The sequence below is a fragment of the Adelges cooleyi genome, unplaced genomic scaffold, assembly GCF_023614345.1.
Source record: "Adelges cooleyi isolate 19-005CV unplaced genomic scaffold, UGA_ACOO_1.1 ACOO_flye_CR_arks_rails_tigmint_CR_PRNA_21, whole genome shotgun sequence".
Classification (NCBI taxonomy): Eukaryota; Metazoa; Arthropoda; class Insecta; order Hemiptera; family Adelgidae; genus Adelges; species Adelges cooleyi.
In genome coordinates this window covers 8,847,746-9,126,094 of record NW_026095871.1, presented here as the reverse complement: position 1 = coordinate 9,126,094, position 278,349 = coordinate 8,847,746, and the positions used below count along the sequence as shown (strand labels likewise).

Here is a 278,349-nt window from a genome sequence, read left to right as displayed (position 1 = left end):
TAAATGCCAAAATATACATAAAATGCCACAACTTTATCATCATCTCTTTTTTGAATGATGATCCCAAAACCGCATAATATTATTATAATACACATGCACACAATATACATATCGTATCATAACTTACCTTTAAACCTATTCTCCTATGCTCACAACATCTAATATACTGCAGTAAGTATATTTTATGAGTGTATGTGTAATACATAATAATGTGTGGTTGTCCCATCGCTTATGTACCTATCCTAATACGCTATAATAAAAAATGGTTACAACATAATACAGATTATACCGCACGATGTCAACGGGATACGGATAGACCAAACCAAAAGGCAGCACAATGTTATAATGTTTTGAATATGTTTATTCAATTATCAATAATTATCATTAATGAGGAAATATTTTGTGTCAGTACATTTGTGTTATTCGTATTTTTTAATTTATGCCGAAAATATCAAAACAGCTATTATGCTAATTATTATCGATTTCAATCAAATATTTTTATGAAATACATTATTGCAGCCAGAAATTCGATTGACCAACTAAATTATTATTCGAAAAATATGTTATTTGACTAGTAATAAATTATTTTAATGTAATATTTTACATTTTTACGTTGATCGATCCGTTACCAAATGTTCCCAAGTCTAACTTTATGAATTAATTATACAGCTCCTTCGAGTCGCGGAGGTCAATTACCCGAATTAAATAAATCCAAAAGTAAAAAAAAAAATTATATTTAGAAATAATTTATAAAACGGAGTCCTGACGCTAGTCCTGGTCTGCGGTCAAAGCTATTGTGGTCTTTTTACAACAATAATGAATTTATTCAAACATACAAAGTACATTTTGTTTTTACTTAGTTGTTTAAAATATAATACAAAGCGCAACCAATGCAATGTGTTCTAATTAAAATAAAGCGCGATTATCGGAGTCGTCCATTCAGCGTTCAATCCATAAATCAATCTGCGAGCGCCTAACGCACAATTATTTTGTTTCGAAGATCATTTTTTTTTCGGCCGTTTACTCGCAAACGTTAAACTCGTGCGTTTCATTGTATGTTAAAGACAATTATTTTCTCGTTTTTCTTTTGTATCGAATACCTACCGTTGGAAATTTGTTTGTTGTAGGTATACTATAATATGTATTGTACCCACCGAGTATATTTTAATGAGCGTTGTACGTTATCATGTTGAATAGTTATTTTCATACACCGACAACATGTGCAACGCGCATAAACGTTTTTATTTTTGCCAGCGAGGGTTACGGCGGAAAAAAAAATCTTGTATTTAGCCATACGCCGACAGACTCCCAAGGAGTAAGAAAAAAATAAATAAAACGATTCAAATGAATCGAGTTATTTTGCTTTGGTTTAATTTTTTTTTATTTTCGGACACCGTATCTGATGTGTTTCACTGATAAAACTGCGCTCGCCGATCGCCCGAGTATATTAAAAATACTAATTAATAGGTACATTATCGCACGAATCCAGACCATCGTTGTATTGCGTTCCTGTCACAAGTGCGTACGGACCAGCCCGGTAAAATTAACATATTAATGTAAATTATAATTATGGTAAAAAATGTAGGAAATTCGGTTAATTCGCGGGCTTCTGTATTCCGTACGACTACATTAGTCTGAATGCGTTGAAAACGAAAAACTACAATTTTTTTTTTTTTATGGCTGTTAAAAATTTTGAACAGTTTCATTTATTTGCAAGCCCGGCATACTGATGTATAATGACGGTGAGAAATATTGTAATAATTATAATTTAAAATAATAATTATCGTAGAATAAAGGTAATGAAAATTAAAAATAATCTTAACGTCAATGATGGTAACGTGCAATCCGCCATTACGGTAGACATCATTTGCTTTCAGTAATTATTGTTGTTGCGTTTTAGAACCTAATGACTGAACAATTTTTAGGAAAGTCAACGCCCTGTAGATAGTTAATTGAATTTTATTATTTACTGCGTTTTATAAATGAAATCTTTTGGTGGCGTTTTGTTAGAGTATATATATTTCCCTTCGCCCTAGTAATTATTTGTCAGAATCTATTCTGATTATATTTATTTTGTGTTTGTACACATTTAACAAAAATGCTACCAAATCAATAAACGTGTCAAATATGTATTTCCAAACTATGAATTTGTTATTATAAATCGATTACATAAAGTTAATAATTGTTTGTTATTGAGCGCCGAAGAAATCGAGTCACGTTTATCCGACTTGCAACACACCAAGAACTATTTAATGACGAGATAAGACGAAAATTGGAGAAAAGTAGAAACACGATTTCGGATCGGGGTAATTATTCGTTTCCGTCTATTAAATCATGTAACAGTGGCCGTATAACATATGGATAGCTTAAGCTTTTAACTTGTTTTAAATAAACAATATTGCCTATGAGTCTATGACCAACCGTGTCTGTTTATTTTCTTTGTAAAATATTTCCAACAAAGAAAACCAACTTATCGATGACATGTGAGTACATTCGGATAACATATAAACTTTTTGCCTCGTATATCATAAGCATAAATGTGTAGTTTTAAACACTAATAGCATCATTATATTTGATCATCACTGGCAACAATCAACATAACTGTTCATATTTCATGTTATAATGTCAAGTGTCGATTGTCGACATAAAGCGATAACCCAACTTTTTACAAGTACAATTTTCATTTAAATACCACTTACAAACAGCAGGTGTGCATTTATTGACATACGCCGATAATTATCGACATTCACTATGCATCGAACGCATACAGAGAGTGACATACGGCCAACACTACCTATAACAGCTGTTCCTAAGTATCGCAACCAGCAAGTTAACTATATTAATACCCAATAATGAGCAAACGGTCGACATTTAACTATTATAACAACGTCGATTAACAACTATTATACTGTGTGTTTACATTTATTTATATGTTATTGTGTTATCAGTAATCGCGCATTTGTAAATACACGATACCCGTTTAACTATGGATCATTTAATAATTAAATGATTAAATTGCAATGTATAGATTACTATATATTTTATATTTTACCGCATAGAAACAGTTTGTACATTTTATGTAAAACAATATTGATCATGACATTAGATAATTATTATTATATTTAATGTAAGTTATGGATTCATACATACTATGCATGAAACTCTGAAAATACTAATTATTGGCTTATACTAATAAAATGAAAGGGTTTTTACGTCTAAAACATTTTTGTATTTACCCAAATGTTTTTAGCAATTATGGAGCCATAGCTTGACGTAGAATTTTTACAATGAGTACTGTGAAAGGATCTAAAAAAGTCACGGACTAAAACGATATTTATTTGTTTTTAATTAATGCTTACTGTAGTCTATATTAGAATTATATTGATAAAGATTTTGTTAAATCAACAGCGGTTTTTATCGGATTTACTGGCTGATTTGATACAGTCAAATTATTATGGTATGGCATGATGTAGCTGTGACGTGATCGAACGCTGTCAGAAGTCTGATGATTTAGCCAGAAATCAATAAGAGATGTACTCACTATTTTTTCAGATTACTCAACGGGGTGAAACTTATGATGTACGTATTAATGATGACGGCAATATTAAGTACAATCATCGACATTCCAACAACCGCATCAATGGCTTCTAATTCGCTGAGAATTTTGGCGGAGTATTCAAATATAACGCAATAATTCAGATACGGTGTTGTGATTAGGTTTTATTTACCGTTAGAGCGTTGGCTGGATAACTCGCAGACAATACCAGTCGTCTCTGGTAGGAAATATTATACTCGCATGCATTACACATACGCCCGTTGAGCAACCTGTGTATTATCTTGAGTCGTGGTTTTTGTCGATGTACGAAATTAACATTCACAAGCGTAACCGTGGGGATCGACTGATCGTTCGGTTTTTTGTTTCCCAGCACAACGATTGCACTGTAGACGATGAGTTGGCTAAAAATCATTAACAGGGATACTGAATATTATTCTATCACTACCCCTTCGATTAATCATTACGATTGTGTTTTACAGTGTTCGTACCAAGGCTTCCCGGCGACACGCTTTTGTGTTGTGTGTTATGTGAAAAAACCCACACCCAGACTCCCTACCGACGCCGAAGAAACGTTGATTAGTTTTATTAATAAGAAAGAAACGAAAAAAAAACCAAGATATTGACGATGATAGTAATAATTATTAATTATTACAACCGTGGTGGTTTTCAAGGGTTACCCAAGATGACGCTGTGTTATACCTTCTGTATAAGTATGCAAACAGTACTGATGGGTATTACAAAAAATAATATTTATATATGTATATGTACACCGCTTGTGTCACGAGCCCCGTGTCATGTTCTGGGAACTGCTAACATCAAAGCATATTATCTATAAGTGAACTCCAGAAACATACCGTTTAAATCTAATACTTATGCTAAGATGTCAAAATTAATATTTTCCTATTACCAAGGTTCATTATTTACCAATTGATATGAAACCCAATTTTACTACAATAAGTATACACAAAATATATAAACTGGACTTATAAAAACCTTTGCCTATAACTAAGTAATCATGCAGGGAAAATTGTAAATCGTGTTAAAATAATGTAGTAGTAACGTTTTTTTTTAATAAAATTAGGTTAAATTTCTATTTAACAAAAAAATTCAACATTGAGTATATAAGTAAAATTAATTGCATTCCGCATATGAATATTGAGTAGCAACTTATATTTTTGAATTATCCAAATAATTAATGTAACTGATACGCATGTGAAAGTAGTCAATACATGAAATGGACTACATTTTGATCACTTCATAAAATAGACCAAACTCCTGAACTATAATTATCTTTACATTTTTTAAGTAAAACTACAAAAAATGGAATGTGTTAAATATTTTATACTTGTTAATTTATTCTAAAATTTTTAAAAATGTAATAAAAATATTATTTTATTTTAAATTTATATTAATTTATAAATTTATGTTAATTTTTGTATTCAAAGTCATGACTTATTATTAAACACTTTAAACGGCGATTGGTGTACAAACCTAATGTCGTATCAAGTTAAATGTCAATATTCGTTATTGTTGCATAGATAAACCGATAGATAATGTAAATATAAATGAACAGCATATAATACACCAATAACGACGTATACAGAGTGGTTGATACATAATAGTTACAGGTATATTACAATTTAAGTTGCAACATAAATAAAATCTAAAATTAAAAAAAAAATTTATAGTCGTTGCTCAGTTAATGAACTGCGGTAAAAGTTGCCCAGCTTTTAAGAATCTCAATTCATGCATTGTACCGTAAACTTTGTGCATTTTGTAAGTTGGGAAATTTTACATCTGGAGTTTTACAAAGTATGTACAAGTTTTATTGGAGATTTAATGCATCGGGAAGCTGGTATGTAAACACAATATTTCCATCTAAACTTCAAAAATTAATACACAAAGATGTATTACATTGCGAATTTATTTTACAGAAATCAACCAAACACTCCAACCAGTAAACTAATGGATTTATTTTTTTTAATTTAAGCTGACTCACTCACTCAAACCGGCTACACATAACTTCCGATTATAAGTTTTACTGTTTTACATATGCACAGTGCACGCCGCCGTGTCCCATTATTTTTTTACAGCCATACTATGCTTCTGTTGTTGAGAATGATTCTTAGAACCTAGGGCAACTCAGTAGTATAGATGGTAAATGTGTATAATGATGTGCACAGCTACATATTTATAACATAATAAAATTATGTTGGCCGTGAATGGAAAACAGGACGACAACAGTGATGTTAATAATATAATTCGTTTAAATGTCAAAATGCCTTGTAGAAGATAATTATTACACGTTTCGGTTTGTTTTATACATGTGCGAGGATCAAATGGAGTTGCCGTGAAGTGATTAATTTAAAATCGGGACTGATATGTTTATTTTGGCAATTTTACGCTTTAAGTTGGTTGAATGTGTTTGACAGAGAGAACGCAAGATTCATTATGCTTCTGGGCTCTGGCCGTTGTGCCAGGAGTAATTAACCCGTACACAATCTGGTTATGAAGGATTCTTGTATTGTTTTCATTGACGTCCGTGTTTCAAAACATCTGGTTATTTTACGCATTAAAAAATATAATATCATTATCGACTTAACGGGCGAAAGGAATCTATGCAAAAAGATACCAAAATAAACCATAAATATACGATATAAGTATTTTGCACGTCTAAAACCGCATCAGAAAATATATATATATATATATTTTTATCTTCAGAGTTCAGCATATTAAATTAATATTTTAATTATTTTTCCTGTAAATAATTACCCATTAAATAGCTACTATTATATAACAACATAGAAATTCTACCGATGAAGTGTTACATTTAAATTTATTTCCAATAGTTCAATTTTTCGGCTCTAAAATCTAAATTTCTAGTATCTAATTTTCCACTTTAAAGGTAAAATACATAGATTTCAAGGCTTCGTACGTCAAGACATTGGTAGGGTCATGTGAGTGAAATTGTAAACAATAAAGGCAAAATATGAAAAATGCAGTATTTGTCATATAATAGTAAACCAAAAATCGTTCAATTTAATTTAAAAAAATCATTTTCCATGGTTCGCTAGTAAGTGCCTCCCTAACATATTCATTTTACTATCCTTATATATATACATATATATATCGTTATATCCTTATATTATGGATAGTACCTAATCTCTTATCTCTAATATATAATCACTTACAACCGCGAGATCGCGTCACACGCACATATTTTCCTCGGTAACGTTCAGCGTGATGCACAAAAATTACATTTATGTTTACTATATATGTATATTTAATTTGGTCATAAATAATATTAACAAGATAATTAGATTAAAAAAGTATTACAATAATAAACAAATATCAAAAACAATAACACTGAAATGAAAAATGAAAAATAACACAACAGAATATATAAACAAATGTAAAAAATATAAAAAATATAAAATATATAAAAAGTGTGTAAAGTCATACTCCGACCATGAACAATTTTTCTTACACAGTTGCCTCCGGGTAAGCATGATATTTTAACGAACGGACAAAGGTAGAACGGTAAACGTAGTAGCCATCCAGCGGTTGCTTGATAGTACCAACGGCTGGAGTCGCGATGCCACTGCGTCACCATCGTACTTCCTTGACCGTCACGTTAAAATCAATCTTCCTTCGGTCTTGCTCGGGTCTGGAAATTACCATACACTTAGATTAGATTAAAAAATTTGAGTCGAGGGATTAATAAAAAAAATGAGCTAATAATTACAGCAACAGCAAAAGACAGTTCTACCGACTACTCTTAGTCGCCGGCCGATCGCTTTTTTCGATCGTTGCCAAATGCTTGGCTGCTGGTCGACTCGATTTTCATTGGTTTCTTCTTCACTGGTAACTGCTGCAGCCGCCATTGGGACTTGACAGCAAACAGTCTCGAGTTCATCTGTGACAGATTCCGCAATGGTTCTCTTGTTTTTCGGCAGAATAAAGCTGACACGCCCCAATGACGGCACTCCGTTAAACGGGAGCTGAGCGAATAACCATAGCCGGGTGGATTTTTCTCTGGCAATCAACATGGTCAACACGGTGAGGCCACAGCAAATACGCGGTACAGGTCTTCCCGTACTCCACGTAGTATTGACACGAGCTGTCGATATGGCGCTAAACGGTAGATTGTCGAAGAGCCATTTTCTGACGGTTTCCTCTTCCATCCTTCGGACATCCGACGAGGAAAGGCCGGACACGACGACCGAAAGCATTTCAGGCATACTGAATGGAGATTCTGACAAAATCTGACAATAACGATATGGAAAATTGCGTATAGTAGAGCGATGGCGAGTAAATGATAATGAATCGTATTTAAACGGCGAATTCGTAATAAGTTGATTAAGTAATATCCGAGTAGAATCAACTTAAAACGACATGTGCGAAAAACATCTTGTTTACCGCCGGTACCTAGACAACTGCCGCGTATATCACCTTGACAACTATATAGCAAAATACGCACCTAACTGTTGTTAGATTTTTTTTTGAAACTCTTTGGTTTAAATCATGAACAATTTAAATGTTGTACAAAAAATATGCCGTATCGTACCCCGACTGTAAAAAAAAAAATCGGGTTATTTTTAAGGGGAGCGGAAAGCGTCAATTTTCTTACAAATAAAGACTAAAACGCGGAGTCACTTTCTGAAGTGTCTACCGAACCGATTTCAATAATTTTTTTTTTTTATAGTTTAACATCTTCTCTATGGGGGCTAAAAGGCCGATTTTTTACCGATTTACCCGATGAAGTACTAAATATTCTTTCACTGTCTTCAAGAAAATTAGACTTTGTTTTGTAGTTAAAATCCAAATTTCTGGTTACATGCAACATGTATATAATAATATGAATATATGTTTATATTGAATAGGTATGGCTGTTAAAAACTGTATATCCCCCCCCCCCCCGTGGAAAAATCCTAGATACGCTACTGGTATAGAACAATAAAATACACGTGAAAAAACATGAGCGAGGAAACCTTATAATATTACAGTTATAACATTATTATTATTTGTTGTGTTTAGAAACTGGTCGTCACTTTTTTGTTCACATTGAAGGTAACCCTTCTGTTTTCATATATTCTGTGCAACTATAGCCAAACATGATTTGCTATTTATTAAACAAACATTTATCACTTGTTATTAATAGTTAATTGGGTACATTCCAGCAATAGACTTCTTTTGAGGAATTTTAAATGTTTGTTCGGTAATCGAAATAATATAACAAATCCAAGGTGCCTAAATCATGGCGTGGAGATTTTTCGGAGGAAGGGATTTATTGGTTGGGACGAAAACAACATCATATGAGTACCGAAAATATATTTAATATGAAAATCAATAACGTTCGCCATGATTTCTCTCAGTGGCCGTTAGAAAATAGTATTGATTTCATGGCGTAACCGCATTGGGCTCAATCACTATACTGATATCCGGTTTCCCTAGGCTTATACCTACCATGGTCTTTATACGGTCTTATACCCTTGTCGATACGCGCTTCCAACGTGTGTCCGCCCGATTAAACCCATCGCCAAGGCGTTGGAGCGTTAACCGGAATTTAATAGACAAACATTGTTCAGATTTTAATAATGCGCTTATGTTATAATATTTTTTTTTTACTCGTACATAAATTTAATTTCATAAAAAAAAAAAATGTATATTTTTTTATAAAATATTATGATTAAAAGAGACATAATATTAGGTATATGCGCAGCTGACATGTCGGTATGGTAAATTTTACCAAAAATTCGATTCATTGAGTTGAGCAAAAAAATAAAACGTGAAATGTACTTAAATTTCCTATCTAACCTAACCTGCCACACGGGAGGAGGGACATTCGGAGATAGTTAGTATGTATGTGTGTGGTAGAAGCTTCTTGGGAGTCGCACTAGTCTTTCTCAGCTCAGACTCTTTTGGAGATACATTGCTGCGAGGGTTAAGGCGATACTCCCAAAGAGCCAAGAGAATCACTAAATATTCTGTACAAACTATACTTACATTATTTCGTTTAACACTAAACATATTTTATTTAATATTACGCCTTGATGTTTTCTAACTATTATCGTTACAATGTTATTTTGTTTTGTTTTTTAGTTATCTCATTTTTTTCCCCTTCAATTTTCAATTATCGTCGTATTCGCTTTTAGGTCATCAACCTACTCTGTGTACGGTTTAGATCACCAGGACTAAAACGTGCTGAAAGTAATTGTTGGTGCCCGTCTACATAACCGCACGACCGCAGTAGGAAATCGGCGGCGGTACCCAAGAAGAAAATAATGTAATAGAAATAAAATAATTGTTTTTTACCACCGCGTGCGTTATTACGACTATAACGGTTTTTTTACTAACACAAATCTCAATAAGACTTGGTCAGTTCGAAATTAATCTGTACCCATAAAGTACACCGCTAAAACATTTTATAACAAACAACTCTTATGAGTTTATCCGTGTAAACTTATGCCGTTGCGTTCGTTAATTATTGTTTTATTATTGTGAGCAATTACACTAAACCTATTTTTTATTAGTGCGAGTTTATAGACTCCGGTACTTTTTTGCGTTATGTGTAAACTCTAAACAAACGTACCAACGGCCAACCTATACTATTAAGTTCATATTGGCAGTTACTTGGTGGGTAGTTATTTTACTTAGGAAATATACATGTGTACCACGTTATGTTATAACTGTAGCGGAAACACATTTATAAAGTAAAACAAATCTCTGATTGAATTTCCAAGCAGCTTCCAATAAGATGCTGGTGTCATACAGCGTTGGTTACTTGTCAGAAAACTGATCACCTTGGCTCAAGTCAAGTGGTTCTATACTTGGCTCAAGTATAGAAAATATACTCTGTATTTTTTTTTAGGCATTGAATAATTTTAAATATATCGTCTTTTACAAAATGTTGTTAACCTAACAACTCCATGAATTGTAATATACCAATATAAAGTCGGAAGCCACTGGATTTCATAAATTGTATGTATACTACATTTAAGTCATAAACACACGGCAAAAAACTCTATTAATTTGATAAATTTTGATTTTATAAACATTTATTCGTATACAATATATAGTCGAAAATCGGGTTTGCCGCGTGTCGTAAAACTTAACGGGGCAGTTATAACATTTTATAAGTATGGTATGTATAATATAACAGTTAAAAGGTTAAATGCACTATTATAATGCAAAAATACAATATCACTTTAATTAAACCCAAGAAACGAGTTTTCGCAAGAGTTAATAAAATCGTTAATTTTAACACATTCAGATGTCCATTAAATGTGGCTTGTAATCGTTAAGCCATCAAATAAAATACACAATTTTTACTTGACGCGGATCCTGGTACGTCATATCGAGTGTCACATTTATTTTATTGGACGTGAACACCAACGCCGGGAAAAAAGCACATGCACTACACACATATCATATGAAGCTACGAACCACACAGAAATGACGATAATGTTGAGCACACAACACGTTACTTGGGAAACACGTTTTTTTTAATTATTGAAAATCAACTGAGTAGGAAATATTTTATAGCGTAAAGAGTCTATGAATAATATAGACCTTCCTTAACGGTAAAAAAACACGAATCATGGATTCCAGGATTATAATGGAAGACCTAAGTGTAATTTAAGAACAATACAATGGTATAGGTATTTTAAATAACTGAAATCATATTAATAAAAATCTATGCATAACATTGTAGAATGGCTTGTTTTTAATTGCATTATTTTATCATGGTAAATATATTATGTAATAAATAATAACCATATTATAAACAATAATTATTTATAATTAATCAATTGTTTTCCGTTTCTTGTGTTTCGCTATCTATAGTAAAAATCGATGTACATTTTTTATTAGAAAACAACAACAGGGGTTCTAACTGTCGTAAAAGATGCTTAATTAACTGTTGAATAATTTTCCTATTGTAAGCTTTCTTAAACGTAAACTTAAGTTTATCACACACTATCAGGTTATTGACAAATCACTAATAGTATTTTTATTATGTTACTATCGTTGTACGCACTTTAGGCAACTGTTAGCAACTTTATAATTATTTTTAAGTCTTAAAAAATGTTTTCAATAAAAAATATCAGCAATTGGATTAAATTAAATGGAGATTTTTATTGGATTTACTAGGAGATTTGATTCGAAACAACATTTACCCACTTACTTTTCCGCTTTCATTTTCATTGACTTTGTTTTGTTTTTCACACTACTTAATTTCCTAAAAACCTAACCTTACTCTTTACCTTAATTTACCACTATTGTTGTTAAAGCAAAATATATTATGTAATAAATACTTTATATAATTGTTCCATTCAACTTTATTTCTACATCGCCTTATCTTTCACCTATAAGCATTTTCTTTCACGTCGGATATTTACATTTTCCTCTTTATTAATAGTTGTGTATACTAATAACCTCATTACTTATCACTCTATTATTGACAATCATTAGCCAAACCCGTTTTTCGTAATATGACGCGTATCGATTGTTCACATAATAGTGAAAGCCCAACTTTTTACATTCACAATTTGTTTGTAGTTAAACTTACAAACAACAAGTGGGCGTATATCGGACATTCACCATGAATCGGACGTGCACAGTGACATATAAACACTAACTTGTAACTGTTCCTAATTACTCAACCATCAACCTAACTGTATTAATATCTACGCAATAATGAGCAGACGGTCGACTAACTCCTTTTATACAATGTATTCATATTTGTATAGTATTGTATCTACGATCGTACCTGTATACGACAAGATCTATGATACTCGTTCAACCGTGTGTCATTTAATTGATGCATAATATAAAAAAATATGATTATATTTTTGATTGTGAGCAAATAGTTTATAATACTTACATAAAATAATTGATCATAATAAAAAATAATTATTATTAGATGCAATATAAGTTAATAGGTTTTATACGATGTAAAATTATTTATTTCGTGCAATAATTATTAATGGTTTGTAAATTGTAATACAGGTGTAAGGTGTTAGTGGACTAATATAATTTTGCATATTATATTTAAATGGAAAATATTATACGCTAACAACTGTTACGTTTTACATAGATCATAATATAACGATAACATGTTTATAATTTATTATCTAAAGAGTAAAGAACTCATAGTACAGTACAGTGAATGGTATTGCCTTATTCGACGAGCTTGAGGAAAACCCCATAAGCCTCTAGGTTGTCCGTGATCACGTATACAATTAATATAGAATAAATAATACGACGGGAAAGAATAACAAAAAAAGTGATTTATTGCGGGCCGCTATGATAAAATATATATATTTTATAAATGGTAATGTCCGGACGTTACAATTATTTATTTCCGTGATGAGATAATTTGAATTCGATAAAAAAAAAATACTAATACCGTTACACCGAAATAAGTAAATAATACCCAAAGGGGTAAAATTAAATTAAAATTTATATTTTCTTAATGAGCGGAGAAGGTTACATACAGTAAAAATATAATAACACTTAAAAAACATTCGTAAAACATTTTTAATGTAAATATGTTTTTTTTTCTGAATGGGATCATATATTGATGATGTTGCTGTTTAAATTATATTCTTCGCTCGTCGATTTGACAAACCGTAAGACAATCAGGGTTTAGACTGTTGGCCGCATGAGCGGCATTCAGGCAATTACTAATATGTATATGTAATGGCTTTGATTTTAAATGAGAAAAATCAACTTTTTATTCTGTTATTTTTTAGTAATGTCGTGTGCGTTATAATTATTTAGACAGATGATTATTTATTTATTTTGATATACTTTTGAATTAACATTTTTTTCTTCATATCCGTGTACTGGAAATTAGATCAGCATTATGTACAAAAAAAAAACATGTTTAAAATAAAGGGGTTCCACCTTAACAGCTATGTATACATCATACATGTGTAGTCACCGCGTTACACGCAATTTAAATATTGCCCCGACGTCCATTGCCTAATTACCTTGGCCACCGTCGTATTATAATGGAGAAGCAGTAAATATTATAATTACTACACGGTAGGAGAATGGTCACCGTGGTATTTTTTTCTCCTTTAGCCGTCCACCTATTAACACGCAGGCTCACCGTCTTGTGGCGGACGAAAAGCTATTGAAATTTCTAGCCAGGAGCAAACACGAGCGTGTTGAAAATTGCAACGGCAAGCCCGGTAGCAGCCCTAATGAGTCGGGTAAACGTGGTGGTCGGAAAACCGTCTAAAACAACTGCTAATTTTACTAATGCTCTTGGGCGTATGACGAGTAAACAAAAACCTGTATGTAGGGTGTATATTATGATCTAACGAATTTACATTTATAAATATACATATGAGAACGTGTCGGATGCGCGGTTATACGTCACGTCACCTTGTGTATGCAAGGTTAATAAAGTAAAACAACAAATAAACTATTCATACTTAAAGTGTTTTAATCAAAGTACTCGCGAGCAACGCTTCTCTTAAGTTTCATATCGATACAATTAACAAATCATACATAATTGTTTTTATTTAAATTTGTTTAGACTAATAAATACACACTCTGGGTCTACCGCAAGATAAACCTGTCTATAAACCTTCAATCTTTCATTAAAAATATTAGGCAAATGAATTCTTAAGTTTTCCATAACTTTAACGTCGACATAAGATTTTAAGTTAAAGTACATTTTCGTTGAGCTTGCCAAGCAATACTTTGGTTCAGAACAAATTATACCATATCGATTATTTTCATGCTGTCTACTTACTGAATTATTTATACACAATGACTTGGTATGGTTCTGAAGAATAACAATTCATTTAATTAGTACCAAGGGAACATAGTGATTATTTTTCAAAACTCAAGTCGGTTTCTTTTGTTTGGTATTTATATGTTGAAAAACCTATCACCTAACAAAAACATAACAAAACTATGTCGGGCTAGTTATATACTTGTAAAACTATTGAACGCAACATAAATGTAGCGCATTCAATTTAGATTAACATAATATCCAAACCAACAATTCTTATTTTGCTGTGAATTTATTATTATTTATTGTTCTGACCGACTATTTCGGTGTTAATAGTATTTGGGCTTAAATAAATGTTGTATAGTATCATACTATACCACATTTATTGTTGGAATTTAAGCATAATATAATTTATACATAAATCATTTTATGCTTACACACCTTAGATGAATGTCAAAATGAACAAATGCATGGAACATTACATAGACTGTGTCAACGTGAGAACTTAACACGTCTTCCGATTTATATGAAACGCATATTTTATCTCGTTAAAATGTACTATGTCAACCATTAAGTGTCATGTGAATTCTACCTAAATTTTTAGGTGTTTAAATTGTATTTTAATTGCTCCGAGTAATGTAGGTGTACGGTATTAATATTTGCATAAACTACACTTGTGTGTACTTAACTTCGGCTGAATCACATAATTTTTAATGGAAGCAACATTAATGTATTCCATGAAAGATTGTGTTAACGGGAAGACTACAAGATGAAAAGTAATATCACATACAGTATTGACTGATTAAGGCATGTTTTTCACATATGATTTTAACGTTCTACAATAACTAAGACGATGCCGTTATGTTGGTGCGGGGCAATAATGAGTTAATCACGAAAAAAGCCCAAGTCAGAATCCCTTATTCACGGTTTTTCAATAAATATTTAGTTTCCACCTAAAAATAAAAGTATTTGTTTCTAATAATATAACTATACCCTCGACCACTAATCAAGAGCGTACTTCAAAAAATTAATTGAGTTCAGTTACATTATTGAGAGAAAAAAACAAGAATCCATTCAAAAAATCATGTACAGCCGACGTCATACTAATTATACATTTTATTGAATCAACAAAGGTGTCATTGTAAGAACAACCATTTCGATTTTGTTTGTCCTATCAATCATTCATCAAGCTTAACGGTTCTTTAAGGCCCAACGCATCATGAGATGATGGTTTCTAGACGGATTCGCTGTCCTATATTATTAAACAATAATATGAAAGGAATGTTTTTTTATTTTATTCTGTGTAACCTAATTATTCGAATGTTTCTAAATGTTTTATTGAGGTATTGTCATTTTGTAAAAACATTAAAAGTACAATACTTGCTCCGTACCTATATTTTGAACAAAAATTCATGTATATCTATTTTTATAACTTACATAATATTATAATAGTAATAATTAAGAATTACTGCTATAACAATACTGAAACATTTGAGTAATGAGTTGTTAATATTTTGATTTCTGAACAATTTCTGCGGCAGTTATTATAAATTGTTATCATTTATCAATGAAATATTTTTCATATTTCATCATAGTTATTACCAAATGCAATATTCAATTGTTATTACTACTTATAAACTACTTAACTACCTATGAGTCGTAAAATATTTATAATTCGAAATTTCATTTTTATTATTTTTTTTATTTTTTACTAATTCAATTCTCGTTTATGATACTTACGTCTATCCAAAGTTTCCACACTACTAAAATTCTAATTGGTAACATTAATTTTTAACTACAGTAAAAAAACTTGGCGGTCAAATTAGCGCACTTGCCGGCTAAATGGAATTCATTGATTATATTATACTTTTATCTGTGTTTAGATCCTATATAACCTATTTGCCGGTAACCCAACACGGTGATTTTTATAGGAAGATGCGTTTGATTTCTATTTTTATTATCTTTTTACGACAACCGATAACAACTGTGGAACGTTTTATTCATATGAATAATATATAATATTTAAGTTCATTCGAAAACATTCCTATTTTTGGAACGTTCAGATTATGCGTGAATGCTGTTCGTTCAACTCCAGGCAAAATATAAACCCCATTTCATAAGACTTGTAGACAATAAAATCTTTACTAGTTTTATAAAAACAATATTAACCGATCCTCATTTGCTTATGCGGCTGGTTAACTGACTAAATAAACCGTAGGTCCGATTTTAATCATTCGGGTTGGTCTGTGGTCATTACACAATAAACCTTAGAACCAAAGACCTAGGAAAAAAACAAAACCTTCGACTATAGGTGAATTTATTTACTTCCATTTTATGAAACTCGTTAAAAAAGCAGATTTTTCATTGTTTCATAGTGGATTAATATTATTTTTTAAATGCGTAAACGTATTAGTGAAGTGTTCGTTGTAAATAAAATATATTTTTTAAATTATAAAATAATATTTACAATAGTTATGACTATTATGACAGTTTAATGTAAAGTACTGTACTAGTATAAAAAACATATATTTTTTTAACGGTATACTTATTTTTATTATGTATTTTTTGTTAATCGTTACAAAAATGCTCTGAAAACAGGAAGTCGCGGCGTCCTAGTGCCTAGGGCCCGTGAATGACTCAATGTGGCTCTGGTTTTAATCATTAGCACCATTGCATTGTTACTATAGACATGACTAGTAAAGTAGCATAGAAACAAAGAACTAATATAACCGGGCTAATCGCATAGTAAAAAAAAAAAAATAAATAAAAAGCTGTATAGTATATTATTTTAATAGTTAACTAGTACCTAAAGTTAAAATATAAAGTACCTAAAAACATTATATTACGACATATTGTACGGATGTGCCATTGAAAATCAAATTGTTTAACAGTTTTTATTTTTAGTTTATGACTGGTGATATTTTTTATAACGTTTTTATGAACTCACAATCTTGTTCAAATATACTTCGATTAATAGTTATAACACTCTATAACAGAGTTATAACACTCTCCAAATTTCTATTCAATTAAACTGGTCATTACAGCATTATTAAATGAACACAATATAGTACTATAATCTTTGAATAAAAGTAAATCTAAACGATTGGTATCACATTCTTTACCGTGATTCCTGTAATCATTTTTTAAAAAATTATCTCTTTTAAAAAATCCCAATTCGTGTTAATAATGTTCTACCTACGCTTTTTTGGGTGACTCATTTGCATAGGTTAAAGAATCATTATACAGCTGTATAAAGTAACAGATCTACGGATCTACAGATATATTGTATACACAAAATATCAAAAAATATCACTAGTTAATCGATCACGGAGAGTTGGAAAGCCTAAGTGCTACAAAAACGAAGTTTGACTTCCTCCGAGTGTCAGTTTTGACTAATTTCTGGAGTATCTGGAATTTCGGATTTTTTCCATTCCAATCCATGTCGAACGAACCCATTCCTAAGTTTATAATGGTTTTTTTTTTTAAATTATTATTTTAAGAAAACCGTTTATCTAAATCACTAAACGATCCGCCCAATCCGGTTAATCTGTATTTCTAATATCCAGGTAATCGATATTTTTACTATATTATTTTAAAAATATAAATCTTTTTTTTGTGTTATATGGGATGTTAATCTGATACTCAGCTGTATTAATACACTGACGCCATTTATTCTAGACTTTTCATTATTCCTAAAAACAAAAACATATAAATTATCAGGAGATATATGTTATAAAAACTTACAGTTGAAAATCAGAAAAAATAAAAAAAGACTGTACTTTTTTTTTGTTATTACTTATTTTGCAGAAATGTAAAATACACAGTAAGGCGATTTCTTTGTATGCATATTCTGTCTGTATGCATGCTCAGTGATTTATATAGAATTGCTAAGCGTCAATATTGCAATCGAACAGCGATCGTATCTAAGACATTATGTTTTGTTTCGTAATGAGGATATTAATATGTTCATTGATTTTGTTTTTCTTACGACCTCGGATTTCTCGTTATTTACTTACCCTATCCGATTTCTGTGACAAAAACCGATATCTACTTGCGGCAAACAAGTTCTGTAGTAGGTTCTCGCGACTTGACAATAATAATATGCGTACACATACTATATACTCTTAAACCTTACTTTTTTTCTTTTTTTTTGTCTACACAGCTGTGGGACCGAAAAATTTCACCAGTCATTAAGTTAGTACGCGCGCTCACACACACATCAGATACTGGGAGATAAAAATTAAAAATACCCAGACGAGATTAGCATATTAATATAACCGGGTAATTTGTAAACGGGTTGCCGACCGTATACTATGCATATTCACGGGATTTAATATATTTTATTAAGAAAATTAAAAATCGACGCATTAACGTTTTCGACGGCGAGAATATAACATACACATAATATAATAATCAATATATTATATTATGCTTGTTGGTACAATGTTCTTTGTATAGCGCATGCATATTATAAGCCGGTGCCCATACACACCTGCGGATTATGTACAAAAACCGTACGTTTATTTCGTAATTATTAATATTTATGGTATCAAATTACCTATACAGCGCTACAACAGTATCTACATGTTGTTTTTTGCCACTTTATTTCCCACCTATCCGTCCGTGGTCCATACCGCAGTCGACAAGCGATATACATCCGCGAACCTATCCTACAACTCTGATACTTATACTTACCGCCCCGGTCGATCGGTGTACGCTCGAGTACTCTATATTATGGACACCTAACGGTAAAAAAGTTCTTGCTACTGAAAACTACTGGCACATACCTACAGCGTTCGAAACCGCACAAAAATCGCTTTACAGCTGCCAAAGAACAAATAAATTACAAGTATATTATTGTATAAAACAAATTGCCAATGGTGTTCTGAACTACGGTGTGATTAGTGCATTGTTTTAAAAAATTGTGTTATGTATAACAAAGAGTATCTTATATAACTACAACATGAACGAGTATTGGAAGACCAAGGTTAATTTTAGCCAATAAAATATAAAAACTGGTAACATCAAACACTAATGCCGACACTAGAGTAGATATGGTAATTTAATATATTTCAACAAAAAAATCTAGGCCGATAGTCGAAATGACTTATTAATTAGTTCGCAAAAAAAGTATAAAACGTATTATTTCATATTAAATTAAATATATGGTATTTGCGTTTAATTAATTATTAAAATAACACATTCAAATTGTGTTGCTAATTTTAAAAACTACTACAATAACTATTTTTATTGTTGTATAATAAATAGCTAAGCCAAAATTTCCTACACTCCATAAAATTCTACAGCATTTAACATTTTTCTAACGTTTATCCTATAAAAATACTGAAAATTGTAAAACAAGGGATTATTAAAGCAAGTATCCTATTAAAATTTGGTTTTGCACCATATTACATAAGACCTATTCTTTTTATTTATTCAGGACCTGGTTACAGATTATCCCTAAGAAATATTTTAAGGAGCAATTTAAATTTTGTCAGGCAGTTTTTTTTTATTCTTTGTCAATTCGCTCATTATTTTTAATTCTAATTTCTGTAAAATTTATGAAACATATATTGAAAAAAACTAATGAACCACACTCATAGAGTCTAATAGAGTTCCATTATCCGTAAGTCACCTTTTCCCGAAATTCCCATTATAGTTGCGACACTGTTAATGTATCACACAAATTAATTTATCGCTGGAACAAAATATCATCAAGCATTATTTTAAAGTATTTAAAACTAAATTCCTATTATAATATCTACACATGTGTGGATTCTCAACAATACGAAATTGATGGAGTTTATTATTATACTTGACATTATGTATGCTACATAATGATATATCATGATGTAATATAGGAACATTGAAAATAAGAAATAATAAAAACAAGGGCAAGTTACAAAAATTAAAAAAAAGGGATAATATTTTTATGTGTTTTTAACATACCTATTTATATATTTAACTTATATGTGTTTAGGAATTTTTTTTTTCATTATATATAAAAAAAATAATGATAATAATACTAACACCGTTACGCACGATGAAAACCACATTACGGTCGTTTAATGCAAACATACCGACGGGATAGATGAGAAGGGAATAGACGTATTATTTTCCATTACCATAATGTGTGATACACGAAAATCTCTATCGTCGTCTTGCTATGAAAGTACGTTCCCTTGTAAAGTGTTGTCAACTGTCAAAACATATCGATACACATACGAGTTTTATCCTTTCTAATTTCCATAAGATGTATACCATATAATATTTTTTAACATTAATTATTATTCTCGTGCATAAGGGACAAATGCGCGGCACGGTTCCAGGTGGTGCAGTACCTATTATTATTATATATTAGTTCTGAGATAGTCGCACACAATCGATATTACTCACAGTTTATAAATATAAAATAAAAAACGCTTGTCATTATAATGTTATTACCGATGTTAAAATAACCACCTTAGCCATAATTCCACTAACGGCTATAGGCAAATGAATGAATAATATGTACGTTATGTGAGCTCTGCGTAGACAATAAAATAATTAATCTCGTCGGTATGAAAAACACTGTCTTTTGTCTAATTAACCGCATCTAGAACACTCGCCGTGTCTGTTGTCTATTAAAAAGTCAATCACCTAAATTTATGATTATAATTTACAATTATTTATTTGTCAGTGTATTATGTGCATGCATATATTATTGTATACACTCAATATGGGATATAGTATAGGCAAACGGTGGTTACTATGAGAAGATGTCGCGATAATATCTACCGCGGGTAATACAAAACACTATTTACCATGTTAAGCAGACTCCGTCGGCAATGTTTTATTTTTTCGGAGACTTAAACGATGAGCAACATAATTGTCACACCGTTTGTCTTGTGATGTAATTAAACATTATTTCATAGAACAGTAGTATACATGTATTGAACGACTGAAATCTGAATTTATATTTAGTTTCTTGTCAACAAGGATTTTATCTTGAATGTGTTACAGCTACTAACATTTATTAACAATTTGTCAAAAAAACGTGTATTTGTTATCTAAACTATTTTAAACTACTAATATATTTTATTAATTTCAAATAAAACCATTATTAAGTTATTTAAAATTAACATATAACATTTACAAAGATAAAAATTACATAAAATACAATAAAATTGAATTAATGACTTTTGTGTGGTATTGAATATATAAAAACTAATGTATACATTTATGCCAATTTATTTGTATCCATTTCGTTTTTATATTATATGAGGTTATTTGTACCTACCTGAATACCTACTTATATATACAGATATGATTTCAGCAAGTCAATAAATACTTGTCACGCCACCGTGGCGTTAAATCACTTAACATCACTAAAATACATATCATGTTAAAAAAAAATGTACGAGATTAGTTAGACACGATAAATTGCAAATCTGTTTCAAGGATATTTTACTGTTTTTGTGCTACTAAAAAAATCTTTTTCGTTTCAAGACAAGATTCTTTGCGTTTTACATCTTTATTTTTTCCTAACCGTCTGCGAGCTCAAGTGAGGTTTTAAATAATTTAACGGTGCTGGGGTTAGCAAACGAGTCTAGGGCCTTAGAGAATGGAGGGTATATCTATGTGTTCTTTTTGGCTCCAATGCGATAGCAAAGAAAATATATTTTTACTAATTTAAAAGTTTTTTTTAATCAAGACATTAAAAATAAAACGCGTTTTTTTTATAGTTTCAGACGATTATTGTTATGTATGAAATGTAATTTTTAACTAGCATTGTCAATTTAATATATTTATTATACTTGTTCCTTTTAACCTGTTCGCCAAGTTTAGCTTTGCTAAAACTATACCTTTTTAATAATCTCTAATAGTAATAGGTATTGATTACCGTGGCAGAATAGGTTGTTGGTTTTTTTTAATCTAAAATCTTATATTATGGTCCCCGTTGAGTGTCGTCCGTTGTTTTTGTCCACTATATAAAATATTCGTAATTTATTAGATTTATGCGATCTCGGATAACTGGCCTGACAGCGCAGACACACACTGTTTTTTTTTTTGCTGTGAGAATAAGATAGATAATCCAACACGTGGTATAGTTATTATGTTAGTCGTGTTTGCATAGTTCATTCGCAAGTCGTTAAAAATCTGAATAAATAACATAATAATTTCGGCAAAAAACAAATACGAGTTTTTTATGGGCATGCCGCCGTTTGCTTATAGGGTATTCTGTTTTCTGGTTCTTTTGTGTCTTATAAATTGTGATCTGTGTGGTAAATGTACACTACCAGAGTCGTATCCAAGGAGGAGGAGGGGATTGGGTCTATATTATTTTTGCCACTAAAAGTATAACCGCGTCTCTCAGAATGTTTATGGAGTAAACAATTCACGTAGGCGAGAGTGAACTAAATTGTCAGTCGTGTGATCGTTCACCAATGAGGCAAGTACTGTATATTTATTAGCAAGAGGTAAAGACTGACCATTGTGGGTAATATTCATAATGGTTCTGCAAAATAAACGCGCGTGTGCAATTATGATGCAAATTATTAAAAAATATAATTGAAGGGTACAAGAAAAAAACCGTCAAGTCACAAAATGACAATATCAGTGAAATAAAAATAGTTGTGGCGTAGGTACTGCATCATTCAAAATTGTTTTTAAAAATTGTCCATGTAGTGCAAAAATTATTTTAGTGCATTTCAGTATTTCTGAATATTTTATGGTATATTTTTTATTATTTGACCACTCTCCTTTTGTATAGAACATAATTTATTTGTTCTATAAGAATTCTTAGAAATATAGGTCTGATTTTATGATTCAAAAATAAAAAATGGCTTATAGAATTAGTTTTTTTTTCCTTAAGATTTATAGCAATAATTTGAAGGAAGGGAGTGGTACACGAAAGTTGGAAGGCTTTTGTTTTTTCAGGGCTGCAGTGAAGTTAGGGTGTGAAATCTCAATTACTACTCACAGAAGTACTTTTGACTGGAAGTAAACTCAACGGATTAGACGGATGTTATATGTTGTTTTTTTGCTTCTCTTTTTACACTTATGCACACAAACAAATATTCAGAAAATAATTATTCTCGAAGTCGCAGTCGTCTTCGTATAAAAATGGTGTGCATGCAATGGTTTCGGATCGACATGGCGATAACGAGTTTAAAGTGGCAAAACGTGGTATTATAATTACCATTGCTGTTGGTATTTAAAATCCAAATCCAAAATATACCCAGACCGTGAAACAGGTCGAAAATTGTGACTTTCCTGTAGCACACTTAACAATCCCCGCACCGAAAACCGTGTGATTTCATATTATTATGATGTAAAAAAAGAAAATCTACTTTAGTGTCGTCAATTTGTCAGTGTATATTTATAACATCATGATAATGATAATAATAATATTATTATACAATATTATGTCGGCTAGTATAGAACGGAGGTGGTACTCACGGCGGTGACAAATTGTCCCCCAAAGAGACGGAAATCAAAATTGATTATACTCGCAGTGTGTGTGTGTGTGTATAATATAATACATAATAACACAATTATTATAGCTTAACCGTTTCCGGAATTACATGGGAACGGACTTGTGTGAGAGATTGGATTTAATAAGTTTCTACCACCGTCCTTTCTAGAGTGCACCGGTCGCCGCCATCGCGCGTTGCTAAACACTAGGATGCACGACTCTGGTATAATTATTGCGGTTTATTTTTAGATTAAGAAAATATAAAAAACACATCTTAAAAACACGGGCAGTTATTAAATTACCTGGGGTGGAGAAGAAGAAGTATGTGTGTGTGTGTGTGTGTGTGTCTCTTCGTGACGCACAGGTCCGGTGGCAGTTGTCATTAATGGGCGCCACTATATATTTTTTGTTACCCCTCCTGCAGCCCGCGGCGACGACGGCATAGCGGCGGCAGATAGCAACATATTTTTTTAATATTTTTTTGTTATTATTATTCTCTCGACTGTATTGGAACGCCATCTTCTCCTTTGCGGCGACCGAGGCGGTAACTTCGTGGCACGATAAGCCGTATACACAGACATAATAGTATTATGTAGACCAAAAGCGGGTAGATATATCCGAGTATGGGGTGTAGAAGTAATAATAATAATAATAACAACAACAACAACAATAATAATAATAATATTATAACCGATAATCGACCGCGGTCACGCCGTTCCAATTGTCCGGTCTTTCGAGTACCGGCGCTATTGGAAAACATTTTTTTTTATATCGAAATCTAATTTCCAATACAAATGCATCTCGGCTATACCTTACATGAAGGTGTAACCGTACAAAAGTTTTCGAATTAAAAACAGTATAAGTTATATTTTTCACTCGAGTTTGTCAAAATCATTCAACAAAGCTAAAATCCATTAATTTATATACAAACTTATTAGGTTTAACCTAATCTGACCTTACTTATAATAAATATTTGCCCCGAGAATCTAAAACGTATTCTCGGCTATTATAATTTTAAGTTTTTTCGTTGTATTTAATCGAATACTGTCAATGTAAATGCATTTATAGGCGACAGATAGAGACAATATTTAGATATCAAGTACTGTACATTTGTGATATCTTTGCAGCTATTACCACACCGAGCTGTCTACTCTACAGCTACCAACTACAAAGCGGTTACCGGGTATTACCAATTTTATTACGAAACATGTGTACATGGTAAATGTTTAAATCTGATATGAAACAAATTTGTGTCACTAGAGAATACACGCCCCTCCTACCCTCCCCCTTTTGCGTAGGGAAAAATTGCGTGCACTTTTATGAATGAGACGGTAAACTACCACCAGTGCGTGCCCGGATGAAGGTTAGGTACGCGATTATCCGATTATTTGATGATAAACTACCTAAATTTGTAAATTTGTAAAAGCAAAGCAAATTATAATTATATGAATGAATGAAATAAGAAAATAGCCGCCATCGGTGGCGTATTTACAATTTTCTTCTGGGGGTGGTTTAAAATAAAACAAAATCCTCCCTGATCTCTTATGTATATCATGCCCTTATTAATGTTATTATTTTTTTTATAGCATTTCTAAACACTTCTACGTTTCTCTATTAACTACAATATTAATAAATATTTCACCCTGATCATCCCATGCAAATACAGCACTGACCGCCATGTTTTTGTTAATATTAAATTAGATTAGTGTCACTTCTGACTTAATCCATTCAACGATTTAACTGTCAACACCGATCGAAAAACCAAGTAGAATAATTTAAAAAATAGAAGCAATATGTCTGTATAATGTGATTTCTACCATTAGGATTTATTTTTCTCTAACTGCAGACTCGCTTTGGAGCATTTTATTTTTGTTTTAATTATATATTTCTTTGAAATCATATGATGATAATTTTTTTCCTCGAATTCAGTAGCTATAAGTATACCTCAAACAATAAATTACTTGTAATTCCTATAGCACTGAACTGTGTCATCATACATATTCATACCAACATACCAACATAGATTTACAGTACATACATACATAAATTTATAAGTTTTATATAATACACTATTATGGTTTTTTTTTTAAATAAATTGCTTTCTCATTTGTAGATCGTTAGTAATTTGTTATGTCTCTATTTGATTTTACAGCTCATTCAACACACTGAATATTATAGTAGCTACTTATTATTTTTGAAACGTGTTAATCCAGCGCAGTTAGTATTTCACGTGGGAAATAAAGTGGAATGGATTTTTTCCAGTAAAACAAATCAGAATTATTATAAACGCAATGCCTATAATAAATTAATACATTATTCAAAAGTGCAAAAACATTAACGTTGGGGACAGGTGTTTAAAATAATGTTTTTTTAATGTAAACGATAGTTGGCGAAATAAATAAATATAATGTTTTATATTTTGATTTTATAATATTTACCGAAATACTTGACGGACAGCTACGCTATGATTATTTCAATACTAGTTTACAGCTATATTACCTCGTTTTAAATATATTTTTATCTGAGCAATAATGCACACAGTGCCGAGAGTCTAGAAAAAATATCGGGGCAATGATTAAGAATGTTAACTGGGTCCTTTGGAGCCCTGGACAAAGTAAAAGTAAAATGCATTTATAAAATTATAAATCTTATTTGACTAGTTTAAAATTAAAAATATATAATATAGTATAGCGATGATATTTTATTGTGAAGCCTCATATTAAAGTGTAATATTTTTTATTTTAGACATGTTTTTTTTTATAAAGAGTACACATTATTGTGTTGGTGCAAATAATTTAATTTTAATCGTTATATAATAGCTTAATTTAAATCATAAATAGGTACACGCTATAAACGACCGTGATGTTATGTCAAATATGTGAGTAATGGACTTAAAATGCTACTCTAAAAATAAACGTGTTATTGCATTATTTATTTTTGGAAAATTTACAAATTTAATATTAATATTTTTTTTTAACTTGGTTGGAATTATTATTCACAGTTACATGATTAGGAGTCGCCAAAAAAGTGTTGCCTCTATTGATTTATTGAGTTCGGAGATTGTGCTTTGAAGATTGATGCAAACCAATTAATGCAAAATAGTAAAATAATTATATGTAAATCCCGAATTGACGCCCAACTAAAATATACAAAATAATAAATGAAAAATAACACCTAGTCATTATAAATAAATATATTACATTATATATATATATATATATATATCTTCTCAGCATCGAAGTTAAAAATATATATTCAAAAGAGTTAGGCAGAATTGTGGTGAACAGTACAAATAATACAACTGTGTAAATAATACGGACGTTTATCATTGTGACTTTGATCAGATTTAATTGCGATTTTTTTTTCTGAAATACCGTAAACCCGTTTTTCAGCCTACGTACGTACCATCGATAGAAAATCTCAATAATTAATAACAGAAAGTATTATCAAACCGTGTTGAAACGATGTGTATTGTAACGTTTTGCCAAACCAAAAAAAAACTTGAATTTATTATTTATCGAATTCTGTGTAAAAAATAACAATAATGATAAACCGGTAATCCGAACTACATATGTTTACAAGTACAAGAAATTCTAGAAAAGTAACCTACCTGCGAAAAAATACACTAGAATTACTTGTAATCTCGAATAATAATTAAAATTTCAATTAGGAAAAAATCGAATTTTATAATCTGGTTCAAATAAAACTGTCATATCAAATGTTTGCTTTCTAAAAAAAATATCTATGAAACAGGCTAAATAAACTAACAGGCTTGTGGACTGTTATTGCGAGGTCTCAGATTATTCTGAGGCCTCTACGTTTTTCCTTCTTCCTTATTTTTCCATTAAACCAACAACCTAACTCGTATCCCACATATTTAGATAATATTTTAATTAAATACTTTTTTTATTCGAATAAATCATCTTAGATGTAGTATCGAATAAAGAGATAATTTGAATAATATAGTTATTATTCGTTATTAGAATAAAAAATACCCAACTTTGCCCACAAGATCATAAAAATTAACCTAAAAATGGGTTGACATGATGGAAACTAAAAATATTATTAATCAATTACACCGTGGGGGCCTTTTATCAAAAAATTCCACCTAGTGTGGGCCTATAAATAATATGCTGTATTTTATTAAATAGAAGTGTTATATATTATAGTAAGAACGGCGCGGTAAGTACCAACAATTTGGTAACTATCCATTAACATAGAAAATTTAACAATTATCGCTTATACTATAAAACAGGGTTTACGGCTGTAAGTGCTACAAATTACCGATACATTTTAACACTGTAATAAAAATAGAATACCTACTCAGGTAAGCATTAAAGCTAAAATATATTGACATTTTTTTTTCGAATATCACTTTATACCACAACTAACCGTTGTGGGCTAGCGCATTCAAAATATTTCTACAATACACATGTGGGTATAAACGGCCCATCTCAAATTCCTACATAAAGGTACAGAATTCGATTTCGATCTGTATTGTCGTCGGAGAACAAAACAATTTGACGTTTCACCAAATTGAAAACCTTACAAATAATAGAGTTCTCGAAAGCCTATTATGTTTTTTATGTGAACCCGAAATTAATTTATAAAGGCCGGAAATTTGATTATAAGTGCCTCAGGCTTCAGAATTTCCCTCTCGTGTCCGTCAGAGGTTTGTACTCGTTCTATACTACCGTTTTGGGCTTACGTGATCGATTACCGCATACCCATATTATGCGTGGTAGGTTTTGTCTACCCAATAAGAACCATACGGTTACCCGTGTAAGAAGATAAAACTGGAGAAGAAAAACGCGCAATGGTAAAAGCGATAGAGAGAAAAAAATACCACCTCGAACAAAGAATGTCCGGTTATACGAGTCATAATAATAATAATAATAATATAATATAATATTATGTTTTCCAATAGTTTTACTTTGAATATTTATACCATCAATAGACATACACGTCATATATTCAATACTATATAAATATAGTAAGTATACTAGTACTTCCAAAAAAGAAAAAAAAAAGACCGGGAAGAGAGGACCCGCCGAAATGGCAACTTGATACGTTTGGAGCGAAGCGTTAAGGCGGAATTCTTTAACTTGTGGATCCGAAACGACGGGCACGCATATACATTGTGTTTGCGTTTGCTTAGGAGGTATACGATTTTTTTTTTTTTGGTAACACGATACGCGTTGTCGTGTACAAAAAAGACGATGGCAAAAAACCAAAATATTCCCGTACAGCTTGTTCACTGCAATGATAAAAACATTGGCGCGTTGGCCATATCCCGCGATCGACCAATAAATAATTCGGTTTCTTTAATTCGGATCCGAACGTGCACAACCGGGCTACCTACAACATCAAACGGACCACCCGATTATTATAGTAATAATACAAATAACAGATTAGATACAGATATAGTTTTTGAAAATCCTTCTTCGAGGACTCGTTTATTATAGACCTATAAGCCGCAAAAAGACAATTTTTATTATCGGTTAGATATATACTATACAGATATTATTGGGTTGATGTGCATCCGGATATTTTGTAACTACAATATTCTGGACCGCACTTAAATAACCGACGGGGTGTATACTAAGTTCTATTGAATTATGATTTCCTAAAAAATGAAATCGTATTTTCTTTTTTTTATTACTTCTTTTGTTAGCATTTTTAGCCGTTACACCGTGTACGCGAGCGTATCGCTTTGAATTGAAATACTTTTGTGAACAATTTAATATAACTTTTAAATCATTTTAAAATTGTCAACAGTTGTATTATACAAGTTGCGACGTACAATATTTATATTCTTAATACTTGAAAATCAAGCTATGTAATTGCCGGTCGCAGAATTATTATTGTTTTTATTGTCCTAGTGATTTGTTATTTCCACTTTAGTTTGATTAATGATATACGATTCTTTGTTATAATAATTGACACATTTTATACACCACTATTTATCTTATGTGTAAGTATAAAATATTTAGATTCCGACAAGTTCTAATGGTTAAAGGCGAGGTGTGCGCTATTAAACGAAAACTGTGACAACAGAGTTTGGACTGCCATAAGAATTGTTACAGGTCATAAGCAGACTCGATCAATGGAAACTACTCGGGGGGGCTGCGTAATGGGTTAAACGAATATAACCGCATAATAGATAAATACGATTGATAAATTATCATAGATTTGATCCTGTCGGTTGTCGGGCTAAGTCTCCTATTTTACACCTTATTGTGGACCTTCTATACACTTTCTCTTATATTATAACAACGACCTGAACGTATAGACTTAGACATTTACACCTTGCTATTGTGTACAAAACGAAGTGGGCGCTATATTTTTTTAAAACCATCTTCAAAACTACCGACAGGTGACAAAATAATGTGCGGTTCGTTTAACGTGAGAGATATTCGAAAGAGACCACCATAAAAATTAAAAGTAACAGGCCGTGCAATGACAAAAAACAAACAGAAACGTGACCTATTAGCAAACAAGACAAATGTCTTCTCTGCGTGTCTTTGAGTTATACCGCCCAAGATAATAATTAGTACAATGTTTGCATCCAAGTCAACATAATATAAGAAGATAGGAAACTATAAAAGACACGTAGGTACTTACCAGGCATAAATAGTACAAATACCACGAGTTGAGGTAAATTATTATTATTAAGAGAACTATTGGTTGTAACTCCAAGAAAATTATATCATAAAATTAAAAAAATAAATGTATTATCTAAGCATACAGAAACCTTAAGTACTTAGTATTTACTAAACATTTTCTATTTATTATTCGACCAATAGAGGTCGGTGTCGAAAAGAATTAATGCAAAATGTATAGATCAGTAAAACAGTATAACAAAGTGTACATACATCCTCAGTTGCCTTAGGTATAGCCGTATAGGTGCCACTAATTATTATTATGTGTATCGACGTGACTGTGTTGAGTTGTTCTAAATCAATCTAGGTAAGTAGGTCCAAATTCTAATTTACAATACAAATAGCGGTGTTTCATGTGTTGAATATCAATACGTTTGAATTCGAATTATTTATCTCACAAGACACATTTACCTGTTGCGCCTTTTATTCTAGTAGAACCAATGCTTATTCAAGAACATCGTATGTTCCCACAATTTAATTGATTCGTTCGAATTCTATTTCTAGGTCATATTTGTTTTTATAATTTATTTAACTACCTATTGACCATGGAAATCGCCATGCACTCCATGTATGTCTATATGTGATTTCATGCAGAATAATTAAAACATACATTAGTTAATACAGTATGTATCAACCGAGTCCTTGAATTATTGACAGTTATTGATTCTGTAGTTACAATTATTGAGACATATTCTTTTTATTGAGTTCTGTTTTTTTATGTTAAGTGATATGCAAGTTTATACTTAAAACATGTTTATAACCTATATACAGTCCCGTATTTAAAGGAAGGGCTTGGAGAGGCATCTGTTCCTAGCGGCATTATTGAAAGAGGTTTTGGGGCAATAACATTCTGAAATGGTCAAAAATGTAAAAATGTATTAGTTACTCATTTTATTCAATGAGTAATAAATAATAATACAGCCCAAACATGAAACATGTACTACTTACAAATAGATATTATCAGATAATATATTTATTTACAATGTATTTAGAGTAAATTTAACAGGTTTAATTTTTCTTTGAGTATTTTTTCACATCTAAACGATTTTTCATAATCTATTATTTTTCATATTTAATGAAATTATCCGAAAAACTTCTGTGAACCGCTTTTCGAACTAAACACTAGCTACCCCTATTATTTATAAAGTGTGATTTAAACTTCATCAATCCAATTAATCAGTCAAATAATACTTCTATAATCAATCACTTAATATAGGTACTGTGCTGGTTTTTAAAAAAAACTAAGAAATATTATTTTTATCGCACAAATTTAAAATTTAATTTTCAATGCTTATAGAGTCGAGAAAAAGTAAGAAATTTCAGTGTTCTCCTTATTTAACTCGTTATAACTTATAGTTTTCCTTTAAGTGCCAAAACGTTAGAAAAAAATGATCAAAAATAGTTTATGTGCTTGTGGTTTTAGCATACGACCAATTCCAGTCTTTAGTTAAGTACAGAAAATAAAAAAATAATTGTGAACTCGCAATAACCAATTTTTTTTTTTTGTGGGAAGAGCGGCCAATTTTAAACTGCCCCGGGCGGCATTTTTTGTAAATATGGGCCTGTCTATATAATTGTATATATAGGTTAAAGAAAACAAAGCATTAATATTTTCTAAAAAAAGGTATTTTTGTATAAATATATATTATATAATATATACTATAATAATATTTATTTATACACACACTTGTCACTTTTATTGTAATGCGCAGTAAGCTTTTTTATTTGTTACAATATTTGGTACTTTTTCATTGCACAAAAAACAAATTTAATGAAATTTCGCAACGCGTTACTTTTATTGCAGTTAGTGATTAACACATTATTAGTTTAAAGCTTAAAATAACGCTGATTTACAAAAATACAATGTATCCAACGTGGGATGATCAATGATGGCGATATTTACGTAATTATATTTGACTTATTTAAATATGTTATATAACATTTTAATCGTTAACTGCACTAATAAAATTGACCATGAAAAACAAATATTCGTGTGTGTTGATCATGTATAACCAGTTACTCATCTAAATCCATTATGATTATGCTTAAATCAACAAAACGTATATTTTTACTGCCAACATCCCAAAAATGTTAGGTAATATGATTATTTTTTTTTGTCGTCTAAACTACTAATGGTCGGCATTAGTACTTAGTAGTCTGAAACTATTAAAAACAATAATATTAATAATAATAATAATACTATTTCATTTATTTTAATGAGCAAACCATTGGAATAATGAAATAAAAATCCTTTATTCAAAAACCACACCCAATTGTACTTGTAAGTTGGTGGAAATTTGATAGTAATGGTGCAATAATATAGTTTATCACCGATTTTAATAAACATAAAACTGCTAAACGTCTGCGTATAAACTATCAGTGTACAAGCAAGTTTTTATTGTTATTAACTCACTGTAATCACCAAAAATGTTAAACAACAGCCGTAGACGGTTTAAAAAAAAAACACTAAACTTAATTAAGCCTGTGTGTGGTTTTTTCTATAGAATAGTGGTTACGATAAATTTCCAAATATACTGGAAACCGCTGTTCCTAATCTCCACGGGTTTCAATAGTTAAAGCAGTATAAAATATTCGGGCGCGAGTACGAATACTTGTTCACAAGTAAAAAAAGTCATTACTTATTGGTTTGAAGTTTTGAACTTTTGATGGCCGTCTCTACAAAGCGTATCGAGCGGGTGCTTCTAAACTTGTATTCGTCTCGAGATAATCTTGTGGATAAGTACACAATGGGCGAACCAACGTTTTAGTGAAATATTTCAGAGTAATAACAAGCAAACTATTTCCAAAAACGATGTGGTTTTTGTGAAAACTTGAGCTTGGGATTTTTTTACGACCGGCAACGGCATCGTGCATCGCTTATTTAAATAATAAAATATCGCATCGAACCTAAAATAAGTAAATATTTATATATATTTCTTTTAAAAGTGCTGTTACACTCGTTAAAGCCGACAAGGTCTATTTGAATATCATCTTATTTCTATAATACTATAAACACGTCGATGAACCGAGTGTGTATATTATGGATGCGCCTTCCCACGCCCAAGTAGTCTTTTCAACGTTCTCCAGTTAATTTTTTTGGCGGATTCCAGTGTGTCTTTTTAATGGTCACGCCCACTAACCACCATTATTATACACGCAGACGCGGTGTACAGCAAATAACGATATGTTAACATTAATCAGCAATAGTTTTTAATATTTATTTCAGTAAGTGGCAAAAACAAGCACTTACATCCACCCTCGTTTTGAGAGTTATTCCTTATAAATGTAAAAATAATATGTTATTTTATCGATGGCGGCGAATTGACAAAATCGACAGGTCGACTAACAGACCATTATTATTATTGTAGACAAAATGCTCATTTCACAAAAAGGCGTTAAACTTTAGGAAGAAATCAAGGTCCAAGGAGTTGGCAGTATTAATTGTAGACATCTTCAATATTATATAGTATGACATCTGTGCCTGTTTGTTTAATGAAACATGTTATGAGATGCATCCTCGTTTCCAGTTATTATTTTTCTCCAACAAAAACCGTTACCTATTGACTTTTTACCGCAGTCCGGGTGGTATTTATAAAGAATCAAATGGGAACGAGTTAGAAAAATGGTAATAAATACCAAAAAAACCGGACCAAAACATATTTTATAAAATTCTTATAAAAAAAAAAAACTAAGTTTTTGATAATTCTTGAAAATATTGCTAATACCGATAAATATTAAAGAAATATATCAAACTTAAGGGCAATTAATTAATTATTAAATTAAACACGATACTATACAAATATTCTCATTTTTTGTCTTTTTCCTCGTATTATTAAAATATAAACATAAATTATTACTGACTATGTAAAACGTACAAGTTATTATATAAGTCGAAACGAATATGCAAATCGCTTTATTATATATAAATGGCGTGTAATGTTGGGAGTTTTTGAAATATTATTCTTCAACACATTATTTAAAAATATGTTCAATATGTATGTGATTAAACTAAACACAACATTATTATTATTGATGGCGATCCGGCTAAACCTAAGCACTTAGTATAATTTATACATCAATAAATAGTGTCGTACAAGTTGTCTATAAATAGAATATAAATAACACGATTACTTAAGAAAAACTAACTAGAAAAATCAAGTTATTTTAATAGGAGTTAATTAAAAAAACATTTTATCACTATTCGTATACATCTTATCTTAATTGAACACATTACATGTACCTATTTAGATATTATTCAAATTAAGATAATAAATTGACTTTACACAGTAGTGACGTGTCGCTTTTTTTCTGAAAATCTCTAGTTTGCAACATGAACCCATAATGTTTGCATAGATAAGTGAAGTTAATCAACATAGCTAAACTACACTTCTAATGTCTTAAAATATTCATTAAATACATGTGTTTTATGTTATTTTGTTTTTTATTTTAAGATTATTACAATTATATCACCAATAACAATTGAAGTCCAACGTGGTCCACAAATCAAATATAATTAAAAATTACAAATAATAATTTATTTATAAAAATAACTATTGCATAGTTAACTATAATATTGGTACATAAAAAGTAAATTGTCTTCAATTATTGTAGAAAAGGTTTACATATAAACTTTAAAATCGAGACGAACTTCCTTAAAATTCAAATTGATTTCAATTGATGTTTTGAAAAATTATTAATTATATAACAATTTATTTTCTTACCTTACTCAATAATAGTACTTTAAAATTAAAAAACCGCTCTACCCCCGGCAAAGTTTTCCCACTCCGGCTGTTAGGTTGAAAACAAATAATCTGTAAAAAAAAAAAAAAAAATAGGGACTTGCAGTATAAAGTATAAGGGTTATATCTATATGTATTGGTGTTATTATAGTTGTCAATAAAACAATAACCACCAAATTATTTTTATTCGGCTCGTTCAAATTAAAGAAGCGCCTTCTATTATGTTTTTTTAACCTGTAACGAACAAACTTGTTGTAAAACAGCTCCTTACCCCATAAAAAAAAATCATAATAATAATTAATATAAAATAACATCAATCGTGAATCGACGACTCGAATACTATATTATATTACTACATTATATCGGATCGTTGATTGATCGCCGTATAAAAGTCGATTCGTATACAATCGTTGTATTTTGTTTCATTAGAAACGAAATAGATTGTAATTGTTAACACTGTTCATAATAATAATAAACGTAATTATTATGCAAGTATATGGGATAACGCGTTCAATAAAAATGCGTTGGTATTCTTTTCTATAGATCCCATTTTTATAGTTGCACTTGAAAATACAATTTTATTCTTATTCGATACTCATCCAATATAGGCGATGGCGGCAGCGACTGCGGTATTGACAGGTCAATAATACAATTGAAGGATCGCCGATGATTAATTGGATAAATATGTTTTGTTGTGTAGTTTTGTTAGAGGAAGCGCACAAGAAACACATTAGTTTTTTTTATATAAAAAAATAACGAAATGTATTCTAATTAAATTGTAGAAAAAAAAATTGTTTCCCTTTAAAATTTAACCGACAACGTATATTTCCGCTTAGATTACAAACTCGGATACTTAATAACGACGTATTAAGTTGTTTGAGTTAACTGTAATTTTGAACGATAATTATGGACGATGACCCATCATGGTCTGTTGTTGGTTTTTTTTAAATAAGTAAAAAAACTCCGGCCGTTACTGGTTCGTGTGGCATTAAATAGGATAAAGAAAATTATTATTACTACAGTCTTGGGTTAATAATTAACTGCGGGTTGACGTCATTTTTCACAACATAATTGTTTGGAAACAGTACATAAAGATTATTGTTGTTTTTTTTCACCTAGCCGGCTTTTTCTATTTTCGTTGATATCTGCTTGTAAGTAATAAGTAGTATAAGTACAGTGTTTGTTTAAAAATAAAAACACTTTTATTCCTTAAAACTTTTTAGTGCCATCACATTTACAAACTACCACTTGCACAATCACGACTACATTAAGTATAAACTATAAAAAAAAAAAAAAACTTCAACGGATTGTCCCCGCCATGTATTTTTTTTTTTTATAATTTCTAGATAAAAGTAAACTCTATATAATCGTTATATCGACTGAGTGGGGAAAAAAAAGACATGAATGGAATTTGTCAGTCAAAGGCATGTGTTTTATAAGTATATTATACGTATATATTTGTACTATAAGTCATGAGTATTAAAATGTTAATAATATTATTGTGTAGAAATGCAGAAAAACACTTCTGTTTATTATTATCAATAAATAATATAAGAAGTAGAAGAATAGCTGGTAGAATTTGTATCTTGTAAAATAATAAGTGATGCGTTACAGATGATAATTTTATCGGACTCGACTCTATCTGCGACCATACACGAGTGGGCATTAACGAGTTAATAGGTTATGTTAATTTAAACATTTTACATTTTTCAACTTCAAGCGCGTATATGAGTTTTTCACCTTTTTTTTTATTTTTAAATTACACGTATTACAGCTAACATATAGGTGTTGTGTATTCGTTACGCGTATATTATAATAGTTGTACAATTTTCAAAGACCATAAAATTGAATATTTTATATCAATGCGCACACATTGCCGGGTTCCCGGCTCTAGAACGCGGGTAAATCGATAATTTCACACGTACCCGGCCTAGCCGGTATCGTCGTTAACCGCTTTTCTTATTATCATTAAACCATCTGTCCGTCGATAGATCCTATCGGCTTTGCAAAGATATTCTTAACGGCGTATATTATTTAAAATTCTCCGGCGTCCGTCTTGAAATTCGGCGATTTATGTTGTTTATACCGCAAAACCCTTAAATGACAAAAAAAAAAATAACCGGTCCTTTTTTTTCGGCTCTTCAAAATGATATCCTTCATAAATCACGGCGATGGGCGAGTTGCTTACTTAAAAATATGTTAATGTTACTTCAGTGAAAAATATTGTAACGAAATTATCGCTTTAACGTTACGAAACAACCATATTATGTATGTATTATTATTACAATATATTAAACCTAATATTGAAGTTACTATTGTAAAAAGCTCTGAAAAGGCTTGCCGGTATGAAAAGTCTAAATTATCATGGCTGCGTGTACCTACCGTCAAACTTCAATGAGCTGAAAGACAATAAAAATTAACCGAGATTATCAGATAGCCAAATCAGTTTTGGTCAACGCCGGTCAACCTAACCTAACCTAACCGTTGACTCAACGGTCAAAACTGTACAAACCATAGCAAGAACAATGTTATTTTAAAATATAACGTGCAAGTGCGCGACAAGGATTATTCTTGGAAATCTTTCGAACGCCAAAGACACTGTCTATTGTATTCAGTCGGACAAACTTATAAAAAGCTGATTGTGATGTCATAAATCAATTATGATTAATGATAAAAATAATAATTATTAGTTACTTTTATCTGCCAACGATTATGCTCGTCACAATCAAAACTAATTGCTTTTCATTAAAACCACAAATATAGCTAATTAATTTTAGCTGGGCGGAGACGGTATCAATGCGACTTTATGCATCTAAAAATTTAAAAATTTCATCCATTTTCCTTAAACAAAAACAAAATATGACCTCGAGTTTTCACGCGTTAATCAAATTTACCCAAAATATATAAGTACACATATTATGCGTTTTGATTATATAACCGTGAAATTACCACCCAAATCTGAAATCAGTGATAGTATACTTAAGTAACGTGGCATCTGAAACAATTTAAATGGTAACGCGTCACTTTCGTCATGTTACTCGAACTGAACCAAACTACTAAATTGAAAAATTCGCGACAAAAATAACATAAACAATTTTTTGAAGACATATTATTATGCTGTGCGTACAAGCGCTGCCCGGTGGTAATATTATAATAGCAGCTCGATGCATTGGTGCATAACATTAAAAAAATATTATGGTAATATTATATTATTATAGTCCTCGAAGAAACCTCGGTCGTGTGTATCGACGGCAGCCGCAATGATAATTACTATTATTATTGTTATTATTAATATTATTCGACGCACCGAATGAATAAATAGCAAATACAAAATAATAATCATAATGAACTTTAATATTCCAATGCATATTCCAAATCCTCCGGGTCATCGAAAATGTTCAAATATGTCCACTCCTTTTGTACATCTATTTATTTTTCCGCTGAAAGTTGAAACAATTTAATTGTGTGAACATAAGATAATCACTTTCGGTTACTATCCGGTTCGACTTCTTTTAGAATTATTTATGAAGCACCATTAACGCACAATACGTTAAGATTTCATTTTATTTTATGTTGTTACAAAGTTTTGCCGCTTAATCACATTTCCTATAACTATTTTAATTAATCCTGCTCAAACCCAGTGCTTATTCAATATGTAAAGTATGTTATTATGTTTCTTGGAATTGTTAGTTTTAAAAAAAATTACATGTACCTTTATTCATTTATATAATATTATTTTATGAATACTGCGTAAATCTTATTTTTTTATGACCTTTATTCCTTAATTTATGTTTGTTTATTAAATTTGTGCAAATCCTTTATCCACGACATAATTGATTAAAAAACTACCAGTTTTATATGGCCACTGTATAATATATTATTATTATTATTATGACTACACGTTAGGTGCAGCAACTGCATCATAGATTATGATGACACTACATCCTACAATATTATAATATAGTTACATATTCTAAATATTTATCAAGCACTAAAATATTCAAAACTGAAGGTTTGTGAAAGCAACTCAATGTATTGTGATTTTAGTTGTTTCAGTAAAATATTATATATTTAAGACGACTTGTGTTATACCACTTTGTTTGTATGCAAATAATCAGTCTATAAATTGATTTTAGTTCGTTCATAGTTAAAAAAAAAATATTCAATTCTAATGCAATTTAAAAACAAGAAGTAATCCATTTTATTTTTATATGTGAATTCCATTTGTTTTAACCGTATTCGATCTTGGTTGCAATCCAACATCAATTATAAGTATGTTCATGGATAATACATAAAAAAATTAGAGTTTTATCCCATCCATGATTTGCCCAAAGATAAAGTTAAGACTCGTACATGATAAATCTAACTTAAATGGTTACTACTGTGACCTCACTATAAGTTATCTGGCCACCTCATTACATATGACAGTTAACACTCTATAGTATTTTTCTCTGGAGGTAACTGTGGTATACTAGTATCCGACGATTATATTTTAACTCCTTGTCAATTCAATATATTATTATCCTAAACATTATTCAAGTGGTACTTAAATGACAATAGCGATTGATCTTATACGACGCATATGTTATGCTATCTTCCCGTCTTTTCCACTTGTTGTGAATTCTTTTTAAACACACAACTCGAACCGTTCGTTTTACCGGCGTCATCGGTCTTAGTGCACTTACATAATATTATCGTTGATTATAAATACTGTATGTATCTATGTATTTATAATCAATGATAGTATGTTAGTAGCGGTAAACTTCTGGCTTAAGTCGTTCAACACTCTAAAGAACTGTCGTTCATTATCGCCGGGAAATCATGGCCAAAGAGTCGATGTGAGTTTTCAACACAGCATTCCCTTTGTTTACCAAATCCAATATATAAAATCCACGTTCAACTTATTATTATCATAATAGTATCAAGAAAGATGAACAAACAATATAATCCGCATGTCACACTGGTTTTGGAGTTCACTCTGATCTGCTGTTCTCGACGACTGGTTTTTCATAACCAGTCCAGTTTTATACTCCATTATTCTCCATTCTCTGTTTTCCTGTCAACAATTATTCCTGTCAAAATAGTACAACGAAAAAAAAGTGTACATTTAAAGAATTATATATACCGCATTAACTTTCAAATCGATGACGGCCGAAATATATATATAGGTACGTTCTCGGATCTGTCTGGAAACTTAGGGCAACAACTCCGCAGTAGTTGTTGATTCTCTAGTTGTTTATATTTCTACTAAAAAAAATACTGGTAACCGGTAAAAACGTTATACTTACAAGCACTACCTCATTCGATTGATTCAAAAAATCCACTGTTTTTTACAATTCTAAAAAAAAACATTCTTATTATTATTATGCAAAACTATTTACAATACAATTTTACCTTATCGGGAAATAGGAGTAAAGAAATATTTTACAAACGAAATATTTTGAGTGGTTCCCAAGACTTAACGAACAAATAAAATATAAATTCTAAACTTCGATGTGAGCTTGGAGGTCCATATTTTGGTATAATTCCTAGTTAAAGAGTTAATACTATCAGATATAATCGGTATGAAATGTGTTTGAAACGATCACCGATTAATCACAAATGCCGGACACCGACAACCGTTCGGTTTCCTCTTCCAAGCTCTACACGGTAGACCGGTATAGAGTATAGATTAAAAAAAAAAAATTAACATGATACAAGTATACTTATGCAACAACACGGAGTACAGCCAACGCAACAACGAACACACCTGGATTTTTATGTATCAAATGTCTGTTTAGTTCATCGGGGCTAAGCGAATCCACAGACTTCAGAAATGACACAATATCGAGTTCATCTTATTACCTACATATCAAACTCAGATACACTTGAATGAAATATTGCAAAATAATGTTGGCGGATTACCTCATTTTTGACACGGTTTTCATTCACGCCATCGATAACACTTTGATGGGCTTCATCGTCACTCGTGTCATGATTTAAAAACTTCATAAAGCTATCCACATTGCATAAGACCGTTCAATATAATTTATTCGAACAATAATTATCAGACACCGAGTACCCAATGATTAGATTTGTTGTCAAATAATAAATTATGTTTATCATTTTAAAATTAACTTTATTCAACACAACATTGTTTCAAAGAGTTTTGTTTGTTTTTTATTAAACAAAACAAAACTGTCCATATTATCCAAATTTTGATTGAGAATTTAAATAAAAACCATATATACTCAAAGATAATTTATATTTTATTTAGCTACTTAAATTCTGTACAATAAGCTTCGATATTGATTTTTTTTTATTGATTAGTAAATTAAGTACTGGCAATTAGTTATATGATATAGATGTAATTTGAAGCACACAATAATAGTTATTATGAATATGTGTAAGTACTAAAATTCTAAAAGTTGCTAAATTATTAATGAACGACTAAGCCTTAAGAGGTGTTGTAATAGCTGATCTACAGTCGATTTAGACGATATGTGTGGATCTCTGTACGATTTAGAATCGAACAATAATTGTATTACTGTCCTATATATTATTCAACGTAATATATTATATTATTAGGTTTACCTACATAAAACCCTCTCTGCACACAAAGGCACCTTTATGTAGTGTAAACTACATATGCTAGTAGGTCATAATAATAGTTTCTTAAGGACCCCTACGGCCTTACAAAGAACTCGGACGAATTATTTTAATTATTTTTGTGCGCGCGCGGTCCACAATGAATGATACAGTCTGGAAGAAGAGAAAGAAGGATAATGAAGCATGAAATAAAGCTTATCGTGATGTGGAGGGAACAACCAGAGGTTTATTTTGATTATTTCTCTTTTCAAGCATAGAGTTTAAATAAAGTTTTATTTTAGACGGCTACAGCTAGCTGCAATACAGTTTGGGATGTGATGCTTGCGTGTAATACCTGATGACAATGTAGATCGGAAAATCTGTTCTAAAACCAATTAGCCACATACATAATGTATAATATTAACGTCTATGACGTTCTTTGAAAATATTCATGTTTATAGAAACCAATTGAGATTGTATTGAACATTTCCTGATCATTAATAGCTCTCCTTGTTTATATACAAATTAATTATATTGAACACAGACCGCAAAAACCAGAAATAGTCACAATTTAAAGCTTATTCGTGTATATGAGAACTATTGTAAATTATTAAACTAATATAGTATAGGAAAATTGCACTTGACCGAAGTAAATTTCTAGGATGCTATGTATGTGTAAATCAACAGTCGGCAGATATTTGTATTCTGTTGTTAATCACGACACAAGGGTAACACAGCAACAAATTGTATCCTTTATACCCAATATTTAATTTTTAACACATTATAGCTTTTTCGATGATTTTATTCATTTTTGTATTTCTTCCATACACAGGCATTCATCGACACGTTTATTTAAAAGTGGTTATAATAATTGTCCTAGACAGCTGAAACCTCCTCTGCCTCAATATGCTTCTATCCCAATAACTGGATTTTTTTTATTTTGGGACCACTACTAAATTGTACTTGGGTAAAAAAGTAAATTTTTTTTAGACTGGATTATCGAATCAATAATTATAAAAATTAAAAACGTTCATAAACTAGAGGTGACCCGCTCATAATAAAAAAAGTATGGAGTATGCACAGGCTATTATATATTAAATGTACATTTATTTTTGCAGAATCCAATTACCAGGCGAGTATACCGGACCACCTTCTCTATAATTTAGTAATCGCTACGTGCGTTAGCGGCGAGCCAATTTATTCCGCACACACAATATTCATCTATAACTATGGATTATTACATTGATTAAAAATTCTATAAATATTTATAATTATATATTATTATTATATAATATTATAAGTACCCATAAACACTATTCCGTATTATCGTTTGCTCTTGTACCTAAGGTGCATAAAAAAAGAAAAAAATATATTTATATATCCATTATACATTATATAGATTTAACAACTTTTGTGTATAATAATAACAATAATAATAATGATAATACCTATGTCGATAATAGTGCCCGGTATAGCGTTCGTTAAGCGAATATCTCATTTTGTCTGTCTCAAAAACTTGCAGGCATCCGAACGGGCGACCAGCGACCTTATTTTAATAATAATATATGTATGTGTATAATAAACATATTAAATTATAACACGTGTGTCTCTCGATGTACATAATAATTTAAACTTATAACACGGACCCTGGACCTAGCCCAACGCGTCGGTCTGCGCTAACAACTTATCACTTTCTCGCGGGGACCGGACAAATGCGACCGGTCATAGACCATACACATAGCCCACGCACCGTCCGACATAATATAATAATAATCACAATATTATTTGTGTATTCATGGCCGGTGCACGACTCACGTGTTCGTGGTCAAGTAGTATAAGTGGTGCCAAAAAAATAAAAAGATGTAACCGTTTAGCATTTCGTTGACAGTCGTTTGAAATATTTTAGTTTCCCCGTCTTCCTAGACGGTGGGTTTTTTTTTTCATGATTGCTGTAGGTATTTTTTTAATTTTTGTTATTCGTTTCTATTACACACTACACACTACACAGAAGACGATACGGTGCGTGTACGAGGCGTGTGCGTTTACCGTTACGGCAATGATAACAAAAACGTACCGGAACAGCCGCAACGCGGGAAACAATGCGCTGAAGAGAACAGTAAAACTCTGAGCGATGCCCACAAATAGATGGCCAATCGTAAAATTATTAATCGAACCCAACACAATATAATTATTTAATTTTTATTGTAACTACGGACTACCCGATTTCTGTAGTATGCTTTGAAACGACACGGTTTTCGCTGTGTTTCGATTAGTTTTTTTTTAAAAATTATTTTACAAAAAGAAATGGAAATACACGTGGGAGGAGGTTACGAGTTTAGGTCAGGTTAGATAACTTCCCACTAGAGTAGAAAAAAACAAAATCAAAGGTAATAATTGAGTATCTATTAAGTTATAATACCTAACCTACACGTTACTTGAAAATAATAATTATAGGTAATAACCGCAATTAGACTATAATTTTGGGTAACTGTTTTATTGTTTAAGAATAACAATTATAAAAAGCTAAAACAAATTGCTAAAAAAATATATATATATATATGTATATATAAATACACGGGAAAAAAATAGATTTGAATTGGTTCATAAAAAGTTTGTGACAACATGTTACACCTATACGCGAATTCGCTTTAAAAATTAATTATCAAGGCGAGGCGTTAGGTATGATATTATTGTAATGGTACAAATGAAAGTTATGGAAATACAATTTCAATGTATTCAATACATAAACGGTTTAAGATCGGTATCTCGTCGAATATTTATGTGAATTAGTTTAATATATTTTAGAATTGATCTGTCCATAAATTACCGCTCATGAGAAATATTGACTGTTCTCGTGTCTTTTGTATGGTAAAATTAATTGGAATTTCAATTTACTTGTGAATCACTCGCGCCCACAGTATAAATCGGGTTTATATTAATTTCATATTATGATATTCATTCACAAATAACGCGAGTGTCGGCGATTTTTATTTTATGTATATTAATATTTTACCATTCTCTGGCGTTGCCTGAAATTTTTTTCGAGAGGGGGGGGGGGATTTATCATATAATACATATTTTTCAATGCTTTTTTTTCCAACTACATCAAATCAAAAACTTCAGTATTTCACAGTCAGCGCTAATAATGGTAACATTGTTGTTGTAATAAAAAAAAAGTTGTTTCTTTAAACAGCTTGTATGTAAATTGAAAGGATATTATACCCAACGAATAAACGCTAGTTTTTATAGTATAATGTCTTGACTGAAAATATTATGTCTTTGAAAGTTGTAAGCAATTCGTTATAAAAGCCAGTTAGAAAATACATTAAAAAGATTATAAGCACACTGAGATAGTAGTACTTATATTTAATACTACCGTACTACTTATACTTTTATCTCACATTTCAGCTTTCACTACAGACGATGAGCACGATGCTTACAAATACGAATTATTTATAAACAAGTAACTTAATAAAAGGTTTAGGTATGTACCGGTTGATCCAATATTAACGAAAACACTAATCAGTGATTTTATAGGAAAATAATTACAATGTTTTAGTTTTTCTTTTTGAAAACAACATTTTTAGCAAATTACTATTATATTATAAAACAATTAGATATATTCATTCCCATTCATAGTTCAAAAATTTAAAACACTCTGTAAAATACTAAAAAAGATAAATATTTGGTAATTTCATAATATTGTACAATAATACAAATACATTTTTTTTCAATGTATAATCCGAGTGTCACATATGTTCATATGTAATTTAACAAAATTATTTCTATCAAGCCATTTCTAACAAGAGTCATAGCTACTTATTAAGTTTACATATTGTACAAATTTATATTTAGAGCCTATATTTGTATATTTTTTTGAACAGTCATGTAATATTCACTGCTCATAATAAACAAATTGCGGTCATCATTGATTTTGATAACTGTAGAAGTCGATGTACTCAGCTTACATCGCTTTTTAAATAACCTATTGATTTTGTAATAACTCAATCATCTAAGGTAATTTCGTTTCACAAAAAGATTCAATTTGCAATTTTCAAAAGGTATCACTTTTAGTAAACTCGTCGGTAGTCCGTTTAACCATTGGATAAGCCAAAAAGCGACAAGGGATTGTATCGTTTGTTTTAAATTGTAATTTTTTTTTCCATTTTTAACACGTCTGTACACATAGTACAGACTAATGCAGTATGAATCATTTTGAACGCGGGCACAGACGTCGTCATACATGATAGTACTTTGATTGTCATTAGGATAGAATTCTTTAGAGCGCGCCTATAATATATAATAATAGTCATTATCTAAGAGCCATGCGAAAACATGAATCCGAAGTCTTGTAGCTATTTGTACAACTGTACGGCAAGCGTAGGTCCATCAGAGCGTTGTAAAAACTACCGTCGTCGTCGTGTAAACTACAAACGTTAAAAATATTAACTGTTTTTAGGGTTATTTTTCCGGTGCTATATTGCCGTACAATAAAACACAGGCCGGTCCACCGCCGAGCCGAACGGTATTCAGCTATTATACATTATTAGTATTAGTATTAATATTAGGAGGTATATTATACCTGATACTGTGATGAGTTAATGACCGGACTGTGTAAATTCGATTAGAGTTTTTTTTTATTACTACAAAAGTGTTGTAAATTATATGAACTCTGGCAAAGAATAGAAAATAACTGCATTCACTCACTAAATGTTCAACTCACAGCCGGTGTTATTTTCCCCGTAGATTCTCTAAGCTCAAAGTAAAAAAAAATGACATCGACTTTACTGTTTTAAAACATAATAATACGTAGAACAATAATACATTTTAAAACAATATATTTGGACAATATGTAATATTGCACTGTCTTTTCAAGCTCTAGTATTAGTACTTAGTTTTAATTTACATCAAAAGTTATGGAATTTGTTTAAATAAGTTGCGTTTCAACATATAAATTATAATAAAACCTAAAAGAGATTTTTTTATGAAAACAGAACTTAATAAAAAATAAATTTGTATTAAAAAAGATATTTAAAAATTTAAATGATGTATTAAGATTTAACACAATTTAGTGCTTTATCATAATTTGGAACTTTTTAATAAAATTCTTTAAAAAACTCAAGGAAAAGTTTTACTATTTTAACATATAAAAACTAAAGTTTTAATAATATGTTTTGATATAAAATAAAAGTTAATTAAAAAATGACATCCCGAACATTTCGAAAATAAAGGAGTAAACTTATTTAACATTTAGCTTTTATTAAGTACCTTTGGAAAACTATTTCTGGTCTGTTATACAGATTGATTAATCAGTGGCTCCGTAAGCACAATAGCATAAGCATAATAATTTTGTCCAAAACCAACACCTTTCTTGGTTTGTCGTCAAAGCCAAGTTTTTTTTAAAAATAAATATAGTATGTCTACAGAAATATAAGACATAATATTATTTTCGTTTATACCAAGACACATCTATAAATTACCATAATTAACTACCGCGACTACTAGAGACGGATACATTGATATTCAAAAATAACATAAACGATTTATATGTAAATCTGCTATTTCTTGATCAATAAACAATTACAGTCATTCAACAACGGTAGAATGTATAAAATATAAATTAACAAAACCATTAGCTATCAAACAAGATTATTTATCCAATAAATTCGAATATTGTATACCTACTCTCTGGACTGTGCTCGAGAAAGCTATGATGGGAATAAAAAGCTTTACGGACTTAATAAAGTCAAGACTTTATTAGAAAAAATGGCAAGTTTCGATTTATGGATTTTAGTGTTAAATTCTTATTAAAATAATTAAGACCACACAACATATTTTAGGAATAGTGTAGTAAGGTCGCTTATAACTTCGTAACAAATTAGCCATTCACTTATTTTTTGGTTTTCATTCCTATCAGTATTTATATTACCTGTGGCTACATATATTATAATAGTCGTTAGGATCGCTTAGGTATTTTATTACATCCCGTGGACAGCTCAAGACTCACAATATATTTCTATGTCATTTGCATACATCCGTATATAGCCTATAGGACACAATAAAACATAGGCGCACAAATCCGTTTTGTATTACAAACAAATCTACTACAACGTACGTTTTGCATGCGTTTATATGCTTAATTCTATTTATTTATTTTTTTTGTTTCTTATTATATCAAACTATGTACTTACATACGGGATCCGAGTCGTTTATCAGTCGACAAAGGCCCTTTATATTCGTATATTATGTTCTTTTCTCGTTATATTATGCGGCAATGATTTATTAGTTAATTACAATATTCTATTCTCCGTTCGGACAAATAACTTAGCAGTATCGAGTTGCTGTTACGTGGTTTTTGCATGCGCTATAGTGCATTTTATGTATAGTGACAATGATAATCTTGCCCTTGGGCAATATATTTTAAAAAGTCAATCAAAATAAAGCAATTAAACTGACAACTATTTGCACCCAAATATACACGTATACACAAAATCCAAAATTCGAATTTAACATTAATAGTAGTTAAACTTATGTATTTTTAGTAAATAAATTTAAACAAATATAATTACAATTTCTCTGAACATAAAATGTACTATACATTCCAATGTAGTGATTTTTTTTATTAAATATCCGTATAATAAGAGGAGGCCGGGAGCACATTGATCTTAAAAAAGTCAGCCATTTTGTCAATACATACCGCTACATCTAGTATTATTGTTTTTTTTTTATTTTACGGTACACTAGAGCCCTTTAGATGTTTCAGATTATCTGAGAATGTTACATTATAAGCGGCATGCGCCAATATACATATATATATATATATATATATATTATGGGTATGCGTTATGTTTAATTTTTATACTACCCAGCGTAATACAATCATACATACCACAACAAAAATAAGCCAATTATATGTGTTTAGATGCCGCAGGCTTGAATAATAGAATATTTAAAAAGTATAAGTAACTTTTTTTTTTTCTTATATGGTAGTGTATAATTTTTGTTAGCTCAAATAATTCGCCGTGTTGTTTGTACTAACAAATGCATTCGAATAACTAACATACGACGTGCGTTTATTATTAGAAACATGCATTTTTTTTTAGATTTATTTATTCAAATTTGCCGTTCGATATTTTTCTTTCTGTAATCGATTAGTCCGTAGGACTCGCACATTGCACATTGCACACAAAAAGAAGTTACCCACCAGAGTTTTGCGATGGCCAAAAGGTCAAAATGTATATTTTCTCTCGCCGAACGACGATTGTGTATGATTTGTATTATTTGCGCACAAACAAAGGAAATTCTTTTATACAAATTACAAAAAAACTTTTTCGGCGTCTCATCGTAAACATAATAGAAACGCCACAATCATATTATTATAACATATCCGTATGTTGTATAACAGTAATCGTTACCTATTAAAGCGGACGAACCTAACTAATGTATTTTTTTTCTTATTGTAATTGTTCGATCAATTATCATATATATATTGTAACTCTGCGCTTGTAACTCTTTTAAAAAGTGAGTAAAATAGTCAATAGTTGTGATATGGTCATATCTACGATTAAATCGTGTAGCTCGACACAGCTATTACCCGCTTTCTCGTTTTTCTTATCCGCCATCTTACAGAAGAAGGGTGGTCACCTTAATAATTACGCACTCTCCAGACCATATAACCGTCTCTATATTTATTTACTCCACACGTGCGTTTCCTTTAGCTGTGCTTCCTCTGCAGAATAATCGTTGTGCAGTTATCCACTACGGAACAATACACCTGCGCGGTACTCTAATGATTGTATTTAAAGTATTGTGGTGTTTTTTGCCCATTAACCGCAACAATGAGTCGTGCAAATACAAACTACAACAAATTATAAGGAAAAAGCAAAAATAATTTTAGTACTAAAACTAAGAGCATCCATAGACAAAAAAATACGACAGCGAGCCCAACTCGGCCTCGCATTATACGACTTAATATGGCACATTAGTAATTACACTTATAATATGTCATAATAAATGCTCCTCGAACGATAAGAAAAAATTAATAACTTACGCCCTCCATTTATGTTCAATCGCGATAGTCGTGGATTCCATTTTACAACAAATTATATGCTATAATTATTGTAAGTACTTTCGCACATAATATGTACAGAATCGCATTGGTTCATGTACATCATATTATGATTGCGTTCAATGTATGTACCTACACACCGGGCGGCGGCTATTCATAATGGACATTTTCGCGTTCAACTACAGTGACCGGTTTTTTAAATTAAAGTCAATATATATATAGCCTTATTATAATATTCTGCAGATCACGTCAGTCCGGCCAACGATTAATGAAGGCTAGGTACTATCACATACCGTTTTTTTGGCGATTATATATTGAACATTTTTACATTTACAGAAAAATTAAGTAAATCTTTGTATTTCTTTTGATATGGAGAACGAGTGGCTAAGTTGGTAAGGCGGCAGTGAGTTGGCGCTCACTGTCGCCGTTTCTGCACCGTTACTATGATATAAAAATTGTATCTAAAAACTGTGACCTGTATGTTTTTTGAGTCTAGGTTAAATTTCAAAATTAATCCTCAATTGTCCTCAATAGTTAAAAATAAATGCCAAGTTCTACAGCAAAAATATCTAATAAACACAAATATACTAGTTGCATTGAACATGTTTATTTCCAAAGCCCGATTGAGCCGTTTTTTGCATATAGTTTTTTTTTTTTAAATATATTATACTTCTCAGTTCTCATATTTATAATACATATTGTAAGAAAAATTACTGTTACTTCCAAGATTACTCTATAATTACAATAGTGAATATTGTTAAATACCAACAACTTTTGGTGATTACCATTAAAACCATTATTGGCAAATTATAGATTTTTTTAACCGAGTTGCCAGTGATTACCTTAATTGACGCAGTTACCGGTATAACTGGTAGAATTTAAATAGTGGTATTCGTGATTCAAATACCGCCAGCTGAAAGTTATTGAAGGTGAGACATTTAAGCCCTGAGCATCATTAGAGCCGTTGAAATAGCCCTAGCCAGGGCTGGGTAAAACCATTGAAAAGTATCGTAGCCGCGGCGGTCTTTATTTTCACATTCATATTAAGATAAATCTAAATCTGTTAGCAACTACAGCAAGTTATTATTTTTATTCCCCCTAAAATAAAACTAAATAAAAAACATCTTACATAAAACAAATGTACAACTACATTAATATATGGCCTTTTTCTTAGAGTCATTGAATTTAATAACATATGACAGATGTTTTTCAAAATCGGTGTTTTTCTGATCAGGGCTGTGGCCTATTGATTATTGTCGTTAACCACTTGTGATTTCTCCCAAGGTCCTCTTGACCATGTCACCGGCGAAAAAGCACAGAAACCCTATGTGGCCCTGGACACAATGCGAGTAGCATCTATTATTTCTTATAATATTATTATGTGCACTAGCTTGCAAATAAGTGATTTAAGTCTACCACTAAACTGAATTATATAGTAAACGTCGACGTATCTATTTATTGTGTACAATTTGCTTAAACGCCTACGTTTGTCCCGAGAAAAAAAATATTCATTGAACGCAAATTTATTTGGCTAATTCCCATACATAATTATTACTTGTTGTCATAACTCTAGTAGTATAGAATATTATAAATAATTAAATACTGCCGTGGGGCGTGTCGGCACCAGTACAAAAGCAGTAGCGCAGTCAGAAATCGCATTTAAGTCATCACAAATAATGTGTTTACTTATTGTTATTTTTTTATACTTATTATTTAGAAAGAAAAAACTCAGTACGATTTAAATTGTTATTTGGCACATGATCGCGGGATTAAATTATTATCGTTTTGAATAGCAAATCAGAAAGAAAAGTAATTTTTGTTTCAATCGAAATTACCGTTGACGGTTCGACCAAGACGAGGAACCAGTTTTTTTAATGAGTCATACTTTGGCATATTCCTGCCGGTAATCAATGTGAAGTTGCGCTTTTGTTAAAAAGAAACTAATTAGCAAACATGTAATTGAAAAAAAAAACGTAATGTAAAATGTATATTTTATTTCTAGACGGCTCATATTATATTATGATTAACTATGTCGATGCATATAAATTAGCTTAGATACATATAAATTAGTTAATACACTTACAAAAATATATATTGCAAATTAGTCATTATTAATCTATCCTATCTTCAATTTTAAACTATTATTATTGTTTTGCGATAATGAACAGTATTACACAAGTTTTCTTTGTACATTAAGTGTGATCTATTAACGTGATAGTGTCCAGTGGTAATATTGGTATGGTCTAGAATTGTGTTTCAGTGATAATAATAATTTAATTATACTCTCGAACGCCTCGCATGGATTCGTTGAGTGCCATTTTTCTTTCTCTGGAAAATATTATTCTGGACCCGATCCTGTTCTGTGTCGGATTACACTCGTTCGTAATATTACAAAGTAAACGATGACGTTTCCAATGCAGACTGATCGTATTCCGAGAAAATAGTATTAAACGTTGGCAATAACAGTTGTACCGCAATATAAGAAAAATAATTGTATACAATTAATCTAGATTATGACTTGTTGTGTAATGTTGATAATTATGGTACAAAAAAAAATGTTTTTTCAATTTCAATTCAAATTACTAAGACCGCGAAAAAATACAATTTCTTGGTGTAGTTAATGCATTTTCCCATTAGATTTTTAAACCTTTTTGTTTAAAAAAAAACGTTTAACCTTCCACTTTTTAGCAACTCTTATATCGCCTTTTGTATTACGTTTATAACTATATAGACGTTATGAGTTATTATCCGAATAGCGGTTAGAAAAAATATATAATATAGATGTATGATCCCTTTGAAAAAGACATTGCAAGGTGTTTTTTTTTTTTTTATATCAAACTCGTCGAAGCATTACATTTCAAACAAGAAGTAAGCCGAATCATTTTCATTAATATTAAACTGTAATTTTTACTAAAACGGTTTTCAGATTTTAATTTGACGTTTGATTACTTAACCACATGACATCAGTAACGCAATATAACGTGGGGATCACAATATTGGACTGTTGAAATCTTCACTGCGTTCTACTTAACATTTTTAATGACTACCGCGGTCACTGGGAAATATTTTTTTAGGTTAACACCTTGTATTCATTTTTCTGTTAACCTTCCCTAATATATATATATATATATATATATATATATATTATTTATAATAGACAGATAACCATCGCGCTGAATACATGTACTTGAACCATCAGCCAAATATAAATTCTTTAAAATATGTTTCTTATACAAAATGGAATATTAAAAATATACACTGAAAAATCGTTTTGTTCGAAGCTACACAAAACAATTTGTGATTTTAAATTAAACACGTTAAATTAAATTTTTTTATCTAGTTTCATGATTCCGTTGGGTATTCTACTGTTTTATTCAAGAAAAATAATTATAAAATAAACATAGTTATAATAAAAAGAAGAAATGTCTGTTTATAATCTTAAAATTGGCCAAGGCACATCTCTTACGCTTTATCGTGTTCAATAATTAATTCAAAATAATATATATATATAATGTAGATAATTTAATTACTAACAAGTATATAAAATTAACATTTTATCATTTCCGCGAGGTACTAATAAAATTTAATGTAATAATTATTTCTTTATAATACCAATTTTTTGTCGACTTCTTTATTAATTAATTCACTTAATAATCAATTTAAATCTTAAACAGATTTCACCTACTATACTTATTCCACGCTATATATGAAATATGTATTAATTTACTACCTAAACAAATACATAATACGTATATGTAGGCAAATATTACACATGAAACAAAAAACGAAACCACTGTTTGTGATACGCCAACGCCTTCACTGAAGCGTTGCAGTTGTATACAAATTCGAGTTCGCGAGATATAGTATTACACCGCCTCGAGATAGTTTTCTATATAAATTATACGACATTGTAGTAATGATAATAACGTTCGTTTAAAAAGCGTGCAATATTTTTTATTATGTAGGTAGACGCAACATTGTAGTAGGTACTTACTGAACAACGGTTGCTATTCAATATACCTAATCCATGCCATTCTGTAATAACAAGTTGCGGTGGTTCAATTGTACATACCATAATAATATCCAAAACGGTCACATGTGTGTGTGTGTATTTACTTGATTCTAAGTAAAAATATCCTAACTAATTTAAAACATAGTAAATAATTTCCGCTACAAAAATGACCAATAAACTTAATTATACGTTTAGTTGCATTAAAATGTTTGCTATAAAACAATCTTAAACGCTGTCATTCATGAGCGCGTGGCTGGGTGGCCTCAAGTTTTTTTCATATAAAATAAAGCATACTTATAAGTGTACAGATTTCTGTATCATTAAATATGATTAATTAAAAATAATCACAACTTTTGGTATTACTCTTATATGCGCCTGAGCAGACAAAAGTAATCAGAAGTGACTTATTTTGGTTTATGCTCAGTACCGTTATTTCGTGAGACGGAGTATAGCTGTTATAGTCGGCAATCAAATTAGATAATAACACCTATTATACTATAATATGATATTTTGTTATGGTTTCGTCATTCTACTCATATTATTATTTTGTAGTTTAGAATTCGTATCAAGCTACAATATGATAATATTGTGACAAAAACACTTAGTTTAAAACTATAATTATGGTTAATATAGGGACACATTAGATTTATAGTAGGAATAACTAAATAAATAGTTGGCATAACTAAACATTTAGTTGACCGAACTAAATGTATAGTTGCTTTAACTAAAAATGTATTGTGTCTCTACTCTCTATATTTTTAGTTAGACGAACATGTATTATTTTTATGTGTATGAAATTGTCCAAGTTTGTCTACAGGTAATTGAAGGTAATAAATAATATTAAAGTTGAATAATTTGTTTAAGTACTTTTATTATATTAAGTAGAATGCTTATATAAATAATAATTATTATTTTACTAGTTGTCTACTTTTACAACGGACATTACTTATTGACGGGTTTTTTTTTTCAGTAATATTTCGGTGGGCGTTTTTGCCGCGTTTACTTTAAACAAAACTCAAAAGTTAATGGATGAAATAAAGTGCTGTAATATATTAATGCATCTATTACTGTGTGATTTTTTTCACGCCGTAAGACAATTTCGCGCTTTAGTAATTTTACACTACCCGAAACGGTAGCTTTCTAAAAAACGAATATATTTTTATTGGTCATAAATCACAACTAACAATGTCCAGATAACCTAAAATGCACCGGTCAACTTGGTTTGTACAGAAAACCGTGTCGCTAAGCCGATTGTATTGACTAATATTTTATATTACACGTCGTAGTTATAAAGTATTTTGTAAATAATAATACATTTGACTAACAACAATGAATAGGTGCTTCTCGGCTAATAAATATTAACTAAATTCCTAGGTAGTTACCTCTATTTATATTATATAAACTTGTATTTTTAATACCATAAATTACAAATGCCTAAAACATTTAAATTTTAAATCCAAACGGGGAACATAGGCACTGTAAAAAAAAATGTATTTTTATAAATTATATTTGTATAGTAATATGCATTTTCATGTAGTATTAATTGTATTTCAAACGTTTATACCTGCCGTATTTACATTGAATTTAATTTGCATTCTGTTATTCAATACAATATAATATTATCATCAAAATCAGCCTCCCAATGAAGGATGTTTTTTTTCAGATGACAAGCTTTAGTCTTCCCGGAAACGATATCCTTTTTATATAATTTGCTTTCCAGGACACATAGGCTAATGCATACGACAAGGCTGAATGACCCAAATCCGAAAATAAAAATGATATCTTTACTTAATATAATTTATTTAACCGTAGGTCACTCTTACTTTGATTCCGTTTGGTGTGAATTATGTTGACACTCCGGAGCAGGCTGACCCCACCGGTAGGTATACAATGTGCTCATTGAAAAACTGAAAATACCGGTTAATCGAAATAGTAGCGTTGACAATTTTGAATTATATTTTATTAACATTATTCTAATGTAAAGCAACATATTATACCTAGTCTTAATAAATCAACGGAATTCATTGAAAATAATTGAACGTTTTTACATGCGTTTTCACTCTTACGATTATTATTATTATTTATATCTATATTAGACATGTACAAATGTCATATATTACATATAATTATTTTCATTACAAGAAAGAAACGTAATAATTAATAATTATATAACGGTAATTACGCCGCCGGTGTTGTGCAAACATTAACTTTTACTCAAAAACAAAAAAGAACGTGTGATCTTTTTTTCTTTTTTTTTTAAATCTATTTCTTTTACATCATTTTATTACTTATCCACCTGTCCACTGTTGTACGCGCTTCGCATAAAAAATCGACGCTTCTTGCGGCCGGCCGGTTATAGTGACCAATGACCAAAGTAATATAAGTGCTGTAAGTTAAGATTGTATATTACACAGACTAGTTGACTAATTCGGAGCGAAATTGTCGTACACGAAACATGTGCAATAAAGAGGAAAAATAACGAAATGCGGGTTGGATGTCTTCTTGAAACCTGTCTATTTTTTTTTCGTGCCGATTGAGATAATATCAGTTATATAATTAACCAATTCTAGCTAAGCGGACCTTGAGAATACAAACATGCTAAATTATTCATTTCCCACAAAATTCTGGTGGCCGTCTTCAAAGCTGACGGGAAATTTTTTAATAATTATGTATGTTGTTTGAATAATATACAAAATCTTCGACGGACCGAAGTTACCTTACGGTTGTTTTCGTTAAATATAATTTACAAGCTTTTCATTCCCAACGCATTTAATAATAAAGAAATGTTTAAGAAATAACAGTAATAATTACCAATGTGTTATAGATGTGACAAATTGCGTTGTGTACTTACGTTAAGTACATGCAAATATTTCTTATGATTATAATAAGACAACCATACCGACTGTGTACGTTATGGTAAAATGATATCTCGTCAATCTGGTTTTGGTTTATGGACTCGTCATTCGTGTATAATATATAGACTAGACAATTTTTTATCCAAGAAAACAGTTATTGAAATATATTGATTTATTATAGTTTCATAACTAGGGGAAAAAAGTAAATAAATTAAACACTAATTATAAACATTAATTGTTGTTCAACAGATGATTTAAAAGATCTAATTGAACTTTTGCCTAAACATAGATTGGAACATACAAACAAAACATCTGATAAAAATAGAGTTCCATTACAATTGCTATGTGTCGAAAATAATTCCTAAAATGCGTACTTGACAAATTATAGTAGGTATAATGTTGTGTAACACACACGACTTTGGTATTCTCTTTTAGGTGTAGTAAGGAGGCAAACGACTCAAGATGGGTGAGCAAGTAATGAATTTAACACCTTTGGCATTCTGATTATGGGTTTTGAGTGTATATACTATAGGAGGAACTGTATAATTATTTCAGGTTTGCTAAACATTTCGATAGGACATTGTTCCAGATAAACACAGGGTGCAACTTGGGAACTATACAGATATTTAGGAGGTGACAAACCCCCAATTTCCGTGTATAATGTGACCATGGAAAAATAAGCGTTACTATACGGGTTAGTAATTAATAGTTTAAATGCTGCCTGCAAAGTTTTTATTCTATGGAAATAATTAGGTTATTCTGGGAAATTACATCGAAGCGTTCGGCAGCATTTGAAACCTTTTCAGATAACTGCCTCAACTCAATTCGGCGCTTTGATGACTTCTTACTGTATATTGGTTTATGCTGTACTTGGTTTATGCGCTTTATACTATATATGCTCGTTTTAAAGCTTTTTGTTTACTTTTTTTTCCAATTTTCTGTATTAGTTTCATAATTGGATTATGCATAGTTTATACTACTCTGGGCTTACACTGTGCTCGGTTATAATGTGCGGGTTTTTTTTTTAATTTTCTGCAAGCTAGCCAAAATTGACACATTTTTAAATAAACAGGATATTTCAGCAGCGGAGACCCCCTCGTGGACGCAAAATTTCTACCATCAATATCATATTTATCTCTCGTTGCGTACAGGGATGGTGGCTCTTAAAAACGCTGTTTGTCGACTTACAGCCTCCCTCCACTGAGAATCAAATATAAAACAAAAACTATCGGCGGCGTCGCACGACTTTGGCGCGCGGCGCCCACCGCTCCATGCGACGACCTGACCGGCGACGGTGGAATTCGCCGGTCGGTTCCCTGACAATATTTCGGATCGGAGAACACACTCGGATAGGCACAATATACATACACACACACACACACACAGGTACACGCACGGGCGCGATACAGGTACGTTTCTCCCATGTCTCCCGGCCCGAGTATCCACACACACACACACACACACACGTTGCTGTATTTATTATATTAAACTCACTCGCGTGCACTGGCCGCGCTTACACGCACGCACTGCGGCACCGGCTATCATTCCACCGTGGACCCCGCGCGGCTGCTCTCCGGCCGCCGTAAACCAGTTTCGCGCCGTCCTTGTCAGGTCGCCGCCGTACGGTATATACCTGCACTGTGCCTACGACCACGGGCCCCGCGATCCTCGGCGCGCGCATCGGTCCCCGACACCCGAGAGGAACCGAGTGCACGCACTCACTCACACTCGCATACACACAAATACAAAAAACGAGTTCTCTTGTCAGGACCGCCGGCCTGGGCTCCAGTCAGTGCACAACCGCCATAACCGAACGTTCGGTCGATGACGTGCCGTATATACCACCGCCCGTTTTCGTTGCCACTTGTTTATGTGATATTATTTTCTTATCTTTAAACGAAAATATATTTTTTTTTTCAAAAGTAAATTCGCCAGGGTTTTGTTTCGTTTTAGTTTTTAATCTATCGCGAGTTTTTTTTTGTGCCGTTCGCGCGTGTGTGTGTGTATTAATGTGTGGTTACGTTATAATAGAAACGGTGTGAAGGCGTTAAACCAATAATATATAACACATAACGTAGCTGTTATCGCGACGAAAATTACAGCTTTCGGTAGTGCGCGGCTTTCGTCCACGACGTGAACGCGATATCCGATTATATATTATACAGTATAGCTCTTAGATTTGGATTACTCGAAAAGACTTGCACACGTTTTGCCGGCTAAACCACCGGCAGAACCGTTTACGCGCCCGGAAATCGCTATTGGATTAACAGGTAAATAAACGAAAACTTTCTTACTGATAGCGGCGTCCAACTCTTGCACTTACCTGCTTCTTACTCGCGGCAATCCCGTCCTAAGTGATAAGGCCAAACGGCGAGTTAGAATATTTGTCAGATAACGAATATATTTATACTTTGAACCTACTCGACTTGAATGTGTATATAATATGTAATACAACATTTATATATATGTTGGCATTTGTGTGTTTGTCGATTGATAAAAGATGTTCTATCCGGTAAAACTATTCGCAATTTTTTTCCCTTTCTAATAAATAAAACATGGAGGTCGCCGGTAGTAATTCGCATTCAGCTCACGCGTGTGCGTTAAAGTCTCTCTCTCTATCTCTCTTTTTCTCGTAATATTTTATTACTTACTTCACTCGCGTTTAAGTCTCCACCCGATATACTCTATATAATATTATATTTTAGATAGAAACTGACAACAAAATAAGCGTTTAACTTTTACTGATATTATTGGTAGGCAGTAGGCACGTTAAGTAAATAATAAATATAAATATTTATATTAATCTCGTCCAAACGCGCCCGACCCAGATGGATGAAGAAAATCCGTTCATATATATTATATATACTTATTTTTTTTTATATTTGCAAACCCGTAATTTCGTTTTGCTGTATATATTAATACATATCCTGTATAACATAATATATTGGGGAACGCGTACTTAAAAAGCATGGTAGACAAAAAAAAAAAAAGAACTCTGTTAAAAAATATATGTACAGGTACGTAATATGATTAAAAATATTTTTGCTAGCCCGTCTGTCACTCTCGTTCAAAGATTTATGTTATTACCGAATTCGGGGCGGCTCGCGTCTACCGTGTCTCTCTGCCGTGCATTTACAACGAACTCTTTCATTTCTATAATAATTATTGTTTATTTTTTGGTCCCGGCCCGGAGTTTTTTTTTATTCTTTCTTGTGCAGCGAGTTTGTTATATTGTTTCCATTTGAAAATTTACTGTCCGAAAAAAAGACACAACAACCCTTTAGACCGATGCGATGACGCGTACGTTTTTATTTTTTTTATTGGTCTCTTCCCTTTTGTCGGCGGAAGGCCTTTTCACACCCATGCGTGCACACTGTATACAATACAATACATATATAGGATGTTTGTTTCCTCTTCGCCGTCAAAGAAACCGCCCGGTCGGATGTCTATACAGAATACACACACGGGCATATACAATGTAACCCCGTATTATATTCTGTGTAGTGTTGACACAAAACTTTATTGATGTTGTGCAAACGGCGGCGCGTGAGAAACATCCACGTGTATAAACGCAATGCGTTTTTCGCGCCACCCTTTTCCATCCACAGTCCGGTGAGCAGCTAAATAATGGTATTTAAGTATGCAAAAAAAAAAAATAACGCATCTCTTAGTGGCTTTTGTCCACGCCGGTTGTCAAACACCCCATTGTGGTACCCGAGAGCATAATATACATCATATGGTGTAACTGTGTATAGAGTCACACGTATACACTTACAAATAATATAGAATAATCGTTGTTGTGGCTCAGGTGACAGCGGTGGCGACATCGTAAACGAGATATTTCGGTCATGTCAAAAAGCCGGCGAGCGCGGGTAACGGGTCTGGTCGGTCGAAAAATATATATCTAAGAAAATATCTATATAACGATAATGCGTGGTTATTTTTTTTCATATACTTAATATATAATGTAAACAAAACCTTCTCATTCCTGGACGTCTGTGAAGCGCACAAATGGGACTCCCTCGAAAAAATAAAAAAAAAAAAAGGTGTAACCGGAAAACTGTACACCGAGTGTTACCCCGAGTTGAATTGTTTTTTATCCGAGTATTTCTCTTAATATATATATATATATATATTTATATAGTTTATGGTAATTTAGTAGACTGGCTATTATTTTACATTCGAATGGTGGCAGGTTATCCGTTCGGCCTACACTCACCAATCGAATATTCCGTATATCCAGATAATTATGGTACATTTCCATAAATCCGAGTCGAGCATGTTGTTTTGTGCGCGACACAACCGCACGGACACCACCGAGTACCCATAAGAGAGACGGAGCATAATTTTTGAACCCTCCTATATATATCCTTCACAGCATATCTGATCGATTAACGTTGCATTTTGGTGTGTGTACTGTAAGAATATTATATTAGTTTGTTACGAGCGTTTAATAGGTTTAAAAATCCAAAAAAACACAAAAAACCCTAAGGACATCCGTAATTATATATGTATATATGTATATAGACGAAAATCGTCCGAAGCCCATCAACGACGTTTTTATTCGTGCACCTGCAGGGGCCACATCTATTTTTCTTCAAAAATCTAAATATAGCCCGTCAAAATTACAAAGCCTAACGGCTGTAGCTCAAATAATGACGTTTAACTAATCTACACGTGACTAACAATTGCAGGATGCATACAGGTTTATATGGCCAAACCGAAAACTAACATTTCTCATACTATTGTCTTTCTTTTATTAGTATCCAGACAAATAGTAGAGTAAATACAAAATTATGCACTCCGATGTCATTCAAAAAGGTTCACTTATATAAGAACACTCGAGCCTAGTGGGATAAACGCACTCAAAAGTTGGAAATAAAACCTAATCATAGAGCATTCGTTTTTTTATAACACTGAAAATGTTTGAAATCCAACCAACAGTTTGGGTACAACTGGGTTCATGGTGGTCCAATAATTCATTCACACTCCACATTTTGTTGGAATCTGCTTTTTATTATTAAACGTTTTAACTATATTGTTTTGCGTCGGCCTTTGGGCTCTCTTTCGGGTATTTGTGTAAGGCGACAGTTAAATTTCATATTTCATCGTTAAATGCACTTATTACGTAAAACATATTACAATATGTACATAATATTATATATGTATATTTCAATATATACCTACCTTATGTGTCTGTGTTGTAAAAGAAAACACATTGTGAGAACAGTGTTTGCGTTTGACTAGCTGCGGCGAAGACCGACAAACCTAATATTGGTCGTTGGCGCACACATTAGGTAGGTATATATATATATATATATGTTACACTCTTTTGGGTACAATAAAATTGGTAGTTTTTTTTCTTCAAAGGGCGTTATCGCCGACTATACAGGTAGATTCGGCGTGTGCACAAACGCATACCCGTCGTACACGACGTACAACCGAGGACATCAAAGATATCATGTGTGCCGAATTTTTGTTTGACTGTGCCCGTTTTGGCCTTTGTAGTTCCGCGGTACATTTAATGATATAATTTTCTACAAACACACATTGTAATGCCTAACAAATTACGGACAGTTTTGTATTTTTACAATTTTTTTTTCCGACCACTGCAGGTTTTTAGTGTACATGTATTTAAGTAATCCGACATTTAGGTGGACGTAAAACTAAATTATAGTAATGGAGTAAACACTTATTAAAAGCTAAGTCTTGAAATTTTGGTAACTAATAATACGCTTTGATGAATTTTGGAAAACTTCACAAAGGGAAATGTTCAGCAATTGGACCAAATTGTGTGACGGGCATGAGTTATATATTCAAAAAAACTTTAAAATATTAAATAATAAACATAATATAACAAAATTGTTGTAAACCAAGTAGTATGTATTTAAAAATCGATAGTAAAAAATGAAAGAAAACTATTATATTATTATGTTAAAAATAAGAGTAAATATATTATTTTTAAAGACTATACCAAATGTATGGTTTCTGTTAAATTACATTAAAACTAAATTCACTGGTCACAATACTGTAATTCGTTTATCGCAGACTCGACTCTGTTCTCTTTCATTCGATGCATTGTAGCTGAGGGTCAGTGGACTCAAATGTAAAATATCTCTCTCTATTTAAGATAACGTTGAAGTTTGAACGTAAGGAACGGTTTCCGCCGAAGAAAAAATCAACTAAAATTTATCATTTGACGTTCGTGCCTTTACCACCCTTCGCATTACTCGAAAGATTTTACCATGCATATGATTATCGTTTACACGTTAAAACGACACGTTCATGATATGTATGTGGTCGCCGGTCGTGCTATTGTAATAGTTTTGCCGTTTTTCGATTGTTGTGAACTTCCTAGAAGCACAGTAATATTATGTCTACGCGAAAACAAATGTTGACATTTAGTATTATTGCTAATATTCATACATATTATAATATGTATAATAGGTGTCTAGTTATCGGGTCCATTTATATTTCTAGATATTTGTAAACAATACAATAGAATATATTATAATAACTGTGATACAGCCTAATTTAATATAGGTAATCATATTTTTTGTCATTAAATTGTAAAATAATCAATCAACACAATAATTTATAAAATATAAATAATTTTTTTTTGAATATTGTATTACAATATTATATTATATTTTGAGGTCTTTGAAAATAATTCGTGATAGAAATAATATTAAATTATTTATGTTATTAATATTGTTCTAATATTTTATTTGTGGGAAAGAATAATCTAGTGTTATAATTGAGTCGCAGCTCTGTCGAGTACTAGACGCGAGTTAAATCAACAACAAGAAATTAATGAAATTTGATGCGGCAGTAAAATATGTTCTCACAGAAACTACTTGGCGGCGGCTATCCCTCATTGCACTGGCTGTCTGGACCGCGATAAGAAGGACGAACGACCATTATAATTTTACTGAAAAATGTATTTCAATGTTCTTATTAATATTGTACGGTACAATGTTGTCGCCAGTTAATAATCATCCGTAACGACCAGACTAAAACCCGCATACCATATCACATATGGAACACACACACCGTGACACATTTCATTTACCGTCTTTTCGCGTCATGTCATTATGTACATTTTTCTTCTGCGCGCGCTCGATTTTTTCCCGCCCCTTCGCCAAAAATACGGCGCCAACCTAACCGTCGGCGGCCTCTGTGGGGCAGTCTATTAAATTTCCCAAAAACCCGAGTACATAATAATATTTTAAGCGGTTTTTTTTTCCTCCGTTCCACGGCCACGTCTCCTGCTGGCACACGCACTTTATACGCCAGCTATGCAGGATATACAATAACAACAACAACAATAATAATATAATATAATACACGTTAGGTGTGTATACTATATTATATACGTATATGATATTATTATATAAATGCATTTGTCGTCCACGGGTCTCTCGCGCACATTGTTATAATCTGGTCCATACACACACACACACGCACGTACTGCACTTGCTCCGGGTTAGTCGTCCTCACGTACACACGCATGATCGTACTATCCGTAGTATACATGTACACCTATAGGTGTACCTATATGTACTTATATATTGTAGATCTTACGTTGAGATGATTTATGATCGCAGCCGATGCTCCGGAACGCCCCGGGCCCAAAATTCGAATGGATATCCCCTCCGCGAGTACTGGCTGGCCCCGTTTGTTAAGGCGCAGAAGAATATTTTTTTTTTTTTTTTTTGTGACTAGTGTGGGTGAAACGGACCAGAGTTGACTGCTGTGGGGTGTCGAGGGGAGTTGATAATAATATAATGGCGACCCCGAAGACGTTGATGATGATGATGATGATGAAACCGAAACGACGTCTGCGCGCAGTGTCTGTAGACCAATTATTATTATTATTATTATTATTATTATTATTATTATTATTATTACTCTTCAGTCTTCCATATCCCGGTATACGCATACAACCGGGTTTCTACACAAATATATCGGACCCGGTGCTTAAAAGGTGTCGTAAACCCAATATGGGTTATTTTACCGGCCCGGGGAGTCTGAAAAGAAATTCGCTTGTGCGCGTTTGGTAGTTTTATTGCCGGCCGTTTGCCAGCGATGTCTGGTCGTTGTTATGACAGCTTTTATACTGCTTATGAGACAATGACCTTTTTTCGGAGCGCTGGACAGCAGACAAAAAAAAAACTAACCACAAAATAATATAATGGAAAAAGGGTGGTGACCAAACCGGTAGCCCGTAGCAGTATGTTTACGCGATCGGTTCGGCCGACGCGTCACGTCGTGGCGAGTGTCCCCAACTCGGACAAATCTTATCATAGTCCCGAAAATGTAAAACGTTTCTGGTGTAGGAGTGGAATAGGGGGAGGAGGGTGGGAAATGTGTGTATGTATGCAGGTAAGGTCGGTATAATTATTTTGGGAGGCATCGGTAGAGATAAGAAGCTTAATTTCGACCGGCACGATAAACGGTTTTTTTTCCATTCCAGTCTTTAATGGACCGAACCCTTTTTTTTATGATCTCATTCTGAGTAGAGGTACCTTTATAGAAAACAAAATCCTAAGTGTATACTATCAAAAACAATAATATAATAACCGACTTGTCAATAGGTATAATCACACGAAAAAAATGGCCGATTTCGCCAATGCCAAAATATTATATTTCTGAAGTCTAAAATTGCACGTCCAGTAAGAAAACGAAATCGTCACGGGTGAACGCATGTGATTTTCCGAAATTACTTCAATTTGACGGTAGTGCCTGAAATAAATACTTCCAAAAATTCTTTAATCCTTTGTGGTCGCACGATAATTACTTTTGGTCGTCACGAATGAGCGAGTACTCTTGCAGCGGTGAAAAATGATTGCATTTTTTAATATTTGGGTATTGTTTATAAGTTGGATCTTTTTTATATTTCGGTAATTTGTTTTTTTTTTTATGGAATTTATATTATAATATACGATTAGAATTACTATACACACGAATTTAATGAATGTTAATGTAAAATTCCATAAATGAAACAGTATACGATCAAATAATATATACACTGTAAACAAGACTAGATCTACACGGCTATGTTTATAATATTTTAATATTAATACTATTAGAAACTCGTATAATATGTATGTTCAATATGCATGCGTACATTGATTATTTCCTTTAAAACCAAGATTTAATTAAAATTCGAAACACCGTCCGAGACAGCTAGACCACCACCATTGTCGTTGTACAACTTCGTGTGGTATCCTCGTTATCCTTAATGTACAGTTGATTTTCTACTACTTTTGTTCATAACATTATATTCTATTCAAACGAAAATATACTAGAGTAAATAGTAAATATATACGGACAAGAAGCTACTATTATAATATATTTTATACATTCAAATCAGAAACCGTGCCTAATGATCTAGTTAGTGTACCCATCGTTCGGTGTACCTATGCACAATATGGTAATATTATTGTCGTCATTGTCCATCTAGTATATGCAAATGGCTTATAGCTACCGTAAAACCTCTAAAAAACTAACCGAAAAATATGATCTACCGTACAATGACTCGCGTTCGTTTATTTTATAGCGATTATGGCCAAAATTTGTAAACAACGTTTTTTATGTTACATTTGTTAGTTAAAAATGCAAAATATTATAATAATATAATATTTATAACCAATGGTATATATTATTTCCTAAATGTTATATTTAGGTTTGGTAAAAAAAAAAATACGTAGTTTTGAGAAAACGTTCGGGAAAAGAAATCATATTTCTTAATTGGATGTTATTGAATTAAAATTCCTTATTCGATAAAAAAAAAATACGTCCAGTCGATTTCACTAATTTAAATACCATAACGGAACGCCTTAAATTGAGTTAATGTATTAAGGTTTATTTATTTTGAATATAAATGGTTATTATTATTTTAATTCAGACCGGCGGTGATTGGCTTTTACGGACTTATCAACATTGTATTCATCTGCAGTCTTTTTATTTTATTTTAATTAGATTAATCGGGACAACTGACACGAGATTATGGAGAACCCATAAGTAAATCTTAAAACAAAACGGGAAACATTTGGGGAAAACGGGAGGTTCCGGGATAATCGGAGACGCACGGTTAATGCGACTTTATTATTTGAGATCCCATATAGTTAAATGACTAATGAATATGGTGACGAAGGCGTTAAAGCGCGTGTTTAACCGTAAGGACGTGGGAAGTCAAACCGAACTTGTGTCGCCGCTCAAATGTACGTATATATATATATTATATTATAGGCACCTTGTACTTGGCTAAGGTCCATAAGTCTAACGACCCGTTGATAACTTATAATTAAATAATATTGCAATAAATCATAGATTATTTTTTTTTTTTAATTGTCTCTTGTGTATATAATGTTATATTATTTGAGTCGAGCGCGCAAGAACGTGTAATAAATTTTAAACTAAAGCTCATTAGCGCTTTAAATAATAAACATTTTTTGAGCTATTTTTAGTGTGTTTTTTTGGTAGTGTCTTCATGATCTGGTTCATAATATAATCGTATGACAAACTATTATGCAAACTAGATAGTATAAGTTCATTACTATACTAACTTTTTTTTTTAACAATATCGTGGCCGATTACATTATTCGGGGAATTATTTAATTCCAATTGCAAACCGCGTTAAGCTATGTAAATTATATAGTGATGAATTACGTTAAATAAATTTAACGCGATAATACTCATAAGCCATAGTATTCATCATAATAGCAATATAAAAAGCATAATATCTTGTTTTTTCGAGTTAATTCTATTTTTATAATACATTTATAGTTTTTAATTAAACGCTAGTCGCCTGCGGACTAACACCCGACTTTATCCATATTATTTTTTTAACAAGGTTTGCGCGTAACGCTTCTATATTTTTTACTAACAATTTGTGCATCATATATTTTTTTATCTACATGTGGATATACATACCTATGGATATCCTTGTATTAGTCCGGTTCGCACGAGATGATTTAACGTTTTCTTCTTCAATTTCATAATTAAAAAAAACAGTAACGAGGAATTATAATTACCACCCACGCAGCAATAATACATTTTAATAATATATCATTGAAAAGTTATACTTTATAATAATTAAGCACAATAATTTAAACGTGTTTACATTATGTTTTGTCCGGAAATCAAATATAATTAACACAAATGTTTTTATTCAAATATTTTCAAAACACTAAACGATATTACACATAATATTTTCAACCATTTACGTCAAGAAAACATTAAAAAAATATTTATAATAATAAATTGATGATTAACGGGGTGGTATGCCCAGTTTTTTCTCAACGACAAAAAAACGTCATAAATACATTTATAAACAGTTTAATTAGTGTTTTTTTATCCGTGCACTTCTAATAATAAATTACACCAATGTTAACTTTAATATTTATTAATCTTGGATAGATTTAGATAGATAGATATATTTATTTTCATTTTAAAAGATAAATATAATATATTACAATTTTATACCATGCAAAGTATAATATAAACAATTTATAATGATTGTCTCTTTAAGTTTATTGTGGAGAACTAAAGGGATTTAGTGTGAACTAAATACAAACTTCTGTGCGACTTTAATTGTTCTCGAAATGTCTTCACGGTGTGTATGTTATAGTAAAATTTCATTTTAAGTGATTACAAAAAACATAAGGAACGTGTCGCGTAGGAGGTATACGCACAAGCGGGGTTGACTTAAAAAAATATAAATATATTATTTTCCCCCTTTTAATATACACAATTTAAAAACGCCCACATATTTATTGCTCCTCAGTTGGGTGTTTAACCTTATCCGCCGACAACCTCTTCCACCTAGCCGTTTGTTATGTGTCTCTTGCGACCGCGGTAATCTTCCGGAATCATCTTTATAGTTAGTTATACGTGGTCGGTACCGTATATATGCACTCATGTCGTACAAGTATATACTATAAGAGTAGTACCCATGCTATGCTGATAAACATAAAATGCTTATGTATAAGAGAGCGCATTAAACTTTATTAATACAGCATTTACAGATAGGATACATGGAGCTTTACTAGGAGTTTTTTTTTATGTGTATACATTTGATTTTTTCCCTCTTCTTAGTTCGATTTATATGTATATTATATTATAGAAATCGCGTCATTGCTCCGTCTTATCACACACGTCGTATCTATAATATAACCAACGTGTTGTCCAAACGATAATACTATAAGTTGGCCACGGTAAGAAGAAACTATAAGTAGTTGGGTTGAATATATTTTGTAAAATATATTCAATATATTTAAAATAATATTTTCTGTCGTTCTAAAGAAGCTAAAAAAATAAACACAATTTACCCCCTCGATGAATTTAAAAGAAACATGTAATATTTGCCAACCGCATAAACGTACAATATCTCGTCGGTCGCAGAGTTATATAAAGCAATTTATAGAAAACATCACCCTTTCTGTTTGGGTTCAAACCCTCATCGTTCCACCGAGTAATTTCTAATCGATTAGTCGAACATGATATGGTACCTATGTGTTTTTTGACGTTTTAATCATTAGAGAGATTCTCCTCCGTGTTTTGTTCACCCCCTTGTTTTTTTTTCAATTTAACAAAACCATCAGTGCGTTTTTTCCCTTCACGGACCCTCGTGTCGATTAATAATGTTCCATTCGCTATAAATGTGGTATTATAATAACGGTTGGTCATGGATAACCAAAGCGAAACTATTTTTTTTTTTTTTTGAGGAAAATGCTCCTGACCAATTTTTTCTCTGGTCTGTCATACCGAACACGCTGTGAAACTGTTTTGCGATTGGAATTTATTTTATTCACACTTTGGTCCCGAGACCGTCATCCCAGTGCTGCATGCCGTCAATTTCCTATACATTAAGTATGAACTAGTCGCCGTAAGCCACGTTAGTACTCTATAGTTTTGGAATCTATGAACCCGCAGCCGAGCGAGCCGACGCGCTTGTGTATGAGAAAAAAAATATTCGTAAAAGAATGTAGAACTGCGAGTGGATAATGTATAGCGCTAAACGTATATATTATGATTATGATTATTATTATTACTATTATGTATAGGCAAAGTTGTGTATAGTGTGCGTACGCGAGAGAGGAGTAATGCCATTCAGTCCGCAGAGGGCCGTAGTACAGTATATACATGTATAGCAGATCCGCTGCTGTAGCTGCCGTGCTATGTTATGGGCGGCGGAAACCGGTTGCCCCGCGCACGGTAAAAGTTAATTAACTTTGTACGTATTATTTTATACCCATAGGTACTCGACCAGGGCATACCTATATATGTATATATATTTATAATAATAATACTTTTCGTCCGCGTTAATTTTTGCCGCATCCCGATTCAATTTTTTTTTTTATTTACTCGTCTGTTTTTTATCTCTCTTTCTCTACCTTTCATTTGCTCCGTCTTGCGACGTTTTATTAGATATTATAATACGCATGCATACACACACACAAACACCGTGAGTACTAATGCGTGTGTGTACACAGTGTAGAAAATAAAAAATATATCCGGCGCGAAGGACCATATAATATGTATATATATATATTTATTAAACCGATTTCGTCTGAACTCTGAACGTGTATTTTTTACATTTATTTTTTATTTTATATCCGTCTTGCCGCCGCTGCCCATGTCTCTGGACTCTGGTTTTTTTCCCGGTATTTCGGGAAGAGATTAACACAGTTTTTCTCACACGCGTCTTGTGTGTAGGTATATGTGTGTGTGTAGTTTTCACACTGCCGCGGCGGCGACGACGACAACGACGACGACGATTTGTATCAATTAACCGGTCGTTAGAGACCGTGAACGGGTAGTAGTTTGGGTCATAACGGACGAAAATAAAGGGTTATTAAATAGCGATTTGGGGGCGAGCCGCGGAGAGTACACGCATAATGTAACGCGTGCAATGAATAAAAAATACCGCACCGGAATCCTTTTGTCGGATACACGCATATATAGAAATAAATATAATAAAAAATATGTATAAGAACGGTGGCATCCATTATACTATGATGTGATGCAGCATCCAATGCTGTCTGCGAGATGTGAACCTATTAAAACAGATTACCCATAGCGCTGCGAGTAGTCTAATGTGTATAGTGTATACGTTGTTAATTTATTAATCTTTCGGACGGTTTAAGACTTTATGCCATTGTAGTGCCCGAGGAATCGGTCCCATACTTGTTTTATGTCGTCGATGATCATGTCCCGTGCGTCATATCCGCCGTAGATCTTTGTTTCACATATTAATCTATCTCCGAGGTGCTCATAAATTCCGTGTATCCTCGGAGTAGTCCAAGCTGGGAGACAAATGACTTCCGAGGTCTCTCGCTAAATACAGTCCACGGATCGAATGAAGCGTAAAACAAACGGTACTGTCGATCCGTAGCAAAATGAACATTTGTAAAAAAAAAAACAAAGTAATTAAAACAAATAAAGCGTGTAGGTCGCGCTGTTGTAAGCAAATCAAAAAAACCTTAAGGTAATACACTTAAGTAATAAATAATAACATAACATTCAAACTCCGCGGTCTTATATAAACCGCGTTTCATAACCCACTTTATATGTGCACGGGATATAACAAATGTTTCATGTCCCCCGGCCGAATTGTGACTGATTTGAATAGGTATAACGCATTAATTTCTTGTTGATAAACAAGAGCACAAAACGGCCGGTGTGTGCGAGCGGCGCATAATAACTAGCATGATATATTATTCAAAATGGCGCACAATAATTTAAGTATATTATATTTTACATTATAAATAGCACAGAACTTATACGTGTCATTTCCACATCAGATCCGAGTTAGGCTTGAAATTCTCGAAAACCTATTCAATGGTTAGATCAGCGCTTTAAGAACAAAATATTAGTGCTCATTTCAAGATATCTGTCACGTCCTTCGCCCTAGGGCCTATCCAACCTCAACTTAACCTGACAAGTTCACTCATTTTAAAATTGTTTCTATTCAATACAAAAATCAATCCCTTTGTAACTTAAAAATTTTATAATTTTGGCCCAAACCGAAATATGCAGCCAGACTATTGCACAGATGACTATAATATAAATTGCTGAAATTTGATAAATTGCTTTATATTTTTACGGCGGCAGTGGCTGTACCGTATATTACTTATTATTATATGGGCACCATCACCGTATTACTACCTGAGCCGTATAATAACAACGACGAAAATGAGGTTCTTTTCGCTGCAGCGGTATATATATATTAAAAATGATTTTTTTTTACTAATCGCCGCGGTCCCACACACCGCAAAAGGGGATGGTCTCGGTCTGCCGTTGATGGATTATATAAAATATTATATTGTGTGATGAGAGAATAACCACCGACCGACCGAACGTCTTGACTACAGTTGCAAGACATAAAGAGCACGAACAACTATATAATGTATATACGCTGTACATAACATAAAACACCGAAAGGAATAAGGTAGAAAATGTCCGTCTGAGTACAAACGAAGTAGGAACATAAAATAAAAGGCCTAAAAGCAATAGGCCGTAGTTATTTTTCCTAACACATTTTTTTTTTAATTCGCATACTATATGAAAGGTAATTGAATGCATACAAGCACTATATTTGATCCTAATCGGTAGCTAAATACGAAATTGGACATTTAGACCCAACACTCGGTGGATAGTGTGTATTCTTATCTATGATCGATAATCCGGTCGGTTTTCTTTGTTTTCGCAACACAACACTTGAGTACACGAACACTTGGGTATCTAAATCGCCCATCGTCGTTGTAGCTACTAGAAACTCGTTTCTTGGTACGCAGAAATCGGCGGCGGCTATTATTCATTTTTGCCGGCAACAATAATTGGGCGTTCTCACATAATAATAATAATAATAATATTATCATTATCATTACTGTATGTTCGTATTATATAGCGGCGTTCGGCTCCCGGTTTTCGCGAACAGGCCATTTGATTTTATGTACCGAGTAAAAAATCAATTAAAAAGCTAAAACACCCATCAGATTGCTTCAGCCGATAAACGGTAACCGATATCCTGAAATCTTGTGATTGATGTAAGCCGCGCAATAGATAATAAAAAGCCCCTCGAGAATATACACTTTTTTTCTTCTTTTTTTACAATTTGTCGTTAGCACGGACAAATCTCCATAACGATTATTAGCATAGGATTTACATTTATCAGCTGAGTTCATAAATCAATGCGATAAACTCAATGCTCGTGGCGTACAACGCGCACATGTGCCCACCTAAATAATAATTTTTAATAATAAACGTCTGTACCTACGTTTCCGGATGTATGTTTATTATAATTTGTTTTGTTTCTTTTTTCTTTTGACACCGGTACCTGTTATTAGTATACCTGCGCCATGCCATTTGCACAGGTCTCCGGGGACCATTGCGCGGGTTCCATCGTGGGGATATTTTTTTTTTTTTTTACAATCGGAATCTCATTCGGCCGGTGCAACAATAATAACAGTAATAATAACAAACGAAAAGGTAAAAATTTCTTCAGACTACAACAACAACAACTGCGGGATGATTGCCTCCAATTTTAACACTAATGGTTGTTTAGGAATTCGGTTCGGATGCCGGTCGCCCACTCTGTTAGAAAGAAAAAAAAATGGCCAGCGGTGTGCGCGTACGAGGAGTCCAGGGGGCTCTCCGCCGCCGTCGTTAAATAAATGTAAACTTAATGATGTGTTCGGGGCCACAGCCTCCTGCATGCCGGTGGCTATGCACCAGTGGTTAGGTTATAATATTATAGCCATGGTGGCGACCGCGGTCTGCTCCAGTGAGTCCCAAAATACGGGCCCAACACACCTGTACTGTGTAATGTACATATATATATATATATATAGTATAATATTATGTACCGATGACAATGCACTGATGTGTGTATTCTATATGTTGCACCGACTCTCGTGTGTTACCATCCGGGGTCCGTCGAACACACTGGGATGACAATGATTAAAAAATACACAGTTAGCAGCCTACGTTAAAAAGTTTCTCCAAAGTTGGAATTTGCAAACGTTATTTATTTATTATTTTTTTCAATAGTTATAAATTTAATTGGCGCCGGTAAATATGACACTCGGCAGAGGTCATTCGATTTTGTAGTTATTTATCTTTTTAATAAGACAGATTTAAAAAAAAAAAAAATAATTAATACAACAAGTCAACGATGCGATTATATGGGATAGGTTTTTTTTCCCACTACACGTGTAGCGCGCGCGTGCCATGTACAAAATAAGTAACGCACAATACGCTACGGAATAGGTATTTTTGTCTTCGTTTTTTTTTTTTCGATTTAATGAGTATGTGTCGTGTGTGCGCATTTTGGTTTTGTATAATTTCCAGCTATGTACGAGAAGGGAATCCGAGGAAGAGGAGAGAGAGAGGAAACGCGCGGACAGATAGTGTACGGATTTATTATGGAGCACACACGGAACGAGTTTCCTAAACTCAAATTTAAATACCTAGTATTTTTTTTTTTATTTCAATTACCAACGCTGTCATTATTAACATACGGACGATGACGACAGCGACAGCGGTTAAGCAGAGACGAGAGACCATTGGACCAGTGGTGCTCAACATTCCGTCTCCCCCGTCTGAAGGGATTTCCGGGTCCTGTAATATGTACCATACCGTAGACGGCTTGCTACAGGACACCCCCTTTTATTTTTTTTCAGGGAGGTTACCGGTTAAGTTGGGGTAATCCCATTGGCGGTGATCAGGTAAGGGGGGAGCTTGGGATTCTGAAAAACTCAAAATTACTGTTACAGTTATTTGTATTTCAACAAATATCTCGCTAAAAAATAAATGTAAGTATTTTGAAAAGCAGTTTTAAGGTTTTTAGTATCCCCCTCCTTCGGCCCTGATCTCCTCCGCCAATGGGTAATCCTTTTTTTGTAGTAACGCAGTCGAAAGAAGATAATTGTTACCGTGTACTGGCGCGATTAGCAGTAGCAGCGCAGAAGATAAAATATTCTATTGTTTTTTTTTTCTTCTTTTAACAGTGACTTTGTTGCTAGTTAAAATAATTATCTCGTTTGCCGCGTACGTGTGAGTGTTTTCATTGACAATAATTATAGAGTAGTGGAGTCCATAAAAGAAGGAAAAAAAATGCCCTCGGAGGACTCGCCGAGTGTTATTAACTGGTGTATATAGGTGCATCGTTACTGTACACGCACACACAAAGTCTGTAGGACGCAACAATGTATTATTATTATTACTGAATACTGTATCCTTTCGACCGGACGTCAGCCATTTTGCCGCATTAATGCGGTTCCTGCAAAAAAAAAAAAGCGCCAAAATCCTAAACAGGTGAATATTCGTTGACTATATATATATATATATTATTATGAACCGGTTCGCACCTAACCGTTTGTGGCGTCGATTGACAAATCATACATATATATATATATATATAGTTTGTGAACCACCCTGTGAACACCTTTAAGTAGTTCTCATATTATTATTATTATTATGTAAATACTGTACGTCCGACGGGCGTAAAAGGGATTAACGCCACAAATCTGACGCGGTAGTCGACTGTCGTATATTTTAATATAATATTTTTTTTTTAATAGAATATAATAACAACAACCGTCTGTCAACGAGTGCACGGTTGTCTTTTTTTTAATGTTTTTTATATTGTATAAGTAATTAGAGCTGCGTCGAGGTGACGGTAGCCGCCACGTGACCTGCACTTGTAGTGTCGTTTTTGAGAGGAAACTTCGTGTTTTGACACGAGCGTAACGAATGAGGGTTTCCAAAGTGGTGATTTTCGATTACATATTATTATTATTATTATTACTGTACATACCAAACCAGTTTTGACCGCGTGTACCCAAACGCGACCTAGAGGATTATATTATGTACTTAATATTGTTATGTAGACGCGATGATGATGATGATAACATCATATGCGGTGCTGTTTTGATCGGTCTCTGGCGAAATTGCGGCCGCTCATCGATTGGAATTAAAAAATTGATTACTATTTTGGAAATTGCCAAACGCGATTCCTTTAGAGCGCCGGCAGTGTCTCGAGTCACGACTGGACAACACATCACGTCCCATTGGCGTAATATATAATATAATATAACAAGCGGCGTTTGTATAATATTGTGTCGGTTGTTGTATTTTGTTACTCAAGTGGTACCTATACTAAACTCGAGTGCAACGTTGCTAACGTCGTCGGTGCAACATGATTTTTTTTTTTTTTAATATCTCTAACAAATTTAACGCTTAATCGGTTGTCACAAGATCGATTTTATCGGTTTCCTCGAAAAGAAGCTACTCGGCGTGTGAAAGTTTTCGATTAGGTGTGTAACGCGCACGAATAGAAAGTGTGAATTTGTCTCATTGCATTAAACGGGACAGGCTTATAAACTGTGTAGGATAACGCGGACGGTCCGAAGCATAGTGATAAATAACAGCCCATGAACCCAAAAAATCCGTTCCCATTGCGCTAAACGCGTCCTTGACTTGTCTGCTTTAATAATTGGGCTTCGCGTTAAAGTTTGGCGTTTCTGTCTGTCACTCGCGTGACACGTGTAAAAAAATCGTTTACTTCGGTTAAGTGTACACAATATCGCGCATCCTGTCGCAATAGTTTATTAATGTCTGCTTGTTAATCTTAAAAAAATATACATATAAAAGCGAATCTAACGTAACGGTTGAAACTGATTAATAATCTTGCAAATAAACAAAAACATGTCCCAATAATTGCTGCTAAATACTATTTGGGATGTTTTTTTTTAACCTCGGCTAACCGTTTTCGGTGTACCTTTTTCCCTTTCAAGTTCCAACACGTACATACTTTCACGGCCGGTCTCTAACTGATAAATCCATCGAAAACGCGCTACTTTTACACACACACACGGGCTAGCTACTATAGCCAACACTACTTCGTACGAGTCTCTGCTACACCAAGAAACCTTAATTCACTTCGGTCCGCGCAGCCGTGAAGAAGGCGATTTCCGTAAAACTGGCTTGTAATTTTATTAAAACTTCAAACCAAACAAATTTTTTGGCGTTCAATCAAAACTGGGCGGTGTCGTAAACGTTCGGATTTTGATTACCACTGTATTTAGATGGGCACCGCACAGTCGGCCGTCGGTTTAATTTTAAACATATTTTCATTATTTCATATTCATAAGCGCCGTAGAGAATTCAATAACATTGTCGTGAGTGTGTGACAACGAGTGACGACCACTGGTGGTGGTGGTTAGGTGTGAATTCGGTCGACAAACGCGTCCGGATATTCTGTTAGCTGCACGGTCCGGAGGGATAACAATCGCGGTCAGTGGAAATGAATATTATGAGATGAAGGCCGCGATAACAATATTACATACTGGCGTGTGTGGTGGTGAGATGCACTGTGTGTCGGTTGACAAGTGTGAAGTTTTGATTTTGAAAGCGATCTTTAATTCTATTGTGCGCATTCCATATACTCGCCGTCCGATCTACCGATATTTGGGCACTTCTATAAATAGAAAAATAAAAATATACTTCTGTTTCCATTACTATGCGCTTTGTTGTAATCTCGTTATCACCTTCAAAATACTTTTATCCTTGTTCGTTCCGAACTCGGTGAAGTCTTTTTTTTTTTTCGTCCCACCGTCCGAGTGAACATTACGGAGCGGTTTTATTCTTTATTGCTAATCTCGTTTTTTACATCGATCACACAACACTTTGATAAACAAAAAAATAACACATTTCACTTGGTATTGTGACCACGAGGCGTGGCCATCTCACGATCCTTGCTCAATAGATTTTAATAGTAAAAATAAAGAGTAAAATAAGCCACTCTCGTCTTAATCTCGCCGTGCACAAAGAAGCTTTTACGTTTACCATCTCGGTATTGAGGTACATTGTATTTGATAACGTAACGTGTAGGCGATATTGTAGGTATAACATAATATCAAAACATGAGATGTCCTAATAATATAAACTAAAATATGTCGTTGTTTTGCTCGTCCCGTACGAATGGGATCGGTCGGCCAAATATGTATTCACTGGCCACATTTCCACCTTAGCTACTCAGTTTACTATTTTGTTTTCCTCCTTTCTTTCAACATGACCAAAACACATCTCAATCTATTCCAGAACATCAATATATATTCTAAAAATTATCAGTAGCAATAATTAATACTTAGTTTTTGTTTTGTGTGATTACAGGAGATTTGCAGAAATGCGGTGATAATGGCACTGTTGCGATGGTGGTGGCTGCTGGCCGTGGCCGCTGCCGTGGCCGGCGAGCACGAACGGCACCTGGAGGTGTCCGAGTCGACGCCGGTAGGCACCCGGATCGGTTTCATCGGCGACGGTTCCAAGGACAGCGGTCCGCCGTACCTGATCGTGCCGGTCCCGGGTAGCGCGGTCGACACGGACTTGATTACCGACCAGAACACGGGCGAGATCCGGACGCGCGTACCGTTGGACAGGGAGACGAGAGCGTCGTACACGCTGGTAGCCATCCCGCTCAGCGGCGACAACGTGCGCGTGGTGGTCCGGGTGTTGGACGACAACGACAACGCGCCCACTTTTCCCAGTGGCCACATGCGAGTGGAGTTTCCGGAGAACACGCCCAGGGATGTGAAACGTACGTTGAACCCGGCCAGGGACGCGGACCTCGGCCAGTACAACACGCAGAGGTACGCCATCGTTTCCGGCAACGTGAATAACGCGTTTAGGTTGTCGTCGCACCGCGAAAAGGACGGCGTGCTCTACCTGGATTTGCAGATCAACGGCTACTTGGATAGGGAGACCACGCCGGCTTACGGGCTGGTGATTGAAGCTTACGACGGAGGCGTGCCACCGCTCAAGGGCACCATGACGGTAAACGTAACGATATTGGACGTCAACGACAACCAGCCGATGTTCAACCAGAGTCGATACTACGGCATCGTACTTGAAAACGCCACCGTGTCTACGAGCATATTGCAGGTGTTCGCCGCAGACGTGGACGACGGCGACAACGGCGTCGTAGAGTATTCAATAAACAGGCGGCAGAGCGACAAGGAAGGCTTTTTCGCTATCGACAAGCGCACGGGCGTCATTTCGGTAAACAAGCCGCTCGACTACGAGGCAAAGGAGGTGCACGAACTCGTAGTGGTGGCCAAAGACAGGGGCGATCAGCCGCTGGAGACGACGGCGTTTGTGACGGTTCGCGTGACCGACGTTAACGACAACCAGCCGGACATCAACGTGATATTCCTAAGCGACGACGCGACGCCCAAGATATCGGAACGCGCGCAACCCGGAGAGTTCGTGGCCCGCATATCCGTGCACGATCCCGACTCCAAGGAAGAGTACTCCAACGTGAACGTGACCCTACACGGCGGCGACGGACACTTCGGGCTAACCACCCAGGACAACATCATTTACTTGGTCATCGTTGCCCTGCCCTTGGACAGGGAGTCCCGGCCGAATTACACGCTGAGCGTCGTAGCCACGGACACGGGCAGTCCGCCGTTACACGCGTCCAAAACGTTCCATCTGCTCGTCACGGACGTCAACGACAACCGGCCGGAATTCGGCAGCTCCGAGTATTGGGCCAGCGTGTCCGAGTCAGCGGAACCCGGCACGTCGGTAGTGCGGGTGGCCGCGGCCGACAAAGACGAGGGCGACAACGCGCAGTTGACGTACAAAATGCGCGAGCCACCGCCCCAGTGGTTCCAAGTGGACGCCACGACCGGCTTGATCGCTACCAAGGCGCACATGGACTGCGAGAGGGATCCCGAACCCACTTTTGTCGTGTTGGCCATCGACAACGGACGGCCGCAGTTGACCGGCACGACCACCGTACACGTCACCATACACGACCTCAACGACAACGAACCCATATTCGATCAAAGCTTCTACAATGTGGACGTTTCCGAAGACCGACCTGTGGGCACTTGCATACTAAAGGTAAGGATTTTGACATTTTTTTCACTTTATAGCTTCTTTTAATGTCCGGAATAAAAGGCACATTAATAGGCAGAGTTAGCAATAGACTGTTTTGGATTTAAACTAGGTAAATGTTTGTAAAACAAACGGGTTTTGTAACTTTCTTCTTTTTTTTACATCCAAAATACCGCACACCAAAATAATGTGAAATGTGAATTATGTTGTAATATATTTTATATAATTAATCGCCGACTAGATAGAAATTATGAAATATTGCTTAGCTTAAACGCGGCAAACCCGTCATATTATCGTGTTCTATCATCTCCAACGGCTAACTAGCATGCGTAACGGTTTGCACATGAATCAAAGTATTATATACAGTACTCAATAGGACTCGTTTGTTAGATTTCTAGATTTGCCGGGATTTATAGTCGACTCGCGGTTATCGGTAAAAAGATATTTTGATAACGCAACATATTACATTTGCGTTGCTACCCGGCCCGTTCAATTAAATATAATTATCTCGAACACTAACGGCGGCGGCACGCGGTCATAACTTCTGCTAAACAATGTTTGCACGCTTGCATATTATGGGCGTATCGAGGGAGGTACTCCGTTACTGCTTCGTCGCAGAGACATACTATGGACGTCCATAAATAATAATTATAACAGGAGCCGTATCCGCTGAATGATTGAGTCGGATTTAATTTATCACATAAGTACACAGTGAAAGTGAAAACGCGAGATACCAATTCCAATCTGTCTGCTTACAGAAAAACTCTACTAGTTTTAAAAAAGCTCTAAGTACACGCGTGCCATACGGGAACCGTTATAATATTGGTCTATCGGTTGTTGCACAAAGGAGAGCATTTACTGCTGACGTTGATATAGTACGGCCACGGATTTAGTCGACACCCATTAAAAACGTGGTTATATAATATTATCTCGGACCGTATAATATATATATATATATATATATATACTATTAAATATATAACTATATATACTTAGACGACTGCGGTGACCATTGTCGGTTAGCAAAAGCCCGGCGCATAAGGCGTGTACCCGCGGCTATACTTGGACGGGTGGTAACAAGTCGCGCTTCCGCTTTTATATAATATACCAACTACTGTAATATATTAAACATCCGATGGAGATCATTTACAATAAGCGCACATATGAACGCGGTCGTTCACGTTTTTGTGTTACTGTATATTATATGGAACAATTTTACATACATATAAGATGCGCCCAAGGGATAAACGTCGGTATAGTTGTCGTCAAACAATGTATATAATTCATCCGGATCTGATGTACTGTTATTACTTATTATTATACAAATCGTTTGTACGCGACGTTTGTAGATCATCTGCGATCGCGCCGCCGCTGTTACGTATGTCGGTTGCGGTGTCGGGCGCCTCGACTTATTTAAACGCACAAGGTACCTAACCTAATAGTGGGCCCATACACGATTTATACCGGAGCAATGAGAAGAATCACGCGCGTTACTGCCGCCGAGTCGCAGAGCCAAGATACCGTCGTGACTGACTGACTTAGGAATTCTTCTGTATGTTAATGCGCGTTATAAGTCGCAGTCGCCACACACCCGGACCGTCTTCTCCGCCTTTTGAATATTCTCGGACAAACGACGTCCGAAATATTTTACAGCTGCAACCTCTGTCGGTCGTGTGACGACCACGCTGTCGGTGTGACTCGACGACAGTTGTTTATGTACCCCTCGAGTGTCGGTGCGAAAAAAATAAACCGCACCGGATAAGTTCCCGAGCGCGTTGCTCATTAAATCCCGATGATATTTCATCCTCGAGCAATATATGTTTATGTGTGTATATTAAAGCGACCGCGTCCCGGCTCGGCCGAGGGAGCAGTCCTGTGAATATATATCAACCTGCGGTCTCCCAGCATGGGTCCCCGTCGTCGTCCGTGTACGTATACCAGTGTGTGTCTACATGAGCTATCAGCTGTACAACTGTACTTGGCTAAGCGCGAAAAATCCACACACACACATACACAAAAGTCGCCGACCGTGTTGGCGATCATGACCGGACCGGCCTGGCTGACCGACCGTCGGTGACCACGACTCGAGCTGGTACATACAACGGTCGTGACAGTCGTCGGTGCTCTGGATATTTAACATGGCGCGCAAAGGAGGAGGGAAAAAATAAGAGCAGCAAAAATAGTATATATTATAAAGCGTAACATTTAATACACGCGGTGCGTGCCGCTCTTAAAAACCGACTTGGACTGCCTTATACCTAATACATAGACACACAAACACACACTTACACGGCATAGGAAGAAATGCCGCCGAGATAAACGGTTGTAATCCGAACACCGTTGCAGCAGCAGTACGATCAGATGAGTTGAAAAAGGAACATTCAATTAAAGTATATATATATATATATATATATACACTTATATGTACACAATATATAATAATAATAACCACACACTATAACCCCTTTGGCCACCCAGGGTATATCTGTCGGTAATTGTCATCATAACTCATCGGCACGGCCGGTGACTAAGCCGCTTGCGACCTCCTTGCCGTCACTGCCCTATGTTGTCTTCTCATACACTACACACAGCAAGTATATATAACCGATAACTGTCCTTCACACCAGTGACGTCTAATGGTTAACTCTCCCCTCGACAGCTTTCTGACCTAACCTAATGATTATTTGCTCAACGTACACAAAACAAACCCGGGGAGTACCAATTTATCATAAGCTAGTTTACATTGTATATTTGTTTAAAAATTGGAAATTATCAATGTGACACTCACACCACTTCTCTTGATCAATTTCTACTGCACCAGACCTAGACCATGTATCTAAATATTGTATCGACTTATCCACAATGCACATACATACATAGGTATGTACTGTGCTTCCTTCTCTGCGAATCATAAGCAACGACGCTTATACAATATATGTGATTTATTCCGACTATCGCCGTGTAGTTGTATATTATAATGTAGAAACACATTAAAAACGTGGTATTTGTTGAAATTGAAATTCTCACCTACGACCGCAACGCAACTCGTGTGTGCATATTATTATAATTATTATTACACTTGGTATTTTTTTTTAATACAAACCCGAGCGTGGGTCAAGAAAGTCGTGCTCGACTCGGTGTTGCGGCATTTGACCGTCGTCGTTGTCGTTGGCATAACGTCGGTGCGGTCGGATAAAAAAAATAAAACAATATTACTTTTTTTATATAATTATATTATACTCTCGTGTCGGACAAATAGTTTCCGGCCTCGGCCTTGCCTGCGTGGAGTTGCGCTAGTGTTGGAAAGGAAAAAAATGCCTGTCCGTTATATGAATGAACGTCCAACGAGACAGGAAAAAAAAAGGGGTTAATCACATTGTTATGTGTGTCATTTCGTAATGGCGAGAATAAAAAATGTAATAATCGTCAACTTGCAATTAAGTTTTTATTGGACACGAATATTGAGATGAAAAAAGATACAATATATATATATATATATATATATATATATAAACAATCCAAGGCTTTAAATCTACGTTGTTAATTATGGCGATCGTTTACGTGACTGAATTGAAACTAATAATAATCGGTCGACCGATCAACTTTCATTGAGCTCGTTCCTCCGGCCTCTCGTTAATAATTCCTTTCTCCGTTCACAAAACACAACACCATTAATACAAACTTGCTGCAACCGCGTTTGCAATAACCCAACCGTAGTAAGACCCATTTTTTTTTTTTGCAAAAATGTAAGCGATAAAATACTTGTTAAACAATCTCGTTAGACGCAACGGCCGACGTCGGTTACGCAAGACGTGTAAACGAGTGTCATAATAAACAATCGGAAGTTGATTGATTATTATAGCAAAAGTCGAGTTATTAAGATCAAAATTTCATTAAAAAAAAATAATAATTTCGCATCCAACCTTTTTGAGCATCTTACACAAATTTATAAACACGTTTGTCGTTGATTTATTTTTTATCACCACAATAAAATTACTTTCCTTATACTATATATTGTGTAATATATTGATAATTATGTACCAATTAAAATGTTAAAAGTTTTTTTTCGGTAATGATAATTTATTTTTGTTATATAATTTTTCTTACATTTTATCTATAGAGAATATTCAGGGTATCGCGTTAGATTGATTTGTTTAAGGTTTTTTTATGTCATATATCAATCATAGTAGATCTCGTTGACTATGTTATAATATTAAGGCCGTTAGTGAAAAATAATCCAGCGGAATATTAAACTATTCTGCAGCTGTCGAAGATGATAAAAAACAAAAAAAAACAGATATCTTACAATACAATGGGAGATCACTGGAGACGAAACAAGACGCGGAGAGATGTGAAAAAAAACATACATAATAATATAACATATATAATGTCATTGGACCGGTTATGAACGGTCGTCACCTCCGCCCGGCCACGGTAGTACGAGTATATACCGTGACCGCATCTGGTTTCGCGCAACGTCCCCTCTGACGACAGTTATATCTTCATATCATTACCATTATTATTATTATTATTATAAATAAATAGAATATGTTATTAGTGCGATCATAAATTATTATTATTGTCCGGTGCTCGCGGTGTGTGCGAAGACCGTGGGTTACCGTCTCATATTATACGCCGCTTGTTGGCAAGGTGGATCATACAGGTGCTGCTGCTGCCGGTATATAAGTTTAGTTAAGTTTTAAGAGGCGCGTGGGTGACATTCGCGTAGAGGAAGAGACACCGTGTATTATAATAGTGGTCGTGTCGACAATAATAATCGTACATAAATCATCGTACGATTAATATTAACCGTAATCTACAGTCGGCCGGCCGCCAGTTAAATGGTTTATCTATAAATTACTTAATGCTCTCCGCAGATGACCATCAGATAGCCGCCGTCGCCACGGTCCCACGGGCACAGCCGTTGCGGTGGTGCGGACAGGCAGCAGCGTTATCCGGTTGCATATTATGTACATTGTGTAGAAGATATTGTACATATTGTAGGAACGCTCAACGGCCTTATAATCGTTTTCACACCTATAATAGTACCACCGTGTGTAGGTTTATTATAATAGTGTACATAATATTGTGACACAACATGTAGTGCAGTGCAATACCGCTTAGTCTCATCGCTCGCAGCCGTTTACCGGGCATTTGGCTTCTACAATAATATCAGTTATAATGTAGATCTCACTGCCAATCAATTAATATCGTAATAACGGTTACAAACGGAAGAAACAAATCTGCGAATATTATTCTATTATAAATATATATAAAGGGAATACTGTTATAACGGCAGCAGCGGCCCAATCGAGCCGTTGGAAATGAGAATCCGCAATTGCACGGCCGAGACAACTAATAGCGTTATTCGAATAATACAAGGGGAAATAATAATTAGAAGATTTTTTTTTTTTTTTAATGCCAGAGTACGCGAAAAGGTACACCGTCTTTACACACGCCAGCGACGGTCGACGACGAGCGGCAGATAGAAATCCAATCACTGCAATAATATGATGTTATTATTATTTAGTGGATTACCTACGCCCGAGGCGTCCCAATCTGGTTTTTTTTAATGTTATATTATACACTTGCATGTAGTAGTTTTTCGTTCGACCCTCGCATCGCGTCCGACCCGATTGCCCATAATATTAATAATATCCTCTTCTTCTTCTTTTCCCATTTCGCTAGGCACGCACAAGCGCCGCCGGCCCGAGTCCTCTAATTAGTGTAATACTATTATTACTCCTTGCAGTTCACAGGGCGTCCAGGGAGCTGTGAATCAAGCCTTTTGCTAGCCCTATATCGGGCCACAGAATTCCTTTATACATTTATCTACCATAAACGTATAATATAAATCTAGTTAACCTCTATGTAACGATAAAGCGTATTTGGCCGGCCCTAGGCGCCGAGTGTCTATTATTGGTTAAGCCCCGGCCACTCGGCTTGCATCTGTTGGGCGTTTTCTGTTGTATACACTTTTATTGTTGTAGTAGTAATAATAATAATCCGTATGCACGCACGTGATATAGTTTAAAAGGTATTTTGCCCATTATAATAATGGCGTACGGCCGTCGTCGTCTCGTAGCAGTAGTGACCGTCGTCGTCGGTAAGTAGGTACCTATATAATACACCGGGGAATATAATAATATAACAACGTGCATAAGTATGTTGTTAATACATACATTGTCGTCTATATACGTTGTCGTATTGTCATGTATGTTGTTTGGTTTTTTTTTGTATTTATTATTTTTTTTTTTTTACGGGGTAAATGATATAACAAACAGAAAACAAAGTATTATGAAAAAAACAGAAACGTTTTGTTCGGAAGACATCCAACCGTACCACCACAGCACCGTGTAAGCATAATATTATAAAGGCTATCTGATCATTGACCAAAGCTCTGCCGCCGCCTCCGTCGTCGTCGTCGTCTTACACACATATAAGACACTCGGGCCGTCTGGCAAAACTCACGAGCCTATACGAACCATGGTATTTAAATAAACACACACACGGCAGATACGATGACCGCAACTCACGATAAATCCAGATAGCCTTGAAGTGTCCGCGTGCCATTCGATATATGCGGCGGCGGCGACTGCGGCATACCCACGGGTTGTTTGGTTTTCGATTTTACTATTATCATTTATTATTGTTATTATTGGAAAAATACTGTTCGACAAGTACTGGCGGTCAAGTCTACCCAAAATCTATAACAAAAGTAGCGCGAGGGTTAGGCGGTGGCCGGCGCGGCGTGCACAGTAGCCGTTTCCACGGTAAAACCGCCCCCGAGGCCCGCCGCGCGTTCACCGACACGGTCCGGATCGGCCGATTTAATATTTACATGTCATAAAAAAAAATATATATTAAAAAACATCCATGTCCGGCGTTATTATATTATTGTGTGTGTGTACATTGCAACGGTCGGCGCACACACGTTAAAATGATTTCCATTAAAAAAAAAAAAAAAAATCCAATACCCGCTCATTAATCTCGGCAGTGCAAATGATTCCCGAGTCTTCGGGCCGGCGGTGGCGGTGCCCGGTTGAATAATGACCGACAACGCGGCGTGCAAGTATACCTCAATGCCCTCGTGGTCCAGCAGCAATAATATACAGCTATATGGTAGTAGTAATGGAGTTCCGGCGGTGCCGGCAGATAACACTAAAATGACTGATGGGCCGGCCAATGTGTTTTGAATGGATCGTCGCTACCGCCGCACACCGGTCCGGTGTATTTATGCTCAGCACCGCGGCCAAACCGTTTGTTTTTCTCAAACAATATATTGTACTTCACCGACTACCGGATTATCTCGCCGGTACGACCATTGTACAAGATATCAAAAGCTGTTAAAATTCGTTTTAACCTACCTACTGTTTATAATATTATAAATATTATATTACCTACAGCGCGGCGGTCGAGGCGAATAAATTATTATTGTATTCGACCGAGCCAATTTGTTTAGCGAGTACATTGTTCTTAGCGCGTGCCCTTGAGCCGTACGGTCGCACACATAAATAAAACCGAAATCCGCACAAGGTTCATCTGCGCCGTTCGGACGTGATTCACCTGTGTGCCCCATACTCGGACTAAGGATGACAAAAAGAAAAGAAAAGTGCAATTGAAAAAAATACATGTGTATAGCGAAACGGCAGCGACGGCGACCTCAAGAAAACCGGATATTTGTTTTATTATAATATTATATACTCGAACGAAGACGAGACGTTGGAAATCAATTAAAAAACATTAAAAAGAATTTCGTTTGTCTACACTGGCGACGCGTACACTCTTGTAAGGTAGGAGAGGGTGGATAGGTGGGTGGGACCCATAAATCTCGGATACGCCATCGATACACAGCGGTCAGGCATCGTGGTATCGCGCCGGCAGTAGTAATAGTAGTAGAATACATAGTAATAACACTAGTGTATAGAAAGGAAAATAATAATGTGAATACATAGTATGTGTGTGTGTGTATAACCCCCTCACTTATGTCTCTTCCATATACCGCGGGCTTATTATCCTATATGGATGCGTATTTATATAGAATCATAATATGTACAATAGTACTGAGTGCGTGTGTGTATGAGTAGCCGGAGGCAAACTATTTCACACTTGATCCGGCGACGTACTAACGCTTAACTGTGATCTCATAGTATAAGGACCTCATCTAACCATCAAATGGTTAGCTTTAATCAATTCCTAGTATCATATGTCTATAAACATAAGATTGTTGAGTTCATTGGCTTTTTAATTATTTCACTCTAGACCTCTGTACTAGGGCTTTCTACATTTACAGAGATATTGGGCTATCTGAGAAAAGGACACAAGCGAGGTTAAGCGTTCCAATTAACAATTGGAATTAGGTAGCTCCAATTGTTCCTAAAGCCATAGTTGACCAGAAACAGTTAAACTCGAAGAAAACTATGCTACTTTATTTGGGCTAAAAGTTTCAACAATTCTATCTGTTTTTTCAAGTTGATATTTAATATCATACACCGAAGTTAGGACCATCCTGAAAAAAACTGCAATAATATTATAGGAGTAAAAGAATCATTGTATACAAGAAAAACTGTTACTAGAAAAAAAACTACGGTCGAAAAAGAAATAACAAGATAATTAACTAGCGTCTCAAATCTGAATATTAATGTATTAAGTATGCAATGTTGTCATGACTCAAATAAAACGAATAAAATGTACTAATTAAAAAAAAAAAACTTTATTAAACTAGGAAAAAATTTCGGATATTTGACAATTTTGAGATCAGCCTAACACCTGCTGTCAAGTTTTCATGTATATCAAGTAGTTGTTAAAGTTCTACAATTGCCACTAAAACCGACCGACGTTTCGGTGAACGATCCCTTTTACCGATCGTCGATTCGGTGGAAGATTATTATTTTTTTCAGGTAAAACAAAAATAAAATAAAAAAACCCACATCGAGACAGATCTTCGGGTCGTAGCAGTACCCTAATTAACGTGCGCGCGTGTGTTTATAATTTGTCATTACGGGCGCCCCCTAATAATATCCTCTCGGCCGAGATTACCTACTACTCCACCTCTTCGTCGGTGATTACACACACACACAAACACGCGCGGTGTATACGGTGAGCAAGTGATGAGTGAGTATGCGGGAGGAGGAGTTGGGACGAGTGAAGAAAAAATAAGAATCCGACCGGCGGCGGCGGTGCGGCGGCCCGCTCGGGTGTAAAGGGGAATCCGGCGGAGGAATGCAATGCGTCGATGTGGAATGCGCGCGGACACGCAACAACGTAGGCAGATGTCCGAACCGGCAACGCCGCCGCTTCACCTTCTTCTCTCCGCCTGGGCCGCGTGTGTCGACTGGGACGTTGTCACACCCGTGTCGTTTTGCTCCCATACGATTCCCACTTTTCGTCGTTCCCGGACGCCATTCACTATCGAAGAGCCGCGCGTCGACTTCACAGCTAAATCCCGTTTTTACTAAATAACGACTAATTTTCAACTCCCCGCAGAGACCGCGGCCGGGACAAGTCATGAATCACGCCGTTGGGGTAGTATTGACGTTAATATGGTATTTAAATTGTAGACGGCCTTCAACACTCGATCAAACCCAACTTGTAGTACAATATTTTAACATTAACCTTTTTGGCAGCACATTTCACATCTTATGCTCGATAGGACTCTTTTCTGTCGATAAATTGGATTATCGTTGCGATCGGTGGTCGTCGAGTCGTCGTAGCCGCCCAAGGTCCAAGAGACGATCGTTGCATACGCCTTGGGTGTAGGTACTGTGTAAATAGGCATATATATATACCGTGCGAGTACGCGTATCGCGAGCTAGAGAACTCGACGTCGGGGTACCCGTGAGACGGGCGGGTGTAGGGGTGGTGACACGGAGAAGTCGGCGGTGACAATATAAGGGAGAGGCGGGTGGGAAGCAGCAGCTAGAGGGGAACAAACCAGACTCTCAGGGCGACCAATGTGAATATATAAATACATACAAACCGCGCGTGCGCCGCGCTCGCTTGCGTTTTTATTTTTATTTTTTTCTGCAAGCATCGTCCCGCCTCCGCCACTGTATCCATTACACCATTATGCTAATATTTTCAACATCGTTTTCATTTGTAAACCGACCGAACGCGAAATGCGAGATAAAGCGCTGTGTGTGTGTTGTGCGCGGTTCAACGAGCTTGCGGCACTGTATAGGAGAACTGCGCAGGAGACAAAGGGCAACAGGACGTCGGTGCACCCTGTGTTGAGAAACGAGACCGCCGCGTTGTCGCATTGTGTTTTTTTCTCTTTCTTTCTACATTTGTTATCCTCCGCAGAAGGAGTGATGTAGTAGTAGCAGCAGTAGTAGTAGTAGTAGAAGTAGGTAGTATAGGTAGTGTAAGTATTGTATAGGCGGTGTAGACGACGGTGGCGACGTCGGAGGAGTTTATATATATGCATAAAACAGTAGAAGATTGCATGTATAATAATATTGTGTTGCATACATAATGATAGGGTGCGTTTGTTGAATACCGTCGTCAAGCCTGTGCAGTTATATACCGAATGGCCTATGCTCTATCAACGGGCATATAATCCTGATGAGGATAAGCAATTATTACAATATTGGATAAAAAATAACATGCGTTAACGCGTTCAGACCGCGTTATGTTGATACCCCTAGTTATGGATTATATAATATTTTAACGGATCGGTAAATGTGTAGTATTTTAATCACATCATGCGCGTGTCCGGTCGCTGAGGATAATAATAATAACAATATTATCCTTTGCCAAGGTCGAAACTAACGGTAAACGCGATTAAGTTCGTGTCCGGGTAATTACATTATTTATCAGTATAAAAAAAAAAAGGAAAAAAGAGAAGATTTTATCCGTACACTATTTATAGATGTTTTTTTTTTAATTTATCTCGTCAAGAAAAATGGCACACGCGATACAGCATTTTGTATGTAATTTTTAAAAGGAGGACGTACCTACCTACCTTCAATGCGCGTGATGAGAGTGAGGAAAGAGAAACTAATTAAAAAAGACGATTGCGGTATTTTAAATGCAGATCCGATCCGCGTTCGTAGATTGCCCGTGTGATCCAATTTATTTTTATGGCTCTGGTATAAATAAGTTTGGATGCAATAAAAAATTATCGCCCGACCAACCACGAATTTAGTATGGAAAAAAATAACATTTTCTGCTTTTTAATCTGCCAACGAGTTTAATCGACTCAATATTATTTTCGAGGTCAGCAAATAGAATTTCATTGATGTCTTACATGTTTATATGGCGCGCGGAGTTGGGCTGGCAGAGTTTTTGAAAAATCGGTTGTTACTTGTTTCTATTTGACATCACTCACCTCTTTATACTTACACAAATGAACAGTTTTAGCGTGCAATTACACACAGAAATAATACAAATTATTTAAAGTAGAGACCCTTTCTAAGGGCATCTTTCAACTCGTCGTAACATATTTTTATCGAAAATCGCCCATTTTTTTAATTTAGATAATCCTAAATCTTTAATTTTGGTATTCGTTGTACTACTACGCTAAAGCTCAGCTCCTGAGAAAAATGTATAGGTAGTTGGGTGGAACATGTAGGTAGTACATAAGTAGATATATACATTTTGTCTTGTTGTATCAAAAAAATTGCCTATACTCTACTCTCTGACAAAAACAGGTAGCGTGGCGTCCTGCTTTAAGGGTAGTGATGTCCAACGATTGTTAGGTAGGTATATGTAAGAAAAAATACAAGAGTGGTGACAGGATTTTCGAGTGGTCGCCAGCAACTGCACTCGGACAAGAGTGTTTGCATCTTATGTCCCGCGGCGAAGGACAATGCTCAGGTGTTGTGATCCCGACAGGCGGTCGTTGGCCGCGTGAGTTTTTCTATCCTTGCTTATTTTCAAATTATATTCCACACACACTATTATAGCGCATGCTATAGTAGTGTACATAATATACTTGCTACGCTGCTACTACAACTAGTACTACAACTACTACTACTGCTTATTTTTTCCGCGGTTTAGAGAATAATAAAACGGCCTCGTCGTTTAAAACACCGACGGCGGCTGTGACGGGTTTTTATTATAGTATAATATAATAACGTTGTCGGCGAAAACGGTCGCATTTTTCAAAACAAATACACACGGTGACAACAACTGCCTACACCGCCGGCGTATACCCTTTTGTGCGCCGTCAAGTAGTTCAGTAGCGCGTTCACAACAAACACACCTACACGACTATACACAAAATAGTGTCAAAAGAATTACCGACAGCGAAAATCCAACCCCTTCACGTTCAAGGTAAACCGATGCCAAGTGTGTGTGTGTGTATCTCCGTGGCCCTTGTGTGTACTGCGAATTCGATACCACTTAACGGCCAACACTTCATTCAGCATTCGCTTCCACGGTTGGTCCAGGCATTGGTCATATTATATACTTGTCGGTATAATAGAACATTGTAGGAAACCCAAAACCGGGTCTGAATAATCCAGAAAACACCCTACACCCTAAAACAGTAAATACACAGCATATGGCGTGATTTAAACAAATATATGGGTTGTATTTAAAATTTAATCGTCCCAACCAAACTTAACCTAATCAAAATTTTGGCCAATCTCGATTCTATTCAAGTTGTATTATATTATTTATATATTTGTTTCTTGGTAAGAACCGCTCGCTCTCTCCGCTGCCGATGTTTTGCCTGCCGTCGACGGCTATTAGTATGATTTTTCATCATTCTCATCAGAACGTGATCATTTTGCCGAGATAACAATCTCGATCCAGTTGATGATCGATCGGGTTTTAAACGGTGCAACGATTATTATTATTATGCTATTGCCGCAGTTGTACTTTTTTTTTCTCCTCGATATAATATATATATATATACATAAACAAATGTACCATTGGAACAACAAGAGTACATTACACAATTCTACATAAATCATATCTGCGGTGAATAATATTATATAATTTATTATTACACACCAATCCCGTGCTATGTGGCTGTGAATGAAAACTTACATCCATGCCTATGTATACACCCGCAGCGACAACAATAATGTGATAATACTTTAATATTGAAATAATACAATTAACTGTTGTTCTAGCTGTGTGATAAGCAAAATACAAAACAGCCGGGATGATCGTTATTATTATTATTTTTTTTAAACACAGTCGTTTCGATAAAATTGGTTCGTTTTGCCGTGCCATGAATTTAAGTGCATTAGCCGTATCTCGTTAACACGATTCGTGATTTGGTCGTAATACGCGACTCGATGATTATTTTTACAGCAACCGGACGACGCCGATAACGTCCGGCAATCATCGAATGCATAATTATAAAATTCCGGCGTACGGTGCACGCCGCGACCGGGCTTGTGTTGATTTCTTTTTAAAAAAGGTTATTAAATTTGTGTCGTATAACACCGAAATGATAACGTTTATAAGACCAACTAATATATTGACTCATTAATATATTAGTTAAAAAAATATTTTGTATACCTAATATATTTCTATCGGACGAGACTTACCAAAAACTTTTATGTATTTAAGTAGTGAGCTCGTTTAAATTAATATATACGGTCCAAATGATACTATCGATATGAACCACATAACGTTCATTAATGGAAATTAGCAAAACATAAAATAATTAAAACGTTTGTTTTTGATTGGTACATATTAAGCGTTTTTAATAAATTTAAAAAAAATACAAATTTTATAAAAGTATTGTAGGTATAAACGATATAATTTACAAAATAATAATATTAATAATATGAACAATGTGATTATTTACACGAGTGGGGTCGAGCGGTCGTTAACTGTCGGATTCTTCGGTGGAATCGTCGTTGTAAGATGACGGGCTGGACGCGGTGCTGCACGCCTCGTTCTTCATCGTTGTGGACGCCCCGTCACCGCCGGTGGACGGCCGTTGCTGACGTTGGTGTTGCGTGGACGACACCGTCTGGTTGATGAAGGGGAACGGTTGGTACGGTACCGCGGAGAAGCACCGGAGATCTGGCATGAACGGCGCCGGAGGGTACGTTTCCTGGAGGGCATCGTTGAACTTGATACGGGCCACCAATTGGAGTACGCCGATTTTGAACTCGATTTTTTGCTTTTCGCTCATCGATTTGACGGTGGGCAACAACGACACCATGAATGACAGGTCGCCGTCGAGCCGGCACAACGCGTCTGTGGCCGATTGGCCGGCGAACGCGTTCAACGTTTCGGCGTGCTGTTGAACGTCCAATGGTAGCGGCGGCGTCATCGTTTCTGGTTTAGTAGACTCTTGTTGTGCCGACGTCCCTTCGCCCAAGTTTTTCCGGACTTTCTTTCTCGACGGTTCCCCTTCGGTTTTAACGCTGCTTTTCGATTCCTGGATGAACGGTATCAAAAACTGTAGGTGATCGAAAAGATAGTATTTTTTCCTGTGCTCCGGCGGCCCCTTGGACTTTCTCGGTTTCTTCCCTTTCACGTCCTTCACGAACGAATCTTTGATGTTCGTCCATTTCTTTTTGACGTCGGCCACTGAATATCAACAACAATAACATAACTATTATTATTTACATACTCTATCGATGGTTTTTCTTAACACTTACCTCTGTCACGTTGATCGAACGAACTGAGCGCGTGCCAATCCGAGTACAAAGTTTCGGCGATCTCCATCCACATGTTGGTCAGCACTTCTTTGTTCAGATGATTGACGTCGGCCGTGTCCCATATACACGACCGTTTGCGTATTTCGTGGATGAGTTTTTCCGTGAAGTACACCATGTTTTTTTTTTAGTTTTAATCGTTGCCGGGGCAATGGAAAATAAAACGTTATTACATTTGTGCGTGCGACCGTTACGTTTACCGAACTGTGTTCGACTGGTCGGACGCAAAACAGTAACGGCGGGGCCCCGGCACACACCGGACGGGCGCCCGTCGTTCGATATGAAAACCGAGAGGGTCCGTCGCGGGTGTGGTGGCAGGCGGTGCACGGTGCCACGGCCGGCGGTGAGGCGGTGACAGCTGCGGCGGCAACGCCGGCGGGACGGGACGGAACGGCCGGGCGGCGAGAACCCGCGGAGGCGGAGGGGAAAATGAAAAACACGGCCGGTTTGACCGGGTCGCTACGGCGGATGCCCGTATTAAAAACATCCGCCCGGTTGATTTTCGAGACAGGGGTGACCAAATTGCGCGCGGCACCCACGGCACGGTCGGCCGCCGGCGCGGGCCGTCCGGTTTTGCCAACCCATGGCGAGCCGCGGCGCGCTGGCACCGCCACTATCGGTCGTGGCTCGCATCACATGCCAAACAACGCCGCCGGCGCTCGTTATCGTTTGTCTGTCGTGTAAAAACCAACACTTCAAATTAAAAACGACATATTAAAAAATCGATATTCAACATTATAGAGCTGTGCTACACGAAGAAATATTCATGTGGTTAATGGGTTTTAAAGATTTCGTAGGTCCAGACACACAAAAAAAAAAGTAAAAACAGATTATTGTAATAATAATAATTTCACACATCGCAACGAATAATGAACATTGTCCAATATTTCAACATTTTTTTTTTTAACGCTTTTGAGAAAAAATGGGGTTTTTTTTGTAATTAAGAACACGCCAAGAAATTGGTATTTGTTCTTAATTACATTTTATAAAGCCATTAAAAAATATTAATATTTATAGACATAAGCCAGTTATCCTAATACATATTTATACAGTTTAATGCCACCAAAATGATATTATAAAATGCATTCTTTCACAGGATTAAAATAATATTATATATTCATGTCAACTGTATATTTACTAATTAGTTTTTCTAATCTTTTTTTTCAGGTGAGTGACCAATGTGGTGAAGTAATAATTAATACACAATGAGCGACACGCGATCACGGCGCGTTGCTGATATTACGGAGTAAGATTAATTTTTTCTAATATAGTCATAATAATTTATTTTTATCGACCAAACAAGGTAATAATGATTAAAACCCCTACCAATCGAGATTCTAACGATGGTTATATAGTACTTTTTTTTTTGTACTATTTCATAAATAATTAGGTTTTGGACCAGTTCCTACGCACATACGAATCCTACTTATATAATGGCATTTTTTTTTATAAAAAAAATAATACTATACTACGTTCAGATATCATTGAAAGTTGGGTCTGATCGTCGAGATGTGTGTGTGTGTGTGTACTTAAAGATCACATAAATATTAATGACGTGCTGGGCCCGTTTACAAATCAGGATCCGATATGCATGTTTCATAGGTAAAACTACATGTACAAACGGAAGAAGATGCAAACAGCGCCTATGCTCGCTTGCGGTCTGACCGCGCTGATATTTATGATGCCGGCATCCATATTATATACATAATATTATGTCCTATAGAGCATTACATACATAATATCATATTATGTCGTGTAAACCGTTTATTAAATCTGATAACTTGTAATTGGGGTTTTTTTTTTTTTTTGAAAATTTACCGCTACCATCTTTTTCTATATATTATAATATGATATCCATAAAATACTGTTATATTAGCGGTGTTCGGTAGTTCTTTTTGTATGTATAGTATTTACTATGTTAGTACATACTAAATAACCGCCATAGATTCAGCTATAGCATGAAACTGACTATAGTTTAAATGTAAACAATTATTAAGTTACTTCTTCGCATCATTTTTCATACAAACATTTTACATCAAAATATCGTTAATTTCACTAAGTTCACTTATCCTAACCAACTTGGCTTTTTTTACCTAAAATGTACAACGTTTTAGGGAGAACACTATCGCTTTGTTGTCACCCAGAGAAATCTAACCTGCCCCATCTTAAGTCTGTAATTTTTTAAAAACAACAAGTTCTCTGAAAAGTTAATAAATTAGTACAAGAAGTAACTTTTGTTTTCCCTCCAATTAAATTTGTTTTGCTCTTCTTAACTGCGTTTACGTGGCGTGATATAAAAAACTCACAGACACCAAAGTATACAATTAATTATTATAAATGATAAATATTTTTAAATTATATTAAAACATTTTTTACTATATTTAAAATATGCACAAACCGAGCCGAATCGAATATTTTTTTAACTAAATTGGAATTTTTTTTTTATTGATTTGAATTTAAAATTTATAAAAGTAAATTTGACCTGTTTACAATTTTAATTCTATTTGAAAATTGCATTAGTTTTTTTTAGTTAGTCGAAATTCGTTTTTTCTATATTGAGTGTTATTTTTTACTTCTTACGCCTACATTTTGTTCCACATCTTTGACAGTGCGGTTTACGATTATTCAAAAATCATTCCTATTCTCGCCTCAAGTTCGTGTTTAAACCGTCGCCATATTTAAATTATTGTTTTACCAATCATTATAGCCAAAGTAGATGTTTTTTTATGCCTACACAAAAAGATGGACCCAATCCATAGAGCTGAAAATTGTCGATAGAAACCGATAACCCCCATATCGGACGGTCTTCCCTGGGCTGTATATTTTTAAATCAATTAAAGGATTTTAGTATATTATTATAAGTTGACCCTAGACTGATACTACTCTTGTCTTGGTTTTGGTGCGTTGGACGTGGGTCAATACATTTTGCAAGGCGCACCGCGTAGGCAAATCGGTAGCGCACAAGCGTTAGGTGTCGGTGTCGGCGAGCTCGTTTTAACGCCCGGAGTTGGTATGAAAGCTCATCCATCCAATCAAGACACTTTAATAATTGTGTTTAATATAAATGTATAGCTTAAGCCTAAAAAGGTCAATGTCACGCCTTTTGAGAAAATGTATAAAATATAATGACACAGCCTGGACAAAAATTAAAGTTCAATAGCCAAAAGTAAGATTGGCCTTTGTTCTTCGCGAAAGCCATATGAATATATTCTGTTATATTATAATGTGCACCGCGTTGACTGTATAAATGTTTTTTATTATTTTATTTTTTTTCCATTTGGGTTCTGAAACCGGTGGTGGAAAACACGTGCGTGCCACCGAGGCGTCGTCGGGTCGAATCGTGAATCCATTGTCACCCGAGCTCTCTATAATATTATAATGTACCTAAGGCCGCCGAATAATATATGTATTATTGAGTGGCCGCCTCTGCTGCAGCCTTATGCTGTTGCTATTATTATTGTTACTATATCGATTGCATTTGACTTAATATATTATTATGGCAAATAAATGCGCTTCGAACGCGAGAAATGTGCGAGAGAAAAAATGTTAAAAAGAAAAACACAAGCAAACAGAAAAAAACGCCTTAACCGTGGCCGTCGTGGTCGGGGAACGGCTCGTGTGCGCGAGAATTTTACTCATTTAAATACTAAACGAGCACGACGACGCCTCGGTGGTAATACTTTTTTTTATTTTTCTTCTTCTTTTTTTCCGTTCATGAATTTCAAAACGGCCTCGTACGCTCACGTTCTGACCTATCATCCGAGAAGCACCCCGAGTTGCCATTTTAACAATAATATATATTACATATATACATGTACACAAGGATATATTAATATTACCGTCGTCGTAGTCGTCGTCGTCGTCGTCGTGATGCGAACGGACGGGGTAGAACGCGAATAACGGTGTAGTAAAGTATTATAAATTATTGTGAATAAAAAGATAAATAAAGATTATAAAAAAAAAAACAATGTATTCGACGCCGGTAACTGCTGGATATTTTGTTATCACCATTTACAAACCGTATCATGAGTTAAGGTTTCACAAACAAACAAATATTTCAAATATGTTTAAAAAAAAATCATTAGTTTTTATGCTATCCTATGTATAATTGTTTATTCAATCACAATAATTGCTATTATAATGTTCCAACAAATATTTATAACATCTAAAAAAAACATTGTGGAATCTGACCAGGGCTTCGTTAGAGCCCAACAGAGTAGTGTTAGGTTAAAGACTATGAGAGTTAGGCTTGTAGAGGGACAGTTTATATATTTAAAGTTTAAATTTAAAAATGGAAGGCTTTTAACGTTTTGCTATATGAAACCGTGCATTCGTGAATCCTACAACCCGATGACTGAACATTGGCTATATCATTCGAGTTGAGCACACCTCTAGCTATAGTAAACCCTTAACACAATAAGAATATATGATATTGTTGTATGTATATTCATTATGTACTATTATTACATACTCCGGACCGGCCAGATGATTCGTAAAAAATCCTATACAAACAACTGTACAAAAACATTTAAATAATATAATAATAATAAGAAAAAAATAACTCATGAAAAAGGTGTTTCAACAAATTGAATTATTAAACCAAAACCTTATACATAGTATATGACAGACGGTCCGACTTTATTAACAAGTGTATGTATAACTTATACTTACAAGTAGAATATGTATATATTATGTAAACTATTATTACTGTATACGCGTCTGTTAGTTTTGTTGTTTTTTTTTTTTTACTGCGTTTTTAATGCCAGTTCGACTGCCAGAGTTTGCCACAAACAATATATTATGCACATAATAATAAATAACAATTACTAACGACCCGCTACTTTTTACGGCCCAAGTGTACATATAATTAGCTGGAAAGTATATTCACAGCTATCAAACAAATTATCAAAAACCTAAAAAGGGAGGGGTAAACTTGTATTTTTTTATTGAATTTTAAAGCATTCCGAGTGCGTTTGTACGCAGTTTCGCAGCATAATTTGTTGGTTTTTTAGCTTAATTTTTATTGTTTTTTGCTGCCAGCAGTCCATAGATCACGTAGTACGTCAGAACAACGTAGGTATATGCAATTTTTTCTGTATATACGGGAGATAATTTATTATTTTTTTTTTACCAACGCCACAAAATTCCGTTTAACATTACCACCGGACAACGCAGACCTTTCAACACAGGTATTATGACTCTCTCACGAATTACAACGCAGCTCAACAATGTTGTTGTATTGTAAATATTATATTATCCGAATAGAGTCGTGATAATAATTGGTCTGTAACACGCGATTATAGTAAATAATAATAATATAATGTACTTGAAAACCAATAACATTCGATATAAAATATACCATATAGGTAGGTACAATATATAATTATAATTGGGACTTTGTACGAACCACGTTTAGATATTAATGTGTTTCTCTTGGCGGTGGCGTGCGATGATAGAGTTTTTTTTATACTTGGTTTTGGTAAAACACATTTTTTTAGGTTAGTTGTCAATATGGCTTAAATCTTGCCTGGTTTTTTGTATTTTTTTATTTACTGTGCTATAACTTTTATGTTTGTTATCAAATAATGATTTTTTATTTGTATACATTTTTAATCACAATACCTGTGTATAAAACTACTAATAAACAAATTTTAAGCGCAAAGTGTCTATAAATTTTATTTTCGACCGATAGTAAAAAAAATTCACGTTAAAAATGTTTTTACAAATTGAAAAAATTTTCTAACAGACAATTCGGTCGACTAACGCGCTTTCGGTGGCCATACCAGCTTTGGGCGATGGTAACGCGACACGGTACTATGACTGAGACTGTGCATAATATTGACCGTATGGGCAACGAAAAAAAAAAATAAACCAGTTGTCCACATTACGAGACCTCCATCACGTCGTGCACACAATAAACTCTTCAATTTTATTCATGGACCGTTAATGACCCGTCGTTGGGACCGCGGCGTTTCCACAAAATATTATGTTTACACAAAGATATTACACGTGTATATATGCGTGTGTGTACTCTGCACGGTCATTGTCATCGTGGTTGTCGTCAAAATTCGATACCTCGTTAGCATAACAAGTAGGTAGGTTAGGTACATACCGACAAAATTATGTTGTAGTCTTTCGGCTATCCGTTCAATTGCAGTCGTTAACACAGCCGTTGACTTTTTTTTCCTTCTCTTTTTTGTTTATATAACTGCCTATTAGAATAATGTTCCCTTCGTTATCAGCAGCCGGTCAGTATATTTGATGTATGTACAAATATTAAATACATTGTATTATAATGAATACGTAAAATGGCCGTTGCGACAAACATACAGCTGTGTTAATAGTCTAAAAAAATTAAAAAGTTGTAAGTTTTTCATTACGGGTTGATTGCTTCAAGTTACCAGGGTAATGTCTCATGAAGTCGACGGTAATGGTTTTTTTTTTACAACTCTTTACTATCGGACCCCAACCGGCAACCGGTCGCTAATGTATTATGAAATATATCATATAGAACTTCGTTTACCGCCGCAGTGAATAATTTGTTTTTGGACATAATCATAATCTCAAAAAAAAAATTTGGTAACTGTGTTCATGGTATGGGCGGTGACGTAAGGCGACGGCCCCATGTAATTTTTCTAACCTCGTTTTATTGTGCCGCCGCCAACTATATTATTTATTTATACAATACATAATTATTGCCAGTCCGTTTTTAAGGTCTCTTCATTAATTCCCTTACTAACACAAGGAAGTCCAGGAATGGGAAACTTTAAGACCTTTATCTTCTCTCCCCATTTTTATCCCCATATTATGTTGCTAACAAAATAAATGACTATGAAATTTTGTGTTTCATCATTGATTATAAATACTATTGTATTATTATTATGATTTATTTATAGTATCAATGTTTGTACGCTTTTCGCGCACTCGGCGGATGAATAAAATCAATTACGACCACCCCCTCGTTTGAATGAAACGTCCTATACTGTTATTAGTATTATTGTTGTTGTAAAAAAAATAATAATCATAAAAAAGTACAAGTATTTCCGCGATTGAGCTGTGAATTGTATTAACGCGCGACATTCTTCGTTCGTGTACTACCTATCTATAATAATAATATTAAACCACGTTATTGGTCGTCGCATTTTTCTAAGCGATTTTTTTTTCCTAGGGTTTATATTTTTTCTTTTCCTTATCTTTTCTTTTCCCCATTCGGCGGGTATAGGTCGTATAACCATAGTGTATTTCAACGCACACACCGTTCACGTATGGACATCACACGCATACATACAGATTATACATGTACCCGGCTATAGTATATAGCGCATGATTAACTGGTCGCGCACCAGAAGGCTACCGGATAGCCTCTGTGCCGTGCACCGGCTGATAGATTACCTTATATAACCCCCACACGCCTCTGCAGCCGCCTCTGTTGCCGCTGCCGTTCAGTTGGTCCTTTTAATGTTGTTCCGGCCGCACTTGGAGAAAAATGTGACTTTAGGGGCCCCCACGGTAATTTCGTTGTTAATGAGCAGCCATCTATTGTACATAACACGCCGAGCATCACCACTAGACACCGCCTAGCACACAATGGCTTAGGTACCAATACCTTCCGACTTATATGTGAATGTGTGTGTGTGTGTGGGTAATTCTGCTGCAGCAATTGCGCCCAGAGTTGGTTATTATATATTATATTATTATTATTATTCCGATGCACCCGCCGCCACCACGTTTAACAGTTAATAACAAAATATATATATATGCGTGTACGCGCTTGTATTGTACGTATAATAAACTATTTAATTAGTAATATTCGAACGAGCCACTACGGGCCGATTTGTTTTCACACGATTATTCATCACAGTCCGATCACAGTCTGAGACGGCCACCATGCAGACCATGCAAATATTCAATTATATTGCTAATATATACTTTGCGAAACCCGTATAGAACCGCCGATATTAGTTCCACGGCAGCCGTATCAACAGCAGCAGTATAGGATAAATTATAATTCCAAAACGTGGACGAGTATAACGTAGAATGGTAGAGTAGGGTTGAGAAATCTAATTATTGATGTACATTATATAACGACGGAATCAAAGAGACCGCGGCTATAAAATGTGCTTGGCGGGGTGAAAAGAGTCAACAGAAAGATACCATGGAGAGTAAAATGAAAATTTATAGAACGATGGTAGTAAGGATCCATCAATGATGTATACCTATAATTGATTGTACGACATTAAAAAAGTTGTATAGTATCTATTAGAAACAATGTGAGTAAGTAGAAACATTAAAATGGTTTGTGCGCGTTGAAAAAAGGACGGAAAGAAGTGGAGGAGATGTGATAAATATAAAAGTCCTAGGGATGGGATTAAATCCAAATTTCCGCATTTAATTAAATATTTTTCGAAAAATGCATTTCTGTATTTCTTTGGGGCGATTATTAATATAAATATATTTTAGCAAATAGCAGCAATAAGCGAGGGATGAGATCGGGGGAGGTAGTTCATATTTTATTATTATTATTATTCATATATATACAATCTTTTCACCCCGTCCAAGCACATTTTATAGCCGCGGTCTCTTTGATTCCGTCGTTATATAATGTACATTAATAATTACATTTCTCAACCGCGTTCTACCATTCTACGTTATACTCGTCCACGTTTTGGAATTATAATTTAACCTATGCTGCTGCTATTGATACGGCTGCCGTGGAGCTAATAGCAGCGGTTCTATACGGGTTTCGCACAGTCGACAATAAAGTTTGCGGTGTTCGCGCGGCGGCAAATCGGAATAAACAAAAGTATACGCGGTTCTAATAATACGGTATGGTCACATACATACATACATACTTACATATAGTATAAGCATACATATAAATATTTGCAACGCAATAATTAAAACAATAGCTTGTACAATTAACCGCGGTCGCGACGACCGATGCATACGATGGCGGCGGCGGCAGTGCACCGACCGACCGGCGGCGGTCTTGTCTTTGTCACCGGGTCAACCGTTTTTGCATTTTATTCCCATCCGGACCGCCGCCGTATTGATCACCGCACATACTTTGTACCCGTATAAGATGCTTATATTATATATGTGTATATATATACACGTGTGTGTGTATAATATGCATACATATATATATTGCGATAGAGCTAGCTCGCTCGCGCGCGCGCCCAACACCACGTCCCATCGCTGGTTCGCCATCTTTTCAATGTCTCTTTGTCCCACTCAAACACATTACACGCACATTATTTCTAATTCTTCCGCCGACCATTGTAGATTCCATTCATGTCACTTCCATATGCCTATCCAGTACGCGCGCACTTACATATAATAATGTATAAGCGTATCTATGTATATATGTATTCATATAATACCTATATATATATATTCATGTTGTTACCGCCGGTGTACATACATACATAGCAACCGCATCACCATCGGCAGCTCCACCACGCACACACACAATCGAGTAGTAGATAATATCCCAAGTCCAGGCTCGCACGGTGTGCTTTTCCTGTTTCCATTTTATTTTATTACCGAAATAATTATAACACAATCGGTTCTAGTATGAACGCCAAGACCGGGCTGAGTCACTGTGCTATAGTCCATCATGTGCTCCAAGCTCTGGGTTCAAAATCCGGGTTTCAGAAGCATAAAGTCTTGAGCCCAAATGCTAACTTTTTTGTTGTTAAAATGACCGCGATTTTAAGTCAATTTACTGGAAGGGTTGATCTATTGTAAGTAAGATATTATTTTGGAGGCATAATCATTTAAGTGCCTTATTTTGACATCGATCGTACCTTGGTTTATTTATACCTAATTATAATAACGGTCTTGTGGCGAATACTAATAATAGCGATATGAAAGAGTGAATGCCCACGCTTAGAACTTTTAATAGATAGTTAACATTTGGTGCATGTATGCGCGTTCGCTATGTATTCTCTGCAGTGTTATCTCACGGATGAGCCGATAGATCTTCGTCGCTGTAGCCGTTATATTATATGCTCTATCTATATAATATATATATATATATATATATATAGTTTGTATAATAGGATCGAATTAACGGCCGCCGCCGCGAGATAAATAACATAGATAACACCCGTAGTTGTGCAAATACCCGTGCGGACCAATATTTTTAATTAACAATCCGTCGTCGGATATATGGTGTATTATACCAGCAGCATCGTTTTATAGGTTAATCCGTGTAATGGGTCGACGGAGGGGGGGGGCACCTTTTTATAATTAACGAGAACCCTCCGTGCTTCGCCCAGGCGCACGCGCGTGCGAAAATAAGTACTCTCGAAGACCGCATTTACATAAATAGTATTCTATATAACTACCCGTGTAGAATTACCCGTAATCATGTGTGGTATCGTTATACCATTTAATTATTTAAAAACAAAAGGAATATATAATATAATGTATTGAATTTGGTTTATTTTATATATATAAGAAACTATGTGTTAATTATGTACCTAACATACCGTATAAATGCAGAGGCGGACTGGGTATGAAAAGGTTATTATCCCGAGAAAGTCTCGTGGGTGAAATTTGAAAAAATAAATTAGGAGCGCCGAGCTATTTAATTTTAATAATATAGTTTGCAGTGGGGTTGTAGCTATTATCGAATGTTAAGTTACCTTAGGGTATAACTTACTCCGAACTATTGGAACGATCCTTCAAAAGGTCTTAGATATTTATAAGTATTTTAAGCCACTGACATTTAGTAAGATTTAAAAAATCTGTAATTAATAAAGGTACATTTTTTTACGAATATACACTTTTCTGTTAAAAATATACTTAATTATTATTAATTTTTTTTTTTAAGTAAAGCGTGCATTCTGACGCTGGAAATCGAGATAGATATTTTAGACAATTTTAGATGGAGAGATTTTTTAGAGAACGCGTTTTATTTTTATAAAGTATTTCTTGTATTTTTTTTTATCATTGCAGTCATGTCAAATCTCATCGACTTTGCTTTGTGCGTGTGTTTACGCCCAGAAAAACTCGTATGATTACATCCGTGTAATTTGTTCGAGCTAATGTGTCGCGTCTGCTTCGGCCGCCGCCGCCGCCGCCTTGTGGAAGGTGTCAAACAAATTGATTAATCTCGCACTCCATAAAACATACGATAGCACTTTAAATAATTCAAAACTCGGTGTATATGTGTCGTATGTATGTATTTATATATATATATATGTATATATACATATGCTTATAAATGCATTCGTATAAACCATGTTACGCGGGATGTGTGAGCTGCATAAGGACGAGAGAAAAAAAAATGAGTAGAAAAAATAAAGTACGGTGGGGAAATTACGATTGCCGTGGCAAATGGATGTTAATAAATTTGAAAATGAAAAAAATCGATTTGAGACGTTGCCTAGTGAGATATTGTAGTTTTTCGATCATTAATCTAATGTCACAGAGGTATTTTTTGTTTCATTTCAAGCGCGTATCATGTGTAACGTTTATAACTGATGTACATATTTTATATTCGTACACGAGAGGAGACGAGCACGACGACAACCTATAAATGTGTTGGTGAACAAAACAATAGTATAGATTTATACTATAGGCACACACTCATCTATTAATAGATTCTCAAAGACACCTAAAATATACTGCCAAGCACCGATGGATTTATTCAGAACCGCTGATTTTGGCTATTGTATACGAAATGAATACATCATTGCCGCGGTAGATGGCAACACATTCTCGGAACTCTCTATCCTCTCCATCTCTACTACCGTTCTACCCCACATTTGTTTTTCTCTAGATACAATTATATCCATCACCGGACAATTATGATGTGTACACACATACTCGAGCCACGGTGATTACATAGGCTCGGGTTTTGTTTCTTCAACGGTTGCTACCTTCTCGTACAGCGTGGCGTACGGAAGCTATACTACTACTATACCTATATTTAATTAATATGTCAAAAGTGCGCGTTGAATAAGTGTTTTTTGAGGTTATTATTCTAATAATGATATTTGAAGCCACTATTTCAGTATATTATATAGGTATATTAATACATGTATATTTTTTTTGGACGCTGTCCGGTAGAATGATTTATCGTCCGTCTGCTTACCTATGTCGTGTAACGTAAAACGTTATGGTATATATTAATATAATATGTATATATAATGTTTAAAAGTTTTAGTTGTCTACAGAAAGAATCCACGTTTTTTAAATTTATAATAATATATTCATCCAGATATTAAATATTGTTGTAATTTCTGCGACGTCCGCTGTTTCAATGTCGACACCTAAGGGAAACGATTAATACATTCCAACGCCGTTTTTCATCTCGTGTCTATAGCGTACTTATATAATATATATACATGTATACCCGAGTGTTATAATACCTACATGTGGTGCGGTGACGATCGAACACATCGACACACACACACACACTGGTTTTACTTGATATATTATGCATAGCGTTGTGACGGTTGTCGATCGGTTTTCGTTGGTCGCACGTATTTTAATAATACGTATATACTATTATGTTATGGGTGCATAAATATTACACGGGTCTGACTGCATTGGGACGACCGCCTAATATTTCATTTTCAACTCTAATCGCGTTTTAATCGACAACACCTTCTTGTTTCTTCTTATTTTTCCTCTCTATCAAATATAATACATTTTGTTTGTAAATAATTAACGTCTCGTGTACATAGGTACGACGATAATCGATTGGTATAGTATATTTATAGGGTATGAGGCTGATATTTTTAACTTATTCGTCATTAGAAAATACATACTGTATAATATATTTTATTCGGTTGATCCGCGCGTGGGAACACCGTTAAAATAATAGTCAACCGTTTTCGTATAAAGTTCTAGTAAAATCGGATAGATTTTGACGATGCTGTTAAATTTTTTTTTGTCCGCGATTTCCGTGTTCGGTCACTTAATAGAATGCATAAGTACTATACAGTAGTTTTGGTTGCAGTAGGAGGAGAACTTCTGTGTTGACTGATGGCTGCCTTCACACACGTACTTGAATATCTAGGTACCGACAGGTTTGTGTAGACGGAGCTCCGCACCCTCTCCTTCCCCTCCGACCAAATAAATATATATGTATATGGATAATTTATAATGCACATGGATATGTACATCTTGTACGGTTACACGCAAAACTCAATGTCCTGTCGCCCCGCATTCTTCGGTGTACATTATCATAATTATTATATTGAACGCACACGCTAACCAGTGAACGCTATATTCACGGTGTATTTCGATGATAATGAAAATATACTAATATATAATGTGTTAAAAAGATATTGTATAGATATTTCATTATAGTTTATTGAAGAGTTTCTCATAATACGTTTTGACAAATCAGTTTGCTCCACAACACTGAAATACATTCTATAAGTGTTGAATTATATCGATCACTAACCGGTTAACGATGTTCATAACATGGTTCCGCTTATACCCGCACTCCTTGGGTGTATGTAAACGACTATACTTGAGGTAGAAATATGTGTAATGGATAATTTATTTTGGTCGTGGGCCATTAATTTTTAAACGCCCAAGTAATTTGGAAGAATAAAACAAAAGAAAATTAAGCTATAATATTGCCGACCTACACTAGACGTCCTCGTGATTGGACAAACGTTTTTATGGTCGCCGATAGTCTACCGTCGAAAACCGAGTCAAAACATTGCCACAACCGTCATAACAATAACATTAACACTAATAAGTATGTGTTTTGTAAATAATATAATTTAGTCTAAACATCATTACTTTCAATATGCTAGCCCAAACACTTGCAGGGTGTGCACACAAATTTCAACAAACCTATATTTCCAAACCTATTTTTATTAAAAATCAACAATTTTGGTCGTTTAGTTTTTTCAATTTTTATTCCAAAAATCTATGGATAGGAGTATGCGCATTTTAAATGATTGTATATACCCACCTACTATAGCATATAATATGCTATTGTCTTCTATGATTTGTGTATAAATTTATAATACATGTGACCATTGTTGAAAAGCTGTTTGTAAAAGGACTTATTGTTGGTACCACCGTCGCCACCGGAGAGCAGATTATAAAATTTTGCACGGTTAATTTGTTCCGAATGCATGAACATTTTCCCGTTTTTACGCCGATTTAATAAAACACAAAACGAGTACCTATATCTACACAGATGAATACAAAAAGAGAGAGAAGAGATACGGCATACATACATTGTGCCAGAAATACTATACTTATATGCCGTCGTCGACAATTGAACATAGTCGTCGTCGTTGGTAGCTTCTTCTTCTTTTCCTTACAGCCTTACACGCTGCACTTGCCCATGGGTCCAATCGAACAATGGTCGTTCCCTATTGTTCGCCAACAGTCAACATGATGTCGGATATATACAAAAGAACGCAGAGGAGACTCAGGAATATATAGAGTGAGAGCCCAGACGGCTGCAACTGGACAAGGGTACCTATGGTGTTACCGAATCATTTTATAACCTGTATTGGCGGGCCAATCAATAAGGATAGACCTGCGTAATACCTAATGATAATTGAGGGTGGTGTTTTGCTGTTATATTCTGCCAATAGTTGCTAAACATTTAGTTAGCCAAACTATTTATTCAGTTATTTCAACTATAAATATATTATATTATAATGCATGTTTTTCCCCATGAGGGTGAATATTCTCCATAAACCTCATATTCAGAAAATATCGAAAAACCATATCTCAAGCTCTAGAATTATTAGAGCTGCACACGAGTTTTACCGGGAAAAGAAAATTATACACTACTAAACGAGCGCATATTATAACTAGACTGCAACGTGTTTTTGTTCCACATAATAATAATCCTTAAATTATTCATTTTTTTCAAAATTAAAAAATGTTTAGATGCGTTATCATTTAATTAAAAAACAAAAACTAGAGCCCCGTTTCAGGAAGACCGCCATTCTTGCTTCCTGTGTATTCAATGAACGTGTGTTGTATATAATCCAAATCGTCGTTATACATATGCATTGTTAACGTGTGAATTTATTGGGCGGTTACATATACGATTTTATTTTACATTTAATTATACTGATTGGATTTGCAAAAAATTGGGGGGGGGGGGAATGCACATAAAACTATCAATAAATTTAAAGTACGACTGCTGATTTTGGCGCGCAAGCATTATTAGTAATATTAAAATGTACATATATTAACAGGAATAGTAATTATTATTGATCGACACGATTAATCGGTATAATATTATTATGATTAAGCCGTTCTGGCCGTTCGCAATAGACAGCAGGTATGCGCGTACCATAGTTCGAGTATTTTTTTTTTAAAGCTCTTTATTCGTTCAGGCACATTCAGGGTCATAAAAAGCGCATTAATAATTATACGCTATTATAATATATGACTGACCGCGTGTAGAATATAATGTACACACTCCACCGGAATACAAAATGGCAGCATTGCTGACATAATTACCCATGCACTATTAACAATATAATATATTGACCTTGGTTGGTTCATATCTATTAGCGGGTTAGCGTCTATTTGTTGCAAATTACCAGACTAATTGAAAAAACAAAATGTCTTCCCACGTTTCATAAATGCGGTTATAATTTCCTTGCGTATCACATAGGTATACATAGTCCGTTGTCGTTTCTTTAGGTAGGTATGTGTTTCCTTTTCAAAATTTATCAAACAATCTTTTACTATATCGCACCCCCGCTTAAAAGTGACACAGCTGGAAAAATACCATTTTCCAATAGAGTCGTTTAAAAAAGTACGACATTTTCTATTTTTAATAATAATAATTGACTTTTGACGTTTTTACAAAATATAAATATGATATTTTTTTAAAATAAGCTATAATAACCTCGAAAATCATGTTTTTTCAGTTATGTCACTTTTTAAGCGGGGGTGCGATATTGTAAATTCCCTGAGGATCATATTATGACTTAAACATACATGCCAGAAAACCCCATACAAAATGTTTTTTGTTTTACCTCAATTAAAGAAACGTTCCAAACAGCAAGGAAAAAATTATAGTTTTAAAATATATTTTTGGCGGTTTACATTTATTTTTCACCTATATTACTTAAACAATTAATCAATATGTACCTAATTTTTAATTTAATATCCTCATACATATTTAAATATGATAAGTTTATGTTGTTATTTGCATAATGAAGAAAATATGGAAACTGGATTTTCGAACAAGGGTAGTTTCGTGTATACTGTTTAGCAACTGTTATACGTGATGTAAACGACCGGGCTGTCTTGTTAAACATGTAGGACGGCTGTACAATGCTCTATAGGTAGTACACCTGTGTGTATACATATATACCAGCCATTACGCCACTCATTATCTACCGACCAGCCAATAGCCACCCGGAACCGGATGGGCCGCCCAATGAAAGAGCTTCGGGCTCCCTCCACGTTCCGTGCTAATTACGGTGGCCGAGACGTGCAATTTTTCATTAGGACCTGCCGCCGTTTTCATACATGTACTAACATATGAGGCTGCTAGAATGTATTCACAAGCCTGTAGGGAGGGAGAAGTCGCAGTCACCGTATTGTGCGGATCCGCCATTTTCTGTTTTATATATTATGGTCTATGCGTGTGTATCACTCATGCACATCAACACCAGTGGAAATGTGTTCTTAATATGATATCCTCCTTCCTTTGATACAACGTGGTATTGTTTTTATTGACTTCCAAATTATGACGGTTATTGGCGACAACAGAGTAACACTAATATCAATAATATAATATATAAATAGTGTATTATAGAATACTTGAGGTCGTACTCCAAGTCACGGTGGGTGTTCGCAAAGGTCTTCGCACGATTCACACATTAACGTGAACAGGTGTGTGTACTAAAAATAAAACATAGTGTAGTTATGTCAATTGAAAACGCACCGTTATGTCGTGAAGAAACGATGGAAAAAGATGAGGAAGTATGTAGAAAGGAAAAAAAAACTTTTCGACTTTAACAACCGTCGTGCGTTCTGCGCCGTCTTCGATGATTTAGTGTTCACTGCCGCCCAGGACTCCTCATTAAACCCATCATATTTCTACTGTAAATCATGTATACATTGTTGTGTACCTATATATATATAGAAATGAAAGCATTATAAAATATGATATTGTGTATTTATGGTATATAGTGCGGAAGAGTTTATACATTTTATCGAACAGTCGATCATTACTGCGTTTATATTTATAAAAAAGTCATAAAAGTGTCACAATAAGACAAACAGATTAAATGTGCAAGACAAGTTATCTACACTAAAAAGAAATATTGAACGAATTAAAAATTATGGTTATAGTCTTTAGCATATAGGTACAAAACACATTTTGTTGGAATAAGTAAAATAAAAATTAAGCCAACAAAATATTTAATTAAAGCAACTATTTATTTAGTTATTCCAACTATACATTTATAGTATCCCTATAGTAACAATAATTTTAGTTGGACCAACTATATTTAAAGTATAACGATTTTTACAATATTTATTATGGCCTATTTAGGGGTAATGTTCTTGCTTATGATTCGGCGGCTGTACGGAACTCTGGTAGGATAAAATGCATTATAACACACAGCTGAGGAAAACTATCTGTGTACAAGTGATACGTCATAAACCGAACATCGGTGTATCCGTTCAATTTGGTCGTTCCATGCACCGCGTTGTGTGGAGTGGACCATGCAAGAAAATAGCCATTACATTCTTCACTGTAATTACAGGTTCTAATGTATTCCGGAATAAGGACCGTCCGTGAACATTTCAATGTACCAACTGTACGTAGGTACATGTACCTACACAAAACAACACAAACCGCACACCGTAATTACATTGGAATGATATTTTAGTTTTCCAACGCATGTCCGCTGAGCATAGATGCCGCCGCCGACCACAAGACACGCCGGCTATACACAATCCTATTGTTTCACCCAAATAACTGAAAAACTATAATCTAACGTCGACTAATCTTACTACTACTAGGCATAGGAAAATCAATTGCCTTTATCGTCCAGAGCCGCAGGATTAGCTAATAAGTTAAAAAATCGCCTAGGACCCATTTCTCAATGGCTCTGCTACCAAATAAAAAAAAAACATCTCTCATATTTTGAGCTGAGTTGATAGCTCTTTAAAATAGAATAGCAATATTAGTTAGTGTTTTTTTTATAAATAATTTAAATACAAATTAATTATATTGAGGGTGCTAAAAGTCTTCAAATAGATAATTTACTAAAAACTGAGGGCCTGCTGTAGTGCGCGAGCGCCCATAGCCCTACATGGTCTACGAGCGGTTTAATCCAGCCCTGAACGAATTCGACACCCAATGGAATTAACCAATAATTTAGTTTTTATGTAAAAAGAAAGAAATTATATACCTACTACAATAAAAAATGTAGGCTCCGGATTTGCTTATAATACGCATAGCGTCGCACTGCACAATAATTACCATTATTTTCTTCCACACGCATAGTTTCTCATAGGCAAACATATTTTAATCTTCACTCAGTTGACCCTTCGGGTCGACCATATTATAATCAGCAGAACAATGAACGTTCGCGAACCCTAGCGCAACACCTTACGAACCACATTGTCCCCTGCATTGTCCCCTCTCCGTTACTCTCCCTTTAAAGTACAGCACCCTATTGTCTTAACCATTTATAAATATATATTTTTTTTTTATACATGTCGCGCATTAACCCTTTTTTCTTCTTATTCTGCATACACTAAGCGTACATTGTTTCCAATGTTGTATGCATACAATAAATAAATGCATGTCGCGGTGGCGGCGGCCATAATATCAGACGCTAATTGTTAAGGACAAATTGTGTGCAGTGCGCACATACAAGCGAGCCGTTGCGTCTTCTTGTATAGCGTCTCTTCCGTTCGCGATAAGATCGCCTAATATACACCACAATATAATATAATAGGATATACATGCTATTAAATCAGTTTACACTTCTTGCCACCGATATAGGTTACTTTCAACGTAAATAATATACAAAACAATGTATTTGTATATATTCGTCCTCGATGCGACAATATAATGCGTCCGTTATGTTATATATGTATGTACTCGCCTCGAATCTATTTATACATCACTTTAAGTAGATTCACTGTAAAATTAATTTTAGAGGACGTTATCGACGAGTGTAAGATGTAATATATTATATTATATTTTGTAAATGTACACATTGTGTATGGTGTGGTGTACCCACGAGAAAAGCGTATCCTTGAATGACCACTCATTAATAAAAGTCCAAGTGGAAATTGATAAGAAATAAGTAATATTTATATATGTACCAAGAACTCGGTGACACGTTGTAATCTTTCGTATAGTTGACTCGATTAAAACGCATATCATACATAGGCCTTAAAGGAATTACACAATAATTTGTTTTGCATCTCTTCTCCAAAGTGTAATTGATGAATACCAGTACACACACACCACATACTTGTATGATGACGGTCCAATGCTATCGTTTTTTTTCCGGGCGACACGACACGTCGATTTCTACTTTTCCTTCTCTCTCTCTTGCTTTATACATATTACATACATACATATATATAATATAATACTAATATAGCCTTAATTGACAAGTTAATCGTGTAATTTATATTTTACACGACCGATTCATTTGGCCGCCACATTTACGTATATTAATATTATATGTACGTATTGACCTTAAGTCCGTCCTCGTGTAATCGTTGTCTGCGCGATCACCCCTAACACTTAACGACGGTTTTACATACTATGTAGGCACGCTTTTTTTCGGGCTTAAGCGTTTAACCGCCGCCATTTTACAGTGTGTATAATATGTATTATATCTTTGAGCTATATGACATTTTATTATTATTATTATTATCATCATCATCATCTTTACTACGCGCATAACAGCCAGAGTTAATTTCACGGCCATTCAATAATTTCCACTAATATGTCATGCGGCAAACGGACGTTGTTTTATATTATGTGTTCGTATACAAAATATAATAATAATAATAATAATATTAATATTAATAGTCCGCATAGTAGAAATGCATACGCCATTTTGCGGTTTATACTTGTATATAACGGCCAAGCCGGACGCCCACGCCGCGTAGCACGTGATATACCTGGTAAAACGACATCAATGCCTACTATAATATATACAATATACATAAAGTGCTACTACATCACTTCGGGTCTCAGACACGGTAGGCTTGAAGAATAAATGTATTTTTTTTATCTTGTCATATATACGCGCGAAAATGGGTACACAACACACGTGCAAAAAAATACATGTGCATCCAATATAGGGTTTGACCTGACCGCTTTGTATCTGCTGCTGGTGCTTAGGCCGGGTCATCAAAACCGCACACAACGACAGCTAAAATATACTCTGCAAGTCTTTACGACGGTGATTATTATTTTTATTCTTCTTCTTTGCCGCCACCGCACATACAAATTATTTTATTATTAGGATATAAATTGGATCTATACGTCGGGTTTTGTTATCCTTTGATTTTCATTCGTCTGGACACTCCTCCTAAAAAGTAATAACAACGCAATCCCTCTCTCTTTTTCAGCATATTTTTCTTTCCCCATCTCTATGCTTGATTAACAATGATATTTACCAAGTTTCCATCAATCGTAAGAGCTGTAAAGTTCATAAACTACCTTATATAATATTTTTTTTAAAAATGTAAAAAAGATACTTTTTGGACAATATTACTGGTAACCCGTATTTGGTAATAGTTGGTGAAACAACTTGTTTACAATTTTTAAATATTGACAATAAGTATGGAATTAGTTACTAGTATTTGAAGTAATAACGGTAATTTGGTAACTTTCGAAAATACCGACTTTTCGGTACATCTATTAATGCCGGTGACGTTTTAACACCGATTACCGCCAGCTTTACACACACTTGATACGTGTAGTATGATTTGCTAGTGGTAATTTACATTATTATTATTATCACCGGTACTTGTTTTCCCATCCCAAATATCATCGTTTTGGTATTACAACGACGACGTCAAGTTGTCCGAACTAATTGGACCCCCCATCGGACCGACTGCAACGCATAATAATATAATATATACATTATGACCATCATAATAATACTAATACTAATAATGCATAATAGTGTTCGAACACTATGTCCAATAATAATATAATGATTCCGCACACGGCAAATCGTTGTTCAGCCCGGTGACCATCGCGCGATATTTTTTTTTAAATACAATAAGAAATAAGTAAAAAAACTTGCAGCATAATCGTAAAAAACCGTTGTCGTTTTAATAACATAACAGTATTTATAAACGAATTTATTTCATTACACGTCGGTTTTATATAATATATTTTATTTCCACCGTTGGAGTCGGTGAATTGTATTTATTGGACCGGACCGCTACTGTGCACGGACACACATTTATGTGCTCGCAGTATGTGGGCGGTGTTATTATGACAGATATTGCTTGTCCATCGCCTTTACCGACCATTTGGGGTTACAATTTTAAACATACCAGTTTTTTTTTTAGAAATATTATAATATGCATTTTTTTTTTTTACTAAGTCTTGCGTATTGTCAACGAGTACAAACGAGGTGGAAAATAATAGTCGTTAAAAAAAAACGTGGAAATTCGACTGTATACCTTCTTCTTTAGCAGTGACTGCATATACAAAGACAATTACTACAATATACGTCAATTATTGTAAACAGACGATCATGTCCCTGAAACTCTTGCAATGTGTATGTGTATTTCGTTTCCCATGAGTACATTATTATGCATGCGCCGCCGCCGCCGCCACATAAGAAATATATTATGTACATGTAGTGAAAAGACAAAGAAACGGGATCGAGCTGCCGCCGCCGCACACAATTGTGTATGTGTATAATATAATATTCTCTTGGAAACGACCACCGGGTCCAAAATAATGATTCCCTTCTTGCGGTCTCTCTCTCCGATGTCATTGGCTGTATTTCTTCTACTTCTGCCACAACCGTCAATTACCGCTTCCCATCACCGTTGCGTAATAACTACTTTATACACTTATTCCGTGGACTGATTACTTTCGGTTTTTTTCCAACAATTTTTTTTTTTTTACTTACCCTATGTCGTGTATACATGGCGTCCGTAATTTCTCTCCGCCGGTTGGGTGTTTAATGACCCCTGACCGAAGAAAAAGAAGACCCAGCGTACCTGTGTAATATAAATATATTATATATATATATATATATATACACACACACAGTACATCGGTTTATAGCGCAACCATGTCGATACAATAGTATTATATCTGTTCAAAGAGAAAAAAACCTGTCATTTGTCCATCGTAATTTCGGTGGTAGTGTGGTGGAGAAATGGAGGGAGGTAGAATATAGATAATAGCGTACCTGCTAGGTAAATACGCTGGTAGACACGCACCGGTTACATATAATGATGATTACCGACGATTGCTGGCAGTTCTGGCAATGTTATTGTGTGTATTATAAAGATCTTGCAATTCGATGTTTTGCAGCCATCCGTTTTCCTTATGGACATTTTCTTCCAGCGCTCTTGTTGTGTATTACAGTTTATTATTAATACAAGTCATAGTATTCCATGGGTCTATGTCCGTCTGGGGTCGTGCAATAGTGTCGGAATTTGTGTGATGTTTCAAAACGCAGATAGAGTGCTGATGAAAAAGATGCAGATACAGCGGGGAGGGTACAGTCGACATCATTAGTACACCGACACAGCATTGGAGGTTTATGCCATGGTCTACACCGCCTATGAATAGGCCTCGGCATTCCCAGAGACGAGTTGGACACCCTGCGCCGCGGTGACTTTGCTCGTTTTCTATGTAAATGCCCTATTCTATAGCTATAGCATACAAATTTTGTTCAGGGTAGCTAACCGTTCCATGCACCCCGTAGCACAGCGACCTTCGTATAGTGACTCGGCGAATATTATCGAGGATCGCATATTGTGTCCAGTTGATGGGACTCGGATGATTTATATTCGTTTAAACGCACTTGGCTGTGGACGTCACGAGAGAAATTAACAATTTCATCACGCCGTCCTATAAATTATGGTCCGTTTGTGTACCTATACCTACCTATGGTTTTTTATATTTGCGGATCGCGGCTCACATGTAGGTACATATAGCATATATTATAAATGTATATTCGCGGCATACACAAGCGTAATATATGTATAAACGCGGCGAATCATTAGAAGATCTATTGGTTTGCATCGGCCGGTATTGCTGCTGTTGTTGCTGCTGCTGAAGTACATGCGGAAAACAGAACATTAATACATACATATATAATATTATATATATATATATATATATATAGACTTCTGAAAGCATTGCACTCATGTTGATCTGTATCTCTGCACCGTCTGTAAAGCATGTATATGCCAACTATACGCGCGTTTCGAAATGGATTATTATTACTATTTTATAACCGCTGGTGTCTTTGAGAACGATAAATAAAGATTTTTACTTATTCGAAATATTGCTCGTTAATTATCGACTTATTTTGGCCCACGCTCGTATGAAGGTTAACTATCCGATTTGTCCGTCTGGCGAACACTGTCCGTACAGATGCTCTATGCGACATTTATGAATAAATCGATTGCCTTTATTTCAAGCGAGGCTATTATAATGTATTATGTTATGATAAAACATATTATTCGCGCAAAGGTCCTATCGCACTGGTCAATTATTAATCTTTGGTTAAAGTGTATAATATTAATCATATTGGTCGCGTCCCACAAAAATCGCGTCGATCACGATAATGACGGGCTATTGAAACGACACATTATAACGTACCGCGATCCGTAGACGAAGAGAGAGACGTCGGGTCAAATATTTGTACTCAACACCAACACAGATACGGCACACACGGACGAGGTTAATTTAGGTTTACGCCTAATGTTTATTATTTTTGACAGCCGACTAAAAGGGTTTTCTGGTTTCGGTTTCTCCCCGTCGCTCTTATACTATAGGTACCACTTTCCTACACACACGCATATGTAACCACCGATCGAATTGAACACACACACACAAGTACTCGAGCCTCGTGTTGTATTATTATAATATAATTGATCAGTCCCTAGATTTCGGTGCCGCCATCGTTGGAGTGTTGTGTCTGAGCGACCAGAAACATAAATAATAATATTATATTATAATATTTTCAATTTTACCGATCGAATCTCTTACACGATTTTGTGTTTTCACCGTCGTCGTCGCGGTGACACGGCGACATGTACCAGAGACTTTAACGTCCGGGCACTATTATAATAATAATAATACTCTTGTTTGACCGATAACGACCTAGCGCATTAAGGTCCATAGTGGCGGCCAAGTTATACGTTAATTCTTAGTTACCCCAAAGAAGTACCTATATATTGTTACTATACTAAATAATATATTTTTCTCATTTAAAAATAAATGTATTTGAGTATCATAAGCATGTCTCCGCATATCGGCCGTAATTTATTCGGACTAAAACTACGACATACATGCAAAACGCACACAAATTTGAGTTTTATAAAAAAAAAAAAAAGGTATATACATAGCCATTGCACGTTATGCGTCTCATAAAAATTGCTTAAAACCGTGGCACGCGTTCGTCGGGAGTTCTTCTTATTATTATTTTATTTTATCAACGCGAGGCAGCGGTTGCCATTGTACGACGGCCCATTAATACATCTCTGGCGGCGATTAATTCCTCGGTTTATATTATGTATTTCTCTCTGCGGGGACTTTTGTGGTACTGGCCATAAATCCTATAATCTATATGCGCGCATTCGGTGTGTGTATAACAGTAATTTATACATCTTCAGATTGTGCGAACTGCACAGCAATGCATCGCTAACAAAACCCAAATATCGTAAAAAAAAATGTTTTTTTTTTTAATTTCAACAAAATAAAAAACATTGAGTGTGAGGTTTTTACGACGGACGCATTCCGTCGGGTCTACACGGGTTGGTCTCGATTGTTTTTCGAATATTTTTGTATGATGTACTTACCACCTATATAACATATAACGTGTTTTATACACTGAAGCCGACCTGTACCTCCGTCGAAAACCGTTAGATATTCTGGCCACAGCATCGCAATGTAAAAAAAAATAACACTGCCGCCGACACTACAATATGAATTGTAACTCAGGAATTGATTAAATGTCCACAGAGTCATCATATATGTTAAATTAAATAAACAATAACTATCACATTAAATTAGCAACAAGAAATCCATATTGATATATTTATATTTTAGTATTGATTTTTAAATCTTACAACTGGGATACACCACAGGAGCAGAGCGCACTTTCCTCCACTTTTAAAATCTAGGGACCCTATCAGTTTATCAGCCCAAATTGTACTATTTGTATATTTCACAACAGTATTTTAAACTAAAACAAAATATTTAGATTAAAAGATATTGAAGCGAAAAAGAAAATATATTATGAATATTCAAATAGAAAGCAATGTTTATTCCTATTTACTAACAAATCTCTGATTTTTGTTAGTATAATTGCAAATGTTTCATCATCATCCACAGTTTTATTCAGAGACTGGTAAAATTATTTTATGCAAATGTGGCCACCCTCTTAAATTTGTCTATAACATACGAACTATAAGATGTACTTTTCTGAGGTACTGAGCAGTTTTAAAGAAAGAGTTCGACATGGATGATTTTTGATTGAGTTATTATGACACTGAGTTATAGAACATTGCATTTTTTCACTCTTACTGCCATAGCCGAGCTTTATCGTTTTATTTTATCTACTAGGCTGCCATGCCACGTTGTCGACGGCTGGGTTAACAATGATACTGCCGGCGAGCCCGATAAGAATGAATATAAAGGACATAACAGCAAACTTGTAAAGACTCAGAAACGTCGTCTGCCGTCCAGACTATAGGTAATGCGTTTGTATGCAAAAATATATCATTGGCTTGAGTTTTTATTGACGGAGGACAACCTGTCTCTTTTACCCGTCCGTCCGATGTATGCAGTGTGTATGTGTGTGTGTGAGAGAGAGATATGATATAAATTTGGAAGGCGCTCCAATATCATTGGTAAACATCAATTTTTGTTTGCCCTGTGTTTAGTCATCCACAACCGCGATAACGTTGTGCCGCGCCGACACATTTGAATAAACTCGTTTTGTCCTCAACGTAATTTACCAACAATAATAACCGTGTGCATTTTGATGGTTTATAATTTATTATACATTATACATAGCCAGAGTCTCTTGTCCCATATAATTTGAGCGACATATTGTATATTGGCGTCCGCCGAGCTCTCTGCGAGACGATTCAATTAAGGAATCATATTATACACACTAATCTCGGCGGTCACACGGTAAATCTTCTAGAACGTCACACGCGGAACTCACTGAGCAAGTTAATACAAAATAAGCCTTGCCTAATACTTCTCACGAGAGATAAAATTATTATTACGTTGTACATAAGTTTGCAACGAGAATATATAGTAAGTAATAAAGTATTAAAAATAAAATTATATCATATATTTTGTTCTTCGTCGTTATATTTCATTCATTTGAACATTTATACGTATATAGTCGAAGTGTTTATAATTGAGTGTGAATCGTTTGATGAATAGCCCGGCAATACCGCGTGCACTACACGAGTATATGTATTTAATATGTATATTAAGTCGTATTGAATCATTTTTATAGCGTATTCCCGTTCTCATAGCGCGACTTTTTTCTTATTAAATTTATGGCGTTTACTTATTTTTATAATATACTTAATGTTCGCGAATATACACATGCAATTGTATATTTATTCGTTTTTATTGGAAAAAACGGAGTAATCTATTTACCGCGTTTATTATGTGTATAAAACCGAGTCAACCGGGACGTCCCGGCCAAAGCCATCAGATAACCCAAGAATTCTCTTTTTTTAATATAATAATGTAACTTCTACTAGTTCATCAGGTTTTCCGTCGCACGAAAAAGAAGGGGAAAAACGTTTATCATACTCTTAATAGGTGCATAACATTATATAGTGTTTTAGGGTAGAAACAAGACCAATTCCAATTAGGTGTCTGTAAATTGACCGTTGGGTGATTTGTTGCGATCGATATTTTATAGATAGAAAAGCGGCGGCGAAAGAGTATGTGTGCGGCTGTACGCGCGGAAGGCGTAGCTGACGGTTAAGATGGCAGTCGCGTTGAACTGCATAGACACACACAATATACATATATAGTTGGAAATCGATTAAGAAAAGACTCCTCCCAACTGAATTGCAGTGTACTGTCGTGAGCATATAAATACCGGTTTTCGGACTGAACCCAGGTCCGATCAATCACGAGCTTTCCGAATAATTGATGTCCTCCATATAATTGTACTATACACACCGTGGCTGAAATACAATATTATAATACTTATTATAAAAATGGGGAAAGAGGGAGAAAAGTAATATTATAGTTTGGTGACATCATTACATGTACGTAAGATGAAACAATGAAAATAATAGTAAAATTAGTCATTTTTGCACATTCGTTGATTGTCCAAAATTATTTTCATTGTTTTAAAAAGTTTGTTTTTTTAAATACTTGAAAATTGTTTGGTCTAGGATTTTTTTCTGGACAATTTTACCTTCACTCGGGGAAACGATCATCTCTGAAAATACAACGACAGCGGTCAACGCTATTTCCTTTTAATTTTTTTTTTATGAGTCCATTGGCCGTAGGTAATGCATCTTTTATTGGCCAACATAGATTATACCACTGGCAATAAACCCCTTTCGCGTCGTCCCGTGTACATGTATATACGGTTCCATTAAATAGTTATATTAATATGTATTATTATTTTCCCATACCTACTACCTATGTATGCGTATAATATAATTTATATTATTCGGCGCGGACAAATCGATGTAATTTGCCGCGCAGTCTTAAACGACCGCCTCGCCGGCACAGCTAGAGTGTTTTTTTTTTATCGATGATTGCTTTTTTAAAAAAACAATATGCAAGTTTACGATTAGTATGGTGACCGCAGGGGGAGCCGATGTTTGGCGGTCACTGTTCATTTTTAACCCTTTCTCAGCTACTATTGATCTTGGGCCTGTATACCATAATAATTGAAACTCCGGGTCGTGTGGCGACGATTGCAGAAATTACAGCTATAACAAAGCGCGTCCGATCGCATACCGCTATCGCTGCACAGGTATACATACAGCTCTGATAACCATCTGGTTGCGCGGTTTGCATAATGTAATCCGCGAGTATAATGGAACGAAGAGCCCGCGATCGAGACCGATAAATTATATATTATTCGGGGGTCGAGCGACGATTAATTCGTGCGAGGTAAAAAACTGCAACTGGTGCGATGCGGACGTGGTCAAACACAGAATTGGGTCTAAAAAGAGCCAAACGCATCGTTTAATCCAAACGGGTTGAAAAATGAATTGCAAATTGTGTAAGGTATAGAATTTTTTTTCATGTTATTACTTTTGTTTGGCTCAAAACCTTCTGTCTGGACTCTAGAGTATATAGCTATTACATAAGTTCAAAAATGTCAAAACACGTGAACTTTAAACCCACCGAATTCGATTTAGTCGTATTATACTAAACAAAAAACCTGCTGAAATAGTTCACAGGCGTTAGAAAAAAATTATGTTGGCAAGCTGTTCTCGTAACTACCTAACCTCACTTCCACCCCCCCCCCCCCCCGGGAATCGGATACCTCGATGAAATTCGAATACTGACTCGAGTACGTCGTTTACCAAGTATAGAATGTAGATATATGAAAATATAACGATACCGACCGAAATAATTGAATTGATATCGAGAACTGAGGCCATTTGTTTTTAGCTGTCTCGGCCAGCGCCGAAGTCCGCATACCGGAAAAACCTACGAATGTGTCGTTAACCTCTTGTCGTCTGAATAATATACTTAAGTCATTACGCGCGTAACGCGATATCGTGCACGTTGTTGTTTCTTCTAATTTTTTATTGTTATAATATACTGGAAAACTGGTAGGTAGATTTCGCGGCCTTATGCGCTGATAAAATTATATAAATGCTGCGGAGAATCCGGTATTGCTTTTTTTTTTTACCGTCCGAATCATTCGTAAATGTAACTCATAACTCACGAGCTTCTTTTTTGCACCTTCGTACCCGTTCGATAGTGGTGACTGGTGGTACATGTCAAAACGTAACAAATTATTATGTATAATATATCTAAAGCCGCCGCTGACCGCATGATTAAAGGAACGACCATTTACCGTCTGCCGGTGTACCGTCGGCCTCCGCCACTGACACCTCTATCGTATAATTTGTCATTATATTTGTGCGAAGAAAATGCAACAAATTCACCCTGAAGTATTATTTCCAACTAGTTGGATCTTTTCGGTGCATACCAATTGCCTTCCATCTCCAAGTAATCGCCAAAATTATATACTATACTCTGTTCCAAAAGAGAATATAATATAGTTGTCTCCGAAACATTATCCAAATTGCCTTCGGTGACCTTCGTGTTTTACCTGGCACATGGGAGACAACTCGTAGTTAATGGCACTAATAATTACGTTAAAAAATGGAAGTAATTCGTATGCGCCCGATTTTTGCATAATTTGAAATTCTTACTTATTTGGTCCTTGGCCGTCTTCGATCATTTATTCCGTCATATATGTAGGTATTGCTATTTTTTTTTTAATACAATATTGTGTTGAAAAAGCGGATTTAGTATTCAAGTATCTTGCCTTTATAAGACGTCTTCAAAAGTACAGGGATATCTAATATTTATCTACTACTTTTGTTGCTGCTATGTTTTCGGTTTATGTGTGTATATTATGTCGCTGTCATAGTATAATCTATTTTAAATAATAGAAAAAATTAAGCTCCGCAGATAACCCCCCCCCCCCTCTTGAATTCCAATTGAGTCAGGTACAGTACAGTACAGTATAGTCTTTAGTCCAATCCAACATGACCCCAAATCCCAATGTAGTATTAGCTGATCATTAAAATAGTTGTCTAACACGCCGCGCCATCTGCGTCGCAAATCGTTTTGGTCATCAGCGCTGTACATTTTCTATCGGTTATTTTTCACGCGCTTACAAATGAATAAACCGTGTCACTCGCAAAGTATTACTTGATTTCTCGTAATAAGAAGTTTGTGTATATGCCGAAGGATTCTCAGAAAACGTTCTACAATTTAGTTTATTGGCTCGTATATATTATTATTATTATTATTATACAATATACCTACCCACATAGCTGTAAAAGACGTTTAACCCATTCGCTGTAATTAATTCGTGTAACATCGTGTACTATAAATATAATATAGTATATACTCTGTTCCACGAAAGTCAAATTCCTGCGCAGAAACCAAAACGTGTTACTCTTGGGTATGCACTATGTGAGCAAGCGCATCGTTAGTTTTTGTGCAAGCATGGTCGCTCGTAGAATAGAGTATAGTACTTATACAGGCATACATAAGTGCGTACAGTGGGCTTACCCGTCATACTATCCTGTTAACACGTGTTGGTTAGGATAGACTGGAACTCTTATAAGTATTGGTATATCTACCAATAAGATCCCGTATAGAAGGTCCTCACGTTGTGTTAGCAACACAGGAAATACCAAAAATAAATAAATTATAAGAAAGTAACGTATTGTAAAGATCAGTAAACCTGTTAAACGATCATTTGGAAGAATCATGCTTGAAAAGTGGTGTCAGTTCTGCATAGGAATTCTCAAAGGGATGTCACTAGATTTGCCCGTACCATGGCATTCAGTGTATATTGCATCATTGTCAGCTCTTTATGGGTGCTCGGCTTGAGACTTAAGTACTGAAGGATTCGTAATTGGCATACACATTTCCGCATTACAACCGGAAAGCCATTCATTGGGCCGGCACAGTTATCGCATCGTTCAATCTCCTCCGGTGGTGGTAGCCATTGTCGATGAATTGAATTTATGATCTTGCACGTCAACTGACGACGGGTCGTTCACCGGTCGCCAACGAAGGTTGTCACATATTTTCGGGTTGTTTTTATAGTTTGTACTTTTCTACCGTCGCCATCCATTCACGCCTAACCCGTTGTAGTGCCTAGGGTCATTCACAGGCACGGCATACGCACATTATCGAATAATCTTACAAATTATTATCACATATAGTCTCACGGATATGTATAAAAAAACAACATTTAGTATAATAATTATTGTAATATTATCGCGTCCGTATGAGACGATATCGCTGTACGCGGACACGTCGGAATTGTTTGTTAAATTATATGTTTTTTTTTTGTCGGGTCGTTAAATAACCCACCGCGTTTAAATTCTCGCCCATGCAGAATTATTGGAATTTGTATTTTATTTTATTTTTTATACCCAATCGAATGTAAAATAAATATTCAACTTATTTTACTATTTTTCTCTCGTCTGGAAGCGCAGGGCGAGGCTAATAACGTATAGCCTGCACACACGGTGCCCACTCCACTAACGGCCGACGTTTATGGGATGATAATATTTTGAAATCGTTATTGGCAGCTGTCGCTGGCGATATAACCGGCACGATATACCCATTGGCATTGGCAGGAACCTGTCAAGTCCGATTTCAAGTCGGGCGAAAAACGAGAATGCGTGTTTTATTATGGATCGTTAAAAGGGTTGTCTGAGATAACTTGTCTCGGCAGTGGTAACTAAATAGCAATCAAAAGACCAAAAGGAAATCAATTATTATTTTTCCGCGTAACACCGCGTTCTATTTGTCTGTGTCAACATATTATATTATTATGATGGCTTACTCCGTCGTATTATGTTATACACGATACTTAACGTAACCGCTTTGTATGATTTCAGGTGTCCGCCTCGGATCCGGATTGCGGTGTCAACTCGATGGTGAACTTCACGTTGTCTGAAAACAGTGGTCCGTTTTCTATTAGATCCACGACGGGCGAAATTTGCCTGACTGGGCCTTTAGATTTTGAGACCAGAAGACTTTACGAGTTCCCGGTGGTGGCCACAGACAGAGGTAAGACTAAACCATAGTATTAGCTTCAATTATTCAATGGAATTTGTCAGCTAAATATGCCAGTTAAGGTGTAGTACTGCTGTCAGTAACTCGACCGCATTATCCAGTACTCACGCAGTATATTTTTCGCCTGTTGTAAAATTCTAAATATTGCAGATGGAGGAATCAATTAACGTCTGACAGGATGTCGAACGGCGCGGTTGTTTTTTTAAATCAAAATATTTTCAACGCTGCTCCCTATGGTATATGCGATTGTATAATGTTTGTGCCAGTATTATAATAACAACTGACAATAATTGAAATTGCTATTCTTTTATTTTTTCCATTCCGATTTTGGCGAAACGGAATTATTTACACTAATTATTACTGAAGCCGGTATTGTTGTTGTTGTTATTATTATATTCGCACCATATGTCTTCGATATGATGCGGTTATAAAAAAAATCCCACGTGGCCGTTTTGTACGGCCGTCTATAAATCAAGACCCATTGCGCGCGCGCGTAAACCGGTTGACCAGCAGACACATCCGATGCTTATCAGGCCACTCGAACCGGACAAGTAAGAAAGCACCTTGGAGCGGGTCCGTTGAAATCTATCCGGCGGGCTGCTTGCCCTGTATCTCGGCTTCATCTTCCCGCGGCCACCTGCTGCTGCTGCTGCTGTTGGCCGTGCTGCTCATCCCTTGTCTTTCAACACATCTCCTCCTCTTATCGGGTTATTGCCGCTTTTCATCGGCTACACATAGCTATGTTATAGTAATAACAATATTGGAAGCGTGCCGTGTCGTCCGACGCACCATTCCCCGGCCCGCCACTGGTGACGATTTGTTTCCATATATAAATACCTAAACAATACAAAATACCGCTACAATATTAACGCGCATCGTGATATATTACCCACTATACAACCCACGGCGGTCGACCCGCGGCTGTCAATACAATTTAATATAATATTGGTATGATTTTCATCGCGTTAATTTTGTGTATTTATCTTCGCAGGTGGCTTAAGCACTAGTGCCGTAGTCAAAGTGGATGTTCTAGACGTCAACGACAACTGGCCGGTGTTTTCACCTTCCGAATACAACGTTTCCGTCGTATGGAGTGCCAGCAATCAGGGTCCGATCGTGGCCGTCCGCGCCAAAGACTTGGACTCCGGTCCGTTCGGCATCGTCTCTTATTACATGATATCGGCCAAAGGTAAGTTAAACGACCGACAACATGATCTGTTAAATATGGATCTGAAAGCTACTGAACTTGTTATAATATGCCCGAATTGCCAAAGGGGATGTCCAGATATTATGTGCAAATTACTGCTTACCTACCCTCACCGCCTAGGGTATATGTCATCGATATTACATATTATGATTCTTACATTATATAACAACCGTCAATGTCACAGGATGCGATTCGCGGTCATTATAATATTTTATATCGTGTCGACAAATCGGACGCGTAGGCGTTTGGCAGCGACACCGCGAATAAGGTCCTTTCACCTCGATGTTAGTTATATTGAAAAGTTTTATAAAGGAAGCCATCGATCAACAGCTATTATAGCGCAACTTATTACACCCACGCAAAAATAAGTGCAAGCAATGTTTGCGAAAATGTACCTATATATATAGATTTATATGATTTCCTTCCATACCTCACCTAACCTTATGTAGAATACTTAATACGTTAAACCATTGTCGTTGTCGTTAAAAGTGTTACAATAATACTCTAATGTCACTTGACTCTTCTTCTTTTTTTTACTCGAGTTTTGTGGTCACCGTAGACGCTTATTGTTTCGTCGCATGTACAATATATTATATTATGTCATTTATTGTTTAAACGAAAAACGTATTGTCCGTGGTGGTATTAGGTTTCTGTTTTGATTTGACCCCAACATTAGACAACATATGAATTAAACGACCAGTCTCCGCTGCAGCTACATGATGATATATTTTCTCGTATAATGACCAACATTAATGGAATCTTTTTTTGCAGGACCCGACAGCGAAGACTCGGAAACTTCATTTAGGTTAGATGGCAACACAGGCGAAATTTGGGCTGCACAACTCCGCACCGGTGTCTACAGACTGCTGGTAGCGGCCAGGGACGGTAGTGGATACGAAGCAGCCCAAGTTGCCCGAGTCCGAATCCAAGTGCTGGCGGCAGACTCTGCCAAATCTTACGCTGTGTTCGTCCGGTCTCAGTACACGTTCACCGTGCCCGAAGATGCGGCCATAGGAACCACTGTGGGTGCAGTCACCGTGTCTTCCCATCAATCAGGTATTTATGCTGTATGAGAGTCTATACAAATATCCATAGACATAAGTATAGTAAACTATGTCTGAATGGGAAATGTTTTCTATACTAATCCTACTATATTTTTTGCTTATATCAAAACTTCAATTAGAGTTAGGTTTAGATATTGTTAATATTGGGTCACTTTTTTTTTACATTTATTAACTGGGAATTTTTTATAGAAAACATTTTGTATGAGGACGTTAAATGTTACTCCGATGTCCGTTTTAAAATAAGAAACCCCGTTCCAGTTAGGCTATTGTGTGAAAACGAGGAGAGTATGGAATAATGTAAATGGGAAGTATTCGTAGTGTCATATGTGTGTACGTAGGATACCCCCGGTCGACTGACCTTCACGGCCCACGAAGGGTTTCGTAGCTGGACCGTGCAAATGTTTGCAGATTCTTTCGTGCGTGCAAATAGACACGTCTATTGCATATATTATAATGTATATTATATATTATTGTATGTATGACAACATGTTTATCTGTGGGTAAAATAACATCCGCGGGAGCTAAACGGGTGACACGATACTGTTAGTATAAAAAGCGCGCATGAATAAATGTGCGGCGCACCGGCGGAGAATGTGCACCTAAGGATGAAGTATACCGGCCAAAGTCGTGAAGTGTACCGTGCTTGTAATACGTCTTTATTTCATACAATCACGATTTGCAGTTCGGGGGCCAGAGGGGGTGAGTTACAATAATAATAATATATGTGCAGCTGAACGTTGCGTGCGCCCATATCATCCTCCCCATCGTATGTAGGCATATCTAACGTCTCTGTTTACAAGTCGTGCAACTACAATCGTAGTGTTGTTTAGCGACAGTAAAGAAAATTCGGTGGCCGATGTGTTTCAGTCATCACGACCTCTCATTAGAGCCGCGAGAAGACAAAACGCACGGGGTCGCGCAGCTACCGTCGGTACACTAGCCTTTCCTGTTTAGCATATTATTCACTTTGCTTTTATTTCTAATCACGGCCGGGTCGATGGTCGTCGTACTCGATTTCCTGTCGGGTTTATTTACACGGCAGTCCGACATCGCATCGCCTCCCCCGGGCGAGAGATCTTCTCCTTTTGTCCGCGGTGCGGTATAGAACGAGAGGGGAAAAAGCCATCAGTCCACGGCATCACGAAATGTGACTGTACTATCTATCGCCGCACTGTGATGTACATATACCTATACAATATATACATACACCTGGAACATAAACAACCGCAATTTATGTCCGTTTACTTATCTCTGACCGACTCGAGTTATTTATCGTTTCAACCGGACCCGACGCGGCGCGGATGCGGACGAATTTCTCACATTTATTAATATTTTATTCAAATGAAACAACGTGCAACGTCGCACGAAATTTATATTATGTTCTTGTAAATTAATTTACGAGACCACGCAACACAATGAACGGGCCGAACGAATGGCAAAAATAATAAGTCATATTTTGGCGACGGCGGGACTCCCGAAAAAACACTTATACACGACACCTCCTTATAAAAATATAATGTACACCCATAACAGGCCGTCGCCTTGTCGCCCGGTGTATGAGTTAGGGCGTTTGGTAACGGAACACGGTTATAGAAAATGTGACATTTTGGATTTATGCAGATTTTTTGCGCTTTTCGTGTATACGCCCAATATATATTCTACGAAAATCGCCCGTTGTCATTTTCGACCTAACCAGCTACTGTAGGTATATTTATGCATATATATATATTTTTTTTTAAATTAAACGTTTGCCTCCCCTTAGAGATAACTCCTGTACGCGACCAACCGATATTCACGATACGTTGATTGATATCCGTCGAGGAAGAATAACCGGTTTAGCAAAAATAATGCAACAGTAGTGTTTCTTGCCGCCCTACTCTTGGTTGAAAAAAACACAGTTCTTTAAAATAAAAAACCAATCGGTAAAAAATCAAATTAGGCCATACGACAAAATAATAGTATGTGTTGAATCCAAACCGTGTTATGGGGTTTTCAATTAGCTGACTAAACCGTATTATTATCTCTTACGTAATAATAATAATGTAACAATTTATTTTTGTTTTAGACGTAGAAGTTCCCGAATCCGTGACTTATGCGATTCATTCGGATGAGGCGGACGGGTATTTCGCAATAGACCCTGTGAAAGGAACGATCAAGACGACGGCGGCGTTGGACCACGAATCGTTCAAAACGGTTCTGCTCAACGTCAAAGCCTACTCGGAGACCAACAAATATTATGGCGCACACACCCAAGTAAGTAAATCTCAATAACCTTTTGTTGTCCGCATTCCGAGCACTTGTATAATAATATGCGATAGCCGTTTCATGTGTATTTTTCTACCTCTTTCATAAACCTCCTCCCGCTCGGGTTTCTCCTCGGATCAACGCACACCACTGACGTTTAACAAGAACACGGGATCGCTGAAGTTGTAAAAAACCGTTTAATTACCGGCCCTGCGTGCCTTGTGGGGACGTTTATGAGTTTGTGTTGACTTAATGGTCTGCGTGCGGACCTCTATATATTCAACTTAAACACACTGCCAGCAATAAAACAAATCCCACTTCGACTGGACGTGCATATACGACGTTAAAGTCGCACACGGTCAGCATTATCGATAGTAATACCGACGATTTAAGTGTATAATATACCGCTCTACGATGCCGAGAAACGGACTGTGTAATATTTTTTGTACACAGTGCACACTATACATAATCTTTTAATATACTTTGATTTTATTGACGTTTTTAACTACTTTTTTTTTTAACTAATCGTTTGAACTTCTAACCTAACCTATAATCGAGCTTTCTTTATTATTTTTATTGTTACAAGACGCATGACTGTATTATAAAATAGATTTGAACTATACTATAAATATTTCTCTCCAGAAAAATACTATTGTGGGACTAATGGTGATAATAATGTTAAGGATTATAACGTGTGACCCGGGGAGAGGTTTATGTAGTATTGATACCAAATAACTTTCCTTTTTTTTTATACACCTATTAAGAAGGTTCTGACAAACATTAATGGTTTTAGCTGCAATGGGCCAACTAGACTATAGGAGGTGTTGATTCTGATCAAACCAATTACATTGCTATGTTTTTTAATTTGGCTGGAGTTCTATCATGGCGTTCGACGTGTTACAGGTAAACGTGATCATCGAAGACCGAAACGACAACTCACCACGCTTCGACTCGAGTTCTGTGCGGATAGCTGTGCCAGAAAACGTGGCCACCGCCTCGGCCATATACACCGCGCACGCTTTCGACCCTGATTCCGGTGCCAACGGGGAAGTTCACTACGAGATCGTGGCTTCGGCACAGGAACCTTCGTACTTCATGGTGGACTACAACCGGGGTACAATCAGCCTGATCCACGGTTTGGACTACGAAGCGGTTCACAGGCTGACCGTGACGGTGGTGGCAAAGGACTCGGGAGTGCCGGCTCTGTCCGACAACATGACCCTGTTGATCGACGTGCAAGACGTCAACGACAACCCGCCGGTATTCGAACGACCCCATTATGCGGCCACCATCCTCGAATCGTTGCCGGTCAACTCGCAGGTGAGTTTAGTTTACACAGAATACTTATACTGTACGGGTTGAATGTACTGTCGTTAACGCGATAGGTTCCAATAATAGAGTTGTACTGTTTGGCGATAATCGATTTCCGAAGACCAAAGACTCCATAAACGACCGTTATGCGTATACCAAACGAGCGCGTCTAATTAGAACGTTTACCGAAAGTAGGGTAGTTAATATATTTTTAGAATGAAAAATCGTAAGCAAATTAAAATATCGTTACCGCGTGCCGTCCCCGAGATTATCCGGTTGATTAAAATTGCCAAGGCGAAAATCATCAGGGACCGTCGAGGCCGATTTCCGTCTCTGTCGTGGGTCACGAACGGCACTCGTTAATTAATAACGGTATAAGGTATACCAGAAACGGGTGCGCGCAATGACCATCCGCGAGAGCCGGTCAGTCATGATCGCGTTTTCTCCCTTGTGCAACGCAACGGTAAAACACCGCACGACCCGCCGAGGTATTGTCCTCTCTCCATTATATTAAACCGGCGCGGCGGCGATTAATTAACCCGGCGGGAGCTGCACTGCCCGTGCACACGCTCCGGGACTTTTCTGGTACAACGTTTTGCCGATTGTTATTTTTTTTCTTATCCAGTTCGAGAATACCTAATGGGTAACGACGGACGGGCCACAAGTCTATATATAGTACCTACACGTCTAAAAAAAAAAACGAATAATAATACCGCATCGAGGAATTTCGAGCGTTCTGCGTTGGGGGACACCATAGAGACAATGTGGCCGGGCGTGGTGGGCAATCGTGTGGCCGATAGAAACGCAGTCGCGACGAAACCAATTAAACTATAAACGACGGCTAGTTAATAACATTATCATCGACGAGCAATAACACCAACAACAACAATAATAATAATAATAATAATAAATACAATGCAACGACAGATAACCTATACGGCGCGTACACAATGAACGCTGGAAGGGGTTAATGATTTTTCTTATATTATTATGTACGAAAACAATCGAGTTGAGGAGGACCAACGAAGGAGGGTGGAAAAAACGCTTTTGACGTCGAGACCGACTATAATATAGGAGAAGCCTCGTACGTTTGGAGATTTCGGGTTGGACGGTTCGCGCCCGCACACACACGCAGGGGGGTGTCGAGGCCCCCAACGAGGCGCGAACAATGCGTCATTGTTGGCAGAACTGCGTTCCGATAATTATTACTCGTCAACAGCCGAACCGGTGATTGATGGTATGTGTGTGTGAGCTCCAAGTCTCCCCGTGGGTCCCGGGGTCGAGTTCACGCGCGGGAATGCCGTTGTTTGTCGCCCAAGTACGCAGTGCGTGCCCGTTGCCTCCTCCTCCGCTTGCGTTCGTTCTACGCGTCGTCTTCGTTCTCAACGCGCATAAAATAATAATAATAAATATATACTGTCGTGTGGCCCAAGGTTCGTGCGCCCGACCAAAATACAAATTCCGGGTCCAGAGATTTGACTTTTCTTCATAAACACTTTTTCCGAGTCACCTAGTTTTAAACCCTCTTCCTTCCCTTTGGGTAAACCGGCCCAGTCCGCGAATCCTCTTTTTATCGGTATAAATTATATTAGTCGACGTTAGTCCAAACGACCACGCTGACCGGCCAGAACCATTGAGTTTTATATTATATCCCTCGACATTTATTATTAATATTATTAAATATTAATGTTACTATTACATTCAACCGTCCTCGAGTCTACGTGGTATCCGCGTGCTGATTCATTGCCGTCGTCACCGCGTAAATGCACTGTCAACGCCACCGTTTGGGCGCATAAATCGCGGGGTAAATAATCGCTTTGGAATGCCAAAGAGCAGTATGGGTTTTTTACGAACGGCGTGCTGATTTTTATATTACCGGACGGTCCTTAAACCACGGTCGTTAAATTATCATTAGGTATTTTTTTTTTTTATCGTCAAACGTTTATAGTAATTTTTTAACGATTTCAGATAGTGCAGGTGACTGCGTTGGACGGCGACAGCGGCAACAACGCTAGGGTCACGTACAAAGTGTCCAGCGGCGACGGCGGCTCTCTGGACGTGCACCCTAACACGGGATGGGTATACGTCAAAGCTCCGCTGGACCGGGAAACTCGGGACACGTACGAGCTGACCGTGGTGGCTGCTGACAACGGATCCCCCGGGCCCCTGGCCACGACCGTGGTGGTAATTGTCACCGTGGCCGACGTCAATGACAACGATCCAGAATTCGACAGGGATCACTACGAGTTCCACGTGGAAGAGAACCGACCGGTCGCCACCGTGTTCGGGACCGTGTCGGCCACCGATCGGGATGCCGGCGACAACGCTCTAGTTCGGTACTCACTGTTGCCAACCAACTCCAGCTTCAACATCAACCTGTATTCCGGTAAGTCCGAAACGAACATTTCAACAGTTATAAATTCTAATCATATCAATGTAATGTTACATAAAAATACTTAACTTTTAGGTTAATTAACAAATACAACGGGTATACATTGAATTTTCATAAATTTAAGTTATAGACGTAGGCTATTCGTGACCATTTTTTTAAAATCTCATTTCGAAATTTTGTAACTCGACAAAGCGATAATAATTAATTTTTATGAGGTTCATTGTAAAATATTTTCTAAGCTTCGCACGGAAGTAAAAAAAACAACTAGGTACGACCTGTCAACAGAACCGCCGAAACCGTGGTGTTAATTTAATAGAAAACATAATTATTTATGCCCCGGCATACCTATTAAACCCAACACTCGAAAGTCAAATGGTAATGTATGTATAATAATTAATTATATATACATATATTGGAAGTAGGCAAGCGTACATGATTGATCGTAGTCTGTATATTTTCGGTTCGCGATACGTCCCCGTTCATATTAAAAATAAAAATATATTACCTATATCTTATTACCATAATGTTTTGTAATGACAACTTTTTTCTTTTTTTTTTCTTTTGCATATAGTTTGTTTTACAGTACACGTGACTAGCGTTTGACGCCAGACGCGCCTTTTCGTTAACCGTTCACTTACCGGTTTGTATAATATGGGAATTCGTTACCGCTTTAACCAGGACTGGATTAACCAATAGGTATAGCGCCTAGGCTCTGGGAGACTATACACCTGTTAAGTTTAACAAATTTGTTAAACCGTGTTGACCATTATTGACGGGTAGTTCGTTTTTTATATATTTTTTAACAAAATCGTTCTCTTTCCAGTATGATATTTCTAATGTTTATGGCCCTAAATTAGTGTGATTAAATAAGGCATTTTCAGTAATTAACCATCTGGGGGGTGTTAAAAATTATAGATTAACCTCTATCCATGCAAACAGACTTCATTCGACCGTTGGTGAAACAGCTGTAGTCGGAATATTAAGTCGGTATATTCGGTATGTAATTAAAATATTTTCGAGGTGTCCGCGTCCTCGCAGTCGAATAATAATTTCATGAACGTTTTGTAAACATGGACATTTTTCGAGTGGGCTAGTTCGTCGAACGGCGTGTGTATGCATGCATGTATTATATGTATTATGTGCTATTAACGGCGCGCGCTCGTTTGAGTTATGGCCACAATATAATGGTGCGAGTATTAGCCGATGACATTGATATCTGCCGTTGTAGGTTTTTCACCCACCCGGGCATTCCACACGCCCAACGATTAATGAGCTCTAGGGTCCAAGAAAGTTATGAAACTTCCGGCCGGCCATAAACCGACGGCGCAACAATGATAATTATTATTGTATCGGTGGTAAACTTGCTTTTGTCCGTTTTTAATTAATTCGCTTGTGTACGCCTATCAACAACCACAATAAACGCAACGGGTCGACTTCCATTGATACTACATCACTGTTGTTATTTTTTGTTTGTTTTTACAGCATACTCTCCACTCGCATACGTTTCAGATTGCTACACTATTAACTACCGGCGTTTATAAAATATACTTAGCTCTTTCATTGCTCTCCGCGTGCCCCCGTTGTAAAAAAAAAAAAAAATAATAACATTTTTCAACCATAGCACACAACATTATGCTTGCTGGAGTTATTCAAACACCACCTGAACTCATAACGTTCAAGAGGTCTTGGTTCCATGACTGGTCGGTTTAGGTTAGACCCAAGCTTTTGTGTGTGCGCCTATGTACCTACGGTTTTGACTGACGCGTAACACGAGAATAAACAAACTGAATAGAAAATATCCTTCTCGTATTATAAGTACTTGTTATTATTGTTATTATTAATCATTTGTCAGGTCATTTTGACTACTTATATACCTCGTTCTATAATATGGGTCTGCTTGCTTCGGTATTATAATATTATATATTTATATGTTTATAACAGCCACGGAAAAATAGTATTATAAAAATCGAACAACATTTGCAATTCTTTTCTAAGGATACACTTCAACCGGTTCGGTCAGAGGTCTCTCTTTTTTCTGTGGATACTGTTAGCATTGGGCAGGTAGTTCAAACCCGTTCCAAATGCGTTCACCCACGTTTTCCTCCCTTTGAACTAATTATATTATAAAGTCAACCACAGTATTCTCAATTTTTACTGTGTGCAATGAGAATAAATAATAATAATTATAAACATCTTGTTCGCCTCGCTATTTGTACTAGCTATTTCCTACAGTTTAAATTTTGGTAGCCGCGTTTGGTGCGTGGCTAGGTCGATCGGTTTGGACGGCTACTGCCAAATTACTGGTTGAAACGTACTCTACAACAGTCACACACGGGCGTGTTACAAAATACATATAATATTATTATTATAATAATATATATATATATTTATTTTAAGATCAGTGCGTGTTTGGTTCGCGTGCGCGCAATCGTTGTATTATACGACTGTGGGTCGAATACAGAGAACTATATTTTATATGTATATATTGTAATTATTCCGTAGTGCCAGTAGTAATACTATACTACCGAGTAGTATATTTACTTGGTTAACACGCGGGACCTATGATATAATAACCGTCAGAATCCCATCAAAAATTAAATATTCTCGTGTGTAACGCAGCAGCAGGAAAAAAAATCAAATGAAAAACAATCGCTGAGGCCTTGAGGTCTCTCAAACACCCTGCGGGCCACTTATATAAACCTACCTATCTGCCTACCGAATACAGACTGTTGTCTTCATGACCGTCACCCGAGTTACTCTCCGGCTCCCTAATACACGCCCGCCTAGCCGTTGGCAGTATAATAAAAAAATTAGTAATCATAATAATAAAGGAAGAATATCTCTCCGGACTTCGCCGCTTGTATTACGTTCCGAATCGGTATTTTCAATATGAATAATAATAAATCATGTCGCCGACTAAAATATTAATAAATTTGTAATAATAGTTCCCATACAATGGGGCATGGACGAGCTTTAGGCGGCTTAACCGTTTTCCACCAAATTCTCCATTTATACTTTTCCAGTTTCTGCCAAATAAAATACTTCAACCATTTCGTACAAGTGTATCAATGCACGCTATAAAAAATTACGTTAGGTTAGACATTTTTCCCGAAAAAAATTATTTTATGTAAATACACATAAAAATCTAGGAAATATTTTTGGAAAAAGCGAATTTTCATAAAAAAAAATTTTAAAAATGAGTAATTCAAATTGTATGATCTGGTAAGACTAGTCATAATTTTTTTAACTGGGCTCTAGGGAGGCGTCCATTCAATTGATTAATTAACATTTACAACAATAAAAATAATCGTTTTTCATGTATTACCGTGTTTGAAATTTACGTTCATACATTTTTTCTATTATACTTATACTCGAGTCTCCATTGTTTTTGTCGCCGGGTTTATCGCTCGTTTGCATATAGGTACACATACACATACATTGAAAATAGTTTCAATAGAATATTATTATCATATTACACGAGGAAACAACCACGGCCGGCATCGCACTGTCGCGTTAATTATTATTCTTATTCGGCAACACCGTACGCGGAGATGCTTAGAACGAAATTCATTCACCCTATAACTGTACATACGCCGTGCATTATCGCTGTGCCGTTGTCGTTATGATTACAGCAGGCGAAGAAATATTAATTTTATGCGGCATGCGGTACACTACATACATACAATATTATACGTATAATGTATTTTAATCGCACCGCGAACAATGGATGTTACTTCTGAGATTGGTTTGTGTTGTGCTGAAAGACCGAATCATCATCATCGCCGTCGTCGTCTCCTCCCCCTCGGGCCCCTCGCTCAAGCCCGTGTTAATTAAACGGCTGCCTACGCGCTTAGGCACACACACACACATATATACACACACCATACACTATACATATTATCCAAAACGCGTTCGACGACGACTGTCCGCTGCAGTTTTTTTTCTCATTACGACCAACCGACCCGACCGTCGCTGATTACATCGATCATTAGGAATCGAGCATATTCGCTTCGTGAAATAATAATAATAATGTATAACGCACACACACGCCGCATGTGCCTCATGACCCGTTTGGTCGGTGGCCCCTAACTTCGATGCAACTCGATGCAGATTTATTTACTCTTCGGTTCTGTGTGTAAAATTTACTTGTAAGCTTCAAACTATCTGTAATACAGCAATAATTATCATTCAATATATATTATTATTATTAAAGTGTTGATAGGGTATCAATTGTCAATGACAAAATTATTATCGAAATCATTTGAAAAAATATTTTATAATAATAATAATATAGAAAACCATACTTATATTGCTTGAGATATTATGTTTGTCAATATTTCTTTAAAAAAGGTGACGGATAGAGATTTATGAAAGGTGAAGAAGAAAAGCAATTCTAAGTTTTCCCATTTTAATGTTATTTATTTTAACTTGTTTTGACTAAAAATTGACACTACAAAATATATTGATATTAGGTATTTGTGTGTGATAATCTCACGAAACGAAAATAATACACACACGTTGTCGCCGCCGCTGTGTCCCTTTTTTTGGGACATACCTGTCTAAATATTTAACACGTATTGCCGCAGACATCCGATGTGTATACAACGAGAATGAATTCTACACCGAAACGCCATTAGATAACCCGTCACCGTTTTCCTCAGTCGGGGTATTTTAACACCCATTATTTTGTTTTTGTATTACAATCCGTCCGCTTATATAAATACTAGTGTTTACGACGCGTTACAATATTCCAATATTTACACCGCCGTCGGAGTCGTAAAAACGAAAAAGAAAGAAAGAAAATAAAAACCACCACCGCCGAATGATGACTGCGGGGTCGCGTTCCCGTGATAAAGAAACGCAAACATCTCGGCAAGAGATCCAAGGCCGCCGTAAAAATTAATTTGTTTACAAAACGTGTGCAAACACAATATAACATATGCATACACACACAAGTCGCGCGAACACTGTCTCTGGTGATAATAGATTTATTATGGGAAAAAATGTGTCGGCGAGAAAAATAGCCTAATAGATAAATATCTGTTTCGTTGATAATATACAGTAGGAAATTTTCATTAAAACGGTTTCATAATATGTAGATAAACCTTCATACATAGGTCGAGTATACCTACAGCTTTTTTCTTTCTTCGATCCGTAGCCGATAGCACTTGCGGTCTTCCGTCCAATGCACGTGTATTCTTAATCGTGTGAATCGTTTTTTGCAGGCGAACTCAGCACCAAAGAACCGTTGGACCGGGAAACACGGGCCTGGCACGAGGTGATCGTCGAGGCCAGGGACCAGGACGGCGGGGTCAGGGGTCGCAGCAAGCGCGTTAAGGTCAAGGTCATCGTGACGGATGTCAACGACAACGCTCCCGTCATCGTGGACCCACAACAAGACGTGGTGGCCGTTCGAGAGCAACAACCACCTGGGATCGAAGTGGTCACAGTCAAAGCCACCGACCCCGACCAGGGCAACAACGCCACGCTCACCTATTCCATCCTCAAAGGTATGTAACCGAAAAACTATTCTTGTAGCTCGCCCGATAAATATTAAACCCGGCATTGGGAGTGTCACGTGGAATATTTCTGTGGACAAATAGGCACTGGTCTACAGCATAGGCATAACTCCAAAATTACGATTATTTTCTCATACATATCTTTGTTTATGAATTATCGTTATTCGGTCTGGGCTGCTTGCTGCATGTTTTCACTAGTTTAGTATGTCGGTCAGAAAACCGATTAGAAAATACTCAGTACTCTGATGATAATATTCAAGCATACGTGCTTCCTGAAAATAATTATTTAATTATTATTTCTTATACATGCCTACAGACAGAAATAGGATTTTTTTATAGAACCTGTACCTATGACGTATAATATTATTTTATACGGTCGATTAACGTTGTTAGCGCACGAGTTCATTCCGGCAGTGGTCGTGATCTTCTAATTTTGGAGTTGTTGTTGTGATGGCCAAGCAGGAGACTTGGCTTCACGTTTTCGATAATGTACGCTAATTAACACATAGACCGCCTCTACGCTGTTACAGGTCGCGATTCGGACGGCAACGGCGAATTCTTCATCGACCGCATCACCGGCGTCATAAGAACCAAAGTGTCGCTGGACCACGAAGAGAAATCTATGTACAGGCTGTCAGTGGCAGCCACGGATAACGGGCACCCGCCCAAGCAGACCGTGCGAATGCTCAGGGTAGAAGTGTTGGACCTAAACGACAACCGGCCAACGTTCACCAGCTCCAGCCTCGTGTTCCAGGTATTTTAATATAACTTTGACCGTTATACCTAATATGTAAGTTTCTCAGGTTCTCAGATAGCGTGATTACATTGGAAACTCTAATAGAACTTTTTAGTTCTTCTTCGGTCACCTCGAGTTTCGTGCGTTAATAGTGATTAAATTTAACGCCGTTAACTTAGATGTAATATTAGGATTAGATACTTACATTTCATACTACGAATGCTGATTTTATACCGCACTCAATTTGCGGTTTCGATAATCGTTTATCGAATAGTACCCGACCCATGCGATGGTCGGATGGTACGTTGTGATAACCAGTTCCCGTTTACCGCTTTTTGTCTCCAATTTTTTTGGCGTCCAATAAATTTAAATGACCTCCGAGTCGCATTTTGAAACGCTGCGTCGACGACGGGGAACATGCCATTTTTGCACTGTTGTATTTAATATATAAATATTTTAAGTATACGACCCCGCCGGTGAAGCGAATAAATTGGATTGTTCGGGGGGACATAAATCAACGGGGGGCGACATGCAGAGAAAGGACAGAGGCTCAGATACTTCTAATTGTGTTCATCTCGACGCGACCGGGTACACGAGGAATTCCAAAACTATTCAAAAATCCAGATAAAGTCATTATATTAACCTGTTCATTTTCGCGTATTTTTGTCGTTGTTATAATAATAATAACGGTGTGGAGAAAATAATAAATAATCAAATAAAATGGCTAAATAAATGTTTATGTATTTTATTCAAAAAATTAAAACTGGTTTCGATGCAACCAAGAAACACCGACGGTCAGCCGCGCACCAGTTGCACCGAAAATAAAGAAAATAATAATACAAGATAAAAACAATTCGCCTATATTCAATTGAAACCCGGTTTCGAAACGGCGAAGGTACGCGTTTACTTTTTGTTCGCTCACGATGACTTCTCTTTACTTATTTATTGTTCGACTTTTTTTCCCCTCCCGTTTATTTATTCATTTCTATCCGCTCGCAGCGCACAAACGAGATCCAGTGCTCACGATAAGACATTGTTACTCGAGCAAAAAAAAAAATAATAAATAAATAAATGAAATTCCTAACTCGCTCAGAAAAAAATCAAAGCCGAACGAAACTGAACTTCACGTGTTATGCATATTTTATATCATAGGGTATGTGCTCGCATTAAAAGTTTCTGTCGTGATCTGACTTTTCGGTCCTAATGAACGTCGTCGTATATATGTTTTTATTGTACAGAACCGCAGCACCGGATGTAGACTTTTTGTGGACAACATTTTTTCTACTCTTCGATTCGGATCAGATACGGAATTAGTCACGAACTAACGAGATTTGCATTAATACTTAAAAGATTTATGTTTTTTGATTTGGATCGGTTTAATTAAGAGGCAACGGTGGGTGCGCATTGGTCGAGTTTTATGAAATGAGATTCTGATGTAGGGAATAAATAATAATAATAAAAAAAAACAGCCAACCGATTTTCCCTCGCTCGCTGACCGGCCGAAGATTATGTCCGTCGATTGTTCACCGATGAAATTCACTCTGCGGTGGAGTCCATAACCCGAAACCCACGTAGGGGCCGTTACACGGCGGTAGCAGTAGTTGACCTATAAAGTTGGTTCATCAGACGAGTATAAAATATAATTATTATATCCGTTCATGTATAATTAACCGGCATAAAATGAAATTACTTTCAAGGAAATAATGATTGCATACTGAAATTGGAAATTCATGCCAGCGCATGAAAAATTATTATACTACAGCCGGATCAACGCGCGTTTTGTGTTAATTTAATAACTACATCATCACTAAATTTAAACTTAAACCGGTATTCTGCTTTAAACTTACTTATTCTCAAGCTATATTTTCCTTACCCAATATCTTAATATTTTCCTATACTATGATTAACTTTAGTTTTATCCAACTATGCATTTTTTTTACTACGGAGAACAATTATGCGCTTAATACCGAGCCTCGTTATTATATTTAACCACGTACACTAGTTTTTACTCATAGACCATACGTCATATCCTCTGTGTGTTGATTTATTGTAATTTCTAATAAAACTTGTGTGCTTGCAGGTAAAGGAAGACGTACCGATCGGAAGCATAGCCGGCCGTATAGCCTGTTCGGAAAGCGCAGGTGCCGCTTCGGCGGGTCGCGGCCAAGTCAAGTACACGCTCAGGCATTCGGACGTCAGCCAACAGGTGTTCGACCTAGACCGAAGCACGGGCGCTCTGATCGTCGCCGGCAGGGTGGATAGGGAGGCCAAATCTTTATACGAGATGGAAGTACACGCACTCGACACGGGCACCAGCACGAACCCGCAGAGCAGCTCGGTGTCGGTCAGGGTGGAGGTGTTGGACGTCAACGACAACCCGCCCAAATGGCCTGCCGATCCAGTCACCCTGCACGTGCCTGAAAACGCCGTAATCGGATCGGTTGTGTACAACTTCACCGCTACCGACGCCGACCTGGACGCTAACTCGGAACTCCGGTATTCCATCGCACAGCAGTGGCCGGTCCAAGCATTTTCTCTGGATCCACTCACTGGAATGCTCACGCTAGTGGACCAACTAGACTTCGAAGCCGTCGGCGAATACGTGCTGGCGGTGCGCGCCACCGATCAGGCGACTAACGTTTCCGAGAGACTGTACGCCGACATGACTGCCAGGATAATCGTGCAGGACGTCAACGACAATAGTCCTAGGATCGTGTCACCGACGTTCAAGAAGCTGTACGTGGACGCATCGACCCGGCCCGGTGACCGGTTGTGTCGCGTGGTGGCCGTCGACGACGATTTAGATGATGGTGGTCGCATCGTGTACACGATAAGCGCGGGCAACGAGAAAGGGGTGTTCAACATCGGGTACGACACGGGCGTGTTGGTGTTGACTAGACCCGCTGACAACGTCAAAGACCACACCCTTAACATCACCGTTGCCGACAGGGGTACGCCGCCCAGGTACTCGTACATGATGCTGGATGTAACGTTTGCTGCGGCCACCGATAGGTCCGTGCAGTTTGCCCAAAAGTTCTACGCCGCAAACGTATCGGAAGACGCGCCCGTCGGCAGTTTCGTAGCCAAAGTGACCGCCAACTCCAACGATAACAGTAAGTCGGCGATACATTCTTAACATGAAATATTTTTAGACTGGGAGTAAACAAAAAAACAAAGTTCCGCCATGATATTTCCAGGTATCACATCGATATATCTTGCCATCCTTAGTTTAAATCAGCATTCAGCTAATAAGAAAAATTATAGTGATTGATATTGGTGATGTTAAGTTAGGTTTCAAAGTGTTCGATTTTCCTTTTCTAAAAGTGCCGCATATGCAATTTTTTAAGATCCGAAGCCTTGCTTAATATTACCAGTCATTAAACTTACAATTATATTTAACGACTAGAGTATACACTTAAAACATCATTTGACGAGCGTAATACACTTAAAAGTTAACCGTTCGAGAATGATTGGAAATCAATAACGTAGATTGCTAACGCTATTAGATCCCGCTAGCCTGCGCTGATTAATTTAAAATTACTAAGTGCGGCGTTATAAGGCGAAGAATCCAATTTATAGTTATTATTACCAAAAATTACCGGGTTATAATGTTAAAATCGTGTCGTAAACACTAGTACCTATCGTTTAAAAATATTTATAATAATGTCTTAGATAAAATCTGTAAACATTTTCAATGAAAAATAATATGTAGCTAACATCCACACTTGTATACTCTTATGCTATTTATTATTATGATGATTTTAAAGAATTATTTTTTTTTTTAATTTTAGAAATTTCATACAGCATACCAGAAGGTATAGCTGAAAACTGCTTTCACGTTGACAAAGACCGAGGCATAGTGACGTTAAAAAGTCGAGTCGATCGAGAACAGACGTCGCACTATGTTTTTCCGGTATACGCGACTGACGAGATCAAAATGATTACGGACGTAGTGACGCTGGAAGTGGGAATACTGGATGTCAACGACCATAGTCCCAAATTCAAACACGAATCGTGTCACTCAATGATGGTACCAGAAAATCAAGAGCCGGCCGTCATACGCACGGTCGCAGCGGTAGATCCTGATTGGGGTGCCAACGGTCAGGTCGTGTATAGTATCACCGGTGGAAACGGAGGCAATAGGTTCTATTTGGATCCCAAGTCCGGCGAGCTGACGGCGAAGACTCTGGATCGAGAAGTGCAAGCGAAATATCAATTGACCATAACGGCTCAAAACCGGGGAAGCACGACCGCTGGACATTGCAACTTAACAGTGGTTGTCGAAGACGAAAATGACAACAACCCCGACTTTGAACAGATCAAATATGAAACGGTATTACTTGAAGACGCGTCCATCGGCACCAAAGTACTGACAGTCAAAGCTCACGACGTAGACATGGGCATGAACGCTAGAATTACATATTCGCTGTCTAACCAAACTGAAAACGTGTTCCAAATCGACAACAAAACAGGAGTCATCTACACAGTTGGGTGAGCACATAGCATTTTTCTTTGAAAACATAATATACCTTTAAACGGTAATAGCATTGATTTGAAAGTAAACAGATAAGCGCCGCTATAACTAGAACGGCGACCGAGTTTAATTGGGATTTCTGTGTGAAAGCTGACACAGATTTTGTGCATAGCACCGCTTATCTGTATATTTTAAAATCAGTGATCTAGGTAAAGTTAAACGATTGAGTTAGGTAAAAACAGCAAGTCAATAAACAATGTGCGTTATTATCATTTCTTTTAGAAATCTAGACCGAGAGCGGCAATCCAACTACTGGTTACAAATAGTGGCCAGAGACGGTGGCAAATACAATCCGAGGTCTTCAACGGCACTGGTCCACGTCAAAGTGTTGGATGTTAACGACAATTCACCGATATTTTCTAAATACCCGTTCACGGCCGAAATTCTATCTCACGTTCAACCAGGCATGGACATCCTACGGATCTCTGCGACGGACAAGGACGAAGGATCTAACGCCGACGTCCTTTACTCGTTCAAAGATAATGAGGCTGGCAATCGATTTCGGATGAACCCGAACACTGGAGTGGTCACGGCGTCGTCTAGCCTTGCCTCGGAAAATGGTAAAGTATTCCATTTAGAAGTTATAGCAACGGACAAAGGGAACCCGTCGCAGAGTTCAGTGGGTCTTGTGGAGATCAAAATCGGTGAACACTTTGAACGGATCCCGGTTATGAGGTTCAAGAACTCGACCTATCACGTTACAATACCGGAGAATTTAGAAGTCCACAAGGATGTACTCGAGGTAAGTGTTCAAACTCAAATCTTCTGCATGCTTGAATGAATCGTTAATAAAAATGTCTCACTTTTTGTTGTCCACAGATTTCGGCCTACCGCAGTGACGGGCGTAAGCAAAAAGTGTCCTACAGGTTGGCTCCCGTTAACAACGAAGACGGATTATTCTACATCGATGAGGAAACCGGCGTTATCCGGGTCGGTAAGTCCGAATCACTTGACTTCGAGAGTCACAAGTCTGGCATACATCTAGTGGCTATAGCGCAAACGGATGCGCCTGCTTCCACGTTTATGTGGGGCTACGCGGACGTATGGATCTATTTGTCCGATCTCAACGACAACGGTCCGGTATTTGCACAAAAGGAGTACATAGCTACAGTGGCTGAGGGAAATTCGAAGGGAACTTTCGTCATGAGAGTGTCTGCTGTGGATCTCGATGAAGATCAAAACTCTAAGTTATCCTATCACTTGGTCGACGGCAATCACGACAATGCTTTCGTAATCGATCCCACTGACTCCGGGATCGTCAAAACCAATATCGTGTTGGACAGCGAGATAAGAGACTCGTACAAGTTGACTGTGATAGCGACAGACGAAGGGACGCCACAAATGACGGGAATGGCCACTATCCGAGTGACGGTCATCGATGTTAACGATAATCGACCTTCGTTTCCGCCACAAAGTACCATCAGCGTCAAAGAAGGTAAAATATGGCCATTACATTAGCACCGTTGCGTTACCATATGTTTAACAACTGATTTTTTTAAACGTTTTTTGTACTTAATTTTAGGTTTGGAAGTTGGAAGTACAATAACGACGGTGGTGGCGAACGACGTTGATACGCATCCGACGTTGACTTACACGTGGGCAAACTCGGTAGGAATGACCGACAAGAAACTATTCGCGTTGGACAGATACAGCGGACGCATTCAGTTGATTGGCGACTTGGATTATGAACAGACTCGATCCTATCGATTGGAAATACTCGTATCGGACTCGAAACATACGGCCCAGACGGAACTGTCCATTTCGGTGACAGACGACAATGACAACTCTCCAGTTTTCGACCGACCTCATTATACTTTTACAATGACAGGTGCTTATCCATGCCACTTTGAATTTCTAACTTTCTGTTTGCGTAGCACATTTTCTAAATGCCCGCAAACTTATATCATTTCAGAAAACACTTATGGAGAGTCTTCGATGCAAGTCAACGCGAGGGACTTAGATTCCGGCTTGAACGGAAAAATCAAGTATAGTTTAGTCGATGACGTAAATGGATTTAGAATCGATCAACAAACTGGAATGATTACCGCCAACCGTTTGTTATTCGATCAAAAACTAATGAAAATGGTAAGTAACGCATTTTACATTCTCTTATGGTCAACGATAATATTTTAATGACCGTCGTATCACAGGGATTTGTCGACCTACTGGTTAAAGCTACCGACCAAGGAACCCCACATCGATCTACCGTCATTGCTGTTCGAGCTAACATAAACGACGTGATGCATTCAAGTGTTGTGAAATTTGCACAAAACGAGTACAGGTTAGCCGTTTATTCCCTTTATAAATCTGCTGACATACGCTTGACTTGCAGTTGTATATTTAATGTCGTTTTTATGTTATATTTTCACAGAGTATCTATACGGGAGAGCATCCGTCTAGGAGAACCGTTTTTAAAACTTTTACCCGGCTATTCGGTAGACGACTCGATGCAGTTCAACGTGGTCGACGGAGACGAAGATGACCACTTCGACTTGATCAGCCCGACTGGAGAACTCATAGTAAAGAAACCTTTGGATCGCGAGAGTCGGGACATATATTCACTGCGGATCAGCGATCGCATCAACACCACTTACGTTTACGTTCACGTGATAGTGGACGACTCTAACGATAATGCTCCACGGTTTGTTAGCTCCGATTATAGTGTTACCGTCCCGGAAAATACACCCGTCGGACATTCGATTGCAAAGTTAACGGCCAAAGACCTAGACTCGCCTCCGAAATCCGATATATTCTACGAAATAACGTCAGGCAATGGCAAAGATTATTTCAACGTCGACAGAAATACCGGCGAAGTATTCGTAAAAACCAATTTAGATTACGACGTCGACGTTACGGAGCACAGTTTGGTGATCAAAGCTCAGGACGGAGGTAAGTCACCTGACTACCCTCTATTCTCGCTAGCCGTTCTCAAAATCAGGCTGGAAGACGTCAACGATAACGCTCCGAAGTTCCCCGTCTCCGAGTACTTGGAGTTTGTGGGTGAAAACGAACCGGTGGGCGCTTTAGTGTTTACGGCAAAAGCCACAGACGCGGACCGCGGATACTACGGACAACTCAACTACTCTATTGCCTCGTCGGCCGCCTATTCGGGAGCCGAAGACTCGTGGAAAATGTTCAAAGTCGACTCGTCCTCTGGTCTGGTAACTACCAATGCCGTGTTCGATTACGAGGCTAGGAGCAGGTACACGTTCACTATAGTGGCGAGCGATGCGGCGGGAAAGACCACCCGGGTTCGAGTGAAAATCGAAATCGAAGGAAAGGACGAATTCGCGCCACAATTCATCGAGCGGACGTTCAAGTTTATGATAAACACGTTCGACCTGCCAGTGGAGTACATCGTCGGTCACGTGTCGGCGACAGACAGAGACAAAGGCCCTGAAGGCCGGGTAGTGTACCATTTGACTACTCAAAATTCGTATTTCAAAGTGAATCGCACCACCGGCGCCATAATCGTCAAAAAGAAAATCGACGGTAATTTCGATGCGACCCAAGACATAAGTCTCGTGGTGACGGCGAGCTCGGGTAAACAGGGTTCGTTGACTAACGTGAGCGTCGTGGAGATATCGTTCGATCCGCTGGCTCAGCCTGGTTTGAACATGGCCAGTAGTTCGAATGGACAGAACACTGGATCCTCTTCGAGTGTCGTCGACTGGATCATCGGCATTTTGTCCGTCGTCATGTTGATCGTCCTTCTCTTAGGTGGCATAATGTTCTACTTCCATTTGAAAAACAAACAACACCGAAACATAAATAAACCCGAACTCAGCGGTCATCAACGCACGGACAACACGTACGTTGACCCGGGCGCGTTCGACACGATTCCCATACGGGGAGTAAGCAACGCGCAAGTTGGCCAATTCGCACCACCCAAGTACGACGAGATACCCACGTACCGAAACCACAGCAGCACTAATTCAGGAGCGGCGACTACATCCGATCTGTCCGGATCTGAGAAGTCTGGATCCAGCGGCCGGGGTTCCGCCGAAGACGATGTGGAAGACGAGGAAATCCGCATGATCAACGAGCGGCAAAACGCGGACAACCTATCCGAAGTGACGGCCCGAAACACTCAAGAGTATTTGGCCCGTCTGGGAATCGTCGATGCTCAAGCGGTGCCCCCGCACTTACCTGAAGAAAACCGGTTGTCGTCGAGACGCAGGCCGATGGAAAACATCGACATGTACGACGAAGACGAGGCGGCCGACGGTGACATAACCAACATGATTTATGCCAAGCTTAGCGACGTGGGCAGTGAGCGAGGTGGCGGTGGCGGCGGCGGCGAAGAAGACAGCAAATCGGCAGTTTATTCTTCCGGCAAAGTACCGCCGCCTCAGCCTTCCATGGTTGGCTCGCTGAGCTCGATCGTGCACAGCGAAGAGGAGTTGACCGGCAGTTACAACTGGGACTACCTGTTGGATTGGGGTCCGCAGTACCAGCCGCTAGCACACGTGTTCAACGAAATCGCTCGGCTAAAGGACGACGCCAACTCCGTAAAGAGTTCCAATAGTGCGGCTTCTAATAGCAAAAGCAAAAAAATGGTTCCTAATCAGTCGGCTAAAAGCGGTAACGCGCCACCTCCGCCGCCGCCCCTTCTCACAAGCATGGCGCCAAGGGCGCTGTCGTCTAGACAGTCCACCTCGTCGTCTCATCACCACCAGACGCCCATGCTACTGGTGCCCCGGTCACCCATTAGCCACGAATCCAATCCCGGGTTTAGTCAGTCTGTGGCTATGTCGCCGTCGTTTTCGCCGTCTTTATCGCCGCTGGCCAACCGGTCGCCGTCGATGTCACCTCTACACTCGAATGCGTCCGCGTCTCACCCCATTCCTCGACAGAGGCATCAAACCACCGAGACCGAACTGAGAATATGAAGATGACAGCGGCAAACTAAAAGAGAAGAGGAAACGCCAACTCAGTCGCGGAAACCGACCGACAGCTCAATATCCTTTAACGTCTCTTTAACAAAATCGTTTTTCAAACCTATCGAAGAACAGTTTGTGGAACTTCATCGTCATTAAAATCTCAATTTACCATGTAATAAAGTAGATTTATTTGTATAATATAACCTAGTTTAATTTGTAACTAATGTTTTTACGAAAGACTCGAAAAGAAGGTTTTAAAATCAAATATAATTACTCTCGTTAAGTAAATTATAGACATTTGTGATAATTGTACATTTTTGTTTTAATAAATTATTTATTTAGATAATATTTTACATACGTACTGAATATTAAGAAAATAAATTCTAAGAATCTTGCCAACCAATCGGTGTACTAGTAATAATTGTTATATCGCCGACTGCTATTAAGCTGACAAATGCCATGGTTAAAAATCAAATTAAATTATATATGGATAGTTTTTAAGTATATTATGTGCAATGTCGTGTTTGCTCACTTTTCTCTGTTCAAAGATATTAATATTGTGTGAATGACTTAAAACCACTACACTAACTAATCGTGTTATTGTATATTGTAATGTGAATGATGTAATAAAGACTGTATAGTAGTTATTATTCAACAAAAACTGTTTGATTCGCCACGAGAGCCACATTTTTTCCTATGCATTTGCAACTCCATTTTGGATCGTTGTAGAGTTCAACCGTGAATATATTTTGTATAGTGTAGTTATACTTTAGCGTTGTCCATATTATTTATTTTTGCCATTATGTTAAGACTGTGAGATTTCATGACTTGTTTGTTTTTCACTTGCCGATTTTAAAATATATCATTAAAGCTAAGATGTACGCCATAGATACATAAAATTGTAACTAATTTTACCGTCCGTGTAAATTGTATACGTGTGAATTTGCAAATTACCAATTCACTCGCCGGTCTAATAATATGTTTAATGTTAACTATGTTTGTATAAATATAAACTGAATGTTTTCCTTTTATAATTTTTATATGAACATCAAAAAGATTAAATAAACAAAAGTCAATACTGATTTTATTCGTTTTATCCCTAATTCTAAATAGTACCTTAATACTCTGTTTTACCCAACTAATTTATAAAGCTATATTTATATCAAATGTTTTGTACCTTCACTACCTAGTCCTTTTTTCTATGCAGAGATATAAACAAAATACATTGGTATTCAGCGGGTACATATGCTGATAGTGTTAAGTGTGGTAAAATGATCGCTGACCATGTAGGAATTCGCAATTTCTTATGTCTTACGCACGGTGGTTTAAACCAATTTTTGCCGGAGAGAACAGCCAAAGATGCTTTTCTTTTTATAAAACATTGTTGGCTGAATTTTTGAGTTATTTTAAATGTCAAAATCGCATCATCGAAGCGATCGGTATGATGGAAGAAAAATGTATATCTTTTTATCAAACTTTCGCCATAACTCAATGATGAATAACTTTAGACTTCAAACATTTTATAACTAGAATTAATCACAACATTTGTTCACCTTAAAATTAATCAGCGAATGGCTACTAGATCAATTTTTGTTAAAAATTTCCTATCCTTTGTCCCTTAATAATTAGCTCTTTTGTAGTACTCTCAAACAATCGCGCCCAAAAAAAAAAGTAATAAATAAAAGCAGACATTTTTTTAAACAATTTTTGAGGTTGTATTTTACTTAATGTAACATAATATTTTAACCATTTTTTTTCCGTTCATACGGCTTCCACGGCAAGTATATTATGTTGTATGGGTACCTATTTATAACATTTGATATTGTAAAACAAATTCGGTAAAAAAAAAATTATTCTATAAAATATTATTTTAAACATATCACTAAATTAAAATTTAACTGATCACTCTTATAACTTATTTCTTATAAACCCAAATCCATCCGATATCTGTAACTCTCGTTCTATTCCCATCATAACTTCCATCATTGGATTTATTTTAGAATTTAAACACTAAATTTTTATTTAATATACACACCTATAAAATATCATAAAGCCATAATATTCAATAAAGGTTCATACAAATTTAAAAAAAACAAAATGTTATTTCAAATTTTTGTTTTAATTAAAAACTTAATCAAGCACCATACATTGTTAATACACTCTGTACTGCACATCAATATCATTTTCAAATACAATAACATTATCTTCTTATTGTTTAAAGAGTACAAAGGAAGTGGTTAAAATATATCATATTAAGGATTTGTTATTCTGTTTATGAAGAACTAACAAAACATACTCAAAAGTATATTATTTGTCTTTTTATGCAATTAAAATATTGCAGATCATACGAATCCTATTATAATACATAGACAAGTTTTCAATTATTATAATAATTATAAATATAATTTATTATCGTTTCTAAATTATATCAAATAAAGAGTAGCCCCTGAGGAGCAAGCATAACATTATGTTATTATTATACAATAAACAAAATTTAAAAAATAGTAATTACACATTCTAGTTAAAGCAATTTACATAGTAGTTTTTCATTTGTTATAACTCCATATCGACTTATTAAAACAATTAACAATATTTGTGCAATTCATGTCAAATTTATAAAAGTGTAAATTGTTTTATACTATATTAATATAAATATACATATTTAAGACTTAAGGAGTGATAAATCAGTTGAATCAGTCTTAGTATCACAGAAAGAATTTTCCTATTATGACGTCTCAACTAGCATTATCTCGTCTTCAGGGATTTCTCCTTTAGCAGATTTTTTTTTGGTACGATTACTTACTCCTGAACCAAAATGACTAATGCTGAAATAACAGAAAATAAAATGTATTTTCAATTTTTAATGGTAACACTTACTACTTACACAATATCTGTATCGTCATCGTCGACATCAGATGCTACTTGAAAATATGGATTAGCAAGTGTTGGTCGGAATTTATACCCTGTCATTACAAAGAATATAAATGTTGCAGATTCTTTAGAAAATTCATTCAACCATTGCAGTTGAAAAGGAACGGTCATCTGAATAAAATTTAAAATAATTGTGTTAACAATAGTTGATATGATATGTTAGTTGATGGTGTTTATTATTATTAGTATATGACACTGAGTTGACACTCAGTCGCGAGCGACCCCATTAACAGTGCGAAAATTGACTAATTAAAAGAAACCACCATTTTACTCGTCAACAACAGGCTTTATGAACGGTCCTGGAATAACTACTTTGTCAAGAAACCTTCACCTTAGAGGAGGCAGCAGTTGCCCTTTATATTTTGTATTTAAATGGTAACTTACCCTTAACATATATATTAATATCCGAGTAAAGTATATATAAGAAACGAGCATCACATAAAACTGTTGAAATAACTTAAGTTTGCGAAGATTTATTGCTGCTTTTCCATCTGTTTGAGATGCTTCTTGTAAATGACGGATGGACCTAAAACCAATTAATATAACCGAAACGTAAATAAATTCATTTATGTTTTAAGTAACCATATATGTATATATTTTTTTTTATGATTACCATAAAATAGGAAAAAGTATAGCTGCACAACACATAAAATCAACCAATAAAAATAAGTCCAACCATGCATTATGTTGAACATCACCTTCTTCAGATTCTTGAATAATTACTTCAGCTACGTTGGCAAGTACCTATAAAATATAAAATAGAAAGTTAGGTAATTTATTTGTTAATACTTAATATATTTTTATTTCAAAAAGAAAAAAAAATACTTGTAAGGGTATAACAATCATAAATATGTTTTTATCTTTATCTGACAACACATGTTTTATAAAAGTCCATCCAGTACCAATTAATACAATTGTTATAAATAGAACTGATCCTTTTAATCTATAAAATTAAATTACAAATTAAGTTTTAATTATAAACTGGAAAATAATTTAATGTGCACATACAAGTGAATTGTATAGTATACAACAGCCCATGTTGCAATATGTTGACCTTTAATTTGTATAAAGTGAAAATTCACTCCATGGAAGAACAAAGTAGCTGCTTTCAAGAACACTAACAAAGCCATCAAATAGTGAATTTTATATACAGGATAACTAAAACAAAATATTGCATTAAAAATACAAAAAAAATGTTTTCAAAGTAGAAGCATACTGACTTGCTTTTATACAATGTATAAACCCAAACAATACCAGTTATTAAGAAAATAATTGACATGCTAAAGTATAATGATGGCAATGGCATGTCACCAGCAGATAAATAATTGCCATTATTACTTTCACTGATACTGACCTGTGGGAACATTAACAGTTATCAAAAATACAAATTTGTCATTTATATATAAAAAAAAAAAAAGAAAGACAATTATTATTCATACCGTAAAGCTTCGCCTTGATTTAGAAGTAATTGCATAATTTGGACAGTTGTGATAATACAAGTTATACAAGCCTTCATTTGATTTTGAATGGATATAAACCACAAACTATTATGAATTAAAATGAATTACATTGTTTTATTCGTGTTAAATAAGAATAATTAATATAGCTTATATTATTTTTATCATTAAGAAATAAAATGACTTACACTTATATTGTATGAATCTGGTTGATTACTATTTAATATAGGCAGTGTTTTATTCATACACTTTGTATTAGTGTCTACAATAAAATATTCATCAAATAATAACAATATTAATCGAATTTCTTAATAAAAAAAAGTTTAACTAAAACATAAATACATACTTAGAAAACCATTTTGTTGTTCAACTTTAAACGCATCTATATCAGGAAATAAATAAAATGGGTCCATTGATGGCGAACAACTTAAAGATACGCTAGAATTATATAATTAAATTATACTATTAGTCATAATACGCAATACCATGTTTTACAATATCAATAATTATAAATTTCTTTCAGTTAATAAGTAACTATTATACACCAAATATGTAGTTTTATAATTGTTAATTAAAGCTGTTATCCGGTTTGCATTAGAATTTAGAAGACTCTATGCATACAGACATACAATGTTTTAAATATTTTTAACTGGTAGGCAATGCTATATTTTATACATAAAATATATACGCTAAATGCTAATATATATGTATAAAATATGAACAGGGTCATTAATGGAAACTGATTTTATACATGTTTTCCGCAGTCAATACGAGATTTTACCGTTATCCGCCTGTCAATAAAATATGACAAGGGTAATTAGTGATGGCAGGAGACTCACATAAAAGCGATCGCCTTTAATGTGCATATCTATAGCACTGCTTATCTGTGTATTTTAAAATCAATGATAAAACTTACATTTTTTTGGAAAAATCAAACTTAAAAGTTGCTAAGTCTGAATTTGCACGCATTTCAAACAAATTTGGAGAGCCAATTGGACAAAAATCTTGTTGATAGTCAATATATGGATTCCCTTCATCAAAGATGGATCTTTCAAGCAGCAAACCATGCTAAACAACATAATAAAATAAGATAAAATAACATAATAATAATTATCCATACAGAACATTATTTTTTCTTACGGAGAGTAGTGACCTTTAAGGTTACTAAATATGGTTTAACATACAGTTATTTGTGTATATTACACGTTGTCTATAATTATAATCCAGTGCTATTAGACACATTTTTTAACTATCTTTAATCATGTAGGTACATTTGTATGATAAGACATAATAATTTTATCCATTAAATTTAATTCTAATCGTTATTGCCTATAGTCTATTCAGTCTAAGATTATACCGCTCAGTTAACAAAAACTCGTCACCACTGTGCATCCCTCCGCCTCTAGACTATATAATAAACTATAATGATATAACTTTATAAATGCATAAAGATGAGTTGCCTTTTTTTCAGTGAGCTAAATATTGGTTAAGTTTTATATTGTACAAACCACTTCAGCCACATTTTCAGGTAACAAATAGAAATCCTTGATATTAACATTTAATAAACCGCCTTGGTAAAATCCAAATGTAGTTAAAGTTATATAACGACGATCATCATCCTAAAAACAAATAATAGAAAATGTGATTTTTTTAGTTGAATCGCTCAGTACAGAAGGGCACATGTCAAGGTTTTAAGCTAATGGTCGTTGATGCCAGTACTTTAAAAAAATATGTATTAAAGGATTAGTTATAATAATAATAATAATATATAATAAGTATAGTTATTATAATATTATACATTTTTACAATCATTTTAAGAAATATTATAGAACACAAGGTACATAAAGGGGTTTAAAGTCATAAACATGAGCCATTTATACAATAATTTACTGTAAATATTACAAACATGTTTTTTTTATAAATAAGAAGCTCTTGTATTACCAACAATTTTAAATTATATAATAATATTAAAAACAGTACACTTTATGCTGAGATAATGAGTCACAATTATTATATTACAGTATATATTTATTGATACTCAATTAGTTGGTGCAATTTAGTGATTTTTGTAAAATCTTCGACATTCTTCCTATTTGTATTTAGCGATTAATTCATTTAAATTAGACAAATTTGTACATAAATACACCGACACTTACCTTTATTTCTAATGTATGTATTCTCCCTTTAACTTCATTACTTAAAATACAAATTACTATTCCATACGTCAAAACTTTTAAATAGGCCATCATTTCAACATAAATATATAACTTCAAACATCAAAATGAGTTAAGTTTAAATACTGAAAGAACATCTTGTGAAAAACGAAATTACAAAACGTACTCAAAAAAAGATAAATGGAAAATGGTATTTTACTATAACTGTGATAATAAATACTCCTCTCCGCACATGACCATTTTTACAGTGTGTCCTTTTAAAAATTATGCACAATATTTACCAATAATTTAAATAGATAATATTATTATAAATTACCAAGTTATGAAACGTTAATATTAATCATTGAAATGACACTTAATACTTTGTTACTCAAATCTCAGAATTATAGACATTTATAAAGTTCGCTATATACGTAAACTCTTTGAAGGATAAGAAATGTTACCAATAACATACCCTATAGGGCAAGCTAAAAATGGTAAATCAACAAAATTACTGGATAAATAAAATATAGGATACAACCACAGAATAGATTAAATCTTTAGAAGTGATAAATAAATAAGTAACTAATATACTAAAAATATATATATATATATATATATATATATATATATATATATATATAATATGGTGTTTATTGTTCAATGACAACAATTGTTCGATAACAACATTTCAATTGTTTAATTGTTCAATGTAATAAGTAATTTACAAGATACAAATTTTATTGTATTATGTTGATCAAATAATCGAGGTGTAGTCTTAACAGCGGGTACAATTTGTCTAGTGCACCCATACATAAGAAAGTGGGAGGCGACTGATGAGTGGTATACACAGTGTATACCTTTATGACCAGACCTCTTCATATAATAGTACGTACCACAGAATAGTTTATCTATAAAATGGGGCAAATGCATAAATTACTAAAATAACAAATTATATACATGTATTACAAATTTATACATTTTAGGATAATTGTAATATTAAATTTGATTTTTGACCAACAAATTACAATTTATATAAACTTTATACAAAAATGCATACATTTCCAAAACCATACATAATAGAAAATAAGTATTTTGGTTATGCAATATTCTATTCATAAAATAACAATATTTGTATGAAATTAAACTGTATCCACATACATAAATAACTTAATTATAGTTAATCAGCTTACAAGTTAGTATATTAAAAAAAAAAAAATAGTAGTTTACATGAAAATGATTAAAACTAACATTCTTGTGAATATGTAATTTAACAACTATGTAAATACTTGACGGCATTTATTCCTTTGGTCAAGCTGAAAACCTCTTCCGCACAGTTTTTTATTCTTAAATGGAGGTGGCTGAATAATACTAAAATCTTGATTTGGAATATTCATAATATCATCAAGTTTCATCGTTGATATATCACTTGTATTGAAGTTAGAACTTGCATGAATAGACAACGGATAAGGCATTAAAAAAATTACAGTTATAACCCAATTTGTAATTATGACTATGTTTGTAATTTTTAACAACATTATCATTAACATAATATTTTAATTGATTGCAAATACTAAACACACACTTAAAATATTCGTATAGTATAATATCTCTAGTTCACAATACAATAAACGGTAATGAAAAATGAAGCGTAATGTTTTACTTGATTATAAAAATTACTCCAACGATTCATTATCTACAATTTAAATAATAAAACATGTAACCTTTAACCTTCTTCTAATCATTAGTTTTTATCATATTCCAGCTTATTATAAATAATGCTATTAGGTCCATAATATTTGCACACATTATAACAACAAATATAACATTAAACTGTTTAACTTAAAGTAACACTGATTAAATGTATTGTTTTAAATAAAAAATAAAATGTTTTGTCTAATTTCCAGTATATTTATCTTGATAGTTGTTTCATAAAAAAAGTGAATGTAAATAGTATTAATTATATATATTATTTGAGATCTAAGAGTTGAGAGCATATTAATCGCCAGATTATTACTAACAAGTAATTTAGATACATTCTGAACACTAAAGTGTATAAATAGAATTGAGGGGGGGAATGTAATACATGACCTACATTAAATTAATGTCTAAATTAATGTAATACACAAACTTCATTCAATTCCATGAGCAAAAATCATTATAAGTCCTGGCTCAGCCATCATGTCATCAGTGACCATTGTATTATCACAAGGTAACACAATTACAGCTTGTTTTCCTGGAATACGTTTACAATTATAATCGTCATAATGTCTCCTATTGTGCTGACGTGTTTCCAGTGAAGATAGACCAGAAGGCCAGTTACGTTCATGACAATTCTTAACGAGATCTTCCAAAATATGAGATGGACACCCACTTTCAATCAACGCTTGCTTAATGGTGTTCTGTAAATGGAATAAGGTTAATTGTATTTTTGAATAATTTATTTTTTACAAAAATTACTTGAAGGTATTCATCAGGTGTAGATATCATTCCACCCCAACGTGTAACTCTTGCTCTTGGTAAGGAATTTGACCAACGTTCAATTTCATCTCTCTCCAGCTCATCAGCTACTGCTCTTACACTTGGATTGCAAACGCGTAATGCTCTAACATAACCCTATAAACAATGTTAATTTGGTAATTTATTTGAAGAACAATACCAAGTAAGTGTGGATGGATAAAAATGACTTTACAGCCTGCTTGCTCTTTCAACACTAATGACTCAATAAGTATTGTGTCATAACTGGATATTGGCTAGACATTATAATATTAATATATCATAATCTACTTTTAATAGGCTTACATAAAATAAATAAGCTACAATTTGGTTTTTAAAAATTCCTCTAAATAATATTTTTAACATACAAAAACTATTTTTGATATTATATAATAATGGATCTTATAACAATTAATTGATAAATAAAAAAATACTGTAACAATATTTTTTGATCACCATTTACCATAGATAGTGTATTTTTACTTTTATAAAATACTAACTTATTACTTTTAGCAAATACTAACAAAATATTTGATGTAGAACAAAAAAACCCAAATTGACTATATATCTACATACTTTTAACATGGTATAATATTCAACACAGGGATGCACTGTTTTATATGTGATAACAATAAGTTTTAGACACGAATTTAAGGTAATATAAACCATAATTCGTGGTTATAGATAAGTGATAATATAATACTCCGTAGTCTGTCGGCAGAACGACTGACCACGGGGTAAGTAACAATAACAATTAACGACTAACGTGTTGTGATTAATGTAAACTGTGAATTGACTATAATATAGTGCGACATTCTACATTTTTTAATGATTGACGATCGGTGTAATAAAAATAAATATATTTTAACCGTTTAACTACATTAAATTATAAATTAATCAGAAACAAACATTATGTCAAAGAAAGCAATAAAACTAGGATTTGACTTTTCCTTAGCACCAGACTTGGTAACATGTATACAACAGTTAACAGATTGGGGCTATACATACGGATGCATTCCGCTAATTAATACAAAACTAAAACCCGATGTGAACAATCCAAAGGTTTTAGATAGATCAGAATTAATATCGAGGGCAGATGTCATTTTACAAGGAGAAACGTGGAACAGAGTAGTTATAAAGTTATCAAACGACATTGACGTGGATATAGCAGACAAAAGTGTAAGGGAACAAAATGCACAATTATTTAAACAAGAAGTATCATATGCGTCCTATTTAAATGTATCTGGAATTATGTTTAATCTACCATTAAGCGGTTGGATACCAAATTTGGCTCGTTTGGTTAATGTTGCATTACAAGATCATATGTTTATAAATTTATTTGTGCGAGTTCCTATGGTCTGTAAATCGGTCGATACATGGAAATTATGGTCTTCATTTAGTGCTGCTTGTGATTACCATAAATCTGTATATTTAGCTTTAGAGCTCAGTACTGATTTACCGGACGAACAAGAGTTGGATCGTTGGTTAGGTGAACCAATTAAATCAGTAATTTTAAATACCTCTTTATTTTTAACTAATGATGCTGGTTACCCTGTACTTTCACGCCCACATCAACTGTTTATTAACAGACTATTTGATCTTGATGCTTGTGTATTCATAAGCGGTGATTCTAGTCAAAACATGGGTCCCTATTTTGAATATTTGACTTATATACATGACAATGACAAATCAGAAAGACTTTACAGCTATTCATATGGATATGAAAATTTGCTACAAGTTCCTTTACAACCATTAATCAACGACTTGGATAACAATGTATATGCTGTTTTTGAACAAGATCCAATAAAATATCAACAATATGAAAAAGCTATAACTCAGGCACTGATTGATAAAGGTTCAGATAGTAATAAAGAACTCGTAATTTGTGTTGTAGGTGCCGGTCGTGGTCCTTTGGTGTTTGCTAGCTTAAAGGCGTCTGAAAATTCAAAAGTTCCCGTTAAACTTTATGCTGTTGAGAAGAATGAAAATGCATTGCATGTCTTGAATTATAATAACGATAATTATTGGCATAATTTAGTAACTATTATTGGAGCTGATATGAGAACTTGGAAATTTGATCGCAAATGTGATATTTTAGTTTCTGAGCTTTTGGGTTCTTTCGGCGACAATGAACTATCTCCAGAATGTTTAGATGGAGCACAACACATACTTAAAGAAGATGGTATTTGCATACCATCTTCATATACATCTTACATAAGTCCACTTCAATCTCAAACATTATTTAGTAATATGAAGATGTTTAAAAACGCTGGACCATTGGACAACCGACATAATAATACAGAACAATTATACGTAGTGAATATGCGTAACATGTATATAATAGCGCCAGCAAAACCAGTTTTCACTTTTAAACATCCTAGAAATGATTTAGAAACGAATAATGATAGGTATGCTTCTTTAACATTTGATATTCCACAAGATTGTGTTTTACATGGATTTGCTGGATACTTTGAAGCAATTTTATACAAAAATATTAATATCAGTATTGAACCCACAACATTTAGTAAAGGAATGTTTAGTTGGTATCCTGCCTATATACCAATCAAAAACAGTGTTACATTAAAGAAAGGTGAGCGGTTGAGAGCTCACTTTTGGAGACTCAGTGATGTTTCTAAAGTTTGGTATGAATGGAGCGTATCAGAACCTTATGCCGTTCCAGTACACAATCCAAATGCACGTTCCTATTCTATGCACTTACATTAAACATATAATAAATAAATTGTGTATTTTGTTTAATAAAAAAAAATTGTAATTAAATTTGTTAAAATATAATTTAAGTTTGTTAAAATTATTATTTCAAAATATAATAATTCACTAACTGATTAAGGACAAGTTATTGAAAAGCCTAAAAATTAAAAATAGGTAATAATAAAAAAATACTTTGTACACTTAGATTTTTGCTAAGATAATATTTAAATAAAATTTAATTAAGTTAAATATTAGATTCAGTTAGTTTTGTGTACATAATGTTTACAATTAAATACAATTAATTACTTTGAATTTCCAAGATGTTAATTTGTATTATATTAAGCTTTGGTAAATATAGTGACAATTCAAAATCTCGCTAACAGGTATGAATTCTTTTGTGATGTAATCAAAAGCCAGTCTACTATTACACGCAACAGGTAGTTATTCGACTGGATTCGAGAAACTATGTAATGTAGTTTTAAAAAAATGAACATCTATACAATTGATAACACCATAACAAAATTGTGAAAACATTGTGTATGAAAATCAACTAAAAAAAATAAAAATCACTGAAGGGTGATTATCCAGGTCTGATGATTTTTTATGGTTAGAATTGAAACAATAATTTGGTGGACATAATGTCATTGTTAAAATTCCTGGAATTGATGACAGACACAAATTAATTGTAGTAACCAACAGGGTAAACGAATGTGCCACATAAATTTGGGCATTATTTAAATAGCAATTTTAACAATTTACAAAAATGTTGATTGGAAAATATTAAATATAAATCAGATCAACATAATCAATGATATAAAAAGTCATTTACTTACCTTTAAAACTCGCATTTCATCTTTAATTCCACTGATATCATATTTATAATTGGCCATGTCTTGTTGCATATCGTTAATTTTTTGTTGTTGCTTCTGTACTAAGTCTCGTAATTCTTTAACACAGTTGTGATCCTTAGAATAACAAAAAATATTAACATATTTTACATAGTTGTCTAAACAATAACTGCCCTGAATGTCTAGTCAGAGATAGCCATCCACTCCAAGGTTTATTGGATATTTATTTACTTCAGGTTTGTACTTAATAAATACATGATATACTCAATGTATGTAAACATGATCTAGTAAATAATATTTCTAATGGCAATTTATTTTGAAAATTTAATTGTTTTAACATGTCTAAAAATCAGTCTAACATCATTGATACTTTTATCAATAATATTTTGAGACTGATTTGCCTACCTCTAAATCTAAGTATTGTAAGTTTTTTAAATTAACCATTTTGTGTACAACTCAATTATTATATTTACCTTATGTTCATCTTTTGGTATAATTAAACCGCATCCTTGTTCACAAGGAAATGGTCTTTTAGGATTATATTCACATTCTGATAAATGTGACTCCAATGTATCCAATTTGACTACATTCTGGCATCCATAATTCGAATTTTCACAAATAATATAAAGTCTAAACAAAATACACACATTTTTATGAATAAAGCAATAAAACATTATGTTGAAAATTTAATACGCAGTATTAATACTTTTAGGAGCGACCTAAGAATACATAGATGCTACTCAAAGAGTAAATTAGAAATAGAAAAAAAAAATGTTAATTTGGAAACAATATATATAACGTATCACTTTTAACATAGTTCAAATTATAATAAAGTGAAGCACATAATTTTCCCTGGGTTTTGTAATGTTGGTTAATTAGATAACAACCTATAAAATATAGAAAACACATTCACAGTAAAAATTTACATAAACGTTAAGTGTCAACACTCCCCTTGGCAAAACTTTTAAAAACTTCATTGCTTATCAAAGCCTTAACAAATAAATTTATCTATACAACTTATATGTATCAAGTCACAACAATGTGTATATATATATACAGATACAGTTACATTTTTTAAATAATAAGTATCTATATAATGTGATCATTTTCAATTATATTTAAAATTATATGTAATCAATGGAAGTATTATAACTCTACAAATGAAATACCTTTAAAAATATAAAATAGGTCTACTTTATAATAATTAACAACTGACCTGTTTAATAAGTTTTTTAAAATTCGTGGTACTGGTCTTAATTGAAGAACGTTAACTGAAAGTCTGTCTACAGGACATGTTGACTGCCTAAGGAGCCATTCAAGAATACAACCTTTACAAAATGCGTGTTCACAAGCTGGAGCCTATATTATAAAATTAAATACTTCATTATAACTTACAAAGACTTAATTTTCTTTACACTACATTATAGTAATTTGATGTGAGATCTCACAAATTAAATAAAGATATAAATTAGAAATATTGTTGCTTACTTGAACTGGGTCTTGTAACACTCCAGTGCATATTGGACAAAGGAGTTCTTCATCCACTTCACCGACAAACCGATTCATTTCAAAACCCATTATAGCTGTTAATAGAATAAAATATATTAATAAATATAAAATGTATTTTTAAATATTTTAACTTGAAGAGCAACAAGAAAATGGAAATGCGCGACAACTGAAAACATTCAAAGTAAGTTTTAGGGATAAATTAAAAATCTGTCGTAACTCGTAGTTTAAACTGTTATCACTTATCAGTTATCATGCATCATAGTTTATGGTCATTATCAATATTTGTTATTCTCTCATGAACGATAAAGTAATAATATTATAAAAGGTCTGTGATATAAACACAATTGACTGTTGAAATTCTGTATTTTGATATAACGAGATTAATAGTATCATGACAATAATATATTTTATACTTAAAAGTTAATTTAGGTATAACTAATATGAAAAAAAAATATTTATGTGAAATATTTTTATGGTTATAACTATAAACATAAACTTTATGCTTATTTAAGGATAATGGATACTTCTATGGATAAATCCAGTCAAAATATTTCGGATCACAATAGTGAACAATTTGATAAAAACACTGTCAACGACTTTAATTTGTTAGTAATCGTATTGGATAATTTATTTTTTATGCAATTAAAAACTCACCCTCTTAATTGATTATTTTAGGTGTAAATCTCATGTTGCGTTAAAAAAAAAATCAAAAGGCCGATCATTAAGAAGAAGAGAACTTTCAAATGACGAACCTGATGAAGATGATAATATATTGTAAAATTTTATAATTTCTTTTTTTTTTAATGTTAAAATAATAAAATACCAATATTTAATAGTAACATACATGTTATTTTTTTAGAGCTAAACTTGATGAAATGAAAACTATGCAAAAACTAAGAGATCGACCTAATGGTGTTAATATTATAAGTCTTGCTTTGGGAGAAAAACTTTCTCAAGAAGATGAACAATTAATGGTAATTATTTTTTATTTGGTTGATACATTTTTATTTAAACGAATGAGTTCTGTGATTATTATTAAATTGTAATAAAAATAAAGTTCTTTAATGTTAAAAAATTCATTTTTTAGTATTCATAAATAAATAAAATTAGCTGTAGTTGGTAATTGCCAATAATGACAACTTCTAAAATTAATAATCTGTACCAATATTATTGATACATTGATAGTCACAAACTATTTTTTCAATATTTTTGATCATGAAAGGACTGCTTAATAAACCATTCTGTGATTAAAATCATGTTCCTAATGTTTCAAAAAAAATTTAGGCCGATCCATTCAAAGTCAAAACTGGTGGTTTAATTAATATGACAGCTTTAAAAACGGGACAAGTCACTCAAGTAGAAGATGCCTATGATGTTGGGATAGGTACTCAGTTTTCAGCAGAAACAAATAAACGAGATGAAGACGATGAAATGTACAGTATTATTATTAATTACTAGCATAGGGGCTTTTAGGGTAATTTTAATTAACGTAATCAAGTTTTAATAATTTCATATTCTTTATAATTTTATACATATATATTAGGGTGGTCCTTAAATTTGATATGGTGTTGGATGATCGTCTTTCGGCTCCAAATATTGGAAAAAATTTTCTTAATTTTTTTAGATTTTAATTTCATTTTCTAGGACTCCCTGTTTACACATCAAATGTATACACTCAGCGCGGGCCAGCGGGCAGTACAAAAGAACAGTATACATTTGATGGGCAAACAGGAAGACTAAGGGAATGAATAAAAAATATGGAAAAATTAGGGAAATATTTTTTCTATATTTGAAGCCAAATGACAGCCATCCAACGCCATGTCAAATTACATATATGTAAAGATAATAATTTTACAATAAAACAGTAAAGTAAAAATTAGTTCTTAAGAATTATAGACTATAGTATTTATAAATTGTAATAATATTTATCAATAATGATGAAGGAATATTGAAGTATAACAATAAAAAAATTTTAATTATTAAGTTTAGAATAAATCAATTTTACATTTAGGATGAAGTACATAGATGAACAAGTTGCATTAAGGACTGGTCGCATTAAAGAGAAAGATGAAGAGGATAATATCAGTCCAAATAAATCAAATTATTGTCCTCCAGAATTAGCAGCCTTGCAAGCGGTTCCATTACATTTACGAAGTTCAACTACACATCGATCTGAAGAGATGTTATCTAATCAGATGCTTAGTGGTATACCTGAAGTCGATCTAGGCATTGAGTAAGATTTTTTTAATCTAGCTGAATTCAAGATTAAACATATTTTTAAAAAAATGTTTACATTTTGCTTCTAGTGTTATCAGGAACTCTCTTAAGTTTAAAAAAATATATTTAAGGAGTTATTGTTATTTTTTTCTAATAACTTAAACGTATACTTAATTAAAAAATCCCCAATTAAATGCCTTTTTTGCCCTATAAAGATTTTTAGTATAATCTTCGAAAATGGAAATTTCAAAAGCAATAAGTATTTTTATTTTAAGTAGATAAACATTTAAAAAAATTATTATTATAAATAAAAAAATTGATAATTACACACTAAAATTTCCAGCGCAAAAATAAAAAACATTGAGGCCACAGAAGAGGCTAAAATGAAACTTATTCGAGATCGACGCAACAAAAATGACGGTCCATCACACTTTGTACCGACTAATATGGCTGTAAATTTCGTTCAGCATAACAGATGTAAATAATAATAACTTTTTATTTGTATATAAAAATAATAATATAGAATAATAACACTATGATTTGCCTATTATTTCAGTTAATATAGATCCCGTTGTTGGACCTGCAGGAAAAAAGAACGACAAATCATTGTTGCCTGCTAAACCACAAGATAAATCACATGAGAATAATGGTGACAAAAGAAAAAAGAAAGATAATGCTACAGATGATTTTCATTACGAACGGTTTAAAAAACAGTTCCGAAGATATTGATACTTTGATATTATAATTTATAATAACAATTGTATTTTTTTACCGTATTGACATACCTAATTTTGATATTTTAGTTCAATTGAACACTTTACTACTTGTTAGTACAATTTATGTGGGTCATGTAATACAATTTGTATTATTTTATACACTTCATCAAATATATTTACACAGATAAAATATTGTGTTAAATGTAAATTTGTCAATTGAGTAAATAAAAAAATAGGTAATAAAAGTATTGAAAAGGTTGATATTTTGGTTTTTATTTTTACAAAATACATGCAGCTAAAACTGTTTTCTAACACTAGTTTTGTTTATCATAATTCATTAAAATTATGCTTTTTTGTTCAATTTATTTATTCACCTTTTGTGAGTGTGTTTGTAGAGGAATTGCCATTTCATAATTATGTTTGTATAATTAGCCAGTAGGTAATAATCTAGTGCAGACTTCAATTATCGAATATTCGAATAAAGTATTGAGAACAGCAAAAACAACCAATTTTCTCATCACAAATTATTGGACGATTGCCGCATATACTACATAAACATAAGTATAATAGACAATATTGATTCGAGTATGGCCTTCTTAATGACTAATTACTAATATCTATTCTCCTGCTAATCTATGTATTTTATAAATACCTAGCTAAGAAAGATATTGGTCCATTTTAAATGTTTATTCCTTGCTTAAAATGTATTAGTCATCAAAAACAATATTCGACGACCAACTTAATATTATCTAACGATGTACACGCATTTCCGTTTATCGTATGTATTGTTCTTGTAATTACTTTTATAAATAGAATAACCGATAATCATGTTATCGTGGCTTGTAGTCCTGTATCCCTTTTGTTTTTTTTATTTTATTGAGGGGGTTCCATGCGGTCTGTTTTAAGCATACTTGTGTAGGCAATATTTAAGAATAAAGTGGTTTTAATCAATTTCGACCATATTAATTAATTTTCCGATTAATTTGTATAAGCTTCAAGGTATTAATTTTAATTTATATAATTGTTTCTATGAGTATAAGTAATTTTGGCTTTTTTTAGAGCAAAACGCTAGACAAAATTTCGACTACTTGGGATGGTCCAATTTCAAACCTGTCAAGACTCAAGTAAATGGTAACACTTTCTCTCAATTCAATATTCATACTCTCAAATAGGTACATAATATAATAATGTAAACACTAAGAGCAGTCAATCTCTTTGATAATTAATAATGGCATCTAGCTATATCAAAAACAATACTAAAAATGTGTCTAGCAATAGTTTAAAAAAATGTTACCAATATCAAATAAAAGATAAACGGACAACAATTATTAACAAATTATTTATACCAACTATTGGTCCCCGTGAAATAAATCAAAAGGGTATCTCTAATAACTAATAATAATAAGGGTATAACTAATGAATAAAATAGAAAAAATTGTTGTTTCATGGTCTAAATATAAAATAGTGATTAGTAAGTTTAAAAGTGAAAAGTAACTGTTTAATCAAGTTTCTTGTCATACGTTTTTGGCTTTCGAAGCCATAAATTCCTTTTACATGGTTATTTAGTCCTACAGTTTTCATTTTCATATTAGTTAAAATGTATACTAAATTGACATTGAAATTTGAATAAATAAATATTAATGTTCAATGGTTGGATAAATTATATTGTTATTTAAGAGCCGGATTGGCACATTGAAATTTGGATATAATATAATATAGCTGGTACATATATAAATGAAATTTAAATGAAGTACTAAATCGCGATTAATTAGTATGTCTACCGGCAACACAAAATATGTGCCGCTCACTTTCTATTTATTATTTTTTTTTAAATAAAGTTGTTTATAATTTATACAAAAATGATTGAAATTGTTATCAGTTTCATAAACGTGTTATCAGATTATCAGGAAAAAAAACAATACAATTAATGTTAGATCATCTATAGAAATTGTCAAAATAAATAGGCGAGATGCCTAAATGTTACCAAGTACTTAATTATCCGTAATTGAAATGTATAATTGTCATAAATAGTAAATAATGTAGTAATTAGCATCTTTACGTGCTATTTTTTTTAAAGAAGGCGATACGTCGTTACCATTACAATCACTAATGAAACAATTGACTAAAATATGGATAGCCAATCCGAGTTTTATTTTTAATACATATCGTTTTTCATCAATCTATATAGGTACAGTAAGTTTGTTGATAAATTCAAATTACCATTATGACGTGTGAATTAATTTAATTGTAGAATAGGCCAATGAAATGCGTTTCAATAAACTAGAGATGATTACATTGGCACAGCAACCATCAAATAAATTTGATAAAGAAGGTTTGTTATTTGTGCGTGAACGACAAGAAGGGTTTTTTAGAAGAACAGAAAGTGAGTAAAGGACATTCAGCTTATTCATATGTTATGCTATGAGTTATTTACGAATAGTTTTATCAAACTATGGTTTGTGCTGTAGGAACTGAAAATTAATTGGCGTTTTACAAAAATAGTAAAACTAACCTTCATAAGCTTAGCATGATTTTTTCATAACATTTTGTATGTCTAATCTTTTATTAGTCCCATATTGCATGTAATATTTAAAATTTTTTAGAATATGGATTTTAGATTGGGATAAAATACAAATTTTAACAATCAGCAGTGTAATATATGTAATTAATCTAATTAATCGACCTTAAATAAATATTAAAAATATACCCAATTGTTTTTTAACTAATTTTGTTGAATTTTAACTACTGGTTAGTAAATAATGAAATATACCTAGTTAAAACTTATCATTTCAAAATAGGTCATTAAAATAGTCATTTCAAAATAGGCTTAAGAAAAAAAAATTTTTTTTTTACTTAAAGCTTAAATTATACAAAACGAAATATTAGAAAACATATTTCTTTTAAGTTTACATCAAAAGCCTATGTATTGTAAACTGCGGTTTTAACACCTGTTTCTTTATGAAGTACTAAAATTTTGAAAAAATGACGTGTAATATTTAAAAAAAATTACCTAACAATAATAATTATTTAGTTCTTGTATTTTTTTTTGTCAGTCAGAAGTAAGATTTAGGGAGGATAACTTTTAAAATTTAAATGTTAATGAATACATTTAATTAGGTTTTTAAATTAGGAATAACTTGTTCAACATTTTGGGTAGTTGATATCCAGCTTTAAGTCAGTACTTATAAAGTTATTAGAGTTAAAAATTTAGGACAAGAGAAGGAGTGTAAGATTATTTTTATCTACACGTATTACTCAACTGCACTCTACCTCCCATCCTAAATTTTAAACTCTATTAACTTTAAAAGTAATGATTCAAAACTGATTATTGACTATTTTTATTTTTTAGCAAATTATTTTTAATTAAAAAAAAACAAATATAATGTTTACATTACCTTTTAAGTTTTCAAAAGTTTCCCTCTAAATCTAGCTTCTGACTAAAACAAAAAATACAAAAACTTTTAATTACTATTATTTAATCTAAATTTATGTATATAATTTTCACAAGACATTTTTTTTTTAAATTTTAGTATTAACAAGTTTTACATGAAATTTTTAACACCCTGTATAATAAAAAATTGTTTTCAAATTGTTCTCAAAAGAAACTTATGTAGTTGATGCAAGATTCAACACATAAACTGCTATGTATTCCAAACTATTAACTTAATTTTTAGACTATTAGATTTGATGATTAATTTCAGAAAGAGATTCAAAGAGAAGCAAAAAACGTGAACGACTAAGCGATCTAAACTGTTATGGCGGATCACAAAAAGGTATATAGATCTAAAAAAAAGTAAATTAATTGATATTGAGATAATCAATAATTTCATGTGTAATTTTTATGAAGTGGGTTACATTTTCTTAGTAGTTGTCAATTATGTCACTGTGAATTATCAGTTGTTCTTAGGGACCAGTATAACAGTTAAGATTGTATCATTAAGATTTACCATAATAAATCTTTAAAAGGGAGCAGTTAGAAAACTGTACAGTTTTATCATACTCATAATTAATCATAGCATGCCACTTAATATGTTATCGCATGATATATATATAAATATTAATATATATATTTAATTTACTGATGTCCTATTAGTCAAATCTAACATTTTATTTATTTATAAAACCATAATAATTCTAGAGGTATTTTTAATGCATGATAAAAAAACATTTATTTGTTTATATATTATATTATTTAAGTAAAAAAACATTTGTTTAAACAATATACAAAAACATTGATCCAAACACAAATTATTGATCAGTATTAATGAGTGGTAAGTGTCACAGTAGATAATGAGATAATGTCTACCCGCTTAGAAAGTGGGAAAATAATCTAGTTTTTTCAAATTAAAACGACAAATATTTTTATAGAAATTTCAGTAAGAAATATATATTTTAATTCAAAACTATTTTATCTTAGTCTTAGAATAGTGCAGTTGATGCCCGGGTGGTGTGCACTCGTTGAACTGGTATGCCTACAAAGTAAACATTTTATTATTGTAGAAATATATATATATATATATATATGAGCCGATTTAGTTAAAGTCTTATTCTGCTCGGTGAAAATAAGGAAGGCTGAGAAGAAGAATGGTGGCAGTAGGTGGCTACGATCTACTGGTTCCTTTGAATAGGTACCACATAGTGCCAGTTTTTTTTTTTTTTCATCTTGACGTAGCTCACACCTAGCAAATGGTATTAACAAATAAAACAAAACCTAAATTTCACTCTTCAAATAAATATGCAAAAAGAAGGTTTACTTGAAAAATTTGATTGAAAACACACTAACATATTATCAAAGTTAAACATTTTTGTTAATTTAATTTCACTAATATTATTATTGTTGTTATTTTATAGTTACTATTTTTTTTTTCAAATTTATTATAATATAACAAATATAAATTATATGCTAGACTACCTGGTATGCCTTATTTATCTAGTTTCCATACAATACATATCTCGCACCCTAGCATGTGAGTGTAGCCAGCTGGGCAGCATGTTTGAGTAAAAAAAAGAGATTAAAAACATTAGTTCTTCATTATATATTTATATATTTTTTTTTAAAATTAAAACAAACAAAAAATTATTTTATAACATTCTTCTTATATTTCACTTATTTATAATGTTGTACAAACTATATTACAGGTTGATCAATCACTAAATTTTCATATATAATATTATTAACTTAAAATAATAATTAATAAATTACAATTTTTCTTTTTGGTATTTTTTTGTAAGTTCAAAATTATTAGCAAGATATATGTGTGAATAATTAAGTTTGATGGTGAGAGCCAGGTGATAACGTACATTCATAGATAGATTCCTCTAAATATTAATTACTTAAAGAAAGATTCAAAACTTATTATTTATTGGTGTATTTTTCAAAACCCCCAGACCTCAATTTTCTGGTGCAACATAAGAACTTGATTATGCAAAATGTATTATACTTGTTTGATGATAGGTTTAAAAGCAAAAAATAGAAACTGATAAAATTAAAATAGAATAACATTTTAGGGGAATGACATTTTTATTCATATGAAAAGATTTTATTGAAAAAAAATATTTTTTTAAGGATTTTTTCTACAAAGAATTAAAGAAAAAAATTAACAGCCAATAAAATAATGAATCCTATTTAAATAATAATAAATAAAATAATTTTCTTTACTGGTCCTTTTAATAAATAAATAGAGAATAATTGTTTTTTTTAATATTGTATAAACAAAAATAATGTGTTGTTTAAAATTGACATAATGGTTTAAACATACCAGTTAGTCATTAATTTTATTTATTTTTCATATTAAAGCAAATTTTGAACGCTGGTGTCGCTTAAGGGGTAACCTACTGTTTTATCTGAAATCTCACGATCAACTCTCAGATTTACTGGGTATTATTATTTTACAAAACTATACTGTACAGTTAGACGAATCTCCACCGGATGGACCTTTTAGTTTTCAAATAGGTAAGTCCATTAAATAATGTGTTGATTTGTTTGTATGAAAGATTATGTCAATAATATTATTATTTGATTATAAAATATTAGTATTTGAAAACGGAGTTTGCCAACAAATTGCTGCTCATACAGAAATAGAAAGAGATTCTTGGCTAGAAGCTATAAAACAAGCAGATTACGATATCATGCGGGCAAGACTATTAAAGCTTAGAAGGCAATTGGAAGAAAAGCAAAAACCAAATTTAGATATTAACATGTGGAGACTTCGTAAAAATCAACCCAAATTAGGTAAAGTTTATTGTATTATTGGATATTTTTTTACAAAATATTTTAAACTGTATATTTTACTGATAGATCTGTCAAGAGTTCCATTATGTGAAATATGCTTTTCCTGTGATAATCTTATGTGCGATGGTCATGGACGTTCCCCAAATCCGGCTATTGTTGTGTCTATATACATTCCCAGTGAAAATGTCTGGATAAATTATGCTAATACCGAAAGCATTAGTGATAGTAGTAATCCAACATTTTTAAGAACTGTTTGGCTTCAGTGCAGTGATGGTCTAACTGAAGATTGCATTCTTAGAATATCGGTTTATGATGTACGAGAGTCCGTTTCTGGTACTGCAATAAAAATGGGTCATTGTGAAACAAAACTATCTTCACTAATGGAAACAACAAACTCTGGTAATAATGGACAACGAGTACGTCTTCCATTAACATCTTTTAGTAATCAGTCAGATTCAGATAAAATTATTGGTTTTATTACCATGACTATATGTCGCCCGGACAAACAAGTTGAACACAACATGAGTACAGAATCAACACCTTGTAAATCAATTATGTATACTAATCCTAATCTTCCAGTAAGCCCATTTAGATAATTAAAATTATTGTAAATTATTAATGGAAATTTATTTAATTAGATGATAAACCATCGACGAACACAATCGCTTCCTCCAAGACTTGGATCTAGATTACGTATTCCATTACAAAATTACTTATATTTATTATTTGATAATATATCGTTTGTTACTTATCGTTTTCATTCCGGTTTACGTGGTGATATTTCTTTGTATGAAATTATGGCAGAAAGCAAATTTTGTTTTTACCTGCCTCAACAACTTTTGTAAGTATTTTGTGTATGCCTTTTTAATTACATTTAAACATTAATTACATCTAAACATTATATGATTTAATGTTTGAAAACAGAAATATATGGATACTTGAAGAAAAAGAGCTTTTACAAGAAGTGTCGGGAATGGGCGAACTTGCTGAACCTTGGCATTCTAAACAAGTAGAATTACTTGATCGTCATTTACAACTTTTACATTTGTATTCGCAAGCCAAGCAAAATTTGGAAAATCAAAAAGGTACTTACAGTTTTTAAATATGTAATTAATTATTATTTTATTTTTATTTATATAATATTTTAGTAAACTCTTTTTTATTTAACCAATTTTTTTTTTTTAAACAATTTTAGGAGTTAATTTTAAGCCAAGTTCCCGTAAAAACGATCGTTCATTAGAATTTGCTCCTACAAATTTACACTTGCAACGGATTTGGGTACAGAATGATACATTAAAAAAGAATGGATTTTATGATATTATTACAGTTGGCGCGTTTACTGCGCATTCACATAAATCTAAAACTGGAGGATTGATCAAGTAAAAAAATTAATAAATGTTGAAACTTATATTTAAAATTGTTTACTTACTTAGTTCATTTTTATAGACTATTGCAACAGCTAAAAGAAGCTCCTCTTAAAACTAATGGTAATGCTATTATCAGTAGTAAAATTACAATGGCTTTTGATGCAATTCAAGCAATTAAGTTGCTTCGACGAGAAGTAGTCGATGCAATGAAAACTTTATTAAGTTTAGCTAAAGATAAACAAACCACAGGGATGATGCCGATTTGCAATGATATGATGTCCAAAGTACTAAATATTCTTAAATTGTCAAAGATATACCCTGTTCCACAAGAGAGCATATTTGGGCTAAAACCAAAACGCGTTACTTCTAGTTGCGCAGGCAAAAGTAACGCATTTTGACTTCTGCTCATGTATGCTCCCTCGTGGCCCAGAGTATAGTTATGTATGAACATTATTTTTTTTTTTTCGTAGACTCAAATTTTGTTAAGCCTTTGGGATCCAAAGCTTGTGGAAGAAGCATTAAACTTTATTGAAGAACATAAAGTCACCCCTGTAGCAAGTGATGATGGCTATTCAATTAAGCACACTTCTGATTATCATGTGTCTCCATTTAAACGTATAGCTAGTCAAATTAATTTTGATTTGCAATCACCAGATACTGAAGAATTATATATGCCAGAAAGTCCAAAGGGTTTAAAAAATTTTATGAAATTTAATGCAAAAGGTATAAAAGAAGAACAAGATTTAAGTGATGATCAAGATAAACAGCAATTCATAATATTTCCAGAATGTGAAAGTGACATTGATAAAGACTATAATGAGATAGAGACAACCGGTAAAGCTTGTAACTGTAATATTGAAGTTAATTATTTGTAATATACTTAGTATACTATTTTATTTAGACACAAAAAATAACTCTATAATAAGTGAAAATGGAAATGGAATGAAAACGGGTCAATTTTTAGATACTTACTCTATGTGCAATTCGCCATCTGCCAACTACTACAAACCGACTGAAGAACCAGAACCTTGGGAGCTTACTCAATTGAACATCGAGGCTAGTATTATGTGTCTTGTGAGTAAAGTTAAATTTTTATGTGGTCGTTGTAATAGCCCTGCAGTAAGATTACGATCCCAAAGATGTCACAGTTTTCGGTCAAACGTTGCATTTTCAAAGCAAGTATGTTCTTAAAGGTGTTGTATATGCTTCTAATAATAAGTAGTTAATTTTGAAAAATATTATTTAGGGATTAGAAATTGGTAACCAACCTGCAAGTTTGGATTCGGATTTCAACAAACGAGCAATCTCAACAGAAATAAATTCAGAAATGTTAACTACAGATAATATTATAAAGTATGTCAGTATGTAGTCATACATAGTGTATTTTCTTTTATACCAATGCTGCTTCAAATTTTAACTTTTGTATGTTTAGTGCAAAACCTAGAAACAAGTTTACGGAAGGACTTGACTTCAACTTAATGACTGATTGGGCAACTGAATTAAAACCTAGTATGCGTAAATTACGACAGGCGATGGATGGTTTATTGAAAACTGCTAGGCTTACGCATAGTGTTTTCAGAGTTCAAGAAGATAAAAGATCTGCTGAAAGATCTTGTAATGTTCGATATAGAAGACATGTTTGTTTTGCTCAAGCGGTAATTTAAATTCTTAACATATTACATGTTTTGTAATTTACAAATTGTAAGTGTGAACTATTTGTAACTTAATGATTTAGTTAACTGCGCTTGTAAGTGGTCTAATGGCAAGGCTGTGGTGTCAAAAACCTGATGCAGAGTTTTTATTTATGTTAACATCAATTGGTTGTCTTGCTTCTTTTGAATGCCTTTTAAGTTATTATGGTAATGAAATTGATATGTGGGGTGACATGGCTATTGCTGTTGAAGATTTAGCAACAGTGAATTTCACACTTTTGCCACTATCACAAGCTGTCAGGTATTTTATATTTATTATTTTATAATACACATTGTTGGTATCTTGAATTTTGATTTAAAAAATTAACATATAATTTATTTAACAGAGATAATCCGAAAGATGAAATCATGCCACGTATCATAGGTTCAAGAAATTCATTATGTGTGCTGTTACCTGTTCCTGATTTAGTTCATTCTTTAATTTCTTCTAAAATAATTGCTCCATTTCGAGTGACGCCTGTTTTCTTCAACATTGGCATTAATGAAATGGCTACTCTTGCTGAAAATTTAGGAAATACAAAACCGCAAGATAGCAGCAATATGGATAATTTTGAAAGATTAAACGAGTTTTGTTCAAGGTACCGTAAACTTAATATGGCCAAGGATAGGGAATGTGAAAGACAAGGGGCTTCCCTTACAGAAATGATGACCAATTTAAAAGATTCATTCTATAGTAATAGAAGTAAAAATGTCGAAGCATTACAGTTAGCAGCAAAGGTGTGCCGTAGGCTAAAAGGTATTTTGGTAACCAAATTTAAAATCATATTAATTAATAAATGTACCGTAAAACCACCTATCCAGCCAATTTAACTGTTTTTGTTATTTTTAATTTTTAGGTTTACGATTTACTAGTTGCAAAAGTGCCAAAGATCGTACTGGTATGTCAGTGACGCTCGAACAATGTTCCATACTTAACTTAGAATATGGATTAGCAGAAAACGAAATTCAGAGAGCTTTGGATTGTATGAGAAGGTAACTAATCTACCTAACTATATGACGACAAATAAAGTGTTAAGTGTAGTAACGGATGCTAATTTATTTTTATATCTTACAGCGAGGGTTGTAGAAGAGAAAATACGTACAAGAACACTGGTGTTAGAAAATATGCTTTTAACAGATTACAACATTTTACATTACCTGAGCAATACAGACCGCCGGCAGGTACTTACGGATCAAGTCAAACTTAGAGTTACCACCTACTGAGGTTAGATATGTTTGCAGTTTATACTGACAAATGTTTTTAAATCATAATATATGGTAATTAAAATGATTTATGTTTACCATATCTATGTTCCTATGCAAAGACTGGGGACTAATGTACTTAGAATCCCTTAAATTTTTAGTTAATTTGTGAATACATAAAACATAAATTAATAAGCTCCTTTTTATCATTCATTCTTCAAGTCAAGTTTTAATATATTATTCTTATTTAAAAAATGTTATATTGTTGTTATTTATCAATAATAATAAGTATAAACAAAACCATAATTTAACTATACAATAAACTAAACAATTATTATACTTTTTTATTATTTTGTTTTTATTGAAAATTAAATAATTTAATGCAAATTGTTATTACTCCAGAATTGAATACATTAATTTAGTTTTAAGTATAATTTACTAGAGGTGGGCCGATACTCTATATCAGCCGATATTAGTGGTTTTGTTTATTTTGGAAACCAATATTTCGACCAATACCAAAATTATTATAATCAATGGTAGGTATTATGTAAAGTTGGTTCTATCGGGTATGGTTTTGTTTTAATATCGGTTCATATTTTATACAAAAAATGTTGATTTTTTTTAGTTATCGGGTACCAAACCAGTTTTATATTGGCAACATGTATCGAAATATCTGGTATTGGTGAAAAGTGGTATCGGCCCACCCCTAATAATTATTGCTATAATAGTATAGCTTTAAAATTTTAAATGTTTCTTAAAAAAAAAAAATGTATTTTCGTTATTATTTGTAACAGGTTTTAGACTCCATTTCTTAAATCTAGTATACAAAAAATCTTTATTTTGATGTTTTTAAATAATATAATTATAGTAATATTATGTATTATACCTCCATTTTGTAATTTAGGTTTTATGCTTTACCATTGAATTAAAATTATATTATATTATTGAATGTATTGAATAATAAACCATGCTATTGTTAAAAATTACAGCAACAAACATGCATTCAAGCAGGTTGAATGTAGAAGGTGCACTTGCATACGTAGTATTTACATTTAACAATCTTCAATGCAAATTAGTTATTGTTATATTTAACATTAGGTTGGCTTGTCTGTATATTATAAAATAAGCGACTATATGAAAAAAGTTAATTAACAAACATCGTAGCTAATTTCATTAGGTAATTATAAGGTTAACTATTAAAATTGTTTCAATATTAAATGTAATTAAATTCTAAGAATATATCTATTTATATTCCGGTCACTCTAAGAAGAAACCCTGACAGCAGTCTAAAACTCGTTTGCCGCCACTCAAGTTGTATCTGTATGCGGAGCCGAACAATGACAATGTTGTGGGGTGGAAGCCATTGATGCGATCTTCTTAAAGTGACTGGAGTATAATAATCTTACTATACCTATATATATATATATATATATATATATATATCTTTGTTAAACTTATCTTGATGCTCAAATTTAAAATATCAATTAAATGCACAATTTTTTATAGGATTTAAGTATAATGTATTTATAATACATAATATTAAAAACATAAAAATAAATTATGCAAAATAATTCATTTAATGTGTTTATATTGTAATGTTAGTTTATTTCTACAGTATTATGTAAAAACGAAGTAAAATAAATTTATATTTATTTAAACAATAATTTATGTATTTTTTAAGTAACAAGTTTACATGTGCAATTTTTAAAGTCATTGTTATTTTGTACTTAATTATTGTTTTATAACTAGTAATTCTAATATTTAATACTTATATTTTTTATGAAAAAATAATAGTTCAATAAATTCTTAAACATTTTTTAATTAAATTTATGTTATTATATAATATTAAATTTAACATTGTTTTGGTAATTTTATGTGGTCAGAAAATATATTAATTATTGTACGATTAACTTGTAGAATTATTTTGTACTTTGAGTTTGGCCAATTACCCTTTCTTATTGAAAATTATGATAGAAAATATGTGTAAAGAATGAATAAACTTTTAAACAACACATTAATGATACTTATTATATTTAAACAAATATCCAATACAAAGATATTTTTTTATATTATTTAGTGCAATTATTTAAAAGTATAAATTCATTAACTTCTTTATAATTAGTTGATCTATACAAAAGGTCAAACTTTATGTGTTTTACCATTAATAGCAAAGTAAAAGTTCAAATGTCTAGTGTGTTAACATAAAATACTTAAATTTGTACTAATTAGGAACAACTATAATAATATATTATTTTTGACTTAAACTTAACATTACTTGTTAACTTTTAATTATGTGAATACAAAATATAAAAAATATAGTGCATTTTTAGTGCTGTAATAACAAAATATTTTTGAAAAACAAATACAATTTAAATTAAGAAAAATAAGGACGGCATCTTTGGTATAAATCTTAAATTTACTTACACTTAAATAAAAATAAAAATTGTGTTACAAAGTTGGGAGTGTTTATTTAAAGTAATACGATTCAAATGGAATCTTATAGTATTTTTTCATTAAATAACATTGTACTATAAATTATTTTTAGTGGTGTTTTTTTCAGAATAATGTCCAGATGTTTTTTTTGATAATGAATATCCCGATGATGATTTCTTTAGCCTAGTTATATAAATAAATTATTATAACATATGGACTATTTTATAATAGTAATATAGATTTAAAAAATAAAACTACTTACTGTCTAAGTGTAGGAGTTGTTTTATGTGATATTACTGGGGTAGATTTGCGACGCAGCTTGATAGTTTTTAGACGTTCACGATCTCCTCGAATAATAGCCATACGTTCATGCACAGATCCCAAAATTAAATCATTTAGATCATAGCAAGCAGTAGTTAGCTAAACAAATATAATTTTGTGTTTTTAAAAGTAATTTATATTATTTAGTTCAATACATTAATTATTAAATGGTACACTTCACAATACTCTCAGTATTAACCTAGCACTGTATCATTAAAATATTTTTGTAAACATTTTGTTTAATACCTGATTGATGATTCTTCGATGAAGATCAAGATCTGATTCTGTTGGCTGTTGTTTTTTTAACTCTGCGTGCATTAATAGAGCAGTTTTTAATGAATCTAGAATAGTCTTTTTCAACATTTGAGCTTTTTCAGTTTTTAAAAGTCTTCTAGTTAGATAACCACGAACACCTGCATTAATGACAGTGGCTGCTGAATTTTCCACATCAGTAGGAGCCTTAGACCATCTTGCATTTGAGCCACTTCGTATTCTATGATAAAACTTTATATTTTGTTGCAAACTTGGTGATCGCAGAGGCGTTTTAAGCCTAGGCGATGAACAAGCAATGCTGCTTTTATTTATAGAATAATTAGAATTAATAGATGAAGTATCTGAATATACACTTTTGTCATTAGTAAGTGTTGTTTCAGATTGGATTGACAAGGAATTTTTATCTGATTTCTGAAATGTTTCAGAATACTCAGATCCATCAATAGAAATTCCAGATGAACTCTGTGAAATCAAATAATATCTAACAGCAATTTGTTCTTGCTCTTCTCTTTGTTTTTTTATTAAGTTTGATAATTCTTGTTGATGTCTATTTTCAATATCTAACTTTGCTTTTCTTAATCGTTCTGTTTCTATTTTCAGTTCATCAGGTGTTTTATAGTGAATGCTACCATTTATAGATTCATCATCACTTTGTTTACAACAACAATGTCTAGTTGTCGAGTTTAAACTGCTGTCATTTTCATAATTAATTCCGTTATACACAGTTATGACGCTACCTACTAAGCTTTCATCATTACTCAAGTTTGTTCCATGAGACGATGAAATGCTTTCTTTATTGTGTTGTTTTTGATCAGTATTAGGATTATGGTATATTGATTTATCAGTGTGCTTTTTTAATTCTTCGAAGTTTTTAAGTAATTCTTCATTGTTGATTGGTTCAGGAATAGAACAAAGAGAGGAACTTTTAGTCAACTTATGCTCATCAATTCTATTTTTATTACAGATACTAGGTGGTTCAGATTTAGTTTCGACAGAAAAATATTTTTCATCCAAACACTTTGGTTTGATTAATTGTTGTTGTATTTGACTATTAAGGAAGGCTACCATAACTGGACTCGGAGTTAACAATGTATACGAATTACTCCTTAAGCGAGGTGTATTATCTGTATTATCAGTTATTTCATCTTCACTGGGAGTAAAATCATTTACAGTTATGCTGGAACTGTTTTCAGTATTTTCCTGTCCCGAACTATTTTCTACTAAACTAACGCCTTCAGTTGTTAAATATTGATTTTGCTGAGGAAACAAAATATTACTAATGCCAACTTTTTTAATATTAGAATTTGAAATAGGCGTTTCTGGATTGCCGATTTCATTGTTTTTGAATATAATACTATGTGTTACATCTGTTTTTACGTCTTGCTTCTCATCGATTATTGGTTCTTTATTAATGCTGATAGGCGATTCAGGATTATCAATTTTTTGCATCTCTGTACTTGCTGTCATTACCCCACTGTCCATACTTACTCTTTTACCTTTTAGTTTCTGTTCTAACGCCAAAGCTTTTTCTTTGTAATCTCGCATTTCTTGTCTTTTTTTAGTAGATATCTAAATCAAAATATTGTTTCACAATTACTAGAAAAAATATTATTAAACATAAAAATGATAAAACTATTATAAGTATAAAGCTGTATGAAATGCTACATCTCTTTTTATTAATATTTTGGAAGAAAGCATGATTATAATTCGTACTTGTTGAATTCAATACAGAAATTACAAATTATACATACACAAAAAATAAATCCCTAAGCCTAATATTCAAAATTGTTTGAATAACATCTAATAGTTTTTTTTTCAACCTCATAGGTTGGTTTATAACTTGCTGTAAGAAGAGAAATAGCCAGTAACCAAGATTGCAACCACGGCCATGGCTAACTTTTACGCATTGCCATGTTAACCCACTTGGCTACGACACACCTAATAATGGGTGACTTCATTATTTTAATTTTAATTTATAATGAAATATGAATAGTACACAAGGAAGAATGGCAGGTCAAAATTTAAAAATGTTTTTATTTAAAAGACGTTTAAAGATAAATTAATATTATATATATTAATAAATCTTAATTGTAACGATATCAGATCCTAATAAATTACTAATTTTCGGAAGGTAAAAATAATATTATCAGCCTCGACAATTATTTTTTAAAAATATTAACGTTTATAAATTCCTTACCAAAGGTGGGATAATTGGGTTTCCACATATTTTGATACAAGATACGAAATGTTTTACGTTTGTCGCCATTATGTAAAATTCAACAATAAATATAAACAAATAATAATAAAAAAAAGCAGATGAAAAATTTCAACAACGTATAACCGATTTGTAAAATAAAATTTGATTTAACATGATAATTTGTTTTGGTATTCTAATTGTACAATTTTTCGTGAAATATTTTCACTCTCAACTCTCAAGAGCCGTTATCATATTTTTAGAGGTAAGCTAAATATTATTTTCGTTACAGATTTTCACTACCAACATAACTTAATGGAGGTAGTTTCCAAAAAATTACTAACTTACAGCACTGATACCGATAATATTGTGAGCTTGGCTAAATAAATATAGGTGTACTAGCAACGTCTTGTGATACCCACAAAATTTGCTTAACGCTATTTTCGGCCGGTAGTACATAGATAATAAATAAGTATTTATTATCTATGATTTCGTACATGAGAACCATAGACCTTATACTAAAAGACGGAACATCTGGATGGAATGCGAGCAGGTGTTCAAAGCACGGCTATCGTATTTGGATTTTGGATATATTATATACGGTATACCTATATAAATACAAGTGTACTATATAGATATATTACCAAACTGAGAACACGAATGCGCATAATCACATGACCTATTGACGTCATCCAGTCTGCTGACAGCGCAGTCACGTCGGCTCGCTGGAACTACATGCATCTCCGTCTGCTCAGTCTATATAGTAGTTTAGTTTGTAGAGGATAATAATATCCATTTTGATTTTCGTGTAATTGATAACATAAATTGTTAGCATACACGATGTAGAAAAGAGATCTTTTCTACATCGTGCTATATAGTATCACTGATATCGATATGTGATGATAGCGATTAGCGAGTAACCCGGTAAAAAACTTTAGGGCGAATGCTAAGATCCTATTATGGATTAATTATTATTATAATTTATGTTAAAGTAATGACCGAAAGAAAACATGGTCTCATCATAAGTCATTACTCATATTTCTACTTTAGTGGAGTATATAGACTATAGTATTTTGGTATAAGTAATGAACTATGATATTTGTTGTACTATAACTTGATTTTTATGTCATAATTTTAGTCATTCGTTGTCAAAGACTGAATATAATTAAGCACAAGCCGCAAATAACCAAGTTACTCGTAAGCAATTCTTGTCGGATAAATAACAACTATCTATAGTATTATTGTTTGTAGAAGAAACAAAATGAACGAAGACAATTCAGGTACTCAACCAAAGTCGGATGATTTTGACTCTACTAGTTTTATGTTTGGTAACATCGACAGCAGTGGACGACTTGAGAATGACGACATTCTGGATAGTGACACTAGAAAACATTTAGCATCCCTATCTAAACTAGGTTTTAGCACTGTTGTGTCTGAAATAATTAGTTCCTTGGAACTTGGCACAGAAAACAACTATGAAGACATAAATGGTATTGAAGAGAAGTCCCCAACGGCTCAAGATTTTTTTGATATAGATGAATTATTTGAAGAAGAGATACCAGATATGAAATTAAAAACATCTGAGAGTGATAGTAATTATGAAAAATACAAAAAAATATCTGATGAAGAAATTAATCAATCTACAAATCATAAACGGCTAGAAACCCCTTTGGCTGCTATGTTACCATCTAAATATGAAAATGTAGATGTTACTACCATATTTCCTGACTTTAGAGTTGGCAAGGTAAACCCACAGAATTTTTTAATCGTTAAAATACTTAATGTTCATTTTACTACTTACAGGTGTTAAGATTTTCAAGATTATTTAAACCTAATAAATCTAGTCGTTTACCAAACTTGTGGCGTAATGTCAAAACTAAACGTAGGAAAATAAGACTAAGCGAAGAAAGTTCGTCTGATGTTGATTCTAAAAGACAACCCTTAAAACTTGAATTTGGTCCATTGCCTCAACTCGAATCCATTGCTAGTGATGATGAGGTAATTTATTAAAAATATGATTTTGTTCTTATTTTATAAAAATGTAATTAATAATATATACACATATATCTACTTTTTTAGGAAAAATTTTTACAACCTATTGAAAATCTTTCAAAACAAACAGATCAAAGTAAACAAGAACAAGATGACAGTTTTAATAACCAAACAGACTGGAGAAATGGACCTGCTAAATTGTGGTATGATATGTTGGGAGTTCCTGAGAATGGTGAAGGTTTTGACTACGGATTTAAACTTAAAGACAAAGTAACTGCTTAATTCTTTGCTAACATACCTACTAATTTTTAAATTATTTTTAATTAAATGAATTATTATTTAATGGTTTTTAGACCAAAGAAGAAGAAAAAAAACCTGAAGAGAATCCATACCCTGATGATGCGTATTTAATGGTTAGCCAATTGCATTGGGAGGATGATATAATTTGGAATGGAGAAGATATCAAACACAAAGTCCTTCAAAAATTAAATAGCAAAACTAATGCTGCGGGGTGGTTACCAAGTAGTACTAATCGTACTGCCCAAGCTTTTAGTCAACCAGGAAAAGGAATGCTTCCACTTGCTGGTGGTTCAGTTAGATTAGCTACATCTAATATAAATGTATCTCAGTCACAAAACAAGATGGCTCTAAAACCAATTATGTAAGGTTTATTTTGAAAAATTGAATTATATTTCATTGTTTAAAATGTAATCTTTATGTATAGTGATGTTATGAATTCAAATTGAACCGAGTATCCATTTAAAAAAATGATCATACCAAACCGATTTTCAAAAATTAAAAAATTTGTTTACTATGAAATTAAAAAAAACAACTATGATTTTTTTGTACATACTTCTTATATGGTACTTCTTTTAATTTTAATAAATTAAATTTTCTTTCAACTTATTTTAATTGAGCCAATCATATTACATAATTAGATAAAATAATATAGTTTAGGAACTATGATATTCAGGTATTATTGGATTCCCAGTACAGTGGTAGATGTAGTTAACGACTAACAAAAATGTCAAAACAAACTATTTTTGTGCAAATTAAAATCCGACATGGGATGCTTTGTTACATTTAATTCAAGAGCAAACTAGAATAAAAAAATATGTCTAAATTATCGAATTTGTATTTTTTTTTTTTAACTTTAAAGTTTATAATTTGGTTTGAATTTTTATAATATTGAGTTTGCGTGTAAAACACTAATTTTTCTAAATATAATTGTTTTAGGAACTCAAAGCAACAACCAGTGAACGATACTACTGATGACACATGGTATTCTATCTTCCCAGTTGAAAATGAAGAGCTTGTGTATGGCACTTGGGAAGATGACATAATTTGGGACGCACAAAATATGGACAAAATACCTCGTCCTAAAATATTAACTTTAGATCCTAATGATGAAAATATTATCCTTGGTATACCCGATGATGTCGACCCAGCTAAGCAAAGATTGGATAATGCTACACCAGTTAAAGTCAAAATTCCACACCCACATGTCAAAAAATCAAAATTACTGCTAGGCAAAGCTGGTGTCATTAACGTATTGGAAGAAGATACACCAATGCCACCACCTAAGTCACCAGATAGAGATCCCTTTAATATTTCAAACGATTGGTATTGCTATATTTTAAATTTGTTATCAAAACATTTATTTTGTTTTATTAAAACCATTTTGAAACTAGCATCTCTGTCATTACCTCCCAGCCAAACCAGCTAAGGACCAGATAGGGGTAGAGGGAGTAACAGGCCACGAGTAGTAGTAGACAATACCAGCATTTATCTTCATACTAATTAGTTGATATTTTGCCATCTACGCGCAAATCTCGTAATTAAATAATTAATTGAATTTTTTGGGCCTATTTTATTTTTATGTGTCACGTCACGCTGCCTGCTGTTTCTCCTGACACCATTAAAACTTTAATTTATAGAATATACCTTTGTTTTAATTATTTTAGTTAGTAGTCAGTATCTTTTTCAACACATAGCCATTGTAATAAATAACAATACTGTCAATAATAATAAAATAATAACAATCGGCAACACAATTTTATCCACAATTTTGAATTTCAGTTTATTAAAATTATTAAGAAATCCAAAAAAAATATAATTAATATAATAATAATAATAATATGGTGTTAATTTTTTAGTTATTATCAGCCACGCTCATCAGAAACATCACTACGCCTCAAAGTTGGTGGTGGAAATATTATTCAACATTCTACTCCTGTGGTTGAGCTGAAAGCACCATTTATACAAACTCATATGGGACCAATGCGATTACGAAACTTCCATCGTCCTCCAATGAAACGATATTCACATGGTGATGTTGCTCAGCCCAAATTTCATTCCATACATCCTCTTTTAAAAAATATTAAAAAGAAAGCCAAGGCTAGTACTAAAAACAATGTTAACATATTATTTCCTTACTAATGTCATTTCAATTAAATTAACAACATTTATAATTGTAGCTCAGGGAACAAGAACGAATTGCTTCTGGTGGTGGAGATGTATTTTTCATGAGAACACCCGATGATTTGACTGGTCGAGATGGATCAATTATTCTTGTTGAATATTGTGAGGAGCACCCACCTCTTCTGAATCAAGTAAGAATTCAAAAAAGCAATCTAGAGTTTTGTTTCATTTATATTTGTTGTATAGGTGGGCATGTGTTCAAAAATTAAGAATTATTATAAACGTAAAATCGGTAAAGATCCTGGACCACCAAGTTTACGTTTTGGAGAAGTTGCCTATGCTCATACATCTCCATTTTTGGGAGTGTTATCACCTGGAAAAACTCTACAAGTTATTGAAAACAATTTATACCGTGTTCCAGTATATGAGCATAAGCCTATAGATACAGATTTTTTGCTTATCAGAACAAGGTAAACTTTAAATTAATTAAAACAAACTTAATATAAGTATTTAACTCCATATCAAAACTAAAAATAAACACTATTTTTTATAGACATGCATATTACATTCGAGAAATAGATGCTTTATTCACCTCTGGACAATTGTGTCCGTTGTATGAAGTTCCTGGTCCAAATTCTAAACGTGCTAATAATTTCGTCAGAGATTTTTTACAAGTAAAAATAATTATTTCAAATTTAGCAAAATGAAAAATGGTTTATTTATATTTTGGTTAGGTTTTCATTTATCGTTTATTTTGGAAAAGCCATGATTATCCACGACGTATAAGAATGGATGATATAAAAAAAGCATTTCCGTCTCATTCAGAAAGCAGTATTCGTAAGCGTCTTAAGCTATGTGCAGATTTCAAAAGAACTGGTAACAATTATAAGTAGTAGCTTACATTATTAAAAAAAAAATCTAAAATTGCTTTCTATATGTTAAGGTTCTGATTCTAACTGGTGGGTAATAAAACCAGATTTCCGTCTGCCGTCTGAGGAAGAAATTCGTTCCATGGTGTCTCCTGAGCAGTGTTGTGCCTACTTTAGTATGATTGCAGCAGAACAAAGACTAAAGGTATGTTCTTGAAGAATAGTTATTTTCAGTATAATCAATAATATATTATGTATGTACTTAAAATTTATTATTTAAATGTTGGTTATAGGATGCTGGGTATGGTGAGAAATTTATACTCACGAGTTTAGATGACGATGATGAAGAAATGCAGCTTAAAATGGATGATGAAATTAAAGTGGCTCCATGGAATACTACTCGGGCTTATATTCAAGCCATGAAAGGAAAATGCTTACTGCAACTTACTGGCCCAGCTGATCCTACTGGTTGTGGGGAAGGATTTTCATACGTTAGAGTGCCTAATAAACCAACAGTAAGTACAAAATTAAACTCAAATTAAACTTTTATCAAACTTTACCTTATTTATAATTTTAGTTAAATAAAGAAGAACAAGAATCTCAACCAAAGCGTATGGTTACGGGCACTGATGCTGATTTGAGAAGGTTATCGTTGAATAACGCAAAGGCTTTGCTTAGAAAATTTGCTGTGCCTGAAGAAGAAATTAAAAAGTTGTCACGATGGGAAGTTATTGATGTGGTTCGTACATTGTCTACAGAAAAAGCTAAGGCAGGCGAAGAAGGAATGACAAAGTTTTCTAGAGGAAATCGATTTTCCATTGCTGAACATCAAGAAAGGTTGGAATTTAGATTATTATTATTTATTAATATTAAATCAAAAGGTTACTTTATTCTTCTGAATAAAATAGTTATTAGAAAAGTGCAACATTATCAAGCTCAATAATATAACTTTCTTTTTTTTTTTAAACCATTATAAAAATTAAAATTTTGAAGTTAAGTCCAATTATTATTTTTATAAAAATATATTATACTTAAAAACTGGACCTTTAATTTCCAACATATATTTAAAACAAAAAAATATATAGATATAAAGAAGAGTGTCAACGAATATTTGATTTGCAAAATCGAGTGCTGTCATCACACGAAGTATTATCTACTGACGAAGGCGAAAGTTTGGATGAGGAAGACTGCTCTGATATAGAAGAAATGGGGAAAAATATTGAAAATATGTTATCAAATAAAAAAACTAGCACACAAGTATTATACAATTGTTTTATAATAATTATTCAATACATTATCTTTTTTTTTTTATCTTAGTTATCATTAGAAAAAGAAGAACAGGAACGACATGAACTGCGTAAGATGATTATGGGAGAACACAGTGATGAAATGAGAAAAAGGGAAAAAAAGAAATTGGACGATGAAGATAGTATGCAGTTTTCCACTACTGGGCAACCAGGTATGACAAATACTATAAATTAAAATTTTCAATAGATTAAATAATTACATGATTTATTGTTTTAGGTCGAATACTTAGAATTTATAGAACATTTCAAGGAGCTGATGGCAAAGAATTTACAAGGACAGAAGTAGTACGTAAGCCAGCTGTAATTGATGCATACGTTAAAATTAGATCGACAAGAGATGAAAGTTTCATTAAACAGTATGCTTTAATGGACGAGGCACAGAAAGAAGAAATGAAACGGGAAAAACGTAGAATACAAGAACAATTGAGACGTATTAAAAGAAATCAGGAACGGGAAAGATTTTCTAATAATTCTAGACCACAGTCTGGTAAATAATCTTTTTTTTTTATTATGTAACATAATAAGATTATAATAATATTAAAATCATATATTTTTTTAAGGATTTGGATTCACAATGACCAATAAAAATGGATCTCTCAGTGATTTAACAATGCCTACATCTGGCACCGTTACCATACCGAAACCACGAATGGAAGCCACTCCGCCTAAACCTCGTAAACCAAAACCTAGTAAAATGAAACCAGACTTGAAAGTCAGATGTGGGGCTTGTGGCAATGTTGGCCATATGAGAACAAACAAAGCTTGTCCCCAATACAATTTAAATCCTAACGCCTCTGTTAATGTAGCCCTTACTGAAGAACAAGAAGAAGAAATTGAAAAACAGATGAATATAGAAGATGAAGATTTGGTCAATGTAGACGGCACCAAAGTCACATTATCTAGTAAACTGTTAAAAGTAAGCTATCATTATTATTTAAAACATATGAAGTTAGTAAAATTATAATGTATGGATTATTTTTTAAAGCATGCAGAAGAAGTAAAGAGAAGGTCTTTGGTTTTAAAAGTACCAAAAGATGCGCTGTCGCGAAAGAAGCGCAAAAGCGAACTTCACTGTGACTACCTAAAGAAACCAGAAAGATCTGCTAACAGACGTCGTACTGATCCTTTGGTAGTTCTTTCTACAATTTTTGAATCAATTTTGAATGAAATGCGTGGTATGCCTGACGTGACTCCATTTCTTTATCCCGTCAACGCTAAAGTAAAAACTAATTTTTTTTTAATTTAATAACTACGTCGTTATACTACATAGTTAACATAAAAATAACGTTTATCAGTTGGTACCAGATTATTACAATATTGTTCAAAGACCCATGGATTTACAAACAATACGAGATGGACTTCGTTTAAAAAAATATCAAAATCGAGAAGAATTTCTTTCTGATGTAAATCAAATTGTAGAAAATTCTACACTGTATAATGGTATAGTTTTATTTGTTGACAAATTGTAATGTAACTATCGGTCAAATGTGAACATAATTTTTTAGGAGCTAAAAGTTCATTGACAGTCGCTGCACGACGTATGTTGGGTGTGTGTGTAGACCGTTTACACGAAAAAGAAGATAGACTTATGCTCCTTGAGAAGGCGATAAATCCTTTGTTAGATGATAACGACCAAGTTGCCCTAACTTATATATTAGACAATGCTGTTGGTAAAATAAAATTGATGAGTGAATCATGGCCATTTATGAAACCCGTTAATCGAAAATTGATTAAAGATTACTACAATGTAATTAAAGAACCAATTGATTTAGAAACTATTGCATCTCGAGTTTCCAGTAAGTTTTATTTTATAAAACCGATTATATATAATTAACGTGTATTAATTATAATTTTTATTTGTCTTCAAGGTCATAAATATCACAACCGAAAAGAATTTTTAGATGATATTAATTTAATTTTGGAAAACAGTATTGCTTATAATGGCGAAAATTCTGATTACACTCAGCACGCTCGAACTTTAATAAAAGCAGCAAACAATTTTATAGAAGGGGTACTTAATTTGTTTAACAAAAACATAACTAACATTTGTTTAAATTTAAATTTAACATAACTTTTAGTTTGATGAATACCTAACTCAATTGGAAAAAAATATCAGTTTGGTTCAAGCTCGAGCATTGGAACAAGTCGAAATTGATTCTGTTGCTGATGACGATTACGCCGATATGCAAGATGTTGAAGATGTATGTTAAATATGAAAAACTAGGGGGTCTTCAACAGCTTTTTTTTTTAGTATAGATACTATTGAATTGTTAAATAATACATTATTGAGAGAAAATATACATATTCAATATCACAATATTTTGATATATATTGAGATTATATCAATTTACTATTTATTTTAAAAAAGTGACAATATCCTTGAAGACCTTTATTAAGACAATCTTACAATTCATATTTTTTTTATATTATTATAATTCATTTTAAGTTAACACGATTCAAAGTATTTTGTTGAAACATTTGAAGAGTAATATTTTTTTTTTATTCTTTAGAGCTTAAACTCGCCTCAAGAGCATAAGGTCAACATTGAAGACATTGAGTTCCAAATGGAACCAGAAAGTAGTTTTAAACAAAACCACCATATTTTAGAAGACGGTATAACAATTTCACTAGGATGTCTTTATTGTGATACATATTAGACACTTATAATTAATTTGTTTAGACTTAAATTGTTCGAGTGAAGAAGACGATTTCATGGAAGTTGTTGGAGATAACCCACCGGATGACGATAGCCAACAAGTAGCTGAAGCCATGGTTTTGCTCGGTAACACAAGTTACAATTCAGCTACTGAAAATTTATCCAACCAAATCCAAGGTGAATTGTGTGAAACATGTTTATCTAACATCGTATAATTTCTGTTTTTTTAATAGGTGACGAAAGTATGGATGTCGACCCAAATTACGATCCTTCAGATTTTTTGCCTACCGGTAATATGGCATTTGGCGGCAATATCGCGGACGATAGCGTAGCTGGACAAAGTAATCAAAACAGCAGTGTTTTAGCCAAAATTCATGACGATTTGGCTATCAGTGATTCAGACGAGGACAAGAATGAAAACACAAATGTTCATGATGATAGTGATATGAAAACAGAAGGTGATTTAGGAGAATTGTGGTTTTAAAATAGTAATGTTATCAACTGTTTTACGTCTCTTTATAACACGAGTAAGTTTTCTTTATATCCATTAAGATAATATGTATGGTATTTATTATTTATTATTTGTCATTGGTTAATTATTATCTATAAACAATATAACTAAAATTAACATTATTCATTGTATACAACCTTAAACTTTTATAATTTATTATTTATTAAAAAAAATTCCTATTGTACTTCTTAATTGAAAGAAAGTTGTGAGCTTTATTTTATAAATAAAAAATTAGCTATGGAAAAAATAAGAACCTGTTAGAGACATCAAATTTGCATAGTTATAAATGGCAAATTAAAAATTTTCATGCGATTATTAGTAGAGAAAATATTCAAACGATAATAGTCATAGGCTTTTTTTTTTATAAGATATAGAAGATTGTCTTACTGTCAAACCAACATGAGTTTAATTTAAAAAAAAACCTGAAAGTATAAAATTTTCACTAAATCTAGTCAATTAAAGCAAACAAATTCTAATGTTAGATATTTATTGTTTTATGATAGGAAACTAAATTTTCATTATTATTATTATTTCACATTTAGGATTAAAATGATATTCTTTAAAATCTCTAAAAATATATCAAATTATAAATTAAATTATTATTAATTTGTCTTACTTAAAAAAATGTAATAAAAAAATCATACTTTTTTTTCTATATACTATGAAATGTATAGCCTATTTATGTATTTACATACTATGTATTTTTTTTTCTAATTTGTATTATCATATTATTGTAATAAAATGTGTTTTTTTTTAACTAAATATCCTTTTTTGCACTCTTGTTTTACAATTTATTTTTTCTATGACAAAATTCAAATACAACAATTAAGTATTTAAAACGGTACTGCTTGTTTTACTGTCTTCAACCCTTTCTTTATTATGAAACAATTTATTCTTCAACTAATCAGTCGGACATCAAATTTAATAAAATATTTTATTTGTTGTAAATTGTGCTACAAGTTTTGATAGAACTTATAGTTTTTTAGTAATTATAGATCAAAATTGAGCAAAAATGAAATAACATAATAGTTTAAATAATTGCTCATTTTTTATTGGTTACGTTATTAATAATGTTACGTTAATAATATTAATAACGTTGTTTGTTACTTCACAGATAATGGATAACCTGTTTATTTATCATTTATAGATAAACTATTGTTTAGGCTAATTTCTATTTTAGTTAAAACTAAGTTTTTGTGGTTAAGGCTTTTTTTTAAATATTTCTTTATTTTATTTCTTTAAAACTAATAACTATATAACCACAAGTGTTACTTAAAAAATGTCTAAACTGAATAACTATTGTATTCCAATTTTAGGATAGGGAGTGGAGAGAGGAAGATGTTTTATGATCTTTGCATTTCATTTTTAATAATACTATAAAGTATAAACCAATCAACATTTTTATCTTTAATCTTCATGATATTTTTGTACAAAATTAGTTAAATCAAATATATATACTTTAACTGTTAACATATAAAAAAATGCATTTACATAATATCTGTAAATCTATAAATGTTGTTAGTGGTTGGTGTTATATAACGTCAACAGGTTATACTTGGCCGGATTCCAATGTCATTTAAAATAGAAAGTTTGTACTTTTAAAAAAATGTATACATTATAGTAAATTTATAGTTTCATTGGTTTCATTCATTCAATCATGTCCAAGCGTATAATTCTTAATGACAAAAAAATGAGGGAAAAAAACAATCAAACAGTATAAAAATATAGCTATTGCTTATAACAGGATTCATTTAAAATATATATTTTTAAAACGTGAATCGAAAAAATATTAATAAAATGCATGTTTTCGAAAAAATCCAACTTTTTGAATGTACAATGCGTGCATTTACATGTATACAATTTGCAAAAAATAATATTTATAAAGGTATATTCGCATATAAAATTAATTTATTATATGTTGTGCGTCGTGAGTGTATAATATTATATGACGTAATAATGATACTGAACGTAAAAATATATGTAACGGAAAACCCAAGTAAAGGGTCAACAAACACACACGCAGAAATATGCTAATCGCGAGGCATATATTAACGGACATTAACATTATAGTGAACTTTTCGTCGACAACGGCAGCGGTGACGACGACAGTGGTGGTCGAAGCGGCATGCGATGATCGCGCGCCCGCCGATCAACAATTGTACTTGCACTCGGAGGACTGGGCGAAATACGTCAAGCTTTTAAAGTACAACGAGTTGATGGCTACTAGGATTTTGTCCCATTTTCCGAGGGACGCTCGCTTTGGGTACGTCGGGCTGGCCTGGACGGCAGAAGCCACTCCCCGGTATATGTCCGTGGCCACTAGGACAGGCCCGCGCACCTCGTACGGCAGACACCGGATGCCGGCCAACGATTCTGTCTGGTACCGGTTGGCCAACTCGATCATCCTGACTGCGTACTTTTTCAGTTTTTTCGTGCCCAACGTCCACGGCGTCTTGTCGTCACACAGTATTCTCATCTCTTCCACTTCGTCGTCCATGTACTCGGTGGGTACGTAACACCGACCCAGCGTTTCGCTGTCAGTCACTATGTCCCGGGATACGTTGACGATCTGCAATACCTACACACAACACACAAAATCGGTTAGAAAACAAACAAGGGTGCAGCAAAACGATTACGAACGGTCGTTATCGCCGACTCTTCTTACGTGTACCGTTCTTATGTGTACCGACATCAGAAAAAAGTGCATTTTGTAAAATACAAAATAGGCCTTATTCCAATACTTAAGTAGGCTAGAATCAAAACTCACGAGATACATCCAAAAATGATATTTTTCAGAAAACTAAAAATACTAGGAGAGGGTTTTCCTAAACAACATTATTTTAAAGTAGTTTGAACCGAAAAACTCAAATATGTAATCAAAATACACAAGTTTAGTCGATGAACATTTTTTTTTTTTTTTTAGATTGAAGTTTGAAATATGTGAGTTTTGATAATAATTTACATGGAACGTGTGTTTTAACACCAAAAGGTAAAAGATCAGATAAAACAATACAAATTGTTTATAAAATTAAAAAATGTTTTATTCTTTAAAATCACATTAGTTTTCTTAAAATTTAATAAATATAAATATTTAAAAATTATTCGGCTTAAAAATAGTTCAGTATCAAAACTCTTATGTTCCAGTGGAACTTGTAGCGGTTTCGATTCTAACCACATGTTGAAAGATACATATACAAATGTTCTCATGTTTTCAAAATATCTGATACATTCGGATTTAGCGTCAAAAATCCTATAAGGCAACTAATTTTTTTGGATCATATTAGTTTTGATTCTAGCCTACTCATACACATTTGCTAACATTTTCAAACCGAACGTCGGGGATAGCGAATTTATGTGCCGCGACCTATTTGTGTGGGATAAGGCGCAGAAGATAAACGAATGTCCAAATCCTAGAACCCTATGGTTCTGTTGTCTTTTTTAACTTAAAATTGGTTTAACAAAATGTATAATTTGTATAATTTCTATCACCCCCGTCGATATGGTAAAATATCTAACAAAGTTATTACACTTCTAAAATATCCTGCTTACCTGTCCCATTTGTTTGGCTTTTTCGATCACGTAATCGTGCCTCTTATCGTCAACCAAGTGGACCCCGGTCCTGTACATCATCACGTACACGCACAATGCGCCTACGCTGCCAGCCACGTAACTCGAGTACAGCAACAGGTCTTTCTCGCTTTGTACGTTTTTGCCGTCAATGTCCCACTTGTAGCCCTCGATCAGTTCGTAGAACGGTTTTCGTGGCAAGTAAAACGAAATCCTGGATATTGACCGGAAACAAGACATTTCCTGATCAGTCAGCTCGGACTCGTACTCGGACCAACAAACCCGGGGCAAGTGAGGTTTCGTTTGCACGTCGTAGTCAGATTTTCTGTCGACGAACAATTGATCCACAAACTGTTTGGTCAACTCCAGTTTTCGCTTCTTCTTGGTCACGTTCAATTCGTTGTCGATCATGTCGTCGGTGACGCGGCAAAAAGCGTACAAAATCATCAAGTCCAGACGGATTCCTAAAAAAACCAAAACAAAATACGATTATACTTGATACATTAGTAATTGTTTTAATCGAAAAAACGGGAACGCTTTACTAAAATGTAATGTCACAAAAACAATATTCTGTGTATAGCTGTTATTCTAACCTGGTGGAAACACAAAGCTGGCCACGTTAAACGACTTGGACGCCTTTTTGAGAACGTCCAAGCATTGTCTAATATCACTGGCCACCAGCGCCGGCATGTTGCATTCGGCCGTCGCAAACGCTCGCATCTGCTGAGAGAAGTAGCTGCTGTTCATGCCGAAACGACAGGGAAACTCGACGGTGTAAGTGTCAGACATCCCGTAAGCCTTGTCGAAAGCAAACCCGCCCAAAACTATGATCACGTTGGTGATGAGGAAAAACAGACATTCCTCGAACGGCAGATCCTCAGCGAGAAATATCTTCAAGGAAGTTTTCTCGTTGATGTGCCAAACGTTGTCCTTCAACGCTATTTGGTCGACCCAGCATAGATACAGCGTGGGCACTACGACGGCGACCAACGAAGTGGCCAGTTTCTTTACGAAGTAGTTACCGGCCCCGTACCATAGAAAAATGATCACCGGACTAGACCACCATAGTATACACCCTAAATAAAACGTTTCTTGTCCGGGTATGGCCATCCGGAAACCCTTAACTGTGACTAGTGACATTAAAAGTATTGGTATCCACCGTATCAGTCTATGGCTTGTTTGATTATAGTTAAAATTGAAGCACGCAGGCGACCACCTGGTACAGACTAGAGCCCAAAGTGACGTCATCACGGTTTGAATGACAAAGAACATGTATTCTTCGACTGGCACATAACCTATAACTGCAATTATCTTATCAGCAGAGTACATCCAGGCGTCATTGAAGATAATGTAGTTGTCCCAAGGCGTTGTGTAAACAAATGCCATTGTGCAGACAAATATGATCTTGAACAGCTCTAAACGGCTTACGAACGGCCATGTTATCAAAGTTAATACTCCAGTCACCGAGAGAGTATATGTAAGATGTACATCTATGTAGGTCAACATTTGTGGAAATTAGTGAATCTAAAAGAAAAAATTTTAAAAAATTATTTATCACCTGTATCCAACATCAAAACCATATATAAACTATAGTATCTAAGTTTAAAAATGAAAGAATTAAATATGTATTAGGATTTGGGTTGACAAAAGTCGACAAATGGGTCTACTCGTTAGACTGGTATTTATTCTAACAGTATTTTGAACTTAATTAGTTGACACTTGACGCATTAGTACGAACAAAATGTTTCAAGGAATTTGTAATTCCTAATTGTATATACATACTATTTAGGCCTAGTAATCGAAAAAATAACTGTTACATTTGTTTTAAGAAAAATGTGTAGCGTTAATTTTGACATTCATCATCTAGATATTATAGTAATTATTGATACATACGACTGTCGTGACATAGAAAACTTACAATAATAAGTTATCGCATAAACCCGACTTTTACACAAATTACTTATCTTAAACATAAAGATGAACTATAATTTAGCTAGAAGTCATGCGTTTGAAATGTTGTATTAAACCGTTATGTTACACCATATTATGAAAATGCAAACTACACACGTGTGGCGTGTTATGTAATTTCCTGAATACAACTATTGTGCATGTATACATGTCTAAAGTCGATACTTAAAGTAAAGATTTACGTGACTCAATACCTGTATACTCAAGGACATGTTATATTGAAGAGGGCGTGGGTCCCATGGGTATTGACCTAAAATGTACAATTTTAAAGGCGCTTCAAATAATAATTTAACCATTTAATCTAAATTTAAGCCTTAATTTCTATTATAAAAAGAGCACACTGTGTATAAAGATATTTGCTTTATGTGTGAATTGTGAAACTATGTTTAATAAAAAGTTTTTTGTAAATAAAAACGAACAAGTTGAGATTTAAAGGCTACGCTGGTTCAATACTTCCTTCCGCATCATTGACAATTGACAATTGCAGAAAAAAATATACTATTATATTATAATAAAAATAATATTAAAAATATAAATATATGTATTCCTGACAATACCCTACTACCCAGTGTTACATACACCTAATGTCAAAATAGCACATCTAACAAAAATCAACACCGTGACTAAAAGTGGTGTACATAAAATCAAACGGGAAAATTTAAGATATAACAATAAACTATCATATGACAATATTGTATTACTGTACATGACAATTAGTGACCCGTAAATATGTGTTTATTATAAATGCTGAGGCGTTAAAAACAATAACTTTTCAGGGGTATTTTGTTTCAAGTGAAATCATGACTTTACGGCGGTGTCATTTCAATTTTAGCTACAACTTCTAAAGCAGGACAAAACAACCATGTAATAAGGAATGTTTACAGTTTACTATGTATAGGTACATAAACGTTTTAAGCCAATTTGGTCCGACCCATTATGATGTAGGCATTGTAGGGTATTGTGCTCATTTTTCATAACACATATAAAGTTCAGTTAGTGAAATTAATGTTTGACCGATTGGTCGAAGATAGAGAAAATAAATAGCACATGTAGAATAAACAGAAAATTATAAAAATACTTGGTAGGTATGTTTCAAAAATTCTGTAACACACTGACTAGGTACACATCCAAAACTTATTAAACAAAACATAAACATGTTTCATCAAATTACAGTGTACAAGTTTAAACAACAAAAGATAAATGAATACGTTTTGTCCTATTTAATAATTTGTTATATATGTGTGGGCAAGTAATAACTGAGTTTTCACGCATGTTCCAACTTGGTCTATAAACTGTCATAATATTATGAAAGTTTCATAAAAAATTTGCACAAAATATAGTAATTAATAACGTAATATATATTGATAATAATGTAACTTACACTATGCGAGTGCTCAACAAGAAAAATATTTAAAAAAACAACACGCCTCGAAAATGTATTCAAAACAGTCAACTTTAATTTAGATAAATGAAGCTTTGCAATATTATACAAACCCGTTTTCTCTCAGATAATATAAATAAATTTTGAACATTGTAAATAGTAGTTATATGTGAATGTAATAAAAAGTAGGTTAATGACATTGCACTGGTGAAGCCTTAATAGCATTAAAAACAGCACAGTAGGGTCGAGAAATACGTGGGAACGGAACATAAAAGGGTCGGGAGTTCCGAGGACGAATGTCTTTATGAACTGTGATAACTTAAAAGTGATTTTAATATATAAACGTGTGGGTATACGTATTTTCTAGTTTTTCCTTATTTTAAAGAATTTCCAAGTTCAATAATTTTATGTTTGTTTTTTTCAAGTTGGTAAATAATATTATTCCCAAGAATTTATTAATCAGAACCATAGTATTTGTATCTTTTTCTACATGGCAATAAAGGAAAAAACAGTTTTTATTACAATTTAGTTTCAGTGGCGTAACTAGAGGCTAAAGCGTCCAGGAGCAAGCCATTTTTTTAGCACCCTATATTACATGTTAACGTGTATAGTAAACCGTACAAAAACGCCCTAAAATTAAATGCGACCAGGCAGCTGTCCCTCTTGCACCGACGGTAGCTACGCCACTGTGTAGTTTATTAGTTTATTTATCGCCCAATACTGTTTAGTGTGGCGTCATACCTAATATAACACCACAGCAATTATTTTCATTTTTTTTTATATGATGTTTTAGTTCAATTCAAACAACAAAGTTGGGTTCTTTACGACGGTACGCCCCCAAAATTTAATTTTCATTGCCGAGTTATTTGTAAAATATTATTTTTTTGCGTTATTGAAGTGGTGAATATTTAAAAATTCTAGATGTTGAGTCCTAAATTAATATTTAACTTATTTTTTAAATTAAATACCACATAATCATGGTTGAAAGATATCATCAGAAATAAAATGACAGCGTAACGAAATATCAATTTTACTGTATATTTAACCGTGTACTTATATACTTGATTTTTATTGACTGCCCGTAAATAAAATAATTTCTTCAAAAATATGGTGATATAAAACGTTTTTTTGTTTTCACATGAAAGTAGGCAACCATTCTGATTTAAATTATTCTGTATAAACACAGACTATATGAAAATATATAGCTTATTTGGCATGTAAAAAAAAACCATATAATCACATGATTCAAAACGAAATCGGTGTGATTGCAGATTCAAGCATAAATTTCCTAATAATATCACAGATTAGATAAAAGAAAATATCTAATCTGCGATAATATAGTCATTAGGGTGGTTCTTATTTGCGTGATTTCCGAATTTCAATTAGTTATGTCATCCTCCTATTCGATTAAAAAAAAATGTTAAGTCTACTTCGAACTTTCTATTCCGATCTTAATCATTCGCTGTAACGAGGAGAAGTTTTCCGTTTAAAGTACCTGCAATTTTACCTATTTTAATATAATTATTGTACTGCAAGGGCAGAAAATTGTCAAGAAAAATTAATTTAACATGAAATTGTCACAAAAATTGTTTCTTTTTTTTTTATTCAAATAGGGGGGTTAAATAATTAAAATTCAGAAAACGTGCAAATAAGAAATACCCTAATAGTCATATATCATTTTTAATTCCTATGATTGATTTTTGAGTTTTTACAATAATATTAATGAGTCTATTAATTAATTATTCTGATTAATAAAATATCTGCACAATAATTTATACTAACTCATGCAGCTACACTAATTTCTTGGGAGTCCCTTAATAGTATTTTTTAAAATTTCCTTTGTTTTCGGCCTAGTGGGTGAGCTATCATAGGTTCCCACGGTCAGATGTTCTCAGCCATACAGTATAATTTTTCAAATGGTATAACTTGGTTATAACCTTTTTATATAGTCTGTGCCCTGTGGTTATTATAAGTGCGAATTCATGTTCTATTTTTCTTTTGCCAATTATAATATTAGGTTTTGTGTCTATTTGACATTCAGGTAAGGTAAGGAAGTTCATGAGTATTTTAACTTAGAAATAATGCCCCTACCAGGCCCCAGGCACTGATAAAAACTCATACGTGAAAACTAATAAATCAGGTTCACGTATACGATACTTTGATGCGCAATTTATTATACATTCCTATTATACCATAATATGAACTAAAGATCATATTGAGTGTTTTGAGTACCAAATACTGAATACATATTACATTAGTGTTCTGGCAGTCCACTTCTTAATTAAATTTACCAAAGTGCAATTTAGACTGTTTAACAAATCTATAAAGGAACATATTTTAATTTACACAAATAAATATTACTATTCAATAAATAGTCCTCTCTTACGTTTAACGTCTGTTATTCCCGCGGATCGAGGCTTAGACGGTTTAGATTTGGCATTTTTGAGCTTATAGCTTGGCTGCCGACCTAACGCTACCAAACAAGTTAACCTCAGAAGGTGCAGGTGGCCATTATTTCCCCCAGACAGTTGCTCGCTCGGAAGAACAAACCCCGCCAGTGGCCGAGATTCGAATCGGCGACTATGCGTTGATACACTATCAGCTATCTCACTCCACCACACACCTGCAGGCTGCACATCATTCAATATATAGTAATTATATAATATGATGTTACGTAATACTTAGTTTTACACGAGGTTATGAGGTTATAGGGTTATATATTTTATATATAGCTATTTATGGTAATAAAACAAATTAAATCATTTTTTGTATTTATGTACTATACTTATCTAGAATCAGAGACAATATGTTAGTTTAAACGCAACTTTATATAAAAATCCAATTAGAACACTATGTAATTGTAGTGGTGAGAATCAAAAGGATTTAAGTAGTTTTTGTAAAATTGTGCAGGAGTCACACCAAAAGTTATAGTACAGAATATAAAAACTATTTTAGAATTACAGCGAATGTATTTTATTTCATTTTGCTTCCTTCACTGCAATAAAATTGTATCACTGAAAAAAAACTCTACGCATCATCACACAGCATCTTTTACCAATTGTTCAGTCAGTTTTTTTATTTACTTTTGTTACGTAATTCGTTACGAAAACTGGTTATGTTTAAATAAAACATTTTTTTTTAGTTCCAAAGCGGAGCCGAGAAGGCATTGTTTTTACAATGATGTGTTTTTTTTGTGTCTAGACCCGCGATATAAATAATTATAATTATATATGATTAATATTATTTTATTTTTATAGTACTACCGATAAATATTGAAAACCAAAAAAAAAAAAATACAATAAACCGTTTCCTCTAGAAGGGTTACACTTTTTCACGCAGTTAATGAGATTTGGTCTATAAATTGGACCAAGAGTAGATTACAACGGTACTATAATGTATAAAATTTTCTCAAAAATCTGTAGTTAAACTTTTTTTTATTAAGGAAAAATCCAAAATAGGGGGAAATAATATTTTGGCCGAAATCAATTTCCAAGTTGCCATGTATGAGTGAATCAACAGTCAACAGGTAATACAAATATTTTCATTATATTGTTAATTACGATTTATGGGTAACTATGACAATACATTTTTATAGACAGACGATCAACTCTAATAATAATAATCGATTTTATAAATGCATTTAATGTACATATTTCAATAGTATTTAAGCATAATAAACATTTTTATCTTTATCTCTAAGAAACCAGCCTGATACAATATTGATCGATAATCATCTAGACTTTTCACTGTGCTAAATCCTGATTATTATAATAATTTTAATTATAATAGGTCGTAGAGTAGGTATTTTATGAAGGGACTGTACGATCTCGCGCTCTCTATCGTTATTATTTTGTACAAATAAAACTTAAGGTCAGTACAAAAAAATCACATTACTAACGCATAGTGACCTTGGAGCTCGAAATCGACATCTAAGTAGAATTGTACCGCCATTTTATTTTACTATTTCTGCATCAATTATTAACGTAAAAATAATACGTTTACAGATTCGAAGCGACTTTTTTTTAATCTGATTTGATCACTCAGTTTTAATAATTTCTAAAAACCTATGACATCTGAGCCTCACTTTGCTGGCTATTTATTATTATTTAAGTATTATTTTAAGTTTACAAAATATGAATTTTCAAATAACTTATATAATTAAATACTTTTAAACATTATTTTGTTTTTATAACACTGAAAATAGTATATAGAATATGGTATTGTTAATAATATATTAACAATAATAATATATATTGTAATAATATATTAACCTTCTAGACCCTAACACGCATGAAATACCACTCATGACCCTGAAACGTAATAACGTCGAAATGATTAGTAATTTGCGTAGACATGAAAAGTAACAAAAGAAAAGGGATTTAATTATATCACCTAAATCGACTTTTAAGTTGATAGCCTTTATACAACCCAATTAATACTTAAAATATACGTATTAAGATAGAACAATACAGATCATTATGACCCATTATGTAACATTTTGATAATTTGAATAACTATTAAGCTTATAGCATGCTAAAGGTAATCGTACTTTGTTATCATTAAACTCAACGACCAAGTAAATATACCTACCTAAAGTATTAAGAAATACAGTAAAAATATCTACTAAAAGGAATAGTTCAATCAATTGATTGTAAGCATTATAAATGTTAGTGGTCAATTTACATTACGAGTCAAACAGTCGTCTTTTTTATTTTAGAACGAACCATTAATAAATTATTGTTGTATTTTTATAATTTTTTACTTTTAATAATAAATATTTTTTAAATTATTTTTAACAATATTAAGTAAGTATTGTTTTATGCTATCTACTTTGAATTAAATAAATACAATAAACACTGTTTATGACTAATACACGGAAAAATACATAGTTGGTTCAACTAAAATTAATAGTTGGTCTAACTAAACTTTTATTTAAACAACTATGTATTTTTTTCTGTGTATTAAGGTACGTACTATTGAATGGCTTCTTGTCAGTGGCGTATCCGTAGGGCAAAGGGTTGTGGGTTCCAATTACTCTCGAAATGAAGTTTTTATTTAAATAATCATGTATTTTATTTTTTACATTTAAATAAATTTAGCAACTTAATAATAGATTTTCGAAAGAGAGGATGTTAAAAATGTAATTTTTTAAAACGCGAAAATGTTTCTAGATAAAACTTGTCCTCTCCACTTTGTTTTTAGTAATTAAAACAAAAAAAAAAACAATTCGAATACATCAATAGTAATAACAACAATATAACCATGTCCAGTTAACGACCGACGTAGTCGAGAATTTATTTGCTTTTAAATTATGATCAATTTTTTTATATTAAAATAAAAAAACTCGAAATAAAATAATGTGCGTTTTAAATATTATAACTAGAGGCAATAAGTTTTTAATTATTACAAGTCATAAATTGCAATTAATTAAAAAAAACATATTGTTTATTTATTTAAAAAAATATAAAAATTATATATTATTATACACACATTATATAGTTTTTTCTACCTATTAAGTTAAATTTACTACGACATTGTAGAAGATTATAGGAAGATCGGGCAACTATTAGTGCCTAAGTATTGTACTAAACCAATAAAGCAATAAATAGACAACAAGGAATAAATAATTATCCATTAACAAACATTAAATATTAATAATATGTAAAATTGGCTGGTTCGTATTTCGTAATGCGTAGCCTTAAGGTATAGATAATATTTTTTTACTTTTTAAAAATCAAGTAAAAAACAAAACATGTCGGAAAACGAGTTCAAATAGGTAAAGAAAGGATTACTAATAAAAGTGTAGGTAAGATTATTAATTTTTATCGACTACAATGTAAAATTTATTAGATAACCGTAGAAAATAAATATTTACTGTTATATTATAGAAATTATACCATTAGTCTAATAATATCATAGGCCGTAATCATCGTAAAAATTAAAAAAAATACCATTACGGATACTGATTTATGGAAAACTGCAAAGCAATAGGTTTTTTTTTTTTTACTCAATGTTTCGCCATTTAATGTGCAATTAATTTATAATCAAATGTGTCGTATTTTATGTTAATATAGTCTAATGTAACCCAATGGCCTTTGCTGCCGAGGGTAACAATGAAAAAAAAATGTTTAATATCAGTTGAAAAAATTAGAGAAAACTTGTTGATTTTTTCTATAAAAAAAATGTATTTACATTTGCCACATTTATTTATAAATACCCCACTCGGCGCTTTACCTCATAGGGTTTCGAGTACTCAAGCGTTTTTTATTTTAATCTACCCTCTTTTTGTTTTACTGATAACGAGTGTAGAAATTAATGTAATACAATAATTCATAACAGACGGAAAATTGTATGTACTTACGGTACTACTTTCGGGTTGAGCCTTGACGAAAATTAATAATAACAGAGTGGTTACATGTATATGATTTGCCGTATCACCGTGCGCATGTCGACGTGAAAAAAAAATTGTAAGTAAATTAAAAAACGCGGGCGATTGAGATGGTGCACGGAAACCGCCGACGACAAACGGCTCAAACCCCTTCCAATTGCACACTGAAAATCAAAAGACAAAAACTACACGACACCACAGTACTCGGGTCTCGGCCCGACAGCAGGCGCCACACATTGATGCTATATAACAGTTGGTCGGCACGCAATTTACTATTATTACAGTAAACACAAATGTGACAAGGACGACGTCGCGCGCTATAACAATAATTATTCATAATAAAATATTGCCATCGGGTAGGCCCGATACTATAACTATAAGGAATACTTTTCGAATATTATTTCTATTGTAGTCCTGTCCGTTAATGTAAGTGGTCTCGAATAATGAGTTCCGTTGCGATTTTGGGAATCCCTTCATTTTTCATAATATTGTAGAAAACCTACGTCGCAGTTGCATCGATACTCAACCATCGCATCGAAACCACCACGACGCGGTGTATACAACTTTGTCGTGCCGTGTATTTGAAACGTTGTAGTTGTCGTTACTCGTTTGATCGTCAGTGAATTGCTGTTGCGAACAGTCGCGCAGTGCAGGTGCGCGGACGTGATCATCATACTACTATCGTGGATACGATTCGGGAACAATACCACCGACGAACGGCAGACTAGGCGGTGAAGTACACGGTGCAAATCACACCCCGGTAATAATATTATTACCAAGAGTAACCACTCTGGTCAATTTTCAACATCCGAATAACACATTTCGATAAGGTAATAACTGTTACACCACATGTCGAAATCTAAAAATATATTATGTTTGAATACCATTTATATACATACGTTCTTTATAAGTGTGTTCGTACTTCGTCAATCGTCTGGTATGAATGTTGAATAATGTATACTGTAGTGTGAACACTATCTTAACTCGAAACAGCGCTGAATTCGAAAATGTCAACACAATATTATTATTGCCATACTATTTAACGACTCTAAGACTTTTAAAGGTGAAAAGGTACATAATATATTATCAATAAAAACAAAATTATTTTACCACCTTGATTTACATTTTTTTTTTTTTATAAATAATATAAATATATATACATTATATTTATAGAGATATTTAAAACTTCCGTGTTATTCGAATACCGTTTGGCCGTCAGACGATCATGATTCATGATGTGCACTGTGCAGCCGGTATGGATAATGGCGATATCTAGTGACTACTATCTTTGCTTGATACTCGGGATTTGGAGTGGGCCGTGACATCCGGCGCGGGATAAGTTACTGTAATTTACAGTGTGACCATATTAGCGGTCTGATCCCTCGTTTTATGATATTATAATAATGATATTACGCAATATAGCAAAACAACTCCTTTTGGATTTTTTTTATATCATTTGTAAATACTAAATAGCTTTCAGCTGACTCCTCTTTAATCGTAGTTGTTTTAATTCGTGGACTTCTAGTCTTAATGATTAATTTGGTCGCGCTCACATTATACATTATACAAGGTTAAGAAAAATAATTATATGGAATGGTTTGTTGTAATCGTGACGTGATATGTGGGAACTGGATTGACGATTGTGACTGAGGGCATTTATTTAAAAATATACATTTAGCGGTGCTATACACAAAAACGACGACACTTATATAATAGTATTTCCATCGTAAACAGACGGCCGAACTAATGGTGAACTATGACGAGGCTACCTTTGTTAACGGCGGAAATCCGCATAAAGTCATCGCCGTTGTTGTATATAGTTGCACCGCTAAGCTGTATATTTAAAAAACAAGACTGGAGGCAACACACAGGTATCTTTTCCTCTTCCCCCAAATTCCTCCCATTTAAATCCCTTTCTCCACTATTTGTTTTCGCACTAACCTTGTTGTGACTTAAGACAAATTAATCCGTGGGAATAGACGTACAAAATTCCGTCCAGAACTATAAAGCTAAAAAAAAGTGTAGTACGTATAACAATATAATTAAATAGATGTTTATTATGAAGGGCGAATTAAAAAGGAATTTCTTTAAATCCAAAATTAGTTTGAATATTAAATTGTGATATAAATAAAAAATCGTCAAGTATATTTCATTATTATTTTTGACCAAAATGAGTCGTTTACATAATAAACGCCTATACTTTATAACATTATTATAATATAATAGATTACTACTAATAGCTTAATTCACATAATACCCAAGAGATAAGAGTCTATAATAATATGCTTCATTTTTATTATATAACCCACTTATGTGTGCAGATAGTAGTTTTTATTTAGAAAGTTTTAAGACTATTATTAAACATAATTAATTTCAATTGAACAATCTTATAAATTTAAATAAATAAAAGTTTGGCATCGAAGCTACTTTTCTCATAAAGTATGTGTAATGTTTTTTTATACTTAAATTAGAAACGTATAGCATTTTGGTTGAGTTGAAATTTTAGTCGATTACTATTGTAAACAAGTTTTGTTTCAAACATATATTAAGTATATATTTTTTTTTATTAGGTATTGAAATAGGTGCAATTTACTATGATGTAGATGTACATCATGAAGTTGTAAAATTAAGAAAGACAAAAGTTTGTTTTATCTTCTAAAAATATGTAATTTTATTAGATGTAACTTGGTTGTTTCGCGTGAACTACAGGTAATCTATCTGATGCTAGACTCATTTTCTAGAAAAATATCAATTTTTTGTAGATTATTTTTTTACATATACTTGTAGATACATATTTTACTATATTTTTCAATACTCGAAACACTTTTATGTTCATCCCTTATACGTAAAATAATTATGGATTTCGTTTTTTCAAACCGGAACATGTTTTTAACTCCATACATATGCAGACAACAAATTAAAAAAATGTTAGCGTTTGGATTTTTAGTTTTTATCAATCAGTTTGTTTGCTATGAGTAAAGATTTTCATTATTTTCTTAACTGTTTTTTCTTTTATTTTTATCAATAGCCATCATTGTGTTCGAAAAGCAGGTACACAGAAAAAAAACATAGTTGGTCCAACTAAAATTATGGTTAATATGTAAGTACATATATTATATGGAATAACTAAATAAATAGTTAGGTCAACTACATTTTAGCTTAAACTTTTGGCCCTATGAAGTATCTGGAATTCGTACGTAAATGGGTAGTAATTAATAGATTTTTTTATGCAAGAAACCAGCTTATTGGTTCAAAAGTTATCATGGAACCAGATATAAAATAAAGTTGAAAAAACCACAGTAAACTAACAATTTTTTTGTTTGGCATTGAAGCTAAGAAAATAATATAGCTTACAGTGTTGGTACCTTGTAAATATCTCAAAATGTGTAAATAGCGAAGTAATCTTGTGATCTCTTGTCTCGTATTGTATATTTTAAGCAATTAAGCTTGGTATCTTCGATTTTCGAATTTTTTTTTATTTATTACTCAAAATACTTGTTTTCATGATTTTATCCGCACGAAAAAATCCAAGATGCAGTTATTCCAAGTTTAATAGACTATAGAGTAAGGTAACAGTACATTTTATCTTATTAAGGTAAACAGTAATTTACCTTAATCGACAGTCTAATAAATTTACCTAGGAAAATTATCTATTCATAAAAACAGATATTGCCAAAAGGTAATATATAAAAGAAAATATTATTTTATTAGAAAATTATAGGTAATATAATATAATAGGATTATAGGCAGTCATGGTATTATTGTTGTTATTATTATACTACGCTTTATATTATTAATATATTTGTAGCTTTCTACTGAAATATATGACACTTTCAAGTTCCATTAAAGATTATAAGGGTGTATTGAGTGTTCATTATATTACGTGAATTGACTGAGTATAATATTTTTGTTTCTATAACAAATAAATATATATATTATTTTGTTAAAAGTTTTTGAAATGGTGATAAAAGTAATCATCATTGGAGCGGGAGTTGGTGGCACGGCCTCTGCAGCCCGACTTAGTAAAAAAGGATTTCAAGTGAACGTCTACGAAAAAAACTCCTACAACGGCGGTAGATGTTCATTGATCAAACATAATGGTCATCGGTTTGACCAAGGGCCGTCTCTGTACTTGATGCCTAAAATATTTGAAAAAACTTTTAACGATTTGGAAGAAGATGTTTATAATCATATAGAACTATTAAAATGTCCATCCAACTATAATGTCTCTTTTCCTGACGGAAACCACTTCGAACTAACAACTGATATGTCAAAAATGATAAAATGTTTGGAAAAATACGAAGGTGCTGGAGAAGATACTATGTTGCGATTTTTAAATTATTATAAAGAAATACATGTGCATTATCATAGAAGCATCAAATTATCGTTGGAAAATAATTTTCAACACTGGTATAACTTATTCCACCCCAAACACATTCCAGACATATTGAAACTTCATTTATTAGATGTATCTAATACAGTTTATAAAAGGGCATGTAAATATTTTAAAAGTGACTACATGAGAAGAGCATTTACGTTTCAAACAATGTATTTGGGGTAAGTTTATAAAGAATTTTTAGAATAGAACAAACACCGATTTTTCCTCTTAAATCTAAAGAAATCTCAGGGTTCATTATTCAAAAATCTGTTTCTTTCAGGAAATGTAATGAAATTGGATTTTTAGACCCAAAGTACAAAAATACATTTTGTAAATCTCAGTTTTAAGTTTTTATTTTCTATCCGGTTCTATGTATTTTTTTTACAAAATGTTTCATAACTAATTTTTGTGTTGGAATTACCATTTTTTTTTACATTAAAAAGGGTGTTTTAATTTAAATGTTGATTGGTCAATAACTCTTTATGAAGAAATATTACATTGGTCCTTTGAAGCATAAGTACATATTTTTTTTTATACCTATTTCGATGTACTAATTTATATTTTATGATAAACTATAGAATGTCACCTTACGACGGGTTAGCCCCTTATAGCCTATTGCAGTATACAGAATTGGCCGAGGGAATTTGGTATCCAAAAGGAGGTTTTCACAAAGTCATTGAAAGCTTGGAGAGCATAGCTGTCAAACACGGGGCCAAGTTCAACTACAACAGCGACGTCCAGGAAATTATCGTCAACGATCAAGGTGAAGCAAAGGGAATAAAGCTAAGCAATGGTGAAGTAATTGAGAGTGACATTGTAATTTGCAACGCTGACTTGATCTATGCGTACAACAATTTGCTGCCAAAAACAAAGTACGCTAAAAAACTTGGAAGGGAAGAACTTACTTCTTCTTCAATATCCTTTTACTGGTGTATGAATACAATTGTCTCCCAATTTCAAGTACACAACATATTTTTGGCTGAAGATTATAAACAAAGTTTTGATCAAATATTCAAGGACCACACTTTGCCCGACGAGCCTTCTTTTTACATAAACGTACCCAGTAGAATCGACCCAACTGCAGCACCGGAAGGTAAAGATACGGTCGTGGTTTTGGTTCCGGTTGGACATTTATCCGACAAGATTATTGACTTTGATGAACTGGTAAATCGAGCTCGAAGCCATATTATTGAAACGATTGAGAAAAGATTCAAGATATCTAATTTCAGTAGTATGATCGAACATGAGATAGTTAACGATCCCAGAACGTGGAAAAAAGAGTTTAACTTGTGGAAAGGATCCATATTAGGACTATCCCACAAAATGTTTCAAGTATTATGGTTCCGGCCTAGTTTACAGTGCAAAATATTCAAAAATTTATACTTTGTTGGTGCTTCCACACAACCCGGAACTGGTGTACCAATTGTTCTATGTGGAGCTAGACTGTTGGAAAAACAATTAACCGATCGATTTTTTCCAAATAAACAAATAACTAAAAAGGAACCATTGTTTAATATCACTACATTGTTAATAGTCTTTTTGACAGTACTATATTGGTTTATTACCTATGTTTTTAAATAGAATATATATTTAATGAGATAACCATTTGGTATAATGTACTTAGAGAAACAATATAAAATGTCCCTCAAAATATCATAAGTAATTAAAATATCGTTTAAAAAAATTACAAATGTGAAAATTGAACTTTATTAAATTATTTGTGGTATGTATTATACATTATTGTTTGTAACCATAATTTATAATTTTATTGACTGAAAGGTTGACGATTTAATCTTTATAATAATAAAATAACGACCACCTTTGCTACTTAACTCTTTATAACTCTCAAGATAAATATTGTCGTTGACCATTTTTTTATAATTATAATTTATGAGTAATAAGTTGATTAATATATATATTTTTTCTGTATTGTGTCATTTTAAACTGAAATTTTCACAGTTTTATTATCTATAAGAATTATTTTTATTTCTGTATTGCAGCTAACTGTTAAATTACACTACCTATCTAACTTTTTTACGTATAATTATTGTTGATTTTCAATATTATATGTACACCAGTGGTTGATCCATGTTTTGATAAAATAAATTAAACATTTTTTTGTGTTTAATTTCAATCTAGTTTCTAAGATATTAGTAATGTAATGGTGTGTAGTTTTCTAATACGCAAGTATAAAATTAATAATTTGATAATTTTTTTTATCGATCAAGGTGCTGAATGCTAACTAAAGCAGTTTATACGTTAGTTTCAGAAATTATTTATAGGTACACAAGCACAAAAAAAAAACATCTAAAAATAGTATCTTATTTTTTGAAGAAATGGGGTTATATATAGCACCACTGACACTTTTACACTTTAAATTTTCAATATGTCGGCGGTAGTCAATACTCAAATAGGGCCATTTACCAACTATCTTGTTTATCTCTACGTAGTATAAGTAAAACAAATTCGTTTACCGCTTCTGTGCACGTTTTGATTCCGGTTTTCGCCAATAAATAGTGTTTCACGAGAAAGGTTTAAATGTATAATTTGTGGGTACTTTGTTGAAATTATATTTATTAATCCGTGTGCGAGGAAAGCTAGTTATATAAATTATAATATTTAAATTTTATCACACAATAATATATTTTATAATTATCATAGTAAACAAGCGTAAACAACAAAAAATGTTAATAAAATGATTTATGTAACGAACAAATATTGGTTAGTTTTTCATAAAGATTTAAGTATGTTGGCGAATTTGTTTTGCCTATTAGGGTTTGGTAATACCGAATTGCGGACTTAAAGTTCGGGGGGGGGGAAAGGTCCGAGGACAAAAAGTCCGATTTAAAAAGAGTCGGGCAAAAGGCCCAAATATATATATGAATCACAAAAATTGTTCTGGTTTAAACTGTGCTGGATTCTTACTATTTCCAGATTAGCATAGAAACGTTAGATTATGATCAAATTCCATTCAGATTTAATAATTACTTTGACCAATTAGCTAACTTCTTCTGTACTGATTTATACTGTGTTTGGTTTGGACTATGCTAGGTTAAACTGTGCTGGATTTTTGTTTTATTATTTGTGTATTATTAATATTTATTTTAGACTATAATTATTTATTTATTTTGATTACTATTTTTATATAATTTATTATATTTAATCGGACATTTTTTCCATGGACTTTATTACCGTTTACCGGTAACACCACATAGTAGATTAAATTTAAATCAGACAAAGTACTACTAATGTAAACAAAAACGCGACGGCAATTTCTCGATATTCACTATAAACTGTATCACTATTAACCAATACTATTTTCCGAACACACAATTAAAAATACTAATGTATAGATGTTGGCCATAACAATAAACAATATAAAATGAGAACTTGCAGACGTACCTATTTATATATGTGATAAGTACCATCCTTGTGTTATCATTTGTTATTTTTATCATTAATTTAATTATACTAATTTAGTGTTGGCGGCCTGGTATCACCATGGACCAGCTATACTACTACTATCTTATACTCAAAAGCGTAACTATTGAGCTAAAGAATCACTTTTAACGAAATGCTATGAATATATTAATATATACTAATCCAGTAGATAGCCGACTTCAATTTTTGCATAGAAGCTTAGCAGCCATATGCAGTGTTGTAAATATTTCATTGTGATATAATAATACTAAGTAAACCTTATATCTCATTTATCATTACCATAATAAAATATTGGAAACATAATGTAAAAATTGACTACACTGCATTGACCTCCGCTTTAATCTTTAATTAAAGCTTAATTTTTGAGAACACGTCTAAATGCATAGTCGCCCTCCCAGGACTGTCAACGGGTGCACATGTACAGAAAAAAAAGGTTAATATACAAGGTGATCAATCTGATGTAAGACACTCTTTATTTTTTCCTTTGGGAACGTTTTGCCTGTAAAACTGTCGACTCGGATATGTTGTTCCAACTAATTTATTGAAGGAGCTATTCCACCCTTCACTAAAATTATATCATTTGAATTGAGTCTTAATATTGTATAATCAAAACCACCTTTTACAAGTTTTGGTCTTAACTTGGTGGAAGCAGTTGTGGTCATCGCCACAGTTCTCGTCTTAGTGAAATTTATATTGAAAATTAAGTTTGAACGATTTTTTTTTTATTATTTTGCTTAATATCGATGGGAAATATTATTTATTTTAAAACGAACAAAATAAAATATATAATCAATATTCGGACCGTACAAAGTTTATAAAACGTGTTTCAAGTACCTATATTAAAAACAAATATTTGGCCAGAAAAACTGTTTAATTTGTAAAAATTAAACAATTTATCAAACATAAAAACTATCCTTTTAACTATAAGTTTGAATGGAAACGTATACAATACAAATTAAAATAATAATGTACTTAAAGAAGTTGTGATATTAACTGTTTTGCCATTAATGTTAATACATATTTGAAACACATACATTGCAGTTATTTTAACCACTATTGTTTATAAAATATATTGAATGCTTTTAAAATATAAAGAGTACAATCCTATAAATATTTTACTCCATTTGGATAATGCTGCTCTTTTTGGGTATATTGCATTCGATTGTATTTTAGAAGTCAGTCCTTGATATATGTCAGTGGCTGCCAAAACTGCACCTCTTGTCTCTTTTGGTAAACACCTGATGCCAACCACCGATTCTGTTTGAAATTTGTTGGCCAGTTGAATCATTCGGGTGGAATATTTTTTCAATTTTTGGTTACCCAGCGTTCTAGGGTTTTTTTTGTGGCATAATATTTTGATTTCTTCTATCTCGTCGTCCATGTAATCGGTAGGCACGTAACACCGACCCAGCGTTTCACTGTCTGTAATTATATCACGGGCGATGTTGACGATTTGTAATACCTATAAAAAGTTCAGAACAAATTTATAAACAAACAATTATACAACACTATATTACCCAGTATTATTTAAATGTATTAAATATTTTTCTCACTTGTCCCATTTGATGAGCTTTCCCAATAACGTATTCGTGTTTCTCTTTGAATTCGCATCCGCGATCGTCACTCCTGTACATCATCACGTAAACGCACAGCATGCCTACACTTCCAGCTACATAACTGGAATACAACAGCAGATCAGTTTCATCTTTAACGAATCGACCGTCGATATCCCATTTATATCCTGCAAGCAAGTCGTAGAAAGGTTTACGTGGCAAGTAAAACGTTATTCTGGATATCGCCCTAAAACAAGCCAGTTCGTCGTCGGACAATTCTGACTCGAATAATGGCCAGCTGATCTGAGGCATATGAGGTTTTGTTTTAACGTCATAGTCTGATTTCCGGTCGGCGAACAGTTCGTCTACAAATTGTGTGGTCAACTCCAATTTCCGTTTTTTTTTGTCGACGTCTGGCTCGTCGTCAATCATATCGTCGGTGACTCGACAAAAGGCGTACAAAATCATCAAATCTAGTCTAATACCTGTATAGTAATGATAAGATGAAACTTAATTTAGGTTTTTAGTTTTTTTTAATTCACTTTTTACCTGACTGGAAGAGAAAACTGGCGACGTTAAATGATTTGGAAGCGATTGCTAAAACGTCCATACTCTTTTTTATGTCCTTAACCACAATTTCCGGTTTCGAACATTCATCAGTGAGGAACGCAAACAACATTTGACCGATGTAGTGCTTGTTCATACCAAATTGATATGGGTAATCGGAAGTATACGTCTCACTCAGGCCTCGAGCTTTGTCATAGGCACATACGCCCAAAACGATCATTACGTTAACTATAAAAAAGAAAAATGCTTCTTCAATGGGTAAATCCTCGAAAGGAAATATTTCCAAACTAGTTTGCTCGTTAATATGCCAAACGTTTTGCTTTAGCGCCAACTGATCGATCCAACATAAGTACACCGTAGGTACTATTATTGCTACTGATGCTGAAACTTTTTTTTTTGTAAAATAATTTCCTGCACCGTACCATACAAATGCAGTTACGGGGCACACCCACCAAAGTATGGTGCCTAAGTAAAACGATTTTTCACCAGGAATAGCGATAGTCCATCCTATAAGTGTCGTGATCGATAATAGTAAAATTGGTATCCATCGAATCAATTGAAAACTTGGTTTGTTGTAGTTGAAATTTAAACATGGTGTGGACCATCGCATACACATCAGGGCCCAAAGCGATGTTAATGTTGTTTGAAGGATGAAAAACATATATTCTTCAATAGGAACATATCCGAGTACACCTAAAACTTTATTTTTTTGATAAATCCAAGCTCCGTTAGCAATTAAGTAGTTGTCCCATGGTGTTGTATAAACAAGAGCTAACAAGGAGAGAAAAGTAATTTTAAAAATTTCGGATCGATTTATGAAAGGCCAAGTGATTAATGTTAAAACTCCGATTGCAGGAAGTGTGTATACTAAATGGACGTCAAGATAAGACAACATTTTGATGGTACGCTAAAACCTGAAAATTAAAAACATTTTAGTATTACAATAGTAAGTAGATGTCATAATTAAAACAATAAAAGGCGACAAAACCGTTTTTTCTATATTGTGATTATTGAATAACAGGGTGTCACGTGACTATATTAATCCCCCCTAAAGAAACAGGTTGTATCTTACTTTTACAACGTTCAGATTTTTCTGACAACTTCTTAGGAAAAAAATACGAATAGAAAAAATAATGAGAAAATAAAAATACAAATTTTAAAATTTTATTAAAACAGAAAAGTTAGATAAATTTAGATACACTTTTAATTAAAAATCTGATATCAGGGTGATTCTTATGATAAAAGACGATTTTTCTTGGAAAATATAAATATTAAAATAAAAAGTTTTTTCTGTACTTGTACGTACATGTTTTTCTATATTTTCCAATACTTTTAACTTTTTTATCATCATCCTATATGCGTAAAACAAGTATAGACCTCGTTTTTGAAATATTAACATGTTTTTAATTTCATTATATAGTACACAAATATTTTTAAAAAATGTAAGCGTTTGCATTTTTTATTTTCATCAATATGTTCGTTTGCTATGACTACAAATATGTTACACATCTTCCTGTAATTGTCATTTGCTTCGGTTTTCTAAAATACAGAAGTCCATATGATCTCTGTTTTTGTTTTAACTTTAAAATAAAGTTCCAACCAATTATAACCGCGGTTCGTACCGGTTCATTTTAATTAAAAAATATAAAAATTAATTATAAATAAGTTTTAAACTATTGGTTATGAAAAAATGAAATAAACATGTACTATGTAGTGATCATGATAAGATTTTCATGTTTAAACTCTCGATGCATGGAGGTATCACTGACACTTATTGTTAACTTTATAGGCAGCACATATTTGTGGTTTTTATCTTTATCGTCATTCGAGTTGAACACTGCCTAATTCAGTTTTCGCCTAAATTGAATTAGGTATTTCACCTATTGATTATTAATAATAATAAACGCCATGCCGTGGTGATCGGGGCACTGAAAATGGCAGGAAACAAGAAAAACCAAGATCGCTTGATTTAAATATATGCTAAAAAGTTATATTATGCTTATTACAGTATAGATTAAATTTAAATATTAAATTATGGGTGTAATGTAAAAGCAAATATAACAAAACACCATAAAAAAGAACAGGAAACAAATCCTATTTATGTATATTTCTATTCCTGTTTAGTGTTTACTATCACCAAATTACACATGAAAACTATAACATTGCTTGACATCAGCATAAATTTAGAATTAGCAAAAAAATACTGATAGAGGTGACATTTAGATATTTATAGATTGTATTTACCTATTATTATTATTATTAAGACGTATTCAAGTTCTTATATAATCTATCAACTTTTATGATGAAAACCATTAGAATACCTAACGTAGGATCACCCGTACAGCGTAAACCGTAATAATCAAAATTAATATTATACTGGAAAAACCCAAAATAACCGAAAAGTGTATTCTCTTAAAGTAGAGGTTTTAGTTTCCGATGTGTGATTTATATTGTAATTTGTAATGGTTCTATTCGGTTGCCGTCCCAACTCCCAAAACCGGTTGGTGAAAATTGAAAATTGAAACGCTAACATTTTTCAAATTTGTTGTCAAAAAGTTCACACTTTTTTTACGTATAAAGGACGAAGATAAAAATGTTCATAGTATTAGAAAATATAGTAAAATGTGTAGGTACCTAAAAGTATAAGAAAAAAATAATTTTCAAAATATTCATATTTTCCGAGAAAATGATTTTCTTATATCAGATGATCATTCTGTACATCTCAATTAGTTAAATCATCATTTACCATAATCTACCTAATAATACTATTTATAATAATATTTAGTATTATGAGATATTACTTATTAGTACTATGAGATAATACTAATATTAGGGCCCAGTTTAAAAATGCAACTACTGAAAATTGCGAAAAAAAACCTTTTTCTTTCACCATTATTTTATTTCTTACACGTTCTTTTACGTATGTCATTTATAATTTGACTTCTAACTAATATCAAAGTACAAATCTTTTTAGTTTAAATTTTTAAGGTTTGAAGGTCTGGAAAAACGATCTATTAACTATTATTTGTAAGTAACTAATCAAACAAAAGAAGTTAAAAATTTAAAAAAAAACATTTCAACCAAGTCAAAGTACATTATTTCACTTACCTGATACCTAATGTCGCGACACACATATGATTGTCTTGTTCTATAATGTGAATCTACTTCGTAAACTAAGTATAACTATTGTTAAATAAAATTAATAAGCAGATAAGCTGGTTTTGTACTGTGCGGTGTATATTAAAAAGTAAAACACTTTAAATATTTTAAATATATTACAATTTATATGAATTATGGTGGGGAAATATTTAGCTCATAATTTGTATGGTGTTAACAAAATTTATCGTTACGAACTTTATCATTATGTTGTTTAACCTTAAGCTATATTAATTATTTTTAGGAAATCTGTTTTAAATATCAATAAGATTAACTTAGGTTAATTGACTTCTTTCGGTAAAAGGTACTATTTTATCTAAATCAATTAAACCATATTTTCTATTCTTTGTGTGGTTTTTTATGTTATTATATAGTTATATAACAGTTTTAATATTTCATAGACATTACCACTATTAAACTGATTATGAAAGGACTTTAAACTAATTTATCTATCGCTTAGGAGATTTTAACATAAGCTATAAAATGTTAAAAATAAATAGAAACAAAAGTTTATGAAAAGTAAATAAAAATTGCAAACGGTACAGTAAAAAGTTAAAAAATAATATTGTTTGCTTAAAACTTAAAAGTAAGTATGATATTCAATTTCTGTTTGATCATTATTTAAAGCGTAAAAAAATACGCGTTTAAAGAATAATCATAAAAAGTTAATGCTCACAAAGTTATTGCACTTTTAAAAATGTTAAGTAAATTAAGTTTTTTGTTTATAACTTCAAATATAAATCTGATTTCACTATCGATTTCAGCGTAAAATATGTATAGTCCAAAAAATATTTTAAAATGTGACTAGGAACTAAACATTTATGCCAAATTTTTAAAACCATAAAAATGCATTGCACTTTTTATAAGCTGTATATTGGTACTTAAATACTCGGTGGATGATTTTTAAATGGGTTAAGTTACAAGTTACAACACCTAATAAAAAAAAAAAAAATTGTCCAAGTATATTTTTTCTGTAGTACTCACATAGAATGAACTTTTAGGCCAATTAATTGTTGATTTTCAGCAGTTAAGTCGTTAATATTGAGAATGATCCGTTTACAATTCCTTAAGATTTTGTTATGGCAATTTTCCTTTTTTTGTCTACTAATACTACAAATTATATGTGAAACACAAAATATGAGTAGGCTTGAATCAAAACGCACATAATCCAAAAACTAAGTTGCCAACACTTCCTTATAGGATTTTTGATGCTGAATCCGAATGTTTTATTGGGTTTTTCAAAGTCCATCAAAACCGGTCTAGATTAACCTTCAACATTTTGGTTAGTATGAAAACAGGTATGAATTTAATTGATTTTTTGCGTTTTCTGAAAACTGTGATTTTTAGATCATGTCGTCAGTTTTGATTCTAGCCTACTCATACAGTGTTCCACAAAGACTTCACAAATGAAATAACTTGTTCTAGTGAATATTTTAATGTTTTTTTTTTAATTAATTCATAATCATTTGCGTCATGAACACTACGGTTTTTATTTTTCTAAACAAAAAAGTTTTTTTTACCTTTTTTATTATATTGATTTTTTTTTTGTAATTCAAGATAGTCATTTTATTAAGAATAATTAGCTGAGATTTTTGACTGGTCGATACCAGTTTTGGATTATTACTTTTTAAGTTTTACATTTAAGACGAGAGGTGAAATGTGGAAGAGCGAATAGTTTTTTTTATCTGCGCACATTACTCAACTACACTCCACCTCCCATCCTAAACTTAAATAACTTTAAAAAAACTATCCATAACTGGTTGTCGACCAATCAAATTTTTTTTAAATCTTAAATTAAAAAAAATAAAGTTAACCAAAAAAATTATTTAAAAAAGTAAAACAGTTCAGAGCAATACAAGCAGTGGTGTTGTCATAAATGGGTTTCATAATACTACAATTTATTAAACTCTTTTACCTTTATTTTGTTTTAGATTTCAAAAATGGTAAAAATTTGTATTGTGGGAGCTGGCGTCGGTGGAACCGCCACTGCAGCCAGACTTAGTAAAAAAGGATTCCAAGTTGATGTATATGAAAAAAACTCATACAACGGCGGAAGATGTTCATTGATCAAACATAACGGCCATCGATTTGATCAAGGTCCGTCTCTGTACTTGATGCCTAAGATATTTGAAGAAACGTTTCACGATCTGGGAGAAGACATTTACAATCATATTGAACTATTAAAATGTCCATCCAATTATAAGGTCTACTTTCATGATGGGGAAACTTTTGAATTAACAACTGATATATCGAAATTGCAAAGATCGCTAGAAAAATTTGAAGGAGACGGGGAAGACACATTTTTGCGATTATTAAGTTTTTTTAAAGAAACACATGTGCATTATCAAAGAAGCGTTAAAGTAGCGTTAAAGACGGATTTTCAGAATTGGTATGATTTTTTCCATCCAAAGCACATTCCAGACGTGTTGAAACTTCATTTGTTAGACACGGTTTACAATAGAGCATGTAAATATTTCAAAAGCGACTACATGAGAAGAGCATTCACGTTCCAAACAATGTATTTAGGGTGAGTATTTTTTCGTAATAACTTATATCTACATATAATAAAATTGTTTAATTAAATAATTGTATGTTATAACACACAGAATGTCGCCTTACGATGGGTTAGCTCCGTACAACCTATTGCAGTATACAGAATTGGCTGAGGGAATTTGGTATCCAAAAGGAGGTTTTCACAAAGTCATTGAAAGCTTGGAGAGCATAGCTGTCAAACACGGGGCCAAGTTCAACTACAACAGCGACGTCCAGGAAATTATCGTCAACGATCAAGGTGAAGCAAAGGGAATAAAGCTAAGCAACGGTGGAGTAATCAACAGTGACATTGTGATTTGCAACGCCGACTTGGTCTATGCGTACAACAATTTGCTGCCAAAAACCAAGTATGCTACAAAACTCGGCAAACAAGAACTCACTTCTTCTTCAATATCCTTTTACTGGTCTATGAATACAATTGTCTCCCAATTGAAAATTCACAACATATTTTTGTCCGACAAGTATAAGCCTAGTTTCGATCAAATATTCAAGGACCACACTTTGCCTGACGAGCCTTCTTTTTATATAAACGTACCCAGTAGAATCGACCCAACTGCAGCACCGGAAGGTAAAGATACGGTCGTGGTTTTGGTTCCGGTTGGACATTTATCCGACAAGATTATTGACTTTGATGAACTGGTAAATCGAGCTCGAAGCCATATTATTGAAACTATTGAGAAAAGACTCAAGATATCTAATTTCAGTAATATGATCGAACATGAGATGGTAAACGATCCCAGAACGTGGAAAAAAGAGTTTAACTTGTGGAAAGGATCCATATTAGGACTATCTCACAAATTGTTTCAAGTATTATGGTTCCGGCCAAGTATTCAGTGCAAAATATTCAAAAACTTATACTTTGTTGGTGCTTCCGCACAACCTGGAACTGGTGTACCAATTGTTCTATGCGGAGCCCGACTATTGGAGAAACAGATATGCAAAAGATTTTTTGGAGAAAAAAATGTCGCAAATAACAACAAATTATTCATATCATTACTTACGTTTGCATTACTGTTTATTTCCATTTTATATTATCTACTATAAAAAACTTAGTCGTTTCTGTTCAAATTATTATAATATATTATGTATTAAAAAATAATTTGTAAGTGGAAAACAAATTTTAATAATTATTGTTGTTTGATTAATTATGGATTTGTACGTACAAATTTTTCAATTTTGTATTAATTAATAATTATTTTTCTACAACTAGGCCTAATCTTTTTATGTATTAATGCTCAGTATTATTACATTTATTTATGTTTAATAAAATATTTGATTATCCGCTGTAGGTATTATGTAATGGATAGACATTTTTTTTAGCATTTATCAAATACACTATATGTATACACTTATTGCCCTCAACCTAAAGGTCAGCCATCAGTCAATCGATGCTTGATAACCTTTTCCACATTGTTAATGTTTAAAATACATAGAGTACCTACATAGTGTTATCCTCAGAAAAGGTAAGATATATACATTATATTTTAAACTTTTCTGTCTAAGTTGGCATTCTCATTTTAAATAACTTTTAGTTCAAAAATATTATAAAACCGGTAAAAAAAAATACAATAAATAATTTAAACATTGTTTTTTTTTCTAAACACTGAAATATTTGTATTACTTTTTAATATAAAAATTGTAGATTTGTAATTTTAACACTATAGCTATTGACACTGGTGGTCATTGGGATAATAATTAATGACATTTGCGTTAACAACTATGCTTAATAATAATGGGATTTTTTAATCGGTCATAGATTATCAAATTGATAATATTGTTCCACAACTACAACAGCATTAAAAAATTATAGCTAAATTTCTAAAAACTATTATTATAAATAACATTGTATACGATTTTGTAACAATAACCAAAAAACATTATTTTATTTGGAACTAATCTGGCCATAGTTTATTATAGAAAATTTAGTTTTTATATAGTAAATCACTAAAGTAATAAAGTACATAAATTATTGTCTCAGTATGTCATGTATTCAAAAACAAATTAATAATTGAGAGGATGGATATTTTTCTTACTGGATTTCAAAACTGATAAGGTTATAATATGTACAATTTGTTAAAAATTAAAAATTATAATGTGTACAATATAATAGAATTCACTTAAATAGTAAATATTAAATTTAGATTAACTATTTGGGATATTCATCACAGTAGTTATGATTAATATTAATTATAATAATGGTTGAAAGAAAAATTGAATTACCTATTTTTTTCTTATATCAAATAAATATACAATAGTCAGTCTTGCATACAATCATTGAGTACATATTGACAATATAATATACTCAATGATACAATACATACAAATGTATAATGTGTAATAAATGTTTAACTTATAACAATAGCTTTTTAATAAAATAAAAAATTAGTGTTATCTTATAGGAAATGGACCATTTTTATCCAGAACAACCCCGACATCCACAGTGAACACATTCTACAATACGACCCTAAAAAAAAAATTAATAAATTAAAAGTATGTACAAGTAAGTATACATCAATACAATATTAGATACAATACAATGTTATACAATATTAGATCAAAAGAATAAAATAATATTTAAAACCCTTAACCATAAAAAAAAAAATTATATACCCTCCGTATACGACAGATTGACCTCAGTCTGTGGTTAGTGCTGAAGATGACAACATTGTTGCCGAAATACGTTGTACACACGGAGAGTATATAATTTTTCTATGGTTAAGGATTTTAAATATTATTTTATTACATACAACCATAAGTTGCTCAAGTTTTTTCTAGATCAAAAGAAGTTTAAAAAAAACATTTGAGGTCAGGTTGATGACTGCGCGGTTTGACTCAGAGTGCCCCATATAATATGTATATGTATATACTAGTGGTGGGACTATTCGAATAAAAAAAATACGAATATTCGAATATTTTATCATTTTCTTTGCAGGATTAATTAGATTAAAAAAAAAATAATTAAGAGACAACTTAGGTGTTCTTGATCTATTTTTAATAATTTTTTAACAAAATAAATATAATTATAACGCATTATTCTTTTGACAAAATAAATATTGTTACTTATTACAACAAATAAGATTTTAACAATTTATATAGATATAAAATTTGAATATTTGAATTATTGATTACTATTCAAATTATTTTCATACGAATAGTACTATTCAATTATTCGAATAATAGAAAAATTTGATTCGAAGTATCAGCTCTAGTATATACATAAGTATAGTACTCTAGTACTCTAGTATAGTACAATATGGGGGGGCCAACATTTTTTATCGTCTATCTCGTGACCATATGTTCCTTTAGATAAAAAAATACCTCGCACAGCACAATACACCTAGTTCACAGCGTGGTAGACGCTATTTCTACATCTCTAGAAAAAAACAATCCTGCCCTTGTGCTTTTTTGGATGTCTCACAAGCATTCGATTTTGTATGGCACGAAGGATTATTGTTTAAACTGAAAAAAATTCTCACTCCTCCCTTATTCCTTTTAATTAAATCATACCTTACAGACCACCACTTTCAAGTCCAGTATAACTCCTCTACATCAGATATTGCAAAAATTAAGACCGGTGTTCCTCATGGAGGAATCCTATCTCCCTTACTTTTTAATATTTACTCTTATGACCAGCCCATCCTTCAAACAAACTATCGTTGCTGATTATGCTGATGACAGTCATTATGTCTATTACCGAGGACCCATTAACTGCTTCATCTAACCTACAAATCTCAGGTCTGAGTGGTATAATAAATGGCGAATTAAAATAAATCAATTCACACTCAAACAATGTTACATTAACCCATTTACGGCCAAGGATGTATTTATATAATGGTGCGCGTACGCACCATTGGCTAGAAATGGGTTAAATAACATCCCAATTCCTACCTCAGATACAGTCAAGTACCTGGGAGTCAACTTGGATAAGCGACTGACCTGGAGTTATCATATTCAAACTAAAAGATTGACTCTCAGTGCTCAAATGCGTATACTTAGACCTTTTCTAATTAAAAACAACTTAACCAATTTCAAAACCAAAATTTTAAGCTACAAAACTCTTCTTAAACCTATTTGGACTTATGGACTACAACTCTGGGGTACAGCAAAAAAATCAAATTTAAATAAAAATTTTGGAACCCAACGTTTCAAAATGTAGCACTTTGACGAATATCCAATGCCCCGCCATATATCTCCAAGCTAACCCTTCATAATGATTTTGCTATAAAAACTATTATGGAAGAAGCACACATTTATTATTCACGCTTTCATAACCGACTACTAAATCATCCCAATCCTCTAATAAAAGATTTATCCATCCACACGCTCCCAAAAAATTCCTCACCACAGAATAAAAAGAAAGTGGTGTTCCGATCTTTTAATCACACATTAAGATAAAAAATAAATAAAGATAGAAAAAAAAATGAGAAAATAATTAAAGTAATCAAATTATAAGTGTTGCTAATGGGTGGTTAGGTTAAAAATTGATATGGAAATATTTTAATCTTATTTCTCATTTAATTATAATAAAATTGCTTGTATGACAAATTATTTTTAATATAAACCATAGTTGCTCTGGCGCAAGATTTTAATCCTGTTCTCACCAAACAAAAAGTATAAAATAGTACTTCCACCAGGTTGAAGAAATGCATAGAAAATAAATACTACAAGCAACAAAATCAACTATAAAAATATAATTTCAAATTGACGAAGATAAAAATAATTGTTTAATAAAATGTAGAATTTAATAAGAAATTTTTTTTTTTTTTCAAAATGTAATACTTGTTTTTTGTTTCATTTCCTAAAATAATTTTTTTTTGATCTGATTAATTTTTCAACGCAACATACATTAGCCATTGAAATAATGTAAAACTTTAAAAATTTTAATACACATCCTTACTTCTTCTAGTTTTGATTTTGGTACTCTGCATATACAGCTAGTACCAAAATTAGTATCTCTAGTTTGAATGCAACGTAGACAACATAAATTTTCATAACCTTGTTTTTTCCATTTGGCTATTAAATTTTGATCAGCAATTTTTTCTTGAAGACAAAAATCGTAGAGCTCTAAATTTAAATAAATAAGAAACAAAATTTAATATCAATGCATTACTAATTTTTATAACATATTACGAGGTAACAGGATAAAACAAATTTAAACTTTTGAAACTGTCTCTTGTGGTATGTGTGTAAGTAAAGGTATTATTTTTTAGAATAGGTTTTTTTGTATAAAATCTAACAAATAATTCATAAAAAAAAATGTTACCAAGAGATTCTTAGTTAAATGTTGTGAAATAAATTATAACCATTTAATGAAATTGGTAATTAGTAATTGTATGGTTTCATTAAATGTACAGTATAACTCTCATATGTTCATTTACAAACCTCTTGAAATAGCTTTACGACGATAAAAAAGATCATATATATATCTCGATTTCTGGTTATGAATTTTAAAAATTGGCCACAGTGCTTCAACTTTCCGTTTTCCTTCATGTGATTCGGTTTCAGCTAAATATTAACAATAATTTAAAAAAAATTAATAGGCATTACAAACCATTTTGATTATATTTACTTGAAAAATAAATTATAATAATATATAGAGTAGGCGAGATAGGAAATAATTATGAAAGATGAGGTAAAAGGCGGGACTTTTTGGAGGGTCCCCTAACTAACATGCTAAAAATCCCATCTACCACCCCTCTGCTAAATTTTTGAGGGGGATTAAACATTTCCAAAACCGGATTTTTCAAAATTCTTGAAAAATATTTTACTTAAGACAAAAATTTTCCAACAAAAGTTTTTCCTAGTACATATATGCTTCATATACATTGTTATTAAGTGCAAAAGTTAGGTTAGAAAGGCAGCTTGAAATTTACTATTTGAAAATTTAATAACATTTACACTGTTTGTTTACATTCTCAAGCGAAAACATATTTCTAGACTCTATTTAATGTTTTAGTAGTAATGTTGTATTTTTATAATATTTTTATGTACGCTATATATATATAAAACCCAAAAAACACAAGTATTTAATATAATAATAATTTATACTATGTGTATACTCTATTCAGAATAAGAACAGGCTTCGGCGGACGACTTGTGCGCATGGGCGTGGCTTCACTACGAGCAATGGACCTCAAACACTGCCGCCGGTGGGGCTACAGACGAAATGTAAAATGGGCGATGCCTGACCACCGCCTGACGAAAACTGGTCGGCCGCCGAAGCCTGTTCTTATTCTGAATAGAGTATAGTGTATGTTAGTAAATTTTCCATTTCGGGCTGCTTTTCTGACTTAACTTTTGAACTTACATAAAAATGTATAAGAAGCAAACTTATGGGAAACCTTACGTGAACCTCTGTGGCACTCATGCCATACTATTGCAACAGTTGATGACGTTTTTTATTCCTTTTAGGTGAGCTATTTTTTCTTCTATGGACGTGAGTTGTCAAAACTGAGCGTTTCCTCAAATTTTTTTTGTTCCATCGTTTTCAGCAATAAAATACAAATTGATTGAAAAAAAAACATTGAAATTCGGGCATGGAAGAGGTAAAGTCGGTTGGTTCCTAATGTTTTAACTGATAAATAATACAATTTGTAATTTTTTATTGAGTGATTTCCAAATCAACGAAATACAAAATAGTTTGGAGTAATATTTTACAATGCTGAGTTCCATTAATAAGTCAATATCCGTATAAAATAATGAAACTGAATATATTTTCCATACAACGGTTAGATTACCTTCTCTCATTTTTTGTTCCAATTCTTCTAAAGTAGGTTCGATAAGCTCCCAACCTTCGGGCGGTTGTTTTCGACTCCGTCGTATTTTTGGCATGATTAATTACAATAAGCATGAACACACTTATTTAAATAATAAAAACAATAAACACAGTTTTACAAAAAAAATTTAAACCTTAAGTATGTTGTGAAGAGGACAATCGACAAACTTAGTATGGAAATTGGAAAACGTGCCGTGAAGTATAAAAACAAATAATAACCGTAAAAATCATGATTACAATATCTTATCTATGTTATTATTTTTACTGATTATGATAGTCGGAATCGTCAATGTGACCAACGATTATTGTGGTCAGCTGTCCGAAAAAACAACAATAATATTTTGCTCGAGCTAAAAAATGATTTAATAGGAAAAACCGGTATAATTTGTAATATACATTTTTTTTTTTAGAATATATCCTAAAAATCCGGTTTGGCAATGATAATTGCTGTTGTAATCGCGTGCCGCCGTGAGCTCGGTCACGTTGTCGTCACACACAGGACGTTCAAAACAATTTGATCGCGGCGTGACGTATCCGTTGCCGATTGGTCGAGCATATTCCGCGGAATTTCTCTCTTCCCACCGTCCGCTCAACGGTTTTCCGGACACGTCATGCGGACCCGCCCGTCGTAGTCACTCGCTTCCCCACCATAGTCCATAATCGGTCAAAACTGCAACGGGCGGCCAGTTTGTTATTCCCGCCAGTCTCCTAGTCCCGACCAACCCCACCCGGTCCGTCGCTCCGCACGTTGTCCGCGCGCGCCTCATTGCTCAAGGCACAGCCGAGCATGTTTTCCAAGACCGTCTAGACGGATTCACCGCATTTATAACGAAAAAAACAATATTAATTCTAAAAATAGCGAAATCCTCTTTTTAAGTGATAACGAAGTGACAATTGTTCGCAACGGTTATAATAAAACTTGTGTATAATCCGACATTCGCGTTTTCATTTTCGCCGCCCACAGTTAACCCCACGTTTTTCGTTGGTTAGGTTGCAGTGTCCAAAGCCACCCCGTAGTACGGTACACTACCCTCGTGTGATTTTCCACGTGAATATTGTGTGTGAACCGATCAGTGAAAATTATATAATCTCTATTCTCTGCTGCGCGTTTAATATACGAATGTGGACCTGTGCGAACGTTGTGGAAATCGTATTTTGTAACCGTATGCTATCGTAATCTTTCAATTTATTTACTACTTTGACGTTTTGAACGTGAGTATAATGTACTTCAATAAACATACTTAGGTACTAAGACCCGTATTAGAATAAGTACCCATATGTTGAATTATCTTAACCATTTATAATTCTTTATGTTATTGTACCTAACAGTTAATGTTATATTTATAACCACCACACGGTGGAAAGTATAGGCCATGTCTAACAGATGTTGGCGACTGTATTCGGTATTCTAACATATCATGTACGTTTAAACAATCTACTTCGTTTATCAAATATCTTATTGATTTTGCTGTGTAGGTTCTTATTGATAAGTAATAAGATACAAATTCTCATTGATATTAATGTCATTTATTTTTTGCTTTAAACAAGTACCAAGGTTTTTATAGCTTTTTTTTACCAATATTTTCTCTGTAGTAAAAAATATTATTACATAATAAATGAAGAAATAGATGCTTATCGATAAAGATATAAGCTATTTTTATCATATTTTAAAATTGATTTTCAATGAAGAGAAATACATTACACGAACCATCTCAAATCTAATCTATACTAGTAACTAGTATCTTTTCTTTATTGTTACTTCTAAGAACATACTAAAACTATAATTGCATCTTATAACATAAATTGTTAAAATTATAAGTACATAATATTATGAAAGAAAATGTTTTCTAACTTGAGAGAACATGATATATATATGGTGACACATTTTAAACTTGCAATAAAAAAAGTTGATTTCTTACAAATTTTGTATGTAATCACGTTATATAACATAACTGCTACCTGTCGAGTTCACAATCCTAAGCATTATTTGGGAGCTCAAAATTATAAACTAGGTTGAATTGATTGTTGTCACTAGTCAAATTTACCTTTTAACCAGTAATTACTTCATATGCAGTTATTACTTATTTGCTGGTGTATTTAGTATTTATTATGTAGAAAATATCAACTTTTTATGATATAAGAGTTGTTTTATTATCAGTGTGTCTTAATAATATTTTTTTATTATTGTATACAAACAACACAATAGTGACATTACTCATCTTTATTGTTAGTTTAAATTATAACACTCTACATGTCTTATATGATAAATAGTTTTAAGAGCAATACTCTTAGTAAAAAATTTAATTCCTCTACTGATAATTGGCCCATTATTTTTCAACAAGTGAAAACATTTAAAAAAGTTTATTTTCTTTTAATATTGTTGTTGGTACCTGTATTATACTTTTAAGCTAGGTTGCCTAAAGAATTAATACAATTAATGGTTCATTAAAATTTATTGGACCAATCACGGGCTACTATATTATGTTTATGGAACCCTTAAATATCTATTAGTTCATGAAATATTTAGTGGACGTTTATGCAAAAATGGCACTAGTATAGTTGATTTTTTTTATCAATGATGAGTTAAAGTTTGTATAAATATTAAACATCTTGTAATTTTTTTTCTTATGCTTAGTCACTTGATCAGTTTTTTTATTTTTGCAGTTCTTAAAATTACATTAGTATGTCAATTATTTTATTAAACAAATAATACTCATTTTAGTACCCATTAGGACCTTTAGTAGTTATCTGCTCATATTATAACCTTGCATGAAGTATAAATAACTAGATATTTTCATACATTTGTGGCCTTGTATTACTGCTTGTATGGCACTGTGTAATTATTTCATGCAGGTATTCTATGATATCGTTAAAATGGTACTTCTCATCCATTTAAATTGTAAATTTATATTGATATGGTATACTATGTGAATGTTAAACCCAACCAAATTCAGTATTATACATGTTCTTATTTAATTTTATTCTCATTCAAGTTAAAAACTCAAACTGTATTTATCAGTTGAGAATAATTTGTTTTAGAATATCCTTGATTCAACAATCACTGTCTAGCTAGTATGTTCATCATAAAATGTACTAACCAATTTTTCAGCTTTTTTTTTTATCTATCCTAAAATAAGATTTAGAACAAAGTGTTTTACTTTTTGTAAGGAACGAAGCAATATTGCTTTACCATTTTTGGATGCATTTAGAACATTATGACAAGCCCTGCCCAGTCTTTTTTTTTTTTTTTTTGACAGCCCTGCCTGAGTGCTATTACGTGTTTATACATGGAAGAATATTGTAACAAAAACAGTAAAAAAATTGGCTAATCACTGAATATATTCTTATGGTCATATTGAAATTATTATAAATTGTAATATTTTGTTTAATAGGTTTTACATGTCATTAAGCAATATGATATTGCTTATAAAATATTTTAACTATTGTTGATAATCCAGTTTTTATATATTTTCTTGGCAATAATTTGACGCCTTTATCTAATGTTATAATATTTTATTGCAGATAATTAAACTTTAATAATATTTTAATTAAATATTTTTTTTTCTTGGCTGTGAGATCAATATATTTTTATTCTTAAAAACTGCTTATTTTTCTACTATGTTCATACCAATGACTACAAAAATATGATACTTACTCTTACTAAGAACTTTATCAGTAAACACACCTTGTTTTTAAATAGACATTATAAAAATAAACTGTATAGTGCTAATGATTATTCTTAATACTTGTTTGTAATAACTAAATATTACATTACATTTTATTAATTAATAAAAATAATTATATTTCACTAATCCATACTTTTTTTGCAGATCACTTACAAACATAAATAATTATGAATCTTCAACATCGATGGCTGGTTCAAAATAAACTACAACTGAAAAATAACTTTAAATTGACAAAAAAAAGTTTTGTATTTTTTTAAAAATATTAACGTTTTATTTTGCATAACTACTTGAGTAATTAAATTAAATTACAAAATGGTTGATACACGTACATTGACTGAATCAGCTGAAAAAGAGAAGCAAGAAATGGAACAATTAACAAAGCTTATGACGATGAAGTCTGCTCAAATAATTGTTCAATCAAGAATGGGTGAAAAGCTACATACAAATTGTTCCAATCAAAATAGTTCGGTAAGTAATTATTGTGGGTAATATTATTTTATCAATTTAGGCAAAATAAAATAAGTACATCTGTTTATGAGCACTGAGTAGCATTTAAGCAATTAACTAGTTTTTTTTATATAATATTGTGAATATATTTGTTTTGTTACAAAACTGACGAGGTATTTTTATATTAATTATTTAATTTCTTTTTTATTCCAGATTTTGGTTTAGAATTTTTTAAACTATGTTCTTTACAGATAAACCATTGAATTAAAATAACAAGTTTTAAAGATTATAAGTTGTTAATCATTGTTTTATGTAATACCACAGAAGTTCTATTAAAACAACTGGTACTTGATTTCAATACAAGATTTTAAGCAAACATTTCATCAAATTGGAAATGTGTATACAATTCTTTTTAAAAGCTTCTCCAAAATTTTCCTTATCTTATAAATTTAATATTTTAAAAATAAGTAACATTGATTAAGTGTTAATTAGATAAATTACATAATTTTGATACCTAACAACAGTGTATTCGTGTTTAAATCTTGTTTTCGTTATAACTTGTCAAACTAGATGTCCAAGACCTTGAAACAAGTTATGTGGTAGGATGTAATTCTAAAATATTTCTACTAATTTGTTTGTATTTTTTTTTTTTTTTTTTTAAGTAAAAAATCTTTTTTGCCTTTATTGTTCTAAAGATTTTTGGAACTAATGTTCCATCTTTGGTAACTAATTTATGCACACTATTAAATTCTCTAATCAGATTTTGGATAGTAAATATGTTTACACTAATATAATGTTTATGTATTGTTTTTATTTTGTATCTTAAAAGTCTCAAAACAAAATTAAATAAGTTAATTGTTAGATTAAATAGTAAGTATTACAATACAATTATCTAGATTGCTTTTTATTAGATATTAGAATAAATTACTTTTTCTAGAATCCATTGACTTTGTCTGTTTATTAGTATAAAACATTTACTCTTTGTACTTTGTACCACTTATGATAATTCGTAATTAGTATGGTATATTGTATTGTTAAAAATAGTTTTTTAAATTCTGCTAAAGTTAAATAATAACATCTGCTTTGTAAACAATTTCAACATTTCAAATCCTTATTCAATACCAGTTTATTAACTAAAATTATATTTAAAATATTTATTCTTTTTTATTTAATACATTAACAACAAATTAGCCTTATACCAAACATTTATACATCTAATGTTTTCATTTTTCATTATGCTCAATGTTAACTTTTTTACCAAACTATGTAAGTTATTTAATTGTTGCCCTCAGAGTTCCATTTTTACAAGCTTTTCTTTAACTCGCTAACACATACGTATGTACATACAAACGTTTTTATGGTTATTTTTAAAATCTTGCAAAATTAATTGAACCCACTTCCTGATGTCGTAGAGGGCTGAAACTTGGCACAGACACTCATTAGATTTTTACAATTTTTCATGCGTATATAAACCATTAAACAAAAGGTTACGAAAATCCAATGTTGTTCAAATGAAAACTTTGACTGCTCACCGGTCTAGTAAATATTGTACTACAGTAATACAATTTTGTTAACACTTTTTCATCGTATAGAAGAAAACACTAGGAGCATAACTTTTTGACCAAACCCAAAATAACTGACACCCTCTAATAATGAGACTAGACACATTGAACACTACTTCACCTGATTATTATAATCAACTCCACAATAGCATTTACTAGAGAGCTGGAGTTTTCTTTAAATTGGTTGTACAATATACACACATCAATTGTACTGCACATTTTAAAAACTGTTTAATATATGTAAATTAAAAATTACAAATCACCATGTAGCTTAACATTATATATGTATTTAGTTAAAAAGAATTCTTCTTGTATTTTTCAGATGAATGTTGCTATTAAAGAACTTCCTGATGTGATTTCTGAAACAAAATTAGTACTAAGTAATGGCCTCTGTGATTCTGTACCATTATGTGTAGAGATATTTTTAAAGACAGTCGATGGAGATACAATGACGTTAGAAACATGGAGCATTGGACTGTTATCAGAAAGTGCATTTGATCCTTTTTGTTCTCGACATTTAGTTTATACTTTATATAACCGTTTGGGAGTGTTACTGAAATCATTAGTATCAGTTACTCGAGTAATACCAGCCTACCGATACTCCAGGCAACAATCTCATGACTCGTATCAAATTCATCATCGAATTTATGCCGGAGAACCTCAAGTACATACACTTGGTAAGTTAACTTTATTGTCTTAAATTTATAATTTGTATGCACCATATTGTATATCTAAATATTCTAGAGGGTATCACCTTACCTGAGTCGTTTTTCACCGCAATACCTTTTAGATTATAAAAATAAAGCCAAAAATATAGTATAATTTAAATTAAAAAATTGCCCATAGTTGCGACTTCACTAAGAAATTCTGAAGGAAATTCAATATTTATCAATTCATTTATGACATACTTGATGAGACATTCAGTTTTTATTATTTAACTTAATGCATACAATAATTTCATTGCATAATTTTGTTTAAAGCTATTACTCAAATGTCAATATACTGGTACAAAAGGAATTAGAAAAGAAATTTAAATCCCTCAAACTTTCCCTATTCTGGAGGATGCTTTCTCCCTCTTTTTCCATGTTGTATACACAAATGTCTAGTATTTCATAAAAAAAAAAAAAATAATAAAAATAAAAATGTAATAAAGAATAAAAAAAAAGTGGAAAAGTCATTCCTTAGACAAAATTCTGAAGAATTCAATTCTCTTTCAGAATCCTTATTTTTACGTATACTGATACATTAGAACAAAAAACATTTAAATTACCATGTGTGTTAAACTAAATGAACAGAGTTAGAAAGTACCGCCTCCCAGTCCTCCCAGAATTTTATCGCTTCCCGTAGAAATAGTCATAACATAAATGTAATTCAACTTACATTGATTATAAAGTTTTTAAGTATTAATGCACGTATTTGAATACATTCAGATATTTGCTCTTATTTTAGACCCATTTATAGATCTAGCCATTTACTTAGCTATATCAAAGATAGCCAAAGTATATTTGTATTTATTTTTATTAACAGCTAGTGTCCTTAATTTTGATTTAATAGCTGTTAACTTATAATTGCATAAGATACGTTTCTTTCAAACAATGTTCCTTGTTGGCACACCAAACATATAATATTCTTAAAGATTTTTAAATTTGTTAATGTTCGTAAGCAGCGTCAATATCACAAAAACATTAGTAATGTAGATCTCTTATTAAAACTTGAAAACGAAATCAGTGAATAAAATTATTATTCTTGGTTATTAGGGTTATTAAGTGTAATAAGTGAAGTGTAATTAGACCGTAAGTAACATTAAAATAAGGTAGTATTGACTTTAAAAGTTATAGTTTATAGTTAGCTTTATCGATTCGGTCATTGTTTTCAGAAAAATTAGTTTTGGTTTAACAAACACTTTATAATTTGTCATAAGTCGTCATTTGAAAAATTAATAAAAGTATTAGAAACCCCAGAAGACTTTAAAGAAAAGTGGCAAACTACCAAATGAAGTAGTAGTAGATATTCTACAAAAATAATTTATACATTAAAAACAATTCAGACCTAAGACCTAAAACTATGCCTGAAAAATAAAAATAAAAAAGTTTTTAAGGGAAGGTCAACTTCTGATATTTTTTTGGTTTGTGACTGTTTATTGACTATGTCTAAAGAATTTTGGAACTAATTCGACTGTTTTTAAAAACGTTATTAAAAGTTGTAAACTTTAGTTGAAAAATAGAAAATTGTTGGTGTTTTTTCGATTTCAAAGTTTAGCCTAATTTCTGATCTATAGAATTATTACATATAGGAATCGATTTAGAGTTCTGAAAATATCGTGTATCCAGACACAATAAAAACAGAAGATTATATTGTGTTACAATAAAATTATCGTCCTGTATTTATATATTATTCGCCAGAAAAACTGCCACATGTGGAGCCCACTGTTTTCAAATAATACAATGATTATTACTGATGTTTTTTAGTATTGTTTTTTATTTGATTTACGCGAGTGTTATCGTTTAATCATCCTATTAGTCCATTTTTATTATTTATAATAAAAAAACCTGAGTCATCTGTTGTTGTGCAGTCCAATGATAAATAAAATCTAAAAAAGCTGTTGCTTTCCCATTATATGTACTGCAATTGTATTGTACTATGCTTATGAAATATGACGTATTTCATCTATTTGTTAATGTTTTGCGACACATATGCGGTTTACTAGTTGGTTTTTACATTTAAATAATCGCAAATACTTTAAACCGGAACTTTTAGTAACGTCTCTTTTCCTTAACATCTAAAATATTTTTAGATAATTAGAATAATTATTTAATTGTTTAAAAAACAAACCGGTCCTAGCTGTTATTTTAATTTGATTTGAAACAAAAATACAAAAGAAAAATAATATTCTTTTCATCTAATTTCCTTTAACAAAATATGGGTAAGGTCGAGGCGGTCGTAATTTTGTAGAAATTGTGATAAACGGTAAAAATTATTCTTATGTTTTAATGAATTATGACTGATGACAATATTTTTGATTTCATAAATCGTGTTGTTAATTCTTTAATAAAAGAAAAAATATACTTATAAGAGGCATCCCTTCGGTCTAATTTGCAGACCTTTAAATCTAAAAATTATCCCTAAAAAGAAGAAACTATTAAAATGAGTTACTGCCAATTTAAGCTTTAATAGTACATATAAACCCCGCGTAATGTGGGTTTTTCGTACTTGTTTGACTGTTGATCTATATTAAGGTGACATCTAAAAACATTGGAATTACATTTTTAAGAATATTTTTTTTTAGACGTTCCGTATTTTGAAGTTGATAAGTGTTTCGTACCTAATCGATATAGTTGAAGAGGTATAAACTTTTTTTCAAACGTTAAAGGATAAACTTTTTTTTCAAATGTTTTTCTATAAAAAGTACTCGAGAGAACGATTTGTGATAGACATAAAAACAAGTAGAAAGACACATTATTGTAAAAACCCGCGACATAAAAAACGACAAAATGTCCCGTCTATATCATGACAAATTCACACATGACATTATGTTTGAATTATACTAGGTGTTGTATGCTACGTGTTTTTAGTGTAATGTGCAATGACGACATTTTCTACTACAAGAAAAAGTTCGTTGACACGCATGAATAGTATTATGTACACCTGGTCCGGTTAGTGAGAAAATTATCTGGTATCAGAATTGACCATATTCATATGTTTTTGTCCGAGCTTACCGCGCAATGAAGTTCAGTTTAACTGCAGTACAATATTTAATGTTTTATGTACGGCACGACAATGTTATAACTAAGGAAAACTTTTGTAAGTTACAATAATGACTCAATAACTACTGTTTTCATTTATTTTATTATGAATTATACATAAAATAATAATATTCGTTTGCCGATACAATTGTATACGGTTTCTTTTATTTTTTATGGAATTTTGTGGTAATTTTATTTAATGGTCATTAAACGTTCAACTACTTATTGATTTTCATGATAAACAGGAACATGTATTGAACCGAGTGTCCAAGTATCATATTATTAATATTACTATATTTTAAGTTTTAAACTCTTTTTTTTCGAAAACAATTTTATATACATAAGCAATTTGCAATTTTGGTGGTCGGGTACATAAACAAATAATGTTGACGTATATTAGTAAAAGTTAAATAATTAAGTTCAATGCAATCGTTAATTTTGTTTTTTTGCAGACAGAAACCGGTTTTTTGATTTATTAATTTGTTAGGTTTTACGTGAGAAAGGCGATCGTATTTGGCTAGTACTTGGTTTTTTTTTTGTCAATACCTATTTATCATTGCTAAAGATTATAACAACTTCTAAACTATTTTTATTCTATACTTTATATTAAAAATATTTTTAAATGTAAGTAACCTTAGTGTTTTAAAACAATGTACATTGTACACTAGTGATAGAAATTATTATAATATTCGAGACACAAATAATAACCCTAATATACATCCATTGCCAAGACCAGTTCTGAATACACTAAAGAAACTAGTATATAAAAAACTGTTTGAAATACATTTTAGAAAATTAATTAAACTTGCAAAACGTCGGTCATTCACTACTTGGAAATGTTTTTAAAAATAACTAAATATCAAAAAAAAAATAATGATATGATAATCTATATAAAATATATATTTTTAAATTCATCATATATATTAATATGGAAAAAGTAGAGAAAATTAATTATATGTAATTAGTGATAATCTAAGGTCAACGAAAAAATAAATGTGTTTTGATTTTTGTTCCAAAAAAAAAAAAGTAAAATTAAGTTGTACCGTGGAATTTTATATTCATTGTAGATATTCTACAATGCTCGATTGTGTAAGATTATAAATTTAAAATCGATAATTACTAATTAACAATATATAATCGTTTATAAAGTTTCTAACGGATAATTGTGGTAATAATTGTTTTATCCATGGATAAAAATGATTGCGATATACAACTTTTTACCTTGACCAACATTGTATTTAATCGGGAATAACTACTGAAATTGCCACGGATTTTTTTATCTATCGAGATCAGTTAAACGGGCGTTGATATTTATTTCATAATTGATAATTAATTAAAGTCTCCCCGTTAATATAATTATATTATTCACTGTACGATGTGTTATTTTAGACGAGTGCCTGGAATTAGTTTAGCTGGTATAAAAATGTGTATTGTGTGAATACAAGATAGTTGGAACTGCATAATTCCCCTCTCTTTTTCTTGTTAAAGTCAAGTTCACTACGTCATCGATCTCAACGTAAGACCACTAATAGTAGTGGTAGTTCCCAAACGTGCACCATATACCTAAGTAGTAATATAATAACAAAACAGGCTGTGAATGTTACACGAACAAAAGTAGCAGGCCAGCACTAAACAATACATTCCGTGCATTCCACTATCGTAAATCATATATAACATAAAAAGTGCAGTAACAATGATTTGTTTGCATATGTGACACAATTGTATTGAGTTATGTTTGTTTAAATTTGAATCACATTCGTTTTATAATTCCTATTATATGGTTATAACTTTTGATTATTTTCCGCATAGTGAATAGTCTATAAAATTGATAAAATAGTCATTATTTTTTTTTTTAATTGCAAATTCCGATTACTAATTAAAATAATATACATTACTTAGAAAACGTAACGTCATAGTTTTTTATTAGAGTTGTCGTTACCAAATTATCATTAAACCTCGAATACGGTCAATAATACCTATAATACATGTTTAATAACAACCAATCAGCATTTATTGTTTAATAATTTATTACTCGTATACATTATGATTTTCTATTAGTGTATGACACGTTAGTCGTGTTATCTCTAAAAGTAGCGAGTTATTATTTATAATGGTAGATTGTCTATTGCGAAAAAATGTTAACTTACCAATCAATTTTCTTTTAAATTGTGGCACTTATTATTTTAAGCGCATAGCGCTATAACATCTTAGCCACGAAATACAATTTTGTTTTATTACATTATTCATTTTAGAGTACTATTATATTTCAATATCAAACTGATCCACTAAATAATGGCACAACTAATTTTTTTTGAAATTGACATTTGTAAAATTATAAATGACCTTTTCTTAATAATGGATTTGAGAGCAAAGTCTTACTGGTGCTGTACATATTTTTTCTTTATTAGTATTTCGACTATTCAAATACAATATTGTGTTTAAACTGTTTAGTCGTAGTATGATTAGTATGGTAATATGGGAAAAAATAACTACTTTTATATTATACTAACTAATATAATTGTGAAGTCTAGTAATATAAGTTGTAATAATGTCAGTAACCTTGTAATTTTTTTTCTTAATCAGAACGTGATAGGTTGGTTTTTGGTAAAAACGAGTGTCAATTAAATGAATTGAATATATTTTAAAATATTAAATTTTGTTTTTTTTTTTTTTTAATTTTTATGACCTGTGTAGTATTTTGAAATAAACTATTTATTTTTATAAATTTTAGTCTATAGAGATATTCCGGTGTATAATACATACTTTAATTTATATTAAAGGCATACTTTATATTAAGAATAAATATATTGATATTTCATATTAAATACATTAACATATATATTATCAATTATGATGCCAGCGAGCTTTAACTTCCTGCAATATTTATAGTGGCTTTAGGTTTTGTGAATAGGTGACCTAGCTAAGTGAGTAATGTAAAGACATACGACTTTAACTACATTGTAATGTAAATCGAATTCCTCCTTTAATTTTCCTAAGTGTAAACGATTATATTAATTTTAATATAAAAAATTTACATTTTTAATAAAGTATAAGTGAGTTTAAAAAGAGTTCATTTACCTAGTTTTATGGTACACCAGTTATGATATGCACTTACCATTATGACGGTTACGTATTGTCAACTATAAGAATTGTTGAGGCATAATTTAAAATTAAATATAATCTCAGCACCATTATTGCATTGCAACAACCGCTATGCGTTGATTGTATTATTTTTTTATTATTATGGTTTATACTTAATTACTAATCTAATATTAAGCTGTTATTAATGGCATTCTTTCTGTTTTAACATAACATTAGTTCCCGATGCGATTCTTTAGCAATGACACGTTCCGTAAAATGTTATTATTCTGATAATAATAATAAATTTACTCTTCCCTTCAGCCAAAAGAGAAACTCGACGAAGCACTTGAAAACAACAGTCCTCAACTTCTTTTTACTTATTTTATTAACCTGCATGGCATCATCGTATAAGAAACGAAGAAATCATCAGCTGTAGATAAATCAATTCCGACTATGCCGTGTAATTACAATTTATGGGGTATCCAATTCCAGGAATGACATCTTCCTGGAAATGTTCTTTTAATATTTATGAAAACAAAATAGTAAAAAGTATGAATCTGCCGCCCATAGGCTTAAACATATTTAGAAGTCCTTTAAAAATAATTTAATAATATCTTGGGGTTAAACTGAATTAATTAATTTCTGCCCTTTTTATTTGTTGGGTGCATTTTGAATTATTAGAGAGGATTAAACCCTCAAAACACATTTCACTAATTTTTCTCTCATAACTGAACGTGGTGTTTTATTATTAGATTATAAATTTATTAGCAGATGTTAGTATTAAGTTCTATGTAGAACTGAGAAAGAATTTTTGTTTTTATAACTTAAAACTAACTGTGTACTTGCTTGTTATGCCCACCGAAATGTCAACGAACCTTAAATTTTAATGTAAATCTTTTATGATTTGCTTTGAACATTGATCGTGTTTTGTACTATCACGTTTCCGGCGAATGGCTTTTTTTAACTTGGTTAATAGAAATAATACAGATAAGACAAGTCGGCTTTATTCATTCGGTTTTATTTTATGACGTCATGTCACCACCATTACAAATACATTGTATGGAATTGTAAAAAACATAAACTTTTTCAAATGCATGTTTTATTGCAATCTTTGTGGTTTATGGTTTCGCCGGAAATTAATTTTTTTTTTTTCAATAATCCTACTAAAAGTTGTTCTTCACAGGCGCTGGCGAATGAGTCACCGTCATACAACCAAATCGTTTCTATCCACCGTTTGTCATGACTTAGTGCATCTCATTTAAACTTACATAACATAAAACGTTAAATGGCGGATATACGCGTTACAGTCACAATAAATTTCAAATCGAGAAACGTTCCATGTTTAGTCAAGTTCGCGCGCGTTTTGCTACATAGTTTTTATTTTTAGGTCAAATGTCACGGTGACACGTTTATACTTTCACTAGAATTTTTGGCCGACCTAATAGTTGTAGTTTTGTTCAAGAAATGTTTTATTTTTCTTTAGAAACCTATTGAATTTAGACAGACAGCCAAAAAATTAACTCAATTTTATTATTAACCCGTATTATTATTATGTTTTACTATTTTGGGAATCAAAATCTGACCGTCTTGACTGCTATAAATATTTAAATATTAGCTTAATTATTTTAACGAGCCCAATTATTTACTGGCATGATGTTCTAGTTATATAGTTGTATGTATTTATTTTTAGTTCTTTTGTCAGTGTACTTGTGTGTGTACTATAGTGAGTAGAACGTCTGGCGTTAGCCCGATATGTTGGAACGAGTTTCAGCTGTGATTGAGTAGCCTCTTCTTCTATGTAGGTACACAGTACACGCACATTGTACATTAAAAGGTCTGCTTTTTAGGAGTATTTAATAATGTTTACCATTTGTTCAATATGCTTGTTTGTGTTTACATATAAAAATGTGTCGATAAAAACAACCATCAAGGTTAAAGTAAATTTTTTTTACGTTAGTTTGTTTTTATTTAGTTATGCCATTGATCAGTTTTTATAAATTCTATGGCAAACATATTTAACTGGATTATACAAAATTATTACAATTATAGTTCGAGAATACCCTTAAGATGATATGTTGCCTTCTTAAAATATAAATAAAATGAATTAAAACTGTTAATGTATTATTAATTGCCTTTTTTTTTATATAAAAAACCGTTTGGCAAAAATTATTAATTTATATAAAAATAAATACATTTTATAATTAATGCTAAACGGCTTTTATTAATAAAAAAAAGTTAATTAATATACATACAAAATGTAATTAATTAACTTTATTTATATTTTAGGAAGGCAACATATAACAAATAATAATAAAATTAGCAGGGGTGGCCACAACGAGGCTCGCGAGCCGCATGCGGCTCTTGAAACCAAGCTTAGTGTAAAATTAATAAATTGTCATTTCTTCATTTTATAAACATCTCTTAACAATGAGTCTCACTTCGAATTATCTTTATAAAATTGTAGCTCTCAAAAGTAAGGTTAATGGCCACCCCTAAAATATAGGTATATATTTATTTATAAAAAAGATCAATATTCATATTACAAGAGTTTTACTACACAGACAAAACGGATATTACAATCTATAAGTAATAAATTACAATAAGTTGGAAGTGGTGATTTCAAAGTTAGAATCGATTCATGCAATTTGTCATAAATAAGCTGTACCCAATAGTTAGTAATATTATGTCATACGTGTGATACTATTACTGATACTTGTCAGTTAATTGTGTAATTAAAATATTATATAATCAGGGAGGGTAATTTTAATTACAAATACAATTTATATACAGATACGTTTTATATATTTCCTAAATGTAGTATATATTATATTTATACGAAATCGTGTTTTAATTTACTTAATTGAAAAAGAATTTACAAATTATTCAAAAAATATTTTTAAAAATTTTTCAAATAATCTTTCATTTGAATAATTTGTTATCTAGGTAGGTAACATTTTATTCGAATAATTCATAACTCTTGAGTATGGGCTAAAGACATCCACCATATTATTTACTGGTCACTGCTTTTAAACATTGATTAAGATTAAATCTGTTTTCATATTATAAAAGCAGTTCTTTAATAAGTGGTTATTATTATTTTTTCTGATAAACTTTATTTCTTTGATTCGTGGCAATGTTAATATATTGTTTTAATTTGTATAAAAACTAAAAATTTAATCTTGTTACATTGTGTTGCATTTTCTTTCATAAATTGACCGAATACATTATCAGTTAGTATTGTAGCTTTCATTTATGTATTATTTATATCCTACATGTTATAATATTATAGATACTGATATAATCAATACTGATCAATAATTTCATATGCATAAGTTATGTGTGACTGTAAAATGCAGTAAAATATAATTTATACTGTTATATTATTCTTAATAAAACTACAATAACAAACTTAACTAATAGAAATATGGTACTCAACAAGATAATAAATTACCGTGCTATTTTTATCTGAAAAGTAAATTAAATTATTATTAATGTTAAAAAGTAAAAACTCGCATCTCCTAAAAGACGATTATTTGCTGAATAGAAACATGAATTATTTCTTATTGATATGTCTAGTCGTAGAAAACTAATCAAACTAATTATTATATTTGTTTCTCTTACATCTGATTCTATGTGTTTACTTTAAAATTTGTAATCACATTATGGCGTCCAGTATAGGATTTGTTGTGATAAGTGTTGAGCTCTGAAGTTTTTTTTTTCATAACAGCAATAAATGTGAATCAATGTCATGACCTGTGTGCATCTTAATAAATTGTTGCCAATAAAATTGTTTTCATAGTTTGTAAAGGTCATATTACACAACAGGACAATAGATTTCTTTTCTTGTATTTGTATTAGATGAAAAGTATTTTAATTTTATTGTTGTATAACTAAATTCTCTAAGATTTAATTACCATCTCTTTTTTCCCTTGCTTTCAAGGCTTCTTAAACGCAGACAAAAGCTATAGCATAGTAATATAAGTATATTAATATCACAAAAGAAATTTAAAGTTGCCAAAAACAATAGAATCATTTATTTGTTATCATCAAAATGGATGTGTTTATTTAATGTTGTTTATTTACTGTGTTACAGGAAAAGAATACAAAGAGTTACAAATTGGTCAGGTGTCTATGCCAATTGGGACTATTCAAGTAACTGTTTGTTACCGAACATCTATGACGTTAACATCCCAACAAGATCCAATCATGCTCAAAAGTGATCACTTTCGTAAGGAATACAGCCCAAGGCACAACCAAATCAAAACTCCAAAGTATGTACATTTGTATTATATATTGTTATATATTACTTATTTTAATTTTAATTTATAGTGATGATCAGTCAAGAAAGGCTTATATTATGGACGATTGGACTGTGGGAGCATTTTCAGAGAGCTTAGAAGAAAAAGTAAAGAAGCTCAATCTATATCGTATCCCTGAATTTCCAAAAGATACATTCATAAAACCAAGAAAACAAGCAGAATACTGGCCACCACACATGGTTCCTAGTAATCAATTGGCAAAAACTAAACTAGACTCCATTAAAGATAGTGACAATTCAGTTGTTTCGTCTTGTGTCAATAATAATGTTGCACCTTCAAACACCAATGAAAACTTAGGAAATGTTAAAAATTCTACCTCATCCGAGACAGAAACAAGGAATCAAATTAATCAGTCAATGAATACATCAAGCAATGAAACCATCAATGATTTTATTTTGGTAGAATTGGTAAATTTATTAATAACTAACCTAATTATAGTTTTTCTTCTCTTTTTTTATTAACCATTAATTTAATAATTTAAAAACTTAGTTGGTAATTGGTATATGCTTAATATAAAACTTATGAGGATGTCACACTACCTATTTATGAAATAATAGAGCATATTATATAATATATTGATAAAACTTAACAACTATTATTACATATTTAACTGAACAATTTCCTATAAAGTTACTTAAGACTGCGTTATCATGCTTATGCGTTTTATATTTTTCAATAGCTTAAATTTTAATTGGAATGTTTTATTGAAAATCGCCAATGTCAATTACAAACACTCGACATCTTAAATTGTTCTATTTTAATAATTGTAGTAAGAAGTTAAAGAAGTAAATTAATATTATTGCAAAATTGAATTTTCTAAAACATATGTCTTGCATTTCAGAAAATAGTTTTATGATCTCCTTTTTTACTAAAAAATGTATAAATTATGTTTGTGCAACATATTTTTATGAATATATTTATTTTTTTTAGGGTCAATCAGCTAAACCTCAATCACCAGAAGATTTTTGTCGGCGTCGTAGCTATGATACGAACCCATTACAGTTTAAGCCCGCTGCATTTTCAGACTCAAATCCTAATATAGAGTTGGCGTTATTCTATCAGAGATTTCTTCGAGCGCCCTCACTAAAACTACGCTCAGATCATAATAATATTAATAATCATTTATCTGATATTGTCGAACAGATTAAAAGTTTTAATGATCGGATGGAAGAGTTTGACAGGGTAGTGTTGGACTTGTGCCGTAAAGATGATGATAGTGAATAATCTTAGGCATAAAGTCCCGTACTGTTTTTTAAGAAGACTGATCATCAGAACGAGTAAAAATGCTCAAAATTAATTGGTACTATGTTTATTATGATAATGATTTTTTTTCTTTGAAAAAAAAAAGAATTTTACATTTCTTAAGAACAACAAAAAAATTATATTTTGTTATATAATATTTTTTTAAACAAATGACTGATTGGTTAATGAATTAATACAATGTTTACATTTATTATAATCCTCTTGCGAGGAGGTCTTAAAAAAATAACACAATTGGGCCCAAAAGTTCCTGCTTTTATAAAATAATAACAATTAAACAATTGTTTGCATTTATGTTTAATGCGATTAAGTTTTTGTTCTTTATTTATTCTGTTTGTTTATTATTTTTTAAGTTACCTTAGCTAGACAATTTTTCTATTTTAAAAGAACTTTATATATAAGTATATATATAATATTTCTTAAATTATTATTTGCTTAAATTAATCCTGCTTTAATTTATTTTATAAAATCCATCATGTTTAGTTTTTAATGTGGTGGTTTTTTTTTAAATTAATCGTTTCAACAAAATAAAATAACAATGTATCAATGAATAATGAAAACTTCTTATATATATATATATTCCTAAATTTATAAAATAATATTCTTATTACCAAGTATAATTTTATGGTGTTTATCATTGTTAGTGTGTTTTATTTATTCCTTAATTGTGCTCTTATTAAAACCGCCACCTGTTCTTAGTTTGTATTGTTTTTCTCTCTTGATCCTTTATGTTAAATGATTTTTATTTTAATCAATCATTTGTCATAAAATATCAACACTTATGATATTCACTGGTTTTGGCTATTCAGAAATTTATTTATATTTAAACTTGTTTATATTTGATGACAATTTTTTTTCTTCAAATTGCAGTATTTTTCAGTTTTTATAATTATTTATTTGTTGCCAAAATTATACTTTTCTTGATTTTTTAAACTACCCAAGTGTTATACGTTTTTATTAAGTTAAAACTTACTAGTTATGGTGGTTAATACTATTATAAATGTTATGTAATATGTTTATAAAACTAAATAGCAGAAAAATTTTTTTGTTGGTACATAATATATTAAATAAAAATAAATCATTTTTCGTTTTAATTGTGTTATGTTTAATTTACAACAAAACGAGAGTGATATAGATTACTAGCTATTTTTCTCTGTTCTTCTTGACTGGTTTCCTGACAATTCTAATTATTTGACTGTATAATATTTATTTTTTCTAATAGCAATACTAAAATGAGTTACCATGATTGGGAAAAACCTAGTGGGTAGAAAAAATGGCTTTTTAGATTTTGGCCCCTCAATTAGAAAATGTTGCCTGTTTACAACAATACACCTTTTAATAATTTTTAACTGTTATTTTAGTAAGAAGTCATACTTAGCTTTTAATGATGTTACCCCGAAGGAACAGGTTTCTTTTACAGTTGGTCGTCCTAAAAAAACTCAACAAGTACAATTCTCTGATAGCAATGAAAATTGTAAAATATTAAATAATCAAATTTTATACACCTGTTTTAGACTCGGTGGTACATTCTAATATAATCGGCTGTGTGTCACCACAATGATATTATAACAGCTGAACAGATTTTGCTATTTTTTTTTTTAAGCCATCCCTCATTTGGGGACCAGAGTATAGGCTATTAAAATCTTTAACTCCAACCTCTTTCTAAACTAATAATATGATGTTGCTGGGTTATGTAAGTAACAATTAAAATAATATAATATAATTATGATTGATTTAATAGATTCAATTTTACCTACATTTTTTATATATTTTTTTTGTTGTGAAATTGATTACATTTTTGTTTAAATAATTTTCAAATTTTGTAGCAAATCGATATAAGAATAAATTAATAGAATCTTAAATACCCCAACAAAACGTTTACAGCTGACGGCAGCTACTTTTTAAGATGGTTACAAGTCATAATGACCATTTTAATGCTCACACATTCGAAACTTGAATATGTCAAATGTTTATGCAGCATTAGTACACATTGTGTTAACTTATAGTAATCGTTTGTGTACAACTTGTACCTATGAGTTGATTGATCCAACTTTTTTAGTGCTCTGTTATTAAATTATACTCATAATATTGTACTTGTTTCTTTCTTGTAATAAAGATTCAAAAGATAATAAAGGTTTAATAATGTAAAAGAATTTTAAAAAACCGGAATTTTTTTTTTTACCTAATAGTGTAATTTTTCTAAACAATAGTGGTTTGTGTTAGTTTAGTATAAAGTTCAAAAAAAATTACCGACAAAATATATAATATGAATTTATTACTTAATATATCATTTTTACCAGTATACTTTAAAAAATAGTATATTGTAGATCAATTACAACTATATATTGTATAGTGTTGACTCTACGATTATTAAAGCCAACTTGACAAGTTATCGTACTTAGCTTGCATACTCCTTACAGGTTCATTGTATGGAATATCCCAGGCAGACAAAAGAGCATGAAAAATGTTCATTGCGCGTTTTATATATTTTAAAGCTTTTTTAATTGAACTCCTGTAAAAAAATAAGTATATTGGTTTATCTATTTATATTAGACCGATTTGTTTTGTCTTTTGAAATATAATTTACTTGTTATTATAACATTCTGAATCTATATTTTCGGACATAATATCAGTAATTTTTTTCAATTCATATGCTACTTCTAAACTATTTTCACCATAACGCTGTTCTATTGTTATAAAAGTACTATTTAAATGTTCAAGGCTCTTGCTATAGTCAGCTAAAATTAAAAAGCTTAGTATTATTTTAGTTAAATATGTTTAAATAAAATTATAAAAGTTTATTATTACCTATCATTGCTAAACATTTTGCTATATTATCTTGACATTTCAAAATATATGAATTTTTATGGTTTAGAACCAATTTATAGAAAGTTAAGCATTCTAATAAACTACCAATGACTTTTTTTGTACAGTCTTCTTTTGGAAAATATTTTATTGAAAAATAGTCGCTTTCAAATTCTTTTAAGGCTAAATAAAAATAAATGAAGTGTATTAATTACTAAATTGTAAATTAAATTAAATCAATTATTTATTTTTCATAAAATAAGTAGCAAAATATTACCTTTGTTATAGGTTTCATCAACTTTAGCTAAATGTTGTGAATACTGTAGACTTTTAAAACTTTTAGAGCAATGATCACATAAAATAATTTGTTTAGTTTCTAAATCGAATATAGTTTCTCTCATTTCATTTTTACATGACAAACATACAAGTCTGTTGAATTGGTGATGGAATGCATTATCCTTGACTGGATCCATACAAATATTACATTTGCAATCAAAATAATACTGCATCTTCAATGCAGCTTGTCTTTCACTAAAACGCATACGACGAAAGTTAGGCCCTTAAAAATAAAAATTATACAAATTTATTTTTGACCTTTATATTTTTTCTAGTTTGGTATTATACCATAACAATTTGTAACTTCTTCCCCTTTTTTGATGTCTCGTGATGCTTTAATAACCACAAAATTCAATATATTACTGTAAAAAAATAATTAACATTATATTAATATTAATTAAAGGTCCTATACACTAGCATTTAGTAAGCCAATTTATATATATATATATATATATATATATATATATATATATATATATACTTAAAGATTCAAACAAAAGGTAATATTTCCATCTTTGATTTTACTCTTGTTAAAATATTCTGTTTTAATTTATAATCAAGTTTTAAGAATTTATTTATTAATATTTTTAAATAAATTCTAATATAATCTCTATATAGAAATATAATATTAAAGTTAAACAATTGAAAATTATAATGATACCTGGAAAATATATTAGGATCACATGAATGATTTAACATGCTCGAAGTAGGAAATATGGCAGTTCCTATACGCGATTCAGATTCTTCAATAAGTGGTGACATTGGTGTAGAAATATCTCTAGATTCTATGTAAGTTGAAATTGCATTTCCGTTACAAACTAATCTAGTCATGTGGTGTAATAATTCACTTCCTACTAATGATGATGTCAATTTTGGATTTTTGGAAAAGAAGTCTGTTTTTTTTTCCAAAAATAAAAGTAATAGAGTAGCAGTCTAAAACATATAAAATGTTATGGTTAATAGTTTTTATGTAATGAAATTGTAATTATATGAAGTTAAAAAATAATAATAAATTTGAATTAAAAAAATGAATTGTTACCAAACAATATTGGTACAGCTCCAAAGAATTGAAATCATTTATATGGGTTAAAAGATTGTTAACTGCTTCATTGTTGGTATTTTGACATGTCTCCAAAGTTAATCGTAAAGCAAGATGAGCAATTCCAATACATTTAAAAATTGACGCACCTTGTTTGCATTCCCAACAATGATATAATTCCCATGACTTTTCTCGACATTCTATGCTACAATATAAAATTGAACTACAACCTTTACATCTGTGAAATAAAATATCAATTTGTTAAATACAATAAATACATAAAAATATACAATTTTTTTTTCTGCAGTAAGTTAATAATTTTTAAAAACCTACGGTATTGAATGATATTTTAGAGCAGAGCAACAATTGTAGCAAAATGATTCATAATATTCTGATAACAATACAAATGTCACTGGTTTTTCAAAAATTAAAAGTTCGCCATAATTAATCTTAGTTGACGCAATAAAATGTCTACCTTTGGTTTCAGAGCAGCTAAAATAATAAGCATTCATTTTTTAGTGGTCAATAAGTAATAAATACAAACAAATATTTTATCTAACTATAAAATAATAAATATTAAATTACTTAAAACTAAATTTTAAAAATGCCTAGTTTTAATAAGGGGGGCTGCACGGGCGAGCCAAGAAAAGGAGGGAACATTGGAGGCGATGAATTTGTATAAGACGGAACGGAGAGTAATAAATGGCTTATGAAAGAACGACAACAGAAAAGTATAGGAGGAAGGTAGAATATGATGGATTATACAATCTACAACGGCGGAGATGATTGGTTCAGTCAGACTGAATCAGCAACGTGTCTACATGCTACAATAGTATGAGTAACATCAAACCAATAACACAGCCTTAAAGATAGAAAATATTAGACATTAAAAATATCGATAAGATAAACATTTTGTAAATAACCTCATATTTTGAAAATAATGTATGAATAATATATTAATACATATTTTACTTGATTAAACTCTATGCAAACTTTAACCAATTTATATGAATCATTTTATACCATAATTCTAACTTTGATGATTTAAACGGAAGAGTCACATTATTTGTTTTTAAAATTGTTTGTATTGAATTTTCTGTGAGTATTTTTGGTTTAGGACTTTTGTGTTTTTCTTCATTTTTAATAAAATATTTTGGCAAGTCGTTACATCTTTGAATAAGCTCATCTAAGTAAAAATATATTTTATGTAAAATTAGATAATAAAAAATTCAAGTAAAATTAAAAAATAATGATTACCTATCCAAAAATTTAACATTAAAACTAATTACCATCTAAAAACTTTTTATAAATATTTGGTGACATTTTTGATAACTCTTGCCAACAAGTGTACGCATTTGTATAATGGCATAGAGCTAATAAACTTTGTATTTTACGTTTTAAAAGTTTTACAACTAAAATATCTTTTTCATTATCTTTAAAACTAGAATTGATCAAATTCAAAATATCCAAAGTCATTTCAATATCCTTCAAACAGTCCTAAAATAAAAATAATTATTATTTTTAATCTCCTAATAAAAATTGTAGAACTATTGAGAAGTATCGTGTACTTACATAAAATTTATTTAGTTTAAAACAAACAACAGAACGATTTGAAAGAGATAAAGCATATTCTAAACTGTCGGGTAATGCATACTGGGCAGCTTGAGTATATAAGTTAAAACACTTTTCATAATCATTTAATTTTAGAATTTTATTCCCTTCTACTCGAATATGTTTAGACTTGTTAACATTTTTCAGACTATTGTCAAACTCAGGACTGTCCAACCAACGATCTATGCAACTCCTACAAACATTAAAGGAACATGACTTTACATATTTTTATTTCATTAACCAAAACATGCAGAGAATTAACTTATGAATAATACCTAATAAATGTATTACTCATGCAAAAATTAACTTTTTTATCATGAGCTGTATCACAAAATTTTTCCAATAATTTATTTTGAACACTATAATCTGTTATAATATCCATTAATTCATCCCACTTGACAAACATTTTTGAGTAAACTCAAAATATACACAGTAAAAACAATCAAATATTGTAAAAAAATCGTAAACTGGTACTTAATTGCTTTACAATTTTAAGGTTGCAACTCCAAAATTATTAGCAGTAAAATAAATAAGGATTAATTATCGTTAAAACTCAAACCCTCAAACATTCTGTTTTCACAATATTATTATCTGTGCAATGTGTATGAATGAACGTTGTAATAATATATTTATGTGTTATGAGTTAAGTATGTTAAAAAAAAGAACGTTTTATTCTTCCATGAATAAACATGACAAAAACAATAGCAATAGCACAGCTTCTAAAGAGTAAAGACTTGTAAATAATGCTGAAATTTGGGCATTTCTGATCGTGGGAACCTATGATAGTTTTTGGTTACGGTTAGTTTTTACCCATTCGGCCGTACTTAGACCAAATACTATAAATAATAGTATAGTATTAATGATTTATTGTATTTTTATACACCATATACACAAATAGTTTGCCTACAGATAAGTGATAACTGATAACTATTAGTTTACCTGAACCCCAAACAAAAATATTAGAAACTACTAAAAAATTTGAACTTGGGGATTTATAAATCCACCTTGGATTTGATCCTACCTGTTTGTCCCTTATAGATATTGGATAATGAAATAATTTCTGACAAATATAATTACATGATATTGTTTTCATTAAATCTGTAGTCAGTAGTGATGAATGATGATAATTTAATAATATACCTATGTTTGATAACGAGCAACCCTGTTGATAACTTTTGATAGATTTGTTTGTGTTGTATTGAGAACAGCTTATAATTGTTATTTAAAAATAGTAAATGATGACATTATATCATCTTATTTATATTACTTATTTATGTTTTTATCAGACAGGCATATAGTTTTAATAATTATTAATATGATGTATAAATATTATTGAAATATATTATACATATTGATTTAATAATGGCTTCATACTGTAAGTTTTATTATTTTTTACATTGGTATAATTCATAATACTTATAGCATTGTCTTGTAGATGATGCATTTTTACGCAGAAAAATAGCTGATTCTACCAACACAGAAGATAGAACCCGAACAACTGAAGCTAAAAGAGGCCGTTGGGAACAACCAGAAGTTCAACTTCGAGATATTGATGACCGTTGGGAACGAGTTTTAGAACAAGTTGCTAGATCTCAAAGAGGGTTAGTTTTCCTGACTCATATATTCTTGCCCATACATATTTAATCAACCCATGATAACTAAAGCAACATTTTTCAAATTATTATTGTAATTGTGACGTAAAGTATAAAGGTATAAGGGAATATAGGGAGAACATCTTAATAACTAGCCCTTCCCCCCTTCGTCAGTGAATTCCAGAGTTTTGAACACATAATTAAGCGAGATAAAATAGTGGCAGACTACAACCTGAATACAATAGAATAAAAATCTGGATATATATGTTAAAAACAAAACAAATTCCTATGTATAAATAAAAAAAACACTAAACTCATTTTTACCAAATTATTTTACAAACAAAATACAATACTCTTATAATTTAGATAACTCAATGTTCAATGTTTCTCTAGTATCAATGTTTTTTTTAATGGTTTATTATTGAGGAACTGCTTTAATATTATGTTTAATGTAATGTTTTTTACAGCGAAACACAGTATAGTGATGTCCAAGGAGATAAATCATCTCTTTTAGATATACCAATTGATCCTAGTATGTCTTCCAATAAGCCTCCTGTGCCAGTTAGAACTGCACCTTTGTGGAATGAAATGATGCCACAATTTAATCCATTTAACTTAATGAATCCAATGAATGTAATAGATTCTGCTATGTTTATGGGTCAGGTAAAGGATTTTGCATTTATTATTATTATCACTACCATTTGTTTTTTCAAATATAAAATTGTATGTTCATATTTAATTATTTTATTTTTAGTATGGTGTAATGGGTAATATGTTGACTTCACCTCCTTCTATAATAGTCAATCATACGGCTCCAAGACCATCGGAAACCAATGTTGTTCAACCTGATAAACGTATAATACAACTTGAACAATGTACCTTATATCCACCTCCAGCTAATGCACCAGCGCCAACATCTAGAGAACGGCCTCCTGGTTGCCGTACGGTATTTGTTGGCGGATTACCAGAAAGTATTACTGAAGATATAGTGAAGTCTATTTTCACTAATTATGGAGAAATATTAACCATTCGTTTGAGTAACAGGAAGTTTTGTCATATACGTTTTGAAAATGAATGTTCTGTGAATCTTGCATTAGAATTATCAGGTACACTATGAATAAATCAAAATTATTGTGCACACAAAAAAATTACAAATACATTTCATTATAGGATATCGTTTAGTGATGAAAGGTCAGGAGCTAGTATCTGCTTCACGTTTACATGTGGATTATGCTCAGGCTCGCGATGATCAATATGAATGGGAAATGAAGAAAAGACATTTAATGCGTGAAGAAAGACGTCAACAACAAACACGCTCAAACCCCCCTCCATCCCCTCCATTAATTCCACATTTTACAGAAGCTAAAGCTTTAAGCATAAGTGAAGAAATTAAGGGTAAATTGTTTACTCAATTTTAATGTATTTTTTTTTTTTTAATAACTTGTTTTATTTTTTTATATAGCTGATACAGCTTTTTTAAATGCTGTACAAGTGGTTATTACTTGGTTAGAAAGAGGTGACTGTAATAAGCGTAATGTTAATATTTTCTATTCAATTATCCAATCTACCAACTCTCATGTACGACGTTTACTATCTGAAAAAAACCAGTTTGAGGAAGAACTAAAAAATTTAAAAGAACTCACAAAGCGCCGTATGCAAACTATCCTCTTGCAATGTAAGTTTTATTTATTATCTAGATATTGTATTGATAAGTATTCGTCGGTTTAAAAATACACTTTAACCATACTGATGTAAAATTTTATGTTTAATGGCAAAATAAAATAATAATAACAATAGCCTTTAACATGCTGTATACACATATCAGTTAAAAGCTATTACACGCATGACAGGTTATTAACCTTTAAAACAATTAGATTCAGGTATTTGGTTTTTGGTTCGGCTTTAAAGAAATTAAGTCTAATTTTAAAATATGATAGTTATATATTTATATTTGCATTTGACAAAGGTTAGTATTGCTTTTTCTGAGAGTTTCATGTATTTTCTAAAATACTATATATTATTAATAATTTTTCAACTACATGTTTGGACAAACAAAACTGCATTACAACACGTCCCAGTTAATGGGTTGAGGTATGTGAACATTCCATCAACAGTATTGCATTTTATACTTTATACTATCATTCCATTTAAAAAATCGGTTATTTCCTTAGCAATAATTATGTTACTTGGTATAAAAGGTAAGTTTCAATGTGGATAAAGGATTTATTTATACTTATTAAAAAACTGTTATTGGTGATTTAAAACCCCAAACACTTAGCAAGTAGTCATTAATCAGGTTTGAACTTCATAATACATAAAATCAACAATTAATAATTTAGTATTTTTTTTTTTTTAGTAATAAAAAAATATTTTTTTTATATATTTGTGTACTATATTTAAATCAAACAATTAATTCTCTGATATGTTTTATTCTTCCTTATTGTTCAAAATGACAGTTTTAAGGGAATTTTATCTTTTTTTTTTCGTTATATTTTAACCGCCTGTATTATTGTCCTTGTATAAAGTCACCCAGATCGAGAAAGTGTTTACTTCTGCATCACACAAGAAGGTTTGGGATCATTTCACAAAGGCGCAAAGAAAGAACATTGAGACATGGAAGAAGCAGGCAATGGTAGGTTTTTGCTAATTGGAAAGAACAGACATTGCTTTAGCTTTCTTAGTTGCTACTTCCTAACTACAGTTTATTATTTCTGACTTAACTCTTTATATATGATTTGTTATAGTTGCTATTAAATAGACGTAATATTTATTTTTAATCTATTTCGAAGTTGATTGACTATGTTGTGTATGAAAAAATTGCTTTGTTTGTTGAACATTAAATATTCATTGTAATGCTATACATCTCATAAAATTTGTAATCATGGTTTAAATAATATATAAAAATAAAATGTGTGTATGAAATGTTTTATTGTAAGAAATTTGCATGTTGACAAAAATAACTTATATTTTAATATATTTTTATAAATATAACTAACCATTAATAGGTATTTTATAATGACAAATAATTTAGGTAGGTGGTGATATATTTAATTTTTTTTTAACTGATGTAAACTTTAGGAGTTACGCGTAATATCATTAATTATCAACCAAATTTTATTTAACCTGCTATAAAAAAAAGTATATACATATACCTTATCTTATATAAAACAATAAAATAATTGTAAAAATAAATACTTATCTTTCTAATACATAGGCATTATCAAAATTGGGTATTGATGATGAAGATGAGATGATTGGAGGCGATGAAATGGATCTTTCAGATGATGAGGGCAATACAAAGAAGTCGAAATGTAAATCTGATCCTATTCAATTACAGGTAAATATATAAGAATATTTAAAAAATGGTATTATTATAAACAAACATTTTCTGCATGTAGGATGAAAACGACCACTTAAAATGTGAGCTTGAAGCCTATAAAAATGAAATAAGCATGATGAAAGCTAGTCTACAAACTTCTGATCAAAAAGATATACAAATAAATTACTTACAACAACAACTATTGTCTACCCGGCAAGTAGGTGTCTTAAAGAAAATGTTTAATGACTTAAATTACATATTTTGTTGAAATATCGGTATTATCATTGATGATAAATATTATAGATGGTCCACCGAGACAAATTTCAGTTCTGGAAGTCGAAACAGGACGCTAGTAGTATCGGTTTTAATGAAAATGATACTATTAGCGCCTGTCCCATGTCGACGTCCAGAACTGAAATTTGTCTCGGTATACCATCTATAATATTTATCATCAATGGTATTATAAAATCCTAATGGTTTTCGCAGGAACTCAATTCTCTTACAGAAAAGTTATCTGATATTCAAAAAAACAATCAAGAAATCACTAACCATAACCCAAGTGCTACAAATGAAGATGAAGTGATTGAAATCAATGATGAACAAGACGTACAAATTACTTCAAATAATTTTTCGGAACTTCAATTAAAATTATTAAGTAATTAGTCTTACTGAAATAATGTACAATATACAAGCCATATTAATAACATATTTTCTTGTATTCATAAAATTCTTTAATATCAAATTTCAAAATAATCAGCATCCATTTTACAGATAACTTATATTTAGTTTTAGCTAGATAATTGAATTAACATTTCCCAGTAAAAGTGTGTATAATCACTTTAACTGGGAAAAGTTACTAAAACTTAATTCCTAAAATACATTTTCTATTGTATTTTTACTAGAACAATAGTCAAAATCTGTATATATTTTATTTTTTTTGTATATATAATCATACTACATAATACATAATCATACATATCATACACATCATTACATATTACATAATCATATTTAGCCTTGATTTGTCTCGTTCATTTATAATAATTTATTTTAAAAAGTGTATCATTGTTTTTTGTTTATTTGCAGGCATTATTTCAATTTACTTAAATATTCATCCATTTGGCGCTTGTATTGAAAACATTGTAAATTATATTAAAAATATTGATGGCAATGTAACAATACGACAAGTAGAAAATTTGCTTTTAATAAACAGAAACTTGTTTAAAAGGTTCCAGCATGATGATGAAGAAGTTCGCTGGAAATTAGTTAGTTTTCATAAACATTAGTAAAACAATTTTTTTTTTTTATGAAAGTTGTATAATGTTAATATATTTATCATATTGTATTAATAATTATTTTAGATTATAGACTTTAATCAAATGAAAATTGTGTATTATTTTGTTGTATATCCCGCACACAACACTTGCAACAAAGTTAATTGTTTACCATTTACACTTATACTCCTGTTCACCTGTCTTTGAAGGTCTAGCTGAAGTAAATAGATCAGTTAGCCTTTTCAGAGGGACACTATCATAGAACATAGGGTAGTTTTGACCGATGTCAGTCAGCTTAATAAGTATGACGCTACGGAAGTAAAGCTACATGGAAGATTTAGCTTAGCCTAGAACATTTAAACCATTGTAAATCTTAAATAAAGAAAATATTGAAATGAAACGCTGAGACCAAATTAAAACACGCAAAAACTGTTAATTCAGAGAAAAACAAAAAATAAAATGATATTCTCTCCAGGTCTTGACCTAGAGAATACAGCCAACATGATTGCAGTGAACTTAAATAATAGGATATTTTTCTGTGTTAGGGTTTACTACCTGTGGTGAAATTGTTTGTCGTTTGGTTTCTAAAAATTGTCTAGTAAAAACTATAGTGCACTATATAACATAAGAAATAATTATTTTTTGCTGGGAATTAGTATAATTTTTCTTATACAAAGTTGCAACGTTAGAAATTTAAGTATATAGTATTTACTATATTATTTTATAAAGAATCTTTATTAATCTGTGACCACTGGTGTGTCACTGACCAGTGAATAAAAATAAATTAATACTTCTTTTAATATCTGTATAATCAAAGCAACAGCGGAAAATTTTGTAGTCCGTAATCATAATTTCATTGAACAATAAAAAAATTCAAAATACTAGACTTCAATCCTAAATATAACTGGTCATCAACTCATGACGAAGTATGTACTGCTTCATACATGTAAAAATAATAATTCAAACCCGGCTTCGATTTGAAATTTGTTAAATGATTTTGGTAGACTGTAATTCAATTAATATAATATGTTCACTCATACGATCTGGACGAGATAAATATTTAATAGAATACATTTTTTTTCATTGATTTTTAAAAATAACTAGATCTAATTGAATGAGATTCTTCAAATGGCTCAAACCGACTTCACCACCCCAGACCCGATTTTCGATTTTTTTTTCAATCAATTTGTTTTTTCAATACTGAAAACGATGGTACAAAAAAAAATTGCGGAAACGCTTAGTTTTGAAGTTACGTCTAATTGAACTTGGAAAATTATCTTTACGCAAGACGCTCGTGCCGTTCACGCCACCATGCAGCATTTGACGACGTGAATCGCGATTGAAGAATATAGTAGTTTGTGGGATTTCTTTGCAATTTTTTTATTTCCCATATTAGGTATAGTGTTTTTTATGCTAATTAATAATTACGAATCCAAAGTCAGAATTAGACGGACTCCTCTAATTCAAATTCAATTACTGCCGACGCGACTAGGCCCCCGCTTTTTTTTTTTTTGCCGGCGCTTGACACGGCTTTTAGAGTCTGTATTCTTAAGGCTGACCCTGAAGTTTTTAGTTTTTATTCGTTTACTGGTTAATACTGGTGTTCATATCTATTTATTTGTCCATGGTTTTTATCATAGTTTTCAACCGTGGTTAATGTATTTTGAAATGCTATCTAATAATATTATCAATAATTCGAATTCGATTGCACAAGAAGATAAGGTATTAAGCTATAAGAAGATAGTCCACGTGATTGACTTTTATTGTCATTTAATACTCATTACTCAATTCAAGTTTCAAATTTAATTGTTTTAATAAATTAACAATTTTTGATTAGCCACGTTGCTGTAGCTACGCTTTAACTTAAAACTATGAAAACTAAAAAGAAGGCAGGAAGACGGTTAAAGCGAGATTGGCGTAGAAAAATTGATGTGGCTGATGTTGACACTTATCTTGATGGCGAAAGGTTGAAAGAACGCATAGGGTATGTTTTTTTAAGTAAATTTGTATGTAAAGAAGCATGCTTAAAATGATTATTCTATAATGTAATAATAATTGTATTACAATAGAGATCCATTCAGTGGTAAAAAAGATGAAGAATTATTTCATATTGATACTGCTGGTAAAAAAAAATTGAAAGGAAAACCAAAGAAAAAAACCTTAGATAAGCCTTTAAAATGTTTGTCAAGCTTACAATCAACATCTGCTGTTGCTCCTTTAGCTAAACGGTAAGTTTTGTATAAAAAATATCAGTTTGGAGAATATCAAAGTTAGCATACGAAAAATGTTATGCTAATATAAAGCGGTAAAAAATGATATTATCATTAAGGTTTACTAGCCAAATGTATATTTTGGTAAAATATTAAGTGTGTAACAAGCCTGCTTGGCTAGACTAGACAGAACTATCCCCGATAGGTGCTTAATAAACAGACCTTGAACAGAGAATGGGTAGCTAGCTTGTATCTATGCTTAAATAAACTCTAAGTCTGGGCGGTCGTACCTTTAAATGATTTAACTCTTAAATATGCAATTATAACTATGCATTTACAAGGTAAACTAATTACACAATATATATATATATATATATATAATACATTTCTACCTGGGTCACTGAGATTGTCATCTGGTCCTGGAGAAGCAGAGTTGAGCGAACTCATACAATAAAAGAGGAAAGTTACAAGGCGAATAAAGCTGATTATATTGTTGTAATTAGTAATTAGTTGCTATTCGGTGATGGTAAGGTCTCAACTTATTAGATGCATCGGAACCCTGAGGCATTATTCTGTGTTAGTTGTCTTCCCTATCTATTGTTTTATTGATAAGTGCTGACACGTTACAAGTGTTTTGATAATATTATGACTATAGTTTTAAATGAAAAATTATGTTACAGTAGTATAAATGTTTGTAAAAACATAATTAAAGTATCTGTTGTTTGTAGAAGTGTCAAAAAAAACAAAAAAGCGTTGAAGATTGATAAAGATTTTGATAAAAATATCAAACCTCTTAAGAAAACAATTGTCAAGAAAAAGAAGTTAAAGGAAATAAATAAATTACTTAAATCTAAAGTAAAAATGTTAATAGATACGCCAGCAAAAGATGATATATTTAAAAAGGATTTATGGACAAGTTACAGAGGTACAAGTTAAAATGTTGTTATTAATAATTTTTTTTAAAAAACCAATTAACCGATCTTTTCAGATTTTTAAACCTTAAGGGGGAGGATCGTTATAAGTTATAAGATATAAGTTTAATTGAATGGTTGTTAAACATACAGAGAAAATGGAGAGATTATATTATGAATCACAACATAGTAAATGTTTATTTTATGCAATGTTATAGAGCCTGGACAAAAAAAAGAAAAACTTGTTAAAAATGTGATAAGTTGGATACCAAAAGAAGCACTTCAACATAATGCTAAAGTAATTCCTTCTTTAAGTTTGAAAACAATGTCTCGGCCACGTCAAGGTAACATTAATGACACAAAAATTCCACATCCTGGAATTTCATACAATCCGACTATCGAAGATCATGTTACATTACTTGAAAATATTGCTGATAAAGAAATGGAATTTATAAAACATGAAGCGCATATAAAGAGGTGTACGCAAAGTTTGTTCAAACAAGTTTCTCAAGAAACCCATGAAGTAATGAATTATAATAGATATTTGTGTTATAGTTTATAAACTCTTTTTTTGTCCTAGATTTTATATTAACAACTACTATTAAAAAAAGAAAAATCTTCAAAAATCCATAATAAAGACTTATTTTTACCTTAAACCAAATTTAATTAATAATTTATAACTATGTAAAAAAAATACTTAGAAACAGAAAAGTTGTCTTTCGGTTCCATTTAAAAGTTATTTATTCTTTATTTCTTAAACCACAGCATAGCGGTACAAGCCGTGGAAAATTATCTATATTTTTAAAATTGTATGTGTGTACATTAACTTTTTAAATTGTTAACTATGTTTGTTTAAAAAAACAAATAATTTTGTTTATAATATAGTATTTTTATGGTTTTAAAATATATAATTTAAATTAATTACTGATATATATTCTAACATTTTTTCTAGAAAATAATAATTGAAGAACTGACTGAAGGTTTACCGGGTTTTAATAATGAAACAACTATTGACGAGATAAACGAAGATACTTCAGAATATAAAGCAATCAACCCACCTACAACTAGAGATAATCAGAAGACACAGAAAAAACGCAAAATTCAGAGACGGTTACGTAATGAAGAAAGACAGAGAATGAATGTAAAAATTGAAAAGAAAAAAATTTCAGATCTTTACAAGTATGATTTAAGCTATAAATATAAATATTCAGTATGCATTTCATATTATGGTTCATATTTTAGATTACGTTTTATAAATCAAGAACTAGATGATTTGGATCATGTTACAAACAAGAAAAAATTAAAAAGATTACAAAAGAGACAACTTGGCAATATAAGCACAAGACGTTTAGGAACAAATAAGTTTGTAGAAACATCCGATACATTTGCATTGCCAATGGAAGTTAAAAGTACACTCCGAGAAACTGCTCCTCAAGGGAATATTTTTAAGGATTGTTTTGAAAGCTTACAAAAACGTAATGTATTGCATGTTGGAAAGAAACAACTTAGGTAAGTTAGCTTTTATTTAAAATAAAATTATTAATATATTTGTTTTTAATAACAATGTATTCACAATAGGATCAACAAGAAAAAAGTGCAAGCATTTATGGATCCAGCATTTAAAGTACAACCAGATATGTTGGCAAAATACAATGTATAAAATAATCTTAATAATGCTTTTACAAATATTTGATAACAGTTGAATAATTTTATTGTAAAAATATACAATGGTTATTAAATTATTTTTAGTTTTTTTCCAACAGTATTCAAGTTTATTAAATTTACAAAATTTAAGTTTTATTTCATGTTAATAAATAACAAATCTTGCTTAAAGACTTTTAGGCTAATAGGTCTACTATAAATCAAAATATAGTCTAACAATCTAGAAAAAGAAATAAAAATGCCACAATCTCCCCAAAAAACCTGTTTATATGTTGATTTAATACAATTCCTTAAAAATGGTTTCAAACATGGTTTAATTTCTTATTAACCCCTAAGAGATATTGAGTGGTTTATGATAGAAAAATCACTCTGTATCATGGTCATAATGTCTAAAAAATGGGCCTAGAGTGCTGGAAATGATATCCAAAGCCTCGGAAGTCACTCAGGAAAGTTGCTATACAGTTCATATGTTGATTTGGTAAGTACATTTTGCCATAATATTTTTTTCAACAAAAAATGTCGTTTACGACCTTTTGCCTTACAAGCTTCGATATTATTTAATAGACTATTAAAAAAAAATTACATAAGTAAAATAATGACTATACTTATAAATTAAATTAACTTTTATGTTTTACATTAAGCAATAAAACAGATGATTTTATGTAAGGTCAATCGTTTTTAATTGAATGCAAAGCCAAGGTTTGGCTATTACAATAATTGATTAAATTAATTTTATCTTTAATATGTGATCGAACAGCATAACTTGCAAGTACTTATTCGTATATATTCTTATAGAATCAGAATTTTCACCAGGATGTAAGTATGGATTAATATTAACGATCATTCTGTCTCCATTACACTGGAACACAAGACCAGTAGATTTTGCTATAGGCTGCAATTAAAAAAAAGACTTAAATAAGTGTTTGACAAAAATTGATATAACATAAATAAGTTTCATATATTTAGTTGTTATTCAAATGTTGCTGAATTTAGGTATTGGGGCTTCAGTAGATTTAAGTTGTAGGTATGTACCGTAAAATTTTTAGATTTGTTGATGTATGTTGTGTTGCTTCGCCAGTTATAATAACTCAAATCCGTTTTTTTCGGCATTAGAAATTTTGTACCTTCAAAATAAGGAATCCAATTTTCTTTAAATAGTCGATGGCCATAATCAATATAAGATGATATTTCGGTATTATTTTTGTGTTCAAGGCGTATAAATATGATTGTCTGTAACATACTTTTTATTTCATCAATTTTAGTTTAAAAAATTGGTATTTTCTTTAACGGCATTTATTTTTCAGAAAAGTGTAATCTAAATACGCTACGCACTGCATGTTGAAATACTTTTTTAATGGAAGTCCACATCAAAATTAAAATTTGTTTGTCATTTAATTTTTAATGAGTTTTACAAAAATAAAATACTACTTTCAAAATAAAAAAATTAGTGCAAACTCCAGAACGTTTAAGAAGAACATTTTAAAAATCCGAGAATCTTTTTTTAATGGGTAATACCTACAATATGTAAAAGAAATGTCAGAAAAATCCTAAATTAATATGTTTAAGTCAAATGGAGCACGATCCGGTGTGAAGTACCCCAAATATATACATTATATATATTATCGACTAGTGAACCCCCAAAAAAATATGGACCTTAAGGATGCCCTTTAAATCTGGTCTTATATTCGTTAAATTACCGCTAAGTCCCCTAGTCTGATACGCTTTTCTCGTGCTGCTAGCGCTACAATTAAAGGATCTTCACTAATATGTCCAAACAACGTCTTGTGTAGCGACTTTCTTATTTTCACAGGAGGATTTACCATTTTTTTCGCCTCTTCTAATCTTTCGTTGAACTCTTTATAAGTTAGAGTTACTGCTGAACGGTAACCGGCTTCAGCTATATCGCGACATTCTTTTATACTTTCCAAATATTTTAGATCAATCGGTTGCCGCAATGAGTCCAAATAGTCATTGTAATCTTTGTACTGTAAAAGTCGGCGGTCGGCTTCTTTTTGATGATGTAAAACGGCCTTTTCGGTCATAATTTTTATCAAATATTTTTAAATAATGAAAATTTTTTTTTTAAGGCTCGTAATTTTTGTTGATGATTAACGACTGAATTCGATTGCAGCGAATGTGAATACAATTTTAAATTGTACTACTTAGCAACAATTAACATATACATACCGACATCAAAACAAATGATATATTTAAGAGTTATTAGATATTACAATTATTTATTATTGTAACCCATTACCCAGTTAAACAGTTGGTAAATTATAACTATTAAACTACATGTATACAATTTTTTAAATATACCGCAAAAATTGCAATAAGCCGGTAATCAAACCTTGTCGAGTACAGTGTGATCAATTGAGTAGCGTTGCTTCAGTAAACGCTATTATGTTTGTAATCCTTATACACGTGTTATCAGTGTATTTTATCATTAATCATTGGCAGTAATACAAAAATAATATTTCTACAATAATATTAAAATAACCAATCTTGTGTGTATTAAATAAAATTATTTCGATTTTCGATATTTCAATACCTTCTCAGTTGAGATTGCTTTGTATTGCCGGCGACGCCCCCTAAAAAGTATGTATCCTTACTGTTTGCTAGGACAGCGCATCAGTGGCAATCTAATTTTTGAACACTTAAATGTATGTATTATTAAATATTTATCTTAATGTTTTTTAGACAATTAAAGCATCAAAATGACGGACAGCAAGTATTTTACTACTACCAAAAAGGGAGAAATTTTTGAATTGAAATCTGAACTGAACAGTGATAAAAAGGAAAAAAAGAGGGAAGCTGTCAAAAAAGTAAATTATAGTTTATTTTTTGGCTAGTTTAGTTTACACCTGATTTGTGTTTTTTGCTATTAAACATTTAGGGTTTTCACACATTACTTAATTGGTTAAATTTAGTTTATAATTTAATAATGTCTTAAAGAAATGGTCAATACCTTACCTAATGACAAAAAATAATAATATTATCTTTCTAAATTATTTTTTTTTAACTGTATTTATCTTGAGTTTTTTAAAAATATTTTATTTGTAAAGGTTATCGCCTCAATGACTGTTGGAAAAGATGTATCTGCTTTGTTTCCTGATGTTGTAAACTGTATGCAAACTGATAATTTGGAATTAAAAAAACTCGTGTACTTATATTTGATGAATTATGCTAAAAGCAATCCAGATATGGCAATTATGGCTGTCAATACATTTGTTAAGGTATAAAAACATTAAAATAATATTAGATATAGCAAGTCATGTACCATCGAATTGATTATTTTCAAGGATTGTGAAGATCCAAATCCATTAATACGTGCGTTGGCTGTACGCACAATGGGATGCATCAGAGTAGATAAAATAACAGAATACTTATGTGAACCATTACGTAAGTGTTTGCGAGATGAAGATCCTTATGTAAGGAAAACAGCTGCAGTGTGTGTAGCTAAGTTGTACGACATCAACGCTCAGTTAGTTGATGATCAAGGATTTTTGGAACAGCTAAAAGAACTTTTGTCAGACTCTAACCCAATGGTAATTTGTTGTGTTTCTTAATTTTTGAATAATAATTGATGTTTTTTTTTTTTCATTTACAGGTTGTTGCTAATGCTGTAGCTGCTTTATCTGAAATGAACGAAGCAAGCATAACTGGGTCACCACTAATTGAAATGAATTCACAAACCATAAACAAACTTTTAACAGCATTGAATGAGTGCACAGAATGGGGTCAAGTATTCATTCTTGATTCATTGGCTAATTACAGTCCTAAGGATGACCGTGAAGCTCAAAGGTTAATAATTTATTATGCTCTGGTTTAATATAAGTGTTTAAAAACTTTTAGGATTTAAAATTTGCTTTAAGAGTTGAATTAATTTGTTGGACATAATAAATTTCAGTATTTGCGAAAGAATCACACCACGCTTAGCTCATGCTAATGCTGCTGTGGTTTTGTCTGCTATTAAAGTACTAATGAAACTCATGGAAATGCTACCAACTGATTCAGATTTTGTTACTACTTTGACCAAAAAACTCGCTCCGCCTCTTGTTACACTACTATCAACTGAACCAGAAGTAAGGTTTTTTAATTTTTTTAAATTTGAATTTAAATATGAACTAGAAATTATTGGTTTTAGGTACAATATGTTGCACTCAGAAATATAAACTTGATTGTACAAAAGCGGCCAGATATTCTTAAACATGAAATGAAAGTATTTTTTGTTAAATACAATGATCCTATTTATGTTAAATTAGAAAAATTGGACATTATGATTCGTTTAGCATCTCAAGCAAACATTGCTCAAGTTTTGTCAGAACTTAAAGAGTAAAATTTTGTATTATTTATAATTATTTCTAGTTTATAACTTGTAACTTTTATAGATACGCCACTGAGGTAGATGTTGATTTTGTACGTAAAGCGGTTCGTGCAATTGGAAGATGCGCAATTAAAGTTGAACAATCTGCAGAACGATGTGTATCAACCCTACTTGATTTGATACAAACTAAAGTTAATTATGTTGTCCAAGAAGCTATTGTGGTCATCAAAGATATATTTCGAAAGTACCCCAACAAGTATGAAAGCATTATTTCATTGTTGTGTGAAAATTTGGACACTTTAGATGAGCCTGAAGCAAGAGCATCTATGATTTGGATAATTGGTGAATATGCTGAACGAATTGATAATGCTGATGAATTATTAGAGAGTTTCTTGGAAGGTTTCCACGATGAAAATACTCAAGTACAATTGCAGCTATTAACGGCTATTGTAAAATTATTTTTAAAACGTCCTACGGACACGCAAGAACTAGTTCAACAGGTCTTAAGCTTAGCCACACAGGACTCTGATAATCCAGATTTACGTGATCGTGGTTTTATTTATTGGAGATTATTGTCTACTGATCCAGGAGCAGCTAAAGATGTTGTTCTTGCAGAAAAACCATTAATATCCGAAGAAACTGATCTTTTAGAACCTACTTTACTTGATGAGCTAGTGTGTCATATTTCTAGTTTAGCTAGTGTTTATCATAAACCACCAAATGCGTTTGTTGAAGGCAGACCAGGATTGCGTAAATCTCTGCCGGCTCGGTAAAAGAATGTTTACGTAGGTATAAATTAGGATATCTTTATTTAAAAAAATTGTTTTTTTTTTTAGAAGTGAAAATACAACTTCTGGCAATATTTCACAAGCAGCAGTTATACCAGCCCCCCAAGAATCATTAATTGGTGATCTTCTTAGCATGGATTTGACAACTCCGTCAGTTATTCCTGCGTCTACTCAACCATCAGTTGATTTACTTGCTTCTGGATTAGATTCTTTGTTAACAACATCTGATATTCCTGCAACATCAACATCATCAAATACTGGATTACTAGGAGATATTTTTGGATTTACTCCCACACCAATATCTTATTCTCCTCCAAAATTACTTTGGTTGCCTAGTGAAAATGGCAAAGGATTAGAGATCATGGGGACATTCTCAAGGAAGTATGTTAATTGAAAATTGACTTTTAAATGTTGAGATAATTTAATTTTAAATATTATTTGTACTAAAAATGTATAGGAATGGTCAGATTAATATGGATATGACATTAAAAAATAAAGCTATGCAACCAATGTCTGGTTTTGCTATTCAGTTAAACAAAAATTCGTAAGTCTTATTTGCAGTCGTTAATGCAATGTTTATTGTATTTCAAAATGTATTATTTTATTAGTTTTGGCCTAACACCAGCACGTCCACTGCAAGTTGTAAATCCATTAATGCCTACAGCTTCTTGTGAAGTTAGTCTACCTCTTTCTACTACTGGAATGGTTCAACGAATGGAACCAATTACTAACCTACAGGTATAAGATACATCAGTACACTTAAACTTCCAGTAGTGTCAAATTGTTTTTCTTTCTTTAAAAATGGATTATTAACTTATGTGTTATTATATAAATAGGGGTGGAATTTCGCTAAAAAAATAGTAGAAGTGCTGAAGTACTGAAAATATTAAAAATTCTCCTTTCCATACTACTATTCTTTATAAATAATATAAATAGCCTTTTACAGACATGAATTTTTTTGCTGCGTGAAAATTATTGCCGTTGTAAAGGGCTTTTTACGGTTTTTAGTTATGGCGGTATATACCGCGAGCACTAACAATTGGTACGCAGGCTCACTAAGTCCTTCCTGGTTGTATTGCACCTGTGTGTTGGTTATCAGCACTCACAGTATCTACCACCATAACTAAATACAGTAAAAAGCGCTCTACAACAGCAACAATTTACGTGCAGCAAAAATAACATGCCAGTGGGCTATCTATATTATTATAATCAATGATGCTACTTATTGTATGGATAAACAAACAATTTTATAAATAGAAGTACTATGCCTACTCAACCTCCCTCCCAAATTGTGCCTATGAATATAAACTACCATTAACAATTAAATGTTTTAATAACAGGTCGCTATCAAGAACAATATTGATGTCATGTATTATGCTTGTATCATTCCAATGAACGTGTTCTTTGTTGAAGATGGGCAAATGGATAAGAGAGTATTTTTAACTACATGGAAGGATATACCAGCTGAGAATGAAGTTCAGTTTACTTTAAAAAACGTACTCTGCAACACTGGTAAAACAATAACTCAGTGAAATAATATTTTACAACAAAATTTGAATTTGTAATGCTTCAGTATATACATGTTTAACAGAGGCAATAGTCATGAAGATGTCGCAAAATAATGTGTTCACAATTGCTAAAAGAAACGTTGAAGGCCAGGATATGTTGTATCAATCGTTGAAGTTGACAAATGGTAATTGGGTGTTGAATGAGCTGAAAATTCAACCAGGAAATCCAAATATTACTGTAAGATAATTTTTTCATATTGAATAAATGAAAGTATTTATATAAAAATGTATTTATTATAAAATATATACATTTTTTCATTTTTTTTTTATATAGTTATCCTTAAAGTCTCAAGCATTAGAAGTAGCTCAAGGCGTTTTCCAAGCATATGATGCTATCCTTCATTCATAAAGTAATTGTATAATACACTTAAGATTGTGTGTATCTACATATATGTTTCATCCTAATTATTAAAATAAAAAAATAATTATTCAACTTTCTATTAGCTACCTATTTTACCTAACCTTTAATTAATAGTTTAGATTATAGTTAATAAATTGTATTATTAACTAAATATAACTTAAATTATTCATAATTTAATAATTTAATGCTTATTTGTATATTTATCAAATTTATTACTTTATATCTTTGGCTAATAATATCATAAACATTTATGTTTTCAATTATTATTTTTTATTGTATTTATTATTTGTATTTATATCTTGTATTATTAAATAGACATTATTGTGTAAATTGTTTTTATAATTATCAAAAAAACTTAAAATTACTATTACATAAATATAAGCTATAATATATTATTCAAGCACTTATGCAACTAAAATATTACACAATTATTGTAGTAAACTTTGAATAATTAAATATATATATTTCAAAGCTGAGTCCAGTATTCTTTTTTTATTTTAGTTCGTTCTTCCTTTGAGGGTAGATGTGGTCTTATGTTTTTTCGTTTTCTTTCTTTATAAATATTGTACTGAAAAAGTTGTTTAAACAATAATTGATAGTATATCATGATGAGTTATTTAATATTAGAAATAGAATTTTAAAATTTACTTTTTTTTACTGATAAAAAGTGAATAACAAGAAAACTACACTATTTAGTGTGGTTTGTAGTCTCCAGAACATATTTAACTATTCTTTTGCTTCAATTCTACCAAAAAATATATAATTAAATGGAATTAAATCTTACCCAAAATGTTTTGCATTCTTTATAATTTTCAATTTCAGGCATGCATTTCTTACTATTTCCAAAGCTGTCTTGTAAACATTTTAGTGATATTCTCTGTTCCTACATAATAATTATTTATATTATTATTAGTAATGCTGGATTGAACAAATCATTTAATAGGCTGGTCACAGGCTAGTAGATGTTTAAGGAACCAATAAATTAAGTCATTATAAATATATAAATAAATGTTTTAATAGCAGAGCGTTCTGAAATTAAAAAAGGCCTAAATTTTTATAAATGGTTTACATATATTGAATTTGTGCTACGATTGAAATGAACATAGAAGTTTTTTAAGCTTTAACTAATTGTTATATTTTAAAAAACACAATTCCGGTAATTAAGATGAGCTTTGTGTGTATAGCCAAACAAATTGTTCTTACTTGCAAACAAGGATTTGAATCTGAATTCATCGCTTCCCCAGACATCTTTTTTATTTTACGAATTTTATAAATATTATTGTAGTTTGTTTCCAATGTTGAAGGATAATAATAATAATTATTTAAACGAAACAATTATTTAGAAGACCGTAGGCGGATAATAATTTTTACTTTTTAAAGTTTTTGGTAAATTCGTTTACTGTCATACGTTGAGTGTCAACAGATAACTGAACTCTGAAACTGTGTAAGTTGTAACATCAATCAAATACTGTAAATAAATAATGATTTATAAATCATTTATAGTATTTGGAAAAAATTATTTATTATCACGCGTTATCATTTTTAGAAGAACCCCCATCTCCTTTAATAATTCTGGTTTATTAATTTTGATTAAAATGATAACAAATCTATCTGTGAGAAATTTGTATACCTATAATTATTGATAAATTACATTTTTCAAAAATACGACGCCGGCGGCCGATCACAATATTTAAATATTACTATTTTTTTTTTCTTTTAGTTTTACACTATAATTATTGTTATATTATTACTATATTTTTTAAATAAATAACAGTTTGTTAAAGACATCTAATATAGCTTAAAATGGAACCTATGGAAGTGACTATTGGCGACGAAGAATTCATGATGGCTAAAGCAAAAAGCTATTTAGAAACGGATTGTTTTAGATGTCGATCGTGGTTACTCACTGCGAAATCCATGTTTCCTTCCAACTTTAGCATACACGTATAAACATAATACATATTATTTAAAGAAAAAAAAATTATAAGTTGTAACATTCTTTTTTTCAGTATGAATGTTACGAAATCGAGAAGAATTTACGCTGTGTCCAGAGAGCAGCTAGATGTTTCAGTTCCTTGTAAGTTTAAGTCATTGTATTGTATTTCATATTATCTTTGAAAAAGTGCTCTTTACTAAAGACCTTTTTTTTTGCAATATTTTGTTTGCCATATTATGAATCTGAATTCGGAATTAGGCGACTCCCCTAGTTCAAAAGTTACACCTATTTCAACTTTAAAAATATTGTTGAGCGAGAAGATCATGGCGCACTCTCCTTGTGGCGGCTGTGTCACATTTTTAGCAAAACAAAATAAGACCACAAAAGGCATAGTTGCGTAGGCCGCTAGCTGTTGCCACTGCATCTATTGCCTACTGCTATATGGGGAAAACTTCAAAGTTCATGTAGCTCTAACTTTTAAACTAGAGTCTGCCTAATTCTGACTTCAGATTCGTAATCGGCACAAATACATTATATGGTAAAAGAAGGATGTCCATTAAGGTGCATTTATACAGAATGTTCTTTAACTAATATTAAATAATATAGATTAGAAGATTTTCCAAATGAACAGATACTCTGGAAAGAAATTGAAAATTTCACACCGGTTTTATGTATGGATACGGCGTGTCTGTCAGAGGAACAAACATTTTTCCGTGAAATGTTTTCTGCGCTTCCTTTGTGTAAGTACTATGTAATAAATATTTTTTATTTTATAATGCTTTGGACTATTTTTGTTTTTAAATGTTATTATAGCAATTCAACAAAAACTACTGTCAGTTTGCGCAGAAAGAAGTGAAGATACAATGGAACATTGTCGTTTGGTACTTTTGCTGTTAAACCGTTTTCCTCAATCTTCAACTGAATTAGCGGTAATACACTGTTTTTATTTTAAATTTAAATTTCTAATGTGCCTTTATAATTAATAATTGTATAAAATATAATTATTGTATTTAGCTTAAATTAATGGATACAATGATTGCAGCAGAAAAACATAATCAGTGTCATAACGTTATAAACTGTTATAGAAAGATTCTAGGTAAGGTTGTGAATAAGAGAATAAAAAAATATACATTTTTAGTGAGCTAGCCAATTAAGACTTCATAACACATAACTGTTATACAAACAGTAGTGTTGTAAATATTACCTATTGAAGAATAAAATATAATATGATTAAACATTTTGTATATTATTTATTAATTATTAGCTATTACAACGTTTTCTTTGAGTTATTAATTTTGATAGTTCAATGTATTAATGAGTTAAGCGCAATTGAAATAAAAATGACCTTTTCACAATATAAGCGCTTTAGACCAGTGGACGCCATTTAGCGGTCTCTGGACCACTGCAAGGTCCGTGAAAGAACTTTGGTAGTCCACAGAAAAATCTGGATATTATTTTCATTTTTTATATTATTAATCTTAAAGTAGAACTCTCCATCTTGCAGTAACGTCATTGGAGTCAAAAATCCACAAACTTATTTCAAACAAGTAAAAGCAAATATCACACTAAAAATTTGTAATCCTTAAATACACTTTAATTCTTTTGTAATAATTAAACTAACTTTCATATTTTAAAAGTTTAAAAAAAGGTGCATTTTATATTAATAAAGTTGAATTTTAATGTATTTATCTTAAAAAATAAATTATAGAAATTATAACTCATATGACATAAGTGGTTTGCGGGATTTTAAGTTATAAATTTAGTGGTCTGTGAAATCCGAAAGGTTAGCGACCGCTTCTTTAGACTAAACACAATTTTATTTCTGAACAAGATAAAATAAATAATCATAATTATTAAATTAATAACCGTATTTGTATTCCTTGTAATAACTTACCTCTCTTGATATCTTCCTTGACTGCTTTCTTAATTTAAAATTGGCTTTAACTCATATTTGATTTAGGTTCATTTTTACTTAATAATTTAATTAATTTCATCTTTATACATTTTGTTTGGTAATGTTTATTATAAAAATTATGTTCTTCTCTTTTTATTGATATCATTTATAATTTTTAATTTGTTATTTATTTATTAAAGTCATAATTGGCTTTTTGCTAAAAAAAGATTAAACTATGCTTAACCATTGATTTTTAAATATTGACAAAATAAAATTGTATTGTATGTGTAAATGTTTTTTATGTTTTGTAGTATGTGACCTTGGACCCTTATTAGTATCTACAAATGCATTAAATCAGAAAAATCTCTATAAAATGTTGACAAAGACAACAGAATTTTATATCACCTATGCTATGGGAGGACACACAACAATTCCAGTAATATTTTAGGTGTATAATTTTAGTTTAAATAAATAACTAAGTTGTTGAAATCTTACAGAAGTTACCTGAAACTGAAAACTGTATTAAAACACCTTGGGAAGACTTATTTGCTTCATGTGAGCGTATTGGAAAGAAACTATCTTGGGAATTGAGATCAGTTTTAAGTCAAAGGTAGTAGGGTGTATACGTTATTTGAACTCTAGTTATTTAAAGTATTTGTCATGTATTTGGGTTTCATATTTATTTAAAAAATTGTATTACTTTTATTTTAGTGATAGAAAAAAAGCATGGAAAAAAGTATCCAGTTTTGCGAAAAAATTTGTAATCGCTTCAAACAACAGTGAACTCAGTAAACAATTAGTGTTTTGTGGTATGATACTTTTTGTGAAACATGTCTATGATTATAACCAATCGCTAAAATCAGGTATGTGAAAGTATTGTAAGTATAAGTTTTAATTTTGCAACTGTATTACGTGATGATAGATGGATAGTTAGTTTTTTTCTTGATACATAGCATTTCTAAATATTACTTGGCTTAACCTTTAGTATTCATTTTAGTTGTCCAATTTTGTTCTTGCAAATACATTTTGTAAATAAAAAAACAATAGTTTATGCATTTTTAGATTACTATAAAAATAGATCTGTAAAAATACTTGGTCATCAGACTGGTCTAACTCAAATTATGCATAATAAAATAATGTATAACAATATTATTTAAAATTTTTAGAAAATGGAGCGGAGTATTTATTAGTAAAAGTCATTAAAGGCCCAAAAGTGCAAATCAACAAACCTCCATCAAAACAAACAGTTTTATCAATGGCCACAAAATTAAATGAATCACTAATCGGTATAACTGATGATTCGTCAGAAGTTCTTGATAACTTTAAAATGGCATTTAACTATTGGGAACTACTAACTAACAAAGAACCCATGTGCACAGGTTTTATAAATGTAGTTTTCTATAAAAACAACTTTTTAAAATTATGTTTATTTTTATAGATTATTGGAAGCTCAGTGCTCAAATTAAAGTAGATACATATATAGGTCAATTTTTAAGAGATATGGAATTTTACCAAGGAAAATACAAAAATCTTTTTAAATATGTACCAGCTGAAGAAAGTATCAGAAGATCATTATCATTAGTAAGCTTGTCGTATTGTGTGCAACAATTCAAGGTTGGAAAATTACAAATTTTAATTTTTATACATTGCATTAATTCCGTTAAATTTTTTTAGAAATGTGTTGAACATATTTTTGAAGTTGTCAAACTACTAGAAAACTTAAGTTTATACGGAGACGTTTCTTCTGAAATAGCAAATCCTCCGGAAGAAAGAGAAATGTATTATATTAAAATTGCAAAACTGCCAGTATTGCAATATTGCACTAAAATTATGGTTCAAATTCTCTATGTGAGTAAACAGTTTTTTTTGTATTTATACTTTGATGAATTACCTTTTTTAATATATTCTTAACTATTGTTGTTTAAAGAATCATTTGATGAATTTCTCTACTGCCAGTGATCTTATTGGTCACTTATTAGTATTGTCACAAATTGTTTGGCCTAGCGAAATTGCGAACGATATGTACGAACGCATATCTAAACTCACCGTATTTACCTATCCACAGTTCTCTGATTATATCACCAACATTGATATTATAGAACAGTTTATGGCTATGTTTATAGAAAACGAAAAATGTGTTCTAAATGTTTTTCCATGTGTAGCTAATTCTTTAAGGTAAATTATATTATAATTTAGTTTAAAAAAATTAAATAACTTAATTTATAAAATACAAATTTTAACAGTCCGAGAATATCAACAAGAGGAGCAGGAAAAGGTGTGAAAGAAGAATTCAGATTTGCAATTAAGAAACAGGTATCAAGGTGGTCTGAACCAATAGACGAGACACTAATATTGTTTTTTAAAAAGGAAAAAGAAAGTCTAATGAATATCACTTCTATTGTGGAAAGATCTCTCATGTATTAAGCATAATATGTTTTGTTAGTATGTTAACTACACAATACATATATTATACATATTATAATATACATATATTGAAATATATATGTATATATATATTTTTGTATTAAGTTTCTATGTGTAATTGAAATGAACCTTCTGGTGGAATATTCAATAAAATGTACATAATGTTTGAATAAGTCAATAAGTCTGTAGTGTTTGTCGATTCACAATATCTGTAAATAAGATACAAATATACATTTTAATGATTGTTTTATTGATTTTGATTATGTTACATACTCTGCGAGTGGAATCAGCGTTGCATTGCTATGAAAATCAAATAATTTTAGCCACCATGCACAAGTTTCTATAGTTTCTAAATTTCCTATTGAAAGAGAGACCCTTAGTCTCATTTGTGATTTAGGTGGACTTTCTATTAAAAATGTACACTCTTCTGTTGGACAAAACAAGTTTGAAATTGTTTAACATACCTATATTAATGTACTTACTGTCATAATGTCCTGTAATTTTTGCATCATAATCAAAAATATAATTTCCAATATTTATTGTAAATGCTGATTGACAAGGTGTCAACTGAAAATGTGCTTTTGGTCGTCTATAATTCAATTCAGCAGTGCTGTCATACACCACACAAAATATAATGCACACTACTAAAAGATGAACATATACACAACTTCTAAAAATTTGTAAATTTGTCATTTTAAAAATGTTCTTATTTGTTACTCTACTTATTAAGTGTTACATACACACTGAAATGTTAGTTAATTACAACATTTTTATCGTAGCTGATATATTTTAACATAACATGCCCCTATGACATAGAAGTTTTTTATGCTGGCTACATGTGGGTTAGTTGACCTAGTAAGTAGTAAAACTCGCAATTCATTATTTAATTGTATCATTTTATTTATTTATGAATTTCATATACATAAGTTATAACATTCTGGAAACTACTGAAAATGTAAACAAATTTGAATACTACATAGTTAAAACTTTTTTGAAAAGGTAATGGTTAATTTTTGTTTATACTAAAAAGAAAATTAAAGTAATAATTGTTTACGTACATAATAAATATGTTTTGCTTAATCTAAAAATTAAAAATCAGTTAATTGTTAAAAACACTGTTTCTTAGTTAATGTTTGAATTATAAATTCATTCTTATTCGACTCTATTTTAGTCTTAAAAAAGACGTTTTTTAATAAAAAATCTACCAATTATATTTAAACAAATTACAAATAATAATAAAAATGTTGCGCCAAATAAAAATGATTAGAAAGTGCTCAATAAAAAAATATTATAGAGGTTTATTCGTTTTACACATTGTTTACTTCTTAGTTACTTCCATTTTTAAATGAGTGATGAGTATAAACACTTATTGCAATATTTATGTTCTGGTCAGCTTTAATAATAAGTAATGCGATATTTGAATCTGTTATTGATAGGAGTGGAGCATTATTATAATCACAATCACTAAAAAATATATAAATAATTAGTGTTAAATATAAATTTAAAAAAACATTAATAAAATTGTCTTATCTGTAATATTATACTCTTACTTTTTAACAAGTGTGACATTGCCAGATTTAATGCTGTAAAGTCTGATGTTTTGGTTAAAAACATTATAGGTAATGCCATCAAAGTCCTGTTCTAAAGCTATCGCTAGGTTATAGTTTTCGACACCATTTAATAAAATTGCACAAAATCCAGCTGGTATAGTTTCATTAAAAAGTGGTATTTTCACATTAAAATGTTGTCTTCTGTAGAAATTTAGTGAAACGGCACAAGATCCACGGATCATTGTTAATAAGTTAAACTGCATTGGTTGAGGTTGATAGTAATTAGGTATCCATTGGTTGTCAAAAGCCGAACAA

General features: G+C 32.4%; 23 protein-coding genes across 35 annotated transcripts; 12 read left to right on the top strand and 11 right to left on the bottom strand.

The window, feature by feature from the left end:
• The first annotated feature begins 58,445 nt into the window (after positions 1-58,445).
• On the top strand, positions 58,446-151,178 carry LOC126834829 (protein dachsous). The gene is made up of 18 exons (XM_050567017.1): positions 58,446-58,936; positions 77,850-79,583; positions 126,029-126,200; positions 127,198-127,395; positions 128,185-128,469; positions 130,543-130,730; positions 131,625-132,041; positions 134,001-134,418; positions 139,650-139,934; positions 140,474-140,697; positions 142,760-143,792; positions 144,471-145,170; positions 145,436-145,955; positions 146,033-146,648; positions 146,736-147,041; positions 147,126-147,298; positions 147,364-147,494; positions 147,585-151,178. The coding sequence occupies exons 2-18, from the start codon at positions 77,874-77,876 to the stop codon at positions 150,103-150,105; spliced, it is 9,897 nt and encodes a 3,298-aa protein (XP_050422974.1). The 5' UTR covers positions 58,446-58,936; positions 77,850-77,873; the 3' UTR covers positions 150,106-151,178.
• LOC126834834 (uncharacterized) lies at positions 93,230-94,452 on the bottom strand. The gene is made up of 2 exons (XM_050567026.1): positions 94,151-94,452; positions 93,230-94,079 (listed from the first exon to the last, which is right to left on the bottom strand). The coding sequence occupies exons 1-2, from the start codon at positions 94,323-94,325 to the stop codon at positions 93,367-93,369; spliced, it is 888 nt and encodes a 295-aa protein (XP_050422983.1). The 5' UTR covers positions 94,326-94,452; the 3' UTR covers positions 93,230-93,366.
• Positions 151,179-152,196: 1,018 nt separating the features above from the next.
• Positions 152,197-156,848, bottom strand: LOC126834062 (protein GPR107). Its single transcript, XM_050565692.1, has 13 exons — positions 156,641-156,848; positions 155,993-156,103; positions 155,401-155,552; positions 154,831-154,922; positions 154,673-154,746; positions 154,467-154,571; positions 154,248-154,381; positions 154,036-154,185; positions 153,853-153,970; positions 153,641-153,771; positions 153,412-153,553; positions 152,981-153,138; positions 152,197-152,921 (listed from the first exon to the last, which is right to left on the bottom strand). The coding sequence occupies exons 1-13, from the start codon at positions 156,731-156,733 to the stop codon at positions 152,822-152,824; spliced, it is 1,560 nt and encodes a 519-aa protein (XP_050421649.1). The 5' UTR covers positions 156,734-156,848; the 3' UTR covers positions 152,197-152,821.
• A 231-nt stretch (positions 156,849-157,079) lies between these two features.
• Positions 157,080-162,154, top strand: LOC126834065 (protein arginine N-methyltransferase 5-like). Its single transcript, XM_050565695.1, has 2 exons — positions 157,080-157,134; positions 161,028-162,154. The coding sequence occupies exons 1-2, from the start codon at positions 157,095-157,097 to the stop codon at positions 161,855-161,857; spliced, it is 870 nt and encodes a 289-aa protein (XP_050421652.1). The 5' UTR covers positions 157,080-157,094; the 3' UTR covers positions 161,858-162,154.
• Positions 157,292-164,423, bottom strand: LOC126834064 (E3 ubiquitin-protein ligase NRDP1). Its single transcript, XM_050565694.1, has 7 exons — positions 164,179-164,423; positions 163,907-164,049; positions 163,164-163,320; positions 162,676-162,807; positions 159,098-159,253; positions 158,769-159,039; positions 157,292-158,083 (listed from the first exon to the last, which is right to left on the bottom strand). The coding sequence occupies exons 1-6, from the start codon at positions 164,266-164,268 to the stop codon at positions 158,770-158,772; spliced, it is 948 nt and encodes a 315-aa protein (XP_050421651.1). The 5' UTR covers positions 164,269-164,423; the 3' UTR covers positions 157,292-158,083; position 158,769.
• A 186-nt stretch (positions 164,424-164,609) lies between these two features.
• Positions 164,610-167,320, top strand: LOC126834063 (telomere length and silencing protein 1 homolog). Its single transcript, XM_050565693.1, has 8 exons — positions 164,610-164,628; positions 164,712-164,804; positions 164,875-164,973; positions 165,059-165,173; positions 165,484-165,632; positions 166,211-166,432; positions 166,760-166,893; positions 166,973-167,320. Exons 2-8 carry the CDS (start codon positions 164,716-164,718, stop codon positions 167,143-167,145), a joined length of 981 nt encoding a protein of 326 aa, XP_050421650.1. The 5' UTR covers positions 164,610-164,628; positions 164,712-164,715; the 3' UTR covers positions 167,146-167,320.
• Positions 167,321-169,061: 1,741 nt separating this feature from the next.
• LOC126834465 (inositol polyphosphate-4-phosphatase type I A) lies at positions 169,062-179,276 on the top strand. Of its 8 annotated transcripts, XM_050566396.1 has the most exons (19): positions 169,062-169,320; positions 169,384-169,515; positions 170,834-170,905; positions 172,930-173,085; positions 173,167-173,364; positions 173,431-173,942; positions 174,003-174,205; positions 174,289-174,449; positions 174,560-174,743; positions 174,811-175,015; positions 175,202-175,565; positions 175,633-175,910; positions 175,978-176,084; positions 176,164-176,386; positions 176,467-176,684; positions 176,770-177,179; positions 177,280-177,415; positions 177,498-177,647; positions 178,615-179,271. In XM_050566396.1, the coding sequence occupies exons 2-18, from the start codon at positions 169,398-169,400 to the stop codon at positions 177,628-177,630; spliced, it is 3,678 nt and encodes a 1,225-aa protein (XP_050422353.1). In that variant the 5' UTR covers positions 169,062-169,320; positions 169,384-169,397; the 3' UTR covers positions 177,631-177,647; positions 178,615-179,271. The 8 variants fall into 8 exon arrangements, with proteins under 8 accessions (XP_050422353.1, XP_050422356.1, XP_050422354.1 ...); XM_050566399.1 differs by having other exon boundaries at positions 175,696-175,910; positions 177,498-179,276; XM_050566397.1 differs by having other exon boundaries at positions 169,389-169,515; positions 177,498-179,275.
• A 563-nt stretch (positions 179,277-179,839) lies between these two features.
• LOC126834169 (uncharacterized) lies at positions 179,840-183,101 on the bottom strand. The gene is made up of 4 exons (XM_050565912.1): positions 182,850-183,101; positions 180,626-182,221; positions 180,321-180,478; positions 179,840-180,241 (listed from the first exon to the last, which is right to left on the bottom strand). Exons 1-4 carry the CDS (start codon positions 182,916-182,918, stop codon positions 180,154-180,156), a joined length of 1,911 nt encoding a protein of 636 aa, XP_050421869.1. The 5' UTR covers positions 182,919-183,101; the 3' UTR covers positions 179,840-180,153.
• Positions 183,102-183,639: 538 nt separating this feature from the next.
• On the top strand, positions 183,640-193,093 carry LOC126834168 (transcription initiation factor TFIID subunit 1-like). Its single transcript, XM_050565911.1, has 25 exons — positions 183,640-184,590; positions 184,650-184,844; positions 184,926-185,108; positions 185,192-185,499; positions 186,075-186,461; positions 186,995-187,235; positions 187,316-187,450; positions 187,506-187,729; positions 187,813-187,933; positions 187,994-188,135; positions 188,203-188,333; positions 188,422-188,643; positions 188,706-188,965; positions 189,214-189,385; positions 189,446-189,587; positions 189,653-189,922; positions 189,996-190,351; positions 190,421-190,654; positions 190,731-190,875; positions 190,941-191,231; positions 191,304-191,446; positions 191,514-191,636; positions 191,946-192,048; positions 192,116-192,268; positions 192,325-193,093. Exons 1-25 carry the CDS (start codon positions 184,108-184,110, stop codon positions 192,573-192,575), a joined length of 5,415 nt encoding a protein of 1,804 aa, XP_050421868.1. The 5' UTR covers positions 183,640-184,107; the 3' UTR covers positions 192,576-193,093.
• Positions 193,094-194,013: 920 nt separating this feature from the next.
• LOC126834665 (uncharacterized) lies at positions 194,014-207,179 on the bottom strand. 2 transcript variants are annotated; one of them, XM_050566760.1, is made up of 4 exons: positions 206,806-207,179; positions 196,763-197,693; positions 196,152-196,633; positions 194,014-195,180 (listed from the first exon to the last, which is right to left on the bottom strand). In XM_050566760.1, exons 2-4 carry the CDS (start codon positions 197,673-197,675, stop codon positions 194,752-194,754), a joined length of 1,824 nt encoding a protein of 607 aa, XP_050422717.1. In that variant the 5' UTR covers positions 197,676-197,693; positions 206,806-207,179; the 3' UTR covers positions 194,014-194,751. The 2 variants fall into 2 exon arrangements, with proteins under 2 accessions (XP_050422717.1, XP_050422718.1); XM_050566761.1 differs by lacking the exon at positions 206,806-207,179 and adding an exon at positions 205,880-206,695.
• Positions 204,169-212,326, top strand: LOC126834667 (uncharacterized). The gene is made up of 3 exons (XM_050566764.1): positions 204,169-204,323; positions 209,857-210,463; positions 210,863-212,326. The coding sequence occupies exons 2-3, from the start codon at positions 209,865-209,867 to the stop codon at positions 211,863-211,865; spliced, it is 1,602 nt and encodes a 533-aa protein (XP_050422721.1). The 5' UTR covers positions 204,169-204,323; positions 209,857-209,864; the 3' UTR covers positions 211,866-212,326.
• Positions 206,139-222,904, top strand: LOC126834668 (uncharacterized). 2 transcript variants are annotated; one of them, XM_050566765.1, is made up of 3 exons: positions 206,139-206,736; positions 220,933-221,528; positions 221,608-222,904. In XM_050566765.1, the coding sequence occupies exons 2-3, from the start codon at positions 220,942-220,944 to the stop codon at positions 222,596-222,598; spliced, it is 1,578 nt and encodes a 525-aa protein (XP_050422722.1). In that variant the 5' UTR covers positions 206,139-206,736; positions 220,933-220,941; the 3' UTR covers positions 222,599-222,904. The 2 variants fall into 2 exon arrangements, with proteins under 2 accessions (XP_050422722.1, XP_050422723.1); XM_050566766.1 differs by lacking the exon at positions 206,139-206,736 and adding an exon at positions 220,378-220,425.
• LOC126834666 (uncharacterized) lies at positions 214,588-219,096 on the bottom strand. Its single transcript, XM_050566762.1, has 4 exons — positions 218,954-219,096; positions 215,828-216,759; positions 215,279-215,763; positions 214,588-215,187 (listed from the first exon to the last, which is right to left on the bottom strand). The coding sequence occupies exons 2-4, from the start codon at positions 216,738-216,740 to the stop codon at positions 214,786-214,788; spliced, it is 1,800 nt and encodes a 599-aa protein (XP_050422719.1). The 5' UTR covers positions 216,741-216,759; positions 218,954-219,096; the 3' UTR covers positions 214,588-214,785.
• Positions 222,905-223,550: 646 nt separating the features above from the next.
• LOC126834671 (protein BUD31 homolog) lies at positions 223,551-228,809 on the bottom strand. The gene is made up of 4 exons (XM_050566769.1): positions 228,292-228,809; positions 226,937-227,059; positions 226,452-226,618; positions 223,551-224,018 (listed from the first exon to the last, which is right to left on the bottom strand). The coding sequence occupies exons 1-4, from the start codon at positions 228,383-228,385 to the stop codon at positions 223,968-223,970; spliced, it is 435 nt and encodes a 144-aa protein (XP_050422726.1). The 5' UTR covers positions 228,386-228,809; the 3' UTR covers positions 223,551-223,967.
• A 214-nt stretch (positions 228,810-229,023) lies between these two features.
• Positions 229,024-247,372, top strand: LOC126834669 (autophagy-related protein 13 homolog). 2 transcript variants are annotated; one of them, XM_050566767.1, is made up of 6 exons: positions 229,024-229,541; positions 232,160-232,483; positions 234,347-234,701; positions 244,942-245,119; positions 245,178-245,574; positions 246,098-247,372. In XM_050566767.1, the coding sequence occupies exons 2-6, from the start codon at positions 232,328-232,330 to the stop codon at positions 246,389-246,391; spliced, it is 1,380 nt and encodes a 459-aa protein (XP_050422724.1). In that variant the 5' UTR covers positions 229,024-229,541; positions 232,160-232,327; the 3' UTR covers positions 246,392-247,372. The 2 variants fall into 2 exon arrangements, with proteins under 2 accessions (XP_050422724.1, XP_050422725.1); XM_050566768.1 differs by having other exon boundaries at positions 245,178-245,565; positions 246,098-246,903.
• Positions 247,373-248,656: 1,284 nt separating this feature from the next.
• On the bottom strand, positions 248,657-253,146 carry LOC126834316 (SET and MYND domain-containing protein 4-like). Its single transcript, XM_050566141.1, has 14 exons — positions 253,108-253,146; positions 252,668-252,741; positions 252,494-252,633; positions 252,180-252,411; positions 251,897-252,104; positions 251,631-251,793; positions 250,941-251,099; positions 250,608-250,845; positions 250,230-250,501; positions 249,857-249,930; positions 249,510-249,791; positions 249,236-249,415; positions 249,015-249,165; positions 248,657-248,939 (listed from the first exon to the last, which is right to left on the bottom strand). The coding sequence occupies exons 3-14, from the start codon at positions 252,622-252,624 to the stop codon at positions 248,798-248,800; spliced, it is 2,232 nt and encodes a 743-aa protein (XP_050422098.1). The 5' UTR covers positions 252,625-252,633; positions 252,668-252,741; positions 253,108-253,146; the 3' UTR covers positions 248,657-248,797.
• A 274-nt stretch (positions 253,147-253,420) lies between these two features.
• LOC126834298 (ecto-NOX disulfide-thiol exchanger 1) lies at positions 253,421-258,448 on the top strand. 3 transcript variants are annotated; one of them, XR_007685054.1, is made up of 11 exons: positions 253,421-253,593; positions 253,654-253,819; positions 254,278-254,473; positions 254,565-254,916; positions 254,981-255,205; positions 255,273-255,485; positions 256,336-256,442; positions 257,025-257,147; positions 257,209-257,346; positions 257,635-257,784; positions 258,216-258,336. XR_007685054.1 is itself a non-coding variant. In XM_050566111.1 (11 exons), exons 1-11 carry the CDS (start codon positions 253,581-253,583, stop codon positions 258,413-258,415), a joined length of 1,902 nt encoding a protein of 633 aa, XP_050422068.1. In that variant the 5' UTR covers positions 253,421-253,580; the 3' UTR covers positions 258,416-258,448. The 3 variants fall into 3 exon arrangements, 2 of the variants coding, with proteins under 2 accessions (XP_050422068.1, XP_050422070.1); XM_050566111.1 differs by having other exon boundaries at positions 257,616-257,784; positions 258,216-258,448; XM_050566113.1 differs by having other exon boundaries at positions 253,641-253,819; positions 257,616-257,784; positions 258,216-258,448.
• Positions 258,449-260,115: 1,667 nt separating this feature from the next.
• LOC126834269 (ribosome biogenesis protein NOP53) lies at positions 260,116-263,266 on the top strand. The gene is made up of 7 exons (XM_050566068.1): positions 260,116-260,387; positions 260,473-260,631; positions 261,342-261,538; positions 261,743-262,047; positions 262,477-262,703; positions 262,767-263,033; positions 263,103-263,266. Exons 1-7 carry the CDS (start codon positions 260,275-260,277, stop codon positions 263,182-263,184), a joined length of 1,350 nt encoding a protein of 449 aa, XP_050422025.1. The 5' UTR covers positions 260,116-260,274; the 3' UTR covers positions 263,185-263,266.
• A 641-nt stretch (positions 263,267-263,907) lies between these two features.
• Positions 263,908-265,360, bottom strand: LOC126834956 (cilia- and flagella-associated protein 299-like). The gene is made up of 3 exons (XM_050567209.1): positions 264,884-265,360; positions 264,219-264,416; positions 263,908-264,078 (listed from the first exon to the last, which is right to left on the bottom strand). The coding sequence occupies exons 1-3, from the start codon at positions 265,226-265,228 to the stop codon at positions 263,908-263,910; spliced, it is 714 nt and encodes a 237-aa protein (XP_050423166.1). The 5' UTR covers positions 265,229-265,360.
• A 273-nt stretch (positions 265,361-265,633) lies between these two features.
• On the top strand, positions 265,634-270,352 carry LOC126834176 (AP-1 complex subunit beta-1). The gene is made up of 14 exons (XM_050565924.1): positions 265,634-265,784; positions 265,887-266,011; positions 266,252-266,422; positions 266,489-266,734; positions 266,797-266,990; positions 267,097-267,271; positions 267,334-267,521; positions 267,578-268,282; positions 268,350-268,682; positions 268,759-268,845; positions 268,910-269,039; positions 269,642-269,813; positions 269,893-270,047; positions 270,144-270,352. Exons 2-14 carry the CDS (start codon positions 265,904-265,906, stop codon positions 270,216-270,218), a joined length of 2,739 nt encoding a protein of 912 aa, XP_050421881.1. The 5' UTR covers positions 265,634-265,784; positions 265,887-265,903; the 3' UTR covers positions 270,219-270,352.
• A 173-nt stretch (positions 270,353-270,525) lies between these two features.
• LOC126834179 (coiled-coil-helix-coiled-coil-helix domain-containing protein 7) lies at positions 270,526-271,772 on the bottom strand. The gene is made up of 3 exons (XM_050565927.1): positions 271,434-271,772; positions 271,015-271,113; positions 270,526-270,798 (listed from the first exon to the last, which is right to left on the bottom strand). Exons 1-3 carry the CDS (start codon positions 271,476-271,478, stop codon positions 270,697-270,699), a joined length of 246 nt encoding a protein of 81 aa, XP_050421884.1. The 5' UTR covers positions 271,479-271,772; the 3' UTR covers positions 270,526-270,696.
• Positions 271,773-271,849: 77 nt separating this feature from the next.
• Positions 271,850-276,738, top strand: LOC126834177 (integrator complex subunit 10). The gene is made up of 13 exons (XM_050565925.1): positions 271,850-272,174; positions 272,240-272,307; positions 272,773-272,906; positions 272,980-273,095; positions 273,181-273,262; positions 274,372-274,496; positions 274,558-274,670; positions 274,772-274,923; positions 275,227-275,439; positions 275,499-275,674; positions 275,735-275,908; positions 275,988-276,235; positions 276,304-276,738. Exons 1-13 carry the CDS (start codon positions 272,034-272,036, stop codon positions 276,482-276,484), a joined length of 1,923 nt encoding a protein of 640 aa, XP_050421882.1. The 5' UTR covers positions 271,850-272,033; the 3' UTR covers positions 276,485-276,738.
• LOC126834178 (uncharacterized) lies at positions 276,573-277,412 on the bottom strand. The gene is made up of 3 exons (XM_050565926.1): positions 276,967-277,412; positions 276,758-276,911; positions 276,573-276,693 (listed from the first exon to the last, which is right to left on the bottom strand). Exons 1-3 carry the CDS (start codon positions 277,175-277,177, stop codon positions 276,585-276,587), a joined length of 474 nt encoding a protein of 157 aa, XP_050421883.1. The 5' UTR covers positions 277,178-277,412; the 3' UTR covers positions 276,573-276,584.
• Between the last annotated feature and the right edge of the window lie 937 nt (positions 277,413-278,349).

Coding starts and splice junctions, on each gene's coding strand:
- LOC126834829 (XM_050567017.1), top strand. CDS start 77,874: ATGGCACTGTTGCGATGGTGGTGGCTGCTGGCCGTGGCCGCTGCCGTG. Junction 145,171..145,435: donor GGAGTCATCTACACAGTTGG/GTGAGCACATAG, acceptor CATTTCTTTTAG/AAATCTAGACCGAGAGCGGC. Junction 145,956..146,032: donor TCCACAAGGATGTACTCGAG/GTAAGTGTTCAA, acceptor TGTTGTCCACAG/ATTTCGGCCTACCGCAGTGA.
- LOC126834834 (XM_050567026.1), bottom strand. CDS start 94,325: ATGGTGTACTTCACGGAAAAACTCATCCACGAAATACGCAAACGGTCG. Junction 94,080..94,150: donor GTTCGATCAACGTGACAGAG/GTAAGTGTTAAG, acceptor GTTGATATTCAG/TGGCCGACGTCAAAAAGAAA.
- LOC126834062 (XM_050565692.1), bottom strand. CDS start 156,733: ATGATGGCCTATTTAAAAGTTTTGACGTATGGAATAGTAATTTGTATT. Junction 154,747..154,830: donor ACAACAAAATGGTTTTCTAA/GTATGTATTTAT, acceptor ATTTTATTGTAG/ACACTAATACAAAGTGTATG. Junction 153,971..154,035: donor GTATACTATACAATTCACTT/GTATGTGCACAT, acceptor TTAATTTTATAG/ATTAAAAGGATCAGTTCTAT.
- LOC126834065 (XM_050565695.1), top strand. CDS start 157,095: ATGTTACCAATAACATACCCTATAGGGCAAGCTAAAAATG. Junction 157,135..161,027: donor TATAGGGCAAGCTAAAAATG/GTAAATCAACAA, acceptor TTTGTGTTGTAG/GTGCCGGTCGTGGTCCTTTG.
- LOC126834064 (XM_050565694.1), bottom strand. CDS start 164,268: ATGGGTTTTGAAATGAATCGGTTTGTCGGTGAAGTGGATGAAGAACTC. Junction 163,321..163,906: donor TTAAAAAACTTATTAAACAG/GTCAGTTGTTAA, acceptor TATTTTGTTTAG/ACTTTATATTATTTGTGAAA. Junction 162,808..163,163: donor TACCAAAAGATGAACATAAG/GTAAATATAATA, acceptor TGTTATTCTAAG/GATCACAACTGTGTTAAAGA.
- LOC126834063 (XM_050565693.1), top strand. CDS start 164,716: ATGGATACTTCTATGGATAAATCCAGTCAAAATATTTCGGATCACAAT. Junction 164,974..165,058: donor GATGAAGATGATAATATATT/GTAAAATTTTAT, acceptor TTATTTTTTTAG/AGCTAAACTTGATGAAATGA. Junction 165,174..165,483: donor AAGAAGATGAACAATTAATG/GTAATTATTTTT, acceptor AAAAAAATTTAG/GCCGATCCATTCAAAGTCAA.
- LOC126834465 (XM_050566397.1), top strand. CDS start 169,398: ATGCGTTTCAATAAACTAGAGATGATTACATTGGCACAGCAACCATCA. Junction 169,516..170,833: donor GTTTTTTAGAAGAACAGAAA/GTGAGTAAAGGA, acceptor GATTAATTTCAG/AAAGAGATTCAAAGAGAAGC. Junction 175,566..175,632: donor TAATGAGATAGAGACAACCG/GTAAAGCTTGTA, acceptor TATTTTATTTAG/ACACAAAAAATAACTCTATA.
- LOC126834169 (XM_050565912.1), bottom strand. CDS start 182,918: ATGGCGACAAACGTAAAACATTTCGTATCTTGTATCAAAATATGTGGA. Junction 180,479..180,625: donor ATCGAAGAATCATCAATCAG/GTATTAAACAAA, acceptor ATATTTGTTTAG/CTAACTACTGCTTGCTATGA. Junction 180,242..180,320: donor ACAACTCCTACACTTAGACA/GTAAGTAGTTTT, acceptor TTATATAACTAG/GCTAAAGAAATCATCATCGG.
- LOC126834168 (XM_050565911.1), top strand. CDS start 184,108: ATGAACGAAGACAATTCAGGTACTCAACCAAAGTCGGATGATTTTGAC. Junction 184,591..184,649: donor CTGACTTTAGAGTTGGCAAG/GTAAACCCACAG, acceptor TACTACTTACAG/GTGTTAAGATTTTCAAGATT. Junction 192,049..192,115: donor CCACCATATTTTAGAAGACG/GTATAACAATTT, acceptor TAATTTGTTTAG/ACTTAAATTGTTCGAGTGAA.
- LOC126834665 (XM_050566760.1), bottom strand. CDS start 197,675: ATGTTGACCTACATAGATGTACATCTTACATATACTCTCTCGGTGACT. Junction 196,634..196,762: donor CAGCTTTGTGTTTCCACCAG/GTTAGAATAACA, acceptor TGGTTTTTTTAG/GAATCCGTCTGGACTTGATG. Junction 195,181..196,151: donor AAGCCAAACAAATGGGACAG/GTAAGCAGGATA, acceptor TGTTGTGTGTAG/GTATTGCAGATCGTCAACGT.
- LOC126834667 (XM_050566764.1), top strand. CDS start 209,865: ATGGTGATAAAAGTAATCATCATTGGAGCGGGAGTTGGTGGCACGGCC. Junction 210,464..210,862: donor TTTCAAACAATGTATTTGGG/GTAAGTTTATAA, acceptor GATAAACTATAG/AATGTCACCTTACGACGGGT.
- LOC126834666 (XM_050566762.1), bottom strand. CDS start 216,740: ATGTTGTCTTATCTTGACGTCCATTTAGTATACACACTTCCTGCAATC. Junction 215,764..215,827: donor CAGTTTTCTCTTCCAGTCAG/GTAAAAAGTGAA, acceptor ATTACTATACAG/GTATTAGACTAGATTTGATG. Junction 215,188..215,278: donor AAGCTCATCAAATGGGACAA/GTGAGAAAAATA, acceptor AACTTTTTATAG/GTATTACAAATCGTCAACAT.
- LOC126834668 (XM_050566765.1), top strand. CDS start 220,942: ATGGTAAAAATTTGTATTGTGGGAGCTGGCGTCGGTGGAACCGCCACT. Junction 221,529..221,607: donor TTCCAAACAATGTATTTAGG/GTGAGTATTTTT, acceptor TATAACACACAG/AATGTCGCCTTACGATGGGT.
- LOC126834671 (XM_050566769.1), bottom strand. CDS start 228,385: ATGCCAAAAATACGACGGAGTCGAAAACAACCGCCCGAAGGTTGGGAG. Junction 227,060..228,291: donor GGAACAAAAAATGAGAGAAG/GTAATCTAACCG, acceptor GTTAATATTTAG/CTGAAACCGAATCACATGAA. Junction 224,019..226,451: donor CAAAATCAAAACTAGAAGAA/GTAAGGATGTGT, acceptor TTTTTTTTTTAG/GGTCGTATTGTAGAATGTGT.
- LOC126834669 (XM_050566767.1), top strand. CDS start 232,328: ATGGTTGATACACGTACATTGACTGAATCAGCTGAAAAAGAGAAGCAA. Junction 232,484..234,346: donor GTTCCAATCAAAATAGTTCG/GTAAGTAATTAT, acceptor TGTATTTTTCAG/ATGAATGTTGCTATTAAAGA. Junction 234,702..244,941: donor ACCTCAAGTACATACACTTG/GTAAGTTAACTT, acceptor ACTGTGTTACAG/GAAAAGAATACAAAGAGTTA.
- LOC126834316 (XM_050566141.1), bottom strand. CDS start 252,624: ATGTTTGTCAAGTGGGATGAATTAATGGATATTATAACAGATTATAGT. Junction 250,846..250,940: donor CTAAAATATCATTCAATACC/GTAGGTTTTTAA, acceptor TTTATTTCACAG/ATGTAAAGGTTGTAGTTCAA. Junction 249,931..250,229: donor GATCCTAATATATTTTCCAG/GTATCATTATAA, acceptor ATTTTTTTACAG/TAATATATTGAATTTTGTGG.
- LOC126834298 (XM_050566111.1), top strand. Junction 253,820..254,277: donor GTTGCTAGATCTCAAAGAGG/GTTAGTTTTCCT, acceptor TGTTTTTTACAG/CGAAACACAGTATAGTGATG. Junction 257,785..258,215: donor ACTTCAATTAAAATTATTAA/GTAATTAGTCTT, acceptor GTTTATTTGCAG/GCATTATTTCAATTTACTTA.
- LOC126834269 (XM_050566068.1), top strand. CDS start 260,275: ATGAAAACTAAAAAGAAGGCAGGAAGACGGTTAAAGCGAGATTGGCGT. Junction 260,388..260,472: donor AGGTTGAAAGAACGCATAGG/GTATGTTTTTTT, acceptor GTATTACAATAG/AGATCCATTCAGTGGTAAAA. Junction 261,539..261,742: donor TTTATGGACAAGTTACAGAG/GTACAAGTTAAA, acceptor GCAATGTTATAG/AGCCTGGACAAAAAAAAGAA.
- LOC126834956 (XM_050567209.1), bottom strand. CDS start 265,228: ATGACCGAAAAGGCCGTTTTACATCATCAAAAAGAAGCCGACCGCCGA. Junction 264,417..264,883: donor TCAGACTAGGGGACTTAGCG/GTAATTTAACGA, acceptor AGTATGTTACAG/ACAATCATATTTATACGCCT. Junction 264,079..264,218: donor ACAAATCTAAAAATTTTACG/GTACATACCTAC, acceptor TTTTAATTGCAG/CCTATAGCAAAATCTACTGG.
- LOC126834176 (XM_050565924.1), top strand. CDS start 265,904: ATGACGGACAGCAAGTATTTTACTACTACCAAAAAGGGAGAAATTTTT. Junction 266,423..266,488: donor CTGTCAATACATTTGTTAAG/GTATAAAAACAT, acceptor ATTATTTTCAAG/GATTGTGAAGATCCAAATCC. Junction 267,272..267,333: donor TACTATCAACTGAACCAGAA/GTAAGGTTTTTT, acceptor TATTGGTTTTAG/GTACAATATGTTGCACTCAG.
- LOC126834179 (XM_050565927.1), bottom strand. CDS start 271,478: ATGTCTGGGGAAGCGATGAATTCAGATTCAAATCCTTGTTTGCAA. Junction 271,114..271,433: donor ATTCAAATCCTTGTTTGCAA/GTAAGAACAATT, acceptor ATTATTATGTAG/GAACAGAGAATATCACTAAA. Junction 270,799..271,014: donor AAGAATGCAAAACATTTTGG/GTAAGATTTAAT, acceptor CAACTTTTTCAG/TACAATATTTATAAAGAAAG.
- LOC126834177 (XM_050565925.1), top strand. CDS start 272,034: ATGGAACCTATGGAAGTGACTATTGGCGACGAAGAATTCATGATGGCT. Junction 273,096..273,180: donor AATCTTCAACTGAATTAGCG/GTAATACACTGT, acceptor TATTGTATTTAG/CTTAAATTAATGGATACAAT. Junction 275,909..275,987: donor TTATGGTTCAAATTCTCTAT/GTGAGTAAACAG, acceptor TGTTGTTTAAAG/AATCATTTGATGAATTTCTC.
- LOC126834178 (XM_050565926.1), bottom strand. CDS start 277,177: ATGACAAATTTACAAATTTTTAGAAGTTGTGTATATGTTCATCTTTTA. Junction 276,912..276,966: donor AATTACAGGACATTATGACA/GTAAGTACATTA, acceptor TTTGTCCAACAG/AAGAGTGTACATTTTTAATA. Junction 276,694..276,757: donor ACGCTGATTCCACTCGCAGA/GTATGTAACATA, acceptor TCTTATTTACAG/ATATTGTGAATCGACAAACA.